Source organism: Phyllobates terribilis, unplaced genomic scaffold (genome assembly GCF_046119375.1).
Source record: "Phyllobates terribilis strain yellow unplaced genomic scaffold, ASM4611937v1 Scaffold_9__5_contigs__length_417890890, whole genome shotgun sequence".
Taxonomy (NCBI): domain Eukaryota; kingdom Metazoa; phylum Chordata; class Amphibia; order Anura; family Dendrobatidae; genus Phyllobates; species Phyllobates terribilis.
Window position 1 is genome coordinate 39,719,151 of NW_027362769.1, and position 288,358 is coordinate 40,007,508.

Genomic DNA, 288,358 nt, shown 5'->3' on the forward strand with positions numbered 1-288,358 from the left:
TTGGATCATAAAATAGACTACCTACTGTATGTCATAATATAAATGTAAACACAAATATATAACTGGGGAAAAAAGGAATCCCAAATCACTGTATAGTAGTATATGATACACAAGCAGTCCAATGATGAGAATAAATAGGATGACAGGCCAAATTTTCTTTCCAGACATAATGGTTCAGAGGGCTAGGTCAGGTCCCACTCAGGTGCTGATCAAAAAGAAAAGACAAACATTAAACAAAGGTAAAAGAAAAACATCTAAAATACACTTAAAAAGAGGGCCAAGGTCAAATAGATGGGACTTACAGGAGAGCAGACAGATCAGGCCATTCATAGGAAGGAAGCAAAATCCAATGCCTCATTCAACCCTCGTGGAGCCATGGTGTCAAGATTGATAATCCATCTGGTCTCCTTCTGGGCCAGAAGTTTCCCCCCATTTCCTCCACGGGATCCCAGATGTAGGATATCTATCCCACGTACTCTCAGAGATTTTGGATCACAATTATGAGAGTCCTAAGTTCCCGGGGGTCGGTCACTGACCTGGCCGCACAAATGTCATGCACATGCTCCCGCACTCTCACCCTCACCTCCCTGGTGGTCAAGCCAATATAAATTAATTGGCAGGCACACGTGGCATAGTAAATCACATGGGTAGAGCCGCATGAGATATAACTGCGGATCTGAAATTCACGGGAGCCATCGGATGAGGTGAAGGAAACAGAGCGTACGACATTCGCGCATGCCAGGCAGTAGCCGCACGGGAAGAAGCCCACCACGGGTCCACAGGATCGAAAGGGGTTAGTAGGTGGAGGGACATAGTGGCTGGAAACCAGTAAGTCCCCTAAGTTGTTGGCCATACTAGGAGTCATCAGAGGATAGTCTCCAATGTGATCACGCAGGGAGGGCTCCGCACCCAGAACCCCCCAATGTCGGGAGAAGATCCCCGACATTGTTCTCTCATGCCGAAACAGCATGAGAAAATGATCTCAGATATAAGGGCTCGCCCCCACTTACGATGCAATCGGACGAGTGCAAACCGTAAAAAAAAAGTATTGCACTCACCCCAATGTTACCATATGGTGACGCTCACATCTGCGATTGTTTTTGCATTCCGTATCTGCATGAGAAAATAATCTCCCCATGCTGCAATTGCATCCATAAATCGGATCGCATGCACTCATATATGTCTATGGGTGCGTGTGAAATATTGCACTACATTGAGATATCATCAGATTGCAGTGCGTTTCCCACCGATGCTGGCAACAGAGGAGATGGAGAAATTAATTTCTCTGTCTCCTCCGCAGCTGTGCTGCGATCCTCTCATGTGAAAGGATCAGAGCACTGACACTCAGCTCGCGCTCGCAGCAGAGCAGGAGCTGAGTGTCACTAGCATATCACATCGGATGCTCCCACATCAGATGTGATATGCTAGTGGGACCCTGGCCTAACATTGGGCCAAGTGATATCCGATAAAACATTGGAGAGCACTCAACTGTGTTATACGGTAGTGTAGGCGTACCCTTAGGGTTCACTCACATCTGCGTTTAAACTCGGCGAGTGCAATGTGAGATAACCTTGCATTACACTCGCTATAATGTTAGTCAAAGAGGCAGTGCTCATCTGCAAATTTTTCCTCACCTGGAATTAGGGTGAGTTAAAATTCGCAGCATGCTGCATGTAGCATCGGCGTCTCTGCCTCCTGCCGGGCTTAGACGCTGTTCCCCTCACCGCCGCGGTCCTGGTCCGGCGTCTTTCTACTCCCCTGTTGCTATGGCGCGCACCGCGCGCAGCTTCCCAGGCACTGTGCTTAGGTCATGTGCACACGCTCCCTCCCTCTTAAAGGGGCCGCGTGAGCCATCCTAAAAAGTCCCTGGCCGATGGCCGGAGGACTTCTCCTATATAAGGCACCTCCTCCAAAATGGAGGTGCCTGTGCAAGGTTGTTGTTCCGTGTGCTAACACTTGCTTCAGCCGTTAGGTCCCTCTGCCTGTCAGTCCTGCCCGCCAGTCTGTCTAACAGTCCAGCCCCCCAGTCTGTCTACAGTCCAGCCCGCCAGTCTGTCTAATAGTTCTGCCCACCAGTCTGCCAGTTTCCTGCTGTGCCCGCCTGCCTGCCTACCTGGCGCACCTGCCAGTTACCTGCCAGTTACCTGCCGTGCCCGTCAGCCTGCCTACCCAGAACACCTGCCAGTTACCTGCCGTGCTCCCCAGCCTGCCATCCCGGAGCACCTGCCAAGTAACCTGACCTGCTTGCCTACCCGGAGCGCCTGTCTGGCTATCAGCCGTACCTGCCTGCTTATCTACCTGGACCATCCGCCAGTCTGCCTGCCGTGCTCATCCTCTGTACCGGTCAGCTCCTGTCATCTGACCCGTGGGTGTCGCCTGCTCTCGCACAGGGTCGGTCCCCGAGTGGCACCTGGTTCACAAGTCCGGTTCCTCCCTGGTTCACGGAGTCGACTAAGCCGCCGTGTGACCTTGGTCAGGCCGAGTAGGCACTTAGTCACGCCCCTCTGGTCCCTCCTTGCACCGAAGCACAGAGGTTCCACCACCCGGACCCGTAACAGTTTGCACAGGCCATGGAACCCAGTGGCCACCAGGCTCCTTCGCTCTCTGACCTGTACCAGGAGGTCTCACGTCAGAGATCCCAACAGGAAACTATCCTGTCCTATCTGCAGACTGTCAACTCCCACCTGGACACGCTTTCCACCCCGTCTGTGTTCGTCTCTAGCCGAGCGTCACCCGCTCCGGCGGCACCTCAACCCAGTGGCGCTGTGGCACCCGGCTTTGGACCCCGACTCTCTGCGCCTTCACATTTTGGTGGTCACCCCGTCTTATGTCGAGGCTTCATAAATCAGTGCACGCTGCACTTTGATCTCCTGGCACACCAGTTCACCTCCGACCGGGCCAAGGTGGCATTCATCATGTCTTACCTCACTGGGGAGTCATTGGCATGGCTAAACCCTCTGTGGGAAAGAGGGGATCCCCTGGGGTCCGATCATCTGGCTTTCCTCGCTGCCTTCCGGAAGGTCTTCAATGAGCCCGGATGAAAATCTTCTACTGCCTCCTCACTTCTCCTTCTCCGCCAAGGGAGTCTCACTGTGGGCCAGTATGCCATACGTTTCCGAACCCTCGCATCTGAACTTGCCTGGAACAACGAGGGCCTTTCTGGACTGATAAAGGATGAGCTAGCCGGTCGTGACATCCCTTCCACCCTGGACGACCTGGTGTCATTAGCTACCCGGATTGACATCCATTCTCTGGAACGTGCTAAGGAGACTACCCGGGAGAGAAGATTTCCGCGTCTCGCTCCAACATTCTAAAGGCCAGCCTCTCAGCCAGCAATTCCCCGGGTGTGTTCGCCTGAGCCCATGCAAATTGACCAAACCAAGATGGTCAAGTCTCGCCTGGAGGCGCGCCGAGCCGAGGGGAGTTGCTTCTACTGTGGCAGTATCGAGCATCCGATCCGTTCCTGCCCGGTGAGGCTGGGAAACTCCAGTGTCTAGGACCGCTCGGAGAGGTCGTCCTAGGGAAGAGTAAATCCTCTCCGTCCTTGACTCTGTCTGTTTCTATTTCCAGTGGTGAGACCTGCTTCTTCGAGACTGCCCATCTGGATTCCGGAGCCGCTGGAAATCTCATTCAACAGGCTGTTGTGGAGCGGTACCAGATTCCCACCGTACATCTGGCTAGACCATTGGCGGTTGCCTCCGTGGATGGGAGGCTTCTTCTGGAGACCATCTTGCTTGTCACAGAGCCTGTAACCCTTCAGGTGGGAATGCTGCACTTGGAGAAGATCTCCTTTCATTTGCTGTCCAGTCTCTCTCACCCCCTCTTGCTTGCTCTACCCTGGTTACAAAGATATGAGCCCGTCCTGAATTGAAGATCTGGTGAAGTGCTCCGTTGGGGTCAGGAATGCCATGAGTCCTGTCTGGTTGTGGTTCGTCCTGCTCTACCCCCATCCCCGTCTACTCTGGCTAATCTACCTGGTCTGCCAGCACCCTACTGGTCCTATGCGGACGTCTTTGACAAAAAGGAAATGGAGACACTACCACCTCATAGGTCGTATGATTGCCTCATCGACCTGGTACCTGGTGCTTCTCCTCCCTACGGGCGAATCTACCCCTTGTCGCTGGCTGAGATCCGGGCCATGTCTGAGTACGTAGAAGAAAATCTTGCTAGGGGATTTATCCAGAAATCCACGTCTCCGGCTGGAGCAGGATTCTTCTTCGTCAAGAAGAAAGATGGCTGTCTACGTCCCTGTATTGATTACAGGGGCCTTAACCAGATTACCATCAAAAATAAGTACCCCCTGCCTCTCATCTCGGAACTGTTTGACCGTCTTAAAGGCGCGAAGATCTTCACCAAGCTCAATCTTCGTGGGGCGTACAATTTGGTCCGGATCCGCAGGGAGACGAGTGGAAGACGGCATTCAACACCCGGGACGGTCACTACGAATACCGCGTGATGCCCTTTGGTCTCTGTAATGCTCCAGCCGTCTTCCAGGAGCTGGTTAACGACATCTTCCGTGATCTCCTGTATTCTTGCGTGGTGGTGTACCTGGATGATATCTTGGTTTTCTCTCCGGATCTGCCTTCACACCGGAGGGATGTTCATCAGGTTCTGCTAAGGCTCCAAAAGAATCGCCTATACGCTAAATTCGAAAAATGCCTCTTTGAGCAGACCTCCCTACCGTTCCTGGCCGGAGGGGTTGAAGGTGATTCCTGGGATTCGCAAACTATTACCGCCTCTTCATTCCTCATTTCTCCTCCCGGAATGCTCCCATCTCTGTGCTCACCCGTAAAGGAGCAAATCCCAGGGAATGGACTTCCGAAGCAGAGAAGGCCTTCGTCCCCCTTAAACAAGCCTTCTCTTCCGCTCTTGTGCTGCACCGTCCGGATTGCAACAAGCAGTTCTCCCTGGAGGTTGATGCATCCTCCTCCGGAGCTGGAGCGGTGCTCACCCAGAAATCCTTGTGGAAATGGTAACCTGTGGCTTCTTCTCCAAGCTGTTCTCCTCGTCCAAGCGCAACTACTCCATAGGAGATCGTGAGCTTCTGGCCATCAAATTAGCGCTGGATGAATGGTGATACCTGCTGGAGAGGGCTCTGCACCCGGTGGTCATCTACACCGACCACAAAAGCCTCACTTATTTGCAGAACGCCCAAAGACTAAATCCGCGTCAGACCAGGTGGTCTCTATTCCTTGCCCGATTCTGCTTCACTCAGCATTACCGCTCGGCGGACAAGAACATTAAAGCTGATGCTCTATCCCACTCATTCCTGTCTTCTAGCCAAGAGGAGGAGCCTCTACATATCATTGACCCCTCCAAAGTGATGACTTTTGCTCCGTTGGACCTGTCTCACCTTCCACCCGTTAAGACCTTTGTAGCGGTTCTGGATCGAAAGAAGGTTCTACTCTGGGGCCATTCATCCAAACTAGCCGGTCATGCTGGCCAGAGGAAGACCTTTCTGCTCATCGTCCGACATTACTGGTGGCCTTCCCTGCGCAACGATGTGCGGACTTTGTCGCGGCTTGTCCCTCTTGTGCCCGTAACAAGGTTCCCAGGCACCTTCCAGCCGGCTGTCTCCTTCCTCTTCCCATGCCTTCTGCTCTGTGGCAACACATTGCAATGGACTTCATCACTGATCTCCCTGTTTCTTCCGGTTGTACTGTCATTTGGGTGGTCGCTGACCGCTTATCTAAAATGGCCCACTTCATCCCTCTGCCTGGTCTTCCATCTGCATCTGTGCTGGCTAAGGACTCCATCCATCACATCTTCCGTCTTCACGGCCTACCCCTCCACATTGTGTCTCATCACGGGGTTCAGTTCACTTCGCGCTTCTGGAGAGCTACGAGCAAGCTGCTGGATGTCTCTTTGGATTTCTCTTCTGCTTATCATACTCTGTCCAATGGTCAAGTGTAACGTATCAACCAGATCCTTACCAGCTTTCTTCGGCACTTTGTCAACGCTCACCATAACGATTGGTTTGAGCTCCTGCCCTGGGCCGAGTTCTCCTATAACAACCATGAGAGCGAGTCTTCTTCTACATCCCCGTGTTTTGTAGCCTACGGTCGACACCCCCGGATTCCGTTTCCCGTCTCCTCTTCAGTGGACAATCCTGCTGTGCAGTCTCTTGTCAGCGAATTTTCAGCTATTTGGGAAGACACTAGATCTGAACTTCTTCAGTCCTCCGAGCAGATGAAGAGACATGCTGATAAGAGATGTCTGGATCCGCCTCAATTCCGTCCGGGAGACAAGGTCTGGATTTCCTCCAAATATGTCTGTCTCAAGATACCTTCTTATAAGTTGGGTCCGCGGTTCATCAGTCTGTTCGAGGTTGTGAACAAAATCAATCCCGTGGCTTACAAGCTGAAACTCCCGGTCACCTTACGGATTGCCAAACTCCTTTCTTGTATCCCTCCTCAAACCAGTTGTTGTTAATTCCTTCTCTGACGATCCAGGTACCTCTCCAGCTCCAGTCTCCGCTGAGGACGTCTTTGAGGTAGAGAACATTTTGGCCACCAAGAGGGTAAGAGGAAAGCCTTTCTTTCTTGTGGATTAGAAGGGGTTTGACCCGGAGGAGAGGTCTTAGGAACCCAGAGAGAACATTCATGCCCCTCATCTTCTTAAAAAATTTCTCACGGGCCTAACGAAGAGGGGGCGTAAAGGGGGGGGTACTGTAGCATCGGCATCTCTGCCTCCTGCCAGGCAGAGACGCCGTTCCCCTCACCGTCGCGGTCCTGGTCCGGCGTCTTCCTGCTCCCCTGTTGCTGTGGTGCGCACCGTGCGCAGCTTCCCGGGCACTTTGCTTAGGGCGCGCGCTCCCTCCCTCTGAAAGTGGCCGAGCACGCCATCCTAAAAAGTCCCCTGCCAATGGCCGGAGGACTTCTCCTATCTAAGGCACCGCCTCCAAAATGGAGGTGCCTGTGCAAGGTTGTTGTTCCATGTGCTAACACTTGCTTCATCCCTCAGGTCCCGCTGCCTGTCTGTCCTGCCCGCCAGTCTGTCTAACAGTCCAGCCCGCCAGTCTGTCTAATAATTCTGCCCACCAGTCTGCCAGTTACCTGCAGTGCCGGCCTGCCTACCTGGAGCACCTGCCAGTTACCTGCCAGTTACCTGCTGTGCCCGTCAGCCTGCCTACCCGGAGCACCTGCCTATTACCTGCCGTGCTCCCCCACCTGCCAACACGGAGCACCTGCCAAGTAACCTGTTGTGCTTGCATACCCGGAGCGCCTGTTTGGCTATCAGCCGTACCTGCCTGCTTATCTACCTGGACCACCCGCCAGCCGGCCTGCCGTGCTCATCGGTCAGCTCCTGTCATCTGACCTGTGGCAGTCGCCTGCTCTCACACAAGGTCGGTCCCAGAGTGACACCTGGTTCACCTGCCAGGTCCCTCCCTGGTTCACGGAGTCGACTAAGCCGCCGTGTGACCTGGGTCAGGCCGAGTAGGCACTTAGTCACGCCCCTCTGGTCCCTCTTTGCACCGAAGCACAGAGGTTCCACCACTCGGACCCGTGACACTGCATATGACGACGTAAAGCGGCTGAGACTCACCAATGCAAGTCAATGGATGCAAGAAAAAAATCGCATGGCACACAGACAATGCGTGTCCTGTGCGATTTTTATGCACCCATCTCATTGGAAATCCGACATTTCATCAGCTGAGTACAGTAAATTCACAGCGTGAACAGTCAGAATAGAATAGATTTAGATAGAAAAAAATTATGTGGGATTCCCAATATTATTCTTAACCAGTTGAGAGAAAGCTGACAGTTGGGGGCTGATGTTTATAATCTGGGAAGGGGGTAATAAACATGGAGCTTCCCAGGCTATTAATATCAGCTCACAGCTGTGTACTTAGCTTTTACTGGTTATTAACAAGGGGTGACCCCCCAAAGAAATGACGTTGGATCCCCCTATTTTTAATAACCAGCAAAGGGCTAGCAGACAACTGCGGGCTGATATTAATAGCCTAGGAAGGGGCCATGGATATTGGGCCCCTCCCAGACTAAGAACATCAGCCCTCAGCTGCTCCAGAAATGGCGCATTCCTTAGATACGCCAGCTCTGGCACTTAGCCTCGGCTCTTCCCACTTGCCCTGGTGCAATGGCAGGTGGGATAATAGTATTGGGGTTGATGTCAGCTTTGTAATATCAGCTGACATCAAGCCCAGGGGTTAGTAATGTAGAGGCATCTATAAGATACCCCCAATCCTAACCCTGTCAGTTTAACCCTAGAATGCATACCTGGGGCCTCGCAGGCCTGCTAGGTTACTTGTTTTCTATTTTCCGCAAGATTACTTTAGTTAGAATTTTGAAACTCTAGGTATTACTCAGGTATATAGTTGTTAGTAATTTCCATTTGTTCATATATTTTTATGTTATAGGCATTTCGGTAAAACAACTCTTTTTTGGGACGACCCCATATTCACATACCTGGGGCCTTTTAGGCCTTTACTTGGTTTACATGTGATCCTCAGTCTTTTTGTCTGTACTATTACTTAGAAGGAAAACATATCTCTTCAGGAAGAAAAAAAACATGGAAAAATATAACAACAGAGGAACTATATGGTTATATTGCCCTTACTCTTCAGGCAGGGTGTACAAAATCGTACAATGTTCCAATCAGAGAATTATTTCTGAACCCTTTTTCAGATCCACACTACAAAGCTACAATGTCAGTCAATAGATATGGGAATATTCGGAGAAGCCTTCGTTTTGATGATAAGAGAACTCGTCCTGTGAGGTTGGAAACAGATAAATTAGCCCCTATTAGCTACATCTGGAATCTTTTCATCAAAAACTGTACAAAGCTTTACCATTCTAATGACAATGTGACAGTGGATGAGCAACTTCTTGCCTTTAGGGGACGTTGCAAATTCCTTCAGTATATGCCCAGTAAACCTGCCAAGTATGGCATCAAAAATTTCTGGATGTGTGATTCTACAAGCTATTATAGCATGAATGGTCTGATTTACTGTGGCAAAGAAGCTCATGCTCCAGTCCAGAAAGACATATGTTCTGACATAATAAAAAAACTTGCAGTACCAATTTTCAATTCTGGAAAAAATAGAAAAATGGATAACTACTTTACCAATCTGGAACTGGGCAAATTTTTGCTTCAGAAAAAACTCACACTTGTTGGTACTATGAGGTCAAACCGCCGCAAAATTCCTCCAATCATGAACCACAATCCCAAGCGACCACTTTATGTGAGTGTCTTTGGTTTCTGCAATCAAGCAACAATGGTATCTTATAAAGCAAAGAAAGAAAAATCTGTTATATTACTGAGTACAATGCATCATGATGGAAGTATTGACACCGATGACTGGAAACAGAAACCTGAAATCATACTGCATTATAATAAAACAAAAGGAGATGTGGACAAGATGGATGAAATGATTGTAGAGTATTCATGCAAGAGGCAGACAAAACGTTGGCCTGTAGTCATTTTTTATAATATCCTTGATGTGTCAGCCCTTAATAGCTATATTGTTCATAGTGAAACTCATCCAGAATTCCATGCCAACAGGAAGGACAAGAGACGTCTATTCTTGATGGAACTTTGCTATGAACTTTTGATGCCTACCATGATGGAGCGAAGCAGAACGAAATGCTTGCCAAGGCAAATTACGGAAGCTATGATCCGATGTGGCATAAATTTTCAGGAACATCCAGAGCCAAGAGAAAATAAAAGAAAGCGCTGTTATTTTTGTCCAGCAAAGAAGGAAAGGAAATCTGAGCGTTTCTGTACTACTTGTGGACAAAATGTCTGCAAGGAACATTCTTCCGAAAAAATAATATGTGAAAATTGTTGGGGTAATCAGTAAAGTTGAAAAAGAAAGTTTTTGAAAATAAATATTCCTGCACCATGTTTACTACAACTTTTATATAAAAAACTTTTAGACAAAAAAATCGTTATATATATATAAAGAATTATATAGAATGCATATATTGGGGGTTTTAAGTCGGTGTAATTACTTTTTTTTTGTTTTATGCACATAATTATAATGTTTTGAAATATTCACATCTCAAATAAACTTTGAAAGTATTTCTATTTGAGTTACTCCATGTTATTTGCACACAGGCCTAAAAGGCCCCAGGTATGTGAAAGTGTAGATTTCTATGGTTGCGCGTTCAAGGGTTAAGTAAAAAAAAACAAAACACACAGAGCAAAGTCCTTTATTTGAAAAAAAAAAACACTCCTTGACCCTCGTTTACCCATTTGTTAATATCCAAAGAAAAGTTAATAAACATAGATATCCTCACAGTCCACTGATAATCCATATGTCCTGCCACGAGCCCAACTCAGCTACATCTGGATGCTTTGCTTAGCGGTGACATAAAATGCTACTGCCCTGCCCGGTATCCAGGAGACGCTGAGCGTGAGAACGCAGCTTCAGTGTCGAGCACTGACATCGGTAAGGTGACTGGAGTTCATAGCCGATGAACTCTGGTCACCTCACTGACGACACCACTCATTGCGTGAGAAAGTGTGGCAAGTGGAGCCACAGTATAGCATCCGATTTTCACACATCTCTCGCATCGGATGCTATACGCTAGTGTGACTCCGGCCTTAAAAGTTGATCCTCAACTTCTCATTTTTCCAACAAAATTAGCAGAACCAATTTTTTCTTAGGGACCACGTCACATTTGAAGTGACTTTGAGGGGTCTATATGACAGAAAATACCCAAAAGTGACACCATTTTGAAAACTGCACCTCTCAAAGTGCTCAAAACCACATTTAAGAAGTTTATTAACCCTTCAGGTGCTTCATAGGAATTCATAGGAATTAAAGCAATGTGAAAGAAAAAAAATTAAATTTTACCTTTTCCCTTATCTCACACTTTGCACTGATGAGGAACAGTAGCCCGAAACACAGTGTCTGCAAATTGAGATTTTGGTTTGGGCTATTATCCTAAGTCATGTGACAAGTTTCGTCGATATTGACTTTTAGGATTGCTACTTCCTATAGGTGGCACTAGAGTTCTAGTTCTCTTCCTCTATGAAGAGACGATCTGCATATTTCCCAGAGTAGCATTGCGGCTTAAAAGTCTCCTCACCTTGACATGCTTAACATGTCATTCTCCGCAAGGAAAAAGGTAACCCCTTGGATACCTTTTCCCATAAAATTGTGGCTTTATCCCCAAATTTGACATTTTCACAGGGATAACTGAAGAAAATGGACCATACAATTTGTTGTGCAATTCTCAGGAGCATACTGATACCCTATATGTAATGGAAAACCACTGTTTGGGTGCACGGAAGGACTCGAAAGGGAAGGAGCACCATTTGAATTTTGGAACACCATTATGGCTGGAATATATTGCGGACACCATGTCACATTTGAAGAGCCCCTGACAAGCCAAAACAGCAGAAACCCCCACAAGTGACCCCATTTTGGACACTACACTTCTTGAGAAATTCATCTAGGCGTATAGTGAGCATTCCTAGCACTCAGGAGATTACCAGAATTGTATAACATTGGACTAAGTCAATGGAAAATTTCCATTGCTTTGGCTCCCTGTTTTTAATTTTCAGAACGAGTAATAGGACAAAAAGGAGCAGTACAAATTGTATTGCAATTTCTCCTGAGTGCGCCAATAGTCCATATATGGTCAACAACTACTTTTGAGGTGCAGTGCAAAGCTCAGAAGAAAAGGAGCGCCGTATAATGAAGTGCAGATTGTGCTGGTATAATTTGAGGGTACCATGTCACATTGGCAGAGTCCCTGACATGTGAGAAAAGCAGACCCCAACATAAGTGACCTCACTTTACAAACTACGCCCCTCAATTAATTCATCTAAGGGTACAGTGATCATATTGATACCACATGTACCTCACGGAATTTTATACCATTGGTCGGTGAAGAAAGAATAATTACATTTTTTATCACTAAAATGTTGTTTTAGCCCCAAGTTTTTAATTTTTATAAGAGCTAATAGGGAAAAAATGGATCTCAGTTTGTTGTGCAATTTTTTTCCTGAGTGCGTCAATACCCTACATGTAATTGGGAAATACTTTTCAGGCACAGTAGAAAGCTCAGAAGGGAAGGAGCGCCAAATTATAGTGCAAATTTTGTTGTTATGATTTGAGGGTGCCATGTCACATTGGCAGAGCCACTGAGGTGCCAGAACAGCAGAACCTCCCCATATGTGACATCATTTTACAAACTACACCTTTCAATGAATTCATCTAAGGGTGCTGTGATCATATTGATACCACGAGTGTGTCACAGAATTTTATACCATTGGGTGGTGAATAAAAAATAATTACATTTTTACCACAAAAATTTTGTTTTATTCCTACATTTACATTTTCACATGGGGAAAAATGTCACCAAAATTTTTCACACATTTTCTGCTGGACGTGGCGATATGCCATTTGTGGCTCTACAGTACTGCTTAGCCACATGGCGAGACTCGGGAGGGAAGGAGTGCTATTTGGCTCTTGGAGAAAAATGTTTCATAGAATAGTTTGCAGATTCCATATACGAAGCCCCTTAGTGCCAGAAGAGCAGAATTCCCCCTCAAGTGACCACATTTTGGAAATTACACCACTCTGGGAATTTACCTCCAGGTGTGGTGACAATTTTGACTCCATGGTTGTTTTCCAGAAGCAAGCAGCATTGGATGTTGCAGAGTGAAAATGTCAAATATGCCAATGTAGTACCCAGTATGTTGTAGTGCCCATACATTGTTGTGTCCAGCTTGTGCTTCTGGAGACATGGACCCCATAAATTAAGCGGACTCACATTACTTCAGAAATGCCAAACGTAAATGCTAACTGCGGTTTAGACACACGGTGGCTCAGAAGGGAGGGGGCATTAGGATTTGGAAGTACAGAATTCGCTGGATTTCTTTTGGGGGGCGCGGAGCCATTTTCCTTTTACAGAGCCTTTGTGCTACCAGTAACGTGGAAGACCCCAATATTTCCATTGACACATGATGGGCACGAATAAGGACTTGCTTTTTTGTGTATTGAGTTGAAGCTTTTAATGGGAGCATTTTACATAAAATTTTGGATCACATTTATGCTGTTCTCTACGCTGAGCTGCCTCATTATAGTGCCTTACACTCATTAGACTATACTCATCAACTCTGCTGCCTCATTATAGTGATTGGATCCCACAGGTGTTTCATTTGAATCACGTCACTCAGAGATTTAGACTTAAGTACATCGGGGTTTCCATCTAAATCTCCGAGTGACGTGATTCAAATGAAACCCCTGTGGGATCCAATCACTTTAATGAGGGCAGCAGACTTACTCTGGACTCCGTCTGGCCTCTGTTCAGCGGTGTCCTTTTCAGATGTATATAAAACTGTGGTCAACCTCGCTTTTATGCACTGCATTTAATGCAATGCATTATACAGGCAGTGTTAGTGCTCGCTCACAGAAGCGTATAAATTTGATGTGTGCAATCTGATAAAAAATGGTACTGCATTCGGACCAATGTAATTTAGTGAGGCAGTACAGATCAGAATATTTTTTCTCAGCTGTATTCGGCGTGAGGAAAAAATTTCCGCATTTTGCGAGTGAATGCATAAATCGGATTAGACTAGCCAATGCAAGGTTATCGGTGCGAGGAAAAAATTGGACGGCACACGGACCATCTGTATGGCATGTGATTCATGTGCAAAATCTTAAAAAGAGCCAGGAAATTGCATCAGCCAAGAACAAGAAGTTGAACTATAGGATTGCACTGGCAGTCTATAAAAAAGGAGAAAAACACATCTCCACGGAGATCAGGACCATGTTTAGACATCTAAACGTCGAGATACTCATTGTGTTGGTGCAAGAAAAGCCTGAATTATGGGACACTGGGGGCTTTGGCTATGTGGACCGTGCACGCAAGGACGCCTTGTGGACACATATCTGCCGCCAGATGTTCCCGAGTTTTGATAGCAGCACACAAGAAGTTCAACAAAGCATAAGTATGTAAGGGTTCAATATACCCTCTAATATGTACCCATATACATGTTGTATAGCCACACAAACTGTCTGAACTTGGGTTAACATCATATAACAACATAATAGTCTGTGAGCTAGCTGAGCATGCTTCAGACACCTCAACACTGACTCCGTTTCATAAGAAAACAGGTGTTAAATCCAGACTCTATTTACCTCAGCTTTTATCATTAGGTTTGCAGTGAGTGATGTAACAAGACAATGCTGTAGCTGCTGCATTTAGTACCATCATGAGCACCAGCAGCGTGCAAGAAGTGGGTCAGAAGCACCCAAAAAAGGCCATATATACAGTGGCATGTAAAAGTTTGGGCACCCATGGTCAAAATTGCTGTTATTGTGAACAGTTAAGCAAGTTGAAGATAGACTAGATGTGGAAAACCTTCCTCAGCACGCCACAACATCCAGCACCAACATCTGATACGGTATTTATTAGGAGAAGGCAGTGTATCCGTACGCACGGATAGTACAGGGAAACTGCAAATGGTCATTAACCCCTTAACAACATCTGACGTACTAATACGCGTCTGTGCCCTGGGACTTAAGAGCCAGACCTGTATTAGTACGTCATGGCGATCGCACACGCACACAGGCTGTGCGGGCGCGATCGCCGCCGGGTGTCAGCTGATTGTCACAGCTGACACCTGATACTATGTGCAGGGAGCGGTCCTGCACCGCTCCCAGCACATTAACCCCCACGATGCTGCGATCGAAGTCGATTGAAGTCGATCGCAGCATTGCGGGGGCAAGGGGAGGTGATCGCAGTTACTCACCTCCTCTTCCAGCTTCCAGCGCTGTCTGCAAAGGCTTCCCGGGTGTTGCCATGACGACCCGATGTCGTCATGACAACATCCGCGTCACCAGACAGCAGGAAGATTGTTTGGACATGCGCAGTGCATCTCCAAACAATCTTCTCCCTGTCCAGCGCTGATAGCCTGCATGACACAGGGATGGTGCTGCATTCCTGTGCCATGCAGGCGATCAGAGAAAAATAAGTGAAAGTCCCAGAGTGGGACAAAGTAATAAAGTATATAAACTTTCAGAAAGTGGAAAAAAAAAAAAAAAAATTGCAAATATATAAAAAAAAAATAAATAAATAAATAATCCACCAAAAATAAAAATATAATGTACCTATCAATAAATATTATTATAAAAAAAAACAATAAAAGTACACATATTTTGTATCGCCGCGTCCGGAGCAACCTGACCTATAAAACTGTCCCACTAGTTAACCCCTTCAGTGAACACGGTAAAAAAAAAAAAAAAAAAAACTAAGCAAAAAACAATCCTTTATCACCATACCGCCAAACAAAAAATGGAATAACACGCGATCAAAAAGACAAATATAAATAAAAATGGTACCGCTGAAAACGTCATCTCGTCCTGCAAAAAACAAGCCAACATACAGCTCCATCAGCCGAAAACTAAAAAAGTTATAGCTCTCAGAATAAATCTATGCTAAAAAATATTTTTTTCTATAAAATTGCTTTTATTATGTAAAAGTGCAAAACATAGAAAAACTATATAAATGTGGTACCGCTGTAAACGTACTGACCCGAAGAATAAAGCTGCCTTATCAATTTTACCACACGCGGAACAGAATAAAAAAAAACCAAAAAAACAATTCCTGAATTGTTGGTTTTTGTTTATTCTGCCTCCCAAAAATCGGAATAGAAAGCGATCAAAAAATGTCACGTGCCTGAAAATGGCACCAATAACAACGTCAACTCATCCCGCAAAAAACGAGCCAAAATCTGGAAAAATTATAGCTCTCAAAATATGGCGATGCAAAAACTAGATTTTACAAAAAATGCGTCTTTTAGTGTGTGACAGCTGTCAGTCATAAAAACCCCATATGATTCTGGTATTGCTGTAATCACACCGACCCGAAGAATAAAGTCGTCTAATCACTTATACCGCACGAGGAACAGCGTCAAAAATAAACTCTTGGGTTAGGATTGGGCTAGGGTTAGGGCTGGGTTTGGGGTTAGGGTTGTGCTAGGATTAGGGTTGTGCTAGGGTTAGGGTTGTGCTAGGGTTAGGGTTGTGCTAGGGTTAGGATTGTGCTAGGGTTAGGGCTGGGGTTGGGGTTAGGGTTGTGATGGGGTTGGGATTTTTTTCAAAAGTAACAAAAAAAGATGACGATATGACGACTAGTGTTGAGCGCAAGTGCTCGCTACTTGAGTTTGCATCGGGTGCTCTGGTATGCATTGAGTATCGTGGGTATTTGAGTGACATGCTCGAGTCTCTGCCCCATATGCTTCACGGCCAAAAAATTTTACGGGGATTGCCTGCCATGCATGAGCGATCCCCGCATGTTTTTTTTTGGGTGTCTAATAACCGTGAAACATGCGGAGCAGGGACTCGAGCATGTCACTCGAGCACACGCTGTACATGGTGCATACCTGAGTACCCGATGCAAACTCAAGTAGCGAGCACTTGCGCTCAAGACTAATGACAACTTATTCAATATGATGACCTAATGTGAACAAATTCTGTGTCGTACCTCTGGGTTCAAAATGTTCACTATACACCTTAATAAAATCCTTGAGGGGTATAGTTTCCAAAATGGGGTCACTTGTGGGGGAGCTCCACTGTTTAGGTACATCACGGGCTCTCCAAACACGACATGGTGTCCGCTAACAAATTGAATGGAAAATCGGCTCAAATTGTTAGCGGATGCCATGTTGCGTTTGGAGAGCTACTGCGTGCCCAAACATTGGAGCTCCCCCACAAGTGACCCCATTTTGGAAACTAGACCCCCCAAGGCACCTATCTAGATGCATAGTGAGCACTTGGAACCCCCAGGTGCTTCACAAATTGATTCAAAAAAATGAAAAAGTGTTTTTTTTTTCACTTTTTCATTTTTACGAATCAATTTGTGAAGCACCTGGGGGTTCCAAGTGCTCACTATGCATCTAGAGAGGTGCCTTGGGGGGTCTAGTTTCCAAAATGGGGTCACTTGTGGGGGAGCTCCAATGTTTGGGCACACAGGGGCTCTCCAAACGCAACATGATGTCCGCTAACAATTTGAGCCGACAATTTGTTAGAGGATACCATGTTGCATTTGGAGAGTCCCTGTGTGCCCAAACATTGGAGCTCCCCCACAAGTGACCCCATTTTGGAAACTAGACCCCCCAAGGCACCTATCTAGATGCATAGTGAGCACTTGGAACCCCCAGGTGCTTCACAAATTGATTCATAAAAATGAAAAAGTTTTTTTTTTTTCACTTTTTCATTTTTACGAATCAATTTGTGAAGCACCTGGGGGTTCCAAGTGCTCACTATGCATCTAGATAGGTGCCTTGGGGTGTCTAGTTTCCAAAATGGGGTCACTTGTGGGGGAGCTCCAAAGTTTGGGCACACAGGGGCTCTCCAAACGCAACATGGTGTCTGCTAACAATTTGAGCCGATTTTCCATTCAATTTGTTAGCGGATACCATGTTGCATTTGGAGAGTCCCTGTGTGCCCAAACATTGGAGCTCCCCCACAAGTGACCCCATTTTGGAAACTAGACCCCCCAAGGCACCTATCTAGATGCATAGTGAGCACTTGGAACCCCTAGGTGCTTCACAAATTGATTCGAAAAAATGAAAAAAAACAACACTTTTTCATTTTTACGAATCAATTTGTGAAGCACCTAGGGGGTTCCAAGTGCTCACTATGCATCTAGATAGGTGCCTTGGGGGGTCTAGTTTCCAAAATGGGGTCACTTGTGGGGGAGCTCCAATGTTTGGGCACACAGGGGCTCTCCAAACGCAACATGGTGTCCGCTAACAATTTGAGCCGACTATTTGTTAGCGGATACCATGTTGCATTTGGAGAGTCCCTGTGTGCCCAAACATTGGAGCTCCCCCACAAGTGACCCCATTTTGGAAACTAGACCCCCCAAGGCACTTATCTAGATGCATAGTGAGCACTTGGAACCCCCAGGTGCTTCACAAATTGATTCATAAAAATGAAAAAGTGTTTTTTTTTTCACTTTTTCATTTTTACAAATCAATTTGTGAAGCACCTGGGGGTTCCAAGTGATCACTATGCATCTAGATAGGTGCCTTGGGGGGTCTAGTTTCCAAAATGGGGTCACTTGTGGGGGAGCTCCAATGTTTGGGCACACAGGGCTCTCCAAACGCAACATGGTGTCCGCTAACAATTTGAGCCGATTTTATATTCAATTTGTTAGTGGATACCATGTTGCATTTGGAGAGTCCCTGTGTGCCCAAACATTGGAGCTCCCCCACAAGTGACCCCATTTTGGAAACTAGACCCCCCAAGGCACCTATCGTGATGCATGGTGAGCACTTGGAACCCCCAGGTGCTTCACAAATTGATTCATAAAAATGAAAAAGTGAAAAAAAAAACACTTTTTCATTTTTACGAATCAATTTGTGAAGCACCTGGGGATTCCAAGTGCTCACTATGCATCTAGATAGGTGCCTTTGGGGGTCTAGTTTCCAAAATGGGGTCACTTGTGGGGGAGCTCCAATGTTTGGGCACACAGGAGCTCTCCAAACGCAACATGGTGTCCGCTAACACTTTGAGCCGATTTTCCATTCAATTTGTTAGCGGATACCATGTTGAATTTGGAGAGTCCCTGTGTGCCCAAACATTGGAGCTCCCCCACAAGTGAGCCCATTTTGGAAACTAGACCCCCCAAGGCACCTATCTAGATGCATAGTGAGCACTTGGAACCCCTAGGTGCTTCACAAATTGATTCGTAAAAATGAAAAAGTGAAAAAAAAAACACTTTTTCATTTTTACGAATCAATTTGTGAAGCACCTGGGAGTTCCAAGTGCTCACTATGCATCTAGATAGGTGCCTTGGGGGGTCTAGTTTCCAAAATGGGGTCACTTGTGGGGGAGCTCCAATGTTTGGGCACACAGGGGCTCTCCAAACACAACATGGTGTCCGCTAATTATTCAAGCAAATTTTACAATCAAAAAGTCAAATGGCGCTCCTTCCCTTCCGAGCCCTGCCGTGCGACCAAACAGTGTTTTTTTCCCCACATATTGGGTATCTGCGTGCCCAGGGGAAATTGCACAACAAATTTTGGGGTCTATTTTTTCTTGTTACCCCTGTGAAAATAAAAAAAATTGGGTCTAAAGTAACATTTTTGTGAAAAAAGTTAAATGTTTATTTTTTTCTTCCACATTCAAAAAATTCCTGTGAAGCACCTGAAGGGTTAATAAAGTTCTTGAATGTGGTTTTGAGCACCTTGAGGGGTGCAGTTTTTAGAATGGTGTCACTTTGGGGCATTTTCTGTCATAAAGACCTCTCAAAGTGACTTCAAATGTGATGTGGTCCCTAAAAAAATTGTTTTGTAAATTTTGTTGGAAAAATGAGAAATCGCTGGTCAACTTTTAACCCTTATAGCTCCCTAATAAAAAAAAATTTTGGTTCCAAAATTGTGCTTATGTAAAGTAGACATGTGGGATATGTTATTTATTAACTCTTTTGTGTGACATATCTCTCTGATTTAAGGGCATAAAAATTCAAATTTTGAAAATTGCAAAATTTTCTAAATTTTCGCCAAATTTCCATTTTTTTCACAAATAAACGCAAGTGATATCGAAGAAATTTTACCACAATCATGAAGTACAATATGTTACGAAAAAAGATTCTCAGAATCAGGGGGATCCGTTGAAGCGTTCCAGAGTAATTACCTCATAAAGTGACAGTGGTCAGAATTGTAAAAATTGGCCTGGTCATTAACGTGCAAACCACCCTCGGGGCTTAAGGGGTTAAATCAGTTAATTTTGCCTTGTTTGGGGAATTTTTGTCTACAGATGGCCATAAACAGTCTGAATTTGTCAATGAATGCATGGAAAAAAGCTATCGTGTTGTGGACTGTGGAAAATATGTATGTGACCAGAAGGAACCCCCCTCTTCAGCAGATGATATTTATGAGACAACATGAAACAGAGCAAGAGGGCAAAAAGCAAGAACTTGACTTGGTCTCTGAAAAAAAATTGTGGAGATTTTAATTAGAGTGTGAAATGGATTGGATTGGAAAAAGCTGTTAGTGCATTCTGCACCAGACTGTTAGGGCATTGTGCACCAGAATATTATCACACTCTACACCAGTCTGTTGGGGCATGCTGCACTGGGTTGTTAGGGCACTCAGCACCAGGACTGAGATTAAAATGGTGGAGCAACCTGTGATACAACTTTTATACAGGCCGGGTCACATGTTGCGCAGGGCAATTATAGCTACACCAATACTTGGCATGGCTTCGGAAGTGCCCACAGCCTAAAAGCTTGTTGATAGGCTGCGCTGCAGTCTTTCAACAAGCTTTCTTTGGCACTGAAGCCGAGCAGTAAATGGACTTCCAGAAAAAAGCCCTCGTGCAGGGTTTGGCACCGGACACCTAGTGTCCGGTACAAATCCTGAACTTTACAGTTTGGGTTCGCTCATCCCTAATCATGAATGGTACTCACTTTTGTATCTAATGAATTATTGTGTTTAATATTTATTATTATTTTTTGGATACCTTGGTTGTTATTATTATTTATTTGGCAGATGAGGATAGGAGTTAGCCTTATTATTGTCTTTTAACTTTGGTAATATGCATGGCTTTTTGGCTTTTTAATATTTGTAACTTTTTGTGCTTTGTGCCACTTGCTTCATATTTGTGATAAAAATAAAAATTCTGTTTATATGATGATCCTACAGTACTTCTATACTTATTTTCTCTTTCTTGTTACAATTGTCTTTTAAGTATGTGCTAGGCAGTTCCCAATGATTTGATGGTGCCCTCAAAATTCCCCCCTTTTTTGGCACAGCTCCTGTGCCCGCACGATCGCTATGAAATAAGTTTACGTCATAGGTCGTGAACCCCTATCCAACCATGACGTAAACTTATGTCAAAGGTTGTGAAGCGGTTAAATAAAGTGGGGGTTTTTTTGCGTTTTTTTTTTTTTTTTTATTATTATTACTGAGTTATTAATGTGGGTGTCTGATAGACACCTCTTTATTTTTAACACCAGGGCTTGATGTAAGCTGTGTTTTTGGACACTACACAACTGACATCAACCCCAAAAACCATTACCCCAATTACCAAAGCACCAGGGCAATTGGGAAGAGCGAAGTCTAAGCGCCACAATTGGGGCATCTATCTATTATCTATCTATATCTTTATATAAGCTTTGTTTCTTTTTTTAACTAGCTTTACAGTGGATACGGAAAGTATTCAGACCCCTTTAAATTTTTCACTCTTTGTTTCATTGCAGCCATTTGCTAAATTCTAAAAAGTTCATTTTTTTCTCATTAATGTACACTCTGCACCCCATCTTGACTAGAAATGTAGACATTTTTGCAAATTTATTAAAAAAGAAAAACTGAAATATCAGTCATAAGTATTCAGACCCTTTGCTCAGTATTGAGTAGAAGCACCCTTTTGAGCTAGTACAGCCATGAGTCTTCTTGGGAATGATGCAACAAGTTTTTCACACCTGGATTTGTGTATCCTCTGCCATTCTTCCTTGCAGATCCTCTCCAGTTCCGTCAGGTTGAATGGTGAACATTGGTGGACAGTCATTTTCAAGTCTCTCCAGAGATGCTCAATTGGGTTTCAGTCAGGGCTCTGGCTGGGCCAGTCAAGAATGGTCACAGAGTTGTTCTGAAGCCGCTCCTTTGTTATTTTAGCTGTGTGCTTAGGGACATTGTCTTGTTGGAGGGTAAACCTTCAGCCAAGTTTGAGGCCAAGAGCACTCTGGAAGAGGTTTTCACCTAGGATATCTTTGTACTTGGTCGCATTCATGTTTCCTTCAATTGCAACCAGTCGCCCTGTCCCTGCAGCTGAAAAACACCCCCATAGCATGATGCTGCCACCACCATGTTTCACTGTTTGGATTGTATTGGGCTGGTGATGAGCAGTGCTTGGTTTTCTCCACACATACCACTTAGAATTATCACCAAAAAGTTCTATCTTCGTCTCATCAGACCAGAGAATCTTATTTCTCATAGTCTGGGAGTCCTTCATATGTTTTTGAGCAAACTCTATGCGGGCTTTCATATGTCTTGCACTGAGGAGAGGCTTCCATTGGGCCACTCTGCCACAAAAACCCGACTGGTAGAGGGCTGCAATGATAGTTGACTTTGTGGAACTTTCTCCCATCTCCCTACTGCATCTCTGGAACTCAGCCACAATGATCTTGGGGTTCTTCTTTACCTCTCTCACCAAGGCTCTTCTCCCACAATTGCTCAGTTTGGCTGGATGGCCAGGTCTAGGAAGACTTCTGGTGGTCCCAAACTTCTTCCATTTAAAGATTATGGGGGTCACTGTGCTCTTAGGAACCTTGAGTAATGCAGAAATTCTTTTATAACCTTGGCCAGATCTGTACCTTGCCATAATTCTGTCTCTGAGCTACTTGGGCATTTCCTTTGAGTTCATGATTCTCATTTGGTCTGACTTGCACTGTGAGCTGTGAGGTCTTATATAGACAGGTATGTGCCTTTCCAAATCAAGTCCTATCAGTTTAATTAAACACAGCTGGACTCCAATGAAGGAGTAGAACCATCTCAAGGATCACAAGGAAATGGACAGCATGTAACTTAAATATGAGTGTCTGAGCAAAGGGTCTGAATACTTATGACCATATGATATTTCAGTTTTTCTTTTTTAATAAATTTGCAAAAATTTCTACATTTCTGTTTTTTCAGTCAAGATGGGGTGCAGAGTGTACATTAATGAGAAAAAATTAATTTTTTAGAATTTACCAAATGGCTGCAATGAAACAAAGAGTGAAAAATTTAAAGGGGTCTGAATACTTTCCGTACCCATTGTATAAGCTAGATATTACTATCATTGCTGAACAAAAACACAGGTGAAAAATGCAAGTGAAAAACGCATGTAAAAAGGCATTAAAAATACGTAAAAATGTGCGTATTGTCCACTGCATTGCTAGAGATACAGAAATGGTACAGAAATTTCTGCATCCAAATAATCAACGTGTACCCTTATTCTGCGCCAGGGCTTCCAGCACCGAGTAAGCATATGATGACATGACCCATACCATGACATTGTGATGTCACAACAAGCATGCATGTCTGTGCAGGCAGATATCTGTCAATCACTGGATAGGACCAGCTACTGGACTCGTATGCTTACATACTCCAAAGATTTCATAAAATAAAATGCAAGCTTTATTGAAATTTTCCCCAAAAAATGTGTATCAATCTGATCAGCTCCTCCTGCTGTACAACATTCTGCCTGCAGATCAGATACAATTTTCAACATGACAGGTTCCCTTAAAGCCATTTTGCCACAACTTTGGAAGTATGCTTGGGGTCATTCTACATTTGGAATACCTATGTGCACTCAAGCTTTAATTTCTTGGGTGATGAGTTGAGCTATTGCTTTAAAAACAACTTGTCATTAAAAGAAAAGTATCAGCCATGCCCTAATCTGCAGGTAAATGCCATTTAAACATATGTGGCTGTCTAATTGGATACGTGGCTCAAATTTATATTCTCAGTATAGCCGCAATGGTCCAGTGAGGTGGGCAGTGCCGGGGACTATGAAGAGACAGCGCTCTATACATAGTGATAGCACTTTAAAGCGCAACTGTCAACAGGACTGTGCTCAGTAATCTACATAACCTGCCAGGTGGGTGACATTACACTGATTAATATGATACCTTGGTTGATGAAATCCATCCTGTGGTACTTGGCCTGCCTACTATTTTAGATAATGCATCTAGTAGTGCTGGGCTAGGTAAAATAGGAGGCTGGTCAGTGAAGGCACAGTGAGCTGTCATAAGAGCATACATATGAATTTGTAAGCTGAGCACCAGATAGAGCGCCCCCCCCCACAGGCCACCCTAAAGCACGGGCATATCATTATCTCCAAACTGAAAGTAAAGATGACACAAGAACCACAGGATGGACTTCATCAACCAAGGTATCATATTAATCAGTGTAATGTCGCCCACCTGACAGTGTATGTAGTTTACTGAGCACAATCCTTGCTGACAGGTGCGCTTTAAGCACTCCACCTGCACCTTCTGTGATTTCTTTCTCAGCTGTGTGGGTGCTTAACAGATTGTCAGTGAAGGATCAGTGGGCATGAATATTGTTATGATCTGCAACATGAACTAAGGAAAGATAGGGGAAAGCTGTCCCTACAGTAAGACTAAGCTCAATCCCTATGATGTAGTGGGCTGCCTGTTCCTAGCGAACAGACCCGCCTTAGTCCTCGGATAGTCTGAACGAAGACCTATAGCATAAGGGAAGGGGTCTCTAAAAGAACTAAGGACTGGAACAAAAATGGGACACCTCCTAAACAGAGAAGTTGTTGCAGAACACAAAAAGACAAACAGACAAAAAGGTACTAGAGGTCCCAGAAGGACCAAGCGAACTGACAGAGATAGGCACCGAAGCACCTGGCTAGAAAAACAGTCAACAACACTGAAGTCCAGCACAGGCAGAAAGGCGGAGCTGGAATATAAAGGCAGGTGGTCACGTGACTGCAAAACACAAGATGGAAAAAACAAACAGGAGGGTTCTAACTGTACCCCCTCTTTTATGAGGAACCCTCAGGCCCAGGCCTATCTGGAAACCTCCTGTGGAAAGCTCTAACAAGCCTAGGAGCAGAGACATCATCCACCCTTACCCAGGAGTTATCTTCGGGACCGAAACCCTTCCAGGAGACAAGATACTGTAATCTCCCTCTATACCATCTAGAATTCAGGATACGAGAAATTTCATATTCGCCGTCTTCCACCACAGGAGGAACTGTGACAGTGGAATCCCTATCTGATACATCAACCTTTTTCAACAAGGAAACATGAAACACAGGATTAATCTTCCAGGAAGTAGGGACATCCAACCTAACCGCAGACGAGTTAACAACCTAAAGCACTTTAAATGGACCCACAAACTTAGGACCCAGTTTTTTAGAGGGAGTCTTCAACCGCAGGTTCTTTGAGGACAACCAAACCATGTCATCTACAGTAAACAAAACCTCCTTACGTTTCCTGTCAAAATACTTCTTGGACTTCTTGTCAGCCTCTTGAAGGTTGCAACGTACATTAGTCCAAATTTTCTCCAAATCAGCGGAAAAATTCTCCTCCTCCGGCACCGCCGACCCCAATTTGGAGAACGAACCAAAAGACGGATGTCTCCCAGTACAGCAAAAAAAAGGAGAACACCCAGCAGAGGAGGAAGTATGATTGGTAAGAGCAAATTCTGCAAGAGGCAGAAACTCAGACCACACCTCTTGATTGTCCGCCACAAAAGAACGCAAAAACTGTTCAACATCCTGGTTCTTTCTTTCAGTCTGTCCATTTTACTCAGGATGATACTCAGACGAAAATGACAAATGGATTCCCAACCTGTCACAAAAAGCACGCCAAAAGCAAGCCACAAACTGAGGTCCTCTATCAGAAACAATATCCGTGGGAACGCCATGAAGCTTGACAATCTCCTTAACAAACGCTTTAGCAAGTGTCTTGGCGCAGGGCAGCTTAATGAATGGAACCAAATGACACATCTTACTAAAACGGTCCACGACCACCCAGATGACAGTAAAACCCTCGGACACAGGAAGATCAGTAATAAAATCCATTGTGAGATGAGTCCAAGGCGCACTAGGAACCTCCAGAGGGCAAAGCAACCCCGAAGCAGAAGTATGTGAAGCCTTTGACCTAGCACACACTGTACATTGACGCACCCACTTGATGACTTCCTTCTGCCACCCAGGCCACCAAAAACTGCGACTGATAAGTCCCTTAGTCTCCGAAATTCCTGGGTGACCTGCCAACCGAGACTCATGACACTCCATAAACAAATCTCTTCTAAAGGTTCTAGGCACGAACAACCTCCCATGGGGAGTGTTAGTGTCACGGGTGTGTTGCCACGAAGATCGTCACGAGTACACAGCCTGACTTCTCGCAGCTGACTTGTTGGTGCTTTGTGTTTCTCGGCAGTGAGGGAGTTAATTCTCTCTCTCTCTCTGGGCTAGATGAGGTCCAGCCTCGCCCAGCTGCAATCAATACTTCTGTAGTTAGACTCCTTCATATACCTGCTGGTCTGTCTGGGAGGTGTCGGTGAAAGCATTTCATTCAGACTGACAGAGCGGATTGTGGTGTTTGGAGTTGCTGAGATAAGTGTATTTGGAAGTGTTTTTTCCCTTTCCTCGCTTTATCATTTATCTCCTTTCCCGTTGGTTTTCCCTCTGTTGTAGTTGAGAAGTTGTTTGTATGCAAGGTGGTTTTGGTTTTTCCCTTGTACTGTCTCGTTCGTCTAAATACTGTGTTTGGGCATATTATTTCTTGTTCCCTTTGGTTGTGATCGGGGTCCTTCTCAGGACTAGATTACTGAGGTGCAGGGATCTTCAGGAGGTAGGGGTTACGCTGGCGGCCTGGACCTCTGTACCTTTAACAGTACCTCCAGGTTGAGGGATTAGTCAGGGCCCCAGCTTAGGGTCAGCTTAGGCCTCCTACCTCCAGTATACAGAGACAGCATGACATTTTCACCGACCCGCTTAGTTTTTCTCCAGCTACCATGGATCCAGTAGCCGGTCTAGCTCGGCAATTGCAGAGTTTGTCCATGGAGCTGGTGGACGTTAGGTCCAAGGTTTGGCATCCTCAGGAGCAAGCCGGACCAGAACCTAAAGTAGCTCTCCCTGATAGGTTCACTGGGGGGCGGGACAAGTTTTTTGTTTTCCGGGAGGCATGTAAATTGTACTTTCGGCTGCGGCCTCGGTCATCGGGGAGTGAAGAACAAAGGGTGGGAATTGTCATCTCGCTCCTACAAGGGGACCCACAATCTTGGGCGTTCTCTCTTCCCCCGGGTTCCCCGGCTCTCCAGTCAGTGGATAGGTTTTTCGCTGCCCTGGGACTCGTATATGATGACCCAGATCGGATCTCCCTTGCTGAGTCTAAGTTACGTAGGATCCAGCAGGGAGATCGTCCGGCGGAAGAATTCTGTTCGGAGTTCCGTAGGTGGGCCACGGACACCCAGTGGAATGACCCGGCTCTTAGGAGCCAGTTTTGTCATGGTTTATCCGACAAATTGCAGGATGTGTTGGCACAGTATGACTCTCCCGTGTCTCTGGAAGCCGCTATGGCCCTTGCTATTCGCGTGGACAGACGGCTTCGGGAGAGGTGCGGGATAACTCTACCCCCTGTGATGACTCCACCTCCTACAAGGTCCCCTCATATGGTGGTTCCCCTGGTCAGTCCTGAGGAGCCTATGCAATTAGGAGGGACATCATTTCGGGGGAGGGGACCGGTGGTGCGCCATAAGGCAGGAAGGTGTTTCTTCTGCGGGAGAAAGGGACATTTTATTGGGGGGTGTCCATCCCGTCCCTTGCAGAGTGAAGAGTCGTCGGAAAACTGTTGATCCCAGGTTGTGTGGTGGACGGCAATCTGGGAGTAGGTATTTCGTCCCTAGGTTCGTCTCAGTTTCTCGTACCGGCGGAGGTGGTGGTGGGTACGAGAACTGAGAGGATATCTGTTCTTCTGGATAGTGGGGCCGGGGCTAATCTGGTTGATGCTCGGTTTGCCCGGGTTCAAGGTATGCGATTGAGTGAGTTGGCTAAACCCATTCCCATATTCTCGATCGATGCCAGGCCTCTCGGGCAGGGAAGTTTTTTGCAAGCTGTGCATGACGTAAAACTTCAAGTGGGGGCAATACATAAAGAACTGTTGTCTTGCTACGTGTTGGAGGGTCTTCCCACTCCTATTGTGTTGGGCTTTCCTTGGTTAACTAAGCATAACCCGGTTATTAATTGGCAAACCAGGGAGATAAGCCAATGGAGTAAATTCTGTAATAAAAACTGCATGAACACGGTCATTGGTGCGGTTACTCCTTGGGTTTTACCTCCATTTCTGGCGGACTTTGAGGATGTATTCTCGGAGAATGGGTGTCAGGAACTACCTCCTCATCGCGTGTATGACTGTTCTGTAAAACTGCTCCCTGAGGCCAAGTTACCTAAAGCTAGGTTGTATAACCTTTCTGGTCCTGAGAGGCAGGCCATGAAGGATTATATCTCAGAAAGTCTGGCTAAGGGGCATATTAGACCTTCATCTTCACCGGTGGCTGCGGGGTTCTTCTTTGTTAAGAAGAAAGATGGAGGCCTACGCCCTTGCCTGGATTTCCGTGAACTTAATCGAATTACGGTCCGAGATCCGTATCCGCTCCCACTTATTCCCGATCTCTTTAATCAGATCGTGGGCGCCAAATGGTTCTCTAAGTTGGATCTCAGGGGGGCGTACAATCTGATTAGGATGAAGGAGGGGGATGAGTGGAAGACGGCGTTTAACACTCCGGAGGGGCATTATGAGAACCTTGTCATGCCATTCGGTCTGACTAATGCCCCGGCGGTGTTCCAACACTTTGTTAATGACATTTTTCGCCGCCTGGTGGGACAGTTTGTTGTCATATATCTGGATGATATCCTAATTTACTCGCCGGATCTGGTGTCTCATCAGGAGCACGTTAGGCAGGTGTTACAGATTTTGCGGGATAATAAACTGTATGCCAAGTGGGAAAAGTGTGTGTTCGCCGTACAGGAACTCCAGTTTTTAGGCTTCCTGGTTTCAGCGTCCGGTTTTCGTATGGACCCTGGGAAAGTGCGGGCAGTTCTTGAGTGGGATCGGCCAGAGAATCTTAAGGCACTACAACGTTTCCTGGGGTTTGCTAATTATTACCGAAAGTTCATTCGTAATTTCTCGTCCATGGTTAAGCCTCTCACTGACATGACTAAAAAGGGGACGGATTTTTCTAGGTGGTGTGACAAGGCTTGTCAAGCATTCTCCTCTTTGAAAAAATGTTTTGCCTCGGCGCCCATACTCATTCAACCTGATGCGTCTCAACCATTCATTGTAGAGGTAGACGCTTCCGAGGTAGGGGTGGGAGCAGTATTGTCACAGGGTTCGTCCCCTGGTAAGTGGCATCCGTGCGCCTTTTTCTCTAAAAAATTGTCGTCCGCTGAGAGGAATTACGATGTCGGCAATAGGGAACTCTTGGCCATTAAGTTAGCTTTTGAGGAGTGGCGCCATTTTTTGGAGGGGGCAGTTCATCCGGTCACCGTCATCACCGATCACAAGAACCTGCTATATCTGGAGTCCGCGAAACGTCTGAATCCCAGACAAGCTAGGTGGTCATTGTTTTTTACCAGGTTTAATTTTGTCGTTACATATCGTCCTGGGTCAAAAAATGTAAAGGCGGATGCCTTATCTCGTAGTTTCCCTGGGGCCGGGAATACGGACGACCCGATTCCTATCCTTCAGGAGGGGGTGGTGGTCTCGGCAGTATGCTCTGAGCTGGAGGAGGAGGTATTGGAGGCTCAGGGGGACGCCCCTGTTGGACCTCCAGGGAGACTGTTTGTTCCAGATCAGTTGCGACAGAAGGTGATCGAGGCACACCATAACTCAGTTTTTGCAGGACACCCGGGGAGTAAAGCAACTGTGGATCTCCTCTCGCGTCGGTTTTGGTGGCCTAACTTACATAAGGAGGTGGTAACTTTTGTCGCGTCCTGTGGGGTTTGTGCGCGCTCTAAGACCTCACATACCCGTCCGTCTGGGGCCCTCTTACCTTTGAAGATCCCGGGGCGTCCTTGGACTCATCTGTCTATGGACTTTATTACGGACCTCCCTCCGTCTTCGGGTAAAACGGTCATACTCGTTGTAGTGGACAGGTTCAGCAAGATGGCACATTTTATCGCTCTTCCGGCTCTCCCTAATGCTAAAACTCTTGCGCAGGTGTTCATTGGGGAGATTGTGAGGCTTCACGGGGTACCCTCCGAGGTGGTGTCTGATCGGGGGTCTCAGTTTGTGTCTAAGTTCTGGAAGGCGTTTTGTGCACGGCGGGGGATGCAGTTGTCATTCTCATCGGCTTTTCATCCTCAGACCAATGGTCAGACGGAACGTATGAACCAGAGCTTGGAGACATATCTCCGGTGTTTTGTGTCAGAGAACCAGGAGGACTGGGCTTCTTTCTTACCTCTGGCAGAGTTTGCTCTTAATAATAGGCGGAGCGAGTCCACTGGTAAGTCCCCGTTTTTTGGGGCATATGGTTTTCACCCCCAGTTTTGTACTTTCAGTGGGGGGGGCTCTTCGGGGGTTCCTGAGGAGGAACGATTTTCCTTATCACTCGCTTCAGTATGGAGAGGGGTGCTGAAGAGTCTGAATACTATGGGGAACCGATACAAACGTATGGCTGATAGGAGGAGAGTGTCTGGTCCGGACCTAAGTGTGAACGATCGGGTATGGTTGTCTACCAGGAATATAAAACTTAAGGTTCCCTCCTGGAAACTGGGTCCCAGGTTCATCGGGCCGTACAGAATCAGTTCTATTATTAATCCGGTGGCATTCCGTCTTGACCTCCCCCCTACGTTTAAAATTCACAACGTGTTTCACAGATCATTACTTAAGAGGTATGTGGCGCCGGTGGTACCGTCACTTTTACCTCCCCCTCCAGTGGTTGTCAATGGTAACTTGGAGTTCCAGGTATCGAGGGTCATTGATTCACGCTTTAATCGCCGGTCCCTTCAGTACCTGGTTCATTGGAAGGGGTATGGTCCTGAGGAGAGGATGTGGGTTCCTGCGTCGGATATTAACGCTGACCGATTAGTTCGGGCCTTCCACACGACTCACCCGGATAAACCTGGCCCTGAGGGTCCGGAGGCCCCTCGTAGAAGGGGGGGTACTGTCACGGGTGTGTTGCCACGAAGATCGTCACGAGTACACAGCCTGACTTCTCGCAGCTGACTTGTTGGTGCTTTGTGTTTCTCGGCAGTGAGGGAGTTAATTCTCTCTCTCTCTCTGGGCTAGATGAGGTCCAGCCTCGCCCAGCTGCAATCAATACTTCTGTAGTTAGACTCCTTCATATACCTGCTGGTCTGTCTGGGAGGTGTCGGTGAAAGCATTTCATTCAGACTGACAGAGCGGATTGTGGTGTTTGGAGTTGCTGAGATAAGTGTATTTGGAAGTGTTTTTTCCCTTTCCTCGCTTTATCATTTATCTCCTTTCCCGTTGGTTTTCCCTCTGTTGTAGTTGAGAAGTTGTTTGTATGCAAGGTGGTTTTGGTTTTTCCCTTGTACTGTCTCGTTCGTCTAAATACTGTGTTTGGGCATATTATTTCTTGTTCCCTTTGGTTGTGATCGGGGTCCTTCTCAGGACTAGATTACTGAGGTGCAGGGATCTTCAGGAGGTAGGGGTTACGCTGGCGGCCTGGACCTCTGTACCTTTAACAGTACCTCCAGGTTGAGGGATTAGTCAGGGCCCCAGCTTAGGGTCAGCTTAGGCCTCCTACCTCCAGTATACAGAGACAGCGTGACAGTTAGATGGAGCATCATCTTGAGCTTTCAGAATCCCATTCTCCAAAACGGAGTCCAATGCCGCCACCACAACTCCTTTCTGTAAAATGCTCTCCTCCTCCTTGGCACCGACTGTAGGAGAGAAGCTGCGAGATAAAGCATCGGCTTTAACATTCTTAGTACCAGGGATATAGGAAACAGAAAAATGAAACCGAGAAAAAAAAAAGTGCCCACCTATCTTGACGGGCATTCAAGCGCTTGGCAGCATCCAGATAGATCAAATTTTTATGATCTGTGAACACCTGAATAGGAAATCTAGCGCGTTCCAAAAGCTGCTGCCAATGCTCAAACGCGAGTTTAATAGCCAGCAACTCCTGATTTCCAACATCATAATTCAGTTCGGTTTCCGAATTTTTTTATCGAAAAGAAGGCACAAGGATGTACTCCATCCCTGTTCTCCTGAGACAAAACTGATCCGACCCCCACCGATGAAGCATCAACCTCGACCAAAAAAAGCTTGGTCTCATCAGGCTGCATAAGGATAGGCGCAGAACTGAACCTCTCTTTGAGATACTTAAGCGCTTCAATGGCCTCAGTAGTCTACTGGACCGTATTCGCACCTTTCCTGGTGAGATCGGTTAGAGGCTTAACAATTACAGAAAAATTCTTAATGAATTTCCTGTAATAATTGGCAAAACCCAAAAATCTCTGTATAGATTTCAAACCAATAGGCCTAGGCCATTTCTGCACAGCCTGAACCTTCACCGGGTCCATCTCAAAGCCCTCGCTGGAGACAATGTAGTCCAAAAAACTAATTTTCTGCATGGCGAACTCACATTTCTCCAGCTTAGCAAAGAGTGAATTATCACTCAATAACTGCAAAATTTCACGTACACTCTGCCAATGGGACTCTAGATCTGGCGAATAAATCAAAATGTCATCCAAATACTTAACCACATTCTTACCAATCAAAGGTCTCAGGATGTCATTAATAAGGTTCTGAAAAAATGCATTGGTAAGATCAAAAGGCATCACCAGATTCTCAAAATGACCTACCGGAGTGTTAAAAGCAGTTTTCCATTCATCACCCTCCTTCACTCGTAACAAATTGTATGCCCTCCGGAGATCAATTTTAGAGAACCACTTGGCCCCCACCAACCGGTTAAACAAGTCAGAAATTAACAGCAATGGGTAGGAACTGCGTACGGTAATCTTATTAATTTCACAAAAATCCAGACATGGACGTAAACCCCCGTCCTTTTTTTTAACAAAGAAAAATCCAACTGCCACAGGCGACTTAGAAGGTCTAATGTGACCAGCAGCCAGGCTAGTCTGTATGTACTCCTCCAAGGCCTTTCTTTCAGGGATAGTCAGATTAAACAAGCGACTCTTGGGAAGAGTAGCTCCCGTAACAAACTCAATGGTGCAATCATAATCCCTATGAGGAGGTAAAACTTGCGACTCCTCCTCTGAAAAAACCCTCCAAAAATCTTGAATAGGTACCGGTAATTCCCCTTTAACCACAGCTGCAATGCGACCATTACAACATTTATCATAGCACTTCAGACTCCAAGACTTAATCACATTAGTAGACCAGTCCAGTAAAGGATTGTGCAGTTTTAACCAAGGCAAACCTAGAACGGTCGGAGAGGGTAAATTATCTAATACAACCAAGTCCAAAATTTCTTGATGAACTCCGTTGATAGTGAGGGGAAATGCAGCAACCTTGTGAGTAATACATTTCAAGGGAGTGTTATCAATTGCAATCACAGAAATAGGTGATGACAAAGGTTTGGATCTCAATTTAAGTTTTTCCAAAAACACTTTATCAATCACATTAAGTGTTGAACCACAATCCACAAATAACTGAAATTCAATCAAATTTTCCTGCAAAGTTGTACTCCCTGAAAGAAATACTCCTGCAGAGCGTAAACAAGCTATACGATCGTACCTAGTAACATAGTAACATAGTAACATAGTTTTTAAGGTTGAAGGAAGACTAAGTCCATCTAGTTCAACCCATAGCCTAACTTGTTTATCCAGAGGAAGACAAAAAAAACCATGTGGCAAACACTAAGCCCCACATTGGGGAAAAAAATTCCTTCCCGACTCCACACGACTATCAGACTAGTTCCCTGGATCAACGCCCTATCAAGGAATCTAGTATTTATAACCTATAATATTATACTTTTCAAGAAAGGCATCCATGCCCTTCTTAAATTTTAACAGTGAATCACTCATTACAACATCATGCGACAGAGAGTTCCATAGTCTCACTGCTCTTACAGTAAAGAATCCCCGTCTGATTATGATTAAACCTTCTTTCCTCCAGACGTAGAAGATGCCCCCTTGTCCCCGTCTCAGGCCCCAGAGTAAAAAGATCAGTAGAAAGGTCTTTGTACTGTCCCCTCATATACTTGTACATAGTAATAACCCCTAAGCCTTCTTTTTTCCACAGTAAATAACCCCAAGTGTAATAACCTGTCTTGGTATTGCAGACCCCCCAGTCCTCTAATAACCTTGGTCGCTCTTCTCTGCACCCGCTCTAGTTCAGCTATGGCTTTCTTATACACCGGAGACCAGAACTGTACACAGTATTCTAAGTGTGGTCGCACTAATGACTTGTATAAAGGTAAAATTATGTTCTAGTCATGAGCATCTATGCCTCTTTTAATGCATCCCATTATTTTATTTGCCTTTGCAGCAGCAGCCTGACACTGGCCACTAAACTTGAGCTTGTCGTCCACCAATACACCCAGGTCTTTTTCAGTTACAGTTTTGCCCAGTGTTTTACAATTAAGCATATAATTATACATTTTATTTCCTCTGCCCAAGTGCATTACCTTACATTTATCCCCATTAAAGCTCATCTGCCATTTATCAGCCCAAGCTTCTAGTTTACATAGATCCTCCTGTAATATAAAATTGTCCTCCTCTGTATTGATTACCCTGCAGAGTTTAGTGTCATCTGCAAATATTGAAATATTACTCTGTATGCCCCCTACAAGGTCATTAATAAATATGTTAAAAAGAAGGGGGCCCAATACTGACCCCTGTGGTACCCCGCTGTTAACTGAGACCCAGTCTGAGTGTTTTCCATTAATAACCACCCTTTGTTTCCTATCACTGAGCCAATTCTTAACCCACATACATATATTTTTCCCTATCCCCATTGTTCTCATTTTATGTATCAACCTTTTGTGTGGAACCGTATCAAAAGCTTTTGAAAAGTCCATATACACAACATCCACTGCATTTCCTTGGTCCAGTGCAGAACTTGCCTCCTCATAAAAACTGATCGGATTAGTTTGACAGAAACGGTCCCTCGTAAACCCATGTTGATATTCGGTCATGAGGTTATTCTTCTTCAGATACTCTATCATAGCATCTCTTAGGAAACCCTCCAGGATTTTACCCACAGTAGAGGTTAAGCTTACCGGCCTATAATTTCCAAGTTCTGCTTTTGTCCCCTTTTTGAATATTGGCACCACATTTGCTATATGCCAGTCCTGTGGTACAGACCCTGTTATTATGGAATCTTTAAAGATTAAAAATAATGGTCTATCTATGACATTACTTAATTCCTGCAGTACTCGTGGGTGTATCCCATCCGGGCCGGGGGATTTGTCAACTTTAGTGATTTTTAGACGCCGCCGTACTTCCTGCTGGGTTAAGCAAGTGACATTTACTGGAGAATTTTTGTTATCACTAATCATGTTTTCTGTCATGCGATTTTCTTGTGTAAATACGGTTGAAAAAAAATCATTTAGCATATTGGCTTTTTCCTCATCCTCATCCACCATTTCACCCAGACTATTTTTAAGGGGGCCAACACTATCATTTTTTAGTTTTTTACTATTTATGTAGTTAAAGAATATTTTGGGGTTATTTTTACTTTCTCTGGCAATGATTCTCTCTGCCTCAATCTTTGCTGCCTTGATTTGTTTTTTACATAATTTATTTAATTTTCTATATTTATTTAATGCCTCATCACTACCTACTTGCTTTAGTTCTCTAAATGCTTTATTTTTGTCACTTATTGCACCCCTTACAGCTCTATTTAGCCATAGTGGTTTCCTCCTATTTCTAGCATGTTTATTCCCAAGTGGTATATATTGTGCACAGGTCCTATTCAGGATGTTAATAAATGTCTCCCATTTGCTTTGTGTAGCTTTATGTCTCAGGATATCGTCCCAGTTTATTGCACTAAGATCATCTCGTAACCGTTGGAAATTTGCCTTCCTGAAGTTTAGTGTCCTTGTAACCCCTCTACTACACATCTTATTAAAGGTTACATGAAAACGTATTATTTTGTGATCACTATTACCCAAGTGACCCCCAACTCGTATATTTGATATGCGGTCTGGCCTATTGGTTAATATTAGGTCTAGCAGTGCCCCCCTTCTTGTTGGGTCCTGAGCCAGTTGTGAAAGGTAATTGTCTCTCATAGTAGTCAAAAACCTATTTCCTTTGCTTGAACTACATGTTTCTGTCCCCCAATGTATTTCAGGGTAGTTGAAGTCTCCCATAATAATGACTTCTCCTTGAGTCGCTGCTTCATCTATTTGCTTTACGAGGATATTCTCCGCTACTTCCATTATTTTTGAAGACTTATAACAAACCCCTATCAGTAATTTATTATTTTTTCCCCCTCCCCTTATCTCCACCCACAGGGACTCTACATTTTCATTAGATTCACATATATCCTCCCGCAAGACAGGTTTTAAGGATGATTTTACATATAAACACCCCCCCCCTCGCTTGTTTGTACGGCCATTTCTGAACAGACTATAGCCCTGTAAATTAACTGCCCAGTCATGGCTCTTGTCCAGCCAAGTCTCAGATATCCCTACCGTGTCATAATTATTTTCCAACAAAATTAATTCTAATTCCTCCATTTTGTTGGTGAGGCTTCTGGCATTAGTGTACATTATATGTATCTCTCTGTACCTCTATTCCATCTTACTTTATTGACTGTTCTAACCCCACCCCCAATTTCTTTATTTGTGCCCAGGTCACTATCTGCAGTATCTTCCCCTCCTATAAAATGAATACCCTCTCCCCCAATCCCTAGTTTAAACACTCCTCCAACCTTCCAGCCATTTTCTCCCCCAGCACAGCTGCACCCTCCCCATTAAGGTGCAGCCGGTCCCTAGCGTAGAGTCTGTAACCAACTGAGAAGTCAGCCCAGTTCTCCAGGAACCCAAATCCCTCCTTCCTACACCAGTTCTTGAGCCACTTATTTATCTCCCTAATCTCCCATTGCCTCTCTGGCGTGGCACATAGTACCGGTAGTATTTCAGAGAATACCACCTTGGAGGTCCTTGCTTTCAGCTTGCAGCCTCATTCCCTGAAATCATCTTTAAGGACCTTCCACCCACCTCTAACTTTGTCATTTGTGCCAATGTGCACCATGACCGCTGGGTCCTCACCAGCCCCTCCCAGTAATCTGTCAACCCGATCAGCGATGTGCCGGACTCGAGCGCCAGGTAGGCAGCACACTGTTCGACGATCCCTGTCTTTGTGACAGATTGCCCTATCTGTTCCCCTAATAATTGAGTCCCCCACTACCAGCACCTGCCTGGCCTGCCCTACTCTCCTATTTCCCTTTTTACTGGAGCTGACACTCCTCCGGCTTTCAGGGGACATGCCTTGCTGCAGTAGTGCTACCCCTGTACCGTCACTCCCCTCATCTGCCAACTTTGCAAACTTATTGGGGTGTGCCAGATCAGGACTAGCCTCCCTGGCACTCTTCCCTCTACCACCCCTTCTAACTGTCACCCAACTAGCAACCTCACTGTCCTGCAGCTCCCGACTACCACCCTCCCCCACATCTACCCCAGTGAGCTGCTGCTCAGTGAGCAGCAGACTCCTTTCCATGTTGTCAATGGATCTCAGTGTTGCCAGCTGCTCATTTAGATCCAGTATCTGGGCTTCCAAACGCACAATGTGCACACATCTCGCGCAGCAGTAAGCAACCCCGACCGACTTTTCAAGGAATACATACATGTGGCCAGATGTACACTGGATAGCATTGTCAATAATGGAGCTCATTTCCTAATGGGGAATGCAATAGACAGAATGTTAAGTAAAAAGAAAAGTAAAGAATTAATGAAATACAGTCAGCAATTCAGTCCAAAGTCCTCCCTTCCAAACTCCCTGAATATAAAGTCACTGAAAAACAAGTCACACACTTACTTTCGTTCGCACTTACGCTCCGGACACACGCAGCTCGTTCACACTCGCAAACTAAGAGATTTAAAGAGGTTTTTTTTTTTTTCTCCCTTTTCCAGCAATGCACCCTTCACCTCAATGCACTTCCAAAGGACGGGATGCCCAACCAGCTGCCCCTTATAACCCCTTAATTATGACCCCTTCCCCTTAATTAACCCCTTGTGAGTAAAGCTACACCTCAGGATTTTAGTGCAATGTAGTTAACCCTTAAATACACAGGTAGTAAACTAAGAAACTAAAACGGTAAACTGTAGTGAGAAAATAGGTTTTAAAAAGCCCAATAAATCTAAACAGGTAGAAAAGCACTCAGCAGGTCACAATGCAGCACTCACCGCAATTCACACAGGTATTTTCTGCAGGATTTCCAATACCTCTTCACTGAGAAACAAGTCACACACTTACTTTCGTTCGCACTTACGCTCCGGACACACGCATCTCGTTCACACTCGCAAACTAAGAGATTTAAAGAGTTTTCTTTTTTTTCCCTTTTCCAGCAATGCACCCTTCACCTCAATGCACTTCCAAAGCAACCTGACCTCTTTTTTTTCTTTACTTAAACGAAGCTCACAATTCTTAATCAAATGGTCAGCTTTACCACAATAAAGACACAGTCCCTCGGCGAACCTCCGGTCTCTTACCTGAGAGGAGAGTGACTTCGCCCCAACCTCCATCGGTTCTCCGCCGTCAGAGCAGATTTTCTGGGGACTAGGACCTGGCATTACAGAAGTTTTTACCACATTTTGTCTAAATTTCAGCCTCCTGTCCACACAAAAAGTTAATTGCATGGCATCCTGCAGAGTCACAGGTGCGGGGAATGCAATTAGCAAATCTTTAACCCTTTCACTCAGACCAGCAAGAAATAGACATTTCAGAGCAGGATAATTCCATTTGACTTCTGAAGCCCATCTTATAAAGTGTGTGCAATAATTTTCAACATCACCTGACCCCTGATTCAAACGCCTGAGTTCTGCCTCAGCAGATGAGGTTCGATCAGGATCGTCATATAATAGCCCCATAGCCGAAAAAAATTCTTCTACAGACCTTAAGCATGGATCATTAGGTTGGAGAGAAAAGGCCCACCCCTGTGATTCTTTGCGCAAAAGTGACATAATAAAACCAATGCGCTGTGATTCATTCCCAGAGGACCTTGGTCTCAAATGAAAATATAACAAACAAGCATTTTTAAAGGAAAAAAATCTTGCTGTTTACCATAAAAAACATCAGGCAGTCCTACCTTGGTTTCCACAAAATGCGCTCCAGAACAGCTACCCATGTGTTGCTGGAGCTCGGCCACCTTCAGAGACAATCCCTGCAAGCATTGAGCCAAATCCTGGATGGAAACCATACTGATCCCCGAATTTCTTTCCTTTTAGTTTTTTGGGCTGGACTTACTGTTATGATCTGCAACATGAACTAAGGAAAGATAGGGGAAAGCTGTCCCTACAGTAAGACTAAGCTGAATCCCTGCAATGTAGCGGGCTGCCTGTTCCTAGCGAACAGACCCGCCTTAGTCCTCGGATAGTCTGAAAGAAGACCTATAGCATAAGGGAAGGGGTCCCTAAAAGAACTAAGGACTGGAACAAAAATGAGACACCTCCTAAACAGAGAAGTTGTTGCAGAACACAAAAAGACAAACAGACAAAAAGGTACTAGGGGTCCCAGAAGGACCAAGTGAACTTACAGAGATAGGCACCGAAGCACCTGGCTAGAAAAACAGTCAACAACACTGAAGTCCAGCACAGGCAGAAGGGCGGAGCTGGAATATTAAGGTAGGTGGTCACGTGACTGCAAAACACAAGATGGAAAAAACAAACAGGAGGGTTCTAACAAATATAGCACTCTCACTGAGTACAGAGTGCTAACTGCTCACAGCTCCCAGCACCATCCACTTGACTGGAACCAAGTGGCTGGAGGAAGAATATTAGTTCATTTTCTCCCTGCGGCGGTACATCCAGTTAGATAGTCATATATGTTTAAAACAGTATTATATTATCACTCCGGTGCTTTGCGGTTCGGATAATGTTCTTTGACTTGTATTATTTCCGCCTTTTTATCCATACATAATGATAGTCTTTATGGCAGAACAGTTCTATATTTGTTTAATCAGACCAGAGGACATTTTTCCAAAAAATAAAATCTTTGTCCCAATGTGCAATTGCAAACTGTAACCTCAGCTTATTTTATAAGGTTTTGTAGCAGTGGTTTATTTGCTGAGGGTGATTCAGGTTGTTTGGTATAGGACACATAGCTATCAATACATTTTGTGGAAAGACGACTCACTCGACCACTTTCGGAAGTAGACTCAGGAACCGGGTTTTCTCTGCAGGCTTTATTGTATGGTATAAAGCATTGCAGCTCCAGCAAAATAAACACGGGCGTACTGGCAAAACAGCAAAACAAAAGATAAACAATAGCACAGTTCATAGAAGTGTGGGGTTCTCCCACACAGGTTGTAGCCCAGCTTTCAGCTCCTTCCTGAGCTATGGCTGTCTAGTCTGGAGACCTTGCCTCTCCAAACACAACAACCCAAAAAAAAATAGTGACTGAGCATTTAAGCTTGCTCAGCCATTTAAGCTTGCTCAGCCACACGCTGAGGAGAGGTAGTGTGAATGACTTCCCACCCTCTTTGCCTATCACATAAAACCGCGCCCTTTAGGTTAGTTAACCCTCAACATACAACATGCTGGAGGAAAGTTTGTAGGTTTCAGTTCACACAGGCTAGCAGCCGGAGTGACACATACCTCCCCTCGCATATAACACCTGTGTCTCTGTCACATATTTTCCCCCCTCTATTCTAGGGATGTGACGTAGCATTAGAAACATTTCCTGCTGCCGATAAAAACATCCCCAGAGCATGATGCTGCCACCACCATGCTTCACTGTGGAGATGGTGTTCTTGGGTTGATGAGCTGTGCTGGTTTGGTGCCAGACATAGTGTTTACTTTGGTTGTCAAAAAGTTCACTTTTGGTCTCATATGACCACAGCACCTTCCTCGATACATTTGGAGAGTCTCCCATTTGTCTTTTGGCAAAATTAAAAGGAGCCTTACAATTTCTGTGTGTAAGTAAAGGCTTTTTTTCTGCCCACTCTTCCAAAAGGACATCTCTATGGAGGGTACGGCTTATTGTTGTCGTATGGACAGATACTCCAGTCTCTGCATTGAAACTCTGCAGCTCCTTCAGGGTCTCTGTGCTGCCTCTCTGATTGATGCCCATCTTGCCAGAGCTGAGCGTTTTGGTGGGCGGCCCTCTCTTGGCAGATTTGTTCTGGTACCATGATCTTTCCATTTGATGATAATGGATTTAATGGTGCTCCGGTGGATCATCAGAGATTGGAATTTTTTTTTATAACCCAACCCTGACTTGTACTTCTCAACAACTGTGTCCCTGGCTTGTTTGGAGATCTCCTTGGTCTTCTTGGTGGTGTTTGGTTAGTGGTGCCTCTTGGTTAATGGTGTTGCATCCTCTGTGGCCTTTCAGAAAAGGTGTGTATATACTAACAGACCATGTGACACTTAGATTGCACACAGATGGGCTTCCTTTCACTAAGCATGTGACTTATGAAGGGAATTGCTTGCACCAGAAATTTTTAGAGGCTTCATTGTAAATGGGGCAAATACATATGCACATGCCAAATTTTAGTTACAGGTGCATCTCACTAAATTAGAATATCATCAAAAAATCAATTTATTTCAGTTCTTCGATACAAAAAGTGAAACTCATATATTATATAGAGTCATTACAAACAGAGTGATCTATTTCAAGTGTTTATTTCTGTTAATGTTGAAGATTATGGCTTACAGCCAATGAAAGCACAAAAGTCATTATCTGAGTAAAATAGAATACTTTATAACAACAGCTTGAAAAATGTTTTTAAAATCCGAAATGTTGGCCTACTGAAAAGAATATTCAGTAAATGCACTCAATACTTGGTTGGGGCTCCTTTTGCATCAATGCGGCGTAGCATGGAGGCGATCTGCCTGTGGCACTGCTGAGGTGTTATGGAAGCCCAGGTTGCTTAGATAGCAGCCTTCAGTTCGTCTGCATTGTTGGGTCTGGTGTCTCTCATCATCCTCTTGACAATATCCATTAGACTGTCTATGGGGTTAAGGTCACACAAGTTTGCTGACCAATCAAGCACAGTGATACTGTGATACTGTGGGTTTTAAACCAGGTATTGGTACTTTTGGCAGTGTGGACAGGTGCCAGGTCCTGCTGGAGAATGAAATTTACATCTCCAAAAAGCTTGTCGGCAGAGGGAAGTGTAAAGTGCTCTAAAATTTCCTGGTAGACGACTGCACTAACCTTGGTCTAGATAAAACACAGCAAATGACATGGCTCCCCAAACCATCACTGATTTTGGAAACTTCACACTAGACCTCAAGCAGCTTGGATTGTGTGCCTCTCCACTCTTCCTCCAGACTCTGGGACCTTGATTTCCAAATGAAAATTGGAACTCTGGGATCTTGTGGAGTGTGTCAATGGCTTCCTTCTGGACATCTGTCAAGTCAGCAGTCTTCCCAATGATTGTGGAGCCTACTGAAACAGACTAAGGGACTTTTTTAAACGCTTAGGAAGCCTTTGCAGGTGTTTTTTGCTAATTATTTTAATTTACTGAGATGACTTTTGTGTTTTCATTGTCTGTAAGCCATAATCATCAACGTTAACAGAAATAAGCACTTGAAATAGATCACTCTGTTTTTAATGACTCTATATAATATAGGAGTTTCACTTTTTGTATTGAAGAACTGAAATATCTGATTGCTCAATTACCGTAAGATGTGAATGTTGTATAAAATCCAAAGCCACAAGGATATCTATTCCTAAAGAAAGTGAAATGAAAAGCACAAGACCACTTGATTTGGTACATACTGACGTATGTCGACCCATGAATGTGACTACATCAGGAGGCTATAGATACAGTACAGACCAAAAGTTTGGACACACCTTCTCATTTAAATATTTTTCTGTATTTTCATAACTATGAAAATTGTACATTCACACTGATGGCATAAAAACTATGAAATAGCACATGTGGAATTATATACTTAACAAAAAAGTGTGAAACAGCTGAAAATATGTCTTATATTCTAGGTTCTTCAAAGTAGCCAACTTTTGCTTTGATGATTGCTTTGCACACTCTTGGCATTCTCTTGATGAGCTTCAAGAGGTAGTCACCGGAAATGGTTTTCACTTCACAGGTGTGCCCTGTCAGGTTTAATAAGTGGGATTTCTTGCCTTATAAATGGGGTTGGGACCATCAGTTGTGTTGTGCAGAAGTCAGGTGGATACACAGCTGATAGTCCTACTGAATAGACTGTTAGAATTTGCATTATGGCAAGAAAAAAGCAGCTAAGTAAAGAAAAACGAGTGGCCATCATCACTTTAAGAAATGAAGGTCAGTCAGTCCGAAAAATTGGGCAAACTTTGAAAGTGTCCCCAAGTGCAGTTGCAAAAAACATCAAGCGCTACAAAAAAACTGGCTCACATGAGGACCACCGCAGGAAAGTAAGACCAAGAGTCACCTCTGCTTCTGAGAATAAGTTTATCCGAGTCACCAGCCTCAGAAATCGCAGGTTAACAGCAGCTCAGATTAGAGACCAGGTCAATGCCACACAGAGTTCTAGCAGCAGACACATCTCTTCAACAACTGTTAAGAGGAGACTTTGTGCAGCAGGCCTTCATGGTAAAATAGCTGCTAGGAAACCACTGCTAAGGACAGGCAACAAGCAGAAGAGACTTGCTTGGGCTAAAGAACACAAGGAATGGACATTAGACCAGTGGAAATCTGTGCTTTGGTCTGATGAGTCCAAATTTGAGATCTTTGGCTCCAACCACTGTGTCTTTGTGCAACGCAGAAAAGGTGAACGGATGGACTCTACATGCCTGGTTCCCACCGTGAAGCATGGAGGAGGTGTGATGGTGTGGGGGTGCTTTGCTGGTGACACTGTTGGGGATTTATTCAAAATTGAAGGCATACTGAACCAGCATGGCTACCACAGCATCTTGCAGCGGCATGCTATTCCATCCGGTTTGCGTTTATTTGGACCATCATTTATTTTTCAACAGGACAATGACCCCAAACACACCTCCAGGCTGTGTAAGGGCTATTTGACCATGAAGGAGAGTGATGGGGTGCTACACCAGATGACCTGGCCTCCACAGTCACCAGACCTGAACCCAATCGAGATGGTTTGGGGTGAGCTGGACCGCAGAGTGAAGGCAAAAGGGCCAACAAGTGCTAAGCATCTCTGGGAACTCCTTCAAGATTGTTGGAAGACCATTTCCAGTGACTCTCTCTTGAAGCTCATCAAGAGAATGCCAAGAGTGTTCAAAGAAGTCATCAAAGCAAAAGGTAGCTACTTTAATATAATCAAGAATACAAAACGTACGCGTTAAGCCAACGTAACGTGTAGGTTTTGTATTCTTGACATCTCCTTCTTTCTCCCTGTGCATTTATACTGTTGGTACTTTTTCCTTCTTTATTTTGGGACCACTTTTCTGTCATTATCTCCTAGGATATATCTATTTAAAAACTCTCCCAGGGTATTTTCTCTCTGAGGGAATTAGTTAATGGACCACAAGTTACATAGTGGGCCTGGATGGTATGGTTAAATTATGTTATTATATTGATTGATATATTCAAATCATGTCATTATATTGATAGTAGGTCTATTTAGATCATGTACCACAATTATGGAATTTTTTGCACAGATGAACTATTTGTTATTTAAGACTTTATTGGATTGACATGCTAATTTCTGTAAAGGGGATTGCTTTTTGTTTTGTCTTATACGTTTTTAATAGTGTTTTTTAAATGGTGTGCTTTATGTCCTAAGATTAATAAAATTTGTATAATTTTTTCATGATATTGTGTTTATATTTGACTATTCATTCTGCTTGGTGCCTATTTTGTCCCGTACTTTTTCTCTCTGCTCGCTCATATGGGGACTTCGGCACAAGCAGTTAGTTAGATAAATTGTGGTGCTAGGTCAGATATTTTTCTTTGATCTAAATGAAGACACTATTATTCCACTGGAAGCAAAAAATGAGAAAAACAGCAATGATATAGCTGAAGGAATATCTGATGAAAAAGAAGTTGAAATTAATAAAAAACAGAATACTGAAAGTGAAGAGATACAACTACAAACAGACACAGTACCAAGACGTTCAATAAGAGAAAACAAAGGATAACCACCAATATACCTTTCATACAAGGCAAGTACAAGTAAAATTTATGAGCCTACCTCTTGGGAAGACATATCTCGACTTCCTGAAGAAGAAGCCAATAAATGGATAGAGGCAACAGAAATAGAAATAAAATTCATGCATGACTCAAAAACATAGACACTAACAGAATTACCAGAAGGAAGAAAAGCTATACGATGTAAGTGGGTTTTTAAAGTAAAGTACCGAACAGATGGCACAGCTGAACGATGCCGACCAAGACTCGTAGCTAAAGGTTATTCTCAAAAATATGGAGAAAACTATGATGAAACATTTGCTCCAGTTGACAAACATACTACAATAAGAACTTCGTTTGCAGTTGCAGCAATGAAACAAATGGAACTGAAACATCTGGATGTAAAGACAGCATTTTTGAACGGAAGTTTAACAGAAGATATTTATATGGAACAACCTCCAGGATTCAAAGATGAAAGTAACCCAAACATGGTTTGCAAATTACAGAAAAGTATATACGGTTTAAAACAAGCTGCTAAAGTGTAGAATGATAAAATCAAGGAGGTGCTCACAAATGAAAAATTTAAAAGAAGCAAAGCTGATCCTTGCCTGTACACAAAAAAACTAATAGACAGATGAATCTATGTACTCATATACAGTATGTTGATGACATTTTAGTTTGTTTTGAAAAAGAAAGGGATAAAGAGGACATACTAAAAATCCTGAAACAACATTTCGAGATCAAAGACTTGGGAAATGTGAAACTGTACTTAGGAATACAGATAGAAAGAGAAGAAGATGGAAGTTTCCTACTTAATCAAAATCACATGATTCAAGACATAACCGAAACATTTGGATTGAAGGATGCAAAACCAGCAAAGTCTCCAATGGAAACTAATTATCTTAAAGAGATGAGTAGTGAGAAAAATGTGTTACCAAATAATGAAGAGTACAGAATGGCAATAGGAAAATTACTGTATCTAGCGACTGTAACAAGGCCAGACATTGCAGCAGCAGTTAAAATTATGAGTAGAAAAGTGTCCAAGCCAACTAAAGCGGATTGGAATGCAGTGAAGAGAGTAATTCGTTATTTGAAAGGAACCAGCAATGTTAAACTGAAACTGCCTACAAGTGATAAATGCATTTTAACTGGATACGTTGATGCAGATTGGGCTGGAGATCCAATTGACAGAAAATCTACCAGTGGCTATCTTTTCTTTCTCTCAGGTGAACCAATTAGTTGGACTAGTAAAAAACAATCAATAGTAACGCTGTCGTCAACAGAAGCAGAATATGTTGCAGCAGCACATGCGAGTCAAGAAATTCTATGGTTAAGACAATTGCTAACAGACCTAGGACAAACACAGTTGGAACCAACAAAAATAAATGAGGACAATCAGGGATGTCTTGTTCTTGCTCAGATGGAAAGAGTTAACCCAAGAACCAAGCAAATTGATGTGAAGTATAATTTCTTGAGGGACCATCTGGAACAAGGAATCCTAAAATTAGAATATTGTCCAACTGAAGATATGACAGCAGACATTTTCACAAAGGCATTGAATGCTGAAAAACATCAGAGACTAATGAAGAAATTAGGTCTGACTGAATAAGTCCTTACTGTTGAGAAAGGGTGTTGGTATATGCAACAGTTGTGTGAGATGTTGGTATATGCAACAAAGGAGGGCAACAAAATTAATAAAGGGAATGGAGGGACTGCAATACCCAGAGAGGTTGGCAAAACTAGGACTATTCAGCCTGGAAAAGAGAAGGTTGAGGGGGGACATAATAAATGTGTACAAATATGTTAGGGGACAGTATAGAGATCTTGCCCGGGATTTGTTCAAAAGGAGGGATATTACGGTAACAAGAGGGCATTCACTAAGACTGGAAGAGAAAAGGTTTCAGCACCAGCATAGGAAGGGGTTCTTTACGGTAAGAGCCGTGAGAATATGGAATTCACTGAGTGAGGAGACGGTAATGTCAGATTCACTACACCAGTTCAAGTGGGGACTGGATGCATTTCTAGATACCAGGCAGATTTCAGCATATACTTAAAAATAAAATAAAATAATAGGTTGATACAGGGATTTATTCTGACTGCTGGTTTCAGAGTCGGGAGGGAATTTTTCCTCAGGTGAAGATTGGCTAAATCATTTGGGGTTTTTGCCCTCCTCTGGATCAACTTTAGCAATTACAGAACTAACAGGTCGAACTTGATGGACGCAAGTCTTTATTCGGCTTTACAAACTATGTTACTATGTATTTAGTGAGATGCACCTGTATTTAATTCCATAAATTTAATTTATGCCTAGATTTTCCTCACTTCACTTCACCAACGTAGTGTTGGTATATGCAACAGTTGTGGACGTCTTTGTTTGTGTGAAGGAGGACTTTATGCTGATCTGACAGTAGATGACGATGTTGTGTAAAGTTTCCTTGTTTACTGTATTGTAAAAGAAAAAAGTCTCTCTTGTACTTTGTTTTGTTCTTACTTCCTGGTGCAGTACTGTGTGACTGTGCGTTTTTTTCCTTTACCTCATTTTCTGAGAAGTAAAAGCTTGTTATCCCATGTAAACTGCTCTGTGAAGTTTCTACTGCAACTGTGGGTATCCAGAAGCTGTGCAACATGTAGACTAATAAGTGCTGATGCATCACACACAAATCAGATTACAAAAATATTTAAACACAGGTTGTAATGTAACAAAATAGGTAAAAATCCAAGAGGGTGAATACTTTGCAAGCTACTGTAGATTTGTGGTTGGCATGGTTTTGCAGTGGCAGTGGCAGAAGCTGCATGGTAGAAAATTTGCTGTGTAGGGCCAGCAGTAACACCATGGCAGCAGCAGTACAGTATGGTATTATAAAACACAGTTTGCAGCTTGGAGATATGTGGCTGAGCAGTGACAGTGGAAATGGCAGAAAATGCACAGTAGAGTAATATGATGGGCAGGCAAGGATATGTCTGGCAGTGTAGGGCCAGCAACGCCAGCCCCAACGGCAGCAAAACAGTATAACACTATAAAACACAGTGGGCAGCCAGGAAATGTGTGGCTGTGCAGTTGTAGCGGCAGAAGCTGCACAGTAGAAAAATAAGATAAAGCAGGTATAGAGATGTCTGACATTTTTGAGCAGCAATGGCAACTCTCACAGCAGGATTACTACAGTATAGATGACATGATGGACAAGGTGTAGATGCCGAGTTGAGCGTGAGTCATTAGCATTAGTGACATGGGAGTTGTGTAAAAGACAGACAAAAAACAGTCAGGCCGGCAGATGGTATGGCCGATCTAAGCAATGGCATCAGCCATAGGTGAATGAAAGTCAACACTGATACATGCCTGATTAATTTTAACAAATATAATGTTTTCATGCTTATGTGTCACCCCAGGCCTGGATGCCACAAACAATAATCTGTGTCTGAGAGCAGGAGGGAGGTTCCCTGGTTAGGGACCATTAGCATGCAGCACCTCCTGTCCCAGGCCCCGTAGGGGGAGCTGGCTGCCCCTATAAAAGCTGGAACTGGGGCAGGGTTAGAGAGACCAGACCAGAACCCACTTCTGAAGTGACCAGAAGGGTTCTCAGAGAAGAGGGACAGGTCAGCAGCAGCTGAGTAGTCCGTGAGGCAGAGGAGAAACTGCAAGCCAGGGACAGAGGTGACGAGTGCCGGTCCTGACAGAGAGAATCACACAACCAGACATTGGGGTCCGAGGCTGTCAGGGTTATAAGCCCAGCAGCAGAGAACCAACCCGCGAGGGATTTCAGGTCCCTTGGCCTAAGAAGCCTGGAGGCTCCGCCACACAGAGGGACCAGTACAGCGAGGAGCAAGCAAAAGGTACCCAAGGCCCGAGTCGCAAGCCATACAGTCGAGAAGTACACGGCCAGCTCAGGGACGTGGGCTATTACACCACGAAGAGGGGGATAGTCAGAAAGAGCATAGAGAGAACGGTGGGCCTACACACTCACCCTGACCAGTGGGGTTCCCCGAATGCTCTCAGACACCCAGGCCCATTCCTAACCGGTACTACTGTTGGGTCATTAATAATATCTACAATAAAGACCCTGAACTGTTTGAAGCGGACTCTGAACTCTTACCATTGCGGCCTGCACTATCACCCCCAACATCCACCTACACTACCCTGTGGCTACACTCCTCCCGTGGGAAGTTATCCTACCTCTGTGCTGCACACCAACACCAGCCCCAGTGGCCTGCCCTGCAGCGGCGGTTATCCCTGACCGCAATCCACGGGTGGCGTAGTCGGACATTTAAAGCACTGATTGATTGACTGCCACAATTTGGTCTGACCACCCTGAGCCACGGGATCGGGTTGCCACTACTACCCCCAGCATCGTACAGAAGCCCGGTTCTGGGTACCCCACGGCCCAGAGGGAGAGTCAGCTTTGGCGTAGTCGGCAGGATTGTGACCAACCCGCCACAAACGGGTATTGCGTGCCTGAAAAAGACTTTATACATACCTGAGTGAAGTTTCCCGCCATTCGGGGCCATCTCCCGCCATCCGGAGCCGTTTCCCGCCATCGGGCGCCATCTTCGGGACGCCGCGCGGGAAGAAGAGGGGCGTGGACGTCAAAAACGCGCGAGACCTGAAGCCCCGCCCTATGCTGAGATGCTGTGCAAGGTCCTGGAAGGAGATCCAGTGGACGCCAACGTCATCACCGCAAGGTCCTCGCCCAGAGCATCGCGAGCGGAGTCGCGGCCTACAGAAGAGGATCGCCGGAAGGTAGGCCACGGTTAACTAGGGGGGAGGACGATGTCGGACGCGGAGGGACCCTCTACCACCAGCATAGCCGCTGCAGCTGTGATGCCGTTTTCCATGCCCTATATCCCCGGAGCGGCCTGGCTGCCACAGTATGCCGGCGAGTCGCATACCTTGGGCGACTTTAAAGAAAGGCTGTATAGCCTGTTCAAAGTTTATCCCCTGACAGAAGAACAGAAAGTAAGCATACTGATAGAGCAGTTAACTGGTGCGGCCCAGCGGGAGGTAAAGTCTTGGACAGCTGAAGAGAAAAGGACTGTAAGGGGGGTTCTGACCCGTCTACGGGACACCTTTGATACCCGTACCTCAGCAGAAATCAAAATGCGGTTCTATGGATGTAAGCAGCGAGCTCAAGATAGCATCAGAGATTATGCCCTAAATTTACAGGAAGCCCTGAGAGCAATCAAGCAAGCTGACCCTGGCAGCGTGCAGGATACAGTTAAACTATAGACTGACCAGTTCATAGAAGGTCTGCTGTCCAGCGCCCACAGAACCCAGCTGCACCTCATGGCCCTACAGGACCCCGATTTGACTTTTGCACAGTCCAAAGATAGGGCCATCCGGGCGCTCCGAGAACCTGCACCAGGGGACGCTGTAGCTTCCCGGCGCCCTGCCATCACTTATCACCAGGGGGCGGCGCCCTACCCTGCAGACCTTGTGGGGGCTGATGCGCAGGCCCTAAACCCATCCCCGCCTGCAAACCTGCACCATCAGGTCCAAGAACTAACAATGAGTGTTGCTGCATTGACCAGGACCGTACAGTCGTTGCAGATGGAACCGTCAGGACCAATCAAGCTGGCTTCCAGTCCGGAGGATGTCCCGTGGCATTTGGGCAGAGGAGGATCCCGTCGTTCAGAGGGAGGCCCACCGACCGTTACACTGAGGATGGACAGCCGATTTGCCGCCGTTGCAACCAGCCAGGACACATAGCCAGGTACTGTACTTTAAAAGGGTCCAACCTGGAGCAGAGGGCCAACCCCCAGGCATAAGGTCACCAGGCCCGTCTAATTGGCGTGATAAGTACGTAGGGGGACGCCCGGTTTTACCCATAGTGCTGAACGGTATCCCCATGAGTGCACTGCTGGACACATGGTCCCAAATGACTACCATCCCCTATGTACTTTTCAAGCAGTACTGGAGTGACACTGATATAACCCGTTATCCAGATGATGACTTGAGCATCATCGCCAGCAATGGTCAACCCGTGCCGCAGGTGGGGTTCAGAGAGATGACCATCAAGATTGGTAAGGTTGAACTGCCGGCACAGGGAGTGATTATTGTGGACATTGACTGTCGAGAAAGTCACCCTAAAATAACCTTGGGTACTAACGTGATTGAAAATTGTCTTTCAGAAGTAATTGTAATTTTGCAGCAGGTGGCGATGAATGCGAGCTCCAGCCAACAGAGGGTCCTCCAGAAAGAGATAAGAGCCCTGATGAGACGGCAACAGGTAGAACTGTCTGGTGGTGAGATCGGTAGTGTGAGGATGAGCGACCCGTTCCCCATTGCCATGCCTCCCAAAAGTGAAATGATGATCTGGTGTCGGACTGCAATCGGGTTAAGAGGAAGAGACTACCAAGCCATGGTAGAACCCGTGTACTCAGACAGCAGGCCCACCATTTTGACAGCCCGGGGGGTGGTTGATGTCCGCCATGGAAGGGTGCCCGTCCGGATCTTAAACATTGGGGAAAGGGAAGTACACTTGCCCCGGTACGCTACATTAGCCAAACTGTTTGCTGTCGAACACAATGCTCTCAGGGTCATGGAGCCCTTGCATCCATCTCTCCCGGTGGAGGATAATGGCTCCCAGAAACACAAGGAGGACTGGTGCCAGAAACTCCATGTGGGTGCTGACTCTACTCCCCTGCACCAAAAACAAGGAGTCTACCGGGTGGTTCAGGAGTACGAGAGAATCTTTAGTAAGCACCCGCTAGACTTCGGCTGAGTAAAGGGAGTGGAACACCACATCCCCACGGGGAGCCACCCACCAATAAAAGAGAGACACAGACCTGTACCCCCTGCACATTATCAGAACGCAAAGGCCATGCTGAGAGAAATGAAAGAAGCTGGGGTCAATCGAGATAGCTGTAGCCCCTGGGCAGCTCCCTTAGTTTTGGTAAAAAAGAAAGACGGTACCATGAGAATGTGTGTGGACTATAGAAAGGTCAATCGTATTACCCATAAAGACGCGTACCCGTTACCTAGGATAGAGGAGTCTTTAGCTGCACTAAAATCAGCTAACTTCTTCTCTACTTTGGATCTTACTAGTGGGTACTGGCAGGTTCCTGTGGCAGAGGCTGACAAGGAGAGGACCGCCTTCACCACCCCGATGGGATTAAGTGAATTCAACTGTATGCTATTCGGGCTCTGCAACACACCCGGGACCTTCCAGAGGCTGATGGAATGCTGTCTAGGGCACCAAAACTTTGAGACGGTCCTACTTTACCTGGACGACGTGATTGTCTATTCGAAGACTTACGAGGACCATCTAAAGCACCTGGCCGAGGTGTTCGAGGCCCTGGCAGGCTTTGGCATGAAAGTGAAACCCTCCAAGTGCCATCTGTGAAAGCCGAAGGTACAGTACCTGGGACACGTGGTGAGTGCAGAAGGAGTAGCCCCCGACCCTGACAAAATCACGGCAATAAAGAACTGGCCAAGCCCCTCTAACATAAAAGAAATGAGGCAGTTCCTCGGGTTGGTAGGCTACTACCGAAGGTTCATCCCCGGGTTCACCAAGATGGCAGCCCCTATGCAGGACCTCCTTATAGGACAATCTAAGACCAGAAGCCAAAAGCCACCCTTCAAGTGGGACAAGCCGGAAGAGGAGTCCTTCCGCCAGCTGAAGATGACACTCACGGGGGATGAGATCCTGGCCTACCCCGATTATGGCCAGCCTTTTATCCTCCACACGGATGCCAATAATGTGGGGCTGGGAGCCGTACTGTCACAGAACCAACAGGGCAGAGAAAGGGTGATCGCGTATGCCAGCCGGAAGCTGAGGCCCACCGAGAGTAACCCGGAGAATTACAGCTCCTTTAAGCTGGAGTTCTTGGTGGTGGTGTGGGCCGTAATGGAACGTTTCAAGCATTACCTGGCCTCTGCGAAGTTCACTGTGTACACGGACAACAATCCATTGATGCACCTGGACACTGCGAGACTTGGTGCCCTAGAGCAGCGGTGGATGGCCCGGCTAGCAAACTATGACTTCACCATCAAGTACCGGGCAGGCCGAGCCAATGCCAATGCAGATGCCCTATCGAGAATGCCCCACTTGCCCGATGAGGGAGAAGATCCCGACGAGCTGGAGGAAATAGAGCTCCCTGCATTCCACCGGTATGGGGCCACTCAGTACTCCCACCGTGTAAGAGACAAAGACTCGACCACCATCATGTTCAATCCCTTACCTCACCACGGCTGGGCTGAAATGCCGGATAGTGACCCTGCAGTTCACTTGGTGCCCCTGAGGAAGCTAATCAGATGTGGAAGGAGAAGAGCAGACTATTTCTCTATGAAGGTAAACTGTGCAGAAGGCTTGTCAACCACCGGACACTCGAGTTAACCTGGCAAGTAGTAGTTCCCAGGCGAGATGCGGCTATGGTCCTGGAGGTCTACCATGACGGAGCAGGACACTTTGGGTGGAAGAAACTGGAGTTCCTGTTACGGGAGCAGTTCTTCTGGATAGGAATGAGAGGGGCCATAGAAAGATAGTGCAGAGATTGCGGCCCATGTAACCTAAGAAGGAAGGACCGTGCCCAGCCAGAAGACTCCATTGAGGCCTATCATTACCAGGCAGCCTCTGGAGCTGGTAGCGCTAGATCATGTGAAGTTGGCTCCAAGCCGGTGCGGCTACATCTATGCCCTCACGATTATGGACCATTACTCTCGGTTCCTGGTGGTGGTTCCTGTTAAAGACTTGACAGCCCAAACTGTGGCCAGAGCCTTCCAACAACACTTCTGCCGTCCACACGGGTATCCCGAACAGGTCTTGACAGATCAAGGTCCAGCGTTTGAGGCTGAAGTCTTCCAGGAGTTCTGCAACCTCTACGGCTGTAAGAAGATTCGGACAATGCCTTACCACCCGCAATCCAACGGGCTGTGTGAGAAGATGAATAATATCGTCATTGATCTCCTCAAGACGTTGCCCCTGGAAGAACGCAGCCTGTGGCCGGAGAAGCTGCTAGACCTGATAGACTTATGCAACCATATCCCGGTGAATGCTACAAATTGCACCCCGGCCTACCTGATGCGAGCAAGACCAGGTAAGCTGCCGGTAGACCTGGAGATGGGAGTCCTGACATCCGAGGACACCTCCCCTGACGCGGACTGGGATACGGAACGGCGGCTACAGTACAAGAAGGTACAGGAGAGTGTGGAGAGGAGTCTGGCTCAAGCGAGAGAAAAGCAAGAGAGGCTCTTCAACCAACACGCCCTTGCTGGTCCCCTGGAACCTGGTGAGCAGGTCCTGAAGTGGAAGAGAAGGCTTCACAAGCTAGATGACCAGTGGGAGAGCGACCCGTACCTGGTACTGCAGTCCGACTACAACAACCCGAAGGTATGTGTAATTACCAAGGATGGAGGAGAAACCACTAGCACCGTCTCCAGAGACCACCTAAAACGGTGCCTCGAGCAGCTGCAGAGTCCAAGTGAAGATCAAGATGACCTTGAGCCCGCAGTGGACAAGGAAGAAACGGTCAGCACCGTCCTCGGGGAGTTTCCCCTGTCCTGGACTCGGATAAATGACGCAATAGTGGTACCCGTCCTACACTTCCTTCAACCAACCCAGCAGGAGCCTACAGGAGAGCAGGAAGAACAAGAGGAACAAGCAGCCCCGGAGGCAGAAGAACCCACGCCAGCAGCCCAGGAGAGTCAACCCTCTGCTGACAGTGAGCCTGCCATGCCTGCTGTAAACCAAAGGACCCGCAGACAGCTGCCTGCACTGCCTGTAAACCCAGCTAGTAGCTGTACCCTAAGTGCTAGTGGGGAAAGCCAGGTTAGACCACCACCAGACAGTGGGTTACGCAGGTCAACCCGGAGCACTAGGGGTCAAATACCAGCTCGCTGGAGGATCTGAATACAAAGCATATATTTACCTGTATGTTGCAAATGTTTTATGTTTGTTACCTGGTTATTAATAATGTTTTTCCAGTTTTTCCTAGTTCAATGAACTGACAGGTTATGGACACTGAATGGCCGGAACTGTCTTGTAGATAGTTGCACTTGGTGCCCTCTTGCGAAGATGGCCACAGAAGAAAAACCTGTCCGGAGTAGCCTCCTTGTGGCCCAAAGTAGGTAGCTCAACCTTGTCGCCACGCCCAAGGCCGGGAACTTGGGGTTTATGGAGACAGGTCCCCGCACCGTTCAAGACTTCACCTAGTTGGGTGACATGGACACCCGGTCGCGGAAGCGCCGTGACCTTAAGGACAAAATGTACTTGTATATTTGTTATGTTATCATTTATACCCTGTATTTGTGTTTCCTGTTTAGTCCGGAGTACTAAATTTTACTAGGGGGGAATGTGTCACCCCAGGCCTGGATGCCACAAACAATAATCTGTGTCTGAGAGCAGGAGGGAGGTTCCCTGGTTAGGGACCATTAGCATGCAGCACCTCCTGTCCCAGGCCAGTAGGGGGAGCTGGCTGCCCTTATAAAAGCTGGAACTGGGGCAGTGTTAGAGAGACCAGACCAGAACCCACTTCTGAAGTGACCAGAAGGGTTCTCAGAGGGACAGGTCAGCAGCAGCTGAGGAGTCCTTGAGGCAGAGGAGAAACTGCAAGCCAGGGACAGAGGCGACGAGAGCCGGTCCTGACTGAGAGAATCACACAACCGGACATTGGGGTCCGAGGCTGTCAGGGTTATAAGCCCAGCAGCAGAGAACCAACCCGCGAGGGATTTCAGGTCCCTTGGCCTAAGAAGCCTGGAGGCTCCGCCACACAGAGGGACCAGTACAGCGAGGAGCAAGCAAAAGGTACCCAAGGCCCGAGTCGCAAGCCATACAGTCGAGAAGTACACGGCCAGCTCAGGGACGTGGGCTATTACACCACGAAGAGGGGGATAGTCAGAAAAAGCATAGAGAGAACGGTAGGCCTACACACTCACCCTGACTAGTGGGGTTCCCCGAATGCTCTCAGACACCCAGGCCCATTCCTAACCGGTACTACTGTTGGGTCATTAATAATATCTACAATAAAGACCCTGAACTGTTTGAAGCGGACTCTGAACTCTTACCATTGCGGCCTGCACTATCACCCCCAACATCCACCTACACTACCCTGTGGCTACACTCCTCCCGTGGGGAGTTATCCTACCTCTGTGCTGCACACCAACACCAGCCCCAGTGGCCTGCCCTGCAGCGGCGGTTATCCCTGACCGCAATCCACGGGTGGCATAGTCGGACATTTAAAGCACTGATTGATAGACTGCCACAATTTGGTCTGACCACCATGAGCCACGGGATCGGGTTGCCACTACTACCCCCAGCATCGTACAGAAGCCCGGTTCCGGGTACCCCACGGCCCAGGGGGCGAGTCACTTATGGCGGATTACCCACTCTGTTTGGGTGACAAAGACACTGGCCATGCTGAATACCCTCTCAGAAAGTACGCCGGAAACTGGACATGACAGAACGTCCATAGAAAACTGGTAGCTCTAACTCTGGTACAGGTGAAAGACAGTTAGGTCTACAAGGATCGCATAGGGGTCTCTTTGTCAGTCATGAGGTTGTGAGGCGTTCTTTTGTCAAGGTTCACAGACAACAGATAATTACACAGGTAATACAACTTATTCTGGCAATTGTTCCAACTGACAAATTTTGTCACCTCTTTGCCAATGGCAGATCTCCAAGTAACACACGCTTGAGTTTGGCTGTTGCATGATATAGTTTGTCACCACTTTATGCTGCTAGTACAGATGTTCCAATATATGTAGTGTTGAATTCCATCACATTGTAATGTCGCAAATCACTTTGGCGCCCTGGTAAGTTTTTAGTCAGAAAGGTGTAACAATGGTTGAAATGAGCAGATCCTTTTGGCCATAGCCACCATTTTCTTCAAGTGGGTATATTCCTGAATGAAATGTTGTACAATTACATTCAGGAGCTTGAGTTACTTTGCTCAACCATAAAGCAGCCAGAATGGTCCAGTCATTGTCACTCACGACAATTTCCAGCAGCAGTTAACAGGGTACCAACCAGATTAAATGGGTTGTCCGGTCAAAAGTGATAAGTCTGCAGTCACTCTGTGTGACTGCAGACTTATGAATCCCCCCAGCGCAGGTACTGTGGGGATTCGCTGGTTTCAGACTCGGTAACGGTTTAAGTATACGTTATTCATACCCCTGGCCATTCAGCACCGACTCGCTCCATACACTTGTATGGAGCGAGGCCATGCCCTGTCTAGTGATGTGGATGGCAAGTGGGCGTGTCTGACTAGAAGGCGTGGCCCCACTCAATACAAGTGTATGGAAAGAGAGGCCTCGCCCACTGTCCGGGGGTATGTATAACGCATACATAGCCTCTGGTCCCGGGTCTCATACTGGCGAATCCCCATGGGGCGATCCATAAGTCTGCAGTCACACAGAGTGATTGCAGACTTATCACTTTTGACTGGACAACCCCTTTAATATTTACCACCTGATGCACAGCAGCAACTTTTCTCCTTTGTGGAGTTTGTCCATTATGCTTTTAAGCTGTAAAGCGGCTTGGCAGTGCTTTACTTTGCATGAATGAAAATAATGAGGTCTGTGTGTTGAATCAACTATGTGTCCTGTGCCTGTTGGAGATGGGATCATGTCTGTGGAATAGGATCCGGAGGAGGTGTAGAAGGAGACAGATAACCAGAACCTGGCTTGGAAGCAGACATAGCTTCCAGTCATGGAGGCTTCACCATTTTACCCATTTTCGATGGTGCATTGATGCCACTCAAAATATGCACGCAATGAGCAGTGAAACTCATGTAATGTCCTTGCCTATAGTCACTGTTTCGGGTGTCTAAAATACAATTGTACTTTGGAGCTAAAAGACAAATTGAGAGAGCGGCCTACATTCAGCTGCTTGTGAGAGCATAGAGTGAACAACCTTTTCTGCAAATAATTCCTTTTGGGTTTCTTGCAGCAAGGCTTGTAAGGTAGCTGACTCCACAAGGTGGTATGACAGCAACTGCACCACCAGCAATTGACCAAGTGAGAGCTTAGTTATGGCAGAAGCTGATGACTAGGACCTATTTCCTCGACACAATCAGGGATGGATATCTGATCGGTGAAATAAGATAAGGTTTACTTCTGATTATGACAAGCAGTGTTGGTGGATTACAATGATGTTGATGATGATGACACCAAGCAAGAAGTATAGTAGTGTGCAATGTAGCTGACAGAAATATGAGCATGAGGAAAAGGGGGAGGAGGACAGCTTGAAGCTTGCTCTAATTGCTGGCTGGTTTGCTTTTCCCAAATGAACAGGTGTCCTGATGAAGAGCTGTGGTTCCTATCCTACATAAGTCTGACGATCCACTGCTTATTTTCCTCTCGCTGAGCCTGCAGACTGACAAACAATCATCTGGCGACACTATTAAGCCTTCTCCAACAGCACAAATGGCATCACTTGCTCCAGAGCTAACTGCAAAACTATTTTTTTCCCCAAGACCAACAAACTCTTTCTCTGATGACATCACATCACCTCCTCAGTACTCCTGTCTGCTTGCCACCATATAATCATCATCACCCCTGACTCAGGTTGAAGTTGTCTCTGTGTGGGAAATGGCCTAAGCACCATGCCCCCCACCTGATTCCCACCTCCAGATTTGCCCTGGTGTAGAGTGCTACTACCACTGCCAAATGATGCTGAAGTTGGTTTCTTATTCGGCCAGTTTCTTATTCGGGGCTGAAGTTGGTTTCTTATTCGGGGCTGAAGTTGGTTTCTTATTCGGAGCTGAAGTTGGTTTCTTATTCGGCAATTTATTTTTTGCTGTTTTTTACAGGTTTAATTACAAAAATAGATAAATAAATGAAAAAACATATTGCAGCGAGGTGCCCTGATGTGAAAACGCTTAAAAGCAGCTACAAATGTCATAAAACTGGCACAAAAATGGGCATCAAAGTGGGCACTAAAGGGCGTTAATGAAAGGGTTAAATGACTTTGGGCCACTAATCTCATACCGGTATTTCATACATAGTGATGGCCCACATCAAATTCAGTTCCTTCCAGCCTAGCCCAAATGGGTTCTGGGCATCAGAATGGGCATCAAATTGGGCAAACAGCCACTTTTCACACAGATTTGAAAAAGTAACTGGTGTTTTTCAGGGGTTAAATTACTTTGGGCATCTGATCTCACACCGCCACTACAAACAGAATGATGGCCCACATCAAATTCAGTTCCTTCCAGCCTGGCCAAAATGGGTTCTGGGCATCAGAATGGGCATCAAATTGAGCAAACAGCCACTTTTCACAGATTTGAATAAGTAACTGGTGTTTTTCAGGGGTTAAATGACTTTGGGCCACTGATCTCATACCAGTATTTCATACATAGTGATGGCCCTCATCAAATTCAGGTCACTCCAGCCTGGCCCAAATGGGTTCTGGGCATCAAAATGGGCATCAAATTTGGCAAATAGCCAATTTTCAAATATTTGAATAAGTAACTGTTTTTTTTAATTGGTTAAATGACTTTCGGCCACTGATCTCATACCAGTATTTAATACATAGTGATGGACCACATAAAATTCAGGTCACTCCAGCCTGGCCCAAATGGGTTCTGGGCATCAAAATGGGCATCAAAGCGGGCAAATAGCCACTTTTCACAGATTTGAATAAGTAACTGGTGTTTTTCAGGGGTTAAATGACTTTGGGCCACTGATTTCACACTACCATAACATAAATAGTGATGGCTCACATCAAATTCATTTCCTTCCAGCCTGGCCCAAATGGGTTCTGGGCATCAGAATTGGCATCAAAGTGGGCAAACAGCCAATTTTCACAGATTTGAATAAGTAACTGGTGTTTTTCATTGGTTAAATGACTTTGGGCCACTGATCTCATACCAGTATTTCATACATAGTGATAGCCCACATCAAAATCAGGTCACTCCAGACTGGCCCAAATGGGTTCTGGGCATCAAAATGGGCATCAAAGCAGGCAAATAGTCACTTTTCACAGATTTGAATAATTAACTGGTGTTTTTCAGGGGTTAAATTACTTTGGGCCACTGATCTCACACCGCCACTACAAATAGAATAATGGCCCACATCAAATTCAGGTTCCTCCAGCCTGGCCCAAATGGGTTCTGAGCATCAAAATGGGCATCAAAGTGGGCAAATAGCCACTTTTCAAGGATTTGAATAAGTAACTGGTGTTTTTCAGGGTTTAAATGACTTTGGGCCACTAATCTCACACCACCACTACATACATAGTGATGGCCCATATCAAACTCAGTTCCCTCCAGCCTGGCCCAAAAGGGTTCTGGGCACAGAACGGGCATCAAAGCGGGCAAATAGCCACTTTTCACACATTTCAATAAGTAACTGGTGTTTTTCATTGGTTAAATTACTTTTGGCCCCTGATCTCATACCAGTATTTCATACATAGTGATGGACCACATCAAATTCAGGTCACTCCAGCCTGGCCCAAATGGGTTCTGGGCATCAAAATGGGCATCAAAGTGGGCAAATAGCCACTTTTCACTGATTTGAATAAGTAACTGGTGTTTTCCAGGGTTTAAATGACTTGGGCCACTAATCTCACACCACCACTACATACATAGTGATGGCCCATATCAAATTCAGTTCCCTCCAGCCTGGCTCAAATGGGTTCTGGGCACAGAACGGGCATCAAAGCGGGCAACTAGCCACTTTTCACACATTTGAATAAGTAACTGGTGTTTTTCATTGGTTAAATTACTTTGAGCCCCTGATCTCATACCAGTATTTCATACATAGTGATGGCCCACATCAAATTCAGTTCCTTCCAGACTGGTCCAAATGGGTTCTGGGCATCAGAATGGGCATCAAATTGGGCAAACAGACACTTTTCACAGATTTGAATAAGTAACTGGTGTTTTTCAGGGGTTAAATGACTTTGGTCCACTGATCTCACACTGCCACTACATACATAGTGATGGTCCACATCAAATTCAGGTTCCTCCAGCCTTTCCCAAATGGGTTCTGGGCATCAAAATGGGCATCAAAGTGGGTAAATAGCCACTTTTCACAGATTTGAATAAGTAACTGGTGTTTTTCAGGGGTTAAATTACTTTTGACCACTGATCTCACACTACCATAACATACATAGTGATGGCTCACATCAAATTAATTTCCTTCCAGCCTGGCCCAAATGGGTTCTGGGCATCAGAATTGGCATCAAAGTGGGCAAACAGCCACTTTTCACAGATTTGAATAAGTAACTGGTGTTTTTCATTGGTTAAATGACTTTGGGCATCTGATCTCATACCAGTATTTCATACATAGTGATAGCCCACATCAAAATCAGGTCACTCCAGACTGACCCAAATGGGTTCTGGGCATCAAAATGGGCATCAAATTGGGCAAATAGCCACTTTTCACAGATTTGAATAAGTAACTGGTGTTTTTCAGGGGTTAAATTACTTTGGGCCACTGATCTCACACCGCCACTACAAACAGAATGATGGCCCACATCAAAATCAGGTTCCTCCAGCCTGGCCCAAATGGGTTCTGGGCATCAAAGTGTGCAAATAGTCACTTTTTGTAGCGCCGGCGTCCCTGCCCTCTGCTAGGCAGGGACGCTGTTCCCCTCACCTCTCTGCTCCGTGCCCGGCGTCCTCCTCCCGCTCTGCTGGCAGCGCGCGCTCCTTCCCGGCCACTGTGCTTAGGGCGCGCGCGCGCGCTCTCCCTCCCTCTTAAAGGGGCCGCGCGCGCCGTCCTAAGGAGTCCCCGGCCAATGGCCGGAGGACTTCACCATATATAAGGCACCTCCTCCAAAATGGAGGTGCCCGAGCAATGTTGTTGCACTGTTCACTACTCTGCTTCAGCCCTCAGGTCCCGTTGCCAGTTACCTGCCAGATACCTGCCAGATTCCTGTCAGCTTGCTGTCTTATTCCTGCCTGATATTCTGCTACCTGCCTGCTAGCCTGAGGTCCGACGGTCTGCCTTACAACTCCTGTCAGTCTGTCTAAGGACCAGCTTGCCCGCTCACCTGGGAGCGCACATCAGCTACCTGCCTGCTTGCCTGAGGTCCGACGGTCTGCCTTCCAACTCCTGTCAGTCTGTCTATGGACCAGCTTGCCCGCTCACCTGGGAGCGCACATCTGCTACCTGCCTGCTAGCCTACCTGGAGGCTCCGCCGTCACGTGCTGTGACCACCTGCCTGTCCAGTGACTCCTGCCCGCTCACCTGGGAGCGCTCATCTGCTGCCTGTCTCCTAGCCTACCTGGAGGCTCTGCCGTCACGTGCTGTGACCACCCGCCTGTCCAGAGACTTCTGCCCGCTCACCTGGGAGCGCTCATCTGCCGCCTGTCTGTTGGTCTTCCTGGAGGCTCCGCCGTCACATGCCGTGACCACCCGTTTATCCAGAGACTTTCGCCTGCTCACCTGGGAGCTCACGTCTACCATCAGCCGCCACAGGTCGTACCAACCCTTTACCCAGAGACTGCCCCGGTCACTTGCCGTGACCATCTGCCCGTTCATCCAGAGACTGCCCCGGTCACTTGCTGTGACCATCTGCCCGTTCATCCAGAGACTGCCCTGGTCACTTGCCGTGACCATCTGCCCGTACATCCAGAGACTGTCCCGGTCATCTGCTGTGACTGCCTGCCTGGTCGCCACCCGCTCCCTTACAAGGACCGCCCCCTTGTATAGTAGCTCAGAGGTTCCGCCTCCCAGACCCGTTACACTTTTCACAGATTTGAATAAGTAACTGGTGTTTTTCATTGGTTAAATGACTTTGGGCCACTGATCTCATACCAGTATTTCATACATAGTGATGGCCCACATCAAATTCAGGTCATTCCAGCCTGGCCCAAATGGGATCTAGGCATCAAAATGGGCATCAAAGTTGGCAAATAGCCACTTTTCACAGATTTGATCCCTTTCTTCCCTTAGCCTTAACTTTTTTTTTTGGTCAATATGGCCATGTGAGGGCTTATTATTTGTGGAACAAGTTGTACTTTTGAACTACATCAATGATTTTACCATATTGTGTACTAGAAAATGGAGAAAAAAATCCAAGTGTGGTGAAATTGCAAAAAAAGTTGATTTTTTTTACCACGTTCACTGAATGCTAAAACTGACATTCCATTATGATTCTCCAGGTCATTACGAGTTTGTAGACACCAAACATGTGTAGTTAATTTTTTATTTAAGTGGTGAGAAAAAAACAAAGTTTGCATAACATAAAAAAAATTGCACTATTTTACGAGACCTATAGCTTCTCCATTTTTTGGGATCTGAGGCCGGTAAGGGCTTATTTTTTGCGCGCTGAGGTGACGTTTTTATTGATACCATTTTGGGGTAGATTTGATGTTTTGATCGCCCATTATTGCATTTTATTGCAATGTTGCGGCGACCAAAAAAATTTAACTCTGGCGTTTCGATTTTTTCTCTTGTTACGCTGTTTATCGATTGGATTAATTATTTATGTTGATAGATCGGGCGATTCTGAACTAGGCGATACCAAATATGTACATGTTTTATTTTGTTTGGGGCAAAAGGGGGGTGATTTAAACTTTTATATTTTTTATATTTTTAAAAACATTTTTTACACTTTTTGCTTGATTCTATAGTCTCCATGGGAGACTAGAAGCAGCAGTTGCTTGATTGGCTCTGCTATATACAGACGATGAACAGATGGCCTGTGTGTAGCAGATTTACTCACTTGCTATGAGCGCCGACCACTGGGCGGCGCTCATAGCAATCTGGCAATGACAACCCATCGGTGACCCGTGATCATGTGACTGGTTCACTGATGGGTGGGGTCTATGACGCGCTTCCCGGAAGAGGGAGATAAATGCCGCTGTCAGAGATTGACATTGACATTTAACATTTTATCAGCCGCTGGTGGATCGCGATTCCACCCGTGGATGTTGCGGGCACATGTCAGCTGTATAGATCAGCTGACAATTGCCTGTAAAGGTGCGACTCAAAAGGTGCACCAAACAGGGGGTCATGAAATGTGTCGTACTATTACGGCACATGTCATAAAAGGGTTAAAGTACAGTTATACAGTACAGACCAAAAGTTTGGACACACCTTCTCATTTAAAGATTTTTCCGCATTTTCATGACTATGAAAATTGTACATTCACACTGAAGGCATCAAAACTATGAATTAACACATGTGGAATTATATACTTAACAAAAAAGTGTGAAACAACTGAAAATATGTCTTATATTCTAGGTTCTTCAAAGTAGCCACCTTTTGCTTTGATGACTGCTTTGCACACTCTTGACATTCTCTTGATGAGCTTCAAGAGGTAGTCACCGGAAATGGTCTTCCAACAATCTTGAAGAGGTTCCCAGAGATGCTTAGCACTTGTTGGCCCTTTTGCCTTCACTCTGCGGTCCAGCTCACCCCAAACCATCTCGATTGGGTTCAGGTCTGGTGACTGTGGAGGCCAGGTCATCTGGCGTAGCACCCCATCACTCTCCTTCTTGGTCAAATAGCCCTTACACAGCCTGGAGGTGTGTTTGGGGTCATTGTCCTGTTGAAAAATAAATGATGGTCCAACTAAACGCAAACCGGATGGAATAGCATGCATCTGCAAGATGCTGTGGTAGCCATGCTGGTTCAGTATGCCTTCAATTTTGAATAAATCCCCAACAGTGTCACCAGCAAAGCACCCCCACACCATCACACCTCCTCCATGCTTCACGGTGGGAACCAGGCATGTAGAGTCCATCCGTTCACCTTTTCTGCGTCGCACAAAGACACTATGGTTGGAACCTAAGATCTCAAATTTGGACTCCATAGACCAAAGCTCAGATTTCCACTGGTCTAATGTCCATTCCTTGTGTTCTTTAGCCCAAACAAGTCTCTTCTGCTTGTTGCCTGTCCTTAGCAGTGGTTTCCTAGCAGCTATTTTACCATGAAGGCCTGCTGCACAAAGTCTCCTCTTAACAGTTGTTGAAGAGATGTGTCTGCTGCTGGAACTCTGTGTGGCATTGACCTGGTCTCTAATCTGAGCTGCTGTTAACCTGCGATTTCTGAGGCTGGTGACTCAGATAAACTTATCCTCAGAAGCAGAGGTGACTCTTGGTCTTCCTTTCCTGGGGCGGTCCTCATGTGAGCCAGTTTCTTTGTAACGCTTGATGTTTTTTGCAACTGCACTTGGGGACACTTTCAAAGTTTTCCCAATTTTTCGGACTGACTGACCTTCATTTCTTAAAGTAATTATGGCCACTCGTTTTTCTTTACATAGCTGCTTTTTTCTTGCCATAATACAAATTCTAACAGTCTATTCAGTAGGACTATCAGCTGTTTATCCACCAGAATTCTGCACAACACAACTGATGGTCCCAACCCCATTCATAAGGAAAGAAATCCCACTTATTAAACCTGACAGGGCACACCTGTGAAGTGAAAACCATTTCCGGTGACTACCTCTTGAAGCTCATCAATAGAATGCCAAGAGTGTGCAAAGCAGTCATCAAAGCAAAAGGTGGCTACTTTGAAGAACCTAGAATTTAAGACATATTTTCAGTTGTTTCCCACTTTTTTGTTACGTATATAAATCCACATGTGTTAATTCATAGTTTTGATGACTTCAGTGTGAATGTACAATTTTCATAGTCATGAAAATACAGAAAAATCTTTAAATGAGAAGGTGTGTCCAAACTTTTGGTCTGTACTGTATATAGTGACTTACAGCTGACGTTCTTTCTGGTGGAGTTATTCACTTTTTCCATATTTTCTGACCCAAACCGACATGACACCTGACCTCACATTTCAGGCAGCATCTCCATTTATCTCCAAGCTGCACAAACTCCTTATCCTGCTGATACCGCAATACTGAGCCGCTGTCATATGTGTCCATACTACTGGTACTGTGTTCTCTCCTACTGAACCCCACCCCTCAACTGTCCCGGAAAAGTATGGTGACCCGAACACAGTATGATCCCCCAACTGTGCCCCCACACAGCACTCCATGCAGTATAATGGGCCTACATACAATATAATGGCCCCCACCTCTCCACACTATATAATGCCCCCCCACACAGCATGATGGACCCCACACAAACCTTCACACTGTCCATACAGTATAATGCACCCCCATTGTCCATACAGTATAATGCACCCCCATAGTCCATACAGTATAATGCATCCATAGTTCATACAGTATAATGCATCCACAGTCCATACTGCATAATGCACCCCCATAGTCCATACTGTGTAATGCACCCCCATAGTCCATACAGTATAATGCACCCTCATAGTCCATACAGTATAATGCACCCCCATAGTCCATACTGCGTAATGCACCCCCATAGTCCATACAGTATAATGCACCCCCATTGTCCATACAGTATAATGCACTCCCATATAGTATAATGCACTCCATAGTCCATACAGTACAGTGCACCCCTATATAGTATAATGCACTCATGAGATCAGTGGCCGATAAGTAACACTTATTCAAATCTGTGAAAAGTGACTATTTGCCCACTTTGATGCACAGAATCCATTTGAGCCAGGCTGGAGTATCTGAATTTTATGTGGACCATCACTATGTATGAAATACTGGTGTGACATCAGTGGCCCAAAGTCATTTAACCAATGAAAAACACCAGTATCTTATTCAAATCTGTGAAAATTGGCTATTTGCCCACTTTGATGCCCATTTTGATGCCTAGATCCCCAGGCTGGATGGAACTGAATTTGATGCGGTCCATCACTATGTATGAAATACTGGTATGAGATCAGTGACTCAAAGTCATTTAACCCCTGAAAAACACCAGTTACTTATTCAAATCTGTGAAAAGTGGCTGTTTGCCCACTTTGATGCCCATTCTGATGCCCAGAACCCATTTGGGAGTGACCTGAATTTGATGCGGCCCAATGCTATGTATGTAATGTTTGTGTGAGATCAGTGGCCCAAAGTCATTTAACCCCTTAGAAACACCAGTTACTTATTCAAATCTGTGAAAAGTGGCTATTTGCCCGCTTTGATGCCCGTTCTGTGCCCAGAACACATTTGGGCCAGGCTGGAGGGAACTGAATTTGATGTGGGCCATCACTATGTATGTAGTGGTGGTGTGAGATTAGTGGCCCAAAGTCATTTAACCCCTGAAAAACACCAGTTACTTATTGAAATGCGTGAAAAGTGGCTATTTGCCCGCTTTGATGCCCATTTTGATGCCTAGAACCCATTTGGGCCAGGCTGAAGTGACCTGATTATTGTGTGGGCCATCACTATGTATGAAATACTAGTATGAGATCAGTTGCCCAAAGTAATTTACCCCTGAAAAACACCAGTTACTTATTCAAATCTGTGAAAAGTGGCTATTTGCCTGCTTTGATGCCCATTTTGATGCACAGAACCCATTTGGGCCAGGCTGGAGTGACCTGAATATTATGTGGGCCATCACTATGTATATAATACTAGTATGAGATCAGTGGCCCAAAGTCATTTAACCAATGAAAAACACCAGTTACTTATTCAAATCTGTGAAAAGAGGCTATTTGCCCGCTTTGATGCTCATTTTGATGCCCAGAACCCATTTGGGCCAGGCTGGAGGAACCTGAATTTGATGTGGGCCATCACTATGTATGAAATACTGGTATGAGATTAGTGACCCAAAGTCATTTAACCCTTTCATTAACGCCCTTCAATGCCCACTTTAATGCCCATTTTTGTGCCAGTTTTATGACATTTGTAGCTGCTTTTAAGCGTTTTCACATCAGGGCACCTCGCTGCAATATATTTTTTCATTTATTTATCTATTTTTTGTAATTAAACCTGTAAAAAACAGCAAAAAAGAAATTGCCGAATAAGAAACCAACTTCAGCCCCGAATAAGAAACCAACTTCAGCCCCGAATAAGAAACTGGCCAAATAAGAAACCAACTTCAGCATCGTCACTGCCAATGCACCTATCACCACAGAACAGCCAGCAGCACAGCTTAGCATTAGAATTGTATCTTCCATCTCCTCTGACCCCTCCTATAATCTCCTGATCTGAGTAGAAAGGCCGACTGTTAATCTAGTCCAATAAATTAACTGGAAAAAGTTGTACTGGTGTAGTATGTTCTCTAACCCCTTGGGTGCTGTGGGTTAGGCTTCTGTTTATTTTTGCCATTTGTCTATCACTTTATGACTGGGATTGGAGGAGGAAGTAATGATTCTGCTTCCTAAATTGTATAAACAGTGATTTTTCACCTACAGTGGCGACCAAAAGTTTTGCATTTTTTTTTAAATGTGTGATTACTTCTGTCTGGTTGTTGTGATGCCATTTTCCTGGTGATTTTAGTAAACCAGAAGCAAATGGTTTCAGCTATAAGGATGAAAATTGTGTTTGACATTGTTTTATCTCTTTGTGTTAGTTTTCAACATTTGCTGGGCCAATTGTTTTGCATATTTTGTCATGGTTAGTCAAAATGTTATTTTTTTTATGTGTGTGTTTTTACACATCAGATGTCAGGAAGCTTATGATTCTGAGAGTGAAGTTAGGCAAAAGCCAAAGAGAGGTAACTATGGAATTCACCTGTTCAACTGTTCTCAGAGTCCAGTGTCACGTATATTAAAGAAAGAAAAAGAAGGTTATGGAACAGCTGACAAGCCTAGAAGTGAACCACCATGGAAAACTTTCTGCAGAGTTGATCACATTATTAAGAAAAAGTCATCATCTGATGTCCATGAAAGTGCTGTACAGATTTTGCACGAAATGAATGAAGAATATGGGGTCAAAGTGAGTCGCCAAACTGTGGTGTGACAGCTAAGAGCAGTAGGATTGAATGCACGAGTTCCAGCCAAGAAGCCTTTCATCTCTGCAAAGAACCAGAAGGTTCGACTTGAGCTTGCCAAAGAACACAGCCAATGGAAAGAGACAGATTGGTCTAAGGAGTTGTGGTCGGATGAATCCAAGTTCAATCTGTTTGGTAGTGAGGCAAGCATTATATATACCACCCAATTTGAAAACGTAATGACGTAAGCTACCAAACACCTACAGTGAAACATGGTGGTGGCAATGTCATGGTTTGGGGCTGCTTTTCTGCATCTGCCATTGGCCCTCTGCATAGAATTGATGGAAATATAAATACTACCATGTACAAGGATAAACTGAAGAATGTAATGCTGCCACATGGTAAAACCAAAGTAGGCAGGGGATGGAAATTCCAGCAGGACAATGATCCTAAGCACACATCCAATTTAGTCAAAAATTGGTTAACAAAGAAAAATGTTCGCCTGTTGCAATAGCGAAGCCAGTCACCTGATTTAAACCCTAAGTTATGGCATTGTAAACAATGAATTACTCTCTATGTTGTGATCAATAAATAGTGTGTGCAAAACTTTTGGCAGTCAGTTTTCTTTAACCCCTTAAGGACAGAGACAATTATGTCCTTAATGACCAGGCCAAATTTTATAATTCTGACCAGTGTCACTTTATGAGGTAATAACTCTGGAATGCTTCAACGGATCCCATTGATTCTGGATTGTTTTTCCGTGACATATTGTACTTCATGACAGTGGTAAAATTTCTTCAATAAGACTTGCGTTTACTTGTGAAAAAAATGGAAATTTGGCGAAAATTTTGAAAATTTTACAATTTTCAAACTTTAAATTTTCATGCCCTTAAATCAGAGAGATATGTCACACAAAATAGTTCATAAATAACATTTCCCACATGTCTACTGTACATCAGAACAATTTTGGAACCAACATTTTTTTTTGCTCGGCAATTGTAAGGGTTAAAAGTTGACCAGCGATTTCTAATTTTTCCAACAAAATTTAAAAAACATTTTTTTAGGGACCACATCACATTTGAAGTGACTTTGAGGGACCTTTTTGACAGAAAATACCCAAAAGTGACACCATTCTAAAAACTGCACCCATCAAGGTGCTCAAAACCACATTCAAGAAGTTCATTAACTCTTCACGTGCTTCACAGAAACTGAAGCAACGTGGAAGTAAAAAATGAACATTTAACTTTTTTTCACAAAATTTTTACTTCAGACCCAATTTTTTTATTTCCACAAGGGTTGTGCAATTTCTCCTGAGCACGCCAATACTCCATATGTGGGGGAAAACCACTGTTTGGACACACGGCATGGTTCGGAAGGGAAGGAGCACCATTTGACTTTTTGAATGTAAAATTTGCTTGAATAATTAGCGGACGCCATGTCGTGTTTGGGGAACCCCTGATGTGCCTAAACAGTGGAAACCCCCCACAAGTGACACCATTTTGGAAACTAGACTCCTCAAGGAACTTATCTAGATGTGTGGTGAATACCTTGAACCTCCAGGTGCTTCACAGAAGTTTAGAACATTAAGAGGTAAAAATAAAATGTTCACATTTTTCCCACAAAAATGTTTTTCAGCCCCCAGTTTGCATTTTCATAAGGGTAACAGGAGAAATTACCCCATAACATTTGTTGTGCAATTACTCCTGAGTAAGCCGATGCCCCATATGTGGGTAAAAAACACTATTTGGGCAAACGACAGGGTTCGGAAGAGAAGGAGCGCCATTTGACTTTTTGAATGTAAAATTTGCTTGAATAATTAGTGGACGCCATTTCGTGTTTGGGGAGCCCCTGATGTGCCTAAACAGTGGAAAACCCCGACAAGTTACCCCATTTTGGAAACTACACCCCTCAAGGATTTCGTCAAGGGGTATAGTGAGCATTTTGAACCCACAGGTACTACACAGAATTTGATAACATTAGGTCGTCATACTGAAAATTTTCATTTTTTTTTCACGAAAATGTAGTTTTAACCCTAAATTTGTAATTTTTGCAATGGATAATAGAAGCTATTTGGCTTTTGGAGCATAGATTTTGGTAGAATAGTTTGTGGGTGACATTTGCGGAGCCCTGAAGGTGACAGAACAGCAGAAAAAAAACAAAAGTGACCCCATTGTAGAAATTACACATCTCAATGAATTCATCTACTGCTGCAGTGACTATTATGTAACATCCACGCCAGGCTTTATTCTGGACAATTTCAAATATACCAGTTTAGTGCCCATACTTTGTGCCCCCCATAAAGTGTAGCGCCCCCATACATTTCTCCTGGTGACACACACTCCGTCAATTAAGTGCTCTCCCCGCTACAATAATGCCAAACATGTGGCCGCTTACTGTGGTTTAGGCACAGTGGGACTCAGAAGGAGAGGGCATTTGGATTTGGGAGCGCAGAATTCACTGGATTTTATTTGATGGGGCGGGAGCCATGTCGCTTTTCCAGAGTCTTTGTTCTACCAGTAATGTGGTACCCTCTATAGTCCCAGTGACAGATGACGGACCTGAGAGGGGGTTGTTTTTGTGTGGGATAAATTAGGGGTTTTATTGGTAACATTTTGGGGTACATAATTTTCAATTGCTTCCAGAATAAGACTGGATCGCCAGTCTACGCTGAGCATTTACAACGGGGTTTCCATGTAAATCCCACAAAAATGCGATTCAGACAACACCCCCAACGGAACCACCCACCACAAAGAGGCAGAAGGAGACACTTTGGAGTCCATTTGGCATCTGCTCTGGTGGTCTCCAACTTTTAAGGCGCACACAGATCTGTGGTCGTCCACACTTGTGCGCTAAAAAAAGACTAAAATAATTGTACGCCTCCGGAACAGAAACCAGTCCAAAGGGACTCCATTGGCCTCATAAGTGAGTGGCTCCATCTGGGTACTGCACTGTACTGCAGTGTATGAGACCTGTCAGTGAGTTACTGAATTCACTGACTCTGCCTGTGAAATCCAGCTTATTGCTGGATCTCACAGGCCACCGTACCCTGGGATCATCACATGATCTCAGGGTATCATGGTAACCATCGGGACCCGCGATTTTCATCGCGGGGGTCCGATGGTTAGTAAGGGGGTCGCAAGACCCCCTGGTAAGCATTTAAATAGCGCTGTCATGATTGACAGCTGTATTTAAGGGGTTAATCGGCCCCGATCGGCATCGAGACCGGCCGGGGCTGATACTGCAGGGTGTCAGCTGTCACACACAGCTGACATCCGAAGGAATAGCCGCCGCCGGGCGGCGCTATTCACTTATTCCACAGCTATGCATTTTAACGGCACTGTGGAATAAGTACCCTTAATGACCTTAGTAAAATGCGTTACAGCGGTCGATAAGGGGTTAATTAAATAACCATACCTATATTCAAAAGCATTTTGGTTAAAATAAAGGTCCTGCATGATGACAACTTCATGCACTTTCAATTCATCACCAGGAAAATGGCATCACAACAACCAGACAGAAGGAATCATACTTTAAAAAAAATGCAAAACATTTGGTCGACACTGTTTATGCAGCAATCACAAAACCAGAGATGTTAATAGACAATCTCTGCCTAGATGGTTGTCTCTGAAAACTGTCTCTGTGCCCCTGCACATTCTTCATGCAGCTTCTAAGGGTATGTTCCCACGGTCAAGAGCCGCTGCGGATTTGACGCTGCGGCCAGATGTTACAGCATAGTGGATGGGATTTATAGAAATCCCATGTCCACTATGCGTCTCCCTGCACCTGCGGATCACCCGCTGACAAGGACATGCGGCGCATCTTTCCAGACTGCAGCATATCAATTTCTCTTGTGGAATCGCTGGTTTCCGCAAGAAAAATTAGGTCACTAAAATGTATTGTATGCGGTGAATCCGAATGGTTCATTGAGCACATGCGGATTCACCTGCGTTCATATAGCGCAACTCTTTGGACGCAGCATAAAGTATGCTGCGTTCAAAGCGCTGCCTGTATGGATCGTGTGCACATACCCTACAGACCAAACCAACATTTTAAAATATTGAGTGGTCAGCAAGTTGAAAATAAGCAATAAAACTAAATAGATTGAGTTTAAATACTCATATAATAGCTAGAAAAACCCAAAAGCCAAGATAATATAGTACAATTCAGTGTATGAACCCTGTATATACAGTCAGGGCTGGCTCCAGTTTTTGTGGGCCCTGGGCGAAAGAGTCTCAGTGGGCCCCTTTAACACATACCACGATTCATGATGCACAGATACCGCAGAGAAATATATATATATATATATATATATATATATATATATATATATATAGTACAATGCCAAAGACTTCACTTCTTACATTACATGAGTGATATCTATTGTAAATTCCACAATAGCTCAGAATAAGGCGAATCGCTCCATACAGGATACTGGCCCCCATATAACGCTCCATACAGGATACTGGCCCCCATATAACGCTCCATGCAGGCTGTGGCCCCACATAATGCTCCATGCAGGCTATTCCCCCCACATAATGCCTCATGCAGGCTGTTCCCCCCACATAATGCTCCATGCAGGCTCTTCCCCCCACATAATGCCCCATGAAGGATGTCACCCCTCCTTATAATGCCCCATGCAGGATGTCACCTCACCTTATAATGCCCCATGCAGGATGTCACACCCCCTCCCTTATAAAGCCCCATGCAGGATGTCACTTACCCCCCATATAATGCTTCAAGCAGAAAGTCACCCCCCCATATAATGCCCCATGCAGGATGTCACCCCCCTTATAAGCCCCATGCAGGATGTCACTCCCCCCGCCTTATAATGCACCATGTAGGATGTCCCCCCCTCCCTTATAATGCCCCATGAAGGATGTCACCCCCCCTCCCTTATAATGCCCCATGCCTCCATACATTAAAAAAAAAATCAAATACTCACCTCACTTCTCACCTGCTGCCGCTGCTCAGCTCTGAACTCCTCAGTGTCGCCGGCATCTTCCCGCTCTGCGCTGTGATGGCTTAGGAGAGAGCGCGGTGTAAAGACGTCACCGCGCCCTCTGACCTGACACGTCACAGTCAGAGGACGCGGAAGAGACCATAACTGCTGCGGAGGCACGGGGAAACGTAAGTATTTTTTCGCCGGCTGCCGGGGCCCTGAGCAAGCGGGGGCGGGGGGGAGCGGGCGCTGACACAGCTGTCCTCCGCTGACAGGGGCCCATAGCACGGCGGGGTGTCCGACGGCGAGTTAGCCCCCCCTGCCTGCTCAGGGCCCCGGCACTTGCCCGGGTGCACCTGGTGCTGACGCCGGCCCTGTATACAGTATATGTAAATACATTAAAATTACCTTGAGCTCAATAACATGAGCTCGCTATAGATATACAGAGATAATGCCAAAAGCACAATAAAGAAACGTGACCATGAAGGTATCCTACAGGCTAAGTATGAAAAAGAGAAAATTACAAGATTGAATGGTTAATAGAATACCCTTCTACACCTGAGGAAGCCACAGAGAGGTGGCGACATGCAAGGGGTTCACATCCTCTTCTTATTTTTTTGCGTGACTCCACTGGTCTTTCTATTAACCATTAAATTATGTCATTTTCTCTTTTTCATACTTACCCTGTAGGATACCTTCATGGTCACTTATCTTTATCGTGCTTTTGGTATTATTTGGGTATTATCTCTGCATATCTATAGCGAACTCATGTTATTGAACTTGAGATAATGTTGAGGTATTTACATATATACATTCATGGCCGAAAGTGTTGGCACCCTTGAAATTGTACCAGAAATTGAAATATTTCTCTCAGAAAATGATTGCAGTTACACATGTTTAGCTATACACATGTTTATTTCCTTTGTATTGCAACAAAGCAAAAAAACTAAGGAAAAAAGGCAAATTGGACATAACTTCACACAAAACCCCAAAATTGGCCAAGCAAAATTGCTGTCACCTTTCCAAAATCGTGGGTAAACAACTTTGTTTCAAGCATGTGATGCTCATTCAAACTCACCTGTGGCAAGTAACATGTGTGGGCAAAATGAAAATCAGACCTGAAGAAGGGGAGAAGGGGAGAAATTGACTCAATCTTTGAATTGTGTGTCTGTGTGTGCCACACTAAGCATGGGGAACAGAAAGAGAAGTGTGGCACCCCAGGGGTCTGGTTTCCACAGTAACAGCAATGTTATGACTGAGAGCAGGTGGGAGGTCTCTTGGTCAGGGATCCTATGCATACCACACCTCCTGCCCAGTCCTGGGAGGGGAAGAACTTCCCCTATATAAACCTAGGGCTGAGGCAGGGTTAGTGAGTAGAGAAGAAGTAGAGACAGAGAAGAGAAGCAGAAATAGGAAAAGAACATCAGGAGCTCTGTGGGAGCAGTGCTATAAGGAGTCAGGGGCTGGCAGCTGCAGAGCTCGCCCTGACTGAGAAGCTATCACCGGACCCGGAGTCCGAGGCTGTGGGGACTAACTCCTACCCAGCAGCAGAAACCGACCGGCAGGGGATTTCAGGTCCTCTGGCCCAGAAACCCGAAGGCACGGTCACACGCGTGGGACCAGCACCGCCGTCGTGGAGCGGAAGCTACTAGAAGGCCCCGAGTCACCGGCCATACGGGTGAGCACCACACGGTACACTCAGGGACGTGGGCTACTTATACCCGCCTCTAGCAAGGTAGCCAGAAGAGTATCGTTAGTTTGGGAGGCCTACAACTCCGCCTGGCCAGGGGAGATCCCATCTGCTCAAGGACTGACCAGGCCCCAATCGCTAGCCAGTACTCCGGGAGGGTCTATCTTTGTCACCAGTAAAGACCCTGAACTACACCGTACCGTCTCCGAGTGGTTCCTGCTACCCCCATCATCCACGTCGGCTGCCCTGAGGCCATACCCCTCCCGTTGGGGGTTATACTATCACGCTGCACAATCCTACCACCGGCCTCAGCGGTCTGCCCTGCAGCAGCAGCTCCTTAGCTGTACTCAACGGGTGGCGTAGTCGTCCAACATCTACCGCTAATACAGCGCCACTTAGTCTGACTCCCTGGGCACGGACCGGATCACCGCCACGAGACTACAACCCTCAAAAGATCCGGCTCCGGGTAAGCTCCCGCGTGCGCAACGCAGCGCGACACAGGCCCAGGGGCGTGTCAACTTTTGGCGTAGTCGGCAGGATCTCGTGCCCGCAACCACTGCGTGCCTGAAAAAGACTGTTCAAACTTACCTGTGGTGAAGATTCCCGCCATCCGGCGCCATCTTCCGCTTCCTTCCCGCCATACGTGGAGTTTTCCCGCCATTGGACGCCATCTTGAGGACGCCGCGCGGGAAGAAGAGGGGCGTGGACTCCGAAAGCGCGCGAGAACTGAAGCCCCGCCTCACGTCCGGACGTTGCGTAAGGTCCTGGAAGGAGCCCAGCAGACGCCGACGTCACAGGAGCGCGACGGAAGGCCCTCAACCCTGACGATCCACTGCGGAGCCGCGGCCTACGGAAGAGGATCATCGCAAGGTAGGCCACGGTCCACTAGGGGGGAGAAGGATGCCGGATACGGAGGAGAGCTTCACCGCTTCAACCCCCGCCAGCGCCACCGCTGTTGCGGTCATGCCTTTCACCATGCCCTATATCCCGGGGGCAGCCTGGCTACCCCAGTACTCAGGGGAGTCACATACCCTGCATGACTTTAGAGAAAAGCTGGATAGCCTCTTCCAGGTGTACCCCCTCACAGAGGAGCAAAAAGTGAGCATCCTGGTGGCCCAATTAACCGGGGCAGCCCAAAGGGAGGTAAAGTCCTGGCCACCTGGGGGAAGGACTGTCGCAGGGATACTAACCCGGCTGAGGGACACCTTTGATACCCGCACCTCAGCCGAGATCAAGCTTAGATTCTACGGGTGCAAACAGCGGGCACATGAGAGTATAAGGGGCTATGCCCTGAACCTACAAGAGGCCCTGAGAGCCATTAAGCAGACCGATCCTGACGGCGTGGGAGACGAGGACAGGCTGTTGACTGAACAATTTATAGAGGGTTTCTATTGCAATGCCCACCGAACCCAGTTGCGGGCAATGGCCTTACAGGACCCTCATCTGGGATTTGCACAGTTCAAGGACAGAGCCATCCGGGTGCTTCGAGAACCGGCACCAGGTGGCGTTGTGACCCCCAGACGCCCCACTACCACTTACCACCAGGAGGCGGCGCCCTTGTCGGCAGGGCCTGTGGGAGCTGATGCGCAGGCTTTGAACAATGACCCGGCTCCAGACCTGCACCATCAGGTCCAAGAGCTAGTTAAAAGCGTTGCTGCGCTAACCCGAACTGTGCAGTCTTTACAGGTTTCCACTCCAGGGAAGATCCAGCTGGCATCCGGACCGGAGGACATCCCGTGGCGTCGACCAAGGAGGACCCCACCGGCCAGAGGAAGACCCAGCGACCGATACAACGAGGACGGACGACCCATCTGCCGCCGCTGCAATCAACCCGGACATATGGCAAGGTACTGTCCTTTAAACTGGCACAACCTGGGGTAGAGGGCCAACCCCCAGGAAAAAGATCACCAGGCCCATCGAACTGGCGCGACAAATATGTGGGAGGACGTCCAGTCTTACCCGTGGTACTGGATGGCATTCCTATGAGTGCCCTACTGGACACCGGGTCACAGGTCACCACCATCCCATACGTGCTCTTCAAGCAGTACTGGAATGACTCGGATATCACCCGCTACTCTGATGACGACTTGAGTATCATCGCCAGCAATGGTCAGCCCGTGCCACAGATTGGATTTAAAGAGGTGACCATTAAAATCGGTAGAGTCGAACTGGCAGCACAGGGACTGATCATTGTAGACATTGACAAACACGAGAGTCACCCAAAGATAACTCTAGGAACTAATGTAATTGAAAATTGTCTTGCAGAGGTGATTTTCCTTTTACAGCAGGTTGCCAAGAACGCCAGCTCCGGCCAGCAGCGAGTGCTCCAGAAAGAGATCCGGGCACTGATGCGACGGCAACAGCTAGAACTCTCCGGTGGTGAGATTGGTAGCGTGCGAATGTGTGACCCTTTCCCTATTGCCATGCCCCCGAAAAGTGAAATGATGATTTGGTGCCGGGCAGCTATTGGTCTGAGAGGTAGAGATTACCAGGCAATGGTAGAACCAGTTTACTCAGACAGTAGGCCCACCATTTTGACAGCACGGGGGGTGGTCAATGTACGCCATGGGAGGGTGCCCGTTCGCATAATAAATATCGGGAAGAGGGAAGTGTACCTGCCCCGGTATGCCACGCTAGCCAAATTGTATACCATCAATCAAGATTCCATACAGTCCGTAGAACCCTTGCCTCCATCTTCCCCGGAGGAAGGTAACGGCTCTCAGAAAACAATGGAGGACTGGTGTCAGCAACTACATTTGGGTACTGACTCCACTCCCTCACACCAGAAACAGGGAGTCTATCGGGTGGTTCAAGAGTACGAGAGAGTGTTTAGTAAACACCCGTTAGACTTCGGGCGAGTCAAGGGGGTAGAACACCGCATCCCCACGGGAGGCCATCCTCCCATAAAAGAGAGGTATCGACCCGTACCCCCTGCACACTACCAACACGCCAAGGGGATGCTTAGAGACATGAAGGAGGCTGGGGTGATCAGGGATAGCTGTAGCCCCTGGGCAGCTCCACTAGTCTTAGTCAAAAAGAAAGACAACACCATGAGGATGTGTGTAGATTACCGGAAAATCAACCGTATCACACACAAGGATGCGTACCCCTTACCAAGGATAGAGGAGTCTTTGGCTGCTTTAAGATCTGCTAACTTCTTCTCTACCTTGGATCTCACTAGTGGGTACTGGCAGGTTCCTGTAGCAGAGGCGGACCGGGAGAAGACCGCATTCACCACCCCGATGGGACTTAGCGAGTTTACCTGCATGCCGTTCGGACTCTGCAATGCACCAGGAACCTTCCAACGATTAATGGAGTGCTGTCTGGGCCACAGAAACTTCGAGACGGTCCTGTTGTACCTGGACGATGTCATCGTATATTCCAAGACGTATGAGGACCACCTGAAACACCTGGCGGAAGTGTTCGAAGCTCTGGCAAGCTACGGCCTAAAGGTGAAACCCTCCAAGTGTCACCTCCTGAAACCAAAGGTGCAGTACCTGGGACACGTGGTGAGCGCTGATGGAGTGGCTCCCGACCCTGATAAGATCACCGCAATTAAGGAATGGCTAAGTCCCTCCAGTGTAAAGGAAGTGCGGCAGTTCCTCGGGTTGGTAGGCTATTACCGCAGATTCATCCCCGGTTTCACCAAAAAGGCAGCTCCTATGCAGGACCTCCTGATAGGCCAGTCCCGGAAGGCCAAGAATCAGAAGCCACCCTTCAGATGGGAGAAGTTAGAAGAAGAGTCCTTCCGCCAGCTGAAGATAGCCCTCACGGGGGATGAAATCCTGGCGTACCCTGATTACAGCCAGCCCTTTATCCTCTACACCGACGCAAGTAACATCGGGCTAGGAGCCGTGCTGTCCCAGATCCAGCAGGGGAAAGAACGAGTAATCGCTTACGCCAGCCGAAAACTGCGAACCACCGAAAGAAACCCTGAGAATTACAGCTCATTTAAGCTAGAGTTCCTGGCAGTGGTGTGGGCAGTCACCGAACGCTTTAAGCACTACCTCGCTTCTTCCCGGTTCACCGTGTACACGGATAACAACCCGTTGACACACCTGGACACGGCAAGACTCGGTGCCCTAGAGCAGAGATGGATGGCCCGTCTGTCCAACTACGAGTTCACAATCAAATACCGGGCAGGACGCTCCAATACCAACGCGGACGCCCTGTCCAGGATGCCAAACCTACCGGACGTAGGAGAAGATCCAGAGGGACTGGAAGAAGTCGAACTCCCCGCGTTCCACCGTCATGGGACTATCCAGTATTCCCATCGGGTAAGGAGTAAGCAAGCCGCTACGTTTAACCCCTTGCCTCACTACAACTGGGAGGAAACGCAAGACAGTGACCCTGCCGTCCGGCTGGTGAAGGAGATGCTGACTCGGCCAGAGGCTCGCCTTGACCCAGACGCTCCGGAGGAAGCCAAACAACTGTGGGCTGAGAAGAGTCGACTGTTCCTTTACAAGGGGAAGTTGTGCCGCAGAATGGTTAACTCCCGGACGCATGAACTAATCTGGCAAGTAGTGGTGCCACGGAGAGACGCAGCCATGGTGATGGAAGCATACCACGACGGGGCTGGACACTTCGGATGGAAGAAGCTGGAGTTCCTGCTGCGTGGGCGGTTCCACTGGGTAGGCATGAGGGGAACCATCGAGAGGTGGTGCAGAGACTGTGGCCCGTGCAACCTAAGAAGGAAGGACCGTGCCAGCCAGAAGACTCCCCTGCAGTCCATCGTCACCCGGCAGCCGTTGGAACTGGTAGCCTTGGATCATGTAAAACTGACCCCAAGCAGAAGTGGCTACGTCTACGCGTTAACCATTGTGGATCATTACTCCCGGTTCTTGGTTGTCGTCCCCGTTAAGGACTTAACGGCTCAAACAGCAGCTAGAGCCTTCCAGCAGCACTTCTGCCGTCCACACGGGTACCCGGACCAAGTGCTGACGGACCAGGGACCTGCCTTTGAAGCGGAGGTCTTCCAGGAATTCTGCAATCTGTATGGCTGCCGGAAGATAAGGACGACACCCTATCATCCGCAAACTAATGGACTTTGTGAGAAAATGAACCAGGTGGTAATGGATCTCCTGAAAACGTTGCCCCTGGAAGAACGCAGTCTGTGGCCTGAGAAGCTGCCCGATCTGGTGGACCTATACAACCACATCCCGGTAGGTTCCACCAACTGTACCCCGGCTTACCTAATGAGGGCGAGACCTGGTAAGTTACCTGTTGACCTGGAAATGGGAGTCCTGACACCCGAGGACACTTCACCAGAAGCAGACTGGGACACAGAGAGGCAGCAGCAGTACCGGAAAGTACAGGAGAGCGTGGAGCGAAGTCTCTGTCAGGCTAGGCAAAGACAAGAGAAAACTTACAACCAGTATGCTCCCGCTGTTCCCCTGGTACCCGGAGAGCAGGTCTTGAAGAGGAAAAGACGGCTCCACAAGTTGGACGACCAGTGGGAGAAGGACCCGTACACCGTACTGCCCTCAAGCCACGAGAACCCGAAAGTCTGTACCATCAGTAAAGACGGAGGGGAGACCATAGCCATTGTATCCCGGGATCACCTGAAGAAGTGTCCTGAACAGCTACGGAACCCTGAAGAGGAACAAGAAGACCATCGACCCGTAGAGGAAAGGGAAGATATGGTTAGTACTGTGCTCGGAGACTTCCCTCGGTCCTGGACTCAAGTCAATGGTGCAGTTGTGGTACCCGTCCTCACGTTCCTCCAACCAGCATCCCAAGTGCCTACGGAGCAACAGGTAGAGCTGGAAGAGCAGCCGGTCCAGGAGGCAGAAGACTCCACACAAGCAGAACAGGAGGATCAACCCTCTGCTTAAAGTGAGCCTGCCGTACCCCTAGTGAGCCAAAGAGCCGGTAGACAGCTGCCCAGTTTACCCTTGACAGCTCCTACACCCTGTAGTTCAGGGCTAGACAGTCAGCTCCGTAGGTCCACTAGGGCCACTAGAGGCCAGTTACCCGCACGTTGGAGGATTTGAAGTGTATAAATTGTTTTATTTGTGGTTACCTGTTTTTCTTGTTGCTTGTGTATAATTATGTGTTTCTAGTTATTTATAGGAGTCCTTGGTGGATTTACCGGGAATCCTTGTACATGGTTGGAGCGTAACCTAGGAATGGACTAAAGACTGTTAAGGACTCGGGGCAGGACAGACCCCTACCTGGTTAGGTCTCCCTGTTTTGGTGAAATGGACACCTTTGCACCCGGTTGCGGACACGCCGTAACCATCTTATTGTGTTTTTCTTATTGTATTATTATTGTTTATACCTTGTTATGTTTTTCTAAAAATATGTTTAGTCCCGGAGTACTAAATTTCACTAGGGGGGAATGTGGCACCCCAGGGGTCTGGTTTCCACAGTAACAGCAATGTTATGTCTGAGAGCAGGTGGGAGGTCTCTTGGTCAGGGATCCTATGCATGCCACACCTCCTGCCCAGTCCTGGGAGGGGAAGAACTTCCCCTATATAAACCTAGGGCTGAGGCAGGGTTAGTGAGTAGAGAAGAAGTAGAGACAGAGAAGAGAAGCAGAAATAGGAAAAGAACATCAGGAGCTCTGTGGGAGCAGTGCTATAAGGAGTCAGGGGCTGGCAGCTGCAGAGCTCGCCCTGACTGAGAAGCTATCACCGGACCCGGAGTCCGAGGCTGTGGGGACTAACTCCTACCCAGCAGCAGAAACCGACCGGCAGGGGATTTCAGGTCCTCTGGCCCAGAAACCCGAAGGCACGGTCACACGCGTGGGACCAGCACCGCCGTCGTGGAGCGGAAGCTACTAGAAGGCCCCGAGTCACCGGCCATACGGGTGAGCACCACACGGTACACTCAGGGACGTGGGCTACTTATACCCGCCTCTAGCAAGGTAGCCAGAAGAGTATCGTTAGTTTGGGAGGCCTACAACTCCGCCTGGCCAGGGGAGATCCCATCTGCTCAAGGACTGACCAGGCCCCAATCGCTAGCCAGTACTCCGGGAGGGTCTATCTTTGTCACCAGTAAAGACCCTGAACTACACCGTACCGTCTCCGAGTGGTTCCTGCTACCCCCATCATCCACGTCGGCTGCCCTGAGGCCATACCCCTCCCGTTGGGGGTTATACTATCACGCTGCACAATCCTACCACCGGCCTCAGCGGTCTGCCCTGCAGCAGCAGCTCCTTAGCTGTACTCAACGGGTGGCGTAGTCGTCCAACATCTACCGCTAATACAGCGCCACTTAGTCTGACTCCCTGGGCACGGACCGGATCACCGCCACGAGACTACAACCCTCAAAAGATCCGGCTCCGGGTAAGCTCCCGCGTGCGCAATGCAGCGCGACACAGGCCCAGGGGCGCGTCAGAAGAAAACTGTCTGAGGACTTGAGGACCAAAATTGTTGAAAAATATCAACAATCTCAAAGTTACAAGTCCATACCCAGAGATCTTGATGTACCTTTGTCCACGGTGCAGAATATAATCAAGAAGTTTGCAACCCATGGCACTGTAACTAATCTTCCTAGACGTGGAATGCAGAAAAAAATAATGAAAGATTGCAACACAGAATAGTATGGATGGTGGATAAGCAGCCCCAAGCAAGTTCCAAAGAAATTCAAGCTGTCATGCTGGCTCAGGTTGCATCAGTGTCAACACGAAATTTCTGTCTACATTTGAATGAAATGAAATTCTATGGCAGGAGACCCAGGAGGATCCCACTGCTGACAGAGAGTCATAAATAAGCTAGACTGCCATTTACCAAAATGTACGCAAGCCAATATATATATATGTATATATAATATGGAGTGACTTAATTTCCTGGCCCAGTGATGGATCTGCGTCCGTAAGTGCCAACTTTTTGCACTCTTTTGTCTTGGTTGCTGTGATGTTGACAATTCATGATGCCACCCACTAATTATTGTTTACCATTGCATTGAATCCAACCTACGAGAGAGGGAGACAGTCGACATTTGAATGAAATGAAATGCTATGGCAGGAGTCCCAGGAGGACCCCACTGCTGACACAGAGACATAAAAAAGTTAGAATGCAGTTTGCCAAAATGAACGTGAGTAAGGCAAAATCCTTATGGGAAAGCATGTTGTGGACAGATGAGACCAAGATAGAGCTTTTTGGTAAAGCACATCATTCTACCGTTTACCTGAAACAGAATGCCTACAAAGAAAAGAACACAGTACCTACAGTCATAAATGGTGGAGATTCAAAGATGTTTTGGGGTTGTTTTACTGCCTCTGTGTCACGGGTGTTTCAGGAGTGGCTGGAGTCGTCTAAAGCTAAGCAATCCCCCCTGTTTGTCTACCCTTCTTGTCTATAGAGATAAGTGGAGATTGACTAGTGCTCATCTCCTCCCTTCCCTAGCCTTAGCCATACGCCAGGGAAAGTCAGGGCGAGGCACGCGTGCAGGGATTGGTGAAGAACCAATATAGGGACGGCAGTTGAGACAGGGTGACACTAGACCAGTCTAGGAGGTCTCCACTCCCCCCCTTTCCCTAGTGTATGGGCTCCCTTTCCCGCTTCCCTTTCCACACCCTGCGTGACATTATCGTCGGCCGAGCACGTTTTGAAAAGGGAAAAAAAATAGAAACTGACATTTTTTTTTCTCTCTGTGTGTTTTTGGGCATGGACCTTTTTTTCCCTTTCTCCCTTGGTATGGGTCCAGCTTGAAACCAAAGTTGCCCTCCCGGACAGGTTTTCTGGAGGTAGGGACAAGTTTTTTGTATTCAAGGAGGCCTGCAAACTGTATTTTAAACTTCATCCCTATTCCTCCGGAAATGAGGAGCAACAGGTTGGATTGTGATCTCTCTATTGCAGGGAGATCCACAGTCATGGGCGTTTTTGTTAACGCAGGACAAGGTTTGTCTCCAGTCTTTGGAGGGGTTTTTCGGGGCTCTGGCCGTCATCTATGACGACCCTGACCGAGTCGCCTCAGCTGAGTCTAGGCTACGTCGCTTTCAGCAGGGGAATCGGTCAGTGGAAACGTACAGTTTGGAATTCCGTATATTGGCAATGGATTCCAAATGGAATAACTCAGCCCTTAGAAGTCAATTTTGTGAGGGTCTTACTGAAAGGTTGAAAGATGCCTTGGGAGTATATGAAACCCCTCAGTCCTTGGAGACTGCCATGTCTTTGGCCATACGTCTTGATGGAAACCTTCGGGATAGACTGGTGAAACCACCTTCTCCGGGGCCTTCTTGTCGGGTTTGGGTACCTCTGCCGGGGGAGTGGTCTGGGGTTGAGCCAGTACTGGGGGACGTGGACGAACCCATGCAGTGAGGGGGTGTCTCTACATCATATACTGTATCTCCCCAGAGATTCGCAAGAACAAAGGGGTTTTTTTGTGGGAAAAAGTGACATTTTGTTGGGACCTGTCCTTTAATTCCTAAACAAAAGGAGACTCGATTAACTCTTGGTAGTCTGGAGTTGGATAAACAAGGGGTGCATTTGTGGCCAAACTGGAGTTCCCGCTTTGTCATGACAGCAGAGGTGGTGCTAGAGAGCAAAACCGAGAACATTTCTGTGTTTGTTGACAGTGGAGCCGGAGTCAGCATGGTTTATGCTGAGTTGGTGAAAACTCATGGTCTTGCTTGCTGTACTTTAGCTGAACCTATTTCCATCTTTGCCATTGATTCAGCGCCACTTTCACAGAAAGCATTTAATCAGATTGTACATAATGTAAAACTGAGGGTGGGGTCAGTTTATTGTGAAATAACCCCTTGCTATCTTCTGGACAATCTTCCCACACCGATTGTCTTGGGTATCCCTTGTCTTGTTAAACATAATCCGTTGGTGGATTAGCAAACCAGGGAGATTATTGAATGGGGAGATTACTGCCATGAGAACTGTTTACAGATTTCCCTTGCTACCGTCTGTATGGAAATATTACCTACTTTTCTGTCTGGTTTTGAGGACGTTTTTTCTGAGAGGGGGTGTCAGGATTTACCTCCTCATCGTGCTTATGACTGTCCTATTAAGCTGACCCCCGGAGCTAAACTACCGAAGTCCAGACTGTATAATCATTCTGGCCCTGAGAGACAAGCCTTGAAGGATTTCATTGCGGAAAGTCTTGAGAAGGGACACATCAGACTCTCATCTTCGCCTGTGGTGGCAGGGTTCTTCTTTGTGAAGAAAAAAGATGATGGTCTATGTCCCTGTTTAGATTTCCGGGAATTAAATCAAATTACCATCCATGATCCATACCCTCTTGATCTGATTCCTGATTTGTTCAGCCAGGTTGTGGGAGCTAAGGTATTCTCCATGTTGGATTTAAGGGGAGCCTACAACCTGGTTAGAATCAGAGAAAGAGACGAATGGAAAACAGCGTTCAATACCCCGAAAGGACATTTCGAGAATCTGGTTATGCCTTTCGGTTTGACCAATGCACCTGCGGTATTCCAGCATTTCATAAATGATATTTTCCATCATTTGGTGGAGAGGTTTGTTGTGGTCTATCTGGACAATATTTTGGTTTACTCACCTGATTTTGAGACTCATCGGTGGGGGGGGGCATGTTAAGCAGGTGCTCCAGATATTAACCCCTTAAGCCCCGAGGGTGGTTTGCACGTTAATGACCAGGCCAATTTTTACAACTCTGACCACTGTCACTTTATGAGGTAATTACTCTGGAACGCTTCAACGGATCCCCCTGATTCTGAGACTGTTTTTTCGTGACATATTGTACTTCATGATTGTGGTAAAATTTCTTCGATATCACTTGCGTTTATTTGTGAAAAAAACGGAAATTTGGCGAAAATTTTGCAATTTTCAAAATTTGAATTTTTATGCCTTTAAATCCGAGAGATATATCACACAAAAGAGTTAATAAATAACATTTCCCACATGTCTACTTTACATCAGTACAATTTTTAAAACCAAAATTTTTTTTTGTTAGGGAGCTATAAGGGTTAAAAGTTGACCAGCGATTTCTCATTTTTCCAACAAAATTTACAAAACCATTTTTTTAGGGACCACATCACATTTGAAGTCACTTTGAGAGGTCTTTATGACAGAAAATACCCAAAAGTGACACCATTCTAAAAACTGCACCCCTCAAGATGCTCAAAACCACATTCAAGAACTTTATTAACCCTTCAGGTACTTCACAGGAATTTTTTGAATGTGGAAGAAAAAAATGAACATTTAACTTTTTTCACAAAAATGTTACTTTAGACCCAATTTTTTTTATTTTCACAGGGGTAACAAGAAAAAATGGACCCCAAAATTTGTTGTGCAATTTCGCGTGGGCACGCAGATACCCAATATGTGGGGAAAAAACACTGTTTGGGCGCACGGCAGGGCTCGGAAGGGAAGGAGCGCCATTTGACTTTTTGATAGTAAAATTTGCTTGAATAATTAGCGGACGCCATGTTGTGTTTGGAGAGCCCCTGTGTGCCCAAACATTGGAGTTCCCCCACAAGTGACCCCCTTTTTGAAACTAGACCCCCCAAGGCACCTTTATAGATGCATAGTGAGCACTTGGAAAAAAAAAAAGTGAAAAAAAAACACTTTTTCATTTTTATGAATCAATTTGTGAAGCACCTGGGGGTTCCAAGTGCTCACTATGCATCTAGATAGGTGCCTTGGGGGGTCTAGTTTCCAAAATGGGGTCACTTGTGGGGGAGCTCCAATGTTTGGGCACGCAGGGGCTCTCCAAACGCAACATGGCGTCCGCTAACAATTTGAGCCGATTTTCCATTCAATTTGTTCGCGGACACCATGTCGCGTTTGGAGAGCCCGTGATGTGCCTAAAAAGTGGAGCTCCCCCACAAGTGACCCCATTTTGGAAACTATACCCCTCAAGGATTTTATTAAGGTGTATAGTGAACATTTTGAACCCAGAGGTACGACACAGAATTTGTTTACATTAGGTCATCATATTGAATAAGTTGTCATTAGTCTTGAGCGCAAGTGCTCACTACTTGAGTTTGCATCGGGTACTCAGGTATGCACAATGTACAGCGTGTGCTCGAGTGACATGCTCGAGTCCCTGCTCCGCATGTTTCACGGTTATTAGACACCCAAAAAAAACATGCGGGGATCACTCGTGCATGGCAGGCAATCCCTGTAAAGTTTTTTTGGCCGCGAAGCCTATGGGGCGGAGACTCAAGCATGTCACTCAAATACCCACGATACTCAATGCATACCAGAGCACCCGATGCAAACTCAAGTAGCGAGCACTTGCGCTCAACACTAGTCGCCATATCGTCATCTTTTTTTCTTTTGAAAAAAATCCCAACCCCATCACAACCCTAACCCCAACCCTAACCCCAACCCCAGCCCTAACCATAGCACAACCCTAACCCTAGCACAACCCTAACCCTAGCACAACCATAACCCTAGCACAACCCTAACCCCAAACCCAGCCCTAACCCTAGCCCAATCCTCACCCAAGAGTTTATTTTTGACGCCGTTCCTCGTGCGGTATAAGTGATTAGACGACTTTATTCTTCGGGTCGATGTGATTTCAGCAGTACCAGAATCATATGGGGTTTTTATGACTGACAGCTGTCACACACTAAAAGACGCATTTTTTGTAAAATCTAGTTTTTGCATCGCCATATTTTGAGAGCTATAATTTTTCCAGATTTTGGCAGACAGTCATGTGACGGCTTGTTTTTTGCGGGATGAGTTGACGTTGTTATTGGTGCCATTTTCAGGCACGTGCCATTTTTTGATCGCTTTCTATTCCGATTTTTGGGAGGCAGAATAAACAAAAACCAACAATTCAGGAATTGTGTTTTTTTTGTTTTTTTTTATTCTGTTCCACGTGTGGTAAAATTGATAAGGTAGCTTTATTCTTCGGGTCAGTACATTTACAGCGGTACCACATTTATATCGGTTTTCTATGTTTTGCACTTTTACATAATAAAAGCAATTTTATAGAAAAAAATATTTTTTAGCATAGCTTTATTCTGAGAGCTATAACTTTTTTATTTTTCGGCTGATGGAGCTGTATTTTGGCTTGTTTTTTGCAGGACGAGATGACGTTTTCAGCGGTACCATTTTTATTTATATTTGTCTTTTTGATTGCGTGTTATTTCATTTTTTGTTTGGCGGTATGGTGATAAAGCATTGTTTTTTGCTTCGTTTTTTTTTTTTTTTTTTTACCGTGTTCACTGAAGGGGTTAACTAGTGGGACAGTTTTATAGGTCAGGTTGTTCCGGATGCGGCGATAGCAAATATGTGTACTTTTATTGTTTTTTTTTATAATAATATTTATTGATGGGTACATTATATTTTTATTTTTGGTGGATTATTTTTTTTTATTTATTTTTTTATTTTTTTGCAATTTTTTTTTTTTTTTTTTCACTTTCTTGGTGTTTTTACACTTTTTTACTCTGTCCCACTCTGGGACTTTCATTTTTTTTTCTCTGATCGCCTGCATGGCACAGGAATGCAGCACCATCCCTGTGTCATGCAGGCTGTCAGCGCTGGACGGGGAGAAGATTGTTTGGAGATGCACTGCGCATGTCCAAACAATCTGCCTGCTGCCTGGTGACCCGCATGTTGTCATGACGACATCGGGTCGTCATGGCAACACCCGGGAAGCCTTTGCAGACAGCTCTGGAAGCCGGAAGAGGAGGTGAGTATCTGCGATCACCTCCCCTTGCCCCCGCAATGCTGCGATCGACTTCGATCGACTTCGATCGCAGCATCGCGGGGGTTAATGTGCTGGGAGCGGTGCAGGGCCGCTCCCTGCACATAGTATCGGGTGTCAGCTGTGACAATCAGCTGACACCCGGCGGCGATCGCGCCCGCACAGCCTGTGTGCGCGCGCGATCGCCATGACGTACTAATACGGGTCTGGCTCTTAAGTCCCAGGGCACAGACGCGTATTAGTACGTCAGATGTTGTTAAGGGGTTAAGAGATAACAAACTTTATGCCAAACTAGAAAAATGTGTTTTTGCTGTTCAGGAGGTGCAGTTTTTGGGGCACTTGTTGTCATCTTCGGGTTCTAGCATGGATCTGGAGAAGATCCGTGTAGTCCTTGACTGACAATGTCCCAAGAACCTGAAGGTTCTACAATGTTTTCTGGTCTTTACTAATTTTTACCGGAAATTCATCCAAAATTTCTCTGTTATAGTGAAACCCCTTACTGACATGACTAAGAAGGGGTCTGATTTTTCCAAATGGTTGGATGTTTCCTCCAGTTTTTTTCTTTCTTAAAGAATAATTTTGCCACTGCACCTATGCTCAGTCAACCCGATGTTTCTCAACCCTTTATTGTGGAGGTTGATGCGTCAGATGTCGGGGTTGGGGCTGTGTTGTCTCAGGGTTCGTCGCCTGGTAAAAGGCGTCCATGCGCCTTCTTTACTAAAAAATTGTCTTCGGCTGAGAGAAATTATGACGTGGGTAATAGGGAACTTTTGGCGATCAAATTGGCGTTCGAGGAATGGCGACATTGGTTGGAGGGGGCTGTCCATCCTATTACTGTTATTACTGACCATAAGAACCTGTCATATCTCCAGTCAGCTAAACCCTAGGCAAGCGAGATGGTCCCTGTTTTTTACTAGGCTCAATTTTGTTGTCACTTTTCGTCCAGGGGTCAAAAATGTCAAGACTGTTGCTTTGTCCCGGAGCTTCCCTGGTGGTGGTGACCATGAGAACCCTGCCTCTATTTTACAGAAAGGGGTAGTAATTTCGACACTTTATCCTGAACTGGAGGGTGAGGTGTTGGAGGCACTTTGGGATGCCCCTGCCTCCTGCCCTTCAAGGAAAGTTATTAAGGAACATCATAACTCTGTGCTTGTTGGGCATCCAGGTGGTAAGGCAACTGCAGACCTCCTCTCTCATCGTTTTTGTTGCCCGGGGTTGCATCGGGATATGATTAAACACGTAGCTGCTTGTAGTATTTGCACGCTTTCTAAGGTTTCGCATACCCGTCCGTCTGGTACTCTTCTTCCGCTACCTATCCCTAGTAGGTCATGGACACACTTGTCTATGGATTTTATTACTGACCTACCTGTTTCTGCAGGCAAAACGGTGGTTTTGGTGGTAGTAGATAGGTTCAGTAAAATGGTTCATTTTGTCGCATTACCTGCACTTCCAAATGCCAAGACATTTTCTCAGGTGTTCATAAATAAGATCATGATTCGTGAATAGTGTTGAGCGATACCTTCCGATATCAGGAAATATCGTATCGGATTGGATCGGGCCGATACCCAAAAAGTATCGGATATCGCCGATTCCGATACCGGAAACCAATGCAAGTCAATGGGACACAAATATCGGAATGAAAATAAACCCTTTCTTTCCTTGTAGGTTAATTCTACATGAAGTAAAACAACTAAGAATAATGTAGAATGACATGAAAAGCCGGCAATTCATCAGCGGCATTCACCGGTACCCGACAATTTACAACAGAAAGAATAGAGCTTCACACATAGATTAGATAGATAGAAACATGTCAGTCACATATATATGAAGTACAGTGACAGTGTTGCTTACTGTACTTGTCATTTAGTGTAAAGGATTTATTAAAAAAAATATTAGTGTTTTCGTGCACCGTCTCTTTAAAAAAGCCGGCCGGCAATTCAGCATCTGTACCCGACAATTTATAACAGACAGAATAGAGCTTCACACATAGATTAGATAGATAGAAACATGTCAGTCACATATATAAGAAGTACAGTGACAGTGTTGCTTACAGAACTTGTCATTTAGTGTAAAGGATTTATTTAAAAAAATAATAGTGTTTTCATGCACCGTCTCTTTAAGAAAGCCGGCCGGCAATTCAGCATCTGTACCCGACAATTTAGAATAGAAGGAATAGAGAATCACACATAGATTAGATAGATAGAAACATGTCAGTCACATATATATGAAGTACAGTGACAGTGTTGATTACTGTACTTGTCATTTAGTGTTAAAATAAAGGATTTATTTAAAAAAAAATTGGCGTGGGGTTCCCCTTAATTTTAGGCTCTAGCGGAGGTTAAGCAGACGGCTGGGGCAAATGTTTGAAGCCTGGGAAGGGGGTAATACCCACGGAGCTTCCCAGGCTACTAATATCAGCCCCCAGCTGAATACCTAGCCTTTACTAGCTATTAAAATGGGGGACCCCCCCAAAAAAATGACGTGGGGTCCCCCCTAATTTAATAGCTAGCACAGGCTAGGCAGACAGCTGGGGGCTGATATTAATAGCCCAGGAAGGGTGCCATGAATATTGGCCCCCTCCCAGGCTAGAAACACCAGCCGTCAGCCGCCCCAGAAATGGCGCATCCATAGGATGCGCCAATTCTGGCACTTAGCCTCGCTCTTCCACGCTGCCCTGGTGCGGTGGCAGGGGGTAATAGGGTTGGGGTTGATGTCAGCTTATAATGCCAGCTGACATCAAGCCCAGGTTAGTAATGGAGAGGCGTCTATAAGACACCCCCATTACTAACCCCATAGTCAAAGTTAAAAGAAAACACAAACACCCAGAGTAAAGTCCTTTAATTGAAATAAAGACACAATTCTTTATTGTTCTAAATTAAACTATACTTACCATCACGCCCATTCCAGCTGAAGCCAACGATCTCCTGCAATAAAAGAAAAATAATAAAGCAACCTCATCCTTACCTTTCGATGGTTCCCAGGACAGCTCCAGCTCTGCTACATCGAGATGACAGGCTGGACCGCAGCAGAAAGCTGCCATCCAGCCTGTCATCCCGCAGACACTGAGAAGCGCAGGCATGCTTGCGCTCCTCAGTGTCTCTCTGTGACGTCATCCAGATGAGCCGAGTTCATGTCCAATGAACTCAGCTCACCTCATGCACGTCACTGACAGCGTGGGAAAATTCTCCTGCACTCAGCGCTTCAGCGTGAGAATTCTCCCACGCTGTCAGTGACATACATGAGGTGAGGTCATGTCCAATGAACTCAGCTCACCTCATGCACGTCACTGACAGCGTGGGAAAATTCTCACGCTGAAGTGCTGAGTGCAGGAGAATTTTCCCACGCTGTCAGTGACGTACATGAAGTGAGCGGAGTTCATTGGACATGACCTCGGCTCATCTGGATGCCGTCACAGCCAGACACTGAGGAGTGGAAGTATGCCTGCGCTTCTCAGTGTCTGCGGGATGACAGGATGGATGGCAGCGTTCTGCTGCGGTCCAGCCTGTCATCTCGATGTAGCAGAGCTGAAGCTGTCGTGGGAGCCATGGAAAGGTAAGGATGAGGTTGCTTTATTATTTTACTTTTATTGCAGGAGATCGTTGGCTTCAGCTGGAATGGGCGTGATGGTAAGTATGGTTTAATTTAGAACAATAAAGAATTGTGTGTTTATTTCAATTAAAGGACTTTTTTCTGGGTGTTGTGTTTTTTTAAATACTTTACTAGAAATTCATGGTGGTCATGTCTAATATTGGCGTGACCCCATGAATTTTGGGCTTAGGGCCAGCTGATAATGCCAAGCTGGCCTTAACCCCTTTATTACCCAGTGAGCCACCGCACCAGGGCCCTGGATGAGTTGGGTACAGCGCCAGAAGATGGCGCTTCTATGAACGCGCCATTTTCTGGGGCGGCTGCGGACTGCAATTTGCAGCGGGGGTGGCCCAGAAAGCTTGGGTCTCCCTGCGCTGCGGATTCCAGCCCCCAGCTGCCTAGTTGTATCTGGCTGGGCACAAAAATAGGGCGAAGCCCCACGCATTTTTTTTTAAAATTATTTCATGAAATTCATGGAATAATTAAGAAAAAAAGGGCTTCCCTATATTGTTGTGTCCAACCAGGTACAAATAGGCAGCTGGTGGTTGGGGGCAGCCCATTCCTGCCTGCTGTACCTGGCTGGACACAAATATAGTGCGAAGCCCCACGTCAATTTTTTTTAAATTATTTCATGAAATAATTTTTTTAAAAAAGGGCTTCCCTATATTGTTGTGTCCGGCCAGGTACAAATAGGCAGCTGGTGGTTGGGGGCAGCCTGTTCCTGCCTGCTGTACCTGGCTGGACACAAATATAGGGCGAAGCCCCACGTCAATTTTTTTTAAAATAAGTCCTTTATTTTAACACTAAATGACATTTGAGGAGTTAATAAAGATGCAGTCCCTAAATTATTATTTATTTTTTAATTAATTTTTCCCAAAACTTTTGACGTGGGCTTCGCCATATTTTTGTATGCCAGCCAGGTACAGCATCCAGCTTCTATGAACGCGCCATTTTCCGGGGTGGCTGCGCACTGCAATTTTCAGCGGGGGGAGGGGGGGGGGCAGAAAGCTTGGGCCTCCCTGCGCTGCAGATTCCATCCCCCAGCTGCCTAGTTGTACCTGGCTGGACACAAAAATAGGGAGAAGCTTCACGTATTATTTTTTTTAAATCATTTCAGGAAATTCATGAAATAATTTAAAAAAATTGATGTGGGGCTTCGCCCTATATTTGTGTCCAGTCAGGTACAGCAGGCAGGAACGGGCTGCCCCCAACCACCAGCAGCCTATTTGTACCTAGCCGGACACAACAATATAGGGAAGCCCTTTTTTTCTGAATTATTCCATGAATTTCATGAATTTAAAAAAAAAAAAACGTGGAGCTTCGCCCTATTTTTGTGTCCAGCCAGGTACAACTAGGCAGCTGGGGGCTGGAATCTGCAGCGCAGGGAGGCCCAAGCTTTCTGGGCCCCACCTGCTGCAAATTGCAGTCCGCAGCCGCCCCGGAAAATGGCGCGTTCATAGAAGCGCCATCTTCTGGCGCTGTACCCAACTCATCCAGGGCCCTGATGCGGTGGCTCACTGGGTAATAAAGGGGTTAAGGCCAGCTTGGCATTATCAGCTGGCCCTAAGCCCGAAATTCATGGGGTCACGCCAATATTAGACATGACCACCATGAATTTCTAGTAAAGTATTTAAAAAAAACACAAACACCCAGAAAAAAGTCCTTTAATTGAAATAAACACACAATTCTTTATTGTTCTAAATTAAACCATACTTACCATCACGCCCATTCCAGCTGAAGCCAACGATCTCCTGCAATAAAAGAAAAATAATAAAGCAACCTCATCCTTACCTTTCCATGGCTCCCACGACGGCTCCAGCTCTGCTACATCGAGATGACAGGCTGGACCGCAGCAGAACGCTGCCATCCAGCCTGTCATCCCGCAGACACTGAGAAGCGCAGGCATACTTCCACTCCTCAGTGTCTGGCTGTGACGGCATCCAGATGAGCCGACAATGAACTCGGCTCACCTCATGTACGTCACTGACAGCGTGGGAGAATTCTCCTGCACTCAGCGCTTCAGCGTGAGAATTTTCCCACGCTGTCAGTGACGTGCATGAGGTGAGGTCATGTCCCATGAACTCGGCGCACCTCATGCACGTCACTGACAGCGTGGGAGAATTCTCACGCTGAAGCGCTGAGTGCAGGAGAATTTTCCCACGCTGTCAGTGACGTGCATGAGGTGAGCTGAGTTCATTGGACATGACCTCGGCTCATCTGGATGACGTCACAGAAAGACACTGAGGAGCGCAAGCATGCCTGCGCTTCTCAGTGTCCGCGGGATGACAGGCTGGATGGCAGCGTTCTGCTGCGGTCCAGCCTGTCATCTCGATGTAGCAGAGCTGAAGCTGTCCTGGGAACCATGGAAAGGTAAGGATGAGGTTGCTTTATTATTTTACTTTTATTGCAGGAGATCGTTGGCTTCAGCTGGAATGGGTGTGGCGGTAAGTATGGTTTAATTTAGAACAATAAAGAATTGTGTCTTTATTTCAATTAAAGGACTTTTTTCTGGGTGTTTGTGTTTTTTTTAAATACTTTACTAGAAATTCATGGCGGTCATGTCTAATATTGGCGTGACCCCATGAATTTCGGGCTTAGGGCCAGCTGATAATGCCAAGCTGGCCTTAACCCCTTTATTACCCAGTGAGCCACCGCACCAGGGCCCTGGATGAGTTGGGTACAGCGCCAGAAGATGGCGCTTCTATGAACGCGCCATTTTCCGGGGCGGCTGCGGACTGCAATTTGCAGCGGGTGGGACCCAGAAAGCTTGGGTCTCCCTGCGCTGCAGATTCCAGCCCCCAGCTGCCTAGTTGTACCTGGCTGGACACAAAAATAGGGCGAAGCGCCACACATTTTTTTTTTTAATTATTTCATGAAATTCATGGAATAATTAAGAAAAAAAGGGCTTCCCTATATTGTTGTGTCCGGCTAGGTACAAATAGGCAGCTGGTGGTTGGGGGCAGCCCGTTCCTGCCTGCTGTACCTGGCTGGACACAATTATAGGGCGAAGCCCCACATAATTTTTTTTTAATTATTTCATGAATTTCCTGAAATAATTAAAAAAAAATTGACGTGGGGCTTCACACTATATTTGTGTCCAGCCAGGTACAGCAGGCAGGAACGGGCTGCCCCCAACCACCAGCTGCCTATTTGTACCTAGCCGGACACAACAATATAGGGAAGCCCTTTTTTTCTTAATTATTCCATGAATTTCATGAAATAATTAAAAAAAAAAAAACGTGGAGCTTCTCCCTATTTTTGTGTCCAGCCAGGTACAACTAGGCAGCTGGGGGATGGAATCTGCAGCGCAGGGAGGCCCAAGCTTTTTGCCCTCCCCCCCCCCGCTGAAAATTGCAGTCCGCGGCCGCCCCGGAAAATGGCGCGTTCATAGAAGCTGGATGCTGTACCTGGCTGGCATACAAAAATATGGCGAAGCCCACGTCAAAAGTTTTGGGAAAAATTTATTAAAAAATAAATAATAATTTAGGGACTGCATCTTTATTAAGTCCTCAAATGTCATTTAGTGTTAAAATAAAGGATTTATTTAAAAAAAAAATGGCGTGGGATCCCCCATAATTTTAGTCTCTAGCGGAGGTTAAGCAGACGGCTGGGGCAGATGTTTGAAGCCTGGGAAGGGGGTAAAACCCACGGAGCTTCCCAGGCTACTAATATCAGCCCCCAGCTGAATACCTAGCCTTTACTAGCTATTAAAATGGGGGACCCCCCAAAAAAAAATGACGTGGGGTCCCCTCTATTTTAATAGCTAGCAAAGGCTAGGCAGACAGCTGGGGGCTGATATTAATAGCTCAGGAAGGGTGCCATGAATATTGGCCCCCTCCCAGGCTAGAAACACCAGCCGTCAGCCGCCCCAGAAATGGCGCATCCATAGGATGCGCCAATTCTGGCACTTAGCCTCGCTCTTCCACGCTGCCCTGGTGCGGTGGCAGGGGGTAATAGTGGTGGGGTTCATGTCAGCGCCAGCTGCCATGAAGCCCAGGTTAGTAATGATGGCCGTCTATATGACACCCCCATTACTAACCTACAAAGTGTTAAAAAGAAAAAACACACTACACCCAGAAAAAAATAATTTATTTGAAATAAAACACCATTTTATTTAATTCTTAGTTTACTAAAAAAAAAATAGTTACCTGTCCACGTTCCTGCGCTGATCTCCCATGCACAGCTGTCACATCTGGAGATGGTGACAGCTGTGCATGGCTGCTGTAAGCTCACGCTGCCGGGAACACGTCCGCTCCCGGCAGCGGGAGCCACTGACTGAGGTCACCGGAGTGCATTCAGGCAGCGCAGCTCCGGAGACCTCCTTTACGGCAGTGCTGTACCGTGGGAATTTCTCACGATACAGCAGTGCCGTAAAGGAGCTAACCGGAGCAGCGCTGCCTGAACTCCGGTGAACCCTTACGGCCCCGTCATTCTAGCGGCGGCAGCGGTTCAGAGCGGTCACATTCTATGTGGCTGCTCTGAACTGGAGATCTTCGTGGGACACTCGTGGACTACTACGGAGGGGTAAGGATAAGGTTGTGGTTTATTATTTTATATTTTATTACAGGAGATCGATGGCTTCGGGGAATTAGGTGTCTTGGTGAGTATAGGTGTAGTTTTTTATTTTTTACTTTATTTTAGGTGGCGATCGGCGGGGACAGGTAATGTATGAACTAATTTCTTTTAGGTAACCACTGGCCACCAATGACATGTATTTAACATTTATTGGGGACACAGTAGGACAATTTAAATAGCAGGATCAGGCTGATGGGAACTACTGCTCCCATCGAGCTGATCCTGCTGGCACGAGTGGACGGGGGACAGACATAGGCCGATGGGAGTAGTAGTGTCACATCGGCCTATGTCTGCCCGCACACACACCCGCACACACACCCGCACACACACACCCCGCACACACACCCGCACACACACCCCGCACACACACACACCCCGCACACACTAATCATGACGGGTCCGGGAGGTGAGGCTGACCTGTGCGGCCGTGGGAAAGTTGATGTGAGTTCATGCAGTCAAGCATGAACTCACATGAACCCTCTGAGGGCACCGCGGCTACTTCAAATGAACAGCTGATCGGCATCACCTGATACCTCAGCTGTTCATTTGAAATAACCGGCGGGAAAGCGCAGCACAGAACGGGAAAGCCGGCGGTGAAGTCTTTTCACTGCCGGCTTCCCCGCCCGGGTCCTTCGCTCCTTGGTGCTGCGCTCCCCGCCCGGTCCTAATTTACGATCGGGATGGGAGGTGGCGAGGGGAGCGGAGGATCGGGGTGGGAGGCTGCGGGGAAGCAGTATGGGGCTGCGTGATTGTTTAAAAGCCGGCGGCTTTTTACCGCGCGCCGGCTTTTAAACAATCAGGAGAATTCTCCCACGCTGGGATGGCATTCTGATGACAAGCTGGATCGCAGCTGAGCGCTGCCATCCAGCTTGTCATCCTTCAGAGACACTGCAGAGCGCAGGCATTATGGGAACTTCCGATTCCGGTATTCGATATTATAAAAGTATCGGAATTAAGTATCGGAATTCCGATACAGTGAATATCGGCCGATACCCGATATTTCAGTATCGGAATGCTCAACACTATTCGTGAAGCTTCACGGGATTCCCTCCGATGTGGTGTCATATCGGGGGACCCAGTTTGTTTCCAAGTTGTGGAAGGCATTCTGTTCTTGACTGGGGATGCAGCTGTCTTTTTCCTCTGCCTTCCACCCTCAGTTGAATGGACAGACCGAGCATGTCAATCAGAATTTGGAGACCTACCTCAGGTGTTTCGTTTCTGAAAATCAGGAGGATTGAACATCCTACCTACCGCAGGCAGAATTTGCCATTAATAATCATTGTCAAGAATCCACTGGCAGGTCGCCGTTCTTCGGTGCATATGGTTATCACCCACAGTTTGGTACCCTTAGTGGGGGAGGAGCTTCAGGAGTTCCTGAGGAGGAAAGGTTTGCTTCGTCACTCCCCTCGGTATGGCCGGGTGTGCTGAGTAATTTAAAGATCATGGGAGACAGCTATAAACATATAGCTGACAGAAAACTCTTGCCAGGTCTGGACCTGAATGTGAATGACTTTCTGTGGTTGTCTACCAGGAATTGAAAGTTCCTTCTTGGAAGCTGGGACCTAGATTTATTGGTCCCTATAAAATAACCGCTGTCATTAACCCAGCAGCGTTTCGTCTTCAACTTCCTCAGGCCCTTAAAGTCCACAACGTGTTCAATAGGTCCTTTCTTAAAAAATATGTGGAACCTCTTGAGCCCTCACCTCTACCACCGCCCCCAGTAATGGTTGATGGTAATCTGGAGTTCCAGATTTCGAGGATTGTAGATTCTCATCTCCAACGTAGTTCTCTACAATACTTGGTGCACTGGAAAGGCTATGGTCCAGAGGAGTGGAAGTGGGTTTCAGCATCAGAGGTGATGGTTCGCTCATTTCACACATCTTTTCCTGAGAAACCTGGTCCTGAGTCTCCGGAGGCCACTCGCAGGGGGGGAGGAGGGGTAGTGTCACGAGTGTGTCAGAGGAGACACAGTCACCCTGCAGTTGGTTACAGGAGATCTCTACGTTTGGCATTACAGACATCTTCTTAGAGGTTGGCTGTCTCTAGGTCCCAGTGGCTACCTCCCACTGGCTAATTAGCTCCCTGGCCTGAGTGTATAAATACCAGGTGTGTCTGAGATGCAGGTGCCGGCGATATTCACTAATACTTGTGAGGCTTTAGCAAGAGCAGTACTTCGTCCTCTCTGGAACTTGAGGCCTTGTGCACATTTGGCTGAAGTCGTCTAAAGCTAAGAACCCCCCCCTGTTGGCCTACTCTTGTTGTCTATAGAGTTTAGTGGAGATCAACTAGTGCTTATCTCCTCCCTTCCCTAGCCTTATCCATACGCCAGGCAAAGTCAGGGCGAGTCATGCATGCGGCGATTAATGAAGAGCCAATATAGGGATGGTAGTTGAGACAGGGTGACACTAGACCAGACTAGGAGGTCTTCGCTCTCCCCTTTCCCTAGTGTCTGGGCTCCCTTTCCCTCTTCCCTCTGTGTTGCACTAAGTCTTTCCCACACCCTGTGTGACACTCTGGCACTGTCTGCCTTGACTGTGTGCAAGGCATAATGAAATCTGAAGATTACCAATGGATTTTGGGTCGCAAAGTAGTGCCCAGTGTAAGAAAGCTGGGTTTGCATCTTAGGTCATAGGTCTTCCAACAGGACAATGACCCCAAACATATTTCAAAAAGCACCAAGAAATGGATGGAAACAAAGCGCTGGAGAGTTCTGAAGTAGCCAGCAATGAATCCGGAACTAAATCCCATTGAACACTTGTGGGCATATTTTAAAATTGCTGTTGGGAGAAGGCACCCTTAAAAATATAAGACTCTTGGAGCAGTTTTCAAAAGAAAAGTGGCCCAAAATTCCAGTTGAGAGGTGTAAGAAGCTTTTTGATGGTTATAGGAATCGACTGATTGCAGTAACTTATTCCAAAGGGTGTGCAACCAAATATTAAGTTGAGGGTGCCAAAAATGTTGTCCAACCTTGACTGTATATATATATTTTTGTCCAAATTATAACAATGTTTATTCATTGAATTGAACTGTATTATCTTGGCTTTTGGGTATTCCCAGTTATCACATGAGTATTTAATCCCTTAATGACCGTCTATATGCCTTTTCATGGAGGCAGTTAAGTCCACTTATTCCTCAGCGCCGCTGTTTAACTTCTGTAAAGCACCTGGGGGTTCAAGGTGCTCCCCACACATCTAGATAAGTTGCTTGAGGGGTCTAGTTTCCAAAAAGGGGTTACTTGTAGGGACTTTCCACTGTTTAGGCACATAAGGGGCTCTCCAAACAAGTCATGGCGTCCGCTCTAGATTCAAGCCAATTTTGTGTTCATGAAGTCAAACGGTGCTCCTTCCCTTCCGAGCCCTGCCGTGCACCCAAACAGTGGTTTTACCCCACATATGGGGTATTGGCATGCTCTGAAGAAATTGCACATCAAGTTTTGTGGTCCATTTTCTCTTGTTACCCTTGCAAAAATAAAAAAATTGGGGTCTGAAGTAAAATTTTTGTAAAAAAAGTTAAATGTTCACTTTTTCCTTCCACGTTGCTTCAGTTCCTGTGAATCATGTGAAGGGTTAATAAACTTCTTGAATGTGGTTTTGAGCACCTTGAGGAGTACAGCTTTTAGAATGGTGTCACTTTTAGGTATTTTCTGTCATATAGACCCCTCAAAGTCACTTCAAATGTGATGTGGTCCCTAAAAAAAAATGGTTTTGTAAATTTTGTTGAAAACATGAAAAATTGGTGGTCAATTTTTAACCCTTATAACTTCCAAACAAAACAAAGTTTTGTTGCAAAAATTGTGCTCATGTAAAGTAGACATGTGGGAAATGTTTTTAAGAACTATTTTGTGTGACATAACTCTCTGATTTAATAGAGAATTCAAAGTTTAATAATTTCAAAATTTTTGCCAAATTTCTTTTTCACAAATAAACGCACGTCATATTGAAGAAATTTTACCACTATCATGAAATACATGTCATGAGAAAAAAACAGTCTCAGAACCAGTGGGATCCGTTGAAGCGTTCCAGAGTTATTTCCTCATAAAGTGACAGTGGTCAGAATTGTAAAATTTGGCTTGGTCATTAAGGACATAATTGGCTCAGTCACTAAGGGGTTAAACTTACCTCTATTTGCTTTTTATGCTTGCATTTTTACTAACCCCTGTGAAGTTATACTACACTGCTCAAAAAAATAAAGGGAACACTCAAATAACACATCCTAGATCTGAATGAATGAAATATTCTCATTGAATACTTTGTTCTGTACAAAGCTGAATGTGTGAAAAAACAAGAGAAACACCAGCTCACCTGAGTATAAGCGTCCTGGGGCACGGAGTGCGGAGAACCACCACGGAACTAGCACAAATGAAAAAGAAAGAGGCTCCAGCCACAGGTAAGTCCCAAAAAGTCTTCTTTATTAGATTAAAATACAAATGCTACAGCACATGTCCAAAAAAGGCCCGTAAGAGCAACGCGTTTTGAACGCCAATAGTGCGTTCTTTGTCCAAGCTACAGACATATGGCAAATGCCTAGTATATATATGTGGCCCGACCAATAAAACAAGGATATACAAATCATGTGACAATTAAGAAACACCCACTGCGATGGGGTGTTACCCCTAGCAAGATAAAACGTTGGATAATATAGCAAAAAAACATATGATCATGCTTGAATGCAGAGAAACACAATGAATGGTATATACATATAACAACTATTCATGATAATGGAAAAGAAGCTCCCATCACATGTTTAACCCAGCCGGATGACATGTATCAAGAAAGTACATCCAGAAAGCTTCACTATCTAGGAGGCGTCTCCGGTTGTCACCTCCTCTTGGATTCAGTGACAAGCATTCAATTCCAAATATTTGAAGAGAAGAGATATTTCTATTGTGGGACTGTATGAAATGCCTGGAAGCGCAAGATATATTGCGCTTAGTAACATTAATGTCTCTGATGTGCTCCGCAATACGCTTTTTCAATTTTCGTATTGTTGAACCCACATAGAATAAATTACAGGCTGTACATTATATTACATATACCAGATATTCACTATTACAATTAATAAATTGTTTTATCTCATGTTGGTGTGTTTTCTCTGTGTTGGAAAGTTTTTTTGTAACTTTAACATATCGACATATTCCACAACGACTCTGGCCACATCTAAAGAAGCCCTTGCAATTAAGCCACGTGTGGCGTTGTTTTATAGGGTTAATGAAACTGGGAGATAATAAATTGCATAAAGTTTGAGCCCGTTTAGCCACTACTCTACATCCTGATTGCAATATATTGGCTAATATAGTATCATCATACAGCATTGGTATATGTTTTAATATAATCTGTTTGATTTGGAAAAATTGAGGACTGAATTTTAACGAAATAAGAGGTTTGTTATCTTGTTTAGCGATAGAAACAGATTTGGATGAGGTATTCCTCTGTGGTGGCTGAATCAAATTAGCTCTAGATTTATTTTTGACTATAGCTTCAGCTCTCTTAAGTGTCCATGATGGATACCCCCTTTTCGTGAGCTTATTTTTACATGCCTCAATTTCACTGTGTAATTTAACAGTATTACCACAATTCCTCTTTATGCGGGTAAATTCTCCCACTGGAATAGCTTTGATGGTAGACAGTGGGTGACCACTATTAGCATGTAGAATACTGTCACCTGCCATGGGTTTCACAAATGTAGATGTAGTAATTTTACCTTCAATGATCTCCAGTTTGAGATCTAAAAAGGAAATACAGGCAGGATCAAAGAAATAGGTGAAAGACAAATTAAAGGCATTGTTATTGAGGTATGCCACAAATTCCGGTATGGCAGACACATCGCCCCTCCAAATGAACATCAGATCGTCGATGTATCTGCCATACCAGAAGAGGTGATCAGACCAAGGGTTGGAAACAACATACAGCATTTCATACTCCCAAAAGGACATAACCATATTAGCAATAGACGGGGAGTATTTCGCTCCCATGGAAACTCCTCTAGATTGAAGATAATATTGCTGCCCATACATGAAAAAATTGTGGGTCATTAAGGATTGTGCCACAGTGAGTAAATAATTACATAGTTCAGGAGTGTATGTACTATATTTTGGCAGATGGAACTCTAATGCCTGCATTGCGATGTGGTAAGGTATACTGGTGTACAACGAAACCACGTCACAGCTAAGCCATGTATACTCACTTTTCCATTTTATTGGTGCCAGCTGATCTAATACATCCCTAGAGTCCTTGAGGAAACCGGCAGATCTTTGCGCTAACGGTTGTAATAGTGAATCAAGCCAGTCACCCAGGTGTTCTGTTACTAATTGAATACTGGAGACAATAGGTCTCATCGGTGGGGGTGTAATACCCTTGTGGGTTTTGGGTAACCCATATAAACAAGGTAACATGGGGTGATCCACTATCAAAAACTCTTTTTGTTTCTGTGAAATAACTCTCAAAGCGCATCCTTCTTAAATGATTTATCCCCCCATAATTTACATGTGAGTTTCAGTTCATCAGATCCTGACACCTCTGACACAAATACAAACGACACAGATTCCAGCCATGTCAAATTGGATTTTTCTTACTTCCAAAAAAAAAAAAACGCAGAAGAAACGTATTAAACGTGGTGGAAGAAAACACACCAAACATGTCAAGAATGTTCTCTCGTCGCAAGAAATAGAGTCAACTAATCTTGACACTTCAAATGTATTGAATCTATCACAACAGACTTTAATAACAATGCCTTTAATTTGTCTTTCACCTATTTCTTTGATCCTGCCTGTATTTCCTTTTTAGATCTCAAACTGGAGATCATTGAAGGTAAAATTACTACATCTACATTTGTGAAACCCATGGCAGGTAACAGTATTCTACACGCTAATAGTGGTCACCCACTGTCTACCATCAAAGCTATTCCAGTGGGAGAATTTACCCGCGTAAAGAGGAATTGTGGTAATACTGTTAAATTACACAGTGAAATTGAGGCATGTAAAAATAAGCTCACGAAAAGGGGGTATCCATCATGGACACTTAAGAGAGCTGAAGCTATAGTTAAAAATAAATCTAGAGCTAATTTGATTCAGCCACCACAGAGGAATACCTCATCCAAATCTGTTTCTATCGCTAAACAAGATAACAAACCTCTTATTTCGTTAAAATTCAGTCCTCAATTTTTCCAAATCAAACAGATTATATTAAAACATATACCAATGCTGTATGATGATACTATATTAGCCAATATATTGCAATCAGGATGTAGAGTAGTGGCTAAACGGGCTCAAACTTTATGCAATTTATTATCTCCCAGTTTCACTAACCCCAAAAAACAACGCCACACGTGGCTTAATTGCAAGGGTTTCTTTAGATGTGGCCAGAGTCATTGTGGAATATGTCGATATGTTAAAGTTACAAAAAAACTTTCCAACACAGAGAAAACACACCAACATGAGATAAAACAAAACAATTTCTTAATTGTAATAGTGAATATCTGGTATATGTAATAGAATGTACAGCCTGTAATTTTTCTATGTGGGTTCAACAATACGAAAATTGAAAAAGCGTATTGCGGAGCACATCAGAGACATTGTTAATGTTACTAACCACAATATATCTTGCGCTTCCAGGCATTTCATACAGTCCCACAATAGAAATATCTCTTCTCTTCAAATATTTGGAATTGAATGCTTGTCACTGAATCCAAGAGGAGGTGACAACCGGAGACGCCTCCTAGATAGTGAAGCTTTCTGGATGTACTTTCTTGATACATGTCATCCGGCTGGGTTAAACATGAGAAGAGAGCTTCTTTTCCATTATCATGAATAGTTGTTATATGTATATACCATTCATTATGTTTCTCTGCATTCAAGCATGATCATATGTTTTTTTGCTATATTATCCAACTTTTTATCTTGTTAGGGGTAACACCCCATCGCAGTGGGTGTTTCTTAATTGTCACATGATTTGTATATCCTTGTTTTATTGGTCGGGCCACATATATATATTAGGCATTTGCCATATGTCTGTAGCTTGATCAAAGAACGCACTATTGGCGTTCGAAACGCGTTGCTCTTACGGGCCTTTTTTGGACATGTGCTGCAGCATTTGTATTTTAATCTAATAAAGAAGACTTTTTGGGACTTACCTGTGGCTTGAGCCTCTTCCTTTTTCACAAAGTTGAATGTGCTGACAACAAAATCACACAAAAAACATCAATGGAAATCAAATTTATTAACCAATGGAGGTCTGGTTTTGGAGTCACCCCCAAAATTAAAGTGTAAAAACACACTACAGGCTTATCCAACTTTGATGTAATGTCCTTAAAACAAGTCAAAATGAGGCTCAGTATTGTGTGTGGCCTCCACGTGCCCGTATGACCTCCCTACAACGCCTGGGCATGCTCCTGATGAGGTTGCGGATGGTCTCCCATGGGATCGACTCCCAGACCTGGACTAAAGCATCCGCCAACTCCTGGACAGTCTGTTGTGCAACGTGATGTTGGTGGATGGAGCGAGACATGATGTTCCAGATGTGCTCAATCGGATTCAGGTCTGGGGAACCGGCGGGCCAGTCCATAGCTTCAATGCCTTCATCTTGCAGGAACTGCTGACACACTCCAGCCACATGAGGTCTGGCATTGTCCTGCATTAGGAGGAACCCAGGGCCCACCGCACCAGCATATAGTCTCAGTAGGGGTCTGAGGATCTCATCTCGGTACCTAATGGCAGTCAGGCTACCTCTGGCGAGTACATGGAGGGCTGTGCGGCCCTCCAAAGAAATGCCACCACACACCATTACTGACTCACTGCCAAACCGGTCATGCTGGAGGATATTGCAGGCAGCAGATCGCTCTCCACGGCATCTCCAGACTCTGTCACGTCTGTCACATGTGCTCAGTGTAAACCTGCTTTCATCTGTGAATAGCACAGGGCACCAGTGGCCACTTTGCCAATCCTGGTGTTCTGTGGCAAATGCCAAGCGTCCTGCACGGTGTTGGGCTATGAGCACAACCCCCATCTGTGGACGTTAAGCCCTCATACCACCCTCATGGAGTCAGTTTCTAACCGTCTGTGCAGACACATGCACATTTGTGGCCTGCTGGAGGTCATTTTTCTGGGCTCTGGCAGTGCTCCTCCTGTTCCTCCTTGCACAAAGGCAGAGGTAGCGGTCCTGCTGCTGGGTTGTTGCCCTCCTACGGCCCCCTCCACGTCTCCTGGTGTACTGGCCTGTCTCTTGGTAGCACCTCCAGCCTCTGGACACTACGCTGACAGACACAACAAACTTTCTTGCCACAGCTCGCATTGATGTGCCATCCTGGATGAGCTGCACTACCTGAGCAACTTCTTTGAGTTGTAGAGTCCGTCTCATGCTACCACGAATGTGAAAGCACAACCGACATTCAAAAGTGACCAAAACATCAGCCAGAAAGCATTGGTACTGAGATATGGTCTGTGGTCCCTCCCTGCAGAACCACTCCTTTATTGAGTGTGTCTTGATAGTTGCCAATAATTTCCATCTATTGTCTATTCCATTTGCCCAACAGTATGTAAAATTGATTGTCAATCAGTGTTGCTTCCTAAGTGGACAGTTTGATTCCACAGAAGTTTGATTTACCTGGAGTTATATTCTGTTGTTTAAGTGTTCCCTTTATTTTTTTGAGCAGTGTATATCAGTCAGATGAGGTTAGGTGGTGGCCTTATTATGGGCACACCTTGTCAGTAACTTGATAATCAAGTGTTTTAAAATGTTTTTATAACTGGAGTGTTTTCCATGTTTCCCTTTGTTATTTATAATAAAGATTTTTTATATGGTGATCCCAATGCAATTGCATACTTCTTTTCTTACTATGTTGGCCAATCATAATGGCCATGTGGTTTGCAGATGAAACAGCTTTTTCCCTGCAGAATGAAAAGACGGTAGGGCTGTTGTGGCTAAAAGCCACAGCATGACTGCTGTGTGTGAACACAGCCTTATACACCTGAACCTACACTGTAGCGTAGTGTCTAGAGGCTGGATGCGCTACAAGGAGACAGGCCAGTACATCAGGAGATGTGGAGGGCAACAACCCAGCAGCAGGACCGCTACCTCTGCCTTTGTGCAAGGAGGAACAGGAGAAGCACTGCCAGAGCCCTGCAAAATGACCTCCAGCAGGCCACAAATGTGCATGTGTCTGCACAAACGATTAGAAACCGACTCCATGAGGGTGGTATGAAGGCCCGACATCCACAGATGGGGGTTGTGCTCACAACCCAACACCGTGCAGGACGCTTGGCATTTGCCACAGAACACCAGGATTGGCAAAGTCGCCACTGGCGCCCTGTGCTCTTCACAGATGAAAGCAGGTACTCACTGAGCACATGTGACAGACGTGACAGTTCCTGCAAGATGAAGGCATTGAAGCTATGGACTGGCCCGCCCGTTCCCCAGACCTGAATCCAATTGAGCACATCTGGGACATCATGTCTCACTCCATCCACCAACGCCACGTTGCACCACAGACTGTCCAGGAGTTGGCGGATGCTTTAGTCCAGGTCTGGGAGGAGACCAGGAGTTGGCGGATGCTTTAGTCCAGGTCTGGGAGGAGATCCCACAGGAGACCATCCGCAACCTCATCTGGAGCATGCCCAGGCGTTGTAGGGAGGTCATGCAGGCACGTGGAGGCCACACACAATACTGAGCCTCATTTTGTCTTGTTTTAAAGGACTTTACAACAAAGTTGGATCAGCCTGTAGTGTGTTTTTACACTTTAATTTTGGGGATGACTCCAAATCCAGGCCTCCATTGGTTAATAAATTTGATTTCCATTGATGATTTTTGTATGATTTTGTTGTCAGCACATTCAGCTTTGTACAGAACAAAGTATTCAATGAGAATATTTCATTCATTGAGATCTAGGATGTGTTATTTGAGTGTTCTCTTTATTTTTTTGTGCAGTGTAGAAAGCATTGCAATCAAGTACCATTACAACTGGGATTTTTCTTTTCTTCACAAAGTAGTAACAAACCATCAAATTATGTCTGTCACTTTCAGACTTCATAGCTTTTATTTTATCAAGTTTTTTGGCCATTATAAAGTATGCTATCAGGATGGGTAAGAATTCTGCCATTTTCTACTCTCATTACCATTTATGTCATGCAGTGAAATATTAGAATTTTAATGGCTTTCCAAGAGAGTGAATTACAGCTTCTGGCTGTCTTAAAGCATATTCACTGCACCATCCTGACCTTTTCAATATTCTATTTTTTGACTGGTTGGCTATTTAATTTTTTTTTCTATTTACAGCTGTACTAAACTGCAGAAAAATGCTCACTATACCAAGCCAATGAGAAGCAAAGTCATACAAAAAGTTAGCATTCTGTAAAAGTTCGATCTGGTAAACATAAGTAACAACAATGATGAAACAGTAATATGTCCTTCTTGTGTATAACAAGGTCAATAACAGAACATGTCATGAAGGAAAAAAATTTAACTGTTTCAAAAACCACAGGAATTAATGTGGATTTACAGTTGTGCTCAAAAGTTTACTTACCCCGGCAGAATTTTTCCTTTCTTGGCCTTGTTTCAGAGAATATGAATGATAACAAAAAACTTTTTCTCCACTCATGGTTATTGGTTGGGTGAAGCCATTTAATGTCAAACTACTGTGTTTTCTCTTTTTAAATCTTAATGACAACCAAAAGCATCCAAATGACCCTGATCAAAAGTTCACATACCCCAATTCTTAATATCGTGTATTGCCCCCTCTAACATCAATGACAGCTTGAAGTCTTTTGTGGTAGTTGTGGATGAGGTTCTTTATTTTCCCAGATGGTAAAGCTGCCCATTCTTCTTGGCAAAAAGCCTCCAGTTCCTGTAAATTCCTTAGCTGTCTAGCATGAACTGCACTCTTGAGATCTCCCTAGAGTGGCTCAATGATATTGAGGTCAGGAGACTGAGATTGCCACTCCAGAACCTATACTTTGTTCTGCTGTAGCCAATGACAGGTCGACTTGGCCTTGTGTTTTGGATCGTTGTCATGTTGGAACGTCCAAGTACGTCCCATGCGCAGCTTCCGGGCTGATGAGTGAAAATTTGCCTCCAGTATTTGCTGATAACATGCTGCATTCATCTTTTCTTCAACTTTTACCAAGTTTCCTATGCCTTTGTAGATCACACATCCCCAAAACATCAGCGATCCACCTCCGTGCTTTACAGTAGGAATGGTGTTCCTTTCAGCATAGGCCTTGTTGACCTCTCTCCAAATGTAACGTTTATGGTTGTGGCCAAAAAGTTAAATTTTGGTCTCATCATTCCAAATTACCTTGTTCCAGAAGTTTTGAGGCTTGTCTCTGTGCTGTTTGGCATATTGTAGGCGAGATACTTTGTGGCATTTATGCAGTAATGGCTTTCTTCTGGCGACTCGACCATGCAGCCCATTGTTCTTCAAGTGCCTCCTTATTGTGCATCTTGAAACAGCCACACTGCTAGTTTTCAGAGAGACCTTAATTTCAGATGATATTTTTGGGTTTTTCTTTGCATCCCGAACAATTTTCCTAGCAGTTGTGGTCGAAATTTTTGTTGGTCTACCTGACTGTGGTTTGATTTTTACAGAGCCCCTGATTTTCCATTTGTTAAACACAGTTTGAACGCTGCTGACTGGCATTATCAATTCCTTGGATATCTTTTTGTATCCCTTTCCTGTGTTATACAGTTCGACTACCTTTTCCCGTAGATTCGTTGACAATTCTTTTGCTTTCCCCATGATTCACAATCCACAAATGTCTGTGGCTGGATGAAGGATGCAAGAGTCTGTCTGGATCCCAGAAACTCACTCAGCTTTTATACACACACACTGATTACAAGCAAACAGGTCATAGGTGAGGATGTTACCTTTAGTAGCCATTCAAACCCATTTGTGTAAAATTCTGTGCATGCTATCAGGCGAAAATCACCAGGGTATGTAAACTTTTGATCAGGGTCATTTGGATGTTTTTGGTTGTCATTAAGATTTAAAAATAGAAAACACAGTAGTTTGACAATAATTGGCTTCACCCAACCAATAACCATGAGTGGAGAAAAAGTTTTTTTGTTCTCATTCATATTCTCTGAAACAAGGCCAAGAAAGGAAAAATTCTGCCGGGGTATGTAAACTTTTGAGCACAACTGTACCTCTGCTCATGGTTTCATATCTACTAAGCTGCAGTAGTATGTTGCGGATTCGGGTGGTGGAACCTCTTTGCTGCTGTGCAAGGAGGGACCAGAGGGGCGTAACTAGGTATCAACTCGGACTGACCAAGGTCACACGGCAGCTCAATCGACTCCGTGAACCAGGGAAGGACCGAGCAGAGGGACCAGGTGCTACTCCTGGCCAGTCCTTGTTTGAGAGCAGGTGACTCCCACGTGTCAGAAGGCAAGGACTGACCGGTACAGCAGATGAGCACGGCAGGCAGGCTGACGGGTGATCCGGGTAGACGGACTGGCAGACACCACCTTATAGGCAGGCTGGTAGGCACAGCAGGTAACAAGCAGGAGCCTCCAGGTAGGCTGGCTGGTAGGCACGGCAGGTAACTGGTACGTTCTCCGGGTAGGCAGGCTAGCCTGGCCCATAGACAGACTGGCGGGTTTGGACCATAGGCAGACCGTTGGGCTGGAGAGTGTACTTGGCTGGCAGAGACAGGTAGCAGGTAAAGGCTCCGGATAAGCGGACTGGCCAAGCCCATAGACAGACTGGCGGTGGGGCTGTGAGCAGACTGTCGGGCTGGACTGGTAGTCAGGCTGGTGGACTGGACTGGTAGTCAGGCTGGCGGACTGGACTGGTAGTCAGGCTGGCGGACTGGACTGGTAGTCAGGCTAGCAGCAGGACCTGAGGGCTGAAGCAAAGTAAGTACACAGAGCTACAACCTTGCACGGGCACCTCCATTTTGGAGGAGGTGCCTTTTATATGAGAAGTCCTCCGGCCATTGGCCGAGGACTCCTTAGGACGGCGCGCACGGCCCCTTTAAGAGGTAGGGAGTGCGCGCGCCCTAAGCACAGTGCCCGGGAAGCTGCGCGCACCGGCAGCATCAGCAGCAGCAGGAGAGCTGTAAGACGCCGAGCCAGGAGCGCAGCGGTAAGGGGGATGGCGTCTCTGCCTGTCAGGAGGCAGAAACGCTGATGCTACAGAGTACTTACATAGTCCAACACTAAGGCCACGGCCCCACTATCCGTATTTGGTCAGTCTCGGCTACAGAAACTGACATGCTACAGGTAAGTTTGGGTATGTGCCCATGATCAGGAGCCACTGTGGGTTTGATGCTGCATGTTTATGCAGCGTCAAACCCCCAGCATCCAGATGTTACAGCCTAGTGGGTGGGATCTCTAGAAATCCCATGTCCACTATGCGTGCATCCTGACATGTGGCGCATCTTTCAGGACCGCAGCATGTCAATTTCTCCTGCGGAGTCGCCAGTCTCCGCAACAGAAATTTGACCACTAGAATGTATTGAACGCGGTAAATAGAATGCAGCGTTTTGGACACAGCAAAAATATGCTGCGTCCAAAGCGGTGTTATGTCTGGATCATGGGCACATAGCCTAAAATTTAAAAAAAATGGCGTGCGCTCCCGTGTCATTTTCATAACCAGCAGAGGGAAAGCCGACCGCTGGGAGCTGATATTAGTAGCCGAGGAAGGGGCCATTAGTCAAAAATGTTCCCTGGCTATTAATAACAGCCCACAGCTGTTTGCTTAGGCTTACAGGGGGACCCCAGAAAAAAAATTGATGTAGGCTCCCCCTGTAAAATCTAACCAGAAAAGGCTAAACAGACAGCTGCGGGCTGATATTGATAACCAGGGAAGGGGCCATGGATACTAACCCCCTCCATTGCTAATAATATCATCTCTCAGCAGTCCCAGAAATGGCGCATCCATAAGATGAGCCAAATCTGGCGCTTAGCCTCTAGTCTTCCCACTGCCGTGTAGCGGTGGCGAGTGGGGTAATAGGGCTAAGGTTCATGCATGTCAGCCTTGTATTGGCGGCTGACATGAGGCCCAAGTTAGTAATGGAGGGCGTCTATAAGACGCCCCCATTACTAACCACATAGTAAAGATTTACGATGGTTTTTCAATAAAGACACGGCAAGAATAAAGTCTTTTATTGAAATAAAATTACACATGGCTTTAATAATTTATTTATTATTCTCCTAATCCTCGAATCCCTTATCTCCTGTAAAAAAAACAAAAATAAAAAACAACCATATCCCTCACCTGTCCGCCCTCATGACGTAATCCCAGTGTCCCACAGCAATCTGGGTCACTTCTACAGCAGCCACATCAATCACTGATGTGACTGCTGTAGAACACAGCACTGTACACTGACAGGAGTGTAATCACTGCTGTCAGTGTACATCACTGCTGCTGGGGCTGAGTTCACCTGAGTTCATCAGCTGAAGATCAGCTAATCAGCCCTGGTGACCTCATTTACTGCATCAGTGTTGGTGGGAAAATTTGTGAGAATATTCCCATGCAGCACCGGTGCCGTAAAATGAGGTTCTGGAGCTTTTAGCTGGTGTTCAGCTAATGAACTCACGTGACCTCATACAGTAGCACAGCGATGTACACTGCTGGGAGCAAGTGCGCTCCCGTCAGTGTACCGCCGGCCGCCGGGTGATCGGTTCACTGGGGGACACCGGGAGGACTTTGGACAGGTGAGAAAGGTGTTTGTTATTTTAATAAGGATTATTACTTTTTTTTTTTTTCAGCACACCACCCAGAGATGTTGGCTCTGCTGAGGAGACTACTTCTCCCCTCAGCCATGCTGCTCTCGCTGTTATCAGCAGGAGCAGCGGTCGGATGATTGGAGAAGTAGTCTTCTTCTCCGGCGTAGGTACCATTCTTTGTGCATTATTGCGCTGCAGAAACATTACAAAGAATGGACATGCTGCGGATTTTAACGCAATGACAATCTTGAGCGTAAAATTCCGGATCATGTGCACAGCACATCACGATTATCATTGCGTTAGCTGGCAGACGGATTACCTAGCGTTCTTGGTGCATTTCCGCTCTGATAAAACGCAGTGAAAACGCATCACAAACGCACTTTGTGCACACAGCTTTAGAATTTGGTGTTCCAGGAACTTAGGGTCTAGCACAAACTAAATTATTCTTCCTCTACTATACTTTATTGCTGGCACTATGGGTTTAGGCAGCAAGTGTTCTTCTGACATCCATCATATCCAGATTTGTCAGACTGTTAGATGGTGAAGCATGATTTATCATTATATAATGTGTTTCCATTGATTTATGAAGTATAAACTATTGTGCTGTTAATCTTTATGTATTGGGCTCACATTTGATTTTATAGTTATGTCACAGGCCAGAACGAACGTCTATATTTGCTGTTATAAGAATATGCATCAATTTTTTAGAACTTAGTTAAGATGCATTAGTTTATCATTGGTTACTTTGCAGTGCATAAGTTATTTAGTAACATGTAATTTATTAAATTCTACATACAGCATCTTTTCAATATACAATATCAGCATTTATGTTTAGATTCCTTTTTATACTGTTAATATACTATTTTTACTGTTAGTTTGCCTGTACCGTGGCTCAGTAGTTAGCATTGTTGTTTTGGCTTCCCATCCCACCAAGGACAATATCTGCAAGGAGTTTGTATGTTCTCCCCGTATTTGTGTGGGTTTCCTCCGGGTTCTCCGGTTTCCTCCCACACTTCAACAACATACTGATAGTGAATTTAGATTGTGAGCCCCATTGGGGGCAGTGATCATAATATATGTAAAGCTCTGCAGAATATGATGGCACTATGTAAGCAAAACATAATAAAAATTTATATAAAGCTACATGGCTGTGGCCACTAAACAGTGTGCTTTAGCTGTGGTGTTTGTTACAGATCCGGGTGGTGGAACCTCTGTGCTGCGGTGCAAGGAGGGACCAGAGGGGCGTAACTAGGTATCAACTCGGACCGACCAAGGTCGTACGGCGGCTCAATCGACTCCGTGACCAGGGAGGGACCGAGCAGAGGGACCAGGTGCTACTCTGGGACCGACCTTGTATGAGAGCAGGTGACTCCCACGGGTCAGAAGGCAGGGACTGACCGGTACAGCAGATGAGCACGGTAGGCAGGATGACGGGTGATCCGGGCAGACGGACTAGCAGACACGGCAGGTAACAAGCAGGAGCCTCCAGGTAGGCACGGCAGGTAACAGGCAGGTGCTTCTAGGTAAACGGGCTGGCAGGCATGGCAGGTAACAGGCAGGTGCTTCCAGGTAAGCGGGCAGGCAGGCACGGCAGGTAATAGGCAGGTGCTTCCAGGTAAGCAGGCGGACAGGACCCAGACACAGACTGGTGGACTGGACTGTAGACAGACTGTCGGGCTGGAGAGTAGACAAGCTGGCGGACAGGGCTGGTAGTCAGGCTGGCGGACTGGACTTGTAGTCAGGCTGGCAGGCTCGACTAGTAGTCAGGCTGGCTGGCAGGACAGGTAGTCAGGCTGGCGGGCTGGACTGGTAGTCAGGCTGGCGGGCTGGACTGGTAGTCAGGCTAGCAGCTGTACCTGAGGGCTGAAGCCGAGTTTAACACACAAGCTACAACCTTGCACGGGCACCTCCATTTTGGAGGAGGTGCCTTTTATATGAGAGGTCCTCTGGCCATTGGCCGGGGACTCCTTAGGACAGCGCACGGCCCCTTTAAGAGGAAGGGAGCGCGCGCGCACCCTAAGCACAGTTCCCGAGAAGCTGCGCACGCCGGCAGCAACAGAGGCAGTAGCGCCGGAGGACGCCGGGCAGAGTGCGCGTCGGTAAGTGGGACGGCGTCTCTGCCTGTCAGGGGGCAAAGACGCCGATACTACAGTACCCCCCCATTTACGCCCCCTCTTTTTTAGGCTTGAAAGAAATTTTTTAAGGAGAAGCGGGGCGTGGATGTTCTCCCTGGGTTCCCAAGTTCTCTCTTCTGGGCCAAACCCCTTCCAATCCACCAGAAAAAAGTTTTTTCCTCTTACCCTCTTGGTGGCCAGAATGTTCTCTACTTCATAGACGTCCTCAGCGGAGACCGGAGCTGGGGAGGTACCTGGATTGTCGGAAAAAGAATTAAGCACAACTGGTTTGAGGAGAGATACGTGGAAGGAGTTAGGAATCCGTAAGGTGGTCGGGAGTTTTAACTTGTAGGCTACTGGGTTGAGTTGCTTGAGTACTTCAAATAGACCGATGAACCGTGGACCCAACTTATAGGAGGGTATTTTGAGATGAGCATGTTTGGAGGAGAGCCAAACCTTATCTCCCTCAGACACTATGTGGAGGGGTAGGCCGTGGAGACGAAAGATGTGATGGATGAAATCCTTAGCCAGCACAGCTGCAGACGGGAGACCAGGCAGAGGGATGAAGTCGGCCATTTTAGAAAAGCGGTCAGCGACCACCCAAATGACCGTACAACCGGCAGAAACAGGGAGATCAGTAATAAAGTCCATAGCAATGTGTTGCCACGGGGCAGCAGGTACGGGAAGAGGCAGGAGACGGCCGGCTGGAAGATGTCTGAGGACTTTATTGTGAGCACAGGATGAACAGGCTGTGACGAAGTCTACCACATCCTGGTGCAGGGTGGGCCACCAGTAATGCCGGGTAATGAGCAGGAAGGTCTTCTTCTGACCAGCATGGCCAGCTAGTTTGGATGAAAGACCCCAGTGAAGAACCTTCTTACGATCCGGAACCGCTACAAACGTCTTACAGGGTGGGAGACGAGAAAGGTCCAAGGGGGCCACATTCATTACTTTGGAGGGATCGATGATATGCATAGGCTCCTCCTCTTGATCGGATGACAGGAAGGATCGGGACCAGGCGTCGGCTTTAACGTTCTTATCCGCCGGGCGGTAATGTAGGGTAAAGTTGAAGCGGGTGAAGAACAAAGACCACCGGGCCTGACGCGGATTGAGTCTTTGGGCATTCTGTAGATAAGCCAGGCTTTTGTGGTCAGTATAGATGACCACCGGGTGCAGAGTCCCCTTGAGCAGGTAACACCAGTCCTCCAGCGCCAATTTGATGGCTAGCATTTCTCGGCCTCCTATGGAGTAGTTGGGCTCAGACGAGGAGAAGAGTTTGGAGAAGAAGCCGCAGGTTACCATTCTCCCGGATGGAGATTTCCTCCGGCTCCGGAAGAGGAAGCATCAACCTCCAAAAAGAACTGTTTGTTGCTATCTGGACGGTGCAGCATAGGGGCAGAAGAGAAGGCTTGTTTTAAGGAAAGGAAGGCCCCCTCCACTTTGGACGGCCATTCCTTAGGATTTTCTCCCTTTCAGGTGAGCGCAGAGATGGGAGCTGTCCAGGAAGAGAAATGTGGAATGAAGAGACGGTAATAGTTGGCGAAGCCCAGGAATCGCTGAATCGCCTTCAACCCCTCCAGACGGGGCCACTTTAAGACGGCAGAGACCTTCTCTGGGTCCATACGTAGACCAGTCTTAGAGATAATATAGCCCAGGAACGGAAGGGAGGTCTGCTCGAAGAGGCACTTCTCAAATTTTGCATAAAGGTGATTCTGCCTGAGCCTAAGCAGGACCTGACGAACATCCCTCCGGTGTGTGAGAAGATCCGGAGAGAAGACCAAGATGTCGTCCAGGTACACCACCACGCAAGAATATAAGAGGTCATGGAAGATGATGTTGTTAACTAATCCTTGGAAGAAGGCGGGAGCATTACAGAGGCCGAAGGGCATCACACGGTATTCATAGTGACCGTCCCGGGTATTGAATGCAGTCTTCCACTCGTCTCCTTGGCGGATCCGGACCAAGTTATACGCCCCACGAAGATCGAGCTTGGTGAAGATCTTCGCGCCATTAAGGCGGTCTAACAGCTCAGAGATGAGCGGCTGGGGGTATTTGTTTTTGATAGTGATTTGGTTGAGACCTCTATAATCGATACATGAGCGTAGTGAACCGTCTTTCTTTTTTACAAAGAAAAATCTGGCTCCAGCCGGGGAGGAAGATTTCCGGATGAATCCCCTAGCCAGATTTTCTTCGATGTACTCCGACATGGCCCGGGTTTCGTCCAACGACAATGGGTAAATACGCCTACGGGGTGGAGTGTCACCGGGTATCAGGTCGATAGGGCAGTCATATGGCCTATGAGGTGGCAGTGTCTCTGCTCCTTCTTGTCGAAGACATCAGCATAGGACCAGTAAGGTGCGGGTAGACAGGGTAAATTGGTCGGAGTAGATGGAGGTCGAGCCGGGCGAACCGGAACCAGGCAGGTCTTATGGCAATCCTGCCCCCAAAGGAGCACCTCACCGGATTGCCAGTTCAGAACCGGTTCATGTCTCTGTAGCCAGGGTTGACCTAGCAAAAGAGGGTGAGAGAGTCCGGAAAGCACATGGAAGGAGTTCCTCTCTGAGTGCAGCATTCCCACCTGCAAGGTTACGGGCTCTGTGACGAGCAAGATGGTCACCGGAAGGAGTCTTCCATCCACGGAAGCGACTGCCAATGGTTCAGCCAGAGATTTGGTAGGAATCTGATATTTCTGTACAAGGGACTGGGAAATGAGATTCCCAGCCGCTCCGGAGTCCAGATGGGCGGTCTCAAATAAGCGGTTCTCTCCACAGGAGATAGAGACGGACATAGTCAAGAACGGAGAGGATTTACTCTTGTCTAGGACGACCTCTCCAAGCGGTCCTAGAAACTGGAGTTTCCCGGCTTCAGCGGGCAGGAACGGATCAGGTGCTCCTTACTACCACAGTAGAAGCAGCTCCCCTCGGCTCGGCGTGTTTTTTGGCGAGACTTGACCATCTTGGTCTGGTCGATCTGCATAGGTTCGGGCGAGCGTGCCCGGGGAGTTGCTGATTGGGAAGCCGGTTTCTGGAAAACAGGAGCAAGACGAGGAAATCTCTCCCGGGTAGTCTCCTTAGCACGTTCTAGGAAACGGATGTCAATTCGGGTTGCTAGTGACACCAGGTCATCCAGGGTGGTAGGAATGTCCCGGCCGGCTAACTCGTCCTTAATCCGACCGGAAAGGCCCTCCCAGAAGGTGGACACCATGGCCTCTTTGTCCCAGGCAAGCTCAGAAGCGAGGGTACGGAACAGTATGGCATACTGTGCCACGGTGAGACTCCCTTGGCAGAGATGGAGCAATAAGGAGGCAGTAGAAATCCTTCGTCCGGGTTCATCGAAGACCTTCCGGAAGGCAGTGAGGAAAGCCGGAAGATCGGACACCAGGGAATCCCCTCTCTCCCATAGATGGTTTAGCGATGCCAATGCTACCCCTGTGAGGTGAGACATGACGAACGCCACCTTGGCCCGGTCGGAGGGAAACTGATGTGGCAGAAGTTCAAAGTGCAGCGTGCACTGGTTCAGAAAGCCCCGACATAGGACGGGGTCACGTCCAAAACGAGGAGGCGCAGAGAGCCGGGGTCCTAGGCTGGATGCCGTGGTATTGGTAGGCAGCGACGCTACCAGAGCGGGTGTCACTCGACTTGAGGCGGACACAGGTGGAACAGACAGCGTGTCCAGGCGAGAGTTGACAGACTGCAGGTAGGTCAGGATGGTTTCCTATTGGGATCTCTGACAAGAAACCTCCTGGTACAGATCAGCAAGCGAAGGGGCCTGGGGGCCACCGGGTTCCATAGCCCGTGCAAACTGTTACGGATCCGGGTGGTGGAACCTCTGTGCTGCGGTGCAAGGAGGGACCAGAGGGGCGTAACTAGGTATCAACTCGGACCGACCAAGGTCGTACGGCGGCTCAATTGACTCCGTGACCAGGGAGGGACCGAGCAGAGGGACCAGGTGCTACTCTGGGACCGACCTTTTATGAGAGCAGGTGACTCCCACGGGTCAGAAGGCAGGGACTGACCGGTACAGCAGATGAGCATGGCAGGCAGGCTCACTGGTGATCCGGGCAGACGGACTGGCAGACACGGCAGGTAACAAGCAGGAGCCTCCAGGTAGGCTGGCTGGTAGGCACGGCAGGTAACAGGCAGGTGCTTCTAGGTAAACAGGCTGGCAGGCACGGCAGGTAACAGGCAGGTGCTTCCAGGTAAGCAGGCAGGCACGGCAGGTAACAGGCAGGTGCTTCCAGGTAAGCAGGCGGACAGGACCCATAGACAGACTGGCGGACTGAACTGTAGACAGACTGTCGGGCTGGAGAGTAGACAAGCTGGCTGACAGGGCTGGTAGTCAGGCTGGTGGACTGGACTTGTAGTCAGGCTGGCGGACTGGACTTGTAGTCAGGCTGGCGGGCTGGACTAGTAGTCAGGCTGGCGGGCAGGACAGGTAGTCAGACTGGCGGGCTGGACTGGTAGTCAGGCTAGCAGCGGGACCTGAGGGCTGAAGCAGAGTTTAACACACAAGCTACAACCTTGCACGGGCACCTCCATTTCGGAGGAGGTGCCTTTTATATGAGAGGTCCCCTGGCCATTGGCCGGGGACTCCTTAGGACGGCGTGCACGGCCCCTTCAAGAGGAAGGGAGCCCGCGTGCGCCCTAAGCACAGTGCCCGGGAAGCTGCGCGCACCGGCAGCAACAGAGGCAGGAGCGCCGGAGGACGCCGGTCAGGGAGCGCGGCGGTAAGTGGGACGGCGTCTCTGCCTGTCAGGGGGCAGAGATGTCGATCCTACAGAGTTCTGCTTGTTACACTGTTTAGATCTGGCCACTGGCAGTGGAGGTGCAGGGTATGACATGAATACTGCACCCGGCACCTTCACTGATCAGCTGTTACCAGCTCTGCCAGTGGCCAGATCTTAACAGTGTACCAAGCAGAACACCACAGCTAAAGCGCACTGTTTAGTGTCGGCAGACAAGTATTCCAGATCAGATCCTATTCAAATTATAGAATTCAATTGTGATATGCACAGTACACTGTGTGCCGAATTATTAGGCAAATGAGTATTTTGATCACATGATATTTTTTATACATGTTGTCCTACTCCAAGCTGCATAGGCTTGAGATCCAACTACCAATTGTAATGCACACGCCCGAACTGACTGGCGTGTTCATGTTTATGTAGTGATTCCACTGTGCCATGAACCGGAGAGTGCCTGGAGGGGCATAACTAAGTATCTGCCCGATCCGACCAAGGTCGCACGACGGCATACGACGCCAGTGCACCAGGGAGGAACCGAGCAGAGGAACCAGGGTCTACTCCAGGTCAGACTCCGGACACGGCTGTTGACCCACACCGGAGAATACAGGAACAGGCAGACAAGAGCGCAGGCTGGGTAGGGTCCAGTACAGACTGGGAGACAAATTCGAAACCGCAGACGCGGTGGACAGGGCCGAGCAAAGTGAAACCGCAGACGCGGCGGACAGAGCTGAGCAAAGCGAAAACCGCAGACGCGGCGGACAGAGCTGAGCAAAGCGAAAACCGCAGACGCGGCGGACAGAGCTGAGCAAAGCGAAAACTGCAGACGCGGCGGACAGAGCTGAGCAAAGCGAAAACCGCAGACGCGGCGGACAGAGCTGAGCAAAGCGAAAACCGCAGACGCGGCGGACAGAGCTGAGCAAAGCGGAAAACCGCAGACGCGGCGGACAGAGCTGAGCAAAGCGAAAACCGCAGACGCGGCGGACAGAGCTGAGCAAAGCGAAAACCGCAGATGCGGCGGACAGAGCTGAGCAAAGCGAAAACCGCAGACGCGGTGGACAGAGCTGAGCAAAGCGAAAACCGCAGACGCGGCGGACAGAGCTGAGCAAAGCGAAAACCGCAGACGCGGCGGACAGAGCTGAGCAAAGCAAAAACCGCAGATGCAGCAGACAGAGCTGAGCAAAGCGAAAACCGCAGACGCGGCGGACAGAGCTGAGCAAAGCGAAAACCGCAGACGCAGAGTGAAGAGGACTCTGTTCACACGGAACAGACTAGAAGGGAAAGGCAGAACCAGATACCCACAGGGTACTTGCAGAGAAGTAACGAGTGGACCACAAACTCACAAACGGAAGTACAGTGACAACGAGCAGGAGTTAGGTACGAGTTCAGACTCTGCAGAAAAAGGAAAGGAACGGACATAGAGAAAAAACAGGTAAAAGATAGGAGAGAGTTCAGACTGGAACTGAGTGTACGGAGGAGACCGACACTGCAGCGGGATACAGGAGCGGGTCTGGGAATACGGCCCCCAGAGAGGCGGGACGAACAGGCAAGGAGCGTGTTCAGACTGGCCTGGAAATACAGCCTCCAGGAAGGCGGAACAAACAGGCAAGGAACGAGTACAGACTGCAGGTTAAGATACACAGATAGGACACAGTACAGAGATGGGAACAGATACTGCAAGACAGGTAACATAGACAGGACCTGGCATGTCAGAGACAAAAGCCAACTGACAGGGCAAGATGCTCAGGCATGGGTTAATTGGAGTAGCTGTTTTAAATACCAGGTGACAGACAGCAATAGGCTGAGGACGCACAAGGGGTGTGCCTGCAGCAGGTACAAAAAGCAGGAAGTGATCGGGCGCCGCCCTTAAGCAGCTGACTCAGAGGCAAACAGACAGCATGGAGGGAAGCCAGAGAGACATTCTGGACTGGAGATCAAGTGCGCGCTCTTGCACAGTGGGAGATGGACCACTATGCAAGGACGCCGCCAGGTATGTTACACCAATTAAGTAAATCTGGTGATGTGCATCTCTGTAATGAGGAGGGGTGTTGACTAATGACATCAACACCCTATATGAGGTGTGCTTAATTATTAGGCAACTTCCTTTCCTTTGGCAAAATGGGTCAGAAGAGAAATTTGACGGGCTCTGAAAAGTCCAAAATTTTGAGATGTCTTGCAGAAGGATGCAGCTGTCTTGAAATTTCCAAACTTTTGAAGCGTGATCACCGAACAATCAGGCGTTTCATGGCAAATAGCCAACAGAGTCGCAAGAAGCGTGTTGGCCAAAAAAGGCACAAAATAACTGCCCATGAATTGAGGAAAATCAAGCGTGAAGCGGCCAAGATGCCATTCGCCACCAGTTTTGCCATATTTCAGAGCTGCAACGTTACTGGAGTATCAAAAAGCAGAAGGTGTGCGATACTCAGGGACATGGCCACGGTAAGGAAGGCTGAAAAACGACCACTTTTGAACAAGAAACATAAGATAAAATGTCAAGAATGGGCCAAGAAATATCTTAAGACTGATCTTTCAAAGGTTTTATGGACTGATGAAATGAGAGTGACTCTTGATGGGCCAGATGAATGGGCCAGAGGCTGGATCAGTAAAGGGCAGAGAGCTCCACTCCGACTCAGATGCCAGCAAGGTGTAGGTGTGGTACTGGTATGGGCTGGTATCATCAAAGATGAACTTGTGGGACCTTTTTGGGTTGAGGATGGAGTGAAGCTCAACTCCCAGACCTGCTGCCAGTTTTTGGAAGACAACTTCTTCAAGCAGTGGTACAGGAAGAAGTCGGTATCGTTCAAGAAAAACATGATTTTCATGCAGGACAATGCTCCATCACATGCATCCAACTACTCCACGGCGTGGCTGGCCAGTAAAGGTCTAAAAGTAGAAAAAATAATGACATGGCCCCCTTGTTCACCTGATCTGAACCCCATAGAGAACCTGTGGTCCATCATAAAATGTGAGATCTACAGGAAGGGAAAACAGTACTCCTCTCGGAACGGTGTCTGGGAGGCTGTGGTGGCTGCTGCACGCAATGTTGATCGAAAACAGATCAAGCAACTGACAGAATCTATGGATGGAAGGCTGTTGAGTGTCATCATAAAGAAAGGTGGCTATATTGATCACTAATTTTTTTGGTTTTTGTTTTTGCATTTTGTGCACTGATATTGGTTTTCCTGGCGAAAATAAACAAGTGAGGTGGGATTATATTTGGTTTTTATTAAGTTGCCTAATAATTCTGCACAGTAATAGTTACCTGCACAAACAGATATCCTCCTAAGATAGCCAAATCTAAAAAAAAAAACACTCCAGCTTCCAAAAATATTAAGCTTGGATATTTATGAGTCTTTTGGGTTGATTGAGAACATAGTTGTTGATCAATAATAAAAATAATCCTCTAAAATACAACTTGCCTATTAATTCGGCACACAGTGTATATACTATGATTACACTTATTGTATATACACAAAAGTAAAACATCAGTATTATCTATCGTATACAGTCATATTAAATGACCCCCGTGAAGCTCTAATATTGAAGACTTACACAACTGTGCAAAAGTTTTAGGAAGGTGTGGAAAAAATGTTGTAAAATTAGAATGTTTTAAAAATAGTTAATGGTAATAGTAGTGATGAGTGAATATATTTTACTCTAATTTTGCAAAATTTGGATTTGCCCAAATGTATATGTTATTTGTAATTTGTTGTGAACGGATTCACCAAACTAGTGGCCACTGGCCGCCATTTTTCTAAACCGCAAGAAGCCATTTAAAGGTTAAAAAAATAAATGTAAGCATAATATATATATATATCTTTCAATATATATAGATATATATATCCATATATATCTATATATATAATCGACTAACTCTGTCTGTTTGTCTGTAACGGAAATCCCACGTCCCTGATTGGTCGTGCCAGCCGCCCGTGACCAATCAGCGACAGGTGCAGTCCGGCCGCAAATTGGCGCGGGATTTGAACCACGCTTCGCTGATTGGTCGCGGCCGGCCGGGTGCAACCAATCAGCGATATTGGCACGGCTACTTTAATTTAACCCCACAATATATCCCCCCGGGGCCCCTAATGAATTTCGTAAATACCTCATGTTGCCAATACTGCCTGTGCACGGCGCTATCGCTGACCACGCACAGGAGCACGTGACCCCCGGCTGCAGCCTGCTCTTGCTTTCACTTACGTCACGACTATTTGCGGCGGCAGCCAGGTGTCTCCTGTTCCGTGTTCCACGGTGAATGACGGGTTGTGGGCGGGGTTATCCCCCATCGTGTCACACCCGGCATCCACCACGCGCTCTCTCAATGAGTGGGCGCGCGGTGGATGCCGGGTGCCGGGTATGACGCGATGGGGGATAACCCCGTCCACACCCTGTCACTCACCGTCGAACGCGGAACAGGAGAACCCTGTTCTAGAATACCCGATGCGTTAGAATCGGGCCACCATCAAGTATACAGTACAGACCAAAAGTTTGGACACACCTTCTCATTTAAAGATTTTTCTGTATTTTCATGACTATGAAAATTGTACATTCACACTAAAGGCATCAAAACTATGAATTAACACATGTGGAATTATATACTTAACAAAAAAGTGTGAAACAACTGAAAATATGTCTTATATTCTAGGTTCTTCAAAGTAGCCACCTTTTGCTTTGATGACTGCTTTGCACACTCTTGGCATTCTCTTGATGAGCTTCTAGAGGTAGTCACCAGAAAAAGTCTTCCAACAATCTTGAAGGAATTCCCAGAGATGCTTAGCACTTGTTGGCCCTTTTGCCTTCACTCCTAGCAGCTATTTTACCATGAAGGCCTGCTGCACAAAGTCTCCTCTTAACAGTTGTTGTAGAGATGTGTCTGCTGCTAGAACTCTGTGTGGTATTGACCTGGTCTCTAATCTGAGCTGCTGTTAACCTGCGATTTCTGAGGCTGGTGACTCGGATAAACTTATCCTCAGAAGCAGAGGTGACTCTTGGTCTTCCTTTTCTGGGGCGGTCCTCATGTAAGCCAGTTTCTTTGTAGCGCTTAATGATTTTTGCAACTGCACTTGGGGACACTTTCAAAGTTTTCCCAATTTTTCGGACGGATGGACACTACATGCCTGGTTCCCACCGTGAAGCATGGAGGAGGAGGTGTGATGGTGTGGGGGTGCTTTGCTGGTGACACTGTTGGGGATTTATTCAAAATTGAAGGCATACTGAACCAGCATGGCTACCACAGCATCTTGCGGCGGCACGCTATTCCATCCGGTTTGCGGTTAGTTGGACCATCATTTATTTTTCAACAGGACAATGACCCCAAACACACCTCCAGGCTGTGTAAGGGCTATTTGACCAAGAAGGAGAGTGATGGGGTGCTACGCCAGATGACCTGGCCTCCACAGTCACCAGACCTGAACCCAATCGAGATGGTTTGGGGTGAGCTGGACCGCAGAGTGATGGCAAAAGGGCCAACAAGTGCTAAGCATCTCTGGGAACTCCTTCAAGATTGTTGGAAGACCATTTCCGGTGACTACCTCTTGAAGCTCATCAAGAGAATGCCAAGAGTGTGCAAAGCAGTCATCAAAGCAAAAGGTGGCTACTTTGAAGAACCTAGAATATAAGACATATTTTCAGTTGTTTCACACTTTTTTGTTAAATATATAATTCCACATGTGTTAATTCATAGCTTTGATGCCTTTAGTGTGAATGTACAATTTTCATAGTAATGAAAATACAGAAAAATCGTTAAATGAGATGTGTGTCCAAACTTTTGGTCTGTACTGTATATATATATGCATACATATATATATATATATATATATATATATATATACAGTACAGACCAAAAGTTTGGACACACCTTCTCATTTAAAGATTTTTCTGTATTTTCATGACTATGAAAATTGTACATTCACATTGAAAGCATCAAAACTATGAATTAACACATGTGGAATTATATACTTAACAAAAAAGTGTGAAATAACTGAAAATATGTCTTATATTGTAGATTCTTCAAAGTGGCCACCTTTTGCTTTGATGACTGCTTTGCACACTCTTGGCATTCTCTTGATGAGCTTCAAGAGGTAGTCACCGGAAATGGTTTTCACTTCACAGGTGTGCCCTGTCAGGTTTAATAAGTGGGATTTCTTGCCTTATAAATGGGGTTGGGACCATCAGTTGTGTTGTGCAGAACTCTGGTGGATACACAGCTGATAGTCCTACTGAATAGGCTGTTAAAATTTGTATTATGGCAAGAAAAAAGCAGTTAAGTAAAGAAAAACGAGTGGCCATCATTACTTTAAAAAATGAAGGTCAGTCAGTCCGAAAAATTGGGAAAACTTTGAAAGTGTCCCCAAGTGCAGTTGCAAAAACCATCAATCGCTACAAAGAAACTGGCTCACATGAGGACCGCCCCAGGAAAGGAAGACCAAGAGTCACCTTTGCTTCTGAGGATAAGATTATCTGAGTCACCAGCCTCAGAAATCGCAGGTTAACAGCAGCTCAGATTAGAGACCAGGTCCATGCCACACAGAGTTCTAGCAGCAGACACATCTCTACAACAACTGTTAAGAGGAGACTTTGTGCAGCAGGCCTTCATGGTAAAATAGCTGCTAGGAAACCACTGCTAACGACAGGCAACAAGCAGAAGAGACTTGTTTGGGCTAAAGAACACAAGAAATGGACATTAGACCAGTGGAAATCTGTGCTTTGGTCTGATGAGTCCAAATTTGAGATCTTTGGTTCCAACCACCGTGTCTTTGTGCGACGCAGAAAAGTTGAACGGATGGACTCTACATGCCTGGTTCCCACTGTGAAGCATGGAGGAGAAGGTGTGATGGTGTGGGGGTGCTTTGCTGGTGACACTGTTGGGGATTTATTCAAAATTGAAGGCATACTGAATCGGCATGGCTACCACAGCATCTTGCAGCAGCATGCTATTCCATCCGGTTTGCGTTTAGTTGGACCATCATTTATATTTCAAACAGGACAATAACCCCAAACACACCTCCACGCTGTGTAAGGGCTATTTGACCAAGAAGGAGAGTGATGGGGTGTTACGCCAGATGACCTGGCCTCCACAGTCACCAGACCTGAACCCAATCGAGATGGTTTGGGGTGAACTGGACCGCAGAGTGTAGACAAAAGGGCCAACAAGTGCTAAGCATCTCTGGGAACTCCTTCAAGATTGTTGGAAGACCATTTCCGGTGATTACCTCTTGAAGCTCATCAAGAGAATGCCAAGAGTGTGCAAAGCAGTCATCAAAGCAAAAGGTGGCCACTTTGAAGAACCTAGAATATAAGACATATTTTCAGTTGTTTCACACTTTTTTGTTAAGTATATAATTCCACATGTGTTAATTCATAGTTTTGATGCCTTCAGTGTGAATGTACAATTTTCATAGTCATGAAAATACAGAAAAATCTTTAAATGAGAAGGTGTGTCCAAACTTTTGGTCTATACTGTATATATATATATATTGAAATGTTTACAGTGAGGAGAAAAAGTATTTAGCCAGACACGAATTGTGCAGGTTCTCCCACTTAAAATGATGAGAGAGGCCTGTAATTGACATCATAGGTAGACCTCAACTATGAGAGACAGAATGAGAAAACAAATCCTGGAAATCACATTGTCTGATTTGGAAAGACATTTTTTTCAAATTTTGGTGGAAAATAAGTATTTGGTCAGTTACAAACAAGCAAAATTTCTGCCTCTCACAGACCTGTAACTTCTTCTTTAAGAGGCTCCTCTGTCCTTCACTCATTACCTGTAGTACTGGCACCTGTTTGAACTTGTTATCAGTATAAAAGACACCTGTCCGCAACCTCAAACAGTCACACTCCAAACTCCACTATGGTGAAGACCAAAGAGTTATCGAACGACACCAGAAACAAAATTGTAACCTTGCACCAGGCTGGGAAGACTGAATCAGCAATAGGCAAGCAGCTTAGTGGGAAGAAATCAACTGTGGAAGCAATAATTAGAAAATGGAAGACATACAAGACCACTGGTAATCTCCCTTGATCTGGGGCTCCACACGATCTCACCCCATGGTGTCATAATGATCTCAAGAACGGTGAGAAAAAATCCAAGAACCCCATAGGGGGACCTAGTGAATGACCTGCAGAGAGCTGGGACCAACATTACACAGGCTACCATCAGTAACACACTATGCCACCAGAGACTCAGATGCTGCAGTGCCAGACGTGTCCCCCTGCTTAAGTCATTACATATCCGGGCCCGTCTAAAGTTTGCTAGAGAGCATTTGGATGATCCAGAAGAATATTGAGAGAATGTCATATGGTCAGATGAAACCAAAGTAGAACTGTTTGGTAGAAACACAAGTCGGCGTGTTTGGAGGAGAAAGAATGTTGAGTTGCATCCAAAGAGCACCATACCTACTGTGAAGCATGAGGGTGGCAACATCATGCTTTGGGGCTGTTTCTCTGCCAAGAGACCAGGATGACTGATCCGTGTACATGAAAGAATGAATGGGGCCACGTATCGTGAGATTTTGAGTGCAAACCTCCTTCAATCAGCAAAGGCATTGAAGATGAAACGTGGTTGGGTCTTTCAGCATGACAATGATCCCAAACACACCCCAGGGCAACGAAGGAGTGGCTTCGTAAGAAGCATTTCAAGGTCCTGGAGTGGCCTAGCCAGTCTCCAGATCTAAACCCTAAGGAAAACCTTTGGAGAGAGTTGAAAGTCCGTGTTGCCCAGCGACAGCCCCAAAACATCACTGCTCTAGAGGAGATCTGCAAGGAGGAATGGGTCAACCTTCTGAAGACTTACAGAAAACGGTTGACCTCTGTCATTGCCAACAAAGGATATATAACAAAGTATTGAGATGAACTTTTGTAATTGACCAAATACTTATTTTCCACCAAAATTTGAAAAACATTTCTTTCTAAATCAGACAATGTGATTTTCAGGATTTGTTTTCTCATTTTGTCTCTCATGTCATTTAGTCATGTGACAGGTCACGCGACCACCGACCTCAGCGGTCACGTGACCAGTCAAATGAATAAATGACGTCATGGCAAGTCCTTTCAGACCACTGCGAGCCATAGAAGAGACCGGACACAGTGGAGAAAAGACCGGGGGCCCATCAGGTGAGTATAATGTATTTTTCTATTTTAATTATTTTTTTTACAGTTACCATGGTACCCGGGTCTGGAAGACAGTCTCCTCTTCTCCAAACCCGGGTACCATCCGCACATAGAATCGCTTAATATCCGCATGTGCACATGTAGTAATGCGGATATTAAGCGATTCAATGCAAGTCAATGGCAGCGAAAACGCCGCGTTTCCCGAAATAATTGGTAGTGCTGTGGATTTTTGCGCAATGATAATCTGAGGCGGAAATTTCCACAGCATGTGCACAGCACATGTGGATTATCATTGGGGAACATTGCAGACCTTCTACCAAGGGTTTTTTAAGTGTTTCTGCAATGGAATTGCCGCTGCGGAAACGCTTAAAAAACGCACAGTGGGCACACAGCCTTACTGTTCTCCTCTCCTACCCCAGAGACAGTAAGGAGCGGAGAGGCCCGAGTTGTGAGCAGTAAGGGGAGTTTAAGGATTTTGTTTTATTTTTTACATCTTATATTAATTATGATCTGGGGCCTGGGCCGAACCATACAAGAGATAAGGCACATTAAATTTGCAGAGAATAAATGCTCTGCAAATCAAAATTCCTAAGAAACTCTGCGTGAACAGACAAATTTGAATTTTGCCTGATCCGCTCATCTCTAGTTAATAGTTTATTTTTATCAATTAATGAAATGCAAAGTTAATGAACAAAGCAGAAATCTAAATCAAATCAATATTTGGTGTGAACAACCTTTGCCTTAAAAAAAACAGCATCCAAGCATCAATTCTTCTATGTATATGTGCATACAGTTTTTGAAGTAATAGCTTTACAGTTTCTTAGGTTCTCTATTGTAGCCAACATTTTTTATTTTACACAGTCTTTGAACAAATGTAACAGGCTGTCCATACCTATCATTCTTTGGCTTTCAGACCTTTTCCATCTGCTCCTTTTGGCTGATGTATATGTCCTGTTTTTGACAGATTTTTTCTGAGGCAGCTATAGAATTCTTCATGTGGCAGCATTTCATAATTGCTGAACTAAACTGTTCTAATTTTTTTTTACCAATCTGCCACTTCGCTATCATACTGGAGAAAAACACCAGGCCTGTGCATTCAAAACACGGCAGAAGAACACAGATACAGAATATTTACATGAAGAGAAAACAATTTAATACGCTAGAATGTTTACACTGTGAAGCTTTTTAATCGGTTTTCAACATCTTTTTTTTTTTTTTAACTGAATATTCACCCCCTCCTTCTGATCTCTTTCAGGCGCAGTGTTGTAATACAAACTTTTATTTCCAGCTAACTCATTATTTAATTTGCTCCTTTTTTTTTAAACGACAATCCAATCTGGTACTTATAAGGGAAGCTATATTACTCATGTATAGTCCTCCTTTTGCCTTCTCATATCTCCTTTGCACAGATCAGTGTTCTGTCCCTTTTGCTTACAACATGTCTGACACTGTGGCATAGTGCTGCACAGTGGTAAGTCTAAACAGCATATGTCAAACACCAGCTCGCGGGCCAAATCTGGCCCGCCTGGCATCGCCCTCCCTGCCCGGTATCACACTTTTAACTGTATCGGATTCCTGAATGCCAATATAGTTGAAAGCAATGTTGAAAGAGGGAGCCGTCAGCTGACGCTCCCTCCGCCATCATTCTCCCTCTGCATCCGACGTCTCAGCACAGTGGGCGTGATGACATCACTACAATGCGCCCTCTATGCCAACCAGTGCAGAGGCTCAGAACGCTCACTGTCTAGACGTGGTCCGGGGAGAGGTATTTATTTATTTTTTTTAATGTGGGGCTAGTATACTATATGGAGGACTATATGGAACCATTATACTGTATGGAAGACAATGCAGGGGCCATTATACTGTATACAGGACTATTTTGGACCATTATACTGTATGGAGGACTATGTGGGCCCATTATACTGTATTGATGATAATGCAGTGGACATTATACTGTATGGAAGACATTGCATGGCCCATTATACTGTATGGAAGGCAATTCAAGGCACATTATACTATATGAGAGGCATTGCAGGGCCCATTATACTGTACGAAAGGCAATGCAGGGCTTATTATATTGTATGGAGGACTATGTGGGGCCATTATTTTGTATTATTTTCTATTTTATATTGTTATACTGTGTCAGTCATAGTGTGCTAGGTCTGTGTCTTTGATCAGCTATCCACTCCCTGGTGAGCTGAGCAGCTGCCAATTTAGTCACAAGCAGCTCTCACAATCCCTCTCACCTGATGCTATAGTCCTTCCTATAAATCTAGATGCATCATAAGGGGTGCACGCAGTGTGGGGTGCATGCACGTGTCCTCTTCAGCAAAGTGTCCTATTCGACAAGTGTGTCTTCCTTCATTTGTTTTTATCGGCCTACCCGTTCTCTACGCTCCGCAAGCGACTTTCGACTAACATCCACACTAATCCGTACCTCCCACTCCTGGCTTCAAGACTTCTCCCGAGCTGCACCTATTCTTTGGAATGCTCTACCCCAAGAAATTAGGATGAACCACAATTTACACAGTTTTAGGCACTCCCTAAAAACACACCTGTTTAGGTCAGCCTATCATCTTCCCTAATCGAAGTCCTTTTATTTTCTTATAGCCCATCCCTTATTTCTCCACACATAACTCTCCACCGAACCAAAAAGCACCACAAATACTGGCTGGTGATGAGCTCATGCAGCCTTTATCTATCCCTCATCCCCTCAAGATGGCTGGACCATCCTTGTAAATAAGCCATTGTACTTTGTGTCACCCCCACCTCATCGTAGATTGTAAGCTCTTACGAGCAGGGTCGCCATTATTTTTGCTGTAATTATTGTATTATCTTTAGCTATGTTACTTATGACTGTTGTATATGAGCCTGTGAATTGTTAAGCGCTGCGGAATATGTTGGTGCTATATAAATGAAGATTATTACTATTATTATTATGGAAGAATACTGGGTCCATTTTACTGTATAGAGGACTATGTGGGCCCATTATACTGTTTTGAGAACTATATGAGGCCATTATACTGTATGGAAGGCAATGCAGAACCCATTATACTGTATGGAGGACTATGTGGGCACATTATTCTGTATGGAGGAATATGTGGGTCCATTTTACTGTATGGAGCATTATGTGGGCCATTATACTGTTTGGAGAACTATATGAGGCCATTATACTGTATGGAAGGCAATGAGGCAATGGAGGACCCATTATATTGTATGTAAGGCATTGTAAGGGCCCATTATACTGTATGGAAGGCATTGCAGGGCCCATTATACTATATGGAAGGCAACGCAGGACCCATTATACTGAATGGAAGGCATTGCAAGGCCAATTATACTGTATGGAAGGCAACGCAGGACCCATTATACTGGATGGAAGGCATTGCAGGGCCCATTATACTGAATGGAAGGCATTACAGCACCCATTATACTATATGGAAGGCATTACAATGCCCATTATACTATATGTAAGGCATTGCAAGGGCCCATTATACTGTATGGAAGGTATTGCAGGGCCCATTATACTGTATGGAAGGCAACGCAGGACCCATTATACTGGATGGAAGGCAATGAAGGGCCCATTATACTGTATGGAAAGCAATACAGAGCCCATTATGCTTTATGGAAGGGAATGCAGGACCCATTATGGTTTATTGAATTCAATGCAAAGCCCATTATACTGTACTGAAGACTGAGGCCATCTATAATATAACTGGCCAAGCGTTCCTCTGAAGCCTCTATAGATTGTGCATGCGCGATGCGCAGTCTGGCTCCAGACAGAAGAACGCTTGGAGTCGTTACAGGTAAGAGGAGTGTATGGCGCCGGAGATCGCGGTATGCGTAGACACTGAACGCATACTGCGATCTCCGGCGCCATACTTACATACTTACCTGACAGGGAGGAGCGTTGCCGCAGCACCTCTCTTCTGGCCAGAGACCGGGGGCGGAGTGAAGGCGCCGGAATCAGTGTGTCTTCAGCAAAATGGCTCCGGCGCAGCACTCCTTCCCCGGCCTCCGGCAGAAGAGGACACAGCAGCGCTGGAGCACAGGGAAGAAAGGTGAGTATAAGTGTTTATTTTTTTTGTATGTGTGCAGAGGATACTATGCATACCAGGATTAGGGGGATGAGGGGTACCACGCATACCAGAATTGGGGGATGAGGGGTACCATGCATACCAGGATTGGGATGATGAGGGGTACCATGCATACCAGGATTGGTGGGTGAGGGGACCATGCATACCAGGATTGGGAGATGAGGGGTGCCATGCATACCTGGATTGAGGGGTGAGGGGTACCATACATACCAGGATTGGGGGATGAGGGGTACCATATATACCAGGATTGGGGGATGAGGGGGGCCATGCATACCAGGATTGGGGGTGAGGGGACCACACATACCAGGAATGGGGGATGAGGGGTGCCATGCATAGCTAGATTGGGGATGAGGGGACCATGCATACCAGGATTGGCGGTGAGGGTACCAAGCATAACAGGATTGGGGGATGAGGGGTGCCATGCATACCAGGATTGAGGGGTGAGGGGTACCATGCATACCAGGATTGAGAGGTGAGGGGTACCATGCACACCAGGATTGGGGGATGAGAGGTACCATGCACACCAGGATTGGGGGATGAGGGGTACCATGCATACCAGGATAGGGATCTGGGGGCCATGCATACCAGGATTCAGATGAAAAGCCATGCATACCAGGAGAGGGATGAGGGGTACCATGTATACCAGGATAGGGATGAGGGGTACCATACATACCAGGATGAAGGATGAGGGAGCCATGCATACCCAGATGAGGGGCGCCATGCATGCCATGATTGGGAATGAGGAGTGCCATGCATGCCAAGAATGGGGATGAGGGGTGCCATGCATGCCAGGATTGGGGATGAGGGGTGCCATGCATGCCAGGATAGGGGATGAGGGGACCATGCATACCAAGATTGAGGGATGAGGGGGCCACGTATACCAGGATTGGGGGATGGGGGGTACCATACATACCAGGATTGGGGGATGAGGGGTACGATACATTCCAGGATTGGGGGATGAGGGGTGCCATGCATACCAGGATTGGGGGTGAGGGGACCACACATACCAGGATTGGGGGATGAGGGGACCATGCATACCAGGATAGGGGGTGAGGGTACCACGCATACCAGGATTGGGGGATGAGGTGTGCCATGCATACCAGGATTGGGGAATGAGGAGTACCATGCATACCAGGATAGGGATGAGGGGTACCATGCATACCAGGATGAGGGATGAGGGTGCCATTCATACCAGGATGAGGGGCGCCATGCATGCCAGGATTGGGGATGATGAGTGCCATGCATGCCAGGAATAGGGATGAGGGGTGCCATGCATACCAGGATTGGGGATGAGGGGTGCCATGCATACCAGGATTGGGGGTGAGGGGTGCCATGCATTCAGGATTGGGGGATAAGGGGACCATGCATACCAGGAATGGAGGTGAGGGGTGCCATGCATACCAGTATTAGTGGTGAGAGATGCCATGCATACCATGATTGGGGGTAAGGGGTGCCATGCATACCAGGATAGGGATGAGGGGTGCCATTCATGCCAGGATTGGGTGTGAGGGGTGCCATGCGTACCAGGATTGAGGGTGAGCGGTGCCATGTGTACCATGATTGAGGGTGAGACATGCCATGCATACCAGGATTGAGAGTGAGGGGTGCCATACATACCAGGATTGGGGTGAGGGTACCATGCATACCAGGATCGGGGGATGAGGGGTACCATACATACCAGGATTGGGATGAGGGTACCATGCATACCAGGATCGGGGGATGAGGGGTACCATTCACACCAAGATTCGGGGATGAGGGGTACCATGCATACCAGGATAGGGGTCTGAGGGGGCCATGCATACCAGGATTCGGATGAGGGGCCATGCATACAAGGAGAGGGATGAGGGGTACAATGTATACCAGGATAGGGATGAGGGGTACCATGCAAACTAGGATGAGGGATGAGGGAGCCATGCATACCAGGATGAGGGGCGCCATGCATGCCAGGATTGAGGATGAGGGCTGCCATGCATGCCAGGATTGGGGATGAGGGGTTCCATGCATGCCAGGATTGGGGATGAGGGGTGCCATGCATGCCAGGATTGGGGATGAGGGGTGGCATGCATACTCGGATTGGGGGTGAGGGGTGCCATGCATACCATGATTGGGGGATGAGGGGTACCATGCATACCAGGATTGGGGGATGAGGGGTACCATGCATACCAGGACTGGAGGTGAGGGGGCCATGCATACCATGATTGAGGGATGAGGGGGCCACATATACAATGATTGAGGGATGAGGGGTACCATACATAACAGGTTTGGGGGATGAGGGGTACCATGTATATGAGGATTGGGGGATGAGGGGGGCCATGCATACCAGGATTAAAGGTGAGGGGACCACACATACCAGGATTAGGGGATGAGGGCTGTCATGCATAGCTGGATTGGGGATGATGGGATCATGCATACCAGGATTGGGAGTGAGGGGACCATGAATACCAGGATTGGGGGTGAGGTTACCATGCATACCAGGAATGGGGGATGAGGGGTGCCATGCATACCAGGATTGAGGGGTGAGGGGTACCATGCATACCAGGATTGAGGGGTACCATGCATACCAGGATTGGGTGATGAGGGGTACTATGCATACCAGGACTGGGGGATGAGGGGTACCATGCATACCAGGATAGGGATCTGGTGGGCCATGCATACCGGGATTCGGATGACGGGCCATGCATACCAGGAAAGGGATGAGGGGTACCATGTACACCAGGATAGGGATGAGGGGTACCATGCATACCAGGATGAGGGGCACCATGCATGCCAGGATTGGGGATGAGGGGTGCCATGCATGCCAGGATTGGGGATGAGGGGTGTTATGCATGCCAGGATTGGGGATGAGGGGACCATGCATACCAGGATTGGAGGTGAGGAGACAACGTATACCAGGATTGGGGGATGAGGGGGGCCATGCATACCAGGATTGGGGGTGAGGGGACCACACATACCAAGATTGGAGGATGACGGGTGCCATGCATAGCTGGATTGTGGATGAGGAGACCATGCATACCAGGATTGGGGGTGAGGGAACCATTCATACCAGGATTGGGGGTGAGGGTACCACGCATACCAGGATTGGGGGATGAGGGGTGCCATGCATACCTGGATTGAGGGGTGAGGGGTACCATGCATACCAGGATTGGGGGATGAGGGGTACCATGCATACCAGGATAGGGATCTGGTGGGCCATGCATACCGGGATTCGGATGAGGGGCCATGCATACCAGGAGAGGGATGAGGGGTACCATGTATACCAGGATATGGATGAGGGGTACTATGAATACCAGGATGAAGGATGAGGGTGCCATGCATACCAGTATGAGGGGCACCATGCATGCCAGGATTGGGGATGAGGGGTGCCATGCATGCCAGGAATGGGGATGAGGGGTGCCATGCATGCCAGGATTGGGGATGAGGGGTGCCATGCATGCCAGGATTGGGGATGAGGGGACCATGCATACCAGGATTGGAGGTGAGGGGACCATGCATACCAGGATTGGGGGATGAGGGGGGCCATGCATACCAGGATGGGGGGTGAGGGGATCACACATACCAGGATTGGGGGATGAGGGGTGCCATGCATTGCTGGATTGGGGATGATGGGACCATGCATACCAGGATTGGGGGTGAGGGGAACATTCATACCAGGATTGGGGGTGAGGGTACCATGCATACCAGGATTGGGGGTTGAGGGGAACCATGCATACCAGGATAGGGATGAGGCATGCCATGCATACCAGGATAGGGATGAGGGGTGCCATGCATACCAGGATTGGGTGTGAGGGGTGCCATGCGTACCAGGATTGGGGGTGAGCGGTGCCATGTGTACCATGATTGAGGGTGAGGCATGCCATGCGTACCAGGATTGAGAGTTAGGGGTGCCATACATACCAGGATTGGGGTGAGGGTACTATGCATACCAGGATCGGGGGATTATGGGTACTTACATACCAAGATTGGGGTGAGGGTACCATGCATACGAGGATCGGGGGATGAGGGGTACCATGCATACCAAGATTCGGGGATGATGGGTACCATGCATACGAGGATAGGGATCTGGGGGGGCCATGCATACCAGGATTTGGATGAGGGGCCATGCATACCCGGATGAGGGGTACAATGTATACCAGGATAGGGATGAGGGAACCATGCATACCAGGATGAGGGGCGCCATGCATGCCAGGATTGGGGATGAGGGGTTCCATGCATGCCAGGATTGGGGATGAGGGGTGCCATGCATGCCAGGATTGGGGATGAGGGGTGCCATGCATGCCAGGATTGGGGATGAGGGGTTCCATGCTTGCCAGGATTGGGGATGAGGGGTGCCATGCATGCCAGGATTGGGGATGAGGGGTGGCATGCATACCAGGATTGGGGGTGAGGGGTGCCATGCATACCATGATTGGGGGATGAGGGGTACCATGCATACCAGGATTGGGGGATGAGGCGTACCATGCATACCAGGACTGGAGGTGAGGGGGCCATGCATACCATGATTGAGGGATGAGGGGGCCACATATACCATGATTGAGGGATGAGGGGTACCATACATACCAGGTTTGGGCTATGAGGGGTACCATGTATATCAGGATTGGGGGATGAGGAGGGCCATGCATACCAGGATTGAAGGTGAGGGGACCACACATACCAGGATTAGGGAATGAGGGCTGTCATGCATAGCTGGATTGGGGATGAGGGGACCATGCATACCAGGATTGGGAGTGAGGGGACCATGAATACCAGGATTGGGGGTGAGGTTACCACGCATACCAGGAATGGGGGATGAGGGGTGCCATGCATACCAGGATTGAGGGGTGAGGGGTACCATGCATACCAGGATTGAAGGGTACCATGCATACCAGGATTGGGTGATGAGGGGTACTATGCATACCAGGACTGGGGGATGAGGGGTACCATGCATACCAGGATAGGGATCTGGTGGGCCATGCATACCGGGATTCGGATGGCAGGCCATGCATACCAGGAGAGGGATGAGGGGTACCATGTACACCAGGATAGGGATGAGGGGTACCATGCATACCAGGATGAAGGATGAGGGTGCCATGCATACCAGGATGAGGGGCACCATGCATGCCAGGATTGGGGATGAGGGGTGCCATGCATGCCAGGAATGGGGATGAGGGGTGCCATGCATGCCAGGATTGGGGATGAGGGGTGTCATGCATGCCAGGATTGGGGATGAGGGGACCATGCATACCAGGATTGGAGGTGAGGGGACCACGTATACCAGGATTGGAGGATAAGGGGGGCCATGCATACCATGATTGGGGGTGAGGTGACCACACATACCAAGATTGGAGGATGAGGGGTGCCATGCATAGCTGGATTGGGGATGAGGGGACCATGCATACCAGGATTGGGGGTGAGGGAACCATTCATATCAGGATTGGGGGTGAGGGTACCACGCATACCAGGATTGGGGGATGAGTGGTGCCATGCATACCTGGATTGAGGGGTGAGGGGTACCATGCATACCAGGATTGAAGGGTACCATGCATACCAGGATTGGGGGATGAGGGGTGCCATGCATGCCAGGATTGGGGATGAGGGGTGCCATGCATGCCAGGAATTGGGGATGAGGGGACCATGCATACTAGGATTGGAGGTGAGGGGACCATGCATACCAGGATTGGGGGATGAGGGGGGCCATGCATACCAGGATTGGGGGTGAGGGGACCATACATACCTGGATTGGGGGATGAGGGGTGCCATGCATTGCTGGATTGGGGATGAGGGGACCATGCATACCAGGATTGGGGGTGAGGGGAACATTCATACCAGGATTGGGGGTGAGGGTACCACGCATACCAGGATTGGGGGATGAGGGGTGCCATGCATACCAGGATTGAGGGGTGAGGGGTACCATGCATACCAGGATTGAAGGGTACCATGCATACCAAGATTGGGGGATGAGGGGTGCCATGCATGCCAGGATAGGGATGAGGGGTACCATGCATACCAGGATAGGGATCTGGGTGGGGGCATGCATACCAGGATTCGGATGAGGGGCCATGCATACCAGGAGAAGGATGAGGGGTACCATGTATACCAGGATAGGGATGAGGGGTACCATGCATACCAGGATGAGGGATGAGGGAGCCATGCATACCAGGATGAGGGGCGCCATGCATGCCAGGAATGGGGATGAGGGGTGCCATGCATGGCAGAAATGGGGATGAGGGGTGCCATGCATGCCAGGAATGGGGATGAGGGGTGCCATGCATGCCAGGATTGGGGATGAGGGTTGCCATGCATAACAAGATTGGGGATGAGGGGTGCCGTGCATACCAGGATAGGGATGAGGCGTGCCATGCATACCATGATAGGGATGAGGGGTGCCATGCATACCAGGATTAGTGGTGAGAGGCGCCATGCATACCGGGATTGAGGGTGAGGGGCGCCATGCATACCAGGATTGGAGGTGAGGGGTGCCATGCATACCAGGATAGAGATAAGGCGTACCATGCGTACCAGGATTGAAGGTGAGGGGTGCCATGCATACCAGGATTGAGGGTGAGGGGTGTCATGCGTATCAGGATTGGGGGATTGGAGGATGAGGGGGGCCATGCATACCAGGGTTGGGGGTGAGGGGACGACACATATCAGGATTGGGGGATGAGGGTACCATGCATACCAGGATTGGGGGATGAGGGGTGCCATGCATGCCAGGATTTAGGGGTGAGGGGTACCATGCATACCAGGATTGAGGGGTGAGGGGTACCATGCATACCAGGATTGGGGGATGAGGGGTACCATGCTTCCCAGGATTGGGGGATGAGGGGTACCATGCACACCAGGATAGGGATCTGGGGGGGCCATGCATACTAGGATTCAGATGAGGGGCCATGCATACCAGGAGAGGGATGAGGGGTATCATGTATACCAGGATAGGGGGATGAGGGGTACCATGCATACCTGGATGAGGGATGAGGGAGCCATGCATACCAGGACGAGGGGCACCATGCATGCCAGGATTGGGGATAAGGGGTGCCTTGCATGCCAGGATTGGGGATGAGGGGTGCCATGCATGCCAGGATTGGGGATGAGGGGTGCCATGCATGCCAGGCTTGGGGATGAGGGGTGCAATGCATACCAAGATTGGGGATGAGGAGTGCTATGCATGCCAGGGTTGGGGGTGAGGGGTGCCATGCATACCAGGTTTTGGGGATGAGGGGACCATACATACCAGGATTGGAGGTGAGGGGTGCCATGCATACCAGGATTGGAGGTGAGGGGTGCCATGCATACCAGGATTGGAGGTGAGGGGTGCCATGCATACCAGGATAGGGATAAGGTGTGCCATGCATACCAGGATAGGTATGAGGGGTGCCATGCATACCAGGATTAGTGGTGAGAGGTGCCATGCATACCAGGATTGGTGGTCCGGTGTGCCATGCATACCAAGATTGGAGGTGAGGGGTGCCATGCATACCAGGATAGCGATGAGGCATGCCATGCATACCAGGATAGGGATGAGGGGTGCCATGCATACCAGGATTGGGGGTGAGGGGTGCCATGTGTACCAGGATTGAGGGTGAGGGGTGCCATGCGTGCCAGGATTGAGGGTGAGGGGCACCATGCATGCCAGGATTGGGGATAAGGGGTGCCATGCATGCCAGGATTGGGGATGAGGGGTGCCATGCATGCCAGGATTGGGGATGAGGGGTGCCATGCATGCCAGGCTTGGGGATGAGGGGTGCAATGCATACCAAGATTGGGGATGAGGAGTGCTATGCATGCCAGGGTTGGGGGTGAGGGGTGCCATGCATACCAGGTTTGGGGGATGAGGGGACCATACATACCAGGATTGGAGGTGAGGGGTGCCATGCATACCAGGATTGGAGGTGAGGGGTACCATGCATACCAGGATTGGAGGTGAGGGGTGCCATGCATACCAGGATAGGGATGAGGTGTGCCATGCATACCAGGATAGGTATGAGGGGTGCCATGCATACCAGGATTAGTGGTGAGAGGTGCCATGCATACCAGGATTGGTGGTGCGGTGTGCCATGCATACCAAGATTGGAGGTGAGGGGTGCCATGCATACCAGGATAGCGATGAGGCATGCCATGCATACCAGGATAGGGATGATTGGTGCCATGCATACCAGGATTGGGGGTGAGGGGTGCCATGTGTACCAGGATTGAGGGTGAGGGGTGCCATGCGTGCCAGGATTGAGGGTGAGGGGTGCCATGCGTACCAGGATTGGGGGTGAGGGGTGCCATGCATACCAGGATAGGGATGAGGCATGCCATGCATGCCAGGATTAATGGTGAGAGGTGCCATGCATACCAAGATTGGTGGTGCGAGGTGCCATGCATACCAGGAATGGAGGTGAGAGGTGCCATGCATACCAGGAAAGGGATGAGGCGTGCCATGCATACCAGGATAGGCATGAGGGGTGCCATGCATACCAGGATTGGGGGTGAGGAGTGCCATGCGTACCAGGATTGAGGATGAGGGGTGCCATGCGTACCAGGATTGTGAGGGCAGCACATAACAGGAAGGGGGAACAGGATTGGGGAGAACAAATACCAGGATGGGGCCAGCACAAATATCAGGATGGGAGACCATATACCAATAAAAGTGCTTGCCACCCGGGCGTAGAATGGGCTCAATAGCTAGTTATACTATATGGAGGACTATGTGGGACCATCATACTGTATGGAGGACTATAAGGGGCCATTATACTGTATGGAGGGCAATGCAGGGCCCAATATACTATGTGAAGGACTATATGGGGCCGTTATACTGTATGGATGGCAATGCAGGGCCCAATGTACTGTATAAAGGATTGTATGGGACCATTATACTGTATGGAGGACTGTATGGGCCCATTATACTGTAAGGAGGACAATGTGGGGCCCATTTTACTTTGTGCAGGGATTTGTGGCGATCACACTTGGGGAATCATACTGTGATGGGGTCACTATACTTTACAATAAAGGTTGAAGGAGGGTATAGTAGGGTCATCATACAGTGCGTGTGGAGGGTACTCTGGAGGAATTCACTGTGAGCGTCTCTTTCTGTGCCTGGCTGGTACTTTTGCTGGCATCATATTTTATTTCATAGAATCATAGAATCATAGGGGTGCCATGCATGCCAGGATAGGGATGAGGGGTACCATGCATACCAGGATAGGGATCTGGGTGGGGGCATGCATACCAGGATTCGGATGAGGGGCCATGCATACCAGGAGAAGGATGAGGGGTATCATGTATACCAGGATAGGGGGAAGAGGGGTACCATGCATACCTGGATGAGGGATGAGGGAGCCATGCATACCAGGACGAGGGGCACCATGCATGCCAGGATTGGGGATAAGGGGTGCCATGCATGCCAGGATTGGGGATGAGGGGTGCCATGCATGCCAGGATTGGGGATGAGGGGTGCCATGCATGCCAGGCTTGGGGATGAGGGGTGCAATGCATACCAAGATTGGGGATGAGGAGTGCTATGCATGCCAGGGTTGGGGGTGAGGGGTGCCATGCATACCAGGTTTGGGGGATGAGGGGACCATACATACCAGGATTGGAGGTGAGGGGTGCCATGCATACCAGGATTGGAGGTGAGGGGTACCATGCATACCAGGATTGGAGGTGAGGGGTGCCATGCATACCAGGATAGGGATGAGGTGTGCCATGCATACCAGGATAGGTATGAGGGGTGCCATGCATACCAGGATTAGTGGTGAGAGGTGCCATGCATACCAGGATTGGTGGTGCGGTGTGCCATGCATACCAAGATTGGAGGTGAGGGGTGCCATGCATACCAGGATAGCGATGAGGCATGCCATGCATACCAGGATAGGGATGATTGGTGCCATGCATACCAGGATTGGGGGTGAGGGGTGCCATGTGTACCAGGATTGAGGGTGAGGGGTGCCATGCGTGCCAGGATTGAGGGTGAGGGGTGCCATGCGTACCAGGATTGGGGGTGAGGGGTGCCATGCATACCAGGATAGGGATGAGGCATGCCATGCATGCCAGGATTAATGGTGAGAGGTGCCATGCATACCAAGATTGGTGGTGCGAGGTGCCATGCATACCAGGAATGGAGGTGAGAGGTGCCATGCATACCAGGAAAGGGATGAGGCGTGCCATGCATACCAGGATAGGCATGAGGGGTGCCATGCATACCAGGATTGGGGGTGAGGAGTGCCATGCGTACCAGGATTGAGGATGAGGGGTGCCATGCGTACCAGGATTGTGAGGGCAGCACATAACAGGATGGGGGAACAGGATTGGGGAGAACAAATACCAGGATGGGGCCAGCACAAATATCAGGATGGGAGACCATATACCAATAAAAGTGCTTGCCACCCGGGCGTAGAATGGGCTCAATAGCTAGTTATACTATATGGAGGACTATGTGGGACCATCATACTGTATGGAGGACTATAAGGGGCCATTATACTGTATGGAGGGCAATGCAGGGCCCAATATACTATGTGAAGGACTATATGGGGCCGTTATACTGTATGGATGGCAATGCAGGGCCCAATGTACTGTATAAAGGATTGTATGGGACCATTATACTGTATGGAGGACTGTATGGGCCCATTATACTGTAAGGAGGACAATGTGGGGCCCATTTTACTTTGTGCAGGGATTTGTGGCGATCACACTTGGGGAATCATACTGTGATGGGGTCACTATACTTTACAATAAAGGTTGAAGGAGGGTATAGTAGGGTCATCATACAGTGCGTGTGGAGGGTACTCTGGAGGAATTCACTGTGAGCGTCTCTTTCTGTGCCTGGCTGGTACTTTTGCTGGCATCATATTTTATTTCATAGAATCATAGAATCATAGGGGTGCCATGCATGCCAGGATAGGGATGAGGGGTACCATGCATACCAGGATAGGGATCTGGGTGGGGGCATGCATACCAGGATTCGGATGAGGGGCCATGCATACCAGGAGAAGGATGAGGGGTATCATGTATACCAGGATAGGGGGATGAGGGGTACCATGCATACCTGGATGAGGGATGAGGGAGCCATGCATACCAGGACGAGGGGCACCATGCATGCCAGGATTGGGGATAAGGGGTGCCATGCATGCCAGGATTGGGGATGAGGGGTGCCATGCATGCCAGGATTGGGGATGAGGGGTGCCATGCATGCCAGGCTTGGGGATGAGGGGTGCAATGCATACCAAGATTGGGGATGAGGAGTGCTATGCATGCCAGGGTTGGGGGTGAGGGGTGCCATGCATACCAGGTTTGGGGGATGAGGGGACCATACATACCAGGATTGGAGGTGAGGGGTGCCATGCATACCAGGATTGGAGGTGAGGGGTACCATGCATACCAGGATTGGAGGTGAGGGGTGCCATGCATACCAGGATAGGGATGAGGTGTGCCATGCATACCAGGATAGGTATGAGGGGTGCCATGCATACCAGGATTAGTGGTGAGAGGTGCCATGCATACCAGGATTGGTGGTGCGGTGTGCCATGCATACCAAGATTGGAGGTGAGGGGTGCCATGCATACCAGGATAGCGATGAGGCATGCCATGCATACCAGGATAGGGATGATTGGTGCCATGCATACCAGGATTGGGGGTGAGGGGTGCCATGTGTACCAGGATTGAGGGTGAGGGGTGCCATGCGTGCCAGGATTGAGGGTGAGGGGTGCCATGCGTACCAGGATTGGGGGTGAGGGGTGCCATGCATACCAGGATAGGGATGAGGCATGCCATGCATGCCAGGATTAATGGTGAGAGGTGCCATGCATACCAAGATTGGTGGTGCGAGGTGCCATGCATACCAGGAATGGAGGTGAGAGGTGCCATGCATACCAGGAAAGGGATGAGGCGTGCCATGCATACCAGGATAGGCATGAGGGGTGCCATGCATACCAGGATTGGGGGTGAGGAGTGCCATGCGTACCAGGATTGAGGATGAGGGGTGCCATGCGTACTAGGATTGTGAGGGCAGCACATAACAGGATGGGGGAACAGGATTGGGGAGAACAAATACCAGGATGGGGCCAGCACAAATATCAGGATGGGAGACCATATACCAATAAAAGTGCTTGCCACCTGGGCGTAGAATGGGCTCAATAGCTAGTTATACTATATGGAGGACTATGTGGGACCATCATACTGTATGGAGGACTATAAGGGGCCATTATACTGTATGGAGGGTAATGCAGGGCCCAATATACTATGTCAAGGACTATATGGGGCCGTTATACTGTATGGATGGCAATGCAGGGCCCAATGTACTGTATAAAGGATTGTATGGGACCATTATACTGTATGGAGGACTGTATGGGCCCATTATACTGTAAGGAGGACAATGTGGGGCCCATTTTACTTTGTGCAGGGATTTGTGGCGATCACACTTGGGGAATCATACTGTGATGGGGTCACTATACTTTACAATAAAGGTTGAAGGAGGGTATAGTAGGGTCATCATACAGTGCGTGTGGAGGGTACTCTGGAGGAATTCACTGTGAGCATCTTTCTGTGCCTGGCTGGTACTTTTGCTGGCATCATATTTTATTTCATAGAATCATAGAATGGTAGAGTTGGAAGGGACCTCCTGGGTCATCTGGTCCAACCCCCTGCTCAAAGCAGGATTCACTAGATCATCTCAGACAGATGTCTGTCCAGCCTCTGCTTGAAGACGTCCATTGAAGGGGAACTCACCACCTCTCGTGGCAGCCTGTTCCACTCATTAATCACCCTAACTGTCAAAAAGTTTTTTCTAATATCTAATCTGTGTCTCCTCCCATTTAGTTTCATCCCATTGCTTCTAGTCTTTCCTTGTGCAAATGAGAATAAAGATGATCCTTCTACAATGTGACAGCCCTTGACATATTTGTAGACAGCTATTAAGTCTCCTCTCAGTCTTCTTTTTTGCAAGCTAAACATTCCCAAATCCTGCAACCGTTCCTCATAGGACATGGTTTGCAGACCAGTCACCATTCTGGTCGCTCTTCTCTGAACTTGCTCCAGTTTGTCTATGTCTTTTTTAAAATGTGGTGCCCAAAACTGTACACAGTATTCCAGATGAGGTCTGACCAAAGAGGAGTAAAGACCGATAATGACTTCACGTGATCTAGACTGTATGCTTCTGTTAATACATCCCAGAATTGTATTTGCCTTTTTTGCTGCTGCATCACACTGTTGACTCATGTTCAGTCTATGATCTATTAGTATACCTAAGTCTTTTTCACATGTACTGTTGCTTAGCTCTATTCCTCCCATTCTGTATATGCTTTTTTCATTTTTATTGCCCAGATGTAGTACTTTGCATTTTTCCCTGTTAAAAACCATTCTGTTGGTTGCTGCCCACTGCTCCAGTTTATTTAGGTCTTTTTGAATCCTCTCTCTCTCTTCTCTAGTATTAGCTATCCCTCCTAGCTTTGCGTCATCAGCAAATTTAATCAGTTTACCCTCAATTCCTTCATCTAAATCATTGAAAAAGATGTTGAACAATACAGGTCCCAGGACGGAGCCCTGTGGTACCCCACTTGAGACATTCATCCAGCTGGATGTGAAGCCATTTACAACCACCCTTTGAGTCCGATCACTAAGCCAGTTATGAATCCACCTAACAGTTGCCTGGTCCATTGCATACTTGGTCATTTTTTCAATAAGGATGGTGTGAGATACTTTGTCAAATGCTTTGCTGAAGTCAAGATATACTATATCTACAGCATTTCCCTGATCCACCCAGTCAGTGATTCTGTCATAGAAGGAAATTAAGTTAGTCTGACATGACTTGTTAGTTACAAACCCATGCTGACTCTGGTTAATCACTTCATTCTTATCCATGTACTTACATACATGTTGTTTAATAATTTGTTCAAAGATCTTTCCTGGTATAGAAGTCAGACTCACCGGCCTATAGTTCCCTGGGTCCACCTTCTTCCCCTTTTTGAAGATAGGAACAACATTTGCTCTTCTCCAGTCTTCTGGGACTTCTCCTGTTCTCCAAGAATTTTCAAAGATTATGGAGAGTGGTTCTAAAATTTCTTCTACGATCTCCTTCAGTACTCTGGGGTGTAATTCATCTGGACCTGGAGACTTGAACTCATTTATGTTAGCTAAATATTCCCTCACAATCTTTCTGTTTACAGATAACTTGGATTCCTCTATTCCTTTAAAAGGACAGTGAAGATCAGTTGATGTTACATTTTCTTTCTGAGAGAAAACAGATGCAAAATAGGAATTAAAAAGTTCGGCCTTCTCAACATCCTCTCTTACCATTTCTCCATTTTCATCCTGTAAAAATCCTATAGCATCTTTGACTTTTCTTTTACTTTTGACATACCCCCAAAATCCTTTTTTATTGCTTTTGACATCTCTTGCAAGCCTTAATTCATTGTCAGCTTTAGCTATCCTGATACGTGCCCTGCAGGATCTGCAGACTGCATTATAATCTTCTTTAGATATGCCTCCCTCTTTCCATTTAATAAACATTTCTTTCTTTCTTTTTAGCATGTGTTTAAGTTCTGTATTCATCCATCCTGGTTTCCTTAAATGCTTCCCATTCTTCCTACTTTTCGGGATTGTTAACGATTGTGCTTTGAGAATCTCATTTTTAAAAATTTCCCATCCTTCCTGGACATTTTTGTCCTTAAGGACATCCAGCCATTGGATCCCTCCTATTCTCTTTCTGAGTCTCTTAAAATCTGCCTTTCTAAAATCTAACCTTGAAGTTTGAGTCTTCACATGTCTTCCTCCTCTAGTTATCCAAAATTCTATAATAGCATGATCGCTGCCTCCTAGGGTCCCAGCCACCTTTACCTCCTCAACCATTTCCTCCCTGTTTATAAGGATTAGATCCAAAGTAGCAGATCCCCTTGTTTTCTCCCCTACCTTTTGGAAGATAAAGTTGTCAGCAAGAGAGGATAAGAATTTGCTTGACCTGTTAGTTTTACTTGAGAGAGATTCCCAACAAATGTCTGGATAGTTGAAATCTCCCATGACCACTACGTCATATTTTTTGGAGAACTTGGTCATTTGATACATAAAGAGTTCATCCATATCTTCAGCTTGCCCAGGTGGCCTGTAGTAAATGCCTACAATGGTGTCCTTTCCGTTGTTCTCTCCTTGTATTCTTACCCAAACAGTTTCCACAGAACTCCCAGTCTCTGAAGCTTCAATCTCTGTGCAGATATACGCTTTTCTAACATACAATACAACACCTCCTCCTCGTTTATCAAGTCTGTTTCTTGCAAATAAGTTGTATCCTTTTAGCCTTTTATTCCAATCATGTGTATCGTCCCACCAAGTTTCAGTGATTCCAATGACATCATATTCCTTTTCCTGCATTAGTAGTTCCAATTCTCCTTGTTTGTTGCCCATGCTTTGTGCATTTGTATAAAAACATTTTAGTTTGTGATTGGTTTCTCTTCCTCCCATATTTTTATTATTTAAATTGTTTTGTCTTTGTTCTTCCTTTCCACTTCCAGTAGCAGAGATCTCAATAGTATTTGTCAGCTGTATGGCTTTTTCTGGCCCTTTGCTTCCCTTCCCACATTGTTCTAGTTTAAAGCTCTTCTGATGAGTGTAGCAAGGCGACTTCCAAATACATGTTTTCCAGTCTTCGTAAGGTGCACCCCATCTCTAGCAAGTAGTCCATCGTATAGGTAATTCATTCCGTGATCCAGAAATCCAAATCCTTGTTGACGGCACCATCGACGTAGCCAGTTGTTCACCTGTAGAATCTTATTCCACCTCATTGTTCCATGGCCATCCACTGGGAGGATGGATGAGAAGACCACCTGCGCTCCCAATTCTTTCACTTTCTTGCCTAAGTCTTCAAAGTCACTGCAGATGGTTTCCAGGTCCTTTCTTGCGGTGTCATTTGTCCCCACATGTATTAGCAGGAATGGGTAGTGATCTGTAGGTCTGAAGAGTCTTGATATCCTGTCAGACACATCTTTAATTTTTGCTCCTGGAAGACAGCACATTTCTCTTGAGGTTATGTCTGGTCTGCAGATAGCGGCCTCTGTTCCTCTTAACAGGGAATCCCCCATGACCACCACTCTCCGTTTTTTCTTCACAGCATTCTTCTCTCTCCATCCAGGAGGATTCTGAGGGCTTACAGGGTTATTCATTGCTGGCAAAGTCTTATTTTGCTGTATTTCTTCATGGTTCTCCTGCGTGAGAGCCTGGTACTGGTTCCTGAGCAGTATGGGTGCTGACTGCCTCTCGATCCTCCTGCTTCTGTGGGTCACATGCTTCCATTCCTCTGTTTCGTCAGGTGCAGTTTGAATTTCTTCTCTTTCTGAATCATGAAGAGATAATTCTGCTCTGTCTAAGAACTCTTCACCTTCCTTAATGATTTTCAAGGTAGTTAACCTCTCTTCTAGATTTCGCAACTTTTCCTCCAACAGGGACACAAGCTTGCATTTCTGGCATGTGAAGTTTGGCTTTTCCACTGGCAAGTCTGTGAACATGTAGCAGGATATGCAGCTCACCAAATGGCTCCTGGACTCTTCCATGTTCTTATTGTTAATGTTCTGAAAACAGTGAAAAAAGCTTTAAAAAAAAGCTTCAAAATGCGCGCGCCGATGTCCTCTTTTCTGCTCCAACAGCCAAAATCCAGTGTTCTTTGAGCTCGCGGAGACTCTTCATTTACCCCAAAATGCAGTGGGAATATGCAAATTACCTCCTCAGGACTCCTCCCCTGGTTTTCTGTATTAAAGTTTTTATCCTTTGTTATTACGTTTTTAAAGGGAACCTGTCACCAGAAAAAGGCTATTAACCTGCAGATATGGTGTTAATCTGCTGGTTAATAGCGTTATTAACCTGCATAGTGCCTGCACATAGCCGAAAGCTGCTGTTTTGCCAAGTTTTTGACACTAAGGTTCGGATACGGCTTTAAAGAAGGCAACCCTTTGCGATATAACGCAATTTTATTTATAATAGTTGATATATAAGGTAAAATGCATAATTAAAGGAATAGTATGATATGATGATATTGCGAACACTTTTGTATATGTTATAATACAAAGTTTAAGCACATATATATATATATATATATATATATATATATATATATATACTCACTTCATCACCAAGGAGTTTTTAAACATCATCCATCTGGAAGATCAGAGAAGCAATTTCACCAAGACAGAGAAACCCCTGGAAGTCTTCACAACACTGCATGGGCAGGTACATACAACACTACACATCAGTGCAGGTACAACTTATGGCTTCTTCATCTAGGAGTTTATGAGCATCATCTGTCTAATTGACAGAGAACCCCTGAGAAGTTTACAAGAAAGCTTCTGTCTGTATCATGATTCCAGTGACTTTTATAAGGCTTAGACAATGGAAGCATAAAACTGGTTAATGTTTATAAGTATGATTCGTCGATAATACAGAATTTGCCAGGTTCTGTAATCTCGAGAAGTTTACCTATAAACATTGTTTTAGACAATAGATCTGTGTATTTCTCACGGAACATAATGGTAAGTATACACACATTATTTGAATCAGTATTTTGGTTACAATAACACTATTTGTCAAAGCAAATATCAAATATCACAGTGGTCACTTGTGTACAAATCAGGATAATGAATCTTTGAAACACACAACTTCATAGACCATAGAATAATTAACATTGTCTTACTGCATTGACACATAGCAAACACTTTGTGGATAGCATGCATCAAGGACAGTTCATGTGAAAGAACTAGTTTCTCAGTATCAGAGTATATCAATATTACACTGCAGTATATTGCAATATTATAGTGCTTGGATTCAGACAACCATATTTGCAATACATTCCACACTTGGTCTAATGACCACACTTTATCAATGCATATAAACAATATGTTACAATATGTAGGCTATAAGATATTTTTATTAGCAATACAGCTGCTGGGAGAAAATTAACTTTATTCTCCCCGACATCATTCTGGTTTCAGTCACAGGGCCAGCTCCGGCGCCAGTTCATCCATCGCTTTGAGAATGCAGAGCGGCGGCTGTAACCGCGCCGCAGCTCCTGACTGACAGCCGGCCCCAATGCAGAGCCAGTGTCGGTGACTAAAACAGTGGGCTGTCGGGGAGAATAAAGTTCATTTTCTCCTCGCAGCGTTCAGCTACTTGCAGGCGCTGGGCAGGTTACTAACGCTAATAACCTGCAGATTAACACCATATCTTCAGGTTAATAGTTTTTTCTGGTGACAGGCTCCCTTTAAATTTGACCACTGCTTTTACATAACATATTATATTATTAACATTAGTGATAAGGTGTTTATTTTATTCTAATATCTATTAATTAAAATGTACTTTGTTCGTGGGACAACCCCTTTAAGTTTGCTTCCATATAAAAAGGTTCATCGTTATATTTGATATAAGGAAAAACTTTCTCAATTGTCGAAGTTTTTTTTAATGAATACCAAGGTTAGCCCATGACTTTGTCCAGCCTTTTAATTTTGACCCTCTGTGTATTTGAGTTTGACATCCCTGGTCTAAACCATATCTCTTCTCCTATCCTACAAATAGGGTATTCCACAAAAAAAAATACTAAAAGCTGGTCAATAATAATATCAGCCACAAAATGTCAAAATGTCCACGTTTAATTACATCTTGATTTATGCTTTATTATTTTTCTGTTATTTGTAAATGAACCCTTATGAATTGTACCTTGTAGGAAGTAATAGGTTCAAAATAAGTTTACACAGAGGCTTTCTTCCACTGGACCTTTGACACCACACTGGGGGATGCTTTGGTATGCTGGTTCTTCCTATTTTTGCAATCAGAAATTAGTCTGAGGCCATGTGAAAAGTGAGTTTTTTAGATCTATTCACTTGATGTTGGTGTTATAGGGCAGCCATTATGATGCAGTGTCTGTGGGTTGGTGTGATCTGGAGCCATGGTTCTTTGTCTTGCAGCATTGATTGCTGTGGGGCACCAGGTTGCTACCCACCCCTGGTGCGGTATTGCTAAGGCGGTGGCCATTGGACTGCATCGCACCTTTCATGTTAGAGACCCATTAAGAGGTTTGCCATAATGTGGCAGTGGGCTTCATGCAATCTGATCAGAATGTTAAACTAAGAACATTGTGTTAAATTTTGAACATTTTTGCTTAGGCACAATAGATCAATGTATACATTTTGGATGTGTCTTTTTCTACAGCTTCAGTATGGTATATCTGGTGTGCTGCTGGGCTAATCAGCCTAAGAGTTTTATCACATCACATCTTTTTCAGGTGGATTCATGGTGGAAAAAGCGTTGCAAAACCGCCACCAAAAATGAACTTAATGCACAGCAATGTAAATAGTAAAATACATGCTGCCCAATCCGAGGGCAGCATGTATCAGACAGTGGTTGTATGAACACAGACAGATATGTTTGACTCTGAAATGTTGCGGCATTTCAGACAAAAACATACTTTAATAGCGTCCGGAGACCAAGACCGAGCTATATAATAGGCGGATTTCGCCCTGCCCACTGCCCTGGAGTGACAGGCCTATACTCACAGGTAGTACTGTACTGCCTACACTCACCTGTCAGTGGGTAAGGAGAAGCCGCCGGGCACCGGCCTGTCCGACTAGTCTACAGTGCGGTCTTGGTCCCCAGCGGCTATTAAAGTATGTTTTTCTCTGAAACTCTGCAGCATTACAGAGACAAACATATCTGTCTGATACATGCCAAACACGGATAGGGCAGCATGTATCAGCTGTCAGGTTCACATTAAGTGTACACATACCCTTAGTAAAGTCTAAGTTTTCTGTTTATTTTTTTTTTTTAATTACTAGTATCACACTATCTTATTAAATAGGATATATTTGAAACCTTTGGTAAAGTATAGGGTTAATTGCACCTCTGCTTTATTTATCTAATTACTCAATGCACTGCTTTCCCTACTTGAAAGACACTTAGACTGAAAAAAAAGCTGTTTGGTGTCTTCCATTTTTAGGAAACTGGCATATCTAAAACTTGACAGCAGTGTTCTTCTCTGTCCTATTACTAGCTAATTAACAAACGATATGCAGATTTTAAGACATCAAGATGATGTGCAAAGTCATTACACTGTCAAATATATGTCATCCATGTGTCTGCTTCATCTATTTTAATGTTGCATGACATTGAAAAAGAGTTTTCCTCTGTGTACATAAAGGGATGAATCAGTATTACTTGTATAATGAGGTTCATCTAAGCCTTATATGCAGAACTTATAGATTCTGAATGTAGAAAATAAAGTCCGTCCTATTAAAGCTAATTGTGAGAAGTTGAAAATGTATTGTAATCCCTGGGGCAGTTTTACGAATCCTCTTCATGAAATACTTCATTGGTTGCAAGCCTCATCTGACATGAAAACCCTTTCAAATAAAGGCATAGTATCTTTTATGTGTCAAGAAATGTTCATTCTCGTCTATGTTCTCAGAAATTCCAAGAGTCGTAAATTGAAAAATGGCTCTTGTCACACAAAACTGCCTTATTAATTGCGTCTGTAGAGCTGAAAGGTAAAAGTATGTCTTGTAGGTTTAAAACATCTATAGATGAATTATCATAGTATCTAAAATGTAATGATTTATCCCAGTGTGAAACGGTAAATCATACCAGGTGGCTTCATCTTTACTAGCATTTAGAACATATATATTCGATTAATCATTGCCCCTGCATGATACCATACCTTTAGAAGTATATATTTATTGTTGTTGACATATGCAGTCATATATTCTTACTAACGTAGTCATATACCTACCATACCTACTAGCATATGGTTTCTGCAGTACAATTTCCTTTTTATTATGGGTTATTGATAATGAGAAACTGAATGTTGACACCATTAAAAATTCTATCATGCATGTTTATACTCATATTTTACAATACTATATTTCAAGGGGTTGTCCAGGATTTTTATATCGATGACCCATCCATAGGACAGATCATCAATATCTGATCGGAGTGATGCAACTTCCTGCTGATCAGCTGTTTCCGGTGGATGGGCTCAGTTGCGGAGCTGCACATCACGACTCCATCAATGGTATAGTGGCCATGGCGTGGTACTGAATATCATCCCCTATTCAAATCAATAGGGGGCGGATGTGCAGTACATGGCCGTAGTCACTATACCATTGACAGAGCTGTGTTGTGCAGCTCAACAGCTGAGCATATCTGACTGAACTGAGAACTGCTGATCGCCAGGAATGCCAAGTGTTTCACCCCCACTGATCAGATATTGATGAGCTTTCCTAAGGATAGGCCATGTGTGAAAACATGGGAGTCTCCCGTGGGCATAATACTACTCAGACAACACAGAGTGAGGGTAAAACAGTGTGTCAATACTTTATTGAACCACCAAACAGATAATAAGCATATAGAAGCAGTGGGCAGCAACCAACAGAATGGTTTTTAACCGGGAAAAATGCAAAGTACTACATCTGGGCAATAAAAATGAAAAAAGCATATACAGAATGGGAGGAATAGAGCTAAGCAACAGTACATGTGAAAAAGACTTAGGTATACTAATAGATCATAGACTGAACATGAGTCAACAGTGTGATGCAGCAGCAAAAAAGGCAAATACAATTCTGGGATGTATTAACAGAAGCATACAGTCTAGATCACGTGAAGTCATTATCGGTCTTTACTCCTCTTTGGTCAGACCTCATCTGGAATACTGTGTACAGTTTTGGGCACCACATTTTAAAAAAGACATCGACAAACTGGAGCAAGTTCAGAGAAGAGCGACCAGAATGGTGACTGGTCTGCAAACCATGTCCTATGAGGAAAGGTTGCAGGATTTGGGAATGTTTAGCTTGCAAAAAAGAAGACTGAGAGGAGACTTAATAGCTGTCTACAAATATGTCAAGGGCTGTCACATTGTAGAAGGATCATCTTTATTCTCATTTGCACAAGGAAAGACTAGAAGCAATGGGATGAAACTAAATGGGAGGAGACACAGATTAGATATTAGAAAAAACTTTTTGACAGTTAGGGTGATTAATGAGTGGAACAGGCTGCCACGAGAGGTGGTGAGTTCCCCTTCAATGGACGTCTTCAAACAGAGGCTGGACAGACATCTGTCTGAGATGATCTAGTGAATCCTGCTTTGAGCAGGGGGTTGGACCAGATGACCCAGGAGGTCCCCTCCAACTCTACCATTCTATGATTCTATGATTCTATGATTCTATGAGAACAGTCCCAGCAAATACACAAGATGTTGGAAATGACAGAGTCTCACCCTTCCGTTGGCCTTCCGGGAATAGAGCAGTGAGAGATGTGGCCAGGTGACCTGATTGTCACAACCTGGATTTCTTCATAACGTCTCTGAGAGTTCAGTGATAGTCAATTGAGCAGATCTGTATTTCTTCAGCCAGGGCCCTGGTCCCTTAGGCTGGCATCCTGTAGAATCAAAATCTGTGTCCCTCTTGATAGAGCCAAGTGTCCTGGTTGCTGTTCTGAAGAGTCTCTCTTGGCTGTGATTTTGTAAAGTTTCCCTCATACAGAGGCATATCCCCCTTTTATAATTCACAACTGTCCTTTTAGACATTATCCACAGGTCAGGGGGGAGGTGAGGTGAGTTTAACTTACATTGTTAGAGCATCTAATCAATTTGCATTGTTTGTCCTCCTGTTTTGTGAGTCAACAAGCTAACTGGCCTGGGACAATATGTAAGCAGCATACAGTGCCTACAAGTAGTATTCAACCCCCTGCAGATTTAGCTGGTTGACACATGCGGAATTAACTTGGCATTGTGACATTTGTACTGTAGATCAGCCTGGAAGTGGGAAATGCTCTGCAGCAAATTTTGTTTTTTTTTTTTTTTTGTTTTTTTTTTAAAAAACTTTAAAAGTTAATTCAGAGTGTCATTTATTATTCAACCCCTCAAACCACAAGAATTCTGTTTGGTCCCCCTAAAGTATTAAGAAGTAGTTCAGGCACCAAGAATAATGAGCTTCACATGTGTGGATTAAAGATCTCTTTTGCCAGCCTTTTCTGACTATTTAAGACCCTCCCCAAACTTGTGAACAGCACTCAGACATGATCAACATGGGAAAGACAAAGGAGCATTCCAAGGCCATCAGAGACAAGATCGTGGAGGGTCACAAGGCTGGCAAGGGGTACAAACCCTTTCCAAGGAGTTGGGCCTACCTGTCTCCACTGTTGGGAGCATCATCCGTAAGTGGAAGGCTTATGGGACTACTGTTAGCCTTCCACGGCCTGGACAGCCTTTGAAAGTGTCCTCCCGTGCCGAGGCCAGGCTTGTCTGAAGAGTCAAGGCTAACCCAAGGACAACAAGGAAGGAGCTCCGGGAAGATCTCATGGCAGTGGGGACATTGGTTTCAGTCAATACCATAAGTAACGTACTCCACCGCAATGGTCTCCGTTCCAGACGAGCCTGTATGGTATCTTTACTTTCAAAGCGTCATGTCAAGGCTCGTCTACAGTTTGCTCATGATCACTTGGAGGACTCTGAGACAGACTGGTTCAAGGTTCTATGGTCTGATGAGACCAAGATCGAGATCTTTGGTGCCAACCACACACGTGACGTTTGGAGACTGGATGGCACTGCATACGACCCCAAGAATACCATCCCTACAGTCAAGCATGGTGGTGGCAGCATCATGCTGTGGGGCTGTTTCTCAGCCAAGGGGCCTGGTCATCTGGTCCGCATCCATGGGAAGATGGGTAGCACGGCCTACCTGGAGATTTTGCCAAGAACCTCCGCTCCTCCATCAAGGATCTTAAGATGGGTCGTAATTTCATCTTCCAACAAGACAACGACCCAAAGCACACAGCCAAGAAAACCAAGGCCTGGTTCAAGAGGGAAAAAGTCAAAGTGTTGGAGTGGCCTAGTCAGTCTCCTGACGTTAACCCAATTGAAAACTTGTGGAAGGAGCTCAAGAATAAAGTCCACATGAGACACCCAAAGAACCTAGATAACTTGGAGAAGATCTGCATGGAGGAGTGGGCCAAGATAACTCCACAGACCTGTGCCGGCCTGATCAGGTCTTATAAAAGACGATTATTAGCTGTAATTGCAAACAAGGGTTATTCCACAAAATATTAAACATAGGGGTTGTATAATAATTGACCCACACTTTTCTGTTTAAAATTTAATAAAATTCAACTGAGCAACATAACTTTTTGGTTTGTAAGATTTATGCTTCTGTTCATAAAACCTACTCTCGTTTGCAGTTTGAAGGCTCTAACTTATTTGCATTTTATCAAACCAGCTAAATCTGCAGGGGGTTGAACACTACTTGTAGGCACTGTATTAGCAAATATCATTGTTCCATGACCCTGCGTCCCTGTCATCCAGAGATAACAGACAATAAGTTGCAGTAAATATCTACTCAAGTGTCAACATTAAGGCTTATACAAATAATAGTATTTCCTTCTTGACCAACCAAAGAAAATTTACGTCTGAATAATTAAGAAGAAATGCTGTGTGGTCACACCATCAATGTAAGAGTCCCAGATAACCCCTTCAACCAGTTCAAGACTGGGCTGTTTATACCTGTTCCTGACCAGGAACAATATTTTTCTTTTTTTTTTTTAACCATGCGGTTTAAAGAGCAGATTTTTTTTTTCTCATTTGGATGTTCAAGTAATTTTTGCACTTTTTTATGTGATGCATTAGACATCCTTTTTATTTTACTGTTATATTCTCCCTTTTTTTGCTTCCATTGGACTATAAATATCAATAAATTCTCACAAATTGCAGTATAGCACTATATGGCAGTATACTCATTGTATTTTTACTAGTAACTATCTAATTGAGCACTGTATTTAATATTGAATCCCTCACAGTTTGGAGGTGCTTTTTATCTTGTTTTGTCATCATGTATGTATTTTAATCAATAAAAATCTATGTGTGCTGAATTTATCTGGTCTCTGACGTATTTATCAGATTAGGACCAGATTTATTGATATGTAATGTTAAGTTGGTTCAGCAACTACTAATCATTATAGGACTTTATTTGGTTTTCTGATATGTATTCTATTGGACTATGTCAGTGGGAAAATAAGGGAAATAAGTCTCTTTTTCCCCCCATTTTTTATGACTACAAAAGACCATTAAAATGCACTTAACAATGTATTCCCCATTCTGGGACAAATATTTTTGTATATAGGACATGTTTTTGACGTGTTTTTTTTCCGGGGGTGATGCTAGTAACATCTTTTTGGATTAACAGTGGCATTTTTAGTTTATTTTTTTATTATTTTTTTACCTGCTATATTTCAATCTTTTTATTTTCATCTTATTTCCCTTGTAACTGGGGCTGGTATATTAGGCCCAATTACAAAGGAAATGCAGCCTACTGAGTACCCAGCAGAGTTGTATTGGTCAACCAATGGCAAACAGCTCCTGCTCCCTCTCTATACACAGCAATCACATGACTGTGTTTCCTATTACTGTATACACAGAGCTTGTTTAATTGTTTAATAGACCGTCAGTGCCTTTTCTACTCTGGCTGTCTATGATATGATCCCCACTCTGGCAGCTACTCAATCATGGGTAGCTGCTCTACAATGCAGTGATGTTTTAGATTGTTACTGCAGAGTAGGAGCCGGACTGCCTGAACAGTTTAACCCATTAACAACCGCCGATAAGCATGTTAACGGCGGCCAATAAGGGGTCTTAATCCTCAGCGCTGCTTTTTCACGGCGCTGAGGATTAAGTGTATAGTGCCCCCATAGGAGGCCAAAATCCTGCAGGTGACAGCTTTATATGACAGCTGATAACCTGCAGTATCGGCCCCGACTCATTTCGGAACCAAAAGGGGTCGATTAAAGCCTTAAATACCACTGTCGCGACAGCGCCATTTAAGTGGTGAAAAAGGGGTTGAAAGGCCCCCTTTTGACACCATTGACCCACCGCCATTATCTAGTGTTCCATGGTACCTCAAGGTCATCTGATAACCCCAGGGTATGGTGTCCTGATATGTCCTGCTATAAGTAGGGTCTAACCGGCAAAGTCAATGAGACACTGACAGATCTCAGGCTTTGCAACAATGCAATGCATGAGACCAGTGATCAAAGTAAAAATATACATGTTCCACAGTGAGACTAAGTGAAAAAATAAAAAAATTGAAATAGCATGTGAAAAAAAGTAAAAAACACGCAAAAAAGCGCACACAAAGCACGAAAAACTCTTTTGCCACCAAAAATGCAGCTTTTGTGTTAAAACAAACACACAAAAAAGTACACATAATTGGTGTACGACAAGATCTTTAACCCCTTAAGGAGTGAGCCAATTATGTCCTTAATGACCGGGCCAAATGTTACAATTCTGACCAGGGTCACTTTATGAGGTAATAACTCTGGAACACTTCAACGGATCCCACTTATTCTTAGTCTGGTTTTCGCTACATATTGTACTTCATGATAGGGGTAAAATTTCTTCGATATCACTTGCATTTATTTGTGGAAAAAATGGAAATTTGGCGAAAATGTTGAAAATTTTGCAATTTTTAAACTTTGAATTCTTATGCCCTTAAATCAGAAATCATAAAGATATGTCACACAAAATATTTGATAAATAACATTTCCCACATGTCTACTTTACATCAGCAAATTTTTTTTGTTAGGAAGTTATAAGGGTTAAAAGTTGACCAGTGATTTCTCATTTTTCCACCAAAATTTACAAAATCATTTTTTAGGGACATCACATTTGAAGTGACTTTGAGTGGTCTATATGACAGAAATACCCAAAAGTGACACCATTCTAAAAACTTCACCCCTCACGATGCTCAAAACCACATTCAAGAAGTTTATTAACCCTTCCCATGCTTCACAGGAACTGAAGCAACGTGGAAGAAAAAATGAACATTTAACTTTTTTCACAAAATGTTTACTTCAGACCCAATTTTTTTATTTTCACAAGGGTAACAAGAGAAAATGGACCCCAAAATGTGTTGTGCAATTTCTCCTGAGTACGCTGATACCCCATCTGTGGGCTAAAATTACTGTTTGAGCGCACACCAGGGTTCGGAAGGGAAGGAGCACCATTTGACTTTTTGAATGCAAAAATGGCTGGAATCGAGAGCAGACGCCATGTTGCGTTTGGAGACCCCCTGTTGTGCCTAAACAGTGGAAACCCCCCACAAGTGACCTGATTTTGGAAACTAGACCCCTCAAAGAATCTATCTAGATATGTGGTGAGCACCTTGAATTGCCAGTTGCTTCACAGAATTTTATAACGTAGAGCTGTGAAATTAAGAAAACAAATTTTTTTCCACAAAAATGTACTTTTAGTCCCATTTTTTTATTTTCACAAGAGTAACATTAGAAACTGGACCCAAAAATTTTCTGTGCAATTGCTCCTAAGTATGGACATACCTCATATGTAGGGGAAAACTAAAACTATTGTTTGGACACACGGCAGAGCTTGGAAAGGAAGGAATGAGGTGTGGAACGCAGACTTTGATGGAACGGTCTGCGGGTGTCATGTCACATTTGGAGAGCCCCTGATGTGGAAAACCCAGACAAGTTACCCCATTTTGGAAAATACACCCCTAAAGGATTTTATCATGAGTATAGTGAGCATTTTGAACCCACATGTACTACACAGAATTCGATAACAATAGGTCGTAATATTAAAAATTGTCATTTTTTTCACGAAAATGTAGTTTTAGGCTCAAATTTGTAATTTTTACAATGGATAATAGGAGAAAACGGACCCCATAATTTGTTATGTTATTTTTGCCAAACGCGAAGATGCCCCATATGTAATCAGAAATTACTGTTAGGCCACACGTCAGGGCTGAGAAGGAACACTATTTGGCTTTTGGAGCATATAATTTGGTAGAATAGCTTGTGGCCGACATTTGTGCCCCAAAGTTGCCCCAAAAAGTGCAAAGTCCAAAAGTCCAAAGTGCCCCAAAGTTGTCAGAACAGCAGAAAAACCCCAAAAGTGACCCCATTGTAGAAATTACACATCTCAATGAATTCTACTCTACGCTGAGCACTTACATTGGAGTTTCCGTGTAAATCTCACAAAAATGCGATTCAGACGCAACCCCCAATGGAACCACCCACCACAAAGAGGTAGATGGAGACACTTTGGAGTCCGTTTGACGTCTGCTCCGGTGGTCTCCTTCTTTTTAGGCGTGCACAGATCTGTGGTGGTCCATACTTGTGCGCTAAAAAAAAAGCCTAAAATGATGGTGTGCCACCGGAACAAAGATCAGTCCAAAGGGACTGCATCGGCCTGATAAGTGAGTGGCTCCATCTCGCTTTTTTGTATGAATTGCGGTTTTGGTGAATTTACTGGGAAACCCCAATGTAAGCGCTCAGTGGAAAACGCAGGATAAACTTGAGCCGAACCTTATTCCAATTTTTTTAGAGGCAGAATGAAGAAATAGACAGCAGTACCAGAATAGTTTTTATTTTTATTTTTGCGCAGTTCACCATGTGGTATAAGTAATAAGGCTTCTTCGGGTCAGGGCGATATCAGATTTTTATGTTTTTTTTTTTAGGTTTTGCTGCTATCACACAGTAAAAATGCTTTTTTTAAAATAAAAAAGTAGTTATTTTTGTTGCCATATTCTGAGAGCTGTAACTTTTATATTTTTAAGTTAAAAGAGCTATATGATGGCTTATGTTTTAGCGGAAAAAAACATCATTTTTGTTTTCACATCCACATTTTAAAACGTTCTATGAAGAACCTAAAGGTTCAACATGCTCAACACACCTCTAGATGAATTCCTTGATGGATCTAGTTTCCAAAATGGGGTCACTTGTGGGGGTTTCTGCTGTTTTGGTACCTCAGGGCCACTGCAAATAAGACATGGTGTCTGCAATCTATTCTAGCCAAATTTACATTCCAAATACCAAATTCCTCTTCTTCGCTTCTGAGCCCTGTCGTGTGTCCAAACAGAACTTTTAAATACATGTAGGGTATCGCCACACTCAGAAGAAAGTGGGCAACAAACTGTGGGGTCCACTTTTTCACGTTACCCCTTGCAAAAGTGAAAAATTTGGGGCTAAAGCAACATTTTCGTAAACACAATGAAAATTTTTAATATGACAACTTAATGTTATCAAGTTCTGTGTAGTACTTATGGGTTAAAAATGGGTTTCCTGCTGTTTGGGTGCCTTAGGGGCCCTGTAAATGTAACATTGCAAATTAGGGTCCACAATTCAAATGGATCTCCTTCCCTTTTCAATGCTGCAATTTGTCTAAACAGAGGTTTTTGACCACATGTGGGATATCAGCACGCTGGGTAATAAATTGTGGGGTCTATTTTCTTGTACTAAGTCTTGTGACAGTTAAAAAATTGGGCCTAAAGCAATAGTTTAGAGGAAATTATTTCATGTGCAGCATCTGAAGGTTTAGAAAAAATTCTAACAGCAGTTTTGAAGTATTTTAGGGGTGCAGTTTTTAAAATGGTATCACTTTTGGAGAGTTTCCAATATATTGGCTTCTCAAAGTCCATTTAAATCTGAATAGGTGCAGAAACAGGTTTTTTAAATTTTTCTAAAAAATGCGAAATTGCTACTAAACTTTTAACCCTTCTAACATTCTAACAAAATCAAATGGCATTTGAAAAATGATGCAAATGTAAAGTAGACATATGGGAAATGTCAATTATTAATTATCTTGTACAGCATGACTAACTGGTTTAAGGATTTAAAAATTGAAAGTTTGAAAATTGCTAATTTTTCACCAAAATTCTGTTATTTTCACAAATAAAAACAAGACGTATTAACATATATTTACCACTAACATAAAGTCCAAAAAAAACATGAAAAAAACATTCCAGAGTTATTATCACATAAAGTGACAGAGGTCAGATTTAAAAAAATTGGCTTGGTCGTTAAGGCCAAAATTGGCTCTGTCACCAAGGGGTTAATGTCTATGGGTGGTCCGGAAGCGGTGAAACAGTAACCGTCATTAGTTTTTTTTCATAACTTAATAGTACATGTGAAAATAAAAAACATTATAATATATCTTATTAGAGAAATCTGCTTCTCTCTCCTCCTGAACTGATTATTTATTCTGAAATTTCTCAATTTACAGGTAAAATCTGGCTTCATTGAGTACAAACTTTCCCTTCACCGTGATAGGAGAAGACAGTTAGTGCGCAAAGTTCTATGATGAACTGTAACTGCTTTTTCAGAACATACAGTAGAATGTCTGTCTTCTTCTCGCTCCTCCCTCCTCTTCGCCACTCCATAGTATTTTAAAAGCTTCAACTGTCATCTATCTCAGTAATGGCAAAATTTGTCTTCACTTTTACAATAAATCATAATGAATAATAAAAAAAAACTTTTTTACTTTCCATATGTATTATCAACAAACTGATTATTTTAACATTAAGTAGTGATAGCAGATCCCACTAATATGCCCGAACTTCCTATAGTGAGAAGTTTCTGATATTCTCACTAAGCCCCATTGAACTGAATGGAGCCAATCTACAATATCACATACAACCCATGGTCAGAAGTGGGACTGTTTCTGACAGCAGCATTGCTTTTCTAATCTTGGACAACCCCTTTAAGTAATATTTTTATAATTTTCTAATTAAATAAAAGAAAACAGAAATTCCCATTGTTTTCCCATGGTTTACATTTTGCGATGTTCACCGTTCAGCATAAGTAACATGGTACATTTATTTCGCTGATCAGTAGTCAGTATGATTAAAGCAGTAAGAAATTTACGTAGATTATTTTATTTTTTGCTACATTTTCAATATATAAACATTTGCTTTGTGTCATCATATCCAGAGAACAAGCTTCATGGTTTTATTTTTGTCACCTGAACTCTAGATTTTATTGGTACCATTTTGTGGTATGCACAACTTTTTGATCCCTCTTTGTCCTATTTTTTTGGGAGGTACGATGAACAAAAAGAAACAGCTCTGGAATTCTTATTTAATTTTTTTTTTACACTTCACTACGCAGTATAATTTGTGCTATCTTTATTCTGATATGTGGATATAATCATGAATATGCCCAATTTATATTAATTACTAAGGCAATAAAAAGAAACAATAAAAACATAATAAAAATAAATAATCGAAAAAAAAATCCATAATTCTTATAATTAATTATACAATACCAATTGTGTAATAGTTTTTTTTTCTTTCTTTACAGACTTTATACAAATGTTAAATTTATTTTGCTGATCAGTACATGATACTCAATTTATATATTTTTTTACCTTTTACCAATTGTACACAATGAAAGCACTTTGGCTCTGATTCATCTAAGCATTTTCATCAGATCTTGAAATTTACTTCACTTGAAAATCGACTTTTGGCGATTTTACTCGTTTTGTGTAGCTCCGCTAAAGTGAGTGAAGCATGGACGGGATAAGATGTGGTGAAGCATAACCTAAAAATTTATCAAACGTTGTGGCATAACTTTTGCCAGAAATGTTACTCCAGTCTGTGGAGTAACATTTCTGGTAAGGCACATGGATGAGCACACCAATGGCAATGGAATATTTGTATTTTGTTTGTTTTACTTGTTTGTATAGCGCCATTAATTTCCATCATCATAAATGTCTCATAATCTAAATTCCCTATCATTGTGTTTTTAGAGTTTGCAAGGAAACCAAAGTACCCAAAGGAAACCCACACAAACACTAGGAGAACATCCTAGTGTCCTTGCAGATGTTTTCCTTGGTGGGATTTTAACCTAGGACTCCAGCGCTGCAAAGCAACAGTGCTAAGTTCTGAGCATAGTTCAGTCATTAAAGATGTGATATTTAGTGATGAGTGAGCATGCTCGCTACTGCTCGGTGCTTGCCCGAGCGCTCGCCACGTATTTCCAGGGTTGCTCGGCGGGAGCTCGGGTCCCTTCCCTGCATGTTTGGCGCTCCTTAGAGTGCCAATCAACATGAAGGGATTGTCTGCCACACACTGTAATGCCACAGCCATGTTGGTTGTGGCATCACAGTGATTGGCTGGCCGCACAGCGTCATCAGGTCTATATCAGACCTGGCGCCGCCATGCTCGTCACAGTCACTCCGGAATCAGACAGTGAAGGGAGAGCTGCTTCTGAGCTAGGGAGAGATTCGTTTGTTTCTAGTTAGTGTAGGTATACCAGACTATATTAGAGACACATATCCATCTCAACTAACAGTCCTTCTGAGGACTAATCCATCTGCAGAGATATCAGTGCTAGGCAGGCAGGCAGGGTATATAGCAGACTGCAGTGCACATAGCAAGAGTGTCCATTCCAGTTCTGTCTGCTGCAGCTACACACAGGAAGAGGAAGAGAAGGAGCCTGTTGGTGCTGGGAGTGTGTGCTGCTGATTTCCAGAATTCTGTCCCTTCAGAGGTTAGCGTGAGTGAAGGGGAGGATGAGGATGTTGGCAGCAGCAGCAGTGAGAGGGGCTGCCTCATCATGCAACAGATCCAGCAGATCAAGTCGCTGCATGTTTTAACCAACTAACGTTCGGGGATGAGATCTGTGAGAATGAGGCAACAGGGAGGGGGATGAAGAGAAAATCAAAAGCTAGGGAAAAAGCCAAGAAAAAAACATCGGTTGTGTACAAGTTTGTGTATGTCCCCCTCTCTGGGCCCCCCCGGTTCCGCTACCGCTACCCACTCCGGCTTGGGCTCTGTTGTGGGTCCACTGCAAGGGTGCGGGGAGTCTATAGTTCATGACATGCAGAGCGCCACCTCTGTTTGTGGTAACGGAGGGGGTAGTGTGGCTGAGGTGTCGGATATGGAGCATGACACGGAGGGAGGCAGGCAAGAACTGTGGTGGTGCTCAGGCTTGGTCCCCTGTGAGAGGGGGGGCAGGCCTGGCACTTGGTGCACCTGCTGGTGTGCAGGGGATGGCAAACGTAACTGCCGCTGCCTCCTGCACTGCTGGTGGAGTACTGACAGCCGGGTCCGCATCTCCTGCGGTGTGCGCTGGGGTGTCTGGGTCCCCCACTCACGGATCCCCTGCTGGATCGCTTTTGGGGACCCAGGCACCTGGTAAAATGAAGGGGGCGGAGCCTGCGTCTCCAGCAGAGTCATCTCCCAAAAAGAAAATGGTGGGGCCCGCTCCCCTGGCGGGGTCCGCGGCAAGGTCGGGGGCTACTGCTCAAGGATCCAGCAATGGGTCGGCGCTGAGGGCCCCTCTGCCGGTAGACGCTGAGGGGGAGTGGCCTAGCCTGGGGCCAGCCACCGGAGTTGCTGCTGCTCGCTTGTGTAGCACCCTGAGGATTCGGCTGCTACAGGGGTATTGCACCTCAACCCAGAGGTGTGATATTCCACTCCCGGGTAAGGAAGGAGTGTGGATCTGAGCTCGGTAGGCTGCATGCACTACACACATCCCATTTCCGAGGAGCAGACCGACGGTACTCCCACTTAGAAATGTGCAGGTACGACCGAGTCTGTTCCTGGCTGGAGTGGGAGGGGGGTGGAACATCCCAAGTAGTGTAGGGGCAGATAGGGGGAGCAGCCTGGGTAAAGTTAGGAGCTCATTGGGTGCTGGTCACCTGAGCTCACACATAGAGGGTGTATATAAGGTGGGCACCAACTAAGAACAGGGTCAGTCTGTCAGCCTTTTGTCAGTTGCAGAGAGAAAGTCAGGAGCAGAGGAGAAGAGAGACCCAGAGTGAGAGAGGAGAAAGAGAGAGACCCAGAGGCACAGAAGAAAAGGACTCTAAGACCCCAAACTAAATCCCCGGGTGAAGAGTCGGCACAGGGTACCGGAACCCAAGCTGGTGGGGGTAAAAACACTCCCCAGCCAGAGACCGGAGACCGTGGGCAGCGTTTGCCACGGTCACCCACCACATCCACCACGAAGGCATATCACGAGGAGGGTCAGGGAACCCAAGGCCAAGGGTGTCCCAACAGAAGGCCCGAGGGAGCTGGACCTGGGTGGATCAATAGTGGGGACGGCCAGAGAAAGGACTGAAGGAGAGCTCAGGGTCACGCTCCGGACTTATTTGGGAGTTGGCTGGATCCAGAACCTGGTGGACGCAGCGCGGCTCGGGAGGTCACTCGAAGCTGGAGTGACCAGAACATCAGCAGTGAGTAAACATCCTAAACTGCATAACCCGACTCTGTCTCTGATTGCCGTCTACACTGCATCACCACAACTCCCATCCTCTGCACCTGATCCCCCTGAGGCTATACCCCACCCGTTGGGGGTTATACCATCAAAAGCTGCACCTACACCATCAGCCTCAGCGGACCCTGCTGCAGCGGCGGCCATAGTGACCGCAATACAACGGGTGGCGTAGTCGACAATAAAGAACTTAATAACATCTGTAGGACTGCCACATACAACTGAGTTTGACACCCTGGGCACGGACCGGGTCACAGCCACTCGGAAGACTACAACCCCCATCTGATCCGGCTCCGGATATTCCCCCTAAAAGAATATGGCCCAGGGGGCGCGTCAACTTTGGCGTAGTCGGCAGGATTACGTGCCCGCAACACCCGGGTACTGCGTGCCTGAAGAAAAGAACGAGTTTACCTCAAAAAGAAGTCTCCTGCCGGTTCCGGAGGGTCCCCGCCATCGGACCCCATCACCAGTCGATTCCAGCCGGTTGTCCGCCATTAACAGCGTTTTCCCGCCATCTGCAGAGTTTCCCGCCACTGGGAAGCGATTCCCGCCATTTCCAAAGGTTTCCCGCCTTGGAAGAGCGGACGCCATTATGGGCGTGCCAGAGGGTGGTGAGAGGCCGCCTCCCATCGTGGGCCAGGACCGAAAATGGCGCCAAAAGTGGAAACCGCCCCCACCAACAGAGACTGTGATGCTAGAGGTGTCTGTCAGCGTGAAAGAACTCCCCCTGGAGCTGACAGTCACCAAGTGGCCCCGGGACCGCCCTCGAAGTGGGAGGAGACGAGAGAAAAGAACGAAGATGGGTGCCGTCTGGAGCAGTCTGGAGCGAGCGCACCCGGAGGCAAGAAGCCTGGAGAGGAGTAGCGGAGGAGCTTACCCGGAGATGGAGAGAAAGCAGAACAGCACCGGCCCGCTGGCCAGGAGTCTGCTAGAGACCGAGGAAGGAGAGCGGAGCAGCACCGGCCCGCTGGCCAGGAGCCTGCTGGAAGAAGAGCAGAGCAGCACCGACCCGTTGGTCAGGAGCCTGCTAGACACCACGACCCCACTAGGCCTAGTGGAGGTCCTTGCACAGCTCCCCCGAGACCGGGAGTGTGCACAGACTGCCCTGGAGGGCCTCGCACGGAGGATGGCCCGGGTACAGCGCGAGATATTGGCGGAATGGAGCCGGGAGATGGCCCAGCAAGCTGAGACCAGTCAACGGAGCACGCTACCCTGGAAGAGGAAACAGACCGCCTCTGAGGATGGCGCGGGAGGACCAAAGGCCGGAGACGGCGCCGAGAAGGGAGCCGGACGCAAGGAGGCAGGTAAAGGGGACGCCTATACCCCAAGCCGGGAAACCGCCCACCTGCCCCAGCTCCCCGTCGCAGAGCCCGAAAGTCCCCCTGCTGTGCCCGTAGCCGCCATGTCACCGCTATGGACTAGGCCCCGACCGGAAGCCGCCGCAGCGACCCCTGTGACGTCACGCGCCTCGACCCGGAGCGTGACAAAGCAGGAAATACCACCAGCCTGGTCGCAAGGCCTAGTACCCCCGGGCGCCGCATCACCAACAGCGCCCCCTACCTCCGCGGAGCCTCCGGCCTGGTCGCAAGGCCAGGTAGCCCAGGGCGCCGCCGTATTAACGGTGCCCTTCACCTTCCAGGTGCCCCAGGCCTGGCCGCAAGGCCTGGGCAATCCGGGCGCCACCACCACCGCGCCCGCGCCCGTAAAACCAAGGGTGCCACACCTGGGGGAGGACTTGTTCAGCCAGCTCACATGGCCGGACGGGCGGCCCTTCATCTGGCCCGAAGAATTCCATGAGCTGGAACGGCAGCAGAGACTAGGGCCCTTGTGTGAGCCCCTGATTCCGGCTCCGAAGCCCGTGGCACGGGTCTCGCCTCCTCTGGAAGAAGCCCAATTTGAGTGGGACCCCACCGGAGAAGACCTAATGGGATTCACTCAGGAAACCAGGGCAGCTGCAGCGGAGCGTGCTGAGTGTTGCCGACAGCAGCTCGAAGAGTTTGCGAGGGAGCGGAGAGAGAGGCGGGTCCGGGAGCAACAGGCCCAAGTACGGAGCGCCGAGCAGAAGAGCCGAACCAGGAGGGACCCCCGTGCAGCGCACAGTCCCCGTACCACCGGGACTGTAGTAAAGTTTAACCTGCAGCATGGGTGGGGCTTCATCAGAGACAACAACACCCCCGGCGACGTCTTTGTCACGCGCAGAGATGTGGAGTCCCATCTGCCGGAGGGGCACAGAGGTCGTGACCTTTATATCGGGGACGAGGTCACCTTTACCCGGCACAAGTGTGCCAAAGGACCTTACGCCCTCCATGTGCATCGCCTGACGGAGGAGGAGTTGCGGTGCGAGGAGGAGGAGCAAGAGGACCCGGACGGGTCTGAAGTTACAACCAGCTACAAGCAAAGAGCAGGAGGAAGACGCCGTTGAGTGCGGCAGAGCAGTAGATGTAAATAGTTACCCGACCGGGTACCAAAGAAACTGTTGCTACATATATATAGTCCCCGTTGGGACCAGCATGAGTGAACTGTTTACCCGTTATTCCGTATTCATACCAGGCTGAGGACTGTGAGCAGCCATTCCCTTCCCTTTACCTGGCCGAGGACTGAGAGCGGCCAACTTCCCCTGTATATAGTTGCGCTTCCTAAAGCGCCCCCTACCGGTTTTATAGGAAAACCAGTTTTCCAGAGAGACTGTCGCACTTTACCCGGTCACACGTTGCACAGTGACCGGAGGAGGAGCCAGAGGCGACGAGAATGTTTTATATTGATATATATATATATGTTGTTTTATATGTTTTATATGTTTATGAAAAATTTGTATGTTTTTGGTGTTATGTCTTACAGCCCGAGGACGTGCTGTGATTTACCAGGGGGGAATGTAGCACCCTGAGGATTCGGCTGCTACAGGGGTATTGCACCTCAACCCAGAGGTGTGATATTCCACTCCCGGGTAAGGAAGGAGTGTGGATCTGAGCTCGGTAGGCTGCATGCACTACACACATCCCATTTCCGAGGAGCAGACCGACGGTACTCCCACTTAGAAATGTGCAGGTACGACCGAGTCTGTTCCTGGCTGGAGTGGGAGGGGGGTGGAACATCCCAAGTAGTGTAGGGGCAGATAGGGGGAGCAGCCTGGGTAAAGTTAGGAGCTCATTGGGTGCTGGTCACCTGAGCTCACACATAGAGGGTGTATATAAGGTGGGCACCAACTAAGAACAGGGTCAGTCTGTCAGCCTTTTGTCAGTTGCAGAGAGAAAGTCAGGAGCAGAGGAGAAGAGAGACCCAGAGTGAGAGAGGAGAAAGAGAGAGACCCAGAGGCACAGAAGAAAAGGACTCTAAGACCCCAAACTAAATCCCCGGGTGAAGAGTCGGCACAGGGTACCGGAACCCAAGCTGGTGGGGGTAAAAACACTCCCCAGCCAGAGACCGGAGACCGTGGGCAGCGTTTGCCACGGTCACCCACCACATCCACCACGAAGGCATACCACGAGGAGGGTCAGGGAACCCAAGGCCAAGGGTGTCCCAACAGAAGGCCCGAGGGAGCTGGACCTGGGTGGATCAATAGTGGGGACGGCCAGAGAAAGGACTGAAGGAGAGCTCAGGGTCACGCTCCGGACTTATTTGGGAGTTGGCTGGATCCAGAACCTGGTGGACGCAGCGCGGCTCGGGAGGTCACTCGAAGCTGGAGTGACCAGAACATCAGCAGTGAGTAAACATCCTAAACTGCATAACCCGACTCTGTCTCTGATTGCCGTCTACACTGCATCACCACAACTCCCATCCTCTGCACCTGATCCCCCTGAGGCTATACCCCACCCGTTGGGGGTTATACCATCAAAAGCTGCACCTACACCATCAGCCTCAGCGGACCCTGCTGCAGCGGCGGCCATAGTGACCGCAATACAACGGGTGGCGTAGTCGACAATAAAGAACTTAATAACATCTGTAGGACTGCCACATACAACTGAGTTTGACACCCTGGGCACGGACCGGGTCACAGCCACTCGGAAGACTACAACCCCCATCTGATCCGGCTCCGGATATTCCCCCTAAAAGAATATGGCCCAGGGGGCGCGTCACTTGTTTTTGGCTAAGAGTGTGGTGGTAGGGGGTGCTGTGCCCCTGGGAGCTGGTACAGCCGGACTGGGGGATCCTGGGAGTAGACCCGGCTCCAGGTCGGCTTCAGGGGTCCTGGCATGGACGGTTTCAGGGGGTGCGGCCTCTCAAACGTCCACCCAAATAGATGCGGCATCAGCCGAGGGGCGGAGCCTAGCAACTGCGGTCACAGCTGCATTGAATGGAGCGGCAGCCGCAGCTGTGGCAGGCGAAGGAGCTGTGGCCACGGCTGCGGCAGAGAGCAGTGGGGGAGCCGGCCTGCCAGGTTCCCCTGTGAGTGTAAGCTTACCTGCAGCAGGGGCCCCGGTGCCATAATCTTCTCTGGACTCAGGAGCAGTGAGGCAGAACAGAGCTGGGGGAGTGGCTACTCCTGGCTCTGTCTCTGCCTCTACAAGTAGTGTGAGTTCCGTGCCCCTAATGCCTGCTTAAGCCCTGCAGCGTGGTTCTTAAAGGGGCCACGACGCTCAATGTACCAAACCCCCCAGCAAGGAAGGTGCCAACAGAAGGTGGCAGTAACAATAATAATAAGAACAATAAAGTTGGTAATAAAGCTGGTAATAATAAAGAGGGTGACAAGAATTGTGCCCAGAAACAAAATAATACTGACCCCAGTGTGCATGAGAGTGGGAGCGGGGTGAGTAGGGTGAATGATGACATGGATGGGGATGGCATGGGTATGGATGTGTCTGTGGTTGAGGATGCGAGTGGTGGTGTGTCTGTGATGGAAAGTGCGGGTGGTGGACCGTCTGGTGGTAGTGGGGGTGGGGGGCATGGGGAGGGGGCTGGTCCATTTGCCTCCCCGTCCGTGAGTCCCCGGAATTTTTCGGGGGTAGTGGCCGGGGTCTTGGGGTCTCCTCAGGGGTCTTCCTCACCTCTGGACCTCAGGGAGGGTGTCTTGCGGCGCCGTTTCCTGGAGGCCCTCATAAAGGGAGAGCGAACGATCGAGGTTGAGGGTACAGAAGTGGACCTGGCTTTTTGGCTGGACAGACATGGCCTGGCCACCTTCCAAGATAAAAGGGAGGGGGAAACGGTATGATCCCTCCTGACTGCCGGGCAAGGGGTGGCCAGGAGGAATGTGGTCCGTCTTCGGTGGAGAGGCAGTGAAGCGTGCCCACCAAGAGCTAGGGTCGTGGAGCTGCTCCTGAAGATGGACTTCAGGGCGACGGACATCTTTGCCCTGATCCATCCTTTTGGTACCGCCATCTTCGAACATCAGTTTTGTTCGGCCGGAGGGCTTAGAGCTCTTCTGGTCAAATTTTGAACTGGTGAAGGGGGAGCCCGGCTGGTGAGATTTTGCCATGCAGGCAGTGTCTCGCCAAAATGGCATAAAGAGGGTGACCGTGCTGACAAGTAACGAGTCACTCTCTGGCGTCGACATTAAGATGTGGCTTTCCTGTTATGGGGAAGTCACTGAGGTCCCGAAGAAGAACAGGGGCAAGTTTGGTATCTGGTCAGGGGTCTGGACCTTCATGATGAAGTTGAAGTGTTCAGCTGGTACGGTCACCCACATTCCCTCCTCAGCATTCCTGAGGAGGGACAGAATCCTGATCTTCTACCAGGGGCAGCCGAAGGTCTGCCACAGGTGCGGCGATCCCCGCCACTTCAGCCCGGGCTGCAAGCTGCAGAAATGTGCCTTGTGTGTGGGGTAGGTCATCTTGCCGCGGCCTGTGGTGACATTAGGTGTCACCTGTGTGGTGATCTAGGTCACCCGTACAGCCGCTGCCCCCGTTCTTTTTCCAATGGTGCAACCTCTGCTGAAGCTGGAGGTGGTGGTGGGAGGGGAGCTGAGGGGTCAGTGAGGAATGAGGATGCTGGGACATCTGCCCACCAGTGGCAACAGGTGAGGCGCCGTAGGGACTGGGGGCAGGATAAGCCTCAGGTGACTGGGGTGATGACTGTCCCCTCCCCAAAGGCGGCAGCCGGTGCCTCTGAGGCACTGGGGGAAAAGGCGGTGTGCGAGGAGATCAGGAGGATGGAGAGGGAGGAGTTGGCTGCTTCCGATGATTCCTCCCAGTATGAAAGTCTGGATGAAGAGGTCGTGGAACAGACTAAAAAAACAGGTGGCAATAGTACCGGTAAGAGTCGGAGGAGGAGGAAGAACAGGGCTAAAAAATCTAAAGCCCCCCCAGCCACTAAAGTGCCTATGGAAGGGCTCACCGGCTCCCCTCTGATCCCCATCTCCAACCGGTTCCAAGCCCTCGACTACTCTGCTGTGTCAGAGGTCAAGGTGAGGGGCTGGGGGTAACATCTGGGGTGCCTTCAGGGGTAGCGAGTTCCATCCTCCGGGGGATATACTTTCCACTGGGGGAGGGGGACTACCTCGGGGTCCAGAGGTGGGGAACCCAGTGCTGGGAATGAGGGTATGGATACCTCAGTATCTCTAAAGAGAAGAGGTGAGTCTGGCTCTTCCTCAAAGGGAAAATGGAAATTGGGGGGTGTGATTAAAAAAATGCCGTCTAACTTAATCACCCATGATGGCGGAACCTACCCCGTTGACTCTGGTGTCGATTAATGTCGTCAGCATAAAGTCAGATGCGGCCAGATTTAAGGCCTTTGATTTTTTCACCCAAGTTGAGGCTAATATTTTATTTTTTCAGGAGACTAGACTAACGGACATGGGGTCCATTTACAAAACGAAGAGGGAGTGGAGGTGTGGGCCCTCATACTGGTCTCTTGCGGCCGAGCCGTATAGTGGGGTAGCGGTCCTTTTTAAGGCTGCTTTGGTGGAATGCAGACGGGTGATTGAGGTAGAAATGGGGAGGTGCTTGATCTTAGACATCTTCATGAGGGGACAAGAGCTTCGGCTCATTAACATTCTATGGCCCACAATCCAAGTGGGACTGTGTCTCTTCCTGAAAATCAAGCCCTATCTTTTTACGAGCTGGCAGGTGGTCTTCGGTGGGTATTTTAATACCTTAACAAGGTCCCGTGATAGGGGAGGTCCCGGAGACTGGCTGGCTTATGATAGTAATACTCTTAATAGCATAGCAGGCGAAGCTTGCCTGGTGGATGTCCACATCAGGCACACACCAGGTCATGGGGGTTTCACCTTTCATAGGGGTAGCAGTAGGTCTAGAACAGATAGGTTTTTTTAGAAGGAGGAAGCCGTCTCTTCTGCAGTGTCCGCTGTTGAGGTGGAGTTCTCCGATCAGTGTTTCATTTTCTTTACTTTGAATGTTGCAGAGACTCCCCGGATGGGGAGAGGTCTATGGAAGCTGAATTCGTCCCTTTTGGAAGAAGCGGAAGTAAGACAGTCTTTTGAGGAATTTCTTAAGAGCCAGGTACCACTCTTGGGTCTCTGTGGCAGTAAGTCTGAGTGGTGGGAGATCTTCAAAAAAAGGGTTGCAAGGTTTTTCCGTCAGCTCTCGAGCCTTAGAGGCCTGAACAGGTACCGCCTGTATCGGGATCTGGGGAGGAAACTCGAGCAGCTCGTCTCGACTGGAGGGGACCATGAGGAAATCTCCAGGGTGAAGGCCTTGCTCAAGGGGTGCCAGTATGATAGGCACACATTCTTCGTTTTTGAGAGGGACTTCAGGAGGTACCAAAGTCAGCCCTGATTATCCTGTCAAAGGGTAAAGACTGTAGCATCGGCGTCTCTGCCTCCTGCCCGGCAGAGACGCCGCCCCCCTTACCGCCGCGGTCCTGCTCCGGCGTCTTCTGGCCTCCCTGCAGCTGCTGCTAGTGCACGCAGCTTCCCTCGCTCTGTGCTTAGGGCACGCGCGCGCTCCCGCCCTCTTAAAGGGGCCGCGCGCCGTCCTAAAAGGTCCTCGGTCAATGGCCGGAGGACTTCCCCTATAAAAGGCACCTCATCCAATATAGAGGTGCCCATGCAAGGTTGTAGCTTTGTGTTTGATACTCTGCTTCAGCCCTCAGGTCCCACTGCTAGCCTGACTACTAGTCCAGCCCACCAGCCTGACTTCAAGTCCAGCCCACCAGCCTGACTGCAAGTCCAGTCCGTCTGCTTGTCTACTCTCCAGCCCGACAGTCTGTTTACAGTCCAGTCTGCCAGTATGTCTATGGGCTCTGTCCGCCTGCTTACCTGGAAGCCCCTGCCTGTCACTTGCCGTGACCACCTGACAGCCTACCTAGAGGCTCCTGCTTGTTACTTGCATTGCCTGCCTGACAGGCTACCTTGAGGTTCCTGCCTGTCACTTGCTGTGACCACCTGACAGCCTACCTAGAGGCTCCTGCCTGACACTTGCCGTGACCACCTGACTGCCTACCTAGAGGCTCCTGCTCGTTACTTGCCTTGCCTGCCTGACAGCCTACCTAGAGGCTCCTGCCTGTTACCTGCCATGCCTACCTGTCAGCCTACCTGGAGGCTCCTGCTTGTTCCTGCCGTGTCTGCCAGTCCGTCTGTCCGGACCACCCGTCAGGCTGCTTGCCGTGCTCATCTGCTGTACCGGTCAGTCCTTGCCATCTGACCCGTGGCAGTCACCTGCTCTCTTACAAGGTCGTCCCCAGAGTAGCACCTGGTCCCTCTGCTTGGTCCCTCCCTGGTCACGGAGTCGATTGAGCTGCCGTACGACCTTGGTCGGTCCGAGTTGATACCTAGTTATGCCCCTCTGGGTCCCTCCTTGCACCGCAGCACAGAGGTTCCACCACCCGGATCCGTAACAAAGACTCGTCCCGTATTGAGAATTGGCGTCCCATAGCGCTTCTCGATATGGTCCGAAAGGTTCTGGCAAAGGTGCTATTTAATCGGTTGGTGAAATTTGCACCCCGGCTCCTTTTGGGGGCCCAGGACTGCTCTGTTCCAGGCCGCAGAACATTTAGTGCTGTGCTCGGTGTCTGGGGCAGGTCAATGGAAGGGGTACTTGCTGTCTTTGGACCAGGTGAAGGCCTTTGACCGGGTTAACCATGAGTACCTCTGGTCCATCCATCTGAGGTACGGTCTGCCTGGGAGGTTTGTTGATTGGTTAAGAGTTTTATACAATGGGGCAGAGACTTTTCCACTCGTGAACAGTTGGGTCGGACACCCTTTTGAGGTGAGGTCTGGTGTCCGCCAGGGCTGTCCTCTGATCCCACTGTTATACGTGTTTGCGATCGACCTCCTTTTAAGGAGAGTGGAGCGCGGACCATTGGTGGGAGTTGCGATGGACCGGGCAGAGCCAGAGGCCACCTTGAGGGTAGTGTCGTACGCCAATGATGTTTCTCTTTTCGTATCCTCGACAGAGGAGGCGAATTGGGTCATGTCTGAGGTTGAGCGCTACTCATGCTCCCTTTGTTAATATACTTGGGCAGCGTCTGCATCTTGCCAGAGCCTCTTTGGATACCGGTCTACAGTCTGTTTTTCCAATTATTGTGGGGGAATAGGCTGAACCTAATCAAGAGGGAGGTCACGTACCGCACGAGGAGACTAGGAGGGTTGGGTATGGTCAACCCGGTGGTGTTTTTAGTAAACACCTTTTTTAAAGCAAACATCTGGTTAGAGAGGGCTCCTCCGTGGGTATTCTCCTGTAGGGGGTGGTTTCGGCCTTTCTTCCAGGAATGGGAGACAGGAGGGCAGGTAAAGGACCTTTGAACGCCTCATGGATATCTTCCGGCTTATGCTACCCTGGTTCTCAAGGTAATCCGCCAGGTGGGGTCCGGGAGATCAGGACCATGTCGAGGAGGCTTCTTGACAATAAGGTCCTATTGACCCACTTTCAGAAGCCCCTGGCGCTCAAGGATTGCCCAAGCTGGGATCTGGAGGTGGGGCAAGGGTTAATAAACTATAAACGGATCTCCTTGAAGTTTTGGGACTTGGCATGGTGCTGCTTCCATGGGAGACTGTATGTGAGGGACAACCTGAAGTACTGGAACTCTTATTACCGGGATTGTCCCCGCGAGGAGTGTGGCGGCATTCTTGAAAGCATGGAGCACTTCCTGCTTTGTTGTCCTTTTAATACAGAGGTCTAGAGCAGGGTGAGTACTTCCATTGGCTGGCCGAGGCTGGCAGTTCTTTCCTATGCGGAGTGGGCTTATGGGGCATTCAGGTCCCTTTGTGGCCGAGATCGGGGCACTGTTTTCTTTGTTAGTTTAGTGACTAGGTTCTACACTTGGAATGCACTGTGTTTAGTGTCCACCCAGCAGAAAGTCCTCCCCCAGGAAGAGGTGATTAGGAACATCCTGGGTGACCTGGCAAAAGTGCGCTCTCTGGAGTTTGAGAGGCTGGGTGCATTGAGGGCCTTCCTCCTATGGAGGGGGTTCTCTTTTGGGGTGCCCTAAGGAGAGTTAGGTTTCCGTGTGCTTGAGATAGGGTGAGTTTAGTCTTTTTTGTCTTTATTTTGATAGGGTCAGATAGATGTGTAGGGACAGACAGGGACAGATAGGGATAGTCTCTAGGGACAGGTAGTTAATATTAGGTTTGGTAGTGAGGGCCAGTGAGGGAAAGATAGGGAAAGATAGGTATAGGCTGGTAGGGCAGTAGGGACAGTTTTTCTTTTTCTTTGTTAGAGAGGGACAGGGTGATGTGCAGTAGATTAGGGTGAGAGCCTCTTTGATTTCCAGTTGCTGGTGGTGGCCTGTTACCCTCACTTATAGCTTTTGTTTTGTAATATCGGAATCCTGAGTATAGGGCTTGCAAGCACCAAACTTGGGTCTGAATAAGTTTTGCGGTTTATAATAAGTTTGTCATGTTCTTGGTCATTTGTTAGGTTTGTTATTGTAAGGATTGCTATTGTAAAGTTTGTTACATTTTTTTTTTGTATATGTGTGTACTGTGATGCTTGTGGGAGGCTTTGTTTAGGTGGGGGGGGGTAAAGGGCGGAGAGAAGTTATCGGAAAAATGGACGTCCTGCGGGATGCCGGGAAGGCAAAGAGGACCTATTTTCTTGTGGAGGAGAGGCCATAAACTTTTGTGGACCTTGGAGTTGTATGCGGGGTGTGATAGGCCACAAACTTTCGTGGGACCTTTGGGTGTTGGTATAAGGGTTTAGTTTAGGTGGGGAGGAAAAATAAATATATATATATATATATATATATATATATATATATATATATAAATGTGTGTTAATGGTAAGTTTTGGCCAGGTGGCCTAATTTTTCCTTTTCTTTTGGGCAATGGGCCAGATTTTGGTTTTCCTTTAAGTATATATCAGGGGGTTTAGGTGTGAATGTGAGGGCATGAATGTGTTTGAATGCTAAGTTATTGGGCACAGTGACAATATGGTGGAAAGTTAAGGTTTTTTCCCTTGCTGGGGGGGGGGGGTTAAAAGAAAAGGGGAAAGGGGCTGGAATTTGGACTTTTGACTTTAGGTGTCTGTGAGTTGTTGTTTTTGTTTTTTTTCTTTTGCTGTGGTTCAGTTTCTCTATGTGATGTCCGTGTTTATGTTTTGTATTTTTAGAATAAAAGAGAGTTCCAGTTCTGTCTGCTGGTGCATTTGTAGAAATGGCCCCAGGTATCAGGGGCCAGGAATAACTTTTTTTTAATCTCAATCCTGATTATTTGCTTAAAAAGCAATCCAGAGAACACCGTTTATCTGTGCCATTTGCTTGTTGGCACTGCAGAATACAGCCATACCTCCTCCTCCTCAGCCTCCTCCTCCTCTTCAGCCTCCATCTCCGAAATCACCACATCAGTCACAAGCTGGAAGCACTGCGACACTGCCTCGGTCAAGCGGCAACAGGCTGTGCTGAAGCTAATATGCTTAGGTGACAAACCACACAATGCTGAAGAGTTGTGGACAGCTCTGAAAGAACAGGCAGATCTGTGGCTGACACCGCTGAACCTACAGCCAGGCATGGCCCATGTGCTTAACCTTGTGGTTCAGCGGTTTCTCAAACGCTACCCGAAGCTGCCAGATCTGCTTGTCAAAGTACGCTGTCTGTGTGCCCATTTTAGAAAGTCAGCTGCAGCTTCCGCCGCCCTTGCCGTGCTTCAGCAGCGTTTGCAGCTTTCGGCTCACTGACTGTTATGTGATGTACCCACGCGTTGGAACTCTACATTGCAGATGTTGGGAAGGATTTGTGAGCAGAAGAGGGCAGTTGTTGAGTACCAGCATCAACAAGGCCGTCGGTATTCAGTTCAGACTCCACACATAAGACCTCAGAAGTGGACATGGATGTCAGACGTCTGTACCATCCTTCAAAACTTTGAGGACTCCACCAAGATGGTGAGTGGTGATGACGCCATAATTAGTGTCACCATCCAGCTTCTCTGTCTTCTGAAACGCTCCCTGCTCACAATCAAAGAGGATGCATTGCAGGCGGAGCACAATGAGATGGAGCAAGGAACCATACAGGTTGATTACACACAGCCCAGCCTCATCTCATCCCAATGTGAATTGGATGACAATGAGGAAAAGGAGGAGGAAGAACAGGAGCTAATTTCATGTTCTATAGACGGTACTACCTACACAACTGTCATACCGTCTGTTTAGTGTGGATGGCCTGAGTACAGGGAGGAGAAGAGCATGGGCAGTTGTCCTCTTGGTGAGGACAAGGAAGTCTTGCCTGTTAGCAGTCTGGCACGCATGGCTGCGTTTATGTTACGCTGCCTTTCCCGTGACTCTCGTGTTCTCAAAATTTTGGATGACAGTCATTACTGGTTGGTGACACTACTAGACCCATGCTGCAAGGAGAATTTTATATCTCTTATTCCTGATGCGGACAGGTCTACAAAAATGGGTAAATACCAGAAGGCCCTTGTTGCGGAACTATTAAAAAAATTCCCATCGGAAAATGCTGGCGTCAGAGGTCACAGTTCGTTGGACAACCAAGGAGTACAGCCGAGATAGACACAACTCCAATCCAGCAGAGGCAGGGGAACACTGTCAACGTTCTGGGAGAGTCTTCTCAGTCCTTCCCATTGCACAGACCCTGAGGCACAAGATACTCTCACAAGGAGTGCAAAGTTTGGGAAGATGCTGAGGGAGTACCTTGCCGACCGTACCATCATCCTCCGTAATTCCTCTGTGCCTTATAATTATTAAGTATCCAAGCTGGATACGTGGAATGAACTGGCTCTCTACGCCTTGGAGGTCCTGGCCTGCCCTGCCGCTAGCAATTTATCAGAGCGGGTTTTTAGTTCCGCTGGTGGAATTATAACTGATAAACGCATCCGCCTGTCAACTGAAAATGCTGACAGGCTGACTCTTATAAAAATGAATAAGGGCTGAATTGGGCCAGACTTCTCAACACCACCCAATGATAGCAGCGTAACATAAACTCAAATCCAGTGTGTTTTTTTGGAAGGTGTATTCCCATGCACCTTTTCACACCCACACATGGGTATACGCTTCGTGATTTTGGCTATTTGCTCTTGTCCTCCTCCTTCTCCTCATCCTCATACTCCACCACCATATCACCCTTATAAAAATGAATAAGGGCTGAATTGGGCCAGACTTCTCAACACCACGCAATGATAGCACCGTAACATAAACTCAAATCCAGTGTCTTTTTTTGCGAGGTGTATTCCCATGCAACTTTTCACACCCACACATGGGTATACGCTTCCTGATTTTGGCTATTTGCTCTTGTCCTCCTCCTTCTCCTCATCCTCATACTCCACCACCATATCACCAGGATGACCGTGGTCCGTGATGCAACACCCACACAATTTTTTTTAAGGGTGTTTATGATGCCAGTAAGCATTTTTTTTTATACAGTATGTTCATGTATACCCCCCAGGGGTAAATGTTTGTCAGCCCATAGTGCATGGGCATTACAAGTATAGGAGACCAGCTCCTTTCTAATGGGAACATTTTTTTATGAGGCCCTACTCCATGTCTCTTCCAAGGTGCATTGGAGTGCCTCCCAATTTTTGGCAGCCCTTGCATTCACTGCATAGGTCAACACTATGGGAGACCCTCTTCCTAATAATGGGAACATTTTTTCATGAGGCCCTGTACGTCTCTTCCAAGGGGCATTGGAGTGCCTCCCAATTTTTGGCAGCCCTTGCATTCGCTGCATAGGCCAACACTATGGGAGACCCACTTCCTAATAATGGGATCATTTTTTCATGAGGCCCTCTACGTCTTTTCCAAGGGGCATTGGAGTGCATCCCAATTTTTAGCAGCCCTTGCATTCACTGCATAGGCCAAAACTATGGGAGACCCACTTCCTAATAATGGGAACATTGTTTTCAGGAGGCCCTCTGACCTCCACGTCTCTTCCAACGGGTATTGGAGTGCCTCCAAATTTTTGGCAACCCTTGCATTCATTGCATAGGCCAACACTATGGAAGACCCAATTTCTAATAATGGGAACATTTTTCTTGAGCAGGCCATCCTCTAGGTCTCTTCCAAGGGGCATTGGAGTAGGTCCAATTTTTTGCCAGCCCTTACATTCACTGCATAGGCAAACAGTATGGGAGCCCACTTCCTAATAATGGGAACATTGTTTTCAGGCGGCCCTCCTCTAAGTCTCTTCAAAGGGGTACTGGGGTGCATCCAAATTTTCAAAGGGGTATTGGGGTGCATCCAAAATTTGGGCAGACCTACCACTCACTCTGTACGCAATAACAATATAGGAGACCCACTCTTTATTTATGGGAACAACAAAGCATAGCCGGCTGATGGCTCTCTAAGAATAGTGAGGGCCGACTGCTGGCCTTTTAAGAATAGTAAAGGCAGCCTGATGGCCCTATAAAAATAGGCTTTGTGACTTTCTGAGTCCCTCCTTCATAAATGAAACAGGATGTGTCTGATCATGTCTCACACATCACATGGCCAGATAAGGTTTTAAAATGTTAAAATGACATTTCCCGGTCAATGCATTTGTCATGGTTGAAAGCAATGCAACAGTGCAAAAACGCATAAAAAATGCTACGTGTGAACATAGCCCAAGGTGTGGAGGAGTATTTTTGCTTTTGGTTATTTATTTTGCCTTATATACAAGTCATTACCAATAACGTTGTTGACAGCAGTGACCTGGGAGTCAGGAATGCTTCCAGGGGTCTTCCCCATGCTGTTCCCATGTCATTTGAGCACTGTTCCCATCAATTTGGTCAATTTTTAGGCCCTCTGCAGACCGCCGGGGGGAGCTGCCTGAAAAATGCTCGAGTTTCCCATAGATTTACATTGGATTTGTTGCTCGGGTCGAGCACCCGAGCATTCCAATTTTCTCAACCCGAGCATCGAGCACCCAGGCATTTTAGTGCTCGCCCATCACTAGTGATAATGCAAATTATTTGTAGATTTCATTTATTTGGAGTTTGTCATAGAAAAAAAAGAAAATTATTTTTATTAACATTAATACTTTTTTAACATTTTATATGCAAAACAATTACTTAATTATTTTTTAATTATTTTTTGATCACATATAAAGTAGTACAATGTACAACTAATGTAGAATTCAACTAATGTAAATTCTACTGATAAGCAGTCAATTAGATTCTGCCATTGATAGGCTTCTGTAGTTGGCAAATATACGTATAGACCATTGTTAGGTCACCCGTTATCATAGCAACCCATCTTCTTCACCTTACAATTGTGATGCAGGGGGCACTATCAAAAGGAAATCCTTACATGTAACCAATTTGGTGCTGTGGTCACCATTGACTGCAAGATATAAGGGGTTAAACAGCCAGAATAAGAGGTTTCTTTGATACTGGTCAATATAGAAGGTGCCCTGCTGTCAATCATAGCCATGCTTATGTGGTGATCACGTAGGTAGAATTTTGACCCCAAGCAATCCCCATGATGTATGGGTAGGATATAATGTCTTAACCAAAAGCATTCCATAATATACAGCTCTAGAAAAAGCTACCTTTCGCTGGCTAACTAACAAAAAAACAACAAGCATTCTGTAACGGGTCTGGGAGGCGGAACCTCTGAGCAACTTATACAAGGGGGCGGTCCTTGTAAGGAAACGGGTGGCGACCAGGGAAGACAGGCAGGTAGTCACAGCAGGTGACCGGGACAGTCTCTGGGTAAACGGGCAGGAGGTCACAGCAAGTGACCGGGGCAGTCTCTGGGTGAACGGGCAGGAGGTCACGGCAAGTGACCGGGACAGTCTCTGGGTGAACGGGCAGGAGGTCACGGCAAGTGACCGGGACAGTCTCTGGGTAAAGGGTAGGTACGACCTGTGACGGCTGAGCCTCCAGGTAGGCTAGCAGGCAGATGGCAGATGTGTGCTCCCAGGTGAGCAGGCGAGAGTCTCTGGATAAGCAGGTGGTCACAGCATGTGACGGCGGAGCCTCCAGGTAGGCTAACAGGCAGGTAGCAGATGAGCGCTCCCAGGTGAGCGGGCAAGAGTCTCTGGACTGGCAGGTGGTCACAGCACGTGACGGCGGAGCCTCCAGGTAGGCTAGCAGACAGGTAGCAGATGAGCGCTCCCAGGTGAGCGGGCAAGAGTCTCTGGACTGGCAGGTGGTCACAGCACGTGACGGCGGAACCTCCAGGTAGGCTAGCAGGCGGGTAGCAGGTGGGCGCTCCCAGGTGAGCGGGCAAGCTGGTCCATAGACAGACTGACAGGTGTCGGAAGGCAGACCGTCGGACCTCAGGCTAGCAAGCAGGTAAGCGGATAACAGTCAGGAATCAGACAGCAATCTGGCAGGAAACTGGCAGGTAACTGGCAGGTAACTGGAAACGGGACCTGAGGGCTGAAGCAGAGTAGTGAACAGTGCAACAACATTGCTCGGGCACCTCCATTTTGGAGGAGGTGCCTTATATATGGTGAAGTCCTCCGGCCATTGGCCGGGGACTCCTTAGGACGGCGCGCGCGGCCCCTTTAAGAGGGGGGGAGCGCGCGCGCGCGTGCCCTAAGCACCGTGGCCGGGAAGGAGCGCGTGCTGCCAGCAGAGCGGGAGGAGGACGCCGGGCTCGGAGCGGAGAGGTGAGGGGAACAGCGTCCCTGCCTGGCAGAGGGCAGGGACGCCGACGCTACAGTACCCCCCCTTTAGGCCCCCCCTTTTTTAGGCCAGACAGAAATTTAGCAAGGATGAGAGGGGCATGGATGTTCTCCCGGGGCTCCCACGTTCTCTCTTCAGGACCAAACCCCTTCCAATCTACTAGAAAAAAGGTCTTTCCTCTTACCCTTTTTGTGGCCAGAATGTTCTCTACCTCAAACTCATTTTCAGCGGAAACCGGAGCAGGAGGCGTACCTGTAGACTTGGAAAAAGAGTTAAGTACCACGGGTTTGAGGAGAGATACATGGAAGGAGTTAGGGATCCGCAAGTTGGCCGGGAGTTTCAATTTATAGGCCACCGGGTTGATCTGACTGATGACCTCCAGAGGACCGATGAACCGAGGCCCTAACTTATAGGAAGGAATCTTGAGCCGGACATACTTGGACGAGAGCCAGACCTTATCCCCTGGACGGAATTGAGGAGGATCCAGACGTTTTTTGTCAGCATGTCTTTTCATACGCTCGGACGACTGAAGGAGTGCGGACCGGGTACTTTCCCACAAGGAGGAAAATTTGTTAACAAGAGATTCCGCAGCCGGATTATCCACCGAGGTGGAGATGGGAAATGGGATCCGAGGATGCTGACCGAAGACTACAAAAAATGGGGATTTGGAGGAAGATTCGCTCTCGTGACTGTTGTAAGAGAATTCGGTCCATGGCAGGAGATCCACCCAGTCAGAATGGTGGGCATTAACGAAGTGCCGGAGGTAACTGGTCAGGATCTGATTGATCCGCTCCACTTGACCATTAGACTGTGGGTGGTAAGCGGAGGAGAAGTCCAGGGTGACGTCTAGCAATTTGCAAGTGGCTCTCCAGAAACGTGAGGTGAACTGTACCCCACGATCCGACACGATGTGGAGGGGCAGGCCATGAAGACGGAAGATGTGGCGGATAAAGTCTTTAGCCAGCTCGGGTGCAGACGGGAGGCCTGGCAGGGGAATAAAGTGAGCCATCTTGGAAAAGCGGTCAGCGACCACCCAAATGACCGTACAACCGGCAGAGACGGGGAGATCAGTTATGAAGTCCATAGCAATATGCTGCCAGGGGGCAGCAGGCACAGGAAGCGGAAGGAGGCGACCGGCTGGCAGGTGTCTCGGGACTTTGTTGCGGGCGCAGGACACACAGGCAGAAACAAAGTCTATTACGTCCTTGTGCAGGGTAGGCCACCAGTAGTGCCGGGTAATAAGCTGGAGGGTCTTTTTCTGACCGGCTGGCCAGCTAGTTTAGACGAATGGCCCCAGTGTAGGATCTTCTCCCGATCAGGTACTGAAACGAACGTCTTACCGGGAGGGAGACAATTTAGACTCACGGGAGCCACTTGCATTACTCTGGCGGGATTGATGATATGTTTGGGTTCTTCCTCGAGATCGGACACCAGAAAGGATCGGGACAAGGCGTCTGCTTTGATGTTTTTGTCAGCCGGGCGAAAATGAAGAACAAAATCAAAGCGAGCAAAAAACAAGGACCACCGGGCTTGGCGCGGGTTAAGTCTCTGGGCATGCTGGAGGTAAGCCAAGTTCTTGTGGTCAGTGTAGATTATTACCGGGTGAAGAGCCCCCTCGAGTAGGTAACGCCACTCCTCCAATGCCAGCTTGATGGCCAATAACTCTCGGTCTCCTATGGAATAGTTGCGCTCAGAAGAGGAGAAGAGTTTGGAGAAGAAGCCACAAGTTACCATTCTCCCGGAAGACGATTTTTGGGTAGGTACCGCTCCGGCTCCAGAGGAGGAGGCGTCAACTTCCAGGAAGAACTGCTTGTTGCCGTCCGGGCGATGCAGCACCGGGGCGGAAGAGAAGGCCTGTTTTAAGGAAAGAAAGGCCTCCTCTGCTTCGGGCGGCCACTCTCTGGGATTAGTGCCCTTACGGGTGAGCGTGGAAATTGGGGCAGTCCGGGAAGAGAAGTGCGGTATGAAGAGGCAGTAGTAGTTGGCGAAGCCCAGGAACCGCTGAATAGCCTTCAACCCCTCCGGTCGAGGCCATTTCTCGATGGCAGACAGTTTCTCTGGATCCATTCGGAGGCCGGTCTGAGAAATAATGTAGCCCAAAAACGGAAGCGAGGTCTGCTCAAAGAGGCACTTCTCATATTTAGCGAAGAGGTGATTCTGCCTGAGCCTGAGCAGGACCTGACGAACATCCCTCTGGTGAGTCTGGAGATCCGGAGAGAAGACCAAGATGTCGTCCAGGTACACCACTACGCAGGAGTAGAGAAGGTCCCGGAAGATGTCAATGACCAACTCTTGAAAGACGGCAGGAGCATTACAGAGACCAAAGGGCATTACCAGATATTCATAGAGGCCGTCCCGGGTGTTGAATGCAGTCTTCCATTCATCCCCCTGACGGATACGGACCAGGTTGTACGCCCCACGGAGGTCCAGTTTGGTGAAGATTCTAGCCCCCCTCAGACGATCAAATAACTCCGGAATGAGCGGAAGGGGGTACTTATTCTTCACCGTGATCTGGTTAAGGCCTCTATAGTCTATACAGGGACGGAGAGAGCCGTCCTTCTTTTTAACGAAAAAGAAGCCTGCTCCCGCCGGGGAGGTAGATTTCCGGATGAATCCCCGGGCCAGATTCTCCTCAATATATTCAGACATCGACCGGGTCTCAGCAGCGGACAATGGGTAAATACGCCCACGGGGAGGCGTAGTACCGGGTAACAGGTCGATAGGACAGTCGTATGGTCTATGAGGGGGTAATGTCTCTGCCTCCTTTTTATTAAAGACATCAGCAAATGACCAATAAGGAATCGGAAGTCCAAGTAGATTAGTTGGGGTAGGAGAAGGACGGACGGGATGAACGGGAACCAAACAAGTCTTATGGCAGTCCTGTCCCCAACGAAGGACTTCTCCGGTCTTCCAGTCAAGCACGGGTGCATGTCTCTGGAGCCAAGGTAGGCCTAGTAAGAGGGCGTGAGAGAGTCCAGGCAGAACATGAAAAGAGATGCTCTCAGAATGCAGCATTCCCACCTGCAGAGTAATGGATTCGGTGATGAGTTGGATGGGACGTGGTAAGAGGCCCCCATCCACGGCAGCGACAGATAAGGGTACAGCCAGAGGTTTGGTGGGAATGCGGTGTTTTTCTACCAGGGACTGTGAAATAAGATTCCCGGCTGCTCCAGAGTCAAGTTGGGCTAGTTCGAAAAAATGGTTCTCCCCGCAGATAATTGAGACTGACAGCAGCAGAGATGGAGAGGATTTATTCTTGTCTAGGTCGACCTCTCTGAGCGAACCTAGACACAGGCGTTTCCCGACCTCTCAGGGCAGGTACGGATCCGGTGCTCCTTGCTGCCACAGTAGAAGCAGCTCCCCTCGGCACGGCGTAAGTCCTGACGGGTTTTGACCATCTTGGTCTGGTCACCTGCATAGGCTCAGGAGAGTGTACCTGGGGAGAAACGGAGGGAGTGACGGGTTTCTGGAAGGTAGGAGCTAGACGTGGAAACCTCCTCTCACGGGTGACCTCTTTGGCACGCTCCTGGAACCGTAGGTCAATCCGGGTGGCAAGAGTTATTAAGTCATCGAGAGTGGTAGGAATGTCCCGACCGGCGAGTTCATCTTTAATACGGCCGGACAGACCCTCCCAGAAGACAGACACCAGAGCGTCGTTATCCCAGGCCAGCTCCGAGGCAAGGGTACGGAACCGTATGGCATATTGGCCCACGGTGAGACTTCCCTGACGGAGGCGTAGCAGAGACGATGCGGATGAGGTCTTCCGTCCGGGTTCGTCAAAGACTTTCCGGAAAGCCGTGAGAAAGGCAGGCAAGTTGGACACCAGGGGGTCTCCTCTCTCCCATAGAGGATTTAGCCAAGCCAGTGCCTCCCCCGTGAGATGGGACATGATGAAGGCTACTTTGGCCCGGTCGGAGTTAAACTGGTGGGACAGGAGTTCAAAGTGCAGGGTGCACTGGTTTATGAAGCCCTGAGCCAGAGCGGAGTCGCCTCCGAAGCGAGGAGGTGCAGAAAGCCGGGGTCCGGAGCAGGATACCATGGTATTGGTGGGCAGCGGAGCTGCCGGGTTGCGAATCAAGACACTAGCGGTGGTTGCTGGTGGAGCAGTCAGAGTGTCCAGGCGAGAATTGACATTCCGCAGGTGACTCAGGATGGACTCCTGTTGGGACCTCTGACGGGACAGTTCATGACAAAGGTCCGAGAGCGAGGGAGCTTGGGTGCCACCGGGTTCCATGGCCCGAGCAAACTGTAACGGGTCTGGGAGGCGGAACCTCTGAGCAACTTATACAAGGGGGCGGTCCTTGTAAGGAAGCGGGTGGCGACCAGGGAAGACAGGCAGGTAGTCACAGCAGGTGACCGGGACAGTCTCTGGGTAAACGGGCAGGAGGTCACAGCAAGTGACCGGGGCAGTCTCTGGGTGAACGGGCAGGAGGTCACGGCAAGTGACCGGGACAGTCTCTGGGTGAACGGGCAGGAGGTCACGGCAAGTGACCGGGACAGTCTCTGGGTAAAGGGTAGGTACGACCTGTGACGGCTGAGCCTCCAGGTAGGCTAGCAGGCAGATGGCAGATGTGTGCTCCCAGGTGAGCGGGCAAGAGTCTCTGGACTGGCAGGTGGTCACAGCACGTGACGGCGGAGCCTCCAGGTAGGCTAGCAGACAGGTAGCAGATGAGCGCTCCCAGGTGAGCGGGCAAGAGGCTCTGGACTGGCAGGTGGTCATAGCACGTGACGGCGGAGCCTCCAGGTAGGCTAGCAGACAGGTAGCAGATGAGCGCTCCCAGGTGAGCGGGAAAGAGTCTCTGGACTGGCAGGTGGTCACAGCACGTGACGGCGGAACCTCCAGGTAGGCTAGCAGGCGGGTAGCAGGTGGGCGCTCCCAGGTGAGCGGGCAAGCTGGTGCATAGACAGACTGACAGGTGTCGGAAGGCAGACCGTCGGACCTCAGGCTAGCAAGCAGGTAAGCGGATAACAGGCAGGAATCAGACAGCAATCTGGCAGGAAACTGGCAGGTAACTGGCAGGTAACTGGAAACGGGACCTGAGGGCTGAAGCAGAGTAGTGAACAGTGCAACAACATTGCTCGGGCACCTCCATTTTGGAGGAGGTGCCTTATATATGGTGAAGTCCTCCGGCCATTGGCCGGGGACTCCTTAGGATGGCGCGCGCGGCCCCTTTAAGAGGGGGGGAGCGCGCGCGCGCGTGCCCTAAGCACCGTGGCCGGGAAGGAGCGCGTGCTGCCAGCAGAGTGGGAGGAGGACGCCGGGCTCGGAGCGGAGAGGTGAGGGGAACAGCGTCCCTGCCTGGCAGAGGGCAGGGACGCCGACGCTACACATTCTTTACTAATTGCATCTTTAAGGTCAAATATATCATATTTCTACACACTTAAATCCTAACACTCTTAAACTTATTATGCCATCTGAGGCTGAGTTCATAAGAGCATATAAAAAAGTCATCCGAGTTTCATCCAGAAAACTTGTACAATTTCTTTCTCATTTGTTATCCACATGTAATCTGTATTGCATTTGTTTTTATACATCAGCAGTTATTACAATTTACAAGGCCAATTACAGTACCCTATGTTTAAAAAAGTTGCAAAGTCTCCATAAAAATCAGATACTATGTGGTTGATCCATATTGGATCCAATTTTCTTTGTGCACCCATAGACTTGAATAGGCGAGCCTCTTCTGAAATATGGAAGAAAATGAATGCTGTGATTTTTCTCACGTGCAGTTTCAATCCGTAGAAAACAATGCAAATCATCACTGCCCCATTGAATAACATTGGTGTAAGTCCTGTACATTTTTAACAGACAGCACTCAAGTCCAAAATATGTGGCGCCCCTGAGGGTTCCACCGCCACAGGGATGCTGCACCTCTTTAATGGGGTGTAGTGTTCCTCCTCTGAGGTAAGAACAGTGCGATGGTCAGGACCCTACCTCCACATCCAACACCACACTTCTCCCACCAGAGGGGGCTATTATGCACTAGGTGTTGCCCCTACTGGGAATTGGAAGACTGGGGAACGAAGAGATAGGGGGAACCAAGTAGTGGGTGAGGGTGGAGGACTCACATTTAGTTTACACTTTAAATTTCATATTTAATACACAGCCATCTTGGCTCTTGGTTGTCTTTTGATTGTGATCTCCCACCCTGAACGTGGATCCTGTGTGGACCTGCAGCGGATGGAGACACGGCCCTCATACCCTGGCCTTGGGTCGAGGGGCAGGTTGCAGATAATGTATGTCTCAGCCCGGTCAAGGACCAAGACCAAGAAGGCCCGGAGCTCAGGGGTGTAGCTTCACCGCAAATGGATCCCAGGGGGATGCAGACGGAGCGGTATACGCCACCTGTCCTCGCTATGCTGATCTATTCAGAGGGATTCCGGCTGCAAGAGGGGTACCGGCCCCCGACACCTGACCTTGCTACTCTATGTCCTGGTCAGGGAACCCGGGTAGGCCCAAAGGATCCCACCGGGTAACGGAAGGAGCAGAGCTGCCACCCGAACCCTTTTTCTGAGCGAAGTCCACAGGGAGACCCGGCCTATTCACACACATACAGAAAGGAAAGTACCCGGTCTGAAGTCTAGGAACACTCTGGTGCGGGGTCCTGATTGAACACTTGGTTTACTCGGAGGTTGTTGGACCCCCGTTACTGGTGACCGCAGAACTCCGCGAGGAGCAGGGAGAAGCCTTGCAGCTGTACTCTTCAACGTGAGTAAAAACCCTGGAAGTTAACCCCTATGGCCTCCGGACTGTTTACACCGCACTACGTAGCACCAGACTTCCTACACTACAACCCCCGTCATCCTGTCCCTCTGCCCTGAGGCCCTGCTCCGCCTGTGGGGAGTAGTAACAACGACGGCTGCCTCAGCATCCCGCCTCAGAGGACTGCAGCAGCGCTGGTGGCCTTCACCAGGTGACACAGGTGGCGTAGTCGAGATCAGCCACTCAACCCGGATAAGCCCGTACCATCATTTTTTTAGTGTGACGGCCCTGGGCACAGAGCGGGTCCGGGCCACGGCTGCACCCCATCGACAACATAGGACCCGGCTCCGAGTCCCCCATCTCCCAGGGTAGGGCTTCCAGCGTCGCACAAATACATTCATGTGATCTTGGCCTAAGAATGTATTAATCTCTGACTTCTCCACAACTGTGCCCTTTTGGGTTCTGTGTAGGGTGATCAGAAGCTGCCAAATACCTATTCTGTCAATATTTTCAGAACTAAAAGAATCAAATGGAAAGATCTGAAATTGAACATGTGTAGGCCAGGAACAGTTGGGCTATTCCCTTCCAAAAGGTGAGTTCCTACCAAGGAGCATGACCATGAAGTGATCATTGACTGATTGTCCCTTTCTCATTTACAATGCCCGTTAAGAATAGTGTCCTGCCACAAGTTGTGAACTAATGCAAAGTGCTGTTCACCGAAAAGGAAAGGCCCCGGTTCATCAAAGCTTTCACTCTAAAAATTTTTGTAAAAAGCTTAGAAAAGTCACAACATTTTTCCACAATGAGAGGCTTTGGTGTTTTCACACCATTTTTGCCCAGCTCCGACATAGTAGGTAGAGCTAAGGAGTGATGGGGGCATGGCGACCACCACTTGCCAAATTCATGATGAGCGGTGGATTAGATTACACCACAAATCTTACTCCAGATCTGTAGTGAGGCGCGCAAGATCGCACACACCACATCGCGCTTCCCCTGATTTATTGTGAAGCGTACACCTAACAATGAATCAGGCACCTTGCACTCCACCATGGCACCTCCTCATCATCGGCGTAAAAAATGCCAGTCTTGATGAACTGGGGCCAAAGTTCCTTGGTATTTTAGCCTAATTTCTAGATCTACATTTTGATGGCAAACCTACAGATTACTTGCAAGTAAAAATTTAGTTTGCAAGCACAAAACAACAAAACTCATAGAAAGTTTCTGCGTTCCATCTTCAATATGTCAAGTAAATGTCAGCTGCCAGTACTTGATTGACACTTGTCAAGTGATCTCATAAAAGTGGAAAGACATATCTTGATAACTGTTGGTCACCTTTTTCTCATTGCTATCCTGCAATCTGGAGGAGGGCTGAGAGCATCAGATTATTAACAGGATGCAGCTGGAGGCCTTATTGTTTTTTAATTAAATAATCCCCAACCACACAATCACACTCGCTCCTCCAATTCCTCCTCCTTAAGAAAACTCATTAGGTAGATAAAACAATAATTAAGACTGGAAGTCTTAATGCAGCTGCTGTCAATGAATGCTGGAAAGCTTTCATCACTGTACAGTACAGTTCAAGTCAATCTTGTTTACACCCTTGTAAGCTGAAGTAATAGCTAAGATACTATTTTTATTCTTATACTTTTCTGCAGAATGTTGTGCTTTACAAACCTGTTGAAAAACCACATATTTGGAAAAATTATTATCATTAACCCTTTCCAAGTTAAGCATTTGAGCAGCAGACTAATGTTTGCATAGTATGAGAGCCATCTGCAGACAATTGAAATATTTACATTTTCTCTGCTGATTTGTTAATGCACCTAAGAATAAGTCTTTAATAAAAAAAGGGCATTTTGTGGTAGGTTTTTGTAAAAAGAAAAACAAATGATTTAGGGTTCCACTACTTTTGGAGCAATGCAATGTGATGCAAAAATGCACAAATTTACATACATTCATAATTTAGATTTGTTAATTAAACCAGTCAAAAATTATTGAAAAAAATGATGCAGAATACTATAATGCTATGTATTTTTTATCCCCCAAAAATCTGACTAGTTTGACATAAATGTGCAACCAACGATTGCTAGTGCCTTATTGAAAGGGAACCTGACAGCTGATAAATGCTACCCAATCCATGGGCAGAATGTATCAGGCACTGGCTGTATCATCTCTGACAGGTATATTTGACTCTGAAACGCTGCGCATTTCAGACAAAAGCATACATTAATAGCTACCAGGCCAAAGCTATTAGCCAAAGATGTTCCCTGGCTATCAATAACAGCTTACAGCTGTTTGCTTAGCCTTTACTGGCTAGATTAACAGAAATATAGGGGGCTTCTGTTAACAGAAATATAGGGGGCTTCCATGTTACTGTTAGCACAAAGGCTGTGGAAAAGTGCTATGGCTCCTTGCTCTCCAATAGAAAATTAATGAATTCTGTACTCCCAAATCCAAATGTCCCTCTCCCTTCTGAGCTCCACAGTGTGCCTAAACCACATTTAGTGTCACATGTTCTGCAGCTATGAGAGCCTGCCTAATTTATGGGTGCATGTCTCCAAAAGAACAAGCTGGGCACTACAACGTACTTAGCACTACAACGTACTTAGCACTACAGTGTACAGGACACTACAATGTACGGGTACTACAATAGCAGATTTGCAATTTTTACTCAGCAACATCCACTGCTGCTTGCTACTGGAAAACACCCAATCTGTCAAATTATTATTACACCTGAAGATAAATTCCCAAAGGGGCATAATTTCCAAAATGGGGTCACTTGAGGGGGGTATTCTGCTCTTCTAGCACTTAGGGGCTCTTCATATGGAGTCTACTATTCCATGAAAATCTGTGGTCCAGGAGGAAAATAGCGCTCCATCCCTCCCAAGTCTCGCCATGTGGCTAAGCATTACTGTACAGCCACATATGGGGTATTTCCGCGTTCAGCAGAAATTGTGTGACAAATTTTGATGCCATTTTTACCCATTTCCCTCTGTGAAAATGTAAAATCAGGGGCTAAAACAAAATATTTGTGGTAAAAATGTAATTATTTTTTCTTCACTGCTGAATGGTATGAAATTCTGTGAAACACCTGTGGTGTCAATATGATCACTGCACCCCTATATGAATTCATTGAGAGGTGTAGTTTGTAAAATGGGGTCACTTATGGAAGGTTCTGTTCTGGCACCTCAGGGGCTCTCTCAGTGAGTCATGGCACCTGCAAGCCATAACAGTAAAATCTGTACTATAATATGACGCTCCTTCCTTTCTGAGCTTTGCACTGTGCCTTAAAAATAGTTCCCAATTACATGTAGGGTTTTGAGGCACTCAGGAGAAATTGCACAAACAATTGAGAGGTCCATTTTTTCCTATTAGCCATTAAAAAATTTGCATTCCAAAATGTCACTCCTTCCTTTCAGACCTGTGCAGTGCAGCCAAACAATAGTTTTCCCCCACATATGGGGTATCGGCATTCTCAGGAGAAATTGCACAAAACATTTTGGGGTCCACTTTCTCCTGTTATGCTATTGAAAATAAAAAAATTGGGGCTAAAAGAACATTTTTGTGGGAAGAATGTGATTTTTTATTTTCACGGCTCTATGTTATAAACTTCTGTGAAGCACCTAGGGATTCACGGTACTCACCACACATTTAGATAAATTCCTAAAGGGGTCTAGTTTCAAAAATGGGGTCATTTGTGGGGGGATTCCACTGTTTAGGCACATCAGTGGCTCTCAAAACACAACATGGGGTCCGCTCTCAATTCTAGACATTTTGCATTCAAAAGTTAAACAGTGCTTTTGCCCTTCCAAGCCCTGCCATACGCCCAAACAGTGGTTTTCCCCTAGATATTGTGTATAAACATACTCAGGAAAAATTGCCCAACAAAGTTTGGGGTCTATTTTCCCCTTTCACCCTTGTGAAAACAAAAAAAATGGGGCTAAAAGAACATCTATGTGGTAAAAATTGGATTTTTCATTTTCACAACTCAACGTTATAAACTTCTGTGATGCACCTGGGGGTTCAAGTTGCTTACCACACATCTAGATATATTCCTTGAGAGATCTAGTTTTCAAAATCGGGTCAGTTGTGGGGGGTTTCCATTGTTTAGGCACATCTGGGCTCTTCAAACACGACATGGCGTCCACTCTCGATTCCAGACACTTTTGCACTCAAAAAGTCAAACAGTGCTCCTTCTCTTCAGAGCCCTGCCATGCGCCCAAGCAGCAGTTTTCCCCCACATATGAGGTATTAGCATAGTCTGACAAAATTTCACAACACATTTTGGGATCCTTTTTCTCCTGTTACGCTTATGAAAATAAAACATTTGGGGCTAAAGTAAAATTTGTGTGAAAAAAAGTAAAATGTTCATTGTTTCCTTCCACATTGCTTTAATTCTTGTGAAGCACCTGAAGGGTCCATAAACTTCTTGAATGTGGTTTTGAGGACATTGAGGGGTGCAATTTTTAGAATGGTGAAAGGATATAACCTGGGAGAGAGGGGGAAATGTGAGAGCGCTAGCTAATCAAACCAAGGTAAGAATGATATTACTCACCTAATAGAGTTGTGAAGGCACAACTCTGGAAAAAGTCAAATCACCAATACAGATCCTCAAAGGTGGCTTGTAGTGTTGAGCGAGCATGCTCGACACTGCTCGGTACTTGCCCGAGCATCTCACTACTCGGGATTTTCGGCGAGTACCGAGCATTTTCGGGTTACTTGGGCGTGAGCTCGGGTCTCCGCCCTGCATGTTTGGCGCTCTTTACAGAGTCAATGAACATGCAGGGATTGCCAGCCAGTCACTGTAATGCCGCAGCCATGTTGGTTGTGGGCATTACAGTGATTGGCTGGCCGCACAGCGTCACCTCGAGTATTTAAAGCCAGGCGCCGCCATCTTGGACACAGTCGCTCTGGATCAAACAGTGTAGGGCGAGTGCTGCTGAGCTAGGGAGAGATTTATACTGTGAAATAGGTAGTGTAGGGTCTCTAAAGCCTGCAAAATCAAATAAACAGTCCTTCTGAGGACTAATATCCATCCCAGATATCAGGCAGGCAGGTTGTATAGGAGACGCAGTGGTTATACCAACAAACACTGCATTACAGTCCTGTGTGCTGCTTCTCAAATTGCTAGACTTAGCCCCAGGTCTCAGGGGCCAGGAAAAATTCTTTTTTTTTCATCTAAATCCTCTTTTTTTTCCCTCAGTGAGACTGTACAATTACCCGTCTTATTAACCTTTTGGTATCCCCCCCCAAAAAAAAAATTGAGTGTGTCTGTGAGTGTGCAAACACAAATATATCTGTTTAAAAGAGTCTGGTTCCGGCCAGATAACTAGAACTGTGGTTTTGCAGTTCCACGGTTCAAATCTCTGTATTATCCACTTTTTGCCTTTTTTCCATAAAAAAAACTGTTTGAGTGTCTCGCTGAGTGTTCAGACACAAATATATCTGTTTAAAAGATTGTGGTGTAGGCCAGAGAAATAGAACTGTGGTTTCCCTCTTCCACAGTTCAAATCTGGGTGTAATCCACCTTTTTTGCCTTTTTTACATAAAAAAACAGTTTGAGTTTCTCGCTGACTGTTCAGACACAAATATATCTGTTTAAAAGATTGTGGTGTAGGCCAGAGAACTAGAACTGTGGTTTTCCTCTTCCACGGTTCTAATCTCCTTTTTATTACCCTTTTGCCATTGATAGTACGAATGTAAGCTATTTTACTTCATTTACAATGTGCAAGGCGCGTGGCAAGGAACGTGGAACTTGACGTTGTGGTGATGGTGCGTGCAGAGGACGGGGCCGTGGCCAAGGTGAAAATGTGCCACAACCAACAGCCACATCTTCTCGCTCCCAGTTCTTGACCGAATTACTAGGGAAGCACACAACAACACCACTATTGCGAACTGATCAGTGTGAACAGGTTATTAATTGGATAGCAGATAATACTTCCAGTCACCTGGGCACCACCACCTCCGGTCTGTCTTCCACACAGTCAAGTCTTAGTAGCCGTGAGTCTAGACCACATACTCTTCCTCACCCTGATGCTCCTTCCTCCCACCATGCCGAGTGTCGTCAGACAGCAACTGATCCCACAGTTGGACACTCTGAGGAGCTGTTCACTGGTCCATTTTCATATTTGGGCCCCTCGCCTGCTCCGCTTGAAGTGGTGGAAGAGGAGATCCCATGTAGCAGTGGCCAAATATTTGAACAGCCATGGCCACAGGAAGGCGATGCTGGCAATTTGTCACAAGAGGTGGACGATGACGAGACACAATTGCCACGAAGTGAGGAGGAGGACAGTGATGCAGAAGTGGAAGAGGATGAGGTGGTGGATGATCTAGTAACTGACCCAACGTGGCAGGAGGACACGCAGAGCAAGGCCAGAGGCACACAGGGGGGAGGGAGGCAGAGTACCCCAACAGGCAGGAAGAAGCAGTGTGGTGGCCGCAGACAGAAGGCGGGCAACCGTTCCCCGTAACACCAACATGAGGGACGTTGCCAGTACAACCGTTAGGTCTTCCAGAGTCTGGAATTTTTTTAAAGACTCTGGTGATAACCCCAAAAAGGCCATTTGTACCACCTGCCAGGCTAGCATCAGCAGGGGTGACAAAACTACCAGCCTGACCACCACCAGCATGATCATGCACATGTCAGCAAAGCACCCGACTTTGTGCGGCAAACTCCAGGGTCCACGACCAGTGTCAGCGGGTGTCACCACTGCTTCTTCTGCTGTTGTGCGTGTAAGAGATGTTGGCATATGCAAAAGATTAGGACTTATTATAAGAGAAAGGAGGACTTTATACTAACCAGACAGCAGATGGCGATAGTGTGTAAAGTTATATGCTTGCTGTAATGGTGGGAGGAAAGCTCTCAATTGTTGGTTGTTTTTACTTCCTGTGTATTCTTTCTTTCCTGTATGTGTTATGTCAGCAGCACACGGACTGTGTGACACTGAATTGTATCTCATGTTTAACCAGTATGAAGTAAATACTGTTTACTCAAGATATCTTGCTGATTGAAGCTCTCTTAAGTACAGTGGTGACTGTAAGAAGATGCACTCTGCGACAGGTTATGGGCCCAGACACTCCAGGCCCGCACTACAAGAGGATCCTGGTTTATAACCCCAGATAACGGAGCACACAGATAAGCTCTGTAAACAGAAGGAAATAAATGCAGATACAGAGTGACAGAGGAATTCATGATCCCAGGAGCTGGATATAATTACAGAGAATTCAACACAGGCAGGACATACAGGAACTATCAGCAAGAAGAAAAAACAGGAGAATATCTTCAGTACAACTCTCTAAACAAGTAAGACTATATAAAGATGATGAGTAACACAGAACTGAAATTCACAGTAGCTAAACTGAATAGTGAAAATTATCAGTTATGGAAATTCAAAGTAGAGATGTTGTTATCTAAGGATGATTTATGGGAAGTAATTGTTACAGAAAGACCAGATCAAGATAATCAGACATGGGATAAGAAGAATAGACAAGCAAGAGACACCTTTAGCTTATTAGTGGATGATGCTCAATTAATACATATAAGAAATGAAGAAACAGCGAAAGGAATGTGGGAAGTATTAAGAAAACTGTATGAAAGACTTAGCTTGAATCACAAGTAGCAGCTATATTATTGTGCAGTTTACCAGATTCGTATACAGTCTTGATAAATGCCCTTGAGACGAGACCAGAAACTCACATTACATTAGATTTTGTGAAAACAAGACTAATAGATGAATATCAGAGAAGAAAAGAACAAAGAAATGATTGTTCTACTGAAAAGGACAGTGAAAACGCTCTTAAAGCTACAGAATTTAAAAACCCCTATAATAAAGAGACAAGAGAATGCTTCAGATGTAAGAAAAAAGGTAATTTAAAAAAAGACTGTACCATATGGAAAGCAAAACAACAAAAATTACAACATAAAAAGCATACACAGAAAGTAAAAAACACAATTTCCGATTCATGTGAGAATAATTGGAATGGCACATTTAAAGTATCAGACAAGAAATCATCACTTGGTTGGTTTATTGATTCAGGAGCAACGAGTCATATGACAAGTGACAAGAATTTCTTTACTTATCTTGATTTAGATAAGAAAGAAGCCATTTATCTTGCAGATGGAAGCAAAATAACCGCAGAAGGTATCGGACTAGGTATGTTAAATTGTTCAAACAAGTTCGGACAAGATTCAAAGATACTTGTACAGGATGTATTGTATGTTCCAAAATTGGAAGGTGGATTATTATCTGTGAAACATTTAACCTCAAAAGGACTTAAAGTAAAATTCAAAGACAATGAGTGTGCAATTATTGCAGGAAACAAGGTGATAACCAAAGTCAAGGCAGGTGAACAATTATATCATTTTGACACACCAAAGGAACAGATGAAGGTATGTACACATGATCACAAAAACTGTATTCACATGTGGCATAGACGTCTAGGACATAGACACCCTGACAGTATAAGGGAACTACAGAGAAAAGAATTGACAAAAAATTTAAAGATATCAGATTGCTCAATTACCGTAAGTTGTGAATGTTGTATAAAATCCAAAGCCACAAGGATATCTATTCCAAAAGAAAGTGAGATGAAAAGCGAAAGACCACTTGATTTGGTGCATACTAACGTATGTGGACCCATGAAAGTGACTACATCCGGAGGCAATAGATACATGTTTACTTTTATAGACGACTACTCAAGATACACAGTCACATATTTAATTAAGAACAAAAGTGAAGTTTTTGATAAACTTGTAGACTATGTAACAAGATCAAGTAACAAATTTCAAAGGAAGCCAATTGTCATCAGAAGTGATAATGTAAGTGAATTTACAGGTCACAGAATAGAAGAATACTTAAGACAAAATGGAAAAGAACACCAGAAAACTGTTCCATACACACCTGAACAAAATGGAGTAGCAGAAAGGAAAAGCAGAACTCTAACAGAAATGATAAGCTGTATGCTGACAGATTTCAAACTACCAGAGAAATATTGGGGTGAGGCAGCAATGACAGCTACATATCTACAGAACAGCCTTTTTTTCAGAAAACTGATGAAAACTCCATATGAACTGTGGCAAGGTATGAAACCAAGTGTCAATCATTTAAAGGTTTTTGGATGTAAAGTTTTTATATTCATTCCAACAGAAAAACGTTCCAAACTTCAAAACAGATCCATGGAAGGAATATTCGTTGGATATAGTGAAAATTGCAAAGGATATAGAATCCTAGATCCCAAAACAGACAGAGTTACGGTGAGTAACAGTGTGACATTCATTGAAGATTTAAATGAAGACATTATGATTTCAGTTGAAGCAAAAAATGAGAAAAACAATAGTGACATAACTGAAGAAATATCTGATGAGAAAGAAGTAGAAATCAATGAAGAACAAAATACTGAAAGTGAAGAATCACAACTACAAACAGACACAGAACCAAGACGTTCAATGAGAGAGAACAAAGGAAAACCACCAAAACGTCTCTCATACAAGACAAGCATAAGAAAAATCTATGAGCCTACCTCTTGGGAAGACATATCTAAACTTCCTGAAGAAGAAGCTAATAAATGGATAGAAGCAACAGAAACAGAAATTAAATCCATGCATGATTCAAATACATGGACACTAACAGATTTGCCAGAAGGAAGAAAAGCCATAGGATGTAAATGGATTTTTAAAGTAAAATACCAAACAGATGGCACAGCTGAAAGATACCGAGCAAGACTCGTAGCTAAAGGGTATTCTCAAAAATATGGAGAAGACTATGATGAGACATTTGCTCCAGTTGTCAAACACACTACAATAAGAACTTTACTTACAGTTGCAGCAATGAAACAGATGGAACTGAGACATCTGGATGTAAAGACAGCTTTTCTGAATGGAGATTCAACAGAAGACATTTACTTGGAACAACCTCCAGGATTCAAAGATGAAAGAAATCCAAACAAAGTTTGCAAACTACAGAAAAGCATATATGGTTTAAAGCAAGCAGCTAAAGCGTGGAATGACAAAATCACGGAAGTACTTACAAATGAAAAATTTCAAAGAAGCAAAGCTGATCCATGCTTATACACAAAAAGGCTGATTAATAGATGGATTTATGTACTCCTATATGTAGACGACATTTTGATTTGTTTTAAACAAGAAAGGGATAAAGAAAACATTCTAAAAATCCTGAAGCAACATTTCAAAATCAAAGACTTGGGAAATGTGAAACAATACCTAGGAATACAGGTAGAAAGAGAAGAAGACGGAAGTTTCCTACTGAATCAAAATCACATGATTCAAGACATAACAGAAAAATTTGGATTAAAGGATGCAAAAACAGTAAAGTCTCCAATGGAAACTAATTATCTCAAAGAGATGAACAGTGAAAAAAATATGCTACCAAATAATGAAGAATACAGAACAGCAATAGGAAAACTACTGTATCTAGAGACCGTTACAAGACCAGACATCGCAGCAGCAGTAGGAATCCTGAGTAGAAAGGTATCAAAACCAAATAAAGCTGATTGGAATGCCGTGAAGAGAGTAATGCATTATTTGAAAGAAACTAGCAATGTTAAGCTGAAATTACCCACAAGTGATAATTGCATTTTAACAGGATATGTTGATGCAGATTGGGCTGGAGATCCAACTGACAGAAGATCTACCAGTGGACATTTTTTTTTCTCTCTCAGATGGACCAATAAGTTGGACAAGTAAGAAACAGTCAATTGTGACACTGTCTTCAACAGAAGCAGAATATGTTGCCGCAGCACATGTGAGACAAGAAGTACTGTGGTTAAGACAATTGTTGACAGAATTAGGACAACCACAGTTGGAACCAACAAAACTGAAAGAGGACAATCAAGGATGTCTTGTTCTTGCTCAGATGGAAAGAGTCAATCCAAGAACCAAGCATATTGATGTGAAATATCATTTCTTGAGAGATCATCAGGAACAAGGAGTCTTGAAGTTAGAGTATTGTCCTACTGAAGAAATGACAGCAGACATCTTCACGAAGGCGTTGAATGCTGATAAACACTAGAGACTAATAAAAAAGTTGGGTTTGATTGAATAAGTCCTTACTGTTGAGAAAGAGTGTTGGCATATGCAACAGATTAGGACTTATTATAAGTGAAAAGAGGACTTTATACTAACCAGACAGCAGATGGCGATAGTGTGTAAAGTTATACGCTTGCTGTCATGGTGGGAGGAAAGCTCTCAATTGTTGGTTGTTTTTACATCCTGTGTTTTCTTTCTTTCCTGTATGTGTTATGTCAGCAGCACACGGACTGTGTGACACTGAATTGTATCTCATGTTTAACCAGTATGAAGTAAATACTGTTTACTCAAGATAGCTTGCTGATTGAAGCTCTCGTAAGTACAATGGTGACTGTAAGAAGATGCACTCTGCGACAAGAGAACCCACTGTTGTGCGTGCAAGGCAATCCCCTGTCCATACTGCATGCAAAGATGCCCTCTCCTCTCAGTCTTCACTTGTTATGGCAGATTCTTAAGAAACAGCATCAACGTCCATATCCGCGTCCCACTGCAGCGTTCAATTGTCCACATCCCAGACCTTTGAACGAAAGCGCAAATTCGCAGCCAACGCCCCACAGGCCACAGTCCTAAATTCGCACATTTCACGACTGCTTGCGTCGGAAATGCTGCCTTTTACGCTGGGGGAGATGGAATCCTTCCGCAACCTTATGGTGGTGGCTGTCCCTCGGTACTCGGTCCCCAGCCGACACTATTTTGCCCGGTGTGCCATCCCCGCACAACACAAGCACGTGTCCCAAAACATCTGCCGTTTTGGGAGAGTCCACCTGACAAAGGACACGTGGACAAGTGCTTGTGGCCAGGGACGGTACATCTCCCTGACGGCACACTGGGTAAACATAGTGGAAGCCGGGACCCAGTCGGACCTTGGAACGGAACACATCCTCCCTACACCGAGGATTGCGGGCCCTATGTCAGTCAGAGTTGCCCCCACATTGTATAGCTCCTGCGCATCATCCTCCTCCTCATGTTGAGCCTCCATCTCAGATATAACCACATCAGTTACAAGCTGGAAGCATTGCAGTACTGCCTCAGCCAAGCGGCAACAGGCTGCACTGAAACTCATAAGCTTAGGTGATAAACCTCACACTGCTTGTGAGTTGTGGGCAGCTGTGAAAGAGCAGGCAGATCTGTGGCTGAGACCGCTGAACCTACATCCAGGCATGGTCGTGTGTGACAATGGCCGTAACCTGGTGGCGGATCTGAGGCGAGGAGAGATCACACAAGTACCATGCCTGGCTCATGTGCTTAAGCTCGTGGTTCAGCGGTTTCTTAAATCGCACCCCGAGTTGCCAGATCAGCTAGTCAAAGTACGCCGCCTGTCAGCTCATTTTCAGTAGTCGGCTACAGCTTCCGCCGCCCTTGCTGTGTTGGAACTCTAACCTCCACATGTTGCAAAGGATTTATGAGCAGAAGAGAGCCGTTGTGGAGTACCAGCTGCAACAAAGCCGTCAATATTCTGGTCAGACTCCACACATAAGACCTCAGGAGTGGACCTGGATGTCTGACATATGTACCATCCTGACAAACTTTGAGGAGTCCACCAAGATGGTGAGTGGCGATGACGCCATCATTAGCATCAGCATCCCACTTGTCTGTCTTTTGCAACGCTCTCTGCAGAGAATTAAAGAGGAGGCATTGCAGCCAGAGTATGATGAGATGGATCAAGAAGCCGTAGTGGTCGATTACACACAGCCCAGCCTCATCTCATCCCAACGAGCATTGGGTGACAATGAGGGAGAGGAGGAGGAGGAAGAACAGGAGCTTGTATCATGCGCTGTAGACTGTAATACCTGTACAACTGTCATACCGTCGATTCAGCGTGGGTGGCCTGAGGACAGGGGGGAGGAGGAGGAGGAGAAGAAGAGCATGGTCAGTCGTCATCTTGGTGAGGACATGAAAGTCTTGCCCGTTACCAGTCTGGCACGCATGGCTGACTTTATGTTACACTGCCTTAACCGTGACCCTCGCGTTGTCAAAATGTTGGGTGACAGTCATTACTGGTTGGTGACACTTTTAGACCCCCGCTACAAGGAGAACTTTCGCTCTCTTATTCCTGAGGTGGAGAGGTCTACAAAAATGGGGCAGTACCAGAAGGCCCTTGCTGCAGAACTGTTAAAAAAATTCCCATCTGAACACGCTAGCGGCAGAGGTCACAGTTCGTTGCCCAACCAAGGCGTACAGGCGAGAGAGACGCAACTCCAATCCAGCAGACGCAGGGGAACACTGTCAACGTTCTGGGACAGTTTTCTCAGACCCACCCAGCTTACAGGCCCTGAGGCGCGGGGTACTCTCACAAGGAGTGGAAAGTTTCAAAACATGGTGAGGGAGTTCCTTGCCGACCGTACCAGCGTCCTCCGTGATTCTTCTGTGCCTTTTAATTATTGGGTATCTAAGCTGGACACTTGGAATGAACTCGCTCTGTACGCCTTGGAGGTCCTGGCCTGCCCTGCCGCTAGCGTATTATCGGAGCGTGTTTTTAGTGCCGCTGGGGGAATTATAACTGATAAGCGCACTCGCCTGTCAACTGACAATGCTGACAAGCTGACCCTTATCAAAATGAACAAGGGCTGGATTGGGCCAGACTTCTCATCAGACCAAATGACAGCAGAGTAACAAAGTCAAATCCAATGTGTTATTTCGGGAGGTGTATTCCCATGCACCGCTTCACACCCACACATGGGTATACGCTTCCTCATTTCGGCTGTCTTTTGCTCTTGTCCTTATCCTCAGCCTCCACCACCACTATACCACCAGGTGACCATGGTCCGTGTTGCCAGCATTGCAAGTTCCTCCGTCCTAATTTTTGGCAGCTTTTGCTTGGAAGGCATAGGCAAAGACTATGGGAGACCCACTCCCCAATAATGGGAATAATGTTTTTAATATGCTGTACTGCATGGCTCTTGTAAGCGGCATTGCAAGTGCCTCCGTCCTCATTTTTGGCAGATTTTGCTTGGAAGGCATAGGCAAACACTATGGGAGACCCACTCCCCAATAATGGGAATAATGTTTTTAATATGCTGTACTGCATGGCTCTTGTAAGGGGCATTAAAATCGTCTTGTTAAGCTACTGCGACCTCCACGTCTCTTCCAAGGGTCATTGATATTGTCTTTTTATTCCATTGCGACCTCCACCACTCTTCCAAGGGGCATTGATATTGTCTTTTTATTCCACTGTAACCTCCACCACTTTTCCAAGGGGCAATGATATTGTCTTTTTATTCCACTGGGACCTCCACGTCTCTTCCAAGGGGCATTAAAACCATCTTGTTAAACCACTCTGAACTCCATGTCTCTTCCAAGGGGCATTAAAACCTCCTTGTTAAGCTACTGTGACCTCCACGTCTCTTCCAAGGGGCATTAAAACCGTCTTGTTAAACCACTCTGAACTCCACAGCTCTTCCAAGGGGCATTAAAATCGTCTTGTTAAGCTACTGTGACCGACACGTCTCTTCCAAGGGTCATTAATATTGTCTATTTATTCCACTGGGACCTCCACCACTCTTCCAAGGGGCATTGATATTGTCTTTTTATTCCACTGGGACCTCCACGTCTCTTCCAAGGGGCATTAAAGCCGTCTTGCTAAACCACTCTGAACTCCACGTCTCTTCCAAGGGGCATTAAAACCGCCTTGTTAAGCTACTGTGACCTTCACGTCTCTTCCAAGGGGCATTAAAACCGTCTTGTTAAACCACTCTGAACTCCACAGCTCTTCCAAGTGGCATTAAAATTGTCTTGCTAAGCTACTGTGACCTCCACGTCTCTTCCAAGGGTCATTGATATTGTCTTTTTATTCCACTGGGACCTCCACCACTCTTCCAAGGGGTATTGATAAAGTCTTTTTATTCCACTGCGACCTCCACCACTCTTCCAGGGGGCATTGATATTGTCTTTTTAATCCACTGCGACCTCCACCACTCTTCCAAGGGGCATTGCTATTGTCTTTTTATTCCACTGTAACCTCCACCACTCTTCCAAGGGGCATTGCTATTGTCTTTTTATTCCACTGTAACCTCCACCATTCTTCCAAGGGGCATTGATATTGTCTTTTTATTCCACTGGGACCTCCACCACTCTTCCAAGGGGCATTGATATTGTCTTTTTATTCCACTGGGACCTCCACGTCTCTTTCAAGGGGCATTAAAACCATCTTGTTAAGCTACTGTGACCTCCACGTCTCTTCCAAGGGTCATTAAAACTGTCTTGTTAAACCACTCTGAACTCCACAGCTCTTCCAAGGGGCATTGAAATGTTGTTTTTAATTACCTCTAACCTCCACGACTCTTCCAACGGGCATTGCATTTCCTCTTAATTTTAGTCAGCTTTTGCTTTTCAATGCATAGGCGAACACTAAGGGAGACCCACTCCCCAATAATGGATAGAAGGTTTTAGTACGCTGTAATCCACGTCTGTTTCAAGGGGCATTGCAGTTACTCATAATTTTTGGCCTTCCATTCACTGCTTTGGCCAACAGTGTACAGGAGACCCAGTTTCTATAAATGGAAAAAACGGTTTAGTTAAGGCCCTCTGACCTCCATGTCACTTCCAAGGGGCATTGGAGTACCTCGAAAATTTTGGTAGACATTGCACTCACTGTATGCCCTATAACTGTGTAGCCAAACCGCTCCTTTTGGTACAGAAACATATCCTACAAGACATGTGTGGTTGACTGGCCTGATATTGATGTGAATGGTCCCTGTTCCTCCTGCTCTTTCTCCTTTGCCACCACCTCATCCATCATTCATCACCTGAAGCTTTGTTTTAACGGGAGTCATACAACTGGGATAGTAGCAGGAAAACATCCAGCAATCCTCGGAAAACGCTGACCACCTCAGGCCTAACTGGTACTACATACATGCTCTTGCATTCCAAGGAACAGAAAGCTAAGGAGATGGATGGCCTCATGATCATGAATAATTTACTCGCTGTGTAGGAGGCTGACCACTGCTGCTGTCTACCTTCTGAACTTTGTGTTGAAGCCTAATTGACCCAGGACCCGCAATCCTCTATGTCTGGAGGACGTGTTTCATCCCAGTGTCCGACTGTGTCCCGGCTTACACAATATTAACCCAGTGTGAAGGCGTCCGTGAGATGGACCATCCCTGGCCACATTCACTTGTCCACGTGTTTGTGGTTAGGCTGTCCTTCCCACTAAATGCACTGGGGAGGGCACAGGTAATGTTTTGATATGCGCGCTTGTGTATAAGGCACACCGGGACAAATAGGGGCGGCTGGGGACCGTTTATGGACACCCGGCCGCCCCCAGGCGGCTGGGGACCGTGTGTGGGCACCCGGACGCGGGGCGGCTGGGGACCGAGTGTGGACACCCGGCCGCCGGGCGGCTGGGGACTGAGTATGGATACCAGGCCGCCGATGCAGCCATGACGTGGTGGCCAGATTCTGCCTCCACATGCCTAAAAGGCCCAATTTCAAGTGCAAGCAAGCAACAGTATGGTATTGCAGCCTGGGGGTGGATGGGTGGCAGGCTGCATACTTGTACTTGCATTGCAAGGAATGGGGGAGGTACAATTGAACACTGCCCTGGGAGAAGGATTTGCACGGGGATAGCTGCAAGTCTGCATCTTCTGATGCGGCAAGGATCACTTCTGATGGGCACACTTTTAGGCAGTGACCTGGGTGTCAGAGATGCTTCCAGGGGTCTTCCCCATGCTGTTCCCATGTCTTTTCAGCACTGTATGCATGTGTCACACAGCACATGGCCAGATAAGGTTGTAAAATGTTAAAATGACATTTCCCGGTGAATGCGTTTGTCACAGTTGAAAGCAATACAAAAGTGCAAAAACGCATAAAAAATGCTACTTGTGAATATAGCCCAAGGTGTGGAGGAGTATTTTTGGTTTTGGTTATTTATTTTACCTTATACACAAGTCTTTACCCTGGAAAGGATGTTCCTTAACATATTTCACAGGAAAACAGTTTCACTTTCGTTTTTGAACGTTTTATTGTGAGCCCGCAAAAGTGGCTTAATACCTCTGACCACGTTGTTGACAGCAGTGACCTGGGGGTCAGAAATGCTTCCTGGGGCGATCCCCATGCTGTCCCCATGTCATTTGAGGACTGTCACTATCATTTTGGGCACTTTTTAGGCTTTCTACAGACTGCCGGGTGTGCCGCCGCAAAATGCTCGTGTCTCCCATAGACTAACATTGGGCTCGTTGCTTGGGTCGAGCACCCGAGTATCACAGTGAGCTCGGCCCGAGCTTCGAGCACCCGAGCATTTTAGTGCTCGATCAACACTAGTGGCTTTCTGCCTGCGTGGTTGCTGTGGACGATTCCGTGGACCGTTCCAAAGTGAAAAAAATAGAGCACAAAGAAAGGTGAACCAAGCTAAAGGTGCTTTCACTTGATGGAAATAAGGATCCAGAGGTGTAAAACTCCTTTTTATTGTAACAAAAATCTCTGACATAGAGCTTATCATATGGACACATAAAAAACATAAAGATTAAAAAAACAAAAACAAAACATAAAAAACACAATGCGTTTTGGCTATGCAGCCTCCATCAGGTGTCACTTTTTTAGAATAGAGTCACTTTTGAGTATTTTCTGTAATATAGGCCCCCCAAAGTCACTTCAAATAGGATGTGTTCCCTAAAAATGTTTTTTAAATTTTGTTGGAAAAATGAGAAATTGCTGATCAACTTTTAACCCTTCTAGTTTCCTAACAAAAATAATATATTTTAAAAATGATGGAGATGTAAAGTATACATTAATTAAAAGTTTGAAAATTGCAACATTTTCCAAATGTTTGCCAAATTTCCAATATGTTCACAGATAAATGCAAGTAATATAGATTTTTTTTACCAATACCATGAAGTACAATATGTAACGAAAAAACAGTCTCAGAATTAGTGGAATCCGTTGAAGCGTTCCAGATTTATTTACCACATAAAGTGACACAGGTCAGAATTGTAAAATTTGGCCTGATCATGAAGGCGAAAACAAGCTCGAGGGTGAAGTGGTTAAACAAATACATATCATCTGATCTGCTTTATCCAATAAGCCTTCAGGTGTATGCAATTTTGAGTTGATGAATGTGCATATAAATGATGATATGGTCAAAATACTCACTTGTCTAATAATTGTGCAGATAATGTGGTTACTGTGTTACAAAAACAAGAAGAAAACTCTGGCTCAGCACCCTTATCGACATTGCGAATTGGAAACTATACTTTTTTACATTACTGAACGCAAACCTACAATAATACCCTTATGGCTCATATCCCACAATGAGCTTTAGTGAGTTTTTGACGCTGCATATTTTTTGCTGAGCTAAAACGCAGCATCTTACAGCAAAGTGGATGGTACTTATAGAACTCTCATACCCACTATGACATTTTTATGCTGTGTAAACTGACTTGCGGTCTGTGTTTGAAATCCGCAACAAGTCAATTTCTTTTGCAGGTACGTTAAGTTCTATGTGCAGACTTTTACCATAGATCTGCATTAGATGCAGAAAATCCGTAGGTAAAAAAAACACGTGTTTTTAGTGCGCTTCCACAGCGAATGTAATCTGCATATGACTGTATTAATAAAATTCTGTCGAAGACAAATACTGGGAGGTATGAAGAACAAAGCAGCTTAATTTAAAACATGACATACCAAAAAGAGAAAAAAATGCAGCAATAAAATGTGGTAAAAGTACATGTGAAAAAACGCAATGAAAAAAAAAAAATTTTTGTACAAGGTTGCAGAAATACTGGAAAAAAATCTGCAATATCAAAAACTCACCAAATATCATTATCGGAACATAGCCTAGGAATTCTCAAATTTGGAGTTACGTATTACAGTTCTTGGTAATATGGTATATATAATATATATCAATATAAATAACTTTATTTTGCTAAAATAGTGACTCAAAGTAAAAGAAGCCTATGGTTTATTTAATTGTAATTTCTTTCAAAATCTTTAAAACAGCGCTAAAATCAAAATTAATGGCAAACAATGGCAATGACAATGTAAAAGGTGACTTTCTCGACTTTGTGAAAAAGTCAATATCTGCTGGGAGTCCATCTGAAAGGCAGCAAGATATTTTCTGTACAGATAAAACACATAAAGCACTAATGAGTAACAAAATAGCTTTACTTTTGCTAATCTGTCCCTTGCTGTTTGTATAAACTAACCATGTTTTGGGTTTCTGTTATTCATTTATAAGATTTCAGGGCATGAAGTAATTGAATATTGAAGACCCTGAAGATTTATCATTTTTAGCTACAATGTAAATATACCTATAATAAAAATGAAACAATTAACATTTCCTTTGTTACATACATGGTTGATCTTCATATGAACAGTGACTGAAACATTTTGCTTATTTGAAATACCAGTTCCACTAACTTTCTACTTACACTTGGAGAATATTGGCACCTTCACTTTTTGTATCGATCATTTAAAATACTGCATGTACTGTTCTTTATACAGTTTAAAACTGAGGGCATCCTGTACATGAGTGATATTCTATTTATAGGCTCAACAATATACAGTATATATTTTTTTACATTGCAATTTGTTATAATTTACAGATAACTCCCAACTTCAGGACCCCAACCAATAGAAAACAGCTGGCAATTTAAGGTAGAAAAGAAAAATAATGTTGCCTATGACAGAGGTTGTTTATGATAATTAGTGTTGAGCGAGCACTAAAATGCTCGGGTGCTCGAAGCTCGGGCCGAGCTCCCCGTGATACTCGGGTGCTCGACCCGAGCAACGAGCCCAATGTTAGTCTATGGGAGACCCGAGCATTTTTGCGGCGGCACCCCTGGCAGTCTGTAGAAAGCCTAAAAAGTGCCCAAAACGATAGTGACAATGCTCAAAAGACATGGGGGCAGCATGGGGATCGCCCCTGGAAGAATTTCTGACCCCCAGGTCACCGCTGTCAACAACGTGGTCAGAGGAATTAAGCCACTTTTACGGGCTCACAATAAAACGTTCAAAAACGAAACTGAAACGGTTTTCCTGTGAAATATGTTAAGGAATTTCCTTTCCAGGGTAAAGACTTGTGTATAAGGTAAAATAAATAACCAAAAACAAAAATACTCCTCCACACCTTGGGCTATGTTCACAAGTAGCATTTTTCATGCGTTTTTGCACTTTTGTATTGCTTTCAACCGTGACAAATGCATTCACTGGGAAATGTAATTATAACATTTTACAACCTTATCTGGCCATGTGCTGTGTGACACATGCATACAGTGCTGAAAAGACATGGTAACAGCATGGGGAAGACCCCTGGAAGCATCTCTGACTCCCAGGTCACTGCCTAAAAGTGTGCCCATCAGAAGTGAACCTTGCCGCATCAGAAGATGCAGACTTGCAGCTATCCCCATGCAAGTCCTTGTCCCAGGGCAGTGTTCAATTGTACCTCCCCCATTCCTTGCAATGCAAGCGCAAATATGCAGCCAACCACCCACCCGCAGGCTGCAATACCATACTGCTAGCTTTCACTTGAAATGGGGCCTTTTAGTTTGGAGGAGGCCGAAGCTGGCCATTAGCTCATGGCTGCTTCGGCAGCGAGGTATCCATACTCAGTCCCCAGCCGCCTGGCAGCCGGGTGTCCACGCTCGGTCCCCAGCCACCAGGGGGCGGCCGGGTGTCCATACTCGGTCCCCAGCCACCCCGCGGCCAGGTGTCCACACACAGTCCCCAGCCGCCTGGGGGCGGCCGGGTGTCCATAAACGGTCCCCAGCCGCCCCTATTTCTCCTGTCACCTTCCGCCACACTTTTCTTAGCCTGGCCTGCTTTAGGGCAGCATTGGACGAGCCCACCAGAGAACCAGACTCCTCCGGTGGGCCCTGGCTTCTCCATCAGGGGAGTTGAGAGTGCCAAGGTGAGGAGCATGATGATGATGATAGAAGTTAGCATCTGCTTTGTTTTCTTTTAATGCAAGCGTAAGTGTGCAGCCTGACACCCACCCACCCCCAGGCTGCAATGCCATACTGCTAGCTTGCACTTGAAATGGGGCCTTTTAGCTTGGAGTAGGCCGAAGCTGGCCACTACCTCATGGCTGCTTCGGCGGCCTGGTATCCATACTCAGTCCCCAGCCGCCTGGCAGCCGGGTGTCCACACTCGGTCCCCAGCCGCCAGGGGGCGGCTGGGTGTCCATACTCGGTCCCCAGCCGCCCCGTGGCCGGGTGTCCACACACGGTCCCCAGCTGCCTGGGGTCAGCCGGGTGTCCAAAAATGGTCCCCAGCTGCCCCTATTTCTCCTGTCACCTCCCCACACACTTTTCTTAGCCTGGCCTGCTTTAGGGCAGCATTGGACGGCCCACCACAGAACCTGACTCCTCCAGTGGGCCCTGGCTTCTCCATCAGGGGAGTTGAGAGTGCCAAGCTGAGGAGCATGATGATGATGATAGAAGTTAGCATCTGATTTGTTTTCTTGGAATGCAAGCGCATGTATGTAGTAGCGGCTAGGCCTGAGGTGGTCAGCGTTTTGGCGCATATCCTACCTCCTCCGAGGATTGCTGGATGTTCTCCTGCTACTATCCCAGTTCTATGACTCCCGTTAAAACAATGCTTCAGATGATAAATTATGGATGAGGTGGTGGCAAAGGAGAAAGAGCAGGAGGAACAGGGACCATTCACATCAATATCAGGCCAGTCAACCACACATGTCTTGTAGGATATGTTTCTGTACCAAAAGGAGCGGTTCGGCTACACAGTTATAGGTCATACAGTGAGTGCAATGCCTACCAAAAATTTCGAGGCACTCCAATGCCCCTTGGAAGTGACATGGAGGTCAGAGGGCCTTAACTAAACCATTTTTTCCATTTATAGCAACTGGGTCTCCTGTGCACTGTTGGCATAAGCAGTGAATGGAAGGCTTTCCAAAAATTATGAGGAACTGCAATGCCCCTTGAAACAGACGTGGATTACAGCATATTAAAAACCTTCTACCCATTATTGGGGAGTGGGTATCCCTTAGTGTTCGCCTATGCATTGAAAAGCAAAAGCTGACTAAAATTAGGAGAAAATGCAATGCCCGTTGGAAGAGTCGTGGAGGTCGCAGTAGCTTAACAAGATGGTTTTAATGCCCCTTGGAAAAGTGGTGGAGGTCACAGTAGCTTAACAAGACGGTTTGAATGCCCCTTGGAAAAGTGGTGGAGGTCACAGTAGCTTAACAAGACAGTTTTAATGCCCCTCGGAAGAGACGTGGAGGTCGCAGTAGCTTAACAAGACGGTTTTAATGCCCCTTGGAAAAGTGGTGGAGGTCACAGTAGCTTAACAAGACGGTTTGAATGTCCCTTGGAAAAGTGGTGGAGGTCGCAGTAGCTTAACAAGACGGTTTTAATGCCCCTTACGAGAGCCATACAGTACAGCATCTTAAAAACATTATTCCCATTATTGGGGAGTGGGTCTCCCATAGTCTTTGCTTATGCCTTCCAAGCAAAAGCTGCCAAAAATTAGGACGGAGGAACTTGCAATGCCCCTTACAAGAGCCATGCAGTACAGCATATTACAAACAATATTCTTATTATTGGGGAGTGGGTCTCCCATAGTCTTTGCTTATGCCTTCCAAGCAAAAGTTGCTAAAAATTAGGACGGAGGAACTTGCAATGCCCCTTACGAGAGCCATGCAGTAAAGCATATTACAAACATTATTCCCATTATTAGGGAGTGGGTCTCCCATAGTCTTTGCTTATGCCTTCCAAGCAAAAGCTGCCAAAAATTAGGACGGAGGAACTTGCAATGCCCCTTACAAGAGCCATGCAGTACAGCATATTACAAACATTATTCCCATTATTGGGGAGTAGGTCTCCCATAGTCTTTGCTTATGCCTTCCAAGCAAAAGCTGCCAAAAATTAGGAGGAAATGCAATGGCTGTTCGAAGAGTCGTGGAGGTTAGAGTTAATTAAAAACAACATTTCAATGCCCCTTGGAAGAGCTGTGGAGTTCAGAGTGGTTTAACAAGACGCTTTTAATGCCCCTCGGAAGAGACGTGGAGGTCCCAGTAGCTTAAAAAGACAGTTTTAATGCCCCTCGGAAGAGATGTGGAGGTCACAGTAGCTTAACAAGACGGTTTTAATGCCCCTTGGAAAAGTGGTGGAGGTCACAGTAGCTTAACAAGACGGTTTGAATGCCCCTTGGAAAAGCGGTGGAGGTCACAGTAGCTTAACAAGACGGTTTTAATGCCCCTCGGAAGAGACGTGGAGGTCGCAGTAGCTTAACAAGACGGTTTTAATGCCCCTTGGAAAAGTGGTGGAGGTCACATTAGCTTAACAAGATGGTTTGAATACCCCTTGGAAAAGTGGTGGAGGTCACAGTAGCTTAACTTAATGCCCATTACAAGAGCCATACAGTACAGCATCTTAAAAAGATTATTCCCATTATTGCGGAGTGGGTCTCCCATAGTCTTTGCTTATGCCTTCCAAGCAAAAGCTGCCAAAAATTAGGACGGCGGAACTTGCAATACCCCTTACAAGAGCCATGCAGTACAGCATATTACAAACATTATTCCCATTATTGAGGAGTGGGTCTCCCATAGTCTTTGCTTATGCCTTCCAAGCAAAAGCTGCCAAAAATTAGGACGGAGGAACTTGCAATGCCCCTTACAAGAGCCATGCAGTACAGCATATTACAAACATTATTCCCATTATTGGGGAGTAGGTCTCCCATAGTCTTTGCTTATGCCTTCCAAGCAAAAGCTGCCAAAAATTAGGAGGAAATGCAACGGCCGTTCGAAGAGTCGTGGAGGTTAGAGTTAATTAAAAACAACATTTCAATGCCCCTTGGAAGAGCTGTGGAGTTCAGAGTGGTTTAACAAGACGCTTTTAATGCCCCTCGAAAGAGACGTGGAGGTCCCAGTAGCTTAAAAAGACAGTTTTAATGCCCCTCGGAAGATATGTGGAGGTCGCAGTAGCTTAACAAGACGGTTTTAATGCCCCTTGGAAAAGTGGTGGAGGTCACATTAGCTTAACAAGACGGTTTGAATGCCCCTTGGAAAAGTGGTGGAGGTCACAGTAGCTTAACAAGACGGTTTTAATGCCCATTACAAGAGCCATACAGTACAGCATCTTAATAACATGATTCCCATTATTGCGGAGTGGGTCTCCCATAGTCTTTGCTTATGCCTTCCAAGCTAAAGCTGCCAAAAATTAGGACAGAGAAACTTGAAATGCCCCTTACAAGAGCCATGCAGTACAGCATATTACAAACATTATTCCCATTATTGGGGAGTGGGTCTCCCATAGTCTTTGCTTATGCCTTCCAAGCAAAAGCTGCCAAAAGTTAGGAGGAAATGCAATGCCCATTCGAAGAGTCGTGGAGGTTAGAGTTAATTAAAAACAACGTTTCAATGCCCCTTGGAAGAGGTGTGGAGTTCAGAGTGGTTTAACAAGACGCTTTTAATGCCCCTCGGAAGAGACGTGGAGGTCCCAGTAGCTTAACAAGACGGTTTTAATGCCCCTTGGAAAAGTGGTGGAGGTCACAGTAGCTTAACAAGACGGTTTGAATGCCCCTTGGAAAAGCGGTGGAGGTCACAGTAGCTTAACAAGACGGTTTTAATGCCCCTCGGAAGAGACGTGGAGGTCGCAGTAGCTTAACAAGACGGTTTTAATGCCCCTTGGAAAAGTGGTGGAGGTCACATTAGCTTAACAAGATGGTTTGAATACCCCTTGGAAAAGTGGTGGAGGTCACAGTAGCTTAACTTAATGCCCATTACAAGAGCCATACAGTACAGCATCTTAAAAAGATTATTCCCATTATTGCGGAGTGGGTCTCCCATAGTCTTTGCTTATGCCTTCCAAGCAAAAGCTGCCAAAAATTAGGACGGCGGAACTTGCAATACCCCTTACAAGAGCCATGCAGTACAGCATATTACAAACATTATTCCCATTATTGGGGAGTGGGTCTCCCATAGTCTTTGCTTATGCCTTCCAAGCAAAAGCTGCCAAAAATTAGGACGGAGGAACTTGCAATGCCCCTTACAAGAGCCATGCAGTACAGCATATTACAAACATTATTCCCATTATTGGGGAGTAGGTCTCCCATAGTCTTTGCTTATGCCTTCCAAGCAAAAGCTGCCAAAAATTAGGAGGAAATGCAACGGCCGTTCGAAGAGTCGTGGAGGTTAGAGTTAATTAAAAACAACATTTCAATGCCCCTTGGAAGAGCTGTGGAGTTCAGAGTGGTTTAACAAGACGCTTTTAATGCCCCTCGAAAGAGACGTGGAGGTCCCAGTAGCTTAAAAAGACAGTTTTAATGCCCCTCGGAAGATATGTGGAGGTCGCAGTAGCTTAACAAGACGGTTTTAATGCCCCTTGGAAAAGTGGTGGAGGTCACATTAGCTTAACAAGACGGTTTGAATGCCCCTTGGAAAAGTGGTGGAGGTCACAGTAGCTTAACAAGACGGTTTTAATGCCCATTACAAGAGCCATACAGTACAGCATCTTAATAACATGATTCCCATTATTGCGGAGTGGGTCTCCCATAGTCTTTGCTTATGCCTTCCAAGCTAAAGCTGCCAAAAATTAGGACAGAGAAACTTGAAATGCCCCTTACAAGAGCCATGCAGTACAGCATATTACAAACATTATTCCCATTATTGGGGAGTGGGTCTCCCATAGTCTTTGCTTATGCCTTCCAAGCAAAAGCTGCCAAAAATTAGGAGGAAATGCAATGCCCATTCGAAGAGTCGTGGAGGTTAGAGTTAATTAAAAACAACGTTTCAATGCCCCTTGGAAGAGGTGTGGAGTTCAGAGTGGTTTAACAAGACGCTTTTAATGCCCCTCGGAAGAGACGTGGAGGTCGCAGTAGCTTAACAAGATGGTTTTAATGCCCCTCAGAAGAGATGTGGAGGTCGCAGTAGCTTAACAAGACGGTTTTAATGCCCCTTTGAAGAGACGTGGAGGTCCCAGTAGCTTAACAAGACGCTTTTAATGCCCATCGGAAGAGACGTGGAGGTCGAAGTAACTTAACAATACGGTTTTAATGCCCCTTGGAAAAGTGGTGGAGGTCGCAGTAGCTTAACAAGACGGTTTTAATGCCCCTTACAAGAGCCATACAGTACAGCATCTTAAAAATATTATTCCCATTATTGGGTAGTGGGTCTCCCACAGTCTTTTCTTATGCCTTCCAAGCAAAAGCTGACAAAAATAAGGACGGAGGAACTTTCAATAATGGCAATACGGACCACGGTCACCCTGGCGGTATAGTGGTGGTGGAGGTTGAGGATAAGAATAAGAACATAAAACAGCCGATATGAGGAAGCGTATACCCATGTGTGGGTGTGAAGCGGTGCATGTGTATACACCTCCCGAAATAACACAGTGGCTTTGACTTTATGTTATTCTGCTGTCATTTGGTGGTGATGAGAAGTCTGGCCCAATCTAGCCCTTGTTCATTTTGATAAGGGTCAGCTTGTCAGCATTGTCAGTTGACAGGCGAGTGCGCTTATCAGTTTTAATTCCCCCAGCGGCACTAAAAACACGCTCCGATAAAACGCTAGCGGCAGGGCAGGCCAGGACTTCCAAGGCGTACAGAGCGAGTACATTCCAAGTGTCCAGCTTGGATATCCAATAATTAAAAGGCACAGAGGAATCATGAAGGATGCTGGTACGGTCTGAAAAGTACTCCCTCATCATCTTTTGAAACTTTCCATTCCTTGTGAGAGTACCCCGCGCCTCAGGGTCTGTCCGAAGGGAGGGTCTGAGAAAACTGTCCCAGAACGTTGACAGTGTTCCCCTGCCTCTGCTGGATTGGAGTTGCGTCTCTCTCGCATGTACGCCTTCGTTGGGCAGCGAACTGTGACCTCTGCCGCTAGCGTGTTCAGATGGGAATTTTTTTTAACAGTTCTGCAGCAAGGGCCTTCTGGTACTGCCCCATTTTTGTAGACCTCTCCACCTCAGGAATAAGAGAGTGAAAGTTCTCCTTGTAGCGGGGGTCTAAAAGTGTCACCAACCAGTAATGACTGTCACCCAACATTTTGACAGCGCGAGGGTCACGGTAAAGGCAGCGTAACATAAAGTCAGCCATGCGTGCCAGACTGGTAGCGGGCAAGACTTCCGTGTCCTCACCAAGATGACGACTGACCATGCTCCCCTTCTCCTCCACCTCCCCCCTGTCCCCAGGCCACCCACGCTGAACCGACGGTATGACAGTTGTACAGGTACTATCGTCTACAGCGATACAAGCTCCTGTTCTTCCTCCTCCTCCTCTCCCTCATTGTCCCCCAATGCACGTTGGGATGAGATGAGGCTGGGCTGTGTGTAATCGACCGCTATGGCTTCTTGATCCATCTCATCATACTCTCATCATACTCTGGCTGCAATGCCTCCTCTTTAATTCTCTGCAGAGAGCGTTGCAAAAGACAGACAAGTGGAATGCTGATGCTAATGATGGCGTCATCGCCACTCACCATCTTGGTGGACTCCTCAAAGTTTGTCAAGATGGTACATATGTCAGACATCCAGGTCCACTCCTGAGGTCTTATGTGTGGAGTCTGACCTGAATATCGACGGCCTTGTTGCAGCTGGTACTCCACAACTGCTCTCTTCTGCTCACAAATCCTTTGCAACATGTGGAGGGTAGAGTTCCAACATGTGGGGACATGTTTACCCATTGTGCCGTCAGAGAGATGTACCGTCCCTGGCCACAAGCACTTGTCCACGTGTCCGTTGTCAGGTGGACTCTCCCAGTAACTGCGTTGTTGAGGGCACGGCAGATGTTTTGGGACACATGCTTGTGTAGTGCGGGGATGGCACACCGGGCAAAATAGTGTCGGCTGGGGACCGAGTACCGAGGGTCGGCTACCACCATAAGGTTGCAGAAGGATTCCGTCTCCACCAGCCTAAAAGGCAGCATTTCCAACGCAAACAGTTGTGAAATGTGCCAATTTAGGACTGTGGCCTGTGGGGCATTGGCTGCGAATTTCCGCTTTCGTTCAAAGATCTGGGATATGGACAATTGAACGCTGCAGTGGGACGTGGACGTGGACGTTGATGCTGTTTCTTGAGAAACTGCCATAACAAGTGAAGACTGAGAGGAGGGGGCATCTTTGCATGCAGTATGGACAGGGAATTGCCTTGCACACACAACAGGGGCTTCTATTGCACGCACAACAGCGGAAGAAGCAGTGGTGACACCCGCTGACAGTGGTCGTGGACCCTGGGGTTCACCCCACAAAGTCGGGTGCTTTGCTGCCATGTGCCTGATCATGCTGGTGGTGGTCAGGCTGGTAGTTTTGTCACCCCTGCTGATGCTGGCATGGTACGTGGTACAAATGGCCTTTTTGGGGTTATTAGCAGAGTCTTTAAAAAAATTCCAGACTCTGGAAGACCTACAGGTTGTACTGGCAACGTCCCTCGTGTTGTTGTTACGGGGAACTGTTGCCTGCATTCTGTGTGCGGCCACCACACTGCTTCTTCCTGCCTGTTGGGGTACTCTGCCTCCCTCACCCTGTGTGCTGCTGGCCTCGCTCTGCATGTCCACCTGCCACGTTGGACCAGTTACTAGATCATCCACCACCTCCTCCTCTTCCACTTGTGCACCACGATCCTCCTCCTCACTTCCTGGCAATTGTGTCTCGTCATCGTCCACCTCTTGTGACAAATTGCCAGCGTCGACTTCCTGTGGCCGTGGCTGTTGAAATATTTGGGCATCGCTACATGGGATCTCCTCTTCCACCACTTCAAGCGGAGCAGGCAAGTGGCACAAATCTGGAAATGGACCAGTTAACAGCTCTTCAGAGTGTCCAAGTGTGGGATCAGTTGCTGTCTGACGACACTCGGCATGGTGGGAGGAAGGAGCATCAGGGTGAGGAGGAGTATGCGGTCGAGACTCACGGCTACTAAGATTTGACCATGTGGAAGACAGACCGGAGGTGGTGGTGCCCAGGTAACTGGAAGTATTATCTGCTATCCATTTGATAACCTGTTCACACTGATCAGTTCGCAATACTGGTGTTGTTGTGTGCTTCCCTAGTAATTCGGTCAAGATGTGGGAGCGAGAAGATGTGGCTGTTGGTTGTGGCACATTTTCACCTTGGCCACGGCCCCGTCCTCTGCACGCACCATCACCAGAACGTCCAGTTCCACGTCCCTTGCCTCGCGCCTTGCCCATTGTAAATGAAGTAAAATAGCTTACACTCGCACTATCAATGGAAAAAGGGTAATAAAGCGGTAGATTAGAACCGTGGAAGAGGAAAAGCACAGTTCTATTTCTCTGGCATACACCCGACTCTTTTAAACAATCTGAACAATCAGGGAGAAACTATTACTGTTTTTCTTTACGAAAAAAATACCAAAAGCTGAATAATAGAGATTTTTTACAGTGGAATGGCAAAACCACAGTTATTGTTTACTGGGGTATACCAGACAATTTTAAATAGATATATTTGCGGCTGAACAGTGAGCAACACACTCAAACTGTTTTTTTTTAGGTAAAAATGGCCCAAAAGTGGATAATACAGAGGTTTGAACCGTGGAACTGCAAAACCACACTTCTATTTCTCTGGCCTACACCAGACTATTTTCAACAAATATATTTGTGTCTGAACAATCAAGGAGACACTATTACATTTTTTTTTTTACGGCAAAAAATGCCAAAAGCAGGTTAATAGAGATTTTTTACCGTGGAACGGCAAAACCACAGTTATAATTTACTGGTGTATACCAGACTCTTTTAAACAGATATATTGGTGTCTGAACAATCAGGAGACACTATTACTGTTTTTCTTTACGGAAAAAATACCAAAAGCTGGATAAAAGAGATTTTTTACCGTGGGACGGCAAAACCACAGTTATAATTTACTGGTGTATACCAGTCTCTTTTAAACAGATATATTTGTGTCTGAACAATCAGGAGACACTATTACTGTTTTTCTTTACGGAAAAAATACCAAAAGCTGGATAATATAGATTTTTTACCATGGAACGGCAAAACCACAGTAATAATTTACTGGTGTATACCAGACTTTTTTAAATAGATATATTTGCGGCTGAACAGTGAGCGACACACTCAAACTGTTTTTTTTTTGTAAAAATGGCCCAAAAGTGGATAATACAGAGGTTTGAACCGTGGAACTGCAAAACCACACTTATATTTCTCTGGCCTACACCAGACTCTTTAAAAATATATATTTGTGTCTGAAGTGTCACAGACACACTTTTTTTTTTAAAATATATATATTTGCGGCTGAACAGTGAGCGACACACTCAAACTGTTTTTTTTTTTAAAGATACAAATGGCCCATGGAATTGCAAAACCACACTTCTATTTCTCTGGCCTACACCAGACTATTTTCAACAGATATATTTGTGTCTGAAAAATCAGGAGACACACTTTTTTTTTGGGGGGGGGGACGACACCAAAAGGTGAATAAGACGGGTATTTGTACAGTGTGAAGGAGGAAAAAAAAAAGAAGAGTATTTAGATAAAAAAAAAAGGATTTTTCCTGGCCCCCGAGACCTGGAGCAAAGTCCAGCAATTTCAGCAACAGGAGCACACAGGACTGTAATGCAGCGTTTGCTGGTATAACCACTGCGTCTCCTATACAGCCTGCCTGCCTGCCTGATATCTGGGATGGATATTAGTCCTGAGAAGGACTGTTTGTTTGATCTGGCAGCCTTTACAGACCCTACACTAACTATTTCGCAGTATATATCTCTCCCTAAATCAGCAGCACTGTCCCTACACTGTCTGATCCCAGCCATCTGTGTCCAAGATGGCGGCACCCGGTTTTAAATACTCGAGGTGACGTTGTGCGGCCAGCCAATCAATGTAATGCCCACAACCAACATGGCTGCGGCATTACAGTGACTGGCTGGCAATCCCTGCATGTTCATTGGCTCTGTAAAGAGCGCCAAACATGCAGGGCGGAGACCCGAGCTCCTGCCCGAGTAACCCAGAAATGCTCGGTGCTCACCGAACATCCCGAGTAGCGTGATGCTCGGGCGAGTACCGAGCAGTGTCGAGCATGTTCGCTCAACATTAATAATGTATACGTAATGAAATAGTAGAAAAAGTATCCAGCTCATCATTGTAGAATTGAGGTACAGATTGGAGAATGGACAGTGTTTCAGCCCAGACACCACAATTTTAAGACAAACAAGGATAAGTCCAGCTTCATCAACAGACAATTTTAATTTATTAATATGTGAGTACAAAATAAATAACATGTTAAAATCTTTGTAACATCTACGCCAGGGATGTCAACCTCAAATACACAGACGGCAAAAATTTAAAACGTGGACAAAGTCGCAGGTCAACCTTGATTTTTATTTAAAAAAATTCTACAGTTGAGGAAGTTTTTCCTTATCAAAGATAACAATGAACCTTTTCATATGGAAACAAACTTAAAGGGCTTGTCCCACAAACAAAGTACATTTTAATTAATAGATCTTAGAATAAAATAAACACCTAATGACAAATGGGGCATGCTATAATAATATAATATGTTATGTAAGAGCAGTAAAAGTATATCCCCCAATGACCTAATTTAAATATGTAATATCAAAGGATAAAAACTCTGAATAATACAGATAATAGAGTATGATGTCAATAAAAGTGCCCCCCAAACACAGTAAGATATCCATACAGTGAATTCCTCCATAGCACTCTCCACACGCACTGTATGATGGACCATATTGTACCCCACCTTGGCAAAGTATGTTGACCCCATCACAGTATTGCCTTCCATACAGTATAATGGCCCCACATAGTGCTGGATACAGTATAATGACCCCGCATTGTCCTCCATACAGTATAATGGGATCCACATTGCCGTCCATACAGTATAATGGGTCCCACATAGCCTTCCATATAGTATAAAGGGTCCCACTTAGTCCTCCATACAGTATAATGGGCGCACTGCATTGCCTTCCATATAGTATAATGGGCTCCACATAGCCTTCTATATAGTATAAAGGGTCCCACATAGTGCTCCATACAGTATAATGGGCACACCGCATTGCCTTCCATACAGTATAATGGCGCCACATAGCCCTCCATACAGTATAATGGCCCCACATAGTCCTCCATACAGTCTAACGGCCCCGATAGCCCTCCATACAGTATAATGGCCCCACATAGTCCTCCATACAGTCTAATAGCCCCGCATAGCCCTCCATACAGTATAATGGCCCCACATAGTCCTCCATACAGTATAATGGCCCCACATAGCCCTCCATACAATATAATGGCCCCACATAGTCCTCCATACAGTATAATGGGCTCTGCAAATGTCTTCCATACAGTATAAAGGGCCCCACATACTCCTCCATACAGTATTATAGCCCCATATAGTCCTCCATACAGTATAATGAGCCCCACATAGTCCTCAATACAGTATAATGGGCCCCACATAATCCTCCATACAGTATAATGGCGCCACATTAAAAAAAAAAATACTGCTGATCGGTCTCGACAATGAGTACTCTGAACTTCTGCACTCCTCAGTAGTGACATTATCACTCCTGCTGTGCTGATATGCCAGACACAGTGGGAGAATGATAAGGGAGGGAGTGTAAGCTGATGGCTCCCTCTTTCATGACCGTGTACGGCCAACCCGGGTTCCATAGTTCCGTAAGCCCCCTCCCCATCTTACCGACCTCACGTACCTTAACAAATAAAAACCTGTAATTTCTTTGGATAAATTTGACCACAGCGGCCACTTTATTAACAAACAACATTAACATATAAACTGTAGCGCTGGCGTCCCTGCCCTCTGCTAGGCAGGGACGCTGCTCCCCTCACCGCTCTGCTCCGTGCCCGGCGTCCTCTCCCCGCTCTGCTGTCAGCGCGCGCTCCTTCCCGGCGTCCTCCTCCCGCTCTGCTCTCAGCGCGCGCTCCTTCCCGGCCCCTGTGCTTAGGGCGCGCGCGCGCGCGCTCCCCTCCTCTTAAAGGGGCCGCGCGCGCCGTCCTAAGGAGTCCCCGGCCAATGGCCGGAGGACTTCATCATATATAAGGCACCTCCTCCAAAATGGAGGTGCCCGAGCAATGTTGTTTGCACCTGTGTCTCACCTGTGCTTCAGCCCTCAGGTCCCGTTGCCAGTTACCTGCCAGTTACCTGCCAGTTACCTGCCAGTTTCCTGCCAGTTTCCTGCTAGTTACCTGCCTGATTCCTGCCTGAATACTTGTTACCCGCCTGCCTGCCTGAGGTCCGACGGTCTGCCTTACAACTCCGGTCAGTCTGTCTAAGGACCAACTTGTCCGCTCACCTGGGAGCGCACATCAGCTACCTGCCTGCTTGCCTGAGGTCCGACGGTCTGCCTTACGACTCCGGTCAGTCTGTCTATGGACCAGCTTGCCCGCTCACCTGGGAGCGCTTCTCCGCTACCTGCCTGCTTGCCAGCCCGGAGGCTCCGTTGTCACGTGCTGTGACCACCAGCTATCTCAGAGACTCTTGCCCGCTCACCTGGGAGCGCATCTCCGTTACCTGCCTGCTTGCCAGCCCGGAGGTCCCGTTGTCACGTGCGGTGACCACCAGCTATTCCAGAGACTCTTGCCCGCTCACCTGGGAGCGCTTCTCCGTTACCTACCTGCCTGCCAGCCCGGAGGTTCCGCCGTCACGTGCCGTGACCACCTGCTATTCCAGAGACTCTCGCTTGCTCACCTGGGAGCACACATCTACCATCTGCCTGCTAGCCTACCCGGAGGCTCCGCCATCACAGGTCGTACCTACCCCTTACCCAGAGACTGCCCTGATCACTTGCCGTAACTCCCTGTCCGTTCACCCAGAGACTGCCACCCGCTCCCTTACAAGGGCCGCCCCCTTGTATAGTAGCTCAGAGGTTCCGCCTCCCGGACCCGTTACAGTTTGCTCGGGCCATGGAACCCGGTGGCACCCAAGCTCCCTCGCTCTCGGACCTCTGTCTTGAACTGTCCCGTCAGAGGTCCCAACAGGAGGCCATCCTGGGTCACCTGCGGAATGTTAATACTCGCCTGAACACTCTGTCTGATCCACCAACAACCTCCGCCAGTGCCATATCTTGCAATCCGGCAGCTCCGCTGCCCACTAATACTATGGTATCCTACCCCGGACCCCGGCTCTCTGCACCTCCTCGCTTCGGAGACGACCCCGTCCAGGCTCGGGGCTTCATAAATCAGTGCACCCTGCACTTTGAACTTTTGTCCCATCAGTTTAATTCCGACCGGGCCAAAATTGCCTTTATCATGTCCCATCTCACCGGGGAGGCCCTGGCCTGGCTAAACCCTCTATGGGAGAGAGGAGACCCCCTGGTGTCCAACTTGCCTGCTTTTCTCTCGGCTTTCCGGAAAGTCTTCGACGAACCCGGACGGAAGACCTCATCCGCATCCTCTCTGCTACGCCTCCGTCAGGAGGGTCTCACCGTGGGCCAATATGCCATACGGTTCCACACCCTTGCCTCGGAGCTGGCCTGGGATAACGACGCTCTGGTATCCGTCTTCTGGGAGGGTCTGTCCGGTCGTATTAAAGATGAACTTGCTGGTCGGGACATTCCTACCTCTCTCGATGATCTAATAACCCTTGCCACCCGGATTGACCTACGGTTCCAGGAGCGTGCCAAAGAGGTCACCCGTGAGAGAAGGATTCCACGTTTAGCTCCTACTTTCCAGAAACCCGTCATTCCCTCCATCTCTCCCCAGGTACACTCTCCTGAGCCTATGCAGGTCGACCAGACCAAGATGGTCAAAACCCGTCAGGACTCACGCCGTGCCGAGGGGAGCTGCTTCTACTGTGGCAGTAAGGAGCACCGGATCCGTGCCTGCCCGGAGAGGTCGGGAAACGCCTGTGTCTAGGTTCGCTCAGAGAGGTCCACCTAGACAAGAATAAATCCTCTCCATCCCTGCTGTTGTCAGTTTCGATCATCTACGGGGAGAACCGTTATTTCGAACTAGCCCAACTTGACTCTGGAGCAGCCGGGAACCTTATTTCACAGTCCCTGGTTGAGAAATACCGCATCCCTACCAAACCTCTGGCTGTACCCTTGTCTGTCGCTGCCGTGGATGGGGGCCTCTTACCTCACCCCATTCAACTCATCACCGAATCCATTACCCTGCAGGTGGGAATGCTGCATTCTGAAAGTATCTCCTTTCATGTTCTGCCTGGACTCTCTCACGCCCTCTTGCTAGGTCTGCCCTGGCTCCAGAGACATGCACCCGTGCTAGACTGGCAAACCGGAGAGGTCCTTCGCTGGGGACAAGACTGTCATAAAACCTGCCTGGTTCCCGTCCATCCCGTCCGTCCCTCTCCTACCCCAGCTAATCTACCTGGACTTCCGATTCCTTATTGGTCTTATGCAGATGTCTTTAATAAAAAGGAGGCAGAGACATTACCACCACATAGACCATACGACTGTCCCATCGATCTGCTACCCGGTACTACTCCTCCCCGTGGGCGTATCTATCCTTTATCCGCTGCTGAGACCCGGTCAATGTCTGAATATATTGAGGAGAATCTGGCCAGAGGATTCATCCGGAAATCTACCTCCCCGGCGGGAGCAGGCTTCTTTTTCGTCAAAAAGAAGGACGGCTCTCTCCGTCCCTGTATAGACTATAGAGGCCTAAACCTGATCACGGTGAAGAATAAGTACCCCCTTCCGCTCATTCCAGAATTATTTGATCGCCTGAGGGGGGCTAGGATCTTCACCAAACTGGACCTTCGTGGGGCGTACAACCTGGTTCGTATTCGTCAGGGGGATGAATGGAAGACGCATTCAACACCCGGGACGGCCACTATGAATACCTGGTAATGCCCTTTGGTCTCTGTAACGCTCCTGCCGTCTTTCAAGAGTTGGTCAATGACATCTTCCGGGACCTTCTCTACTCCTGCGTAGTGGTGTACCTGGACGACATCTTGGTCTTCTCTCCGGATCTCCAGACTCACCGGAGGGACGTTCGTCAGGTCCTGCTCAGGCTAAGGCAGAACCATCTCTACGCTAAATTTGAGAAGTGCCTCTTTGAGCAGACCTCGCTTCCGTTTCTGGGCTACATTATCTCTCAGACCGGCCTACAAATGGATCCTGAGAAACTGTCTGCCATCGAGAAATGGCCCCGACCGGAGGGGTTGAAGGCCATTCAGCGATTCCTGGGCTTCGCCAACTACTACCGCCTCTTCATACCACACTTCTCTTCCCGGACGGCCCCAATTTCTGCGCTCACCCGTAAAGGTACTAATCCCAAAGAGTGGCCACCCGAAGCAGAGGAGGCCTTTCTTTCCCTTAAACAGGCCTTCTCTTCCGCCCCGGTGCTGCATCGCCCAGATGGCAACAAGCAGTTCTTCCTGGAAGTTGACGCCTCCTCCTCTGGAGCCGGAGCGGTACTTACTCAAAAATCATCTTCCGGGAGGATGGTAACTTGTGGCTTCTTCTCTAAACTCTTCTCCTCCTCTGAGTGCAACTATTCCATAGGAGACCGAGAGTTATTGGCCATCAAACTGGCATTGGAGGAGTGGCGTTACCTGCTTGAGGGGGCTCTTCACCCGGTAATAATTTACACTGACCACAAGAACTTGGCTTACCTCCAGCATGCCCAGAGACTTAACCCGCGCCAAGCCCGGTGGTCCTTGTTTTTTGCTCGTTTTGATTTTGTCCTTCATTTTCGCCCGGCTGACAAAAACGTCAAGGCGGACGCCTTGTCTCGGTCCTTTCTGGTGTCTGATCTCGAGGAGGATCCGAAACATATCATCGATCCCGCCAGAGTAATGCAGGTGGCTCCCGTGAGTCTAAATCGTCTTCCTCCTGGTAAGACGTTCGTACCAGTACCTGATCGGGAGAAGATCCTACACTGGGGTCATTCGTCTAAACTAGCTGGCCACGCCGGTCAGAAAAAGACCCTCCAGCTTATTACCCGGCACTACTGGTGGCCTAACCTGCACAAGGATGTAATAGACTTTGTTTCTGCCTGTGTGTCCTGCGCCCGCAACAAAGTTCCGAGACACCTGCCGGCCGGTCGCCTCCTACCTCTGCCAGTACCTGCTGCCCCCTGGCAGCATATAGCGATGGACTTCATTACTGATCTGCCCATCTCTGCCGGTTGTACGGTCATTTGGGTGGTCGCTGACCGCTTCTCCAAGATGGCTCACTTCATTCCACTGCCAGGTCTTCCGTCTGCACCCGAGCTGGCTAAAGACTTTATCCGCCACATCTTCCGTCTTCATGGCCTGCCCCGTCACATCGTGTCGGATCGTGGGGTACAGTTCACTTCCCGTTTCTGGAGAGCCACTTGTAAATTGCTGGACGTCACCCTGGACTTCTCCTCCGCTTACCACCCACAGTCTAATGGTCAAGTGGAGCGGATCAATCAGAACCTGACCAGTTACCTTCGGCACTTCGTTAATGCCCACCATTCTGACTGGGTGGATCTCCTGCCATGGGCCGAATTCTCGTACAACAATCACGAGAGCGAGTCTTCCTCCAAATCCCCGTTTTTTGTAGTCTACGGTCAGCATCCTCGGATCCCGTTTCCCGTCTCCACCTCGGCGGACAATCCGGCTGCGGAATCTCTTGTTAACAAATTTTCCTCCATATGGGAGAGTACCCGGTCCGCACTCCTTCTGTCATCCGAGCGTATGAAAAGACACGCTGACAAAAAACGTCTGGACCCTCCTCAATTCCGCCCTGGGGATAAAGTCTGGCTCTCGTCCAAATATGTCCGGCTCAAGATCCCTTCCTATAAGTTAGGGCCTCGGTTCATCGGCCCACTGGAGGTCATCAGTCAGATCAACCCGGTGGCCTATAAATTGAAACTCCCGGCCAACTTACGGATCCCTAACTCCTTCCATGTGTCTCTCCTCAAACCTGTGGTGCTTAACTCTTTTTCCAAGTCTACAGGTACGCCTCCTGCTCCGGTTTCTGCTGAGGACGAGTTTGAGGTAGAGAACATTCTTGCCACCAAAAGGGTAAGAGGAAAGACCTTTTTTCTGGTAGATTGGAAGGGGTTTGGTCCTGAGGAGAGAACGTGGGAGCCCCGGGAGAACATCCATGCCCCTCTCATCCTAGCTAAATTTCTGTCTGGCCTAAAAAAGGGGGGGCCTAAAGGGGGGGGTACTGTAGCGCTGGCATCCCTGCCCTCTGCTAGGCAGGGACGCTGCTCCCCTCACCGCTCTGCTCCGTGCCCGGCGTCCTCTCCCCGCTCTGCTGTCAGCGCGCGCTCCTTCCCGGCGTCCTCCTCCCGCTCTGCTCTCAGCGCGCGCTCCTTCCCGGCCCCTGTGCTTAGGGCGCGCGCGCGCGCGCTCCCCTCCTCTTAAAGGGGCCGCGCGCGCCGTCCTAAGGAGTCCCCGGCCAATGGCCGGAGGACTTCATCATATATAAGGCACCTCCTCCAAAATGGAGGTGCCCGAGCAATGTTGTTTGCACCTGTGTCTCACCTGTGCTTCAGCCCTCAGGTCCCGTTGCCAGTTACCTGCCAGTTACCTGCCAGTTACCTGCCAGTTTCCTGCCAGTTTCCTGCTAGTTACCTGCCTGATTCCTGCCTGAATACTTGTTACCCGCCTGCCTGCCTGAGGTCCGACGGTCTGCCTTACAACTCCGGTCAGTCTGTCTAAGGACCAACTTGTCCGCTCACCTGGGAGCGCACATCAGCTACCTGCCTGCTTGCCTGAGGTCCGACGGTCTGCCTTACGACTCCGGTCAGTCTGTCTATGGACCAGCTTGCCCGCTCACCTGGGAGCGCTTCTCCGCTACCTGCCTGCTTGCCAGCCCGGAGGCTCCGTTGTCACGTGCTGTGACCACCAGCTATCTCAGAGACTCTTGCCCGCTCACCTGGGAGCGCATCTCCGTTACCTGCCTGCTTGCCAGCCCGGAGGTCCCGTTGTCACGTGCGGTGACCACCAGCTATTCCAGAGACTCTTGCCCGCTCACCTGGGAGCGCTTCTCCGTTACCTACCTGCCTGCCAGCCCGGAGGTTCCGCCGTCACGTGCCGTGACCACCTGCTATTCCAGAGACTCTCGCTTGCTCACCTGGGAGCACACATCTACCATCTGCCTGCTAGCCTACCCGGAGGCTCCGCCATCACAGGTCGTACCTACCCCTTACCCAGAGACTGCCCTGATCACTTGCCGTAACTCCCTGTCCGTTCACCCAGAGACTGCCACCCGCTCCCTTACAAGGGCCGCCCCCTTGTATAGTAGCTCAGAGGTTCCGCCTCCCGGACCCGTTACATAAACATTATTATTCAAATAAATAAGAAGGGAGGGTTCTTGGAGTTAAAAATTAGATCTGGCATAACTAAACCGAAATCGAACCACCGTGTTACCCTCAGACGTCCATCACCAGCTCAAGGGCACCAAAAGCTCCCAGGGTAAAACCCCGTCCAGAGCCCCAAAAACCAAATGCCAGATCACCCCGCTTAATCAAGCCACTGCCTGTAAATTTCCAATAACTTTCTCACCGACACTTCTGTGCCAACTCCAAGAACCCCACCCCCTGCCAGGCCACTGCGACAAACCTTCTTACACAACTTTACATAACACTTTTAATATAACCCAGTATAATGCACAATATCAAATACCCCTTTAATTCTTTCACGATAAACAACCACCCTTTTACCATTAATCACAAAATATACCAATGGAATAAAGAGGGTTGGGGGGTGGGAACTTCTCTCAATGACTTCTTCTCTGGACTGCCCGTTTTCCCGCACTTTTCCCTATTATACCTCTCCCCCCCTTTACCCCACCCCCATCCAAATGCCTGCCCCTCCATGCCTATACCCAATCCCGACCATTGGGATTTAAAAATTGCACCCTCCTGGCCAATCCCGGTCATGTGTGGCTTCCTTCTAGGTTCCCATGCCTCCAGCGCCGTTCTTTATTGCTTTCAACTGTATCAACATCCATGATTCTGCTGCAGTTGAAAGTGTGATGATGGGCAGGGGCGTCGTGGGCCAAATACACTCACCCTGCAAGCCACATTTGGGCCAGAGTTCTTGATGAATCAGGGTCTTAGATTTTAATTAGAGGCATAGAAATTTAATTCAACAGATCAGTGCTCAAAAATCTTGTTCAACATTACTTTACCATCGATATTCAACATTTCTAAACTATGTCCCACAACATGTGAAGAGTTTCACTGTCTACCACATCTGTGAAGCATTTGTATCTACTTGTTGGCTTAGTACTTGTACTGGTGAACAGATCAGGAAAGTCAACATTCTTTTTGCACACAGAACTGCTCTGGAGGAGTTTCCCCTGGACATTGCTGAAGTTTCAGACAACAAACCCACCCATTAAAAAAACATAGCAACATTAGCAGGCATATAATGGATCTTTTCTTCTGTTTGAAAATGAATTGCTTCTTGAAACTGGATTATTCATACTCAAGAAAACCAGATAAAACATAATATAACATGATTTTTTTTGTCTATTTCAAACATATTATTTACTGTGTTAGAAACATGAGCCGAACACTATGGTGGTATATATCAACCATAGTTCAAGGGATCAATATATATGGGCACTCCTGATACAAATCAAGTGTGTCACCCTGGCCTAGATGCCACAAATATAATAAAGCTGTGTCTGAGAGCAAGGGGGAGGTCCTCTAGTCAAGGACCATTAGCATGCAGCATCTCCTGTCCCAGACCAGTAGGGGGAGCAGGCTGCCCCTATAAAAGCTGGAGCTGGGGGCAGGGTTAGGGAGAACTGGACAACCTGTCTCTGGATTGAGAGGTGTCCCAGAGCAGGGACAGACAGTTGTGTTGCAGCCTAAGAGGACGTGTGGCAGTAGGAGAGCCACGAGCCAGGGACAAGAGGAGAAGTGAGCCTGTCCTGGCAGACAAAGAAACTAATCTACCAGACTTTGGTGTCTGAGGCTGGGAGGATTCCAAGTCCTACAGCAGATAACCAGTCCGCAGGGGACTGCATGTTCCTTGGCCTAAGAAGCCCGGAGGCTCCGCCACAGCAGAAGGGACCAGCAAAGCCGTACCAGGCCGGGAGTAGAAAGGGACCCAAGTTGCAAGCCATACGGGCGAGAGGACATGGTAAGCTCTGGAACGTGGGCTGTTACACTACAAGGAGGGAAATAGCCAGAAGGAGCTCAGGGAGCACTGTAGGCCTACACCCTCACCCTGACCAGGGTCAGCTTCCCACTTGTTCTCAGACATCCAGGCCCCCCTCATAGCCGGGCCTGTTTCTGGGTCATTTTACCTGTTCTAATAAAGACCCTGAACTGTTTAAGAGGCCTCCGTTTACTGGCTATCGCGGTCGGAATCATCCCCTCCATCATCCATTATATATACTGCCCTGGGGCCATACTCCTCCCTTGTGGAGTTGAACTATTCAGTGCTGCACATTTATATCAGCCCCAGCGGTCTGCACCGCAGCGGTGGTTAGCCCTGACCGCAATCCACGGGTGGCGTAGTCGGACATTACCTACAGCACATCGTAGACTACCACTGGTCTGACCACCCTGAGCCACTGGACCGGGTCGCCACTACTATTCCCGGCATTGCCCAGAAGTCCGGTCCCGAGTGCCCCACGGCCCAGGGGGCGAGTCACAAGCCTACAGAGAAATGGAGTGATAATAACCTAGATAGAGTCATAGCAATGACAAATTGATTCATGAATAAAAAATCAACTTTATTAAATATCAATCATTAGTAAGGACTACACATAAACCAGAGCGGTTACCAATTTAATCCACATAGGGCATAAAGGGATAAATAGCAGTGATGAGCGAGCATGCTCGCTACTGCTCGGTGCTCGCCCGAGCATCTCACTGCTTGAGATGCTCGGCGCTCGCCGATTTATTTACGGGGTTGCTCGGTGGGAGCTCAGGTCCCCTCCCTGCATGTTTGGCGCTCTTTACAGAGCCAATGAACATGCAGGGATTGTCTGCCACTCACTGTAATGCCGCAGCCATGTTGATTGTGGCATTACATTGATTGGCTGGCTGCACAGTGTCATCAGGTCTATATCAGACCTGGCGCCGCCATGCTCGTCACAGTCACTCCGGAATCAACCAGTGTAGGGAGAGGTGCTGCTGAGCTGGGGAGAGATTTGCTTGTTTCTAGTTAGTGTAGGTGTACCAAACTACACTGCTCAAAAAAATAAAGGGAACACTCAAGTAACACATCATAGATCTGAATGAATCAAATATTCTCATTGAATACTTAGTTCTGTACAAAGTTGAATATGCTGACAACAAAATGACACAAAAATCATAAATGGAAATCAAACTTATTATCCAATGGAGGCCTGGATTTGGAGTCACCCCCAAAATTAAAGTGGAAAAACACACTACAGGCTGATCCAACTTTGATGTAATGTCCTTAAAACAAGTCAAAATGAGGCTCAGTATTGTGTGTGGCCTCCACATGCCTGTATGACCGCCCTACAATGCCTGGGCATGCGCCTGATGAGGTTGCGGATGGTCTCCTGTGGGATCTCCTCCCAGACCTTGACTAAAGCATCCGCCAACTCCTGGACAGTCTGTGGTGCAACGTGATGTTGGTTCATGGAGCGAGACATGATGTCCCAGATGTGCTCAATCGAATTCGGGTTTGGGGAACGGGTGGGCCAGACCATAGCTACAATTCCTTCATCTTTCAGGAACTGCTGACACACTCCAGCCACATGAGGTCTGGCATTATCCTGCATTAGGAGGAACCCAGGGCAAACTGCACCAGCATATAGTCTCAAAAGGGGTCTGAGGATCTCATCTCGGTACCTAATGGCGGTCAGGCTACCTCTGGTGATCACATGAAGGGCTGTGCAGCCCTCCAAAGAAATGCCACCCCACACCATTACTGACCCACTGCCAAACCGGTCATGCTGAAGGATGTTGCAGGCAGCAGATCGCTCTCCATGGCGTCTCCAGACTCTGTCATGTCTGCCACATGTGCTCAGTGTGAACCTGCTTTCATCTGTGAAGAACACAGGGCGCCATTGGCGACTTTGCCAATCCTGGTGTTCTGTGGCAAATGCCAAGCTTCCTGCATGGTGTTGGGCTGTGAGCACAACCCCCATCTGTGGATGTCGGGCCCTCATACCACCCTCATAGAGGCGGTTTCTAACTGTTTGTGTAGACACATGCACATTTGTGGCCTGCTGGAGGTCATTTTGCAGGGCTCTGGCAGTGCTCCTCCTGTTCCTCTTTGCATAAAGACAGAGGTAGCGGTCTTGCTGCTGGGTTGTTGCCCTCCTACGGCCCCCTCCACGACTCCTGGTGTACAGGCCTGTCTCTTGGTAGCGCCTCCAGCCTCTGGACACTACGCTGACAGACACAGCAATCCTTCTTGCCACAGATCGCATTGTTGTGCCATCCTGGATTAGCTGCACTTCCTGAGCAACTTCTGTGGGTTGTAGAGTTTGTCTCATGCTACTACGAGTATGAAAGCACAGCCAACATTCAAAAGTGACCAAAACATCAGCCAGAAAGCATTGGTACTGAGATGTGGTCTGTGGTCCCCACCTGCAGAACCACTCCTTTATTGAGGGTGTCTTGATAATTGCCAATAATTTCCATCTATTGTCTATTCCATTTGCACAACAGCATGTGAAATTGATTGTCAATCAGTGTTGCTTCTTAAGTGGACAGTTTGATTTCACAGAAGTTTGATTTACTTGGAGTTATATTCTGTTGTTTTTTTGAGCAGTGTAGTTACCTACAAGCCAGGTATTTAAAACTCTGTTTTCTCCGTCACACGGATCACATATACATTTTCAGAAAATACTGCCATTTCTGGCCTCCATTAAAAATTTGTTTCAGTGTGTCAATGAAGCTATTGACACCAGTTTGCTGTTCAAAATAGTTACTTACAGGCCAGGTATTTAATACTGTGTTTTCGCCGTCACACGGATCACATATATGTTTTCAGAAAATATTGCCATTTCTGGCCTCCATTAAACATTTGTTTCAGTGTGTAAGTGAAACTATTGACACCAGTTTGCTGTTCAAAATAGTTACCTACAGGCCAGCTATTTAAAACCGTGGTTTGTTCGTCACACGGATCACATATAAATTCGCTCCAAATTCAGTCATTGGTAGTGAGCGTGGAAGATATTGTCCTCTATTTAAAATGGGCAAGGGTCGGGGAACTGGACGGTGCATGCAGTGGCCGCGTCCGCGGGCAAGCTGAAATTGTGCCACAACAAACACCCACATCTTCTCGCTCGACCTTCCTGTTCCAATTAATAGGGGACTGCAGAACACCACTATTGAACACAGAGCAGTGTGAAAAGGTTATTGGTTGGATAGCAGATAATTCTTCCAGTCACTTAGCCAACACCACCACCACTCTGTCTTCCACACGGTCAAGTCTCAGTAGCCGTGAGTCTGGACCGCATATTACTCACCCTGAACGTCCTTCCTCCCACCATGCTGAGTGACCAGAGACAACTGATCCCACACTTGGACACTCCAAAGAGCTGTTCACTTTTACTTTTATAGATTTATGCCTCTCGCCCGGTCCACTTGAAGCAGGGCAAGGGGAGATTGCATGTAGCGATGCCCAAATATTTGAGCAGCCAAGGTCACACGAAGGCGACGGTGGGAAAGTGTCACAAGAGATAGACGATGATGAGACACAATTGCCAGAAAGTCAGGAGGAGGACCAGGGTGCGGAAGTGGAAGATGAGGTGGTGGATGATATAGTAACTGACCCAACCTGGCAGGCAGACAAGCAGAGCAAGGAGAGCAGCACACAGGGGGAGGGAGGCAGAGCACCCCAACAGGCAGAAAGAAGCAGTGTGGTGGCCGCTGACAGAAGGCAGGCAACCATTCTCCATAACACCAACAAGAAGGAAGTTACAAGTACAACTGTTAGGTCTACCCGAGTCTGGTTGTTTTTTAAAGACTCTGCCGATAACCCTAAAAAGGCCATTTGCACCACCTGCCAGGCCAGCATCAGCAGCGGTGGCAAAACTACCAGCCTGACCACCACCAGCATGATCAGGCACATGGCAGCAAAGCACCGGACTTTGTGGGCCGAACCCCAGGGTTCAGGAACAGTGTCTGTGGGTGGCACCACTGCTTCTTCCGCTGTTGTGCATGCAAGCCAATCCCCTGTCCATGGTGTATGCGAAGATGCCTCTTACCCTGCACCTGTCATTGCACACTCTCAAGTAGCAGCATCAGAAGCACGTCCACGTCCTTGTACCAGCGCAGAGCTCAGTTGTCCATACCCCAGTCCTTGGAACGTAAGACCAAATATGCAGCCAACGCCCCACGGGACACACTACTAAATTCCACATTTCGCGACTGCTTGCGCTCAAAATGTTGCCTTTTAGGCTCGTGGAGATGGAAGCATTCTGCAACCTGATGGCGGTGGCTATTCCTCGGTACTTGGTCCCCAGCTGCACACTATTTCTCCTGGTGTGCCGTCATCGCATTACACAAGCACGTGTCCCAAAACATTAGCCGTGCCATCAACAACGCAGTTACCCGGAAAGTCCAACAATCCATGGACATGTGGACAAGTGCTTGTTGGCAGGGATGGTACATACCTGGTTAACATAGTGGAAGCAGGGACCCAGTCGGACCTTGGGAAGGAACATGTCTTCCCAACGCCAAGGATTGCAGGCTCTAGGTCAATCAGGGTTGCCCACATAATCTACAACTCCTGCACCTCATCCTCCCCAGCCTCCTCTTCAGCCTCCATCTCTGAGATGACCACATCAGTCACAAGCTGGAAGCACTGCCGCACTGCCTAGGCTAAGTGGCAACAAGCTGTGTTGAAGCTAATATGCTTATATGACAAACCGCCCAATGTTGAAGAGTTGTGGACAGCTCTGAAAGAGCAGGTAGATCTGTGGCTGACACAGCTGAAGCTACAGCCAGCCATGGTCATGTGTGATAATGGCCGGAACCTGGTGGCGGTTCTGAGGTACCATGCCTGGCCCATGTGCTTAACCTCATGGTTCAGCGGTTTCTCAAATCCTACCCAGAGCGGCCGGATCTGCTTGTCCAAGTACACCACCTGTGTGCCCATTTTAGAAAGTCACCTACAGCTTCCATTATATAAAACCACTGCGCTGATGTACTGAGGAGGATAGGTGAGGATTGTAGGGAGTAGTAATGGAATATTTTACACTTGTTTGGTGAAGTTTATTATTTTATTAATCATAAACCACTATTTAGAGAAAAGCCCTTTTGGTCCTCTTTGCCGCTGGTAGCACGTGACCGCTACCTCTGACGTCACGCAAGGCCCTGCATGAAGGTCCTTGCTTTCTTTCAGCGCTTCTTCCGGAAAGCGCCCGCTGCACGCCGCACGCTGCATCGTGGTGTCGGAGTTTCCGGCCGGGACTCTGACACCCATCTCCTCCTGCATCTCTTCTACCCACCAGCAAGTAACCATCGGAGGAAAAGCTGTTACCCACAACGGACTGACATCTGCCCCTGGACACCACAGGACTGCAATCAGACGCCCTCGTTACACATACAGTAAAGGTTCTGAGCTGTATCATCAACGGGAGGTGTACTTTAAACCCTGAGTACACATAGAGGTTTCTCCCCTTATCCATTTCACACGAAAACTACCTTTCACTTATACATGCATTCTTACTAATGCTAATTAAATAACTATTTTTCCACTAGCTGCCTGCACCAGCCACCAGCTGGCAACTCAACCAACTGCTACTCCCTTTCTGGTATAGGGTCCATCTGCCGGGTACAGACACCTACCACACAGGTTGCCAATTTACCTTTATAGGACAAAAATAAATACCCCGATCGGGTCCATGTTCATTCACAAGCAAACCCGAACAATACCAGGTAAACCTTTTAGCAGATAGAATTTACAACGAGCCTTAAATATACTTCAAACTTTTAATTGTTATTTATCGATTCATACCATAGGTTCTACCAGTTTTATAAACCAGAATCAAGCCCCTATAACCCCAAAGAAGCGTATACTCGTCCTCTTGGGGCACACCCCTGGGTATTTATTGAACATCTAGGTTCGTGCTTTTTATGTAAGCCATTTAAAAAGCAGTTTTATAATCTAAAGCAAGATGAAGCTTGGTATTTAATGAAAATTCTTTCATTACAGCATTCATTCCAACATCTTATTTAATAAGAAGATCCATTATCCCGTTCCTATTCTCCTCTTCATTATCCAGTGAGATCCTCTCGCTATCCAAGGTAAATACATGCACAGTAGCTCTACAGAAAAGCAACTAATTTATACAGGTCAGTAACTACAGTCCTTATCTATCCTACTACAGGTCCCAAACAGCTCTGGATCCCTAGAGGACTTACCAAATGGTCTATTTTTAATATAGTTCTAACCCTTGGTTTTATACTAATTTATGTATCCATGACATCTCTAAATAGTGGTTTATGATGAATAAAATAATAAAATTCACCAAACAAGTGTAAAATCTTCCATTACTACTCCCTACAATCCTCACCTATCCTCCTCAGTACATCAGTGCAGTGGTTTTATATAATTGATTCTATTCCCTTAGTGGTTTATGGTGACACATACCATTTGCAGCAGACCTACTGAGTTCACTTACCAGCGCCCCTATTTTTAGATTGATTTCACCTACAGCTTCCGCCGCCCTTGCTGTGTTTCAGCAGCGTTTGCAGCTTCCTGCTAACAGACTGGTGTGTGATGTCCCCATGCGTTGGAACTCTACACTGCAGATGTTGGGAAAGATTTGTGAGCAGAAGAGGGCAGTTGTTGAGTACCAGCATCAACAAGGCCATCGGTATTCTGTTCAGACTCCACACATAAGACCTCAGGAGTGGACATGGATGTCAGACATCTGTACCATCCTCCAAAACTTTGAGGACTCCACCAAGATGGTGAGCGGCGATGATGCCATAATTAGAGTCACCATACCGCTTCTCTGTCTTCTGAAACACAGTCTGCTCACAATCAAGGAGGATGCATTGCAAGCGGAGCACGATGAGATGGAGCAAGAAACCATTCAGGGTGATTACACACAGCCCAGCCTCATCTCATGCCAACTTGGATTGGGTGACAATGGAGAAGAGGAGGAGGAGGAAGAAGAACAGGAGCTAGGTTCATGCACTATAGACGGTACTACCTGCACAACTGTCATACCGTCTGTTCAGCGTGGCTGGCCTGAGGACAGAGAGGAGGAGGAGGAGAGCATGGTCACTCGTCCTCTTGGTGAGGACACAGAAGTCTTGCCTGTTAGCAGTCTGGCACGCATGGCTGAGTTTATGTTACGCTGCCTTTCCCATGACCCTCGCGTTCTCAAAATTTTGGGTAACAGTCATTACTGGTTGATGACACTTCTACACCCACTCTACAAGGAAAACTTTATAGCTCTTATTCCTGAGGCGGACAGGTCTACAAAAATGGGGCAGTACCAGAATGCCCTTGTTGCAGAACTATTAAAAAAATTTCCATCTGAAAATGCTGGCGGCAGAGGTCATAGTTTGTTGGACAACCAAGGACTACAGGCCAGAGAGACACAACTCCAATCCAGCAGAGGCAGGGGAACACTGTCAAGGTTCTAGGAGAATTTTCTCAAGCCCTCCCATCACACAGGCCCTGAGGTGCTGGGTACTCTCACAAGGAGTGCAAAGTTTGGGAAGATGCTGAGGGAGTACCTTGCCGACCGTACCAACATCCTCCGTGATTCCTCTGTGTCTTAAAATTATTGGTATCCAAGCTGGATACGTGGAATGAACTGGCTCTCTATGCCTTGGAGGTCCTGGCCTGCCCTGCAGCTAGCATTTTATCAAAACGGGTTTTTAGTGCCGCTGGTGGAATTATAATTGATAAGCGCATCCGCTTGTCAACTGAAAATGCTGACAGGCTGACTCTTTTAAAAATGAACAAGGGCTGGATTGGGCCAGACTTCTCAACACCACCGAATGATAGCAGCGTAACATAAACTCAAATCCAGTGTCTTTTTTGGGAGGTGTATTCCCATGCACCTTTTCATACGCTTCCTGATTTTGGCTATTTGCTCTTGTCCTCCTCCTTCTGCTCATCCTCATCCTCCACCACCATATCACCAGGGTGACTGTGGTCCATGATGCAACACCCGCATAATTTTTCTAAAGGCTCTTTATGATGCCCGTAAAAAAAACATTTTATACAGTATGTTCATGTATACCCCCCAGGGGTAAATGTTTGTCAGCGAATACACTTAGTGCATGGGCATTACAAGTATGGGAGACCCACTTCCTAATAATGGGAACATTTTTTTATGAGGCCCTCTGCGTCTCTTCCAAGGGGCATTGGAGTGCCTCCCAATTGTTGGCAGCTTTTGCATTCACTGCATAGGCAAACAGTATGGGAGACCCTCTCCTTTCTAAATGAAATTTGTTGCTACTGTGGCCCTGCTCTATGTGTCTTTAAATTGTTAGTGGGGTTTTTCCCAAATTTTGTCAGCCGTTGGACTCACTACATACCCTATAACTGTATAGCACATCTGCTCCTTTGTAATGCAAACATGTCATTACTGTGGCCCTGTTCTATGTGTCTTTAAATTGTTAGTGGGGTTTTTCCTTAATTTTGTCAGCCGTTGGACTCACTGCATACCCTATAACTGTATAGCACACCCGCTCCTTTGTAATGGAAACATGTCATTACTGTGGCCCTGCTCTATGTGTCTCTAAATTGTTATTGGGGTTTTTCCCAAATTTTGTCAGCCCTTGCAGTCACAGCATGGGCATTACCACTATAGGAGACCCACTCCTTTATAATGGGAACATTTTTTTTACTGAGACCCTCCTCTATGTCCCTTCAAAGGGGTATTGGGTTGCGTCCGAATTTCTGGCTGCCCTTGCAGTCACTGCATACGCAATAACAGTATAGGAGACCCCCTCATTAATAATGGGAACAACAAAGCATAGTCGGCTGATGGCTCTTTAACAATAGCGAAGATCGACTACTGGCCCTTTAAGAATAGTAAGGGCTGCCTGATGGCCCTATAAAAATAGGCTTTGTGACTTTCAGAGTCCCTCCATCATAAATGAAACAGGATGTGTCTGATGATGTGTCACACACCACATGGCCAGATAAGGTTGTAAAATGTTGAAATTACATTTCCCGGTGAATGCATTTGTCTTAAAAAATAACGTAAAAAAAAACAAAACAGTAGGATCTTTCTTTAGTATAAAAAACAGAGTCACCAATGTAACCTCAATGTAATCACATTGTTCAGCTCGTGCACCTCCTCCATCTCCAAAATGACCACATCAGTCACAAGCTGAAAGCACTGCAGCACTGCCTTGGCCAAGCGGCAGCAGGCTGTGCTGAAGATAACATGCTTAATGCTTAATTGACAAACCGCCCAGCGCTGCAGAGTTGTTGAAAGCTGTAACACAGCAGCCTGATCTGTGGCTCTCACCGCTGAACATACAGCCAGGCATGGTCGTGTGTGACAATGGGTGGAACCTGGTGACACCCGGACACTCTATGGCAAACATTGGGAGAACATACAAAATCCTTGCAGATGTTGTTCTTGCTGGGATTTGAACCCAGGATCCCAGCTCTGCAAGGTTTCAGTACTAACCACTGATCCAATGTGCTGCCATTCACCCTCTGATATCTAACAGGTTGGAGAAATTTGCACCTACTGCCAATTCCTGAGAAGAAAATTGGGGATGGCTTCGCTACTGGTACTGGGGGCAGTGCTAATACCATGGTTTCGTACCATAGTTTACTGGAAATATTCCAGGCTGGTAGGAGGTTCCCACAGAAAAGTACCAGCAGTAATGTTCAGGGACCCGCTCTTGTAGAAGGCAAAGACAATACCGGGAGAAATAGTGGCGGCTGGGGACTGGTATGGCCGCCGTCGCCATGAGGTTATGGACAGCTTCCACCTCCATGAGCCTAAAAGGCCACATTTCAAGTGCAAGCAACTGCCCAGAAATATGACAGTTTAGTATTGTGGCCTGTGGGTGGGTGGCTGCATACCTGCGCTTGCATTCCAAGTAACAGAAAACTAAGCACATGCTGGCCTCTATCATAATCATGGCTTCACCTTGGCACTATGAACTCTCCTGATGGAGAAGCCAGGGCCCTCCAGAGGAGTCTCCGGTTCTCTGGTGGGCCCGTCCAAACTGCCGAGAAGCAGCCCTGACTAAGAAAAGTGTGTGGGAAGGTACCCGGACACTCTATGGTTACTTTTTTAATGTGGATTGGACGTGCTTATGCATGTTATTTCTCAAACCGAATTGCAGATCAGGCCATCGCCCAGCTCTGTAGTCATGAAATTAAAGGCGCAAAGAAAGATGTTTGTGTGTCAAAGCACCACCGACAAATGCGAGCTGATGTTGGACAGGCTGGCATTGCTTCTGCAACAAGCTGCATTAGAGGACGTCCTGGGAGAAATGACACCCAGAGTAGATACGGTTTCCCTCTATGCCAGTCCTTTCACCAAGCTAAAGTGTATGGCTGTGGTGAAATACAACTCTGACTGAGAAGCAGTGTCAGACTGAAAAACATTGGGCCCATCAAAGAATTTGATTCTGAGGGCCCACCTTTCTCCCTTGCTCAAAAGCCCCATAGCAGCTGCAAAGTTTGCGCTAACATGAACTCTCCTGATGTAGAAGCCAGGGCACACCAGAGGATTCTCTGGTAGACCCGTCCAACCTGCCGAGAAGCAGTCCTGGCTAAGAAAAGTGTGTAGAAAGGTTCCCGGACACTCTATGGCTGCATTTTTAATGTGGACTGGTTCCATACCATCTCTGGCCACATTCACCTGTTCACGTGTTTGTGGTTAGGCGGTCCTTCCCAGTAAGGGCACTGGGGAGGGCACGGGTAATGTTGTGGGACCCCGTGCTTGTGGAAGGTGGAGACGATGCTGGGAGAAATAGTAGCGGCTGGGGACCGAGTATGGACATCTGGCCGCCGCCGGCATGAGGCTGTGAATAGCTTCCGCGTCCACAAGCCTAAAAGGCCACATTTCAGGTGAAAGCAGCTTTAGAGGACTTCCTGGGAGAAATGACAGCTGGAGTAGATATAGTTTCCCAAGTGCTTTCACCAAGCTAAAGAATATGGCTGTGGTGAAATACAACTCTCAGCAAAAAAAAGCTGTGGACTGGCTCCATACCGTCCCTAGCCACATTCACTTGACCACATGTTTGTGGCTAGGCGGTCTTTCCCAGTATATGCACTGGGGAGGGCACGGGTAATGTTGTGGGGCCCGTGCTTGTGGAAGGCGGAGACGATACTGGGAGAAATAGTGGCGGCTGGGGACCGAGAATGAACACCCGGCCGCCGCCGGCATGAGGTTGTGAAAAGCTTCAGCAGCCTCCACGCGCCTAAAAGGCCACATTTCAAGTGCAAGCAGCTTTAGAGGACTTCCTGGGAGAAATGACAGCTGGAATAGATACGGTTTCCCAAAAGTCAGTCCTTTCACCGAGCTAAAAAATATGGCTGTGGTGAAATACAACTCACCGCCAAGCTGTGGACTAGCTCCATACCTTCCCTGGCCACATTCACTTGACCACGTGTTTGTGGGTTGGCGGTCCTTCCCAGTAAGTTCACTGGGGAGGGCACCGGCAATGTTGTAGGACCCGTGCTTGTGGAAGACGGAGATGACAGCAGGACAAATAGTGGCAGCTGGTGACCAAGTATGGATACCCGGTCGCTGCCGCCATAAGGTTGTGGACAGCTTCCGCCTCCACGAGCCTAAAAGGCCACATTTCAAGTGTAAACAGCTGTCAAAAATTTGGCACTTTAGTATTGCAGCCTGTCTGGCTGGCTGCATACTTGCGTTTGCATTCCAAGGAAGGGGTAGGGACAACTGAACGCTGCACTGGGACAAGGACATGGACGGTGATTGTTGCAAGTCTGCATTGACAGGTGCATGATGGGGGGTATCTTCGCATGCACCAAGGATCATTTATGATGGGCACACTTTTAGGCAGTGACCTCGGAGTCAGGGATGCTTCCAGGGGTCTTCCCCATGCTCTTCCCATGTCTTTTCAGCACTGTATGCATGTGTCTGATGATGTATCACACACCATATGGCCAGATAAGATTGTAAAATGTTTAAATGATATTTCCCAATGAATGCATTAGTCTTGGTTGAAAGCAATGCAAAAGTGCAAAAACCAATCAAAAACGCTACGTGTGAACATAGCCCAAGGTGTGGAGGAGCATTATTGTTTTTTTATATTTATTTTGCCTTTTATGCAAGTCATTACCCTGAAAAGGATGTTCCTTAACGTATTTCCCAGTTAAATCCATTTTGGTTTCGTTTTTGTATGTTTTATTGTCCGTAAAAGTGGTGTAATACCTCTGACAACGTTGTTGACAGCAGTGACCTGGGAGTCAGAAATGCTTCCAGGGGTTTTCCCCATGCTGTTTCCATGTAATTTGAGCACTGTTCTCATCAATTTGGGCAATTTTTAGACCCTTTGCAGACCGCCGGGGGAGCCGCCTGAAAAATGCTCGAGTTTCCCATAGACTTACATTGGGCTCGTTGCTCGGGTCGAGCACCCGAGTATTCCAATGTGCTTGACCCGAGCATCGAGCACCCGAGCATTTTAGTGCTCGCCCATCACTAATAAATAGCCATGTATAATGATATATTTACTCCCAAAGATGTACACACCTGGTCAAAATTGTTGGTACCCCTCGTTTAATGAAAGAAAAACCCACAATGGTCACAGAAATAACTTGAATCTGACAAAAGTAATAATAAATAGTGTTGAGCCACCCCTGTAGTGTTCGAGTTCGGTTCGGTTCGTCGAACACCCGTATGTTCGTCGAACTGTTCGTCGAACACCTTCGAACACCATTAAAACCAATGGCAGGCAAACAAAAACACATAGAAACAAATAGAAAACACATAGAAAACACTTCAAAGGTGTCCAAAAGCTGACAAACTGCTCAGAAGACACAACTAACACATGGAAAAGTGACAAGTACATATAGTCATGCGAAAAGAAAAGAGGTGGAGGAGTAAAAGGAGGGGGAGACACAGATATAGGCATGTCATGCCCTTCTAAAACCAAAAAAGTGCGAAGCCGACATGGCCAGTCCGTTCCTGCCCATGCGACCTCCGTGTCGCCGGGTTTGTGCCAGAGCTGCGATGGACCCTGACGGCCAGCCCCCCTCTCCCAATACTGGTGCCTGTCTGCTGGTGGGTCGAGCGAGCCCCCCTGCGGTGGAGGCAGGTCTAATCTTTTTAATTTAAATTGTCTCTCTAATTTGAATGAGTATACTTTAAATCCTTTCATAAGGATCTATTGGAGGGCAAGTCTCATGCCAGCAGCCGCGGTAGCAGGAAGAGGCGGAGCCTGCCGTGTGCTGCTGTGTTTGGGGTGTGTAGAGAGCTCCTGGGAAGGGAGGTTTTGTTTTTCCATCTGGGACTTTTTGTCTGCCCCCTTCCCTGGAAAGAAGGCTTGTTCTTGGATTGGCCTCCGGGGCTGGGCCCCCGGCTCCTGCCCCCCGGTCCAAGCCGGTTGGGGGCGGGAGGAATACCATCAGGACCAGGTCCGGAAAAGGCAAGGGGTCCGGCATGAAGACCACAGGGACCCCCGAGGCCACGGCCGCGGTGGCTCCTCCCCCTGGAGGTAGGCCGAGTACGAGCAGGGGTGCTGCAGCGGTGCCCCTTGATTGGAGCACCAAGGTGGCGCATGGAGTCCACGGTCAGCTATGGCTCCCGCATCCATGCGCACATCTGCGAGTATGAGGACGCCTCTAGGAAGCTAAAATCCCTCTGGGGGGAGTTGAGGGTAGCTCAGGAGAGGTCTGAAAGGGCCTCTAGCAGCAAAAAGCCTGAGCTATCCGCCGCGGTCAGGAAGATCAAGGAAATCAATCAGGAGGTGGAGAGCCGGCGGTGTACCATCCTGGCCGGCAGCGGGCCATTCTGGGAGAAACTCGAGAATGATGACCGGTTCAGAGCCATGGACGGTGGATCTCTGGAGGGGTCACGGAGCTCCAGCCAGGTGGTGGTGGTGGAGGAAGAGGACTGTGAGGAGGAGGTTGCACCCTACCCGCCATCTGGTGGCCTGGTAAGTGATCTCCAGGCATCGCATAGCGGGATAGCCCCTGAGCAGATGGCTCTCCCGTCTGATTCTGGCCCTTCAGAGGGCAGCGGGAGCGAAGGGGAGGATGAGGAGGGTGGTAGTAGCAGCATTGATGGGAGTTGCCTCGTCATGAAGTAGATCAGGCAGATCGAGTCCCCGGTACGTTTTAACCAGCTGATGTTCGGGGACGAGATTTGCGAGGACGAGGCAACCGGGAGGGGGACGAAGAGGAAGAAAGTAAAGAAAAAGCAAAAAACATCTGTGGCACATAAGTTTGTGTATGTCCCCCTCTCTGGGGCCCCCCGATCCCGTTGTGCGGCACCTGCTACCCACCCCGGCTCGAGTTCTGTTGTGGGTGTGGGTCTGCAGCGAGGGAGCGGGGAGAATGTAGGCCATTGCATGCAGAGCGCCGCCTCTGTTTGTAGTAACGAAGGTGGTGTGTCGGATGTGTCTGACATGGAGCATGGCACGGAGGGCAGCCTGGCGGCAGGCAAAACCTGTGGTGGTGCTCAGGCTGGGTCCCCTGTGAGGGAAGGGACTGGCCTGGCACCTGGTGTACCTGCTGGCATGCGGGGGGCGGCTAGCGTAGCTGCCGCTGCCACCCGCACTGCTGGAGGCACACCGGCAGCCGGGGCCGCATCTCCGTCGGCGTGTGCTGGGAAGGTGTCTGGGCCCCCCACTCACGGATCCGTTAAAAAATCTGGATCACCTTTGGGAACACAGGCACCCGGTAAGGCATCTGGCAAGGTAAAAGGTGCATGGCCTGCGACTCCAGCAGAGCAGGCTCATAAAAAGAAGGTGGTGGGGCCTGCTCCCCTGGCGGGGTCCGCGGCAAAGTCGGGGCCCCCGGCGCAGGGGCCCAGTAGTGGGTCGGCGCTGGGGGCTCCGCCGCCGGTGGATGCCGAGGGGGAGTGGCCTAGCCTGGGGCCGGCCGCTGGAGTTGCTGTGGCCAAGCTCTTTGTGGCCAAGGGAGTGATGGTGGGGGGTGCTGTGCCTCCGGGAATTGGTGCCGCTGGACCGGGGACCCCTGAGAGTAGACCCGGCTCCGGGTCAGCTTTGGGGGGTCCGTCGTGGCCGTTTTCAGGGGGCGTGGCCTCCCTGGTGTCCCTCGCCCATGTGGGAGGGGCATCAGAGGGCCGCACTGTGCTGCCAGGTGCAGGGGGCGTGGCTTTGCGAGCAGGGCCCGCCCATGTAGGAGTAGCTCCAGAGAGCTCCAGAGAGCTGTGCTGTGCTGCCGGGCTCCTGGAGCCGTACGGACCGCAGTTGCGGTCAGCACCAATGTGGGGGCTGCTGCGGGTGCCTGCGTGTCGGGGTCCCCTGTGTCTGGGGGCTTACCTGGGGCAGGGGCTCCGGCAGTGCAGGTGTCCAGGAAAGCTGCAGCAGGGCTGGAAGGTGCAGGGGGAGGAGCTACGCCTGGCTCTCTTCCTGCCAGTAAAGCAGGAAGCTCCAGGAATACTGGGAGCAGTGGTGCTGAACTGCTTAAGGCATGCAGTGTGGTTCTTAAAGGGCCGGCAGCACACTGTGTACAGAACCCCCCGGCAGGGAAGACGCCACCTGCAGGTGGCAATACCAACAGCACTGGTAACGTGGAAGGTGGAAATAAAGCAGTGCATAGTAAGTGTGCCCAAAAAACAAAATACATTGACCCCAGTGCGCATGGGAGTGGGAGCGGGGCGAGTGGGGAGATTGTGGATGCAAATGGGGATGGTGTGGGCATGAACGTGCTGGTGACTGAGGATGCAAATGGGGGTGTGTCTGCGGTAGGGTGCGTGAATGGTGTGTCTGTTGGTAGCGGGGAGCACGGGGAGGGGGCTGGTCCATCTGCCCCCCCGGCCGCGGGCCCTCGGAGTTTTGCGGGGGTAGTGACCGGGGCCTCGGGGTCCTCTCGGGGGGTTTCCTTGCCTCTGGACCTCAGTGATGGTGACTTGCGACACCGTTTTCTGGAGGCCCTCAAGAAGGGAGAACGGACGATCACGGTAGAGGGAAGAGAGGTGGACCTGGCCTTTTGGCTGGACAGGCACGACCAGGCCGCCTTCCAAGATAAAAGGGAGGGGGAAACAGTGTGGTCCCTCACGACAGCTGGGCAGGGGGTGGCCAGGAGGAATGTGGTCCATCTTCGGTGGAGGGGCAGTGAAGCATGCCCGCCTAGAGCGAAGGTCGTGGAGCTCCTCCTGAAGATGGACTTCAGGGCGATTGACATCTTTGCCCTGATCCATCCTTTTGGTACCTCCATCTTTGACATCAGTTTTGTTCGGCCAGAGGGCTTAGAGCTTTTCTGGTCGAATTTTGAACTGGTGAAGGGGGAGCCCGGCTGGCGAGACTTTGCCGTGCAGGCGGTGTCTCGCCAAAATGGCGTAAAGAGGGTGACCGTTCTAACAAATAACGAGTCACTCTCTGGGATTGATATTATGATGTGGCTTTCTCGCTATGGGGAAGTCACGGAGGTCCCAAAAAAGAACCGGGACGAGTTTGGCATTTGGTCAGGGGGCTGGACCTTCATGATAAAGTTGAAGGTTTCAGGTGGTACTGTCACCCACATCCCCTCCTCGGCATTCCTGGGGAGGGACAGGATCCTGATCTTCTACCAGGGGCAACCGAAGGTCTGCCACAGGTGCGGTGAACCCCGCCTCTTCAGCGGGGGCTGCAAGGTGCAGAAATGTGCCTTGTGTGGCGGGGTAGGTCATCTGGCCGCGGCCTGTGGTGACATTAGGTGTCACCTGTGTGGTGATCTAGGTCACCCGTATAGCCGCTGCCCCCGTTCCTTTTCCAACACCATCTCTGGTCAGGCGGGGGAGAACCGTGGGGGGGTCCCCAGTGGTTCATCCTCTGCTGGAACTGGAGGTGGGGGCGGGAGGGGAGCTGATGGGTCAGTGAGGAAAGGCGAGGCGAATACATCTGCCCGCCAGTGGCAACAGGTGGGGCGCCGAAGGGACAGGGGGCAGGATAAGCCTCAGGCGACTGGGGTGATGACTGTCCCCTCCCTGGAGGCTGCAGCCGGTGCCTCTGAGGTCCTGGCGGAGAAGGCGGTGAGCGAGGAGATCAGGAGGATGGAGAGGGAGGAGGCGGCTGCTTCCGATAGCTCCTCCCAGTATGAAAGTCTGGATGAGGAGGTGGGGGAGCAGCCAAAAAAATCGGGTGACAAAAGTGCCAGTAGTCGGAGGAAAAAGAACAGGAAAAGGGAAAAAAATCTAAAGCCCCCCCCCCCGACTGCTACGGTGCCTACGGAAGGGCTTACCGGCTCCCCTCTGATCCCCCTCTCCAATCGGTTCCAAGCCCTCGATGACTCTGCTGTGTCAGAGGTCGGGGGTAAGGAGCCGGAGACAACATCTGAGGTGCCTTCAGAGGGCGGCAGGGTCCGTCCGCCGGGGGACTCAGTTGCCCCTGGGGGGGGAATGCCCCGGGGTCCAGAGGTGAGGAAACCTGTGCTGGGAATGAGGTGTCCGATGCTGGAGGGGTGGGCATAGACACCTCGGTATCCCTAAAGAGGAGGGGTGACTCGGGCTCCTCCTCAGACAGCGAGAGGAAGAAGGGGGGTACGGTGAAAAAGAAGGTCATCTAACTCAATCACTCATGATGGCGGAACCTACCCCGTTGACTCTGGCGTCGATTAATGTCGCCAGTATAAAGTCAGATGCGGCCAGATTTACGGCCTTTGATTTTTTCACCCGAGTTGAGGCTGACATTTTATTTTTGCAGGAGACCAGACTAACGGACATGGGGGCCATTTATAAAGCAAAGAGGGCGTGGGGGTGTGGGCCCTCATACTTGTCTCTTGCGGCCGAGCCGTATAGCTGGGTAGCGGTCCTTTTTAAGTCGCTTCGGTGGAATGCAGACGGGTGATTGAGGTAGAAATGGGGAGGTACTTGGTTCTTGGCATCTTCATGAGGGGACAGGAGCTCCGGCTCATTAATATCTACGGCCCGCAGTCTAAGTGGGACCGTAAATGTCTCTTCCTGAAGGTCAAGCCCTATCTTTTTACGAGCCGGCAGGTGGTCTTCGGTGGGGATTTTAACACTATAACTGGATCCCGTGATAGGGGAGGCTCCAGAGACCGGCTGGCTTATGATAGCATAGCCCTGAATAGCATAGCAAGTGAAGCTCGCCTGGTGGATGTCCACATCCGGCACACCCCAGGTCACGGGGGTTTCACCTTTCATAGGGGTAGCAGTAGGTCTAGGATAGATAGGCTTTTTTTAAAGGAGGAGGCAGTCTCTTCTGCAGTGTCCGCTGTTGAGGTGGAATTCTCCGACCACTGTTTCATTTTCTTTTCCTTGAATGTTACAGAGACCCCCCAGATGGGGAGAGGCCTATGGAAGCTGAATTCATCGAAGAAGCAGATGTAAGACAATCCTTTGAGGAATTTCTACAGAGCCAGGTACCTCTCTTGCGTCTCTGTAGTACTAAGTCTGAGTGGTGGGAGATCTTCAAAAGAAGGGTTGCAAGGTTCTTCCGTCAGCTCTCGAGCCTCAGGGGCCTGAACAGGTACCGCCTGTATCGGGATCTGGGGAGGAAACTCGAGCAGCTCGTCTCGACTGGAGGGGACCACGAGGAAATCTCCAGGGTGAAGACCTTGCTCAAGGGGTGCCAGTATGATAGGCACACATCCTTGGTTTTTGAGAGGGATTTCGGGAGATACCGCTCGCCCGACCCTTACAGGAACTGCAGGATGTCAGTGAGTTGTAAGGTGGTAACAGGACTGATCGATAGTACGGGGACCCTGAACAGATCCAAATCAGGGATCCTGGAGGTGGTCAGATCCTTCTACTCGCACCTCTTGGGGAGGAGGGAACCTGATCGGGATGAGATGTCGGCTTTCCTGGCTGAAACCATCCCTGAGCCAGGGGATGACCCCTCTCTTCATATTTTGGCAGAAGCAATCAGGGAAGAGGAAGTTAGACGGGCGATTGATGGGCTTCAGCCCAAAAAGTCGCCTTGTCCGGATGGCTTAACATCCAAGTTTTACAAGACCTTTAGGGACTCTTTGGTCCCCCTCTTGACTGAGGTGTTTAATGAGTGTCTCTCCTCGGACACTCTGCCCAGTTCAATGAGGAAGTCAGCCTTGATTATTCTATCAAAGGGTAAAGACTCGTCCCGTATTGAGAATTGGCGTCCCATAGCGCTTCTCAATACGGACCGAAAGGTTCTGGCAAAGGTACTTTTTAATCGGTTGGTGAAATTTGCACCCCGGCTCCTTTTGGGGGCCCAGCACTGCTCTGTTCCAGGCCGCAGTACATTTAGTGCTGTGCTCGGTGTCCCGGAGGCAGTGGAGCAGAGCAGGGCAGGTCACTGGAAGGGGTACTTGCTGTCCTTAGACCAGGCGAAAGCCTTTGACCGGGTTAACCATGAGTACCTCTGGTCCATCCTTCTCAGGTACGGTCTGCCCGGGAGGTTTGTTGATTGGTTGAGAGTGTTATACAATGGGGCAGAGACTTTTCCACTCGTGAACGGTTGGGTCGGACGCCCTTTTGAGGTGAGGTCTGGTGTCCGCCAGGGCTGTCCTCTGAGCCCACTGTTATACGTGTTCGCGATCGACCCCCTTCTAAGGAGGGTGGAGCGTTGACTGTTGGTAGGAGTCAGGATGGACCAGGCAGAGCCAGAGGCCACCTTGAGGGTAGTGGCGTACGCCGATGATGTTTCCCTTTTTGTATCCTTGAGAGGGGAGGCAGATTGGGTCATGTCTGAGGTTGAGCGCTACTCTGTGGCATCCGGGTCCATGATCAACCGGGATAAGTGTGAGAGTCTCTGGCTGGGAGGGGGAGATCCTAGTTTTGATCTCCCGGACGCCCTTCCAGGGCCTCAGGCCACAGCAAAAATTTTAGGCATCAGTTTCGGCCCGGGGGACTATCCCCAGCAAAATTGGGAGGGCAGACTTAAGATCGCCGCCCAGAAGGTGGATGAGTGGAAGGGTTGGTCCTTGACCCTGAGGGAAAGGGTTAGCCTGGCCAAGGGGTATTTGCTCCCTTTATTAATATACCTGGGCAGCTTCTGCATCTTGCCAGAGCCTCTTTGGACATGGATCTACAGCCTGTTCTTCCAACTATTATGGGGGAATAGGCTGAACCTAATCAAGAGGGAGGTCACGTACCGCACGAGGAGACTAGGAGGGTTGGGTATGGTCAACCCAATGGTGTTCCTTGTAAACACCTTTATTAAGGCAAACATCGCCAACCTCTGGTTAGAGAGGGCTCCTCCGTGGGTATTCTCCTGTAGGGGGTGGTTTCGGCCTTTCTTCCAGGAATGGGAGACAGGAGGGCAGGTGAAGGACCTTCGAACGCCTCATGGGCATCTTCCGGCTTATGCTACCCCGGTTCTGAAGGTGATCCGTCGGTGGGGTCAGGGAGTGTGGGAGATGAGGACCTTGTCAAGGAGGTTACTTGACAATAGGGTCCTGTTGACCCACTTTCAGAAGCCCCTGGCGCTCAAGGATTGCCCAAGCCGGGATCTGGAGGTAGGGCTTGGGTTATTGAACTCTAAGCGGATCCCCTTGAAGTTTTAGGACTTGGCTTGGCGCTGCTTCTATGGGAGACTGTATGTGAGGGACAACCTGAAGTACAGGAACTCTGATGATCGGGATTGTCCCCGCGAGGAGTGTGGCGGCATGCTTGAAAGCATGGAGCTCTTCCTGCTTCGGTGTCCCTTTAATACAGAGGTCTACAGTAGGGTGGGTGCTTCCATTGGCTGGCCCAGGCTGACAGGCCTTTCCTATGCGGAGTGGGCCTATGGGGCATTCAGGTCCCTTGGTGGCCGGGATCGGGGCACTGTTTTCTTAGTTAGCTTAGTGACTAGGTTCTACACGTGGAACGCACGGTGCTTAGTGTCCACCCAGCAGAAAGCCCTCCCCCGGGAAGAGGTGATTAGGAACATCTTGGGTGACCTGGTAAAAGTGCCCTCGCTGGAGTATGAGAGGCTGGGTGCAGGGAGGACTTCCCTTCTATGGAGGGGGTTCTCATTTACTGTGCCCTAGGGAGAGTTAGGTTACGTGTGTCTGTGATAGGGTGAGTTTAGTCTCTTTCTATATTTTATATTTATTTGTAGGGTCAGATAGGTGTGTAGGATCAGGGAGGGACAGACAGGGACAGTCTTCAGGGATAGATAGTTAGTATTAGGTTGATAGTGAGGGTCAGAGAGGGACAGGTAGGGAAAGATTGGTAGGGCGGTAGGGACAGGTTTTTCTTTTTCTTTAATAGGGAGGGACAGGGGGTTGAGTGTTAGATTAGGGTGAGAGCCTCAGTACTCTCCAGTTTCCTGCTGGTGGGCTGCTCCCCTCACATTGTAGTTTTTTGTTTTACGGTATTGGAGACCTGAATATAGGGATTGCAAGCACTGAACTTGGGTCTGACTTTTGGTTCATGGTTTTGGTCAGTTGTTATGTTATGGTAAGTAGTTAAAAGTTTCTCAAGTATATTGTTCTATTGTTATGTTGTGTTTATTGTTATAGTTATGTTGTATAGTGTATGTACATGTATATTTATGTTGTGTATTGTATGTATACAGTATGTATGTGTCATTTGTGTGTGGGGGGGTTTAGTGTAGGTTGGGTGGGGAGTTTCAGGTGGGAGGAGTTTTGGGAAAATGGACGTCCTACGGGATGCGGGAAAAAGGACCCGTTATGTGTGAAGAATTTAATGAAGGCCACAAACTTTCATGGGACCTTGGTGTGATAAGGCCACAGACTATCGGGGGACCTTGGGTGATAAAAAAAAAAAAAAAAAAGGAGTGGTTTTCCTGAGTGCATAGTAGTAAGTTTACGTTTTTGGCCAGGTTGGCCTATCTCTTATTTCTTTGGGCGATGGGCCAGTCTTTTGTGGTTTTTTTTTTCTTAGTGGGTTAGGTGTGAATGTGCAGGTATGAATGTGGTAAATGGTAGGGGTCGTGGCTATGAGGGGCGAGTTGAGGTCTTCCCTAGCCGGGGGAGAGACTTTTTCTTACCGTACATGTTATTTTAACTTTACTCTGTGATTTTGGATTTGGGCCATGTCTTGTTGGGGTTTTTTGTTTCTTGTATGTTTGTATTTGTGGTTATATTTGCGTTTTGTATGTGTTTTGTATTTTTATTATAAAAAAAGAGTTCCAGCTCCAGTAGCGTCCACTAAAGCTGCTGCAGTTAAAAAGCTTTTATAAGGATCGAGCTTGGCGGTCCCCCGCAAGGCGTCCTACCGCCAGTCCCAGCCCCTGTGCCTATGGGTGCCTCCCCGATGCTCTTCACTGAGTGTCCCGGGGGCCCGAAGCATTTCCTTTGAAAAAATTAAGTGTCCAAACTACAGGTGGTGTAGCTTGCTTAACAGCTGGGATAATCCGCTGACTAGCAGACACTGCTACTAGGCACAAAGTATTTCCTGGGCTAGATGCAGTTAAAAATTTGTAATTAGATACTCTCGTTGGATGCTGAGAAAGCATTCCATAGAGTCTCCTGGCATGCCATATATTATTCTCTTAAAAAGCTTGGGGTAGGGGACCCTTTTATAGCCCTGTATCGCAATCCGTCAGCTAGGCTGAAGATAAATGGAACATTATCATCACCTTTCATAATCACCAATGGGACAAGGCAGGGATGTCCTCTGTCCCCTCTCTTATAGATCCTAGTGATGGAGCACCTGCTCTCATCAATTCACGATAACCCCAATATTAGGGGGATTGAGATGGGAGGCACCGAGTACAAGTGCTCTGCATTTGCTGATAATGTCCTAGTATATATCACTCAACCACATATATCCATCACTGCTGTTATGGCTGAAATAGATCACTTTGGTACATGGACAAATTTTAAAATTTTAAAATCAATGCAGCGAAGTCTGAGGCCCTCGATGTCTCCCTCCCCAAATCCATACAGGATTCCATCCAGTCCAACTTTCCCTTTGTCTGGCCCTCACAGGGTATCAAATACTTAGGAATTCGTATTCATAGAGACCTCTCCCGTCTATTTTATCTTAATTTTGGGCCCTTTATTGAACAACTCCATAGAGATCTTACTTCTTGGCCGGTGAAGGATTTTTCCTGGTTCGGCAGAATAAATATACTAAAAATGAACGTCCTACCTAAACTCTTATACCTCTTCCAAACCATTCCCGTGGTAATTCCCTCAAACTTTTGGAAAAGACTACGCAGTAGCTTTTGCAGATTTATCTGGGCAAGTGGGAGTCCACGCATTTGGGGGGACGTTCTGATCAGACACAAACAAAAGGGGGGCCTTAGCCTTCTGGATTGTAGAAGGTATTACATGGTAGCAGTACACGCTAGAATCCTGGACTTCTTCCATCATTCGGAGGGGAAATTGTGGGTCAAAATAGCTCAATCCATTTGTCCTAAAGCTCTTACCACTCTCCCATGGTGCGCCCATTTAATTGTCCCCTCTCTTGGCCTCATGTCATATAGTACTTATGCCACTGCTTTGGCTTTGAGATCTCCAAAAAAAGCTTATCCTCAATCGACCCCCAGGGCTCCTTGCTCCCGATTTCAGATAATCCAGATTTCCCACCAGGACTATCTGCAAATAGATTTCTCGGCTCAAATAAATCCCATCCGATATTATTTTCTCATGTCATCTCCAATGCTTCGCTGCTCCCCCTCAATGACTTGTTACAGGGAAGAGCCACTTCCCCGAAGGCTAATTTTGAATATAGCCAGTTACAACACTTCTATTCAACTGTGAAGAAACACACACATCTTCATAGAGATCTCACAAACTTTGAAAAATTGAGCCTATCATTGCCACCCCCTACACACTCCATCTCCCTACTGTATAATCTCCTCATTGCCCAGGTAACTGACAATAGGCCAGGATTCTGCGGTGCATGGGAAAGGGAACTGGGGAAGTCCTTCTCTGACTCACAATGGGATAAATGTTTCTTCCTAACACATAAAACCACAATAAGGTCCAAAGCTCAGGAAACCTCCTTCAAAATTATCTCTAGATGGTACCGGGTACCAGCAGTCCTTCATAGATGGTATCCAGTGGTATCAGATAGATGGTGGAGATGTGGGGAGGGGGAAGGGACAATGTCACACATATGGTGGGCATGCCCTATAATAAATGCATTTTGGGCAAAGGTGGTTCCCATGATTGAGAAAATAACTGGTTTGACTATCCCTAATACGCCAGAAGCCCTCCTTTTATCAATGTTACCAATAAGTAAACGTAGTTATAAAAGGTCATCAATAGGCTACCTAATACAGGCGGCTAAGAATGTCATTCCACGACAGTGGGAAAGCAGAGACCCACCCACTGTGGAGGAATGGTTTGCGGAGATCTCCCTCCTTAATAGGATGGAGCATCTGATTGCCATCTCACCGGCTGATGTTGATAGATACTGTGTGATTTGGACGGATTGGATTGATTTGCAAAACTCTGACGCCTACCATCTAGCCCCCAACTAAAGTTATCCGTGATGTCGGCACACCAATGATCATAATCGCACTCTATTGATTGGTGGTCTGCCGTGGTCCGCTCCCTCTCTCTCTATCTTTCATATGGAAAAATACATGCTTGATCTGGATATTGATGGAAAACCCTACCTGTACCCCCCAATGTACTGTTGTTATGCATAGATTTATAGTTATACTACCCCTTTTACTATGTATATTGTATTTTCTTGTACTTTTTCAACACAAAAATAAAAAAAAACTTGAATTTGAAAAAAAAAATTGTAATTAGATCTACAGGCGGTGGCTACTCCGCTGACTAGCAGACACTGATGCTTTGGAGCAGACCTCTGATTCCCAGGCTATAGTATGAGTAAACAGCTCTTCAGACTCAACCATCTGTGTTACCCCAAGCCATAGTGTATGTAGTTTCTTACGGTTAAAGGGGGGGGGGGGGACCCGACCCACCTGGAATTTACGATGGCAACATCACGTAAAACACAGCAAGGGGACTCCAAAAAGAGTCTCCATTTTTTCCCAAAATTGTGACACAGACACCACTTAAGTGGCATCAATTGTCCCAGAGTTGCTTAAAATGGTTGGTGAGGTGATTTTCCAAAATCCTCAAGCTTTTAGTCTCCCCAGAATGACACAGGTGGGGCAAATGGTGGTTGTCCCGGCCCGCTAGGCCACATTGTAGCACAGTGAGCTTCGCACTGCAACTTATGCTTCATATCCGTGTGACGGTTCATGCATGAAGTACTCAAACTATGGATTTTTTGGCCTCTACTTAGCTTAGCTTAGGTGACAAATGTTACAGATAACACGAGTTGGGTCATCCTTATCGATCTGAAAAAATGCACAGGCTATGCAAGGTTTAGAACCCATGAGACTCTGCTACTAGCAATACTATCAAATGATTGGCTGGGTTAGATGCAGAGCTTCTGGGTTTGGTTGGGGGTCCCCACAGTCTGCCTAGGCTAGATGCAGTTAAAAATTATTATTAGATACACAGGCGGTGCAGCTTGCTTCGCAGCTGGGCTAATACGCCCAAAGTATTGGTAGACTCTTACTAAATAAGTGGGCCGTGGCAATTTGTGGAGATTTGGTGGATGATTATAGGAAAAAGCTCCTTAATAGAGAAAGTTGGTGGATTTATACTTTAAATACACGTGTACCAGCGGGTTTAAACATCAGACATGATTTGATGTATCATTATGAATGATCATTTATAGATTATTATTATATATATGTTCCTTTTTTCTTATTTTCTTTTGGATTATTTACATTTATATGCATTGTTTCTATGCTATACGATTTTAACATGGTATGTGTGTTTAAATTTCTGATTAACTCAGCCTTGAACAGGTGCATAGCAGGACATGACATATAAATACCACTTCCTTGCTGTTTTTTTGCTATGCAATGATTAAGAACCTTTAGTTCGAAACGCGTTTGCTGTTCTTCTCCAAGGTGGACTTTTAAAATATTTTTTGTATGACCCAATAAAAAGTGGATTTTAGAAGATTTGTTCAGCTGGATCTTCCTGGTTCCTCATGTTCGTCTGGTAGCACTCCTGGCTCCGTGCTGTTGATCTTCTAGGTGGGTAAGCTGATTTTTTCCTTTCTTTTTCTGCCATGTGGCGATTGGTCATCCACTTTCGCTGCCCCTTACTCAACGAATTCACAAACATCTCCCGTCGGTTTGGACTTCCATTATGCCCAACCAAAAACATTGGCCCCACAACTAAAAAAAATCGTTCTTAGGCATCGAAATCGACACCACAGCAAGGTTGTTACGCCTCCCATGGGAAAAAATACCAAAACATTACACCTGATCTAGGTTTTTTGCGCAGTATGGAAAGTAACACTACAGCAGATACAAGTATTACTAGGTCTCCTCGTGTTTGCGAGCCGGGTGTTGCCAGTCGGAAGGGTTTTTTCTCTTCATTTATCGCCCGCAACAAAAGGGGCATCTAAACCGAGTCATACAATCAGAATCAGCAGGCAGCTACGGGTGGACTTAGAGGTGTGGAAAACCTTCTTATAATCATTCAACGGTCACACGTTATTTATGTCAGCAGAACAGTCCAACATTCAACTAAGATTATTCACCGGGGCGGCAGAATCAGGCGGATATGCAGCAATACTAAATAACCAATGGTGCACAAGCTTATGGCCTCCGTATTGGGCAGAACAAGTGCTGACAAAAAACAGACAGTCCTGGAACTGTTTCCAATAGTGGTAGCAATAGAAATATGGGGTGCGCACCTTGCTAACAAAAATATACTCTTCATAACAAAAAACACCAGTCTAGCACACTTCATTAATAATATGGCATCATCGTCTCTCCCAGTGCTAGGCCTACTACGCCGGCTAGCATTCCTGTGCCTAAAACACAATGTATGGGTCCTCGCTAGCCACGATGCTGAGGGGTCAAACGCTGCTGCTAATGCTTTATCACAATTAAATTGGCAGATTTTCACAGAGCTCCTCCCCAACGCCCACCCATCGGGCAACAGTTGCCCAGCCTCCCTATGGGATCTAGTGGAGAATAGTTGATGCCATTAATCAGAGCGTCAGTTGCCCCGTCGATGTGGCAAGCATACGGTAAGGCATGGGAACAGTGGACACGACTAGTAGCAGGCAGACGGGTTGACCAATGTGATCAAGCCAGATTACAAGTCACCATAGAATTTCTCCACCAGCTAATGATGAGGGGCATATCAGGGGTGTCAGCGCAGCGGTGGCTGACCGGAGTAGCATTTCACTTCCAACTACTGAATTGGGGACATGTGACAAAGAGATTCATCATTAGACAATCCATAAAAGGGTGGAAAAGGGGTCAGCCAAGTCAGGAGTGTAGACGTTCCGTCCCGTGTCACTAAAACTGATTTCTCACATCATATCCCTAACACCATTAACATGATACTCACAATTCGAAGCAACACTACTGTCTACTGTATTTGCGATCACCTTCTTCGGGGCGCTATGCATAAGCAAATTAGTCCCTCAATCCAAAATTAACACCAGTGGAGGCTTATTACACCAGGACGTAGTCATAGCCAATAATGCAATACGTCTACGCATACGCAAATCGAAAACGGTTCCAGCGGGCAGGGGCACTTGGGTACTTCTACAACCCACAAATGGTACGCTGAGTCGGGTAAAAATAGTAAAAACATATATAACCATCAGATCACAAAGTAATTTCTTCCTATCACACATTGACGGAACGCCATTATCAAGATAGCAGTTCCAAGCTATATTTAATAAATGCATAACATCGGCAGGGAACCACCCCAAAGATTATGGGACACACTCATTCCGCATAGGCGCGGCCACGGAAGCAGCAAGAGCAGGACTGTCACAAACGGAAGTTCAGAGGATAGGGAGATGGCGATCCACGTGTTTGGCGAGATACATAAGACCGGACTTGTTATCCTAACGTGGTTTGTTTCTTTTACAGGTGACGCTAAGCCAACAGTGTGAGTGATAGGCCACTCGTATATATATTGTGCAGAAAAAAGGGAGAAAGTCCGCTCAGGCGGGAGGAAATTAGAGTTTCATAACACATATTTCTACTGGAGAGGTATTAGAGGCCTGCAATGGCCACAGGTACTAATGGAGGTAATCAAGGTAGGGAGAGAGGCAAGAGGTCGGGTCATCTTAGTTATACACGCCGGGGGAAACGACCTAGGTTATCACAAGAGCACATAACTAATGGCAATAATGAAACTAGACACTGAGCGCTTCAGAGAATTTTTCACAAAAATAGTCAGAGATTGTGCCGAGCGCGGTATGGCAAGGTGCCCGAGACATCACAGCCATCGAACGGACAAGGCGGCTAATAAATATTTGGATGCCAAAATTTATAAGAGACAGAGGCGGACAACTGGAGGGAAATAAAGCAGGCCTCATACGGCCCGACAGTGTTCACTTAATGGATATTGGACTGGACATATTCCTGTCAGGACTCCAGGATGGAGTGGAACAAGCATTAAAAGTGATGGATGGGGGTCAGAGTCCTGCATACAAGTACGCAGGATCCTCCGTGGCCTGGAAATAGAAAGGACATGTTGGAGAGTTACACTTGTTGGCCAACTTGCCGTTGTGGAGACTGGAGACACAGGGCATGCTGCAACAAGCTGAATTATTTTAGAAATAAAATGCCTTTCTAATGGAATGAGTATAAACAGTTAATAAAGCTGTGACCGATCCTCACCCATCCAGTTGTAAGAGTTACATGATTGTATTGTCAATGAAAGGGGGGCGGTAGGGGGCTGAGCGTCTGGGTTTGGTTGGGGGTCACCACAGTCTGCCTAGGCTAGATGCAGTTAAAAATCATTATTAGATACACAGGCGGTGCAGCTTGCTTCACAGCTGGGTTACTGCGCTGACTAGCAGACACTGAAGCTTTGGAGCAGACCTCTGAGTAAACAGCTCTTCAGACTCAACCATCTGTGTTACCCCAAGCCATAGTGTATGTAGTTTCTTATGGTTAAAGGAGGGGGGGGAGACCCAACCCACCTGTAATTGACGATGCCAACGTCACGTAAAACACAGCAAGGGGACTCCAAAAAGAGTCTCCATTTTTTCAAAAAATTTGGGGCACACACACCACTTAAGTGGCATCAATTGCCCCAGAGTTGCTTAAAATGGTTGGTGAGGTGATTTTAACAAATCCTCAAGCTTTTACTCTCCCCAGGATGACACAGGGGTAGAAAAGTCCTTGCGGATCTGACGCGCCCCCTGGGCCGTGTGTGGGGGAATACCCGGAGCCGGGTCTCTGTGTAATGTCAGGGGTTGTAGTCTCCATGGCGGCGACCCGGTCCCGTGGCTCAGGGTGGTCAAACCAGTGGCGGATCTGTTTACTTGGTTTTTAATGTTAAAATGTCCGACTACGCCACCCGTGGATTGTGGTCACTGAGAACCGCCGCTGCGGGGCAGACTGCTGAGGCTGATGTTGTGTGCGCAGCAGAGGGTAGTATAACTCCCCACGGGAGGAGTATAGCCTCAGGGCAGCGTGTGAAGATGGTGAGGGTTGTGGTGCATGGGCGCAGCAGAAATTACTCAGAGTCCGTGCAGTGCAGTTCAGGGTCTTTACTTTTGGTAATGAGGAAGGCCCTGCCGGGAGTACTGGCTAACATTAGAGGCCTGGTCAGTCTGTGAGCGAACAAGAGTCCCCCTGGCCAGGTGGAGGTGTAGGCCTTCCCATTTGACTGCACTCTTCCTGGCTACCCTGTTGTAGTCGTGTAGTAGCCCACGTCCCTGAGTGTACCATGTGGTGCTCACCCGTATGGCTGGTGACTTGGGGCCTTTGGTACCTTCCGCTCCTCGATGGTAGTGCCGGTCCCTTGCGTGTGACTGAGCCTCCGGGCTTTCTATGGCCAGAGGACCTGAAATCCCCTGCCAGGTGGTTTCTGCTGCTGGATGTGGATATCCTCACAGCCTCGGACTCCGGTGTCCGGTTCTCTGCGTCTTCGGCCAGGACGAGCTCTGCTAGCTCCAGTCCCTGGCCTTCAGCTCCTGTCTCCTACAGAGCTCCTAGCTGCTCCTCTGCTCTAGGACTCGACTCTACTCTACTCTGCTAACCCCGCCCCAGATCCAGTTTATAAAGGGCAGGTTCCTCCCCTCCCTGGACTGGGGCAGGAGGCGTTGCATGCACTAGTGCTCCTGACCAGGAAAACCCATGCTCGCTCTCAGACATGGTATTTCTACCACTGTGGCAACCAGACCCCTGGGGTACCACAGATCCATGATTTTAAAACATGAGTCTGTCTACATTGTCAGTGGACAGCCGCGTGCCCTTATCTGTCAGCACACCACCAGCAGCGCTGAACACACGTTCAGAGAGAACAAAAATTATTATTAATTTAAAAGCTGGTGGAGCTTAGTATAGATGGCCTAATAGAATGAGTACCACACACTGCTACTATGCCCAAAATCATATCCGTGTGACGGTTCATGCATGAAGTACTCAAACTATGGATTTTTTGGCCTCTACTTAGCTTTTGGTGACAAATGTTACAGAAAACATGAGTTGGGTCATCCTTATCGATCTGAAAAAATGCCCAGGCTATGCAAGGCTTAGAACCCATGCGACCTGAAGAGCCACCACGACTTGTGGTCAGAGGCAGAGTTGTGTTTGAGGATGCAGTTGTTGACATGCTTCCAGTACTACGTCTCTGTCCAGGAAGGCGCAACCTGACCTCGTCGTCACTAGCATCCTCCTCCACCTCCTCTGCTGACCTCATCGACTGACTGACTGTGGGTTGACAGTAAGTGGGATCTGCAACCTCGTCATCATCACCCTGTGTGTTCTCACACCCGTCGTCCTCAGAGCCAACCCCTTCCTGCCCTGACAAAAAACTTAAGTTGTCGCACCAATCAGGTATTTGACTCTCATCATCGTCTTCCTTATTGTCTCCACCAACAGGAGTTACAGTTTGGGAACGAGGGTCTACATTATGCTCAGAACCTTCTTCATCTGGTCCTGGATCCAACTCATAAAGATTCTGGGCATCAGTGCAGATCATTTCCTCGTCTGGATTCACAGAAGCTCTGGAGCCGACCTCTGATTCCCTGGCTACAGTATGAGTAAGCAGCTCTGCAGACTCAACCATCTCTTCTACCCCATACTCAGACGGGCAGCTGGAGACTTCGGAGCTGTAAGGAAGCAAGTGCGATTGGGGTGACACCTCTGAGGACTGGAGTATTTGTGATGTTGAAGTTGAGGTGGAGGAGAGCCCACTTAAAGGAGCACTTTATATCCGTTGAAGCACCTGCTGTTTTTGTGCCTCATCGGGAATTTGTAGCGATGGGCGTGGCCGTAAGAAAGGGATCGTATCACATTGTCCACTAAAAGAAGTAGACATCTTAGTTTGGCTGAAAGATGGTCTTTCTACTGAAGATGTTACTGTTGCTTTAACACCTACCCCACGGACACAACCTTTTTTTTCCCTTCCCAACACGCCTATTCCCCTTTAAACCAACAGCAGGCCTTTTGCCACTCATTTTGGTGGTTAACTAATTGACAACTCTGGAGTTGTTTGCACAAAAAACGATGGATGGAAACCGAGCAGAGCTGAGTGGCCAAATTGTGGTACTAGCCCAAAAGGATTGGCTGGGTTAGAAGCAGTAAAACAATTTTATTAGATACACAGGTGGTGGAGCTTGGTATAGATGGCCTAATAGAATGAGTACCAAACACTGCTACAGGCCTAAAATTATTTTCCAGGCAAGATGCAGCTAAAAATTATTAGCAATTTGAAAGCTGGTGGAGCTTAGTATAGATGGCCTAATAGAATGAGTACCACACACTGCTAATATGCCCAAAATTATTTCACAGGCAAGATACAGCTAAATATTATTAGTAATTTGAAAGCTGGTGGAGGTTAGTGTAGATGGCCTAATAGAATGAGTTCCACACACTGCTAATATGCCCAAAATTATTTTACAGGCAAGATGCAGCTAAAAATTATTATTAATTTCAAAGCTGGTGGAGCTTGGTATAGATGGCCTAATAGAATGAGTACCACACACTGCTACAGGCCCAAAATTATTTTCCAGGCAAGATGCAGCTAAAAATTATTAGGAATTTGAAAGCTTGTGGAGCTTAGTATAGATGGCCTAATAGAATGAGTACCACACACTGCTAATATGCCCAAAATTATTTTCCGGGCTAGATGCAGCTAAAAGTTATTATTAATTTCAAAGCTGGTGGAGCTTGGTATAGATGGCCTAATACAATGAGTACCACACACTGCTACTAAGCCCAAAATTATTTTCCGGGCTAGATGCAGCTAAAAATTATTATTAATTTCAAAGCTGGTGGAGCTTGGTATAGATGGCCTAATACAATGAGTACCACACACTGCTACTAAGCCCAAAATTATTTTCCGGGCTAGATGCAGCTAAAAATTATTATTAATTTCAAAGCTGGTGGAGCTTGGTATAGATGGCCTAATACAATGAGTACCACACACTGCTACTAAGCCCAAAATTATTTTCCGTGCTAGATGCAGCTAAAAATTATTAGTAATTTCAAAGCTGGTGGAGCTTGGTATAGATGGCCTAATACAATGAGTACCACACACTGCTACTAAGCCCAAAATTATTTTCTGGGCTAGATGCAGCTAAAAATTATTATTAATTTCAAAGCTGGTAGAGCTTGGTATAGATGGCCTAATACAATGAGTACCACACACTGCTACTATGCCCAAAATTATTTTCCGGGCTAGATGTAGCTAAAAAATATTATTAATTTCAAAGCTGGTGGAGCTTGGTATAGATGGCCTAATACAATAAGTACCACACACTGCTACTAAGCCCAAAATTATTTTCCGGGCTAGATGCAGCTAAAAATTATTAGTAATTTCAAAGCTGGTGAAGCTTAGTATAGATGGCCTAATAGAATGAGTACCACACACTGCTACAGGCCCAAAATTATTTTCCAGGTGAGATGCAGCTAAAAATTATTAGTAATTTGAAAGCTGGTGGAGCTTAGTATAGATGGCCTAATAGAATGAGTACCACACACTGCTAATATGCCCAAAATTATTTTACAGGCAAGATGCAGCTAAAAATTATTAGTAATTTGAAAGCTCATGGAGCTTAGTATAGATGGCCTAATAGAATGAGTACCACACACTGCTACTATGCCCAAAATTATTTTCCGGGCTAGATGCAGCTACAAATTATTATTAATTTCAAAGCTGGTGGAGCTTGGTATAGATGGCCTAATACAATGAGTACCACACACTGCTACTATGCCCAAAAGGTTTTACTTGGCTAGGTGCAGTAAAAAATTTATATTACATACACAGGTGGTGTAGCTTGCAACACAGATACGCTACTCTACTGACTAACACACGCTGCAAGAGGCCCAAAAGGATTTGCTTAGCTAGCTTTAGCCAAATGCTGTGAAAAACACTTGCACAGCACTAAAACAGACCTGCCTGGCAAAAAGTGATAGGAAATGATGTAACCTAGCCCTCAAAAGGGCTGGAATAACAACTAGTCACAACTCCCAACCTATCTGTCTATTTAAGAGCACAGACCTGCCTGCTAAAAGTGCTAGGAACTGCTGTAACCTAGCCCTCAAAAGGGCTGCAATTACAAACTAGTCCCTACTCCCTAAACCTTTCTGTCTATTTAAGAGAAAATTCGCTTGCAATTAAGTTACACAATATAGCGCTAACAGCAGCAGCAGTGCCATCAAACACTCAGCTGCAGCAGTGAGAAAATGGTGGCGACGGGGAAAATGGCTGGGTCTTATAAGGCAAGGATATGTGACATACACAGCCAATGACACATGCCCTTGCTTGTGTGAAAAAAAGCACTTCGCTCCGTGTGTGCGCTGCTGATAGGCTGACAGACTGCACCTCCCCACTGTAAATGCAGGAAAGAGAAAAAAAAATGGAGATCTTCATTATTTCTACAGAGATCCATCCCATGCCCCCCCCCGCCCCGCTGTACACTCAAACTGTGTATTAACATTGATTATCAGCATTACTGTGAAAAAATCCAGTTACGATTTTGGTGCATGAACAGTTATCGAACATAACCTCGAACAGCCGGATTTTTTTCAAATCGTTCGGGTTCGTCGTACGGCTCGAACACCGCCCAAAACAGCTCGAATTTGAAATTGGAGAACAGTTTGATTCGAACACCACTCATCTCTAATAATAAATTAAAAATCTATGAAAATGATCAAATGAAAGTCAGACATTGCTTTTCAACCCTGCTTCCACAGAATTAAAAAAAAAATTAAACTCATGAAATAGGCCTGGACAGAAATGATGGTACCCCTGAAAATAATGTGACAAAAGGGACATGTTTAATCAAGTTGTGTCCACTAATTAGCATCACAGGTGTCTACAATCTTGTAATCAGTCAATTGGCCTGTATATAGGGCTACAATTACCCACTGTGCTGTTTGGTGACATGGTGTGTACCACACACAACATGGACCAGAGGAAGAAAAGGAAAGAGTTTTCTGAGGAGATTAGAAAGAAAATGATAGACAAGCATGTTAAAGGTAAAGGTTATAAGACCATCTCCAAGCAGCTTGATGTTCCTGTGACCCTAGTTGCACATATTATTCAGAAATTTAAAATCCATGGGACTGTAGCCAACCTCCCTGGACGTGGATGCAGGAGGAAAATTGATGACAAATCAAAGAGATGGATAATATGGATGGTAACAAAAGAGCCCAGGATAACTTCTAAAGAGATTAAAGGTGAACTTCAAGCTCAAGGAACATCAGTGTCAGATCGCACAATCCGTCGTTGTTTGATCCAAAGGGGACTTCATGGGAGATGACCAAGGAGAACACCATTTTTTTATACCTGTACTATTCGGACAAAAATGAACGATAGCCTTTTATACTAATCTCCATCTATTTTTTGAGTAAAATAAAGGAGTTATAATCTCATTTTGGACTATATATTGCATCTACTACTATTTATCAATTTATCTAGGTTCTTTTGTTCCATGCAGATTTACACATACAGTACAGACCAAAAGTTTGGACACACCTTCTCATTTAAAGATTTTTCTGTATTTTCCTGACTATGAAAATTGTACATTCACACTGAGGGCATCAAAACTATGAATTAACACATGTGGAATTATATACTTAACAGAAAAGTGTGAAACAACTGAAAATATGTCTTGTATTCTATGTTCTTCAAACTAGCCATCTTTTGCTTTGATGACTGCTTTGCACACTCTTGGCATTCTCTTGATGAGCTTCAAGAGGTAGTCACCGGAAATGGTTTTCACTTCACAGGTGTGCCCTGTCAGGTTTAATAAGTGGGATTTCTTGCCTTATAAATGGGGTTGGGACCATCAGTTGTGTTGTGCAGCAGTCAGGTGGATACACAGCTGATAGTCTTACTGAATAGACTGTTAGCTGCTTTTTTCTTGCCATAATGCAAATTCTATGTAAAGAAAAACGAGTGGCCATCATTACTTTAAGAAATGAAGGTCAGTCAGTCTGAAAAATTGGGCAAACTTTGAAAGTGTCCCCAGTGCAGTTGCATAGACCATCAAGCGCTACAAAGAAACTGGCTCGCATGAGGACCGCCCCAGGAAAGGAAGACCAAGAGTCACCTCTGCTTCTGAGGATAAGTTTATCCGAGTCACCAGCCTCAGAAATCGCAGGTTAACAGCAGCTCAGATTAGAGACCAGGTCAATGCCACACAGAGTTCTAGCAGCAGACACATCTCTACAACAACTGTTAAGAGGAGACTTTGTGCAGCAGGCCTTCATGGTAAAATAGCTGCTAGGAAACCACTGCTAAGGACAGGCAACAAGTAGAAGCGACTTGTTTGGGCTAAAGAACACAAGGAATGGACATTAGACCAGTGGAAATCTGTGCTTTGGTCTGATGAGTCCAAATTTAAGATCTTTGGTTCCAACCACCATGTCCTTGTGCGATGCAGAAAAGGTGAATGGATGGACTCTACATGCCTGGTTCCCACCATGAAGCATGGAGGAGGAGGTGTGATGGTGTGGGAGTGCTTTGCTGGTGACACTGTTATGGATTTATTCAAAATTGAACCATACTGAACCAGCATGGCTACCACAGCATCTTGCAGCGGCATGCTATTCCATCCGCTTTGCGTTTAGTTGGACCATCATTTATTTTTCAACAGGACAATGACCCCAAACACACCTCCAGGCTGAGTAAGGGCTATTTGACCAAGAAGGAGAGTGATGGGGTGCTACGTCAGATGACCTGGCCTCCACAGTCACCAGACCTGAACCCAATCAAGATGGTTTGGGGTGAGCTGGACTGCAGAGTGAAGGCAAAAGGGCCAACAAGTGCTAAGCATCTCTGTGAACTCCTTCAAGATTGTTGGAAGACCATTTCCGGTGACTACCTCTTGAAGCTCATCAAGAGAATGCCAAGAGTGTGCAGTCATCAAAGCAAAAGGTGGCTACTTTAAAGAACCTAGAATATAAGACATATTTTCAGTTGTTTCACACTTTTTTGTTAAGTAGGTAATTACACATGTGTTAATTCATAGTTTTGATGCCTTCAGTGTGAATGTGCAATTTTCATAGTCATGAAAATACAGAAAAATCTATAAATGAGAAGGTGTGTCCAAACTTTTAGTCTGTACTGTACATACATTTTCAAATTACGATACAGCACATGGATTCGCTTCCAGTATAGTTATGTGCAAATTTTTTTCGCTGTATCTTATTTACCCTGCTGTTCATATAGAAATAGTTCAATTCAGTTGTCAACATTTCACATTGTAAATGAAAAGATTTGCTTATTTTCAACAGTAGTTTCTTACGTTCCCAAAAAGCACAAACAGGTCATTCTGATGAGCACTATGCACCATGATAGTGCAATCAGTAATCGAGAAGACAGAAAGCTGGACATGATTTTACATTACAATGCCACAAAAGGGCAGGCAGTTGACACTCTAGATCAACTCATAGGCACTTACACCTGTAAACTCAAAACAAATCGGTGGCCAATGGTTGTTTTTTACAACATTCTTGATGTGTCGGCATATAATGTGTTATGGCGTGAAATACACCCAAATTGGAGCAAAAATAAACTATTAACTATATAAAAGAAGAATTTTTATGGAGGAGCTGGGAAAATCACTGGTTAGCCCATATATCGAAGAAAGAAAAGTAACACTCAGAGATGATGGAGCGGCAGCCATTGTCCACAGGATCCAACAGCATGCTAAAGAAAGTGACCCCAACGGCTTCCACCGGCACTGCTACGATACCCACGGCCTTCACCAGCAACGCAACCAGCCTAAAACGGAAACGATACACCTTCTGTACAACATCAAGTAATCACAAAACAAATGTGATATGTTTCAGTTGTGCAAAGTACTTATGCAAAAGATATGTAAATTATACTTGTGATGAATGCAAACAGTAAATTTAGCACCGTGAACCTTATTTACCATTTTATATAGAAAAATTTAACTTTTTCTTTTTTTTATTTATTTATTTATTTTAAATATATTTACATACTGTTTGATGTTATTAGTTATAGTTTACAGTTATCTAAAGAATATTTTTTTCTATGTGCAAATGTGCAATGTGCATGAATATTGCAATAAGGCCATGTAACATTTTTTGATACAAAAAAAATAAAAATTAAGCTTTTGATTTCATTTTTCATTTGTTTATGAACAACCATGTTCACATACGGTATAATAATGCAACAGGTATTCAAATAAAACACTTAAATTAGCTAAAAATCAAGACTTTAATAGGTCCGGTCAAAAATGACCGGAACATTATAAGTGTATAGTAGACCCGAAGAGAACAGCAAGGTTAAGGACCGGCATTTTTTACAGAAGAGGGGAGTGGCGATGGGGGCAGCTTGTGCCCCATTGTACGCGAACCTCTTCTTAGGGTGGTGGGAACGAGAGTTAATACAGAAAGATGATGATATTTTCTCTGGCTCTGTTGTATTGTGGATGCAATTTATAGACGATATTTTGTTTATTTGGCAGGGTTCCCGAGAACTTTTGGATCTATTTCTATTACATCTGAACAATAACAAATTCAATATCAAGTTGACTTCGGTGATAAGTCAGACGACAATCAATTTTTTTGACCTCTGAATTAAGATTGATGCTAATGATGGAATATACACTTTGTATATTGCAAAGATACAAGCGTGAATGCATTTTTACATGCCAGATGCACACATCCTGCTCACATAATAAGAGCCATCCCCACTGCTCAATATATTAGGGCAAGACAGATCTGCAGCCAAGAAAATGATTTTGAACAACAGTCCAAAGATTTGAAATGAAGATTCATCCAACGAAGTTATAAGAAGCAAAAAATCAACATGGCTTATATGCGTGCTAAGCAATTGAATAGACAAGTGCTCTTAACCCCAAACAAGAACAAGAAAAAATAATCTATGGGGGTTACAAGACTTATCACAAATTACAAATCGAGGTGGAAAGAAATGTCTGGGGTGGTAGCTAAATTTTGGCAAATCCTCAAACAAGATCCCACTATATCCTCATTTATACCAGAAAAACCTAACCTTCCTGCTAAACGTGGTAAAATGCTCAAAGATCTGCTGGTACACAGCCATCATAGAGCATTACCATCTAAATTTATCTTTGATGCAAAGGGCCCGAAGTGGGGATGCTGGCAATGTGGGGGCTGTAAGGCGTGTAAATACGTTCAGAGGACTAAATTTTTTTCTGATTCTACAGGTGCATGCGAGTACAAAATCCTGCATTAAATCAACTGTCGGACGTCTTATATCATCTATTTGGTTATTTGCCCTTGTGGATTATATTGCTTTGGGATGACAATACAAGAAATGCGAGTTTGAATTCTTGATCACATTAAGGACATCAGTTCAGCAGAAAAATTAAAACTGGAGGAATCCGAAGCTATTGCCAGATTGAAACCCCTGGCTAGACATTTTAAAGAACATTATCCTCATCAGAAACATCTATTAAAGGAGGAATTGATCGGCTTCATCTGAACATCAGAAAAGGAAATCTGGCCAAGAAATTAGCACAGATGGAATGCAGGTTGATTACCTTGCTGAGGAGTATGAAACCAGATGGACTGAATGAGCAATGGGGCTTCGGGAGCTTCCTCTAGATCAGGGGTCTCAAACTCGGCTGGGTATATGGGCCGCAAATGGAAAAAATTTGAATTTGGGGGGCCGCATTTTTTGTTCAATGTGACATTTTTAGTGATACCATTTTTTTTTGTATACACCTTTTGAACATTTTTGCCGTGTTTATTTTTTTATAGCTTGGGTCCTTATGGATGTGGCGATAATAAACGTGTACTTTTTTGTGTTTACTTTAGTTTACATATAAAACAGCATTTTTAGTGCCCAATATTTTTTCATGCTTTATTTTTATTTTTTTGATTTTTACAATTTTGTTTCCCCCAATTGGCCACATACAGTAAAATTGTCTTACAATTAGCATCATATAGTAATAATGGCAAACATCTTGTAGTAATGTCCCCATCTTGTACTAATGTGCCCCAACCAGGTCCCCATCCTGTGGCTATGTGACCCATCCAGGTCCCCATCCTGTGGCTATGTGCCCCATCCAGGTCCCCATCCTGTGGCTATGTGACCCATCCAGGTCCCCATCCTGTGGCTATGTGCCCCATCCAGGTCCCCATCCTGTGGCAATGTTCCCGATCCAGGTCCCCATCCTGTGGCAATGTTCCCGATCCAGGTCCCCATCTTGTGGCAATGTTCCCCATCCTTGCCCCCATCTTGTACTAATGTGCCTCATCCAGGTCCCCATCCTGTGGCTATGTGCCCCATCCAGGTCCCCATCCTGTGGCTATGTTCCCCATCCAGGTCCCCATCTTGTGGCTATGTGCCCCATCCAGGTCCACATCTTTTGGCTATGTGCCCCATCCAGGTCCCCATCTTTTGGCTATGTGCCCCATCCAGGTCCCCTCTTGTGGCTCTGTGCCCCCTGTGCTGTTCTTCACACACATAAAAAAAAAAAAAGATGATTCTCACCTGTCCTCCGTTCCCTCGGCGGCCTTCCTGCAGATGTGGCCGCAGGCACCACAGAGTCAGACCCCTTGACGATCCCGACCTGGTCCAGGAGGAGCCGCCGACAGCAGCGCTGCATTGCCGCACACAGACTGTCTCCCAGCACAGCATTTCCAATGCCAACCGCCAGCCAATCAGAGGCCAGCAGCTGACATCAGCGTACGGCAATGACGTCATACTCACTGCGCCGACACGCAGATATCAGCTGCTGGCCTCTGATTGGCCAGCGGCTGTCATTGGAAATGCTGTGCTGGGAAACAGTCTCTGTGTGTCAATTCAGCGCTGCTGTCGGCGGCTCCTCCTGGACCTGGTCAGGATCATCAAGGGGTCTGTGCCTGCGGGCCGCATAAAGCAGCCTCAGGGGCCGCATGCGGCCCGCGGGCCGCGTGTTTGAGACCCCTGCTCTAGATGGTATCCTCTCCACTAAATTTGGTGATCTCTTATCGTGACCACTGTTCCTTCTTACATTTTTTTAAAGGATTTTTTTGTGTCATTTTGAATAAAAAATAATATATTGGTAAAATGCTCAATGTTCTAGCGAGTGGAGCGGATATATTTATATATGAGGCTGACTGTGTCTTGTGCATAGTACTCTTTTTTTTGGGGCTATGGTTGTTTGGTGAAGTAAGTTAACTGTTACGCAGATGCCCGAACTGACTGGCGTGCACGTGGCTATTGTTCCCATTGGACCATGAACCGAGGAGTGCCTGGAGGGGCGTGACCAAGTATCAACTCGGTCCGACCAAGGTCGCACGGTGGCTCAGTCGACTCCGTGAACCAGGGAGGAAACGAGCAGAGGGAACAGGTGCTACTCCAGGTCAGACCCCGGTCACAGCTGTTGGCCCACACCGGGGAATACAGGAACAGGCCAGTTAGGCTGGCATACTGGCAAATGGGTACTGGCAGGCACGGCTGGTATGCAGACAGGTGGGTACTGGCAGGCACGGCTGATATGCAGACAGGTGGGTACTGGCAGGTAGGAACACAGGCAGAATAGGGACCAGTACAGATTGGGATACAGGAACAGAGCCGCAGGTGCGGCAGACAAGTAGAGCAGAGCAAAACCCGCAGGCGCGGTAGACAAGCAGAGCAGAGCAAAACCTGCAGGTGCAGTAGACAAACAGAGCAGAGCAAAACCCGCAGGTGCGGTAGACAAGCAGAGCAGAGCAAAACCCGCAGGTGCGGTAGACAAGCAGAGCAGAGCAAAACCCACAGGTGCGGTAGACAAGCAGAGCAGAGCAAAACCAGCAGGTGCGGTAGACAAGCAGAGCAGAGCAAAACCCGCAAATGCGGTAGACAAGCAGAGCAAAACCACCAGGTGCGGTAGACAAGCAGAGCAGAGCACAACCCGCAAGTGCGGTAGAGAAGCAGAACAGAGAAAAACCCGCAGGTGCGGTAGACAAGCAGAGCAGAGCAAAACCTGCAGGTGCGGTAGACAAGCAAAGCAGAGCAAAACCCGCAGGTGCGGTAGACAAGCGGAACAGATACACACAAGGTACTTACAATGAAGTAGCGAGTGGACACTAAACTCACAAACAGAAGTACAGAGACAACGAGTTGGAATTAGGTGCAGGTTCAGACACTGCAGGAAAAGGGAAAATATGAACATAGAGACAAACAAGTAACTGGCTTGGATACTGTTCAGAGAGGAACTGAACCAGGAACAAGATACAGGAACGAGCCTGGGAACTCAACCCCCAGGGTGGCGGAAACAGACTAAAAGTCACAGATACAGGTAACGGGCCTGGGTATACAGCCCCCAGGGTGGTGGAACAGACTAGAAGTCACAGATACAGGAAACAGGCCTGGGTACTCAGCCCCCAGGGTGGCGGAAACAGACAAGATACATAAGACCTGGCAACTCAGTTGCACAGAACACACTGAAAGAAAGTGTTGCTCAGGCCCCACCTACTGGGTGGAGGGGGTTTAAATATCCAGTGACTCACAACAATAGGCTGGGGACGCATTAGGAGTGCGCACACAGTAACTATAAGAATCAGACAGTAACCGCACCGCCGCCCTAAGCAATCGGACAAGAGAGATGCACACAGAAGCTACTGGAGCAAAGTATTCAGTCAGGACTGATAGGTAAGATGGCGGTCTTGCATGGTGGGAGGTGGTAAGCCATGCCAGCACACTGCCAGGGATGTTACAGTAACTTTTATTTTTATTTTCATATTTTTATATAATTTATTCTCTCCCTCCTCTTTTCCCTCCCCCCTTCCCCTTTCCCTCTCCCTCCCCTCCCCTTCTTTCCACTTTTCCTAATGACTGGATATGGTCATTTATTTTTTATTTTCATTTTTTTTTTTTTTTTTCATTTTTCACATATATTTTTTACTCATTTTTGATATTTTTTGCACAATTATTTATTTTTCACATTTTTTCACTTGCCATTAACTAGCATCCATTCACTCATACACATCTGTTCACACATTTATCTTTCATTTTACATTTATTTTTTAATCCTCTCATATCATCTTTTCACCCCATTCATTTCTACACATATATTCACATATTCATTTTTTAAAACATCCTTTCACATTTCTCTTTTTCACCTCATTTATTCACTCGTACATATACACATATATTTACACATTCATTTTATTTTTTATTAAAAATTTTTTTGTCACTTTTCCTTTTTCACTCTATTCATTTATTTACATACATATATTTACATATTTATTTTATTTTCTTTCTATTCCGTTATATCCCCTTTTATTTCAGCTACACCTAACACTCACATTCACATCTTTTATTTTTAAATTTTTGTTTTCTTCCGTGATTAGTTTCCAATATGAGCTATTGAGCAATTACTGTGTCTGCATCTAGCTCTGAAAAAATATTTGGCCTTCTAGCAGAGTGTGGGACTTGTTCTATTAGTCCAACTATACTGACCTCAATCAGGTTGCAAACTGAATATAATTTTTTTCTGCATCTAGCTCTGAAAAAATATTTTGCCTTCTAGCAGTGTGTGGGACTTGTTCTATTAGTCCATCTATACTGACCTCCATCAGGTTGCAAACTGAATATAATTTTTTTCTGCATCTACCTCTGAAAAAATATTTGGGCTTCTAGCTGTGTGTGGGACTTGTTCTATTAGTCCATCTATACTGACCTCCATCAGGTTGCAAACTGAATACAATTTTTTTCTGCATCTACCTCTGAAAAAATATTTGAGCTTCCAGCTGTGTGTGGGACTTGTTCTATTAGTCCATCTCTACTGACCTCCATCAGGTTGCAAATTCAAAATAATTTTTTGTCTGCATCTAGCTCTGAAAAAAATATTTGGCCTTCTAGCAGTGTGTGGGACTTTCTCTATTAGTCCATCTATACTGACCTCCATCAGGTTGCAAACTGAATATATTTTTTTTCTGCATCTACCTCTGAAAAAATATTTGGCCTTCTAGCAGTGTGTGAGACTTTCTCTATTAGTCCATCTATACTGACCTCCATCAGGTTGCAAATTAAAAATCATTTTTTGTCTGCATCTAGCTCTGAAAAAATATTTCGCCTTCTAGCAGTGTGTGGGACTTTCTCTATTAGTCCATCTATACTGACCTCCATCAGGTTGCAAACTGAATATATTTTTTTCTGCATCTACCTCTGAAAAAATATTTGGGCTTCTAGCGGTGTGTGGGACTTGTTCTATTAGCCAATCTATACTGACCTCCATCAGGTTGCAAACTGAATATAATTTTTTTCTGCATCTAGCTCTGAAAAAATATTTGGCCTTCTAGCAGTGTGTGGGACTTGTTCTATTAGTCCATCTATACTGACCTCAATCAGGTTGCAAACTCAATATAATTTTTTTCTGCATCTAGCTCTGAAAAAATATTTGGCCTTCTAGCAGTGTGTGGGACTTGTTCTATTAGTCCATCTATACTGACCTCCATCAGGTTGCAAACTGAATATAATTTTTTTCTGCATCTACCTCTGAAAAAATATTTGGGCTTCTAGCTGTGTGTGGGACTTGTTCTATTAGTCCATCTATACTGACCTCCATCAGGTTGCAAACTGAATACATTTTTTTTCTGCATCTACCTCTGAAAAAATATTTGGGCTTCCAGCTGTTTGTGGGACTTGTTCTATTAGTCCATCTCTACTGACCTCCATCAGGTTGCAAATTCAAAATAATTTTTTGTCTGCATCTAGCTCTGAAAAAATATTTGGCCTTCTAGCAGTGTGTGGGACTTTCTCTATTAGTCCATCTATACTGACCTCCATCAGGTTGCAAATTAAAAATAATTTTTATCTGCATCTACCTCTGAAAAAATATTTGGGCTTCTAGCTATGTGTGGGACTTGTTCTATTAGTCCATCTATACTGACCTCCATCAGGTTGCAAACTGAATATAATTTTTTTCTGCATCTAGCTCTGAAAAAATATTTGGCCTACTAGCAGTGTGTGGGACTTTCTCTATTAGTCCATCTATACTGACCTCCATCAGGTTGCAAATTAAAAATAATTTTTATCTGCATCTAGCTCTGAAAAAATATTTGGCCTTCTAGCAGTGTGTGGGACTTTCTCTATTAGTCCATCTATACTGACCTCCATCAGGTTGCAAATTAAAAATAATTTTTATCTGCATCTAGCTCTGAAAAAATATTTGGCCTTCTAGCAGTGTGTGGGACTTTCTCTATTAGTCCATCTATACTGACCTCCATCAGGTTGCAAATTAAAAATAATTTTTTGTCTGCATCTAGCTCTGAAAAAATATTTGGCCTTCTAGCAGTGTGTGGGACTTTCCCTATTAGTCCATCTATACTGACCTCCATCAGGTTGCAAACTGAATATATTTTTTTTCTGCATCTACCTCTGAAAAAATATTTGGCCTTCTAGCAGTGTGTGAGACTTTCTCTATTAGTTCATCTATACTGACCTCCATCAGGTTGCAAATTAAAAATCATTTTTTGTCTGCATCTAGCTCTGAAAAAATATTTCGCCTTCTAGCAGTGTGTGGGACTTTCTCTATTAGTCCATCTATACTGACCTCCATCAGGTTGCAAACTGAATATATTTTTTTCTGCATCTACCTCTGAAAAAATATTTGGGCTTCTAGCTGTGTGTGGGACTTGTTCTATTAGCCAATCTATACTGACCTCCATCAGGTTGCAAACTGAATATAATTTTTTTCTGCATCTAGCTCTGAAAAAATATTTGGCCTTCTAGCAGTGTGTGGGACTTGTTCTATTAGTCCATCTATACTGACCTCAATCAGGTTGCAAACTCAATATAATTTTTTTCTGCATCTAGCTCTGAAAAAATATTTGGCCTTCTAGCAGTGTGTGGGACTTGTTCTATTAGTCCATCTATACTGACCTCCATCAGGTTGCAAACTGAATATAATTTTTTTCTGCATCTACCTCTGAAAAAATATTTGGGCTTCTAGCTGTGTGTGGGACTTGTTCTATTAGTCCATCTATACTGACCTCCATCAGGTTGCAAACTGAATAAAATTTTTTTCTGCATCTACCTCTGAAAAAATATTTGGGCTTCCAGCTGTTTGTGGGACTTGTTCTATTAGTCCATCTCTACTGACCTCCATCAGGTTGCAAATTCAAAATAATTTTTTGTCTGCATCTAGCTCTGAAAAAATATTTGGCCTTCTAGCAGTGTGTGGGACTTTCTCTATTAGTCCATCTATACTGACCTCCATCAGGTTGCAAATTAAAAATAATTTTTATCTGCATCTACCTCTGAAAAAATATTTGGGCTTCTAGCTATGTGTGGGACTTGTTCTATTAGTCCATCTATACTGACCTCCATCAGGTTGCAAACTGAATATAATTTTTTTCTGCATCTAGCTCTGAAAAAATATTTGGCCTTCTAGCAGTGTGTGGGACTTTCTCTATTAGTCCATCTATACTGACCTCCATCAGGTTGCAAATTAAAAATAATTTTTATCTGCATCTAGCTCTGAAAAAATATTTGGCCTTCTAGCAGTGTGTGGGATTTTCTCTATTAGTCCATCTATACTGACCTCCATCAGGTTGCAAATTAAAAATAATTTTTATCTGCATCTAGCTCTGAAAAAATATTTGACCTTCTAGCAGTGTGTGGGACTTTCTCTATTAGTCCATCTATACTGACCTCCATCAGGTTGCAAATTAAAAATAATTTTTTGTCTGCATCTAGCTCTGAAAAAATATTTGGCCTTCTAGCAGTGTGTGGGACTTTCCCTATTAGTCCATCTATACTGACCTCCATCAGGTTGCAAACTGAATATATTTTTTTCTGCATCTAGCTCTGAAAAAATATTTGGGCTTCTAGCAGTGTGTGGGACTTGTTCTATTCGTCCATCTATACTGACCTCCATCAGGTTGCAAACTGAATATAATTTTTTTCTGCATCTACCTCTGAAAAAATATTTGGGCTTCTAGCTGTTTGTGGGACTTGTTCTATTAGTCCATCTATACTGACCTCCATCAGGTTGCAAATTGAATATAATTTTTTTCTGCATCTAACCCAGCCAATAGTTTTGGCCTAATACCACAGTTTGGCCACTCAACTCTGCTTGGTTCCCATCCATTGTTTTTTTGTGCAAACAACTCCAGAGTTGTGAATTAGTTAACCACCAAAATGAGTGGAAAAAGGCCTGCTGCTGGTGGAAAGGGGAATAGGCGTGTTGGGAAGGGGGAAAAAGGTTGTGTCCGTGGGGTAGGTGTTAAAGCAACAGTAACATCTGCAGAAGAAAGACCATCTTCCAGCCAAACTAAAATGTCTACTTCTTTTAGCGGACAATGTGATAAGATCCCTTTCTTACGGCCACGCCAATCACTACAAATTCCAGATGAGGCACAAAAACAGCAGGTGCTTCAACGGATATCAAGTGTTCCTTTAAGTGGGCTCTCCTCCACATCAACTTCAACATCACAAATACTCCAGTCGCACACAACATCACCGCTTCTTTGAGAAACTCTGTGTGTGACAGGGTGCATTTCAACACAGACACTTGGACGAGTAGGCATGGACAGGGGCGTTACATGTCGCTGACTGGGCACTGGGTAACTATGGTGACAGCAGGACAAGGAGCTGCTGTCCAAGTCTTGCCGTCCCCACGAGTTGTGCGTCAATCCTCTTTATCTCAAAGTTCCTCCACTGCTTCTGCCTCCTCAACCTCCTCTCGGTCCTCCACCTGCACCCAAAGCCTGTCTCGTCATGCCACAAGCTTTCTAACTGCGCAGAAGGGTTACTGCACACCTCCTTACTATGCTGGCAGTAGGGCTCAACGTCATCAGGCGGTTTTTACTTTGAAATGTCTGGGAAATGTGAGTCACACAGCTGAGGAGTTGTGGTCAGCTCTGGAGAACCAATTTCATGAATGATTGTCTCCACTGGACCTGAAACCAGGGAAGGCCGTGTGCGACAATGCTGCAAACCTGGGTGCGGCCCTTCGCCGGGGCAATGTCACACACGTGCCTTGTATGGCTCACGTGTTGAACCTGGTTGTCCAGCAATTTTTAGCCCACTGTCCCGGACTAGATGGCCTTCTGCAGATGGCACGGTCGCTGTGTGCTCACTTCCGCCGTTTGCATCCCGCAGCTCAGCGACTTACATCTCTACAGAAGTCGTTGGGCCTGCCACTTCACCGGTTAAAATGCGATGTGCCTACCTGGCGGAATTCAACTCTGGACATGTTGCAGCGACTGTGGCAGCACCGACAAGCCCTGGTGCAATACGTTCTGACGTATAGCATGGGCCAATGAGATCCAGAGGTGGGGCAAATCACGCTGGAGGAGTGGTCTCAGATCAGGGACCTATGCACCCTTCTGCACAGTTTTGAAATGGCGACGAAGATGTTTAGTGCTGACGATGCCATTATCAGCATGATTATTCCAGTGATTTACATGCTGGAGCACATGTTAAACAGAATTCGGAGTCAGGTGGTGGCACAAGAGGAGGTGGAGGAAGTAGAGGAGGAGGAGTTGTATGCGGAAGGGCTAACATCTGCAAGGTCCAGACGGTCGGCAGCACCAAGGCGGCAGGCATGTGAGGGTGGGGGAGATGGTTTTACCAGGGCGCTTGGTAGCAGCCAAACTAGTGAGGAAGGTGCAGGAGCCCAGGAAGAAGTGGAGGACGAACTGATGGAAGACTCATCAGATGAGGGAGACCTTGATCACATTTCTGTTGTACGAGGTTGGGGGGAGAGGACAGAGGAAGGAAGCATGATTGTTACCTCGCCACCAACACAACAGGGACTTGGTGCTCCTGGATGCGCAACACACATGAGTGCCTTCTTGCTGCACTACCTGCAACATGACCCTCGAATTGTGAGAATTAGAAATAATCCTGACTACTGGGTTGCCACACTGTTAGATCCCCAGTACAAAAGTAAATTTGCAGAAATTATTCCTGCCATAGAAAGGGATGCACGCATGCAGGAGTATCAGCAGAGACTGTTGCAGAATCTTACATGTGCTTTTCCACAAAACACCAGTGGTGCACGTAGTGAATCTCACAGTTCCAACTTGCCAACCGTGGGACCGTCGAGTGTTCAGCACTCAAACCGTAACAGAACCACAGTATTTGCTGGTAACATCAATTTTGCGGAATCATTTCACCACTTTTTTAGCCCATCCTTTGCAAGGCCACAGGAGACAAGATGTCTGACACATAGTCAACGCCTAGAGACGATGGTACAAGAGTATCTCCAAGTAAACATTGAAGCCATGACTGTGTCACTGGACCCTTGCTCTTTTTGGGCTTCCAATCTGGATAAATGGCCGGAGCTAGCCACTTACGCCTTGGAGATCTTGTCATGCCCCGCAGCCAGCGTTCTGTCTGAACGTATGTTCAGCGCTGCTGGTGGTGTGCTGACAGATAAGCGCACGCGGCTCTTCACTGATAATGTAGACAGACTCACGTTCATAAAGATGAACAAATCATGGATCCGAAACGACGTTTCTACCCCTGTGTCATCCTGGGGAGAGTAAAAGCTTGATGATTGGTTAAAATCACCTCACCAACCGTTTTAAGCTTTCAAATTACTAATCATGTTTATCTGTATCTTGGCTGGAAAATAATTTGGGCTTTGTAGCAGTGTGCAGTACTGATTCTATTAGGCCATCTATACTAAGCTCCACCAGATTTAAAATTACTAATCATATTTATCTGTACCTTGGCTGGAAAATAATTTGGGCTTTGTAGCAGTGTGCAGCACTGATTCTATTAGGCCATCTATACTAAGCTCCACCAGATTTAAAATTAATAATAATTTTTAGCTGCATCTAGCCCGGAAAATAATTTTGGGGCTCCGAGATGCGCAAGACACATAAGTGCCTTCTTGCTGCACTACCTGCAACATGACCCTCATATTGTCAGAATTCGAAGTAATCCTGACTACTGGGTTGCCACACTCTTAGATCCCCCAAACTTTTCGATCAACCTTTTCATTTTAATAAAGACCAAAAAAATGGTCATTTTTGAAATTATAAGCATTAGCAGGTTATTAGAAACTGAAATCAAACAGTTTTCAACTCAAAACTTTATTCTAGGTGATGTTACATTTTCACATAGGACCCCTTGTTCGAAAGGAGCTTCTGAACTCTCTCGTCCATTGAATTTGTCAGGTTTTGGATGGTTTCTGCTTCAATTGTTTTGCATGAGGACAGAATACCCTCCCAGAGCTGTTGCTTAGATGTGAACTGCCTCCCGCCATCATAGACACTCCTTTTGATGATGCTCCAGAGGTTCTGAATGGGGTAAAGGTCAGGGGAGCATGGGGGTCACACCATAAGTTTGTCCCCTTTTATGCCCATATCAGCCAGAGATGCAGATGTTTTATGTGCAGCATGAGATGGTGCATTATCATGCATAAAAATGATCTTGCTGTGGAATACACGGTTCTTCTTCTTGAACCATGGCAGGAAGTGCTGTTTGAGAAACTCCACATACATTATGGAGTTCATCTTTACCCCTTCAGGGATCCTAAAGGGGCCGACAATCTCTCTCCCCATGATTCCAGCCCAAAACATTACTCCACCTCCTCCTTGTTGGCGCTGTAGCCGTGTTTGCGTGGGGTGTCCATCAACCAGCCATCCTCCACTCTATCCATCTGGACCATCGAGCGTTGCACGGCACTCATCCGTGAACAAAACAGTTTGGAAATCAGTCTTCATGTAATGTTTGGCCCACTGGAGCCGTTTCTGCTTGTGTGAAGTGGATAGAGGAGGTCGACAGGATGGCATATGCACAGCTGCAAACCTCTGAAGGACCCTGCATCTTGTTGTTCGGGGGACGTTGGAGGCACCAGCAGCTTCAAAAACTTGTCTGCTGCTATGACAAGGCTTTTTTGCCGCTGCTCTTTTAACCTGATGTAATTGCCTGTAGGAAAGAGTCCTCAATTTGCCCTTATCAGCACGCACACGTGTGTACTGTGAATCAGCTACATACTTCTTGATTGCCAAGACACTTCATCCTGATCATCGCACAATGTTGATTGTAGACATGCCTTGACCTAAACACTCCACAATTTGTTGCTTCTCAGCAGCCGACACATCCTTTTTCTTTCCCATTTTGGCAGAAAATGTAGGCTGCTTAATAATGTGGGACCGCCTTCTTAAGTAGTCTTGCCTTTCATTGGACACACCTGCCAAACTAATTAGCACAGGTGTCTGCAATTGCTTACAGTGATATAAAGAGCCCTGACACACATCACCATCAATGAGTTTAACTGACAAACAAACAAATTCTTCCCTTATCACTCCTAAACACTTTTTGCATAATAATTTGGAACACAGTGTACATGTGTTTTTCCACAAAACACCAGTGGTTCACGTAGTGAATCTTACAGTTCTAACTTGCCAACCGTGGTCTGTATGGAGTTGTTCAATAAAGGGCCCAAAATTAAGATAACATAGATGGGAGAGGTCTCTATGAATAGGAATTCCTAAGTATTTGATACCCTGTGAGGGCCAGGCAAAGGGAAAGTTGGACTGGATGGAATCCTATATGGATTTGGGGAGGGAGACATCTAGGGCCTCAGACTTCGCTGCATTGATTTTAAAATTTGACCATGTAACAAAGTGATCTATTTCAGCCATAACAGCATGGATGGATATATGTGATTGAGTGATATATACTAGGACATCATCAGCAAATAGAGAGCACTTGTACTCGGTGCCTCCCACCTCAATCCACCTAATATTGGGGCTATGGTGAATTGATGAGAGCAGGTGCTCCGTCACTAGGATATATAAGAGAGGGGACAGAGGACATCCCTGCCTTGTCCCATTGGTGATTGTGAAAGGTGATGAAAATGTTCTGATGCACCCCCTGGGCCTTGGGACACCCGGAGCCGGACCCTTTTTGGTGGATGCTGGTGGTTGTAGTCTCCGTGGCGGCGACCCGGTTCCGTGGCTCAGGGCGGTCAAACTAGTGGCGGAACTATTTATGTGGTTTTGATGTTTAAATGTCCGACTACGCCACCCGTGGATTGCGGTCAGAGTGAACCGCTGCTGCAGGGCAGACCGCTGAGGCTGGTGTTGTGGGTGCAGCAGAGCGTAGCATAACTCCCCACGGGAGGAGTATAGCCTCAGGGCAGTGTATGCGGAGGATGGGGGTGATGGTGCAGGGCAGCAGCAGTAACGACACGGAGTCAGTGATGCAGTCCAGGGCCTTTACTCACAGTTCTTATTATCCAGACCACGTCTGCAGGTAACGGCTGCCCACGTCGTACTGTGCTCACCAGGTGAGGGGCTCAGACAACTCCCAGATAACTTTGGAGCACTTCACAAGACCCCCTTTGTGTGTCCTTTGTCTGGCCTTTCTTACCAACCCTTCTGTCCGGCTGCCTCGGGCCTCCTCTTGGTAAACTTGGCGCCAGTTTCCCTGACCCTATGTGGTGCCTTCCTAGCGGGTGTAGCGAGGGGCTGCGCCACATAAAATGTCGCAGCCTCCGGTTTCTAGCTGAGGGTCGTTTCCTGCCTCCACTAGTTTCGGGGACCGGTCTCCCCCTTTGGCCTGACCCCTCCACGCAGGTGGATTCGGGCGTGCGGTGGCGACTCGCCAGTCCGCACCCCTGGGATCCCTTCATTCCTCGTTCCTGGAGCCTTCTCTGCTCCTCTTCCTTCCTTCTGCCTCTTCCAGGCCTGGGCCTCTGTTACTAGGCCCGCCTCCGGAGCAGAGCTCATGCAGAGCCCCTGCTCCCTGTCACTTCTGCTCAGACTTCTCTGCACTGAACTAAGATGGTGCCCACCTTTTATACTCCCTTCTCAATGCACCCAGGAACTGCTTCCTCCCTGCTCCTGCACTACAGGGTTCCCCTTCCTCAGTGTTCCCTCCCCCCACTCCAGCCAGGGACAGGGACTGTCGTGCCCATCTCAGGGGCATATTGGTCGCCCTGCCCCACGGCAATGTGGTGTAATGCATGCAGGTGTCAGGTCCTGATCCACACTCCATCCTTACCTGAGAGTGAGATATCACACCTCTGGGTGAGGTGCAATAACTCTGTAGCAACCGAGCCCTCAGGGTGCTACAGTTCCATTTATCTTCAGCCTAGGTGACGTATTGCGATACAGGGCCGTGATTTTGGCTATAAAAGGGTCCCCTAGACCCCTACCCCAAGCTTTTTAAGAGAATCATATATGGCGTGCCAGGAGACTCTATGGAATGCTTTCTCAGCATCCAACGAGAGTATCTAATTACAAATTTTTAACTGCATCTAGCCCAGGAAATACTTTGTGCCTAGTAGCAGTGTCTGCTAGTCAGCGGATTATCCCGGCTGTTAAGCAAGCTACACCAGCTGTAGTTTGGACACTTAATTTTTTCAAAGGAAATGCTTCGGGACCACGGGATACTCAGTGAAGAGCATCAGGAGGCACCCAAAGGCATAGGGGCTGGGACTGGCAGTAGGATGCCTTGCGGTGGTCAGCCGAGCTCGATCCTTCTAAAAGCTTTTAACTGCAGCAGCTTTAGTGGACGCTACTGGAGCTGGAATTACGCGGCTGCTGGCATGAGACTTGCCATCCAATAGATCCTTGTAAATGGATTTAAAGTGTATTCATTCAAATTAGAGAGACAATTTAAATTAAAAAGCTTAGAGCTGCCTCCACCACAGGGGGGCTCGCTCGACCCACCAGCGGACAGGCACCAGTATTGGGAGAGGGAGGCTGGCCGTCAGGGTTCACCGCGGCTCTGGCACAAAGCCGGCGACACGGAGGTGGCACGGGCAGGAGCGGACTGGCCGTGTCGGCTTCTCACTTTTTGGATTTTAGAAGGGCATGACATGCCTATATCTGTGTCTCCCCCTCCTTTTACTCCTCCACCTCTTTTCTTTTCGCAAGACTATATGTACTTGTCACTTTTCCATGTGTTAGTTGTGTCTTCTGAGCAGTTTGTCAGCTTTTGGACACCTTTGAAGGTGTTTTCTATGTGTTTCTATGTGTTTTTGTTTGCCTGCCATTGGTTTTAACGGTTTTCGAAGGTGTACGACGAGCAGTTTGGCGAACACACGGGTGTTCAACGAACCGAACCGAACTCGAACACTACGGGGGTGGCTCAACACTATTTCCGAGTAAATCACTAAAATGTGTGTTTCAGACGAAACCTCCGTCGGAGGATTCCCTATAATGAGGCAGGTGGAGACACAGTGGACGCTGTCTGGCCTATGATCCGGTAGTGCCCATCTTTTCAGGCGTGCATAAAAGCATGATTTTGCACACCTCTTAAAAGCTGGATACTGCTGAACAGAAGCCACATAGAATCCAGAGTATCTATGCTGCCTCATTAGTGAATGGATCCCTCAGGGGTTTCATCCAATTCACGTATTTTGTAGATTTAGATGTAAATCCCGATGTATGTGTTCAGTGTAGAGCACAGGATAAATGTGAAACGATCTATTGTTCTATACTCCAAAATGCCACCAATAAAAGCTTCTACTCAGCCCTCTAATAGCAAGTCCTCACTCAGGTCCGTCTTCTGTTAACAGAAATATAGGAGATTCCACATTACTCGTAACACAAAGAGTCTGGAAAAGTGACGTGGCTCCCACCAAAAGAAATCTAGCGAAATCTGCTCTTCTAAATCCAAATGCCCCCTTCTCTTGGGCCCAAGTGTGCCTAAACTGTGTTAGCATCCACATGTTTGGCATTACTGTAGCCATGAGATTCCACTTAATTTATGAGATGTGTGTCTCCAGAAGCATGAGCTGGGCACAATGTAAGGGCACTACAATGTACAGGCACTACAACGTACTGGGTAATACAACGTATGAGCACTACAATGGCAGATTTGCATTTTCATTCTGCAACAGCCATTGCTGCTTGTTTCTGGAAAATACCCATGAAGTCAAAATCATCACTATACCTGTAGATGAATTGCCCGAGGGATGTAATTCCCAAATTGGGGTCAGTTGAGGGAGGTTTTTGCTCTTCTGGCACGTAGGGGCTCTGTATATGGAGTCCACAAACTATTCTATGAAAACTTGTTCTAAAAGAGTAGCCAAACAATACTGTACAGCCAGTTGCGAGTTATTGCCACATTCACAAGAAATTGTGTAACAAATTCTGTAGCCATTTTTACCTATTTCCGCTTGTGAAAATGTATAACATGATTATAGTGATTATGATCATGATATTACATTATAATGTCATTTTTTTTTCTTCACCGCTGAATGAGATCACAGAAATTGAATAACTTCATGGGTATAGAAACTCTTCGAATAACAAGAAAAACACATAAAAAATAACTTTTAATAGATATCAATTAAAATGTCGCCTCAAAGGGGACACACTAAATGCTGTATGATGCACAAATGGACACACACAGATTGTGAAAAGTGACCTAGTGCTGCAAATATAAGCAAATACTCAAAGGCAGGCTATACCTTCTACCTTAGAGACACACACAAACATAAGACAGACCCAAATGATTAGGTGCCCCTCAGAAAGCCTACATTTGTATTACATGCATTGGTCAAAACAACAGTGTGAAAAACTAGGAGTACAATAGATAAAACTTCAAAACCCTGTATTTCCAAGGCTACCCGGTATGTATAATGATGGGGCTAGGAATTTACACTAAAGTCATTAATCTCCTCATAAACCTCAAGGCACTTTGTGTTTCTTTAATGTAAATAGGCCTATAACATTAGCCACACAGTTTACAGGTGAAGACAATACTCCATAAATAATCAATTAGTTCCCCAACTGGGGTAAGCAAGCAGGTAACGACAAAAAACAAACATTGTAAAAGAAGCAAGCACCGATAACGCTACACTTCTTGCGGATATAAATAATTGAGCAAAAATATTACGGGTTACTTATCTCAGATTATAGAGATTTTGCCTCCCCAGTACAATTTCAATATTCCTCATTCCTCAGAGCGTTTCCCCGTATGGTTTCAGGTTCATCATCAGACTACAAATCATCAGCAGGATACCTATCAATATTTTGATCCCATCTTTTCTCCTGATGAACCTGAAACCATACAGGGAAACGTGTCGAGGAATGAGGAATATTGAAAGTGTACTGGGGTCTTTTGTGGGGGTTTCCACTGTTTTGGAACATTGGCGACTCTCCAAATGCGACATATCGTACACTATTTATTCCAGTCAATTTTACACTAAAATTCTAAAAATCAAATAGCGCTCCTTCCCTTCCAAGACCTGCCAGAGACATGAGATGCTGACCACATATGAGGTATGCCTATACTAAGGAGAAATTGCACAACAAATTATATGGACCACTTTCTCCTGTTACCTTTGTGAAAATGAAACAGGGGCAAAAACAACATTTTTGGGAAAAAAACATAACTTTTAATTTTCACGGTCCAATGTTTTAGGATTTTATGAAGAACCCGTGGATTCAAGGTGACTGCTAACCACACCTCTAGATAATTCCTTGAGGGGTATAGATTCCAAAATGGGGTCACTTGTGGTAGGTTTCTACTGTTTAGGCATATCAGGGGCTCTGCAAAAGTGACATGGCATCCGTTATCTATTCCTGATAATTTTGCACTCTTAAAGTTAAATGTTGTTCCTTCCCTTCCAAGTTCTGCTGTGCGCCCAAACAGTGGTTTTCCACCACATATGCGGTATCAGTGTACTCAGGTGAAATTGCACAACAAATTGTAAGGTATATTTTCTCCTGTTAACCTTGTGAAAATGAAACATTTGGGGCTAAAGGAACATTTTTGTGGGAAAAGTAAAATTCTAATTTTTTCCTTCCATGTTGTTTTTTAATCCTGTGATGAACTTAAAGGGTTAGTAAACTTCTTCACTGTGGTTTTGAGCACATAGAGGGGTTCATTTTTTTTAAATTGTGTCACTTTTGGATATTTTCTGTCATATAGCCCCTCAAAGTCACTTTAAATTGATGTGGTCCCTAAAAAATATGTCTTGTAAATTTTGTTGGAAAAATGGAAAATTGTTGATAAACTTTTAACCCTTCTAACAAAAATAATTATGTTTAAAAAATAATGCTAATGTAAAGTAGTTTACAGGATGCTAATGTAAAGTAGACATATGGAAAATGTTATTTATTAACTATTTTCTGTGATATAACTATCTGATTTAAGGGCACAAAAATTCAAAGTTTGAAAATTGCAAAATGTTAACATTTTTTGTCAATCTGACAAAAACTTTCAATATTTTCACAAATAAGTGCAATTCATATTGACCAAAATTTACCATTATCATGAAGTACAATATGTCACGAAAAAACAAGCTTAGAAACATGGGAATACATTGAAGCGTTCCAGAGTTATTACCTTATAAAATGACTCATGTTAGATTTCAAAAATGAGGCTCTATCATTAATGTATAAAGTGACTCGTTCCTTAAGGGGCTAAAGGGAGTTTATAATTTGAAAAATAAATATGTTGTTAAATATTAATCTTTAGATATTAAAAATATATTTTCTCAATATACTTTCAGTATCAATTCCTGTAGGATTTTAAGATATCTGTTCTTTGTCATTCAAGATGAACCTTCAATGATTATTTTCATTGGAAAAAATTATCTGCTCTGGTATTTTTATTCTTAGCCAGGTACATGGCTTGTTATAGTTGCAGTGTACAGTACATATCAAAGACCTATACTGTTATAAACTGAGCATGATAGTGTCCATCACATGAGCAAGACAGATTTTTATGCCCTGGAATTAAGCAATGAAAGTTTATTTTATGACAGCAAGCAATGATCTTGAACCCTGTGAGGGATTCATACAGAAAGTATATTAGAAAATGATGTAATCCCCTTTAGTTAACTTTTATTTATATGCAAATATTTTGATTAGAAATTCTTTAAAAATGGCAGCATGTTGGCTCAGTGTTTAGCACTGCAGCCTTGCAGCGCTGGGGTCCCTGGTTCAATTCCACCAAGGACAACATCTGCAAAGAGTTTGTATGTTATCCACCGTGTTTGCATGGGTTTCCCTTGGGTACACTGGCTCCTTCTCACATTCCAAATAGATACTGATAGGGGATTTAGCTTTTGAGCCCTCAAGAGGACCGTGATGACAATATCTGAAAAGCGCCATGGAATATGATGACACTATATAAGTAAGCATGATAAATAAAATAGCCAAATATTTGTATTGCTTGTCTTGAGACTTTTGATATAGTATGTTCTTTGAAAAATAAACACAAACAAATTAAAATTACAAATATCCAATTTTCCCAATGGAAT